Source organism: Mobula birostris, chromosome 9, assembly GCF_030028105.1.
Source record: "Mobula birostris isolate sMobBir1 chromosome 9, sMobBir1.hap1, whole genome shotgun sequence".
NCBI lineage: Eukaryota > Metazoa > Chordata > Chondrichthyes > Myliobatiformes > Myliobatidae > Mobula > Mobula birostris.
In genome coordinates, this window is record NC_092378.1 from 52195080 (window position 1) to 52438872 (window position 243793).

Genomic DNA, 243793 nt, shown 5'->3' on the forward strand with positions numbered 1-243793 from the left:
AAGGTCAGGGCAATGATCTGCTGCTGCAAGAAGGAGCAGGGGTCTACACTCCTAGCCATACAGAAAATTGCTTGGACTCACTGGACCACCACCCACTCATGCACAAGACATTCCACAGGCAACACTAGGCCTGAAGTCTGAAAAGAAATAAGGCCAGCCACAGATTTGAATCTTGAAGTATAAATAAGGAACAGAGTTTTTGTTTTGGGGTGGGTGGAGAGGGGAGGAGGAGAAGAGGAAGAGAAAGAGAGAGAGAAAGAGGGAAAGGGAGAAGGAGAGGGAGAGAGAGAGAGAGAAGAGAGAGGGGGAGAGAGAGAGAGTGAGAGAGAGAACGAGAGAGGGAGGTTGTACAGGCTTCTGGAAGGCATAATGGTCAGTTACGTTCTCCTGTAGACAGGAGAGAAAGAACCGGATCTTTTCAACAGTTGGGAATTAAGTGAGTCAGGGAATAAACGCTCTGACAAGATCTTTGAACAATAAAATCAATGGATCTACAGATAGGAGCTCCAGAGCCCAAGGCAGCAACAAGTCAACTCACGCTCATAGTTTTCTTACAATGCTTAGAAGCATAACAAATAGGTACAAGTGCATGGAAATGGGTGAAATATCTTCAAACAGACTCATTGGGAATTCAGAACACCTTCAGGTTCATCTCTTGTAATGTTTTCAGAAGCTTTCCATTTAACTCAAGATGACCACACATTCAATATGCTCTCAGTGGCCACACTGTTAGGCACCTCCTGTTTCTAATAAATTGGCCACTGAGTGTATGTTCGTGGTCTTCTACTGCAGTAGCCCATCCTCTTCAAGGTTCAATCTGTTGTGTGTTCAGAGATGCTCTTCTGCACGTCAGTGTTGTAACACATGGTTATTTGAGTTACTGTTCCTTCCTATCAGCTTGAACCAGTCTGGCCATTCTCCTCTGATCTTGCTCATTATCAAAGTGTTTTTGCCCACAGAACTGCCACTCAATGGATTTTTTTTGTTTGTTTTTTGTTTCTCATGCCATTCTCTGTAAACTCTAGAGATCGTTGTGAGTGAAAATCCCAGGACAGCAGCAGTTTCTGAGATACTTAAACTACCTCCTATGGCACCAATGATCAAAGTTCCTTAGATCACATTTCTTTGCCATTCCAATGTTTGATCTGAACAACAACTGGACCTCTTGGCCATGTCTGCATGCTTTTATGGATTGAGTTGCTGTCACCTGATTGGCTAATTAAATATTTGCATTATCAAACAGGTGTACAGTTGTAACTGAAAAAGTGGCCACTGAGTGCAAGGTATTACTTGTTTCACTTGGGGAAGAAAGGTCAATGAGGATGTGATCTTCAAAATCTTCAGAATTTCTGACTGTGCCATCAAATACATGTGATACATCTGTATTTTTTATGTGAGTAGAAAGTTTGATCAAGAAGGAGGAGCTCCCCGGAACACAAGCTAAACAAATGGTCAGAGGAAGTACTGTTGGTCTCAGCAATCTAGGAGTTAAAAGAGATGGCACTGAGAATTCAATGCCAACCTAAAATCCATCTTCAATAGAAGACTGACTACAAATGTTTTACATGCATTTAATGTTACAGTTTGCATTTCTGAAGATTTTGAAAATCACCACTGACATCTATTTGTCAAGTGAAACCAGTGATACTTTACATGGAGTGTGGGCCAGTTGAGTTAAACAGAAAGCTTCTGAAGAAATTGCAAGAGCTGGATCATAATAGCTCACTAAATCAATTTTCCAGGGGAATTTCATTATGATGAAGGACAAACCCTTTGATGGCAAGGGTGATACCTGGACCCAAATGTTTTCAGTCACACTATCAGGTGGGATAACTGTCCATAGTTCATTGCACCACTGCCACTGGTTACGTTTTCAACAGACTTGGTACCTGAAGGGGAACTAGAATAGGTGGCTTGATGAGCAATCTTCACTGTTGACAGTACTTAGCACACTTAATCTTCCACTCCTTAAATCTAAAGCTCATGTGGTATGCCTACAAATCCTTTGTATCTTTGAATACAAGCTCCAAAATCTATCTTCGAATACAAGCTCCAAAATCTATCTTCAGGCCTTAGAATAAGCCACGATTTATTTCAGCTGAAAATCGCCAAGATCTACATTAGGCAGAAGTAGGCATAGCAGATGAGATCTAGATCCAAGGAATAGATGACAAGGTCAATGACTGTCATCCACATGAAGCAATAAAAAGAACCAGAAAAGACTGAGTACAAACTAAAGGCTGATAAGTGTCTTATAAAAGAAAAAAAAACAGCTGTGCGTGGGTCTGGCATCCACACCAGACAGCTGCAAAGGAAATAAAGATATCAAAAACTAGAAAGAGAAGCTTTCCAACCCTATTACACTGCATGGATTCTTTCATTCCTCTCATGTCAGAACATATGACAAACCTCAGGGAACCAATGAAGAAAGTTGCTGAATAGCAGAGGCCATAATCCATTAAATCAGTTTTAACAAATATAAAGATGACCAACGTGATTCTGTCAGATCAGAACAGGAAGAAACAAAAATCATTTTATTGATAAATGCCTGAGAGCAGCTCCAATACAAGAAACCATCAATAGCATTGATATCAAAATCACTCACATCAGCAGAAGTGTGGTATGCCAATATAGAATGGAAACTATTAGCAGAAGGAAATTCCATACCTATTCTAAGTACAGAGAACTGATATATGAAAATGTTCAGCAGTCGCTTGAGTAAATCAAGAAAGAAAAGTGTGTAGAGCACCAAAAAGACTATTAAAATATTTTCAAGTCTTCAATTGCTATTAAGAAACCAGGAATAGAAATGATATCCATCATCCCAACAGAAGCTGGAGTGAGGGATCCAGGTCTGGATGTCATGTCACAAATGAATAAGATCACAGACAAAACCAACAAAGAAAGGGAGATGTGTATATATTCTGAACAAGTGATTGAGGAGTGGCCCCTGAAAAGACATAACGAGTACTGCCAACAATCAGTGGGCTCTAGTCAATCAGAGAAGACATCTTCCTGAAAGATGCTATTCCACAGGTGTCTATACAATCATAAGAACTAAGAAGATGCATAGAAAATTGCTCTGTGAGATTCATGAAGGCCAGATGGGTATAGTGAACCTTTCTTCAATTTATCAAAAACGAGAGGACATAGGCTTAAGATAAGAACTATGAAATTTAAAGGGAACCTGATGGGTAAGGTTTTCAAAGTAGTGGTTGATATTTGAAATGCATTGTCAGAGGAGGTGGTGGAATTGGATACAACTGCTACATACAAGAGGCATTTACATGTAGACGTGTAATTAGGCGACACATACAGACATACAGAGATACAGCCCTAATGTGGACAAACGGAATTAGTACAGAATGGCAAAAAGACTGGTGGACCACAGGACCCATCTCTGTGCTGTATGACTCTGTGTGAGACCTGAGAGACAGATCAACCATGGATTGGATCGATATCAACAAAGATACAGAAAGAATAATGTTAGCATGTTGCATATTCTGAAATATCGAAGTACACAAATGGCAGAGGAAATGGCTACCAAGATATTACCAAGACTGTAGAAGACAAATGATGCTAATTTATTTACACACATTCAAGAATGCTTTTTATAGCTACAGGCCACAATGAAGGTGTAAGGCTGAGAGCCACAAATACCACCATAACCCTTCTAGATGTTCTTTATGTAAGAGATTTCTTGACATGCATTTCTTGAGAACTTAGTGAGTTTACAGAATGATGTGGGTTAATGTTCATAACGTCGTCACCTCAGTCTCCAAGAAAACAAGTGTCATAGGCAGAACTGTACAATCAACTTGAGAGAAAAGAAAAGACCTGATCCTTGGCTAATTGTCATTCTTGGCTACATCTCTTGATATTGACTGGCAAAAAGTAGGAGAGAGCTTTACCAAGCAAGTTTTATCCTCCACAAAACTAACACAATGACTTACTGATGTGTAGGGTAAAAAAGCCAACATTACGATAACCATACATCATTTCTTGAGTGGGGAAACAGTTTATGTCCAAAACCTGGAACCCAGGTTAGTTATCAATGAAATTAATATCCCCCAAGTTATTCATCAAAATAGGGACACGTCCGTGGAACAAGTCTGTAGAATTAACCCCAGGTGTCTGATGCTGTAATAATGTTAAGCTACCAATTATGTTACCATGCCTTAAATGTTGCATATCGATTTCCACATCGGAGGTTCCAGAAAGGGCAATAAGATTAATAACCAATTCACCTTATTTTAATGAAATTGGTTTGGGGAAGAATGCTACACACAACACCGGGAGAACCTGTGCACTCAAATCTCAATCATGCCCCAGGATCCTTATAGGCTATAATGATAATAACAATAATAAATCAGAAACAACCAGATGAATTATACCTTGACACACTTTCTATACGTGGACGATTTCAAATTATACGCTCCTTCATCAGTAAAACTAAAGCAATTAATTCAAATAGTAGAACTATTTTCAAAATATATAAAGATGAACTTTGGACTCGAAAAGCGCAGAACATTAAACATAAAGAAAGGTGTAATAGAGCTAGTAGAATATAAGACAGAGCAGCAGGATATAATAAAACCAGTGGATGAATATGAAACATATAAGTAAGTAAAGAAAATACATCAGAGTGCGATAAAAGGAAAACTTTCAACAGAATTTACTTGAAGGCTTAAGAAAATCTGCCAAACAGAGCTCCATAGTAAAAATATGACAAAAGCAATAACCCCTTTCACAATACCCAAATTAATGTATTCTCTAGGCATAATATTTTTGTCCAAAATTGATCTGGAAAATTTACAAAGAAAAATAAGAACTGAAATGACACATTTAAAAAAACACTATGTATACTCTAACACATTTAGATAAATACTTCCTAGGACAGAAGGAGGAAGAGGAACAGTCAGATAAAACTTCTAAGAATATATCTTCATCAAGAAAAACAGGACTCCAAATGAGCGTATGCAATTCTGATAAGAAATATACACCACAAAACTTAAATGAAAACACAGCCCCAAAAAATAAAGAAAGAATCGCTATAGAAGAAGACATTAACTAACAGAAGAGACACTCCATGGAAGACATCCCCATGATCTGGGCAGACTAGATGTCAACAAAAAAGTGTTGAATGCCTGGCTCAGAGTTGGAGGCCTCTTCCAGAAATAGAGGGGTTTCTTGTGCCAATACTGGACCAGGTGGTTAACAGAAAAAATGGTCAAAAATACATAATAAAAGACCAACAATTTCAAGATGATAAATGCAGAAAATGCCAAGAGAAACCAGAAACAATCCCACACATTACAGGATCATGCAGAAGTTTAACTCAATCTAATTACTCAGGCACAATCAATTGGCAAACCTCATTCACTAAAATCTTGTTTTAAAATACAAACACATAAAAGACACTATACTGTACTATAAATACAAGCCTGATCCAGTTTTGGAGTCAGTTGTCCTACAAATTATATTACATCTGATCCATTATTACAGATAGGACAATCCATAATAACTGTCCAGATACAATATTACAGAATAAACAAGCAAGAACATACTTAACAGACATAGCCATTCCAAACACACACAACATACAGAAATCAATAAGTTAAAACACCTATATGCTGAATTAAACGAGGAAATTGAAAGACTGTGGAACATGAACAGGGTATACATTGTCCTATGAGTAATATCTACAACTGGTATCATCCCAAAGTCGCTACACAATAGCATTAAACAGTTAGGACTCTGGAGCAATATTTATGTAAATCTCCAGAAGGCCACAATATTAAACACCACTAGAATAATCTGAAAGTTCTAGCAGTTCAGAAATCCATGTGCTTGTCTATGCCTGTACCTCAGGCTTTAGCTGAGAAAAAATAATATAATAATAACTTCATTTATAGAGCTATTTTCATACAGGTTATGTAGTTCAAAGTGCTTTACAATGGGATAAAAGTACAAATACAAAATTAAATTAAAAAAATATAAAAATGAAAATAAAGGACAAAAAGATGTTAGTTAAAAGCAAGGTTAAATAAACAGGTTTTAACTGGCATTTAAAAGTGTCAATTGAGTCTACATTCCTTATGGTTTCATGTACTGAATTCCACAGTTTAGAAGCAATGTTCAAGAAAGCCAACCTGCCAATTATCTTTTGAGGGAAATTGTTTAAATTTAAGAGACTGATGGAAGAAGACCTGAGAACTCGAGCAGTGTTATAAAACAAGAATGATTCTGTGATGTACTCTGGTCCTAGACCATAAAGAGCTTTAAAATTAAGTAAGAGAACTTTAAAATCATATCTAAAAGATACAGGAAATCAATGCAGAATAGCCAGAATGGGATGATGTGCTTCCTCATCCTGGTTTTGGTTAAAAGTCTATCAGTGGCATCTGTATGGTTTGAAGTTTGTCAATAGATTGCTTTAATAGATCAATAAATGCCAATGAAGCTCAAAATGGTCTGGACCCACGAGAGAGAGTATTAACTGCCTGTAGTCCCTACTGGGGAGAGGGTGGGGTATAATACATTTCTCTTTTCCTCAATGAATAATACAACTGACTGCAACTAACAGGGAGATCAGTGAAGACCAGACTCTGATTCCTCATTGGCCATTGGGAGCAGCGTATGTGCAGCATTGGGAGACATCATGGTAATGGCTTTTTCACTTGTAGTATGCCAATACATCCTGATATCTGGTATTACTGCTCATTATAACATGGAAACGACAATGTTATAATCAGAGAATGATAGACAAGCTGGATCGTGATGTTAAATGATGCACTATAAAGGGAAAATGCATTAATCTGATTTATCCCTTTAAAAAGCAAAATTGAATTACTGGAGATAAATGCACACTGACGCCAATTATGGGCCGATGCTGCATGTGCAGACTCAACCAGCTCTATCACAGGCACAACCCTCCCCAACAACGTCAAGAGATGGTACCTCAACAAGACAGTATCCATCACCATCAAGGACATGCCCTCTTCTCGTTACTACTATCAGGGAGGAGGTACAGGAGCCTGAAGATGCATACTCAATGATTCAGAAACAGCTTCTTCCCTTCTGCTGTTCAATTTCCCAATGGTCCATGAACCCATGAATATTACCTGGTTATTAGTTTTTTGGGGCACTATTTATTTATTTTGTACCTTACAATCTGCAAAGACCTTGCACTGTACTGCTGCCGCAAAACATCAAATTTCAAATCATTTAAGTCTGTGATCATAAATCTGATTCTACTTATGTGAGAGGCCAGAGTTTGATCAGCAGCAACTTATGTATACCTAACACCAAGTCAGAAGGAAACAATTGGCATTAAAATATTTGGTGAAGACTGATGGATTTGACTGTGCTGCTCCCTCGCCATCTATGATCCTGTGGTGAGTAGCAAGGATTCCAGATTCCTGTCCATGAGACCCATAAGGAGAGGAACACAGATCAGCAGAAAGCGGTGGACAGATGGAGGGAGACAGAGGAAGAGCATCAGGTAATGCAGAATATCCTGAAAGATACAAAGCACTGTGCAAGGTATGAAAACAAAACTACAGATGCTGGAAATCTGAAGTAAAATCAGAGAATGCTAGAAAACACCCAGCAGGTCAGGCTATATCTGTAGGAAGAGAAACAGAGTTAGTGTTTCGGTTCAAAGAGTCTTCCTTGGAACTGCCTGACCGGCTGAGGGTTTCCAATGATTTCACTGCAATATTTGACCTACATATTAAACACAGTTTGTTTCCATTAAGTGTAGAGGCATGGAATTGTGGGATTAATGCAGGGGGAATATATTTGGTCTGAAGCCTCTATTCTGGCTCTTTGGAATAGCCATTTTCTTCATTCCATGTCATCCCTTTCCCACATCTTCTTTAAAGTTTATTTATCAAATTGAACCTTACCTTCTGAAGCTACTCTGGATCCTGCACAAATTTTACACCATGTCCAAATAACTTGTAGTACATAAATAATTACCAAACACTTTCCTCTGTCCTTTCAATGATTTGAGCTTGATTCCCACTGTTTACTGATTACATTGGACAACAAATTTTTTCATAGGTGTTGCTTCCTCGGAAATTTTTTTGTTTATGATAGACTGCTTGAAGCTGAGCACAAGTATAATTTCAGACTACTTGTATCACGCAGGAATTTGGAAAAACAAGAAATTAACTTTTATTGGATAAATTGTGTTTAATTGTATAATGGTGCTGACACTTTGCAGTAGTTCAACTAAGCTAAAAATGTTTTGCTGATGATTTTTATTTGTACTCAGTGTTTGAGGCTTCTCATTTAAGTGTCCAACAATAATCAGCCAGCATTGATGGATTCCAGTTGCCCTGATACAGTTTTTCCATGACCTCCAATGTCCTGGTGAAATCTTTCACCATGTTCGTCACTGACAGTGCCAAAGTTTGCAAGGGAGAAGTCTAAATGGGGATGCCGAAAATGAATATTTAGTGACATGTTGCACTTCATGGTTTTGTATGCTTGAAGCATGTTGTCAACCAGCTGCACATAGTTTGGTACTCTGTAGTCACCAAGAAAATTTTCAACAACATCCTTGAATGCCTTCCGTGTGATTTTCTCTGGTTTCACTGGAAGTTCTTTGAATTGCCTGTCTTTGATGACCTGTTTGACTTGTAGAAAAACAAAAATTCCTTCCTTAATCTTTGCATCAGTTATTCTGACTTGAATTATGAATTGAAATAAGAATACAGGTGATTTTTTAAAAAATGGTGCATGATAGGGAAATTTCATGGTGATTTTCATGATCAACAGCCCAAAATCCATAAGGTACACCCAAAAGTATTCAGGAAGCAAAATCTTTATTGTCCAGTGTTTTTGATCTATGAAGATCATTGTTCCTCCTCTTTTAAAACCCCTCAATGGTTGAGTTAAAGTCAAAGTAAGTATCAGAATCAGAATCAGGTTTATTATCACTGGCATGTGTCATGAAATTTGTTAACTTAGCATCAGCAGTTCAATGTAATACATAATGTAGAAAAAAAATAAATAAGTAAATCAATTAAAGCATGTGTGTGTTGAATAGATTAAAAATTGTGCAAAAAACAGAAATAATATATATTAAAAAAGTGAGGTAGTATTCAAGTGTTCGATATCCATTTAGGAATTGGATAGTAGAGGGGAAGAAGCTGATCCTGAATTGCTGAGTGTGTGCCTTCAGGCTTCTGTACCTCCTACCTGATGGTAACAGTGAGAAAAGGGCATGCCCTGGGTGCTGGGGGTCCTTAATAATGGACGCTGCCTTTCTGAGACACCGCTCCCTAAAGATGTCCTGGGTACTTTGTAGGCGAGTACCCAAGATGGAGCTGACTAGATTTACAACCTTCTGCAGCTTCTTTTGGTCCTGTGCAGTAGCCCCTCCATACCAGACAGTGATGCAGCCTGTCAGAATGCTCTCCACGGTACAACTATAGAAGTTTTTTGAGTGTATTTGTTGACATGCCAAATCTCTTCAAACTCCTAATGAAGTATAGTCGCAGACTTGCCTTCTTTATAATGATATGTTGATATGTTGGGACCAGGTTAGGTCCTCAGAGATCTTCTCACCCAGAAACTTGAAACTGCTCACTCTCTCCACTCTCTGATCCCTCTGTGAGGATTGGTATGTGTTCCTTTGTCTTACTCTTCCTGAAGTCCACAATCAGCTCTTTTGTCTTACTGATGTTCAGTGCCAGGTTGTTGCTGCGTCACCACTTCACTAGTTGGCATATCTCACTCCTGTACGCCTTCTCGTCACCACCTGAGATTCTACCAACAATGGTTGTATCATCAGCAAATTTATAGATGGTATTTGAGCTATGCCTAGCCAAGCAGTCATGGGTATAGAGAGAGTAGAGCAGTGGGCTAAGCACACACCCCTGAGGTGCACCAGTGTTGATCATCAGTGAGGAGGATATGTTATCACCAATCCGCACAGATTATGGTCTTCCGGTTAGGAAGTCGACGATCCAATTGCAGGGGGAGGTACAGAGGCCCAGGTTCTGTAACTTCTCAATCAGGATTGTGGGAATGATGGCATTAAATGCTGAGCTATATTCTATGAACAGCTTCCTGACATAGGTGTTTGTGTTGTCCAGGTGGCCTAAAGCCATGTGAAGGTCCATTGAGATTGCATCGGCCGTTGACCTATTGTGGCGATAGGCAAATTGCAATGGATCCAGGTCCTTGCTGAGGCAGGAGTTCAGTCTAGTCATGGCCAACCTCAATATATTATCAAAGTGGATATATGTTAACATACACTACCTTGAGATTTATTTTCTTGCAGACATTTACAAGAAAATGAAGAAATACAATAGAATTTATGAAAAATGATACAGAAACAGAGCCTGGCATAAAACCATTGTGCAAAAGAAGACAAATGGTGAAAATAATAATAAAAAGGAGCTTTTCAGTTCTCTTAACATCTTTGTTACCATCTGAAGACCCCAGTTCCTCTAGTGATTCCTCAGAGTCTTCCCCTCGGTTATTATCTTCATTTTGGTTGAACCAATGCTGTCAACCAATTTCCCTCTTTGCTTTTGAGCTCCACTCCCCTATTTCTAGGATACGGCAGTTCACAAATCTGTGGTCTGTAAACATGCGTCAGTCACTGGTCACTGATGTTTTAGGCAACTTTCTGCGCGCACAGTTACATTATCTTTAATACCCTCTGCTTTTTGTACTGAAAGTTATCAAAGACCAAAATGCATCCAGTGCACGTCTATTATCAATACAATGCAAAATCAATGCTGGCTGAGTGTCTAACAGAAACCAGGCAGCTATCAATGTCAGACTAAAGTTTCTTCTCCTTCACCCTTTTGTTATCTCAGAATCAGAACCAGATATATTATCACTGACATGTGACGAGATATTTTCTGATTTGCACCAGCAGTACAGTGCAAAGACATAAAAGTGACTATAAATTACAAGTATAAATAAATTGTGCAAAAAAAGAAATAATGAGATGGCATTTGTGGGCCATTCAGAAGTCTGATGGTGGGATGGGGGAGAAGCTGTACCTAAATCTTCGAGTGTGGGTTTAGATTTCCTCCCTGATGTAGTAACAAGAAGAGGGCATGTCCCAGGTGGTGATGGATGCTGCCTTGTTTACACACATTCTCTTGAAGATGTCCTCAGTGGTGGGGAGGGCTGTGTCTGTAATGGAGCTGGCTGAGTTTACACACACAGAATTAGCCCATTATTGTCTATTTACAGGAATTCAATTTCACCTTTCAAAGGGATTAGTCAGATTAATGTATCTTTCCCTGGAGGGTCCTTAATGATGGATTACACCTTCCTGAGGCACTGTCCGTTAAAGATGTCAGCAATGGTGATATCTTTCTCCTGTAGTGTATATTCCACAACCAAATATATTTGAAGGGTTATTCTTACAATGTGTACAATTCCCATTTTGACTTTGGTCTGTTTTCTAGTTATGATGATCTGGGTCTGGGTTTTTCCTGTATTAATTTTTTTTTTAATTCCCAGTACTACGAACATGAGAAAATCTGCAGGTGCTGGAGATCCAAGCAACAGACAAAAAATGCTGGAGGAGCTCAGCAGGCCAGGCAGCATTATTGGAAAAAAGTACAGTTGACGTTTCAGGCTGAGTCCTGTCGAAGGATCTCGGTCCAAAACGTCAACTGTACTTTTTCCCATAGATACTGTCTATAACAGTTGCACCTAAGCTCTGAAGTCTCCCCCTCTTTGGCTTTATCTTTCCTACTCTCACACAATAGTGTGAAAAAAATTTGTGCGGAGCTTCTTCCTTTCCAAAGATCCGACTCTCTTTAATTAGTTGCTTTCTTTGTATCCCTCTGTATTCCTGTCTTGTCCTACCACTGGTCTCCTTTATTCCTATAATAGGCATCCGTTAGTCTCATGAGACCATGGATTTGCGCCTTGGAAGGTTTTCAGGGCACAGGCCTGGTCAAGGTTGTATGGAAGACTGGCATTGCCCATGTTGCAAGTCTCCCCTCTCCACGCCACTGATGTTGTCCAAGGGAAGGGCACTAGGGCTGATACAGCTTGGCACCGGTGTCATCGCAGAGCAATGTGTGGTTAAGTGCCTCGCTCTAGTGCCAAAACACTGCCTCAGCTGAGGCTTGAACTAACAACCTTCAGATCACTAGACCGACGCCTTATCCACTTGGCCACGCGCCAACACAGGTTATTCCTGTAACCCTATGAGATATTGGATCTCTTTGGATCCTGATCCCTTGTGCATCTCTGGTTTTAACAGTAGAGCTGGTATAGCTGATGATATGTCCACTCTCCATCATTTTTTATTCCCCGAAGACTGCCCTTACAATTTCTGACTTTGACAAAGATTTTGGTCAGCTATCCCGATAGCTGAAATCAAAATATTGTAGATGCTCGAAATCTGAAATGAAACCAGAAAACCTGAAATATCTATTCCGTTTCCTGCTCCACAGATGCTGGTTGACCTACTGAATATTTTCAGAACTTTCTGTTATATGCCTCAGTAACTTCTTTCACTATACGACAATGGAGCAGAATTAGAGCCATTCAGCCCGTTATGGTTAATTTATTTTCCTTCTCAACCCAATCTCCTGCCTTCTCCCTGTAACCTTTGATGCCCTTACTAATCAAGAACCTATCAACCTCTGCTTTAAATAATCTAAGGACTTGGCCTTCACAGCCGTCTGTGACAATGAGTTTCACGTATTCACCACCCTCTTGCTAAAGAAATTCCTCCTCATCTCTGTTATAAAGGGATTTAATTACATTCGGAGGCTGTGCCCTCTGGTCCTAGACTCTTCCATTATTGAAAACATCCTCTCTATGTCCACTCTATCTAGGGCTTGCAATATTCAGTTGGTTTCAATGAGATCCTCCTCATTCCCCTAAACTCCAGCAAGTGTAGGCACAGGGCAATCAAACACACCTTTCATTCCTGGGATCATTCTTGCGAATTTTCTCTGAACCCTCTCCAATACCACCACATACTTTCTTAAATATGGGGTCCAAATATGCTCACAACAGTCCAGGTGCAGTCTATCCAATGTTCCTCACTTGCAGCATTTCGATACAGTCAAGAACAGCAGAAAGCACGAGCAGGGGTAGGTTACCAAGCCTCTCAAGCCTGCCTTGCCATGTAACATGATCATAGCTGATCTATAACGATCTTAATTCTGCTTCTCTCTGCCTGAACCCCAAAGCCCTCAATTCCTCAAACTTACAGAAATTTATCTATCTTCAGTTTAAACACTTCTGATAACCTAGACTCCACATCCTCTGGAGTAAGAGAATTCCAGAGATTCATCACCTTCTAAATCCTCAGTTTTAAATTTCCAGCCCTTTATCTTTTAACTATATCCCCCTGAGACTCCTCCACCATTAAAAATACCTCAAACCTGTTATGCTCAGTTTTGTCTCAATAAGATCACTATTCAATCTTCTAAACACCAAAGAATATGGATTCATAAGTAACACACACAAAGTGCTGCAGAAACTCAGCAAGTCAGGTGGTGTCTATGGAAATGAATAAACAGTTGACATTTCAGACCAAGAAGCTTCATCAGGACTGGAAAAGAAGGGGGAAGATGCCAGAGCAAGAAGGGGGGAGGGGAAGAAGCACAAGCTAGAAGATGATAGGTGATGCCAGGTGAGTGGGGGAAGAGGGAAGAAGTAAGAACTTTGGAGGAGATAGATGGAAAGGGCTGGAGGATAAGGAATCTGATAGGAGAGTGGACCATGGGAGAAAGGGAAGGAGGAGAGGCACCAGTAGAAGGTGATAGGCAGGTGAGGAGAAGAGATGAGGGAAGCCAGAGTGGGGAATGGAAGAAAAGGGATGTGAGAGGGAAATAAATTTCTGGAAGTTAAAGAAACCCACACAAAATGCTGGAGAACATGTAATGAGAATGGGAAGTTGGAGTGAAATGGTGGCCACTGCAATATCTTGGCTATTGTGCTCTGAACAGCAGATGAGACCTGGCTCTGTTGACTTTCCTGAAGGACAGATGTCTGTGCTGAAACCTCTTCATGTGAGACTTCCATGCAGTCTTAGGAGCAGCCTGTGGACAAACGTCGGGTCAGCAGATGCTGAGGTGAGGACCAGTGACTCCCACACTGAAAAAAAAATAACCCTTAAGCAGTGTTTTTCACATGCTCTGCACACGCCCCTTTGCCAGCGTTATTACAAGCGGCCTGCTCCTGGCCTCTGTGCTGTCAGGGGTTGGTGTAGCTGCCACTCTGCTTCAGGGACACGGAAGTCTCACGTGAAGATGATTCAGCACAGGCACCTGTCCTTCAGAAAAGTCAACAGAGCCAGCCTCCTGTTCAGAGCACAACAGCCAAGATATTGCAGTGGCCACCATTTCATTCCAACTTCCCATTCTCATTACATGTCTGACCACATCCTCCTCTACTGTCATAATAAAGCCAAACTCATCAAGGACATTTCAAAAGGTGATGCCTCAAAAAGGCAGAATCCACCCTTAAGGACCCCTGTCACCCAGGATAAGTATTCTTCTCACTCCCACCATCACAGAGGAGGTGCAAGTGCCTGAAGACACACACTCAACAACTTACTCTCCTCTGCCATCAGGTTCTGAACAGACTATGAACCCATGAACACTACCTATTTTTGCAACACTAATTTAGTTTTTAGAATATATTTCTCATTGTAGTTTATAGTATATTTTATGTATTGCACTGTACTTCAATAGACCTGATTCTGAGTTCAGGTTCGAGGAGCAACACTTCATATTCCGGCTGTGTAGCCTGATGGCATGAACACTGATTTCTCAAATTTCCAGTAATCACTACTCTCCTCTCACGCCTTCTGTCTTTTTACCATTTCACATTCTGGTTACCCCTCATCACTTTCCCATCACCTCCGTCTGGTTCTCTTTCTCCTTCCATTTCTTACATGGTCCACTGTCCTCTCCTATTAGATTCCTAATTCTTCAGCCCTTTACCTTTCCCACCTAACACTTCCCAGCCTCTCACATTATCCTCCATCCCTGATCCACTACCTTCCCCCTTGCCCATCACCTGCCAACTTGTACTCTTCCTTCTCCCGTGCCCGCACCCCCCCACCTTATTCTGGCTTCTTCCCCCTTTCTTTCCAGTCCTGATGAATGGTCTCAGCCCAAAAGTTCAGCTCTTTATTCCTCTCCACAGATGCTACTTGATCTGATGACTGTGTAATTGCCTCCATTGATACTGCCTGACCTGTTGAATAGTCAGCTGAGTTGCTCCAGCGTTCTTCTTTGTGTTCCAGGTTTCCAGCATCAGCAGAAACTCTTGTTGACTCCTATTCCGAGACCTCTTGCTCCACCTATTGGCTAGCAGAAACACTGCATCAACTGATTGTGACCTGGAATCCACCCTAGGAATCAGAATTCCAGACCTGGGGGGCTGGGCACTTTCCTGGACGTGTGACACAACCTTCTGCCTCCATTTGCCCTGCCTGAACATCAGCAGTAGGAAAAAATGCTTGGGTCTGTTATTAAGGAAGCGGTAACAAAGTACTTAGAAAATAATAACAGATCAGGACAGTCATTGTGGACCTGACAAATTTATGAAAACGTTTAAGTATCAACTTAAGAATCCTTAAAAGAACAACTTTATTCACCATATACATTTACATGTATTTGGAATTTTCTGTAGTAAGTTGGCACAACATTCAACAATTATAAAGAATAAAGAATTAAATAAAGTTAAAGGTATGGATAGAGAATAAAATGAGATAAATTCTCGAACTTCTGGTTAGTCTCCAACTCGATGGCACGAACATTGATTTCTCGAATTTCCAGTAATGCCCCCCCTTCACCATTCCCCATCCCCTTTTTCCTCTCTCACCTTATTTCCTTGCCTGCCCATCGCCTCCCTCTGGTGTTCCTCCCCCCTTTTCTTTCTTCCATGGCCTTCTGTCCTCTCATATTAGATTCCCCCTTCTCCAGCCCTGTATCTCTTTCAGCAATCAACTTCCCAGCTCTTTACTTCACCTCTCCCCCTCCCAGTTTCACCTATCATCTTGTGTTTCTCCATCCCCCCCCCCAACTTTTAAATCTACTCATCCCTTTTTCCTCCAGTTCTGCTGAAGGGTCTCAGCCCGAAACATCAACTGTACTCTTTCCCATAGATGCTGCCTGGCCTGCTGAGTTCCTCCAGCATTTTGTGTGTGCTGTTTGGATTTCTAGCACCTGCAGATTTTCTCTTGTTTGTGATTGGAATACATAAATACCAGCATGTAAACAACATTATAAAAAGTGGTTTGAAGTGTTTACAGTGCAGTGCAGAGGTGAGTATAATAGATAGAGGGAGGTAGGGGGGACTAACTAGAATGGTCGATCAGATTAACTGCCCAGGGGAAGAAACTTTAAGATGGCAAGAAGTTGTTTTTTCTGTTTTAATAGTCCTATAGTGCTTTCCAAAAGGGAACTTTTGGTAAAGGCAGTTTCTTGGATGGGTAATGCTAGCTAGCTGGTTTTGAGGCTAGAGAATAGGTAAGGGGGAACTAACGGTTGTGGTGTGCATGGAGTTTCAGAAGTCTTTGGATAAGGTGCTATATAAAACAATTAGCTGAGATGGTATAGGGGGTAATATACTAGCATGGATTGATGACAGGTAAATGGACAGAAAACAGAGGCTGGGGAATAAATGGATTGAATCTAGATCAGCAAGCAGAAATCCGTGCTGGGGCCCTGCCTGTTCACAATCTACTGTAAATCAGCGATGTGGATAAAGGATGAAGAACCCATTCAGTATATCTGGGTTTGCTGATACAGTAAGAGTCATGGAGTTGTACAACACAGAAACAAGACTTTTAGCCCATCTTGTCCATGCGGACCAGGACGCCTGCCTGAGTTAGTCCCGTCTGCCTGTGTTAGCCCCTATCCCTCTAAACCTATAGAACTAGCTGTGAGTTGTAAAGGGGATGTAGTGAGAATTCAGAGGGATATGGACAAACTAAATGAATGGGTGACAGCATGGCAGATGGAATATAATTCAGAAAAAGTGTGACATCATCAACTTCAGAGGCAAAACAGAAAAGTAGAATATCTTTAAAATGATGAGTGATTGAAAAGTGTTGTTGTTAAGAGAGACCTCATTGTCCTTGTACATGAGTCACTGAAAGGTAACGCGCAGGTACAGTAAACAGTTAGGGAAAGCCTGAGTGACCAAGCATTTGCTCTGTGATTCCTGCTTTAGTTTCCTCCATCAGGGGAAGCATCCTCCCCATATCTGGCCTGTAAGCCCTCTGAGAGTTCTGTACTTACCAAAAGTGAACGCTTGATTTCTTACTTGAACCTAAACAGGCCACCTTGACAAATTTCTTGCACTTCATTGTCTATCTGCTGCTACACCTGCTCCGTAACTATTTATATTCTGCATTTTGTTCATTCTTTTGGCTTTGTACTACCTCGACGTACCGAGGTTTTTTGAATGATCTTTATTGATGGCATGCAAAATAATTTTTCACTGATACTTTATACTTTATTGTCACCAAACAATTGATACTAGAACGTACAATCATCACAGCGATATTTGATTCTGTGCTTCCCACTCCCTGGATTACAAATATTAAATATTAAAAATAGTAAAAATTAGTAAATATTAAAATTATAAATTATAAATCATAAATAGAAAATAGAAAAATGGGAAGTGAGGTAGTGCAAAAAAAACCCCGAGAGACAGGTCCAGATATTTGGAGGGTACGGCCTAGATCCGGGTCAGGATCTGTTCAGCAGTCTTATCACAGTTGGAAAGAAGCTGTTCCCAAATCTGGCCGTATGAGTCTTCAAGCTCCTGAGCCTTCTCTTGGAGGGAAGAGGGACGAAAAGTGTGTTGGCTGGGTGGGTCGTGTCCTTGATTATCCTGGCAGCACTGCTCCGACAGCGTGCGGTGTAAAGTGAGTCCAAGGATGTAAGATTGGTTTGTGTGATGTGCTGCGCCGTGTTCACGATCTTCTGCAGCTTCTTTCAGTCTTGGACAGGACAGCTTCCATACCAGGTTGTGATGCACCCTAGAAGAATGCTTTCTATGGTGCATCTATAAAAATTAGTGAGAGTTTTAGGGGACAGGCCAAATTTCTTAAGTTTTCTCAGGAAGTAAAGGCGCTGGTGGGCTTTCTTGGCAGTGAACTCTGCTTGGTTGGACCAAGTCAGGTCATTTGTGATATTGACCCCCAGGAACTTAAAGCTTTTGACCTGTTCCACTTGCGCACCACCGATGTAAATTGGATCGTGCGGTCCGCTACCCCTTCTGAGGTCAACAACCAATTCCTTCCTCTTGCTGATGTTGAGGGATAGATTATTGTCTTCGCACCATGCCACCAGGTTCCTAATTTCCTCTCTGTACTCAAACTTATCATTACCCAAGATACTTGTGATAAAATAGAACCGACTACCAATCAGATCTGCACTCATTCCTCTAAACTCTAGATAACAGAGTCCTAGCCTCATCTTATGACAGACTTATCGTTCTGTCATTCCAAGAACCAGAAGGGTGAATTTTTGCTGCTGTCCCTCTGTAGTAACCATATCCTTGGTTCTAGGTAAGAAATCAAGGTTGTAAACAATACTGAACTGTTCCCAAGATGTCCTTCCTCTGGTTCTCTAAACCCATGGCAATGAAGGATTACATGTCGTAATTAGTGATGTATTTGAAAAAAAAACACCTAGGCTCCTTTGAACATCAACTTTTCCCAATCTCCAATGCATAGGGTTGAAAGAAGCTGCAAAAGGACAGAACCCCTCCCCCCCACCACCATCAAGGTCATCTTCAAAAAGTGCTGCTTCAAGAAGGTGCCATCCACCAACCTCAGCACCCGTTACATGCCGTCTTCTCAGTATTACTATCAAGGAGAACATACAGGAGCCTGAAGACCCACACTCAACATCTTAGGAACAGCTTCTTCCCCTCCACCATCAGATTTCTGAATGGTTCATGAACCCATGAAGCCTACCTTACTACACCTCTTTTGCACTTTATTTATTTATTATTTTGTAACTTATAGTAATTTTTTGTCTTGCACTGTACTACAACAAATTTCACAGCACACTGTACGTCAGTGATAATAAACCTGATTCTGATACTCTGTTTCTCTGTCATTTCTACTGAAAAAGATCTCCTCCCATTTTTCACATGCTACCCCATCTTATGAATTGTAGCCAACTCATTCATACTTGTTCACACCATTTTGAAACATATTTGTGCCCTGATCACATTTCCACTTGTTTTTGTGTCATCGACAAATTTGAAAATGTCATGTTTGGTCCAAATTGCTGATGCAGTTGGTGAGTAGATGAGGCCCCAAGTATTGCTCCCTCTGGTACCCCTTTTGTCACAACCTGTTGACCTGAGAAGTTCATTTATTCCCACTCTGCCTTCTAACTGTTAAACGGCTCCCAGACCTCTCCAGTACATTGTTTCCAATTCCATGTGTTCTAGTCTTGTTCAGCAATCACCTGCAAATCTAAACACAGTACATCACTTTCACGGTCCCCCCATCAGTATCATTAGGCACACCTTTAAAACTTCCAATTATATAATAATGATTTCTAATGAAAGTGGAGTCACAGGTGTACAGGATGGTGAAAAGGCTTTGGCATGTTGGACTTCATCAAACCTTTTTCCTAGAGATGGGGGATTGAGAACCAGAGGGCGCTGGTTTAGAGTGAGAGCAGAAAGATTTCATTGGAATCTGAGCAATAACTTATTTTACAGAATGTGGCTAGTATGTAGAGTGAGATGCAAGTGGTTGAGGCAGCTGTGTGGATAGGAAAAGTTTAGAAGCTTATGGGCCAAACTCAGAATCAGAATCAAGTTTGGTATCACCGGCAAATGTCATGAAACTTGTTGCTATGCAGCAGTACATTGCAACACATAATAATAAAAATTGTGAATTATAATAAATATATGTAAGTAAATAAATAAATTAAATAAGCAGTGTAAATAAAGTAGGGAGGTAGTGTTCATGGGTTCCATGTCCATTCGGAAATCAGATGGCAAAGGGGAAGAGGCTATTCCTGAATAGATATATAGATAGCTATACTTTATTGATCCCGAAGGAAATTGGGTTTTGTTACAGCTGCACTAACCAAGAATAGTGCATAAATATAGCAATACAAAAACCACAAACAATCAAACAACAAAATGCAAACTATGCCAGATGGAAATAAGTTCAGGACCAGCCTATTGGCTCAGGGTATCTGACCCTCCATGGGAGGAGCTGCAAGTTCGATGGCCACGGGCAGGAATGACCTCCCGTGCCGCCCAGTGATGTATCTCGGTGGAATCATTAAGTGTGTGCCTTCAGGCTCCTGTACCTCGTCCTTGATGGTAGCAATGAGGAGAGGCCACGTCCCAGGTGATAGGGGTCCTTAATGATGCCTTTTTGAGGCATCACTCCCTTAAGATGTCTTGGATGCTTTAGAGGCCAGTGGCCATGATATAGCTGAGTTCACAACTTTCTGCAACTTCCTTTGATCCTGTGCAGTAGCCCACCCCCTCCCACCCCGCCACCACCATACCAAACAATAATGCAGCCACTTAGAATGCTTTCCATGGCATGTCTGTAAAAATTCACGGCTGTCTTTGGTGATGCACCAAATCTCCTCAAATTCTTAATGAAATATAGCTCCTGTCATGCCTTCTTTGTAACTGCATCGATATGTCGGGCCCAGGATGGATCCTCGGATATTGATATCCGGGAACTTGAAATTACTCACTCTTTCCACTTCTGATCCCTCTATGAAGACTGGTGTGAGTTCCCTTGTCTTACCTTTCTGAAGTCCACAGTCAGTTCTTTGGTCTTACTGACATTGAGTACAAGGTTGTTGCTGTAACACCACTCAACTAGCTGATATATCTCACTTCTGTACGCCTTCTCAGCACCATCTGAAATTCTGCCAACAATAGTTGTATCATCAGCAAATTTATAGGTGGCATTTGAGCTATGCCTAGCCACACAGTCATGGGTGTAGACTGAGTAGAGCAGTGGGCCAAGCACACATCCCTGAGGTGCACCAGTGTTGATTGTCAGCAAGGTGGAGATGTTATTTCTGATCTGCGCAGATTGTGATTTTCCGGTTAGGAAGTTGAGGATCCAGTTGCAGAGGAAGGTACAAATGGCCAGGTTTTGGAGCTTTTTGATCAGAACTGTAGGAATGATTGTGCTAAACTGAGCTATAGTCGATAAACAGCAAACAGATATAAATATTAGTTTTGTCCAGGTGATCCAAGGCCGCATGAAGACCCAATGACATCACATCTGCTGTAGACCGCGGGCAAATCAACCAGTTTGTATGAGCATCTTGGTCAGCATGGTTCAGTTTCTATTTGTGTGCTGTGTGACTCTGGCTCTAAATCTATAATCTTGCTGAATGATGAAGGAAGCACAGAAGACGCTTATAATCCTTTGGTTCTACCATTGTCCCTACACCCAATATGTTTTAAAGGTAAGTAGAAACACACAAAAAACCATTCCAAATGTACCTTTTCTTGTTCTCATGATTTTCCTTCATCGGTGTGTCTTCAGAAACTATTGTGTCAATGAACGTGTGTCAGAGTACCAATGATCCACCACCTCCTCCTCCTCCACTGGTGTACCTTGGAGTCAAATGCAACCTGATGGGTTTTGGACACTAGGAAGTGTCCAGACCAGGGCATGATGAAGACATCAGTGCATCAAAAACTTCCAGATCTGAATTTCTTAATTTAAGCTGGCGAAAGAGAAGGAAGTAGACTTCACCCAGCTGTAGAGGCAAAGCGTCTCGAGTTCCTAGCTCCAAGATAAGGGCAGAGACCAGACTGCAAGTGACATGGCTCTTCTCACTCCAAAGCTCTTCCATCATCTTCAAGGCACAAGTGCGGATTGTGATGGAATTCCCTTCTCTTACCCGAATAGTTCAACAGCGTTGATGACAATCCCATCTTGCCTCCTAAACCTTCAGCATACCTTAAACATAGCCTGTACCAACTCCAAAATTTGCTGATGTTACTCACCTAGGACTCTCTGAAAGCACACCCAACCAACAAGGACAAGGACTGGAGATATATAGGAACACCTATGTATCAATTACAGGCCCAACTAAATAAGGGGAAAATAAACTCCATCACATCAACCCTTCTGGGAATACAGGCCAATCTTATCCATCTACCCCTCAAAACTTAACCCTGTATTAAATTTTATAAATACATACAGCATCTCTCCAATGACAATCAATTCCTTTTGATGTGGTGCTTAAATCTAATCACAATACACCAAATATGGTTTGACCCAGGATCTATACAACTGAAGTGCAGCTGTTCCCGACTGCACCAATTACTGAGTGTCCTCTCCAGCAAAACATGAGTCACAGTCAGAATCAGGTTTATTATCACTGACTTATGTCAAGAGTGGTAATGAGGACAAGCTCCCACTACCTATTAAATGCTCCCAATGGCATGTGCCTCAAATAGCCTCTGGCAACCAAATCCAGCTCCTGTCCTTTATTTGTGGCTTAGCTACTAAGCCCAGCGGAACCGTTTCTACTGACAGGAGAAGGGGCAAAGGCAGGTTACTGGCGCCTTAACACCAGTCGCTTCAGGCAGATGGGGTTTGTCAGCCATGTTGGCAGCTCATCTAGAAGGAAAACTCTGATCTCAAGCCTCCACTGCCTTGCAGCTGTACCCACTCACGGGGAAGGCTTTGGGAGTAATCCCTGAGGGAAAAATCTGGAGTTGGAGTCCCTAAGGCAGTCCGACATTGAGTTCAACACTGACTAGCAACTCCTGTGATACTTCTGGCACCAAACTGTATGGATCTCTGCCATTCCTTTGGGCTCATGAGATGTGTGGAGAGGGTGAGCTCGCTACATGGGCAACAGTTTGCTCTTCATATCACACTGCCCAGGCTTGCGTATCTAGACAGCTAGGACACAACATCCATGGTCAAGCCTGACTGATGGAGGCCAAGAAGAAAAAGAGATATCATGAGTGCAGATACATTTTTTATACTTATTGTACATATTACATTGTACAGGCAGAGGGAAGAAGCTGTTCATAATATGCTGAATTATGCGCCTACAGGCTCCTGTACCTCCTCCCTGATGGTAGCAATGAGAAGAGGGCATGTGCTGGATGGTAAGAGTCCTTAATGATGGATGCCACCTCATTAAGGCAATGCCTTCTGAATACTTCCTTGATGGTGGGGAGGCTAGTGCCCATGATGGAGCTCGCTAGGTCCTGCGCTTCCTCTTTCAATCCTGCACGTTGGGAACTTCCATACTATTCAGTGATGCAACCAATCAGAATGCTCCCCACTGTACATCTACAGAAATTTGCTATAGAGTTTTACTATAATAATAAGGCAGCCTACAGAGAAGAAGTCATCACCCTGACACAGTGGAGTCAAGAAAACAACCTCTCCCTCAACATCGCAAAAACAAAGGAGCTGGTTGTGGATTACAGGAGGAATGGAGACAGGCTACCCCCTATTGACATCAATGAATCTGGGGTTGAGAGGGTGAACAGCTTTAAGTTTCTCAGCATAAACATCACCAAAGATCTCACGTGGTCTGTATGTACCAGCTGTATGGTGAAAAAGGCACAACAGCACCTCTTTCACCTCAGACGGTTAAAGAAGTTTGGTATGGGCCCCCCAAATCCCAAGAACTTTCTACAGGGGCACAAGTGAGAGCATCCTGACTGGCTGCATCACTGCCTGGTACAGGAACTGTACTTCCCTCAGTCACAGGACTCTGCAGAGAGTGGTGTGGACAGCCCAGCGCATCTGTAGATGTGAACTTCCCACTATTCAGGACATTTACAAACACAGGTAAGAAGGGCCCGAAGGATCATTGGGGACCCGAGTCACCCCAACCACAGACTGTTCCAGCTGGTGCCATCCGGGAAACGATACGGCAGCATAAAAGCCAGAACCAACAGGCTCTGGGACAGAGCTTAAAGCAGGCCATCAGACTGATTAATTCATGCTGATACTATTGTATTTCTGTTATATTGACTGTCCTATTGTACATAATATTTATTATAAATTACTATAATTGCACATTTGAACAGAGATATCAGGTAAAGAGTTTTACTCCTCATGTATTTGAAGGATGTAAGTAATAAAATTAATTCAATTCAATTCAATATTGCTATCTGTGCCTCCAGAGCGGTGTAATGAATGGTGTCAAAGGTATAAAAGACTTACAGCATGTGGAAGAATTACTGAAAGTGAAGAGAAATATCTGGTTCTGACCCTCATAGGAACAAACATTATGTATGTGCTCACAACACACTGGAGGAACTCAGCGTGTTGTGAGTGTTGCTTTGACCCCAGCATCTGCAGATTGTTTTGTCTTTATTATATATGTGCTTCCCCCTTTTGAATTTGGTAACACCCTACAACCTGCATATATCACTTTAATATATACAGTGAATGTGGAACCCTGGAAACTTTGGGAGAACAAAATCCTCCTTCCTGTATAACAGACGAGGTTTATTTCAGTTGTTATTTTCCATACTTAAAACTGTATGATAAATGTTACATTAAGTATAAAGGAAATATAAGTTGGGTTAATTTATTGAACTGAATACCTGAAGACTAGGGTAACTAGCTGCTTATATTCTCAAATTTGTTTACGGCTGGTCTCCTAAAATATGATTTGGTTGTAAAGTTCCAGAGCATCGCAGAGTTTACCACAGGAATCCCAATCTGCGGTCCATGGACCCCTTGCTTTATGGTATTGATCCATGGCATAAAATTGGTTGGGAATCCCTGATTTATCATGATGAAATTCAGTGATCTTCAACCATAGTGAGTCGACGTTCCCTCCTGCTACTTCTCATTGGCAAAATTAGCTTCAGACTTCAAGATTTCCCCAATATATGTTACCTTCAATATGCCCCACTGCAGAGTGATCTTATTGTAGATACAAAAGCAACTTGGGCTTTCTTCCAAACAAGAGAAAATCTGCAGATACGTAAATTAGAGTAATAAGCACAAAATGCTGGAGGAACACAGCGGGCCAGGCAGCATCTGTGGAAAAGAGAATACAGTCCCTGTTTTGGGACAAGCCCTTCATCAAGACTGGAAAGAGAGATGAGAAGTCAGAGTAAGAAGGTGGGGGGAGGGGAGGGCGAACTACAATGTATGAAACCGGGAGAGGTGGAGGGGTGAAGTAAAGAGCTGGGAAGTCAATTGGTGAACGATAAAAAGGGCTGGGGAAGTGGGAATCTGATAGGAGAGGACAGAAGGCCATGGAAGAAAGGAAAAGGGTGGGGGAGGAGCACCAGAAGGCGGTGATGGGCAAGTAAGGAGATAAAGTGAGAAAGGGAAACAGGAATGAGCAATGGGGAATGGTGAAGAACGGGAGGAGCATTACCAGAAGTTCGAGAAATCGATGATCATGCCATCAGGTTGGAGGCTACCCAGATGGAATATAAGGTGTTGCTCCTCCAATCTGAGTGTGGCAATAAAGGAGGCCATGGACTGATATGTCCTAACGGGAATGCGAAGAAGAATTGAGATGGGTTACCAATACTATCAGGAGACCCTGCTTCTTCTGGCGGATGGAGCGTAGGTGCTCGGCGATAAGTCTCCCAATCGGAATCGGTGAGGCTCTGACTGCTAACTTTTCCAATTCTGATGAAGGGTTTCGGTCGGGAACGTCGACTGTTTACTCTTTTCCGCAGATGCCGCCTGGCCTGCTGAGTTCTTCCAGCATTTTGTGCGTGTTACTGGGCTCTCTCCCAAGTTGTTAATTGCAACGCGATTGTTATAGCAAGGTCCTGTGTGAGCTCAACGTTCTCACCTCAGTTTAATACAGAAGAAGGCTCAGGAATCGGGGGGGGGGGGGAGAGTTGGCGTGTTTATTTGCCCTGGGATTGTCCCGGGCCTCAGTAACAGGGAGGGAAAGAAGATGAGGGTCGCACTGCTGGGACTTTGTTTTCAGTCTCCGTTTCTCGAAGTTGCGGCCAGGCGCTCGGGACATTGCCTCAGTTTTCGCTCTTCAGGCATGGGGCCACAGAGAAGGTGGTGAAGACAAGCGACCCGGAAATCCAGGTCCATCTCGTTAACCGCCTGGAACTTTCTGTCCGGGTGTGAGCGGCCGGGGGGAATCGTGATAACGGATACACTTCCGGCGGAAGCTATGAGTGCAGGGCGCAATTGTGAAGCGCAAGGTGAGGCGGAACATGGAGCGAACTCGTGTAGCTTGGTGACTGCGGTTGGAATAAAGAACTGAGCCCGCTGTTGGGAATTGCTCTCAGGTTCGAGTCTATGTGTAAAGCCCTTTGAGAGGTTTACAATGTCAGGAATTTTGGCTATGTAGCAGCTGTGCGTAAGCACAAAAAGCGGTGTGGTAGATATAATGGAGAACATAATTATGACAATTGTGGAGAAGGCGTTACTCCAAAAAGTAGTGAGTGTGAAGGAGAACATAGCTCTGCTTATCCAGGGTGACCTGGATATAAGAAAGCTGTGGAAATGCAGCGTGTTCGGATGGAAATGGTCATATCGTGTACAGAGGCTCTGCAGGAAGAAAAGACGGTGTCAATGGGACTTGCTAATATCAAGAATACAAATACAGTCTGTGTGTAAAGTGCTTGATTTTATAACAAAGGACTTGATGATTGTTGATAAACTGAAGTTTACTTTCATGACAGATGTCAATTGTACAGCACAAGCTAAAAGTAGGACAGAAAGAATTATATTAAAACCTGCAATAAAAACACCTAGCATAAAAAAACTAACTCTAGAAGTTATGATGCTTTACAAGGTGTAAATAATATTCAGACTTCAAAGGTTAATAATTGTTTTTCTAATCTTACAATGGAATGCTAGAAGCATGTTAGTTAATGGTCAAGAGTTTAAAATAAAGTTATTGAAGAATTACCAAATAAACCTGATGTCCTATGTATATAGGAAACCTGGTTAAAATCTTGTCTAAGTTTTAAGATACAAAGTTGTGTTGATAAAAGACGCAATCAGAAAATGGCCAATGGAGGAGTGGCAACCTGTATGGAAAATGGGATAGCACATAGTTATTGAAATCGGGGTTGTTATGAGTCAATTGTGGTATGTAGGAAATGTAAAGTACAGTTAAACTTTCCTAATCCTTGTGGAAGGTTAACACCTGATTTACTGGGGCAGGCAGTAGTTGGCACAATGACTTACAGTACCAGTGACCCGGGTTCAATTCCAGCTGCTGCCTTTGAGGAGTCTGAATGCTCCCCCCCCCCCCCCGTACTGTGTGGGTTTCCTCCAGGTTCTCCCAGTTCCTCCCACAGCCCAAAGATGTACCTGTTGTATGTTAATTGGTCATTGTAAATTGTCCTGTGATTAGGCTAGAATTTAATCAGGGGATTATGGCAGCACACCTCAAAGGGCCAGAAGGGCCTATTCTGTGCTTTATCTCCATAAATAACTATTGGAAAACGTGGGTGGGAATGGGGGAAAAATAAGGTCATGTGGTGTGAGGATTTTAAAGCTTATAGTACTATGGGGTTGTGATGATACAAATGTGAATGGGATGGTGGTGGAAGACTTTCTGAAAGAAAAATGTTTGGTGTGCTTGAATGATGGTAAGAGTACAGGGATAAATCTATTTAACAACACTTTCTGCAATGGACCTTACACTGGTATCTGAGGATACAGCAAGTGTGTGTAACTGAGAAGTGTATGATGATGCAACAGTGGGGAGTGATCGTTTCCCCATTATCTGTACAATGGGAATAGAAGTGTATCAGAGGAAAGGTTTTCGTATTCCCCAGGTGGAACTGGGATGTATTTGATGATTTGTGTAGAAGTAGATTTCCTGATCATTTGGTTTTAGAAGATACCGAGTTCAGTAATGATACCTTGTGCTCTGCACTCAACTCAACAGCTAAGGAATCAATTCCCAGATCATTGGGAGATACTAAAAGGAAAGCTGTTCCCTGGTGGACAGATAACTGTAAAAGAGCTGTGAAGGAATTGAACGAAGTTTTTAGGAAAGTTGTGCAGTGTTACTCCTATTTATCTTTCATACAATATAAAAGAGCTCAAGTTATAGTTAGAAAGTAGTGGAAAGGTCAAAGAAAATGTATTGGAGAATGTACTGTCTTAGCATTGGGAAAGAGATCCAGGTAGGGGAAGTTTAGAGTTTGATACTTTACAACTCCTCCCTTGGAGGGTCAGACACCCGGAGCCAATAGGCTGGTCCTGGACTTATTTCCTGGCATAATTTAATATTACTATTTAACTATTTATGGTTCTATTACTATTTATTATTTATGGTGCAACTGTAACAAAAACCAATTTCCCCCTGGGATCAATAAAGTATGACTATACAGAAAATAGGGGGAGTTAAAAGAAAAATGTTGATGAATTACTGTTTTTTTAATGGTGGTTGCAGTTACTGTGAAAAAGGAGAATTATTAGCAAAAAAAACATTTGTCAGTGTAACACACATAAAAGTTGCTGGTGAACGCAGCAGGCCAGGCAGCATCTCTAGGAAGAGGTGCAGTTGACATTTCAGGCCGAGACCCTTCATCAGGACTAACTGAAGGAAGAGTGAGTAAGGGATTTGAAAGTGGGAGAGGGAGGGGGAGATCCAAAATGATAGGAGAAGACAGGAGGGGGAGGGATGGAGCCAAGAGCTGGACAGGTGATAGGCAAAAGGGATACGAGAGGATCATGGGACAGGAGGTCTGGGAAGAAAGACAAGGGGGGGGGGACCCAGAGGATGGGCAAGGGGTATATTCAGAGGGACAGAGGGAGAAAAAGGAGAGTGAGAGAAAGAATGTGTGTATAAAAATAAGTAACAGATGGGGTACGAGGGGGAGGTGGGGCATTAGCAGAAGTTAGAGAAGTCGATGTTCATGCCATCAGGTTGGAGGCTACCCAGACGGAATATAAGGTGTTGTTCCTCCAACCTGAGTGTGGCTTCATCTTTACAGTAGAAGAGGCCATGGATAGACATGTCAGAATGGGAATGGGATGTGGAATTAAAATGTGTGGCCACTGGGAGATCCTGCTTTCTCTGGCGGACAGAGCGTAGATGTTCAGCAAAGCGGTCTCCCAGTCTGCGTCGGGTCTCGCCAATATATAAAAGGCCACATCGGGAGCACCAGACGCAGTATATCACCCCAGCCGACTCACAGGTGAAGTGTTGCCTCACCTGGAAGGACTGTTTGGGGCCCTGAATGGTGGTAAGGGAGGAAGTGTAAGGGCATGTGTAGCACTTGTTCTGCTTACATGGATAAGTACCAGGAGGGAGATCAGTGGGGAGGGATGGGGGGGACGAATGGACAGGATGAGGCTTTTCATTCTAGGACGAGGGAGATGTCTTCCTTTTTTAAAGAAAGGGGCTTCCATTCCTCCACTATCAACTCTGCTCTTAAACGCATCTCCCCCATTTCACGTACATCTGCTCTCACTGCATCCTCCCGCCACCCCACTAGGAATAGGGTTCCCCTGGTCCTCACCTACCACCCCACCAGCCTCCGGGTCCAACATATTATTCTCCGTAACTTCCGCCACCTCCAATGGGATCCCACCACTAAGCACATCTTTCCCTCCCCCCCCCCCCCGCATTCCGCAGGGATCGCTCCCTACGCAACTCCCTTGTCCATTCGTCCCCCCCATCCCTCCCCACTCATATCATTTTGGATCTCCCCCTCCCCCTCCAACTTTCAAATCCCTTACTCACTCTTCCTTCAGTTAGTCCTGAGGAAGGGTCTCGGCCTGAAACGTCGACTGCACCTCTTCCTAGAGATGCTGCCTGGCCTGCTGCGTTCACCAGCAACTTTTATGTGTGTTGCTTGAATTCCCAGCATCTGCAGAATTCCTGTTGTTTATTTGTCAGTGTATATAGTTCTGCCAATTTAAGTAAAAGAAGAGAGGTCTCATTGAGAAACAGTTTTGGCAAGCAATACTCAGATGACTGAGAAAAAAGAATGTTTCAGTTCCTGATTGGACGTTGAGCTTACATTGTCGGAACTTAAAATGGTGCTAGTTAGACACCACCTGGGAAAGATTTGTTATAATATGTCTACATAGTTATTGGATTTGAAACTTGTTGGTTTTGAACTTCTTTAATACAATATGGGTTAGGAAATTAGCAGTTGTTATCCCTATATTGAAATCTGGTAAGGATCAATCAGATCCTATTTAACTATTTTCATATGTATGTAAGATAATGGAATGAATGTTTATTGCAAGGTTTTCTTATGTTGTGGAAAGTAGTGGAAAATGAGCTGTATACCAGTCAGAATTTCATAGAGGGAGAATGACCATAAACTTGCTGTTAAGTTTAGAATCTGGTATTTGTAAGGCCCTGGTTAATAGAGAATCTGTGGAAGCAGTTTTCTTCCATGTAAAGAAAGCTTATAGTGTATTATGGACACAAGTACTGTATTGCTGCTTATGCTAGAAAGATGGGAATAGGTGGTAGGGTGTTCAGTTGTTCTTTTGTGTTGGGAGGATGCGAGTTAAGGTGGGGGCAACATTCTGTTAAGGAGTATGAGACTAGAGAATAGGACTCCTCCAGGAGTGTGTGCAACCCATTCCTTTTTAATAGTATGATTAATGATATTTTCTTAAATGTTGACTCAGACATTTCCAAATTGTTGTATGGCAGTGCCGTGTGAAAGAGGGAGGAATATAAATTGTAGAGTAAGGAAAATGCAGACAGCTATCAATGAAGTAGAGGAATGGTAACGTCAGTGAGGGTTTACATTCTCTGTTACAAAGACTCAAGTTACTTGTTTTTCTAAATGTGCTTAGGTCCCTAGTTGGGTGTGATTGGGTTGCAAGTAGGAGGTCACTTAAATGTATTTTGTTTAATCAGACCTGTCATTGATTTTGGATGTGTTGCTTATGGGTCAGCCTCACCAGTCATCTTAAAGCCCTTAGATGATGTTCAAGCTCAAGCATTGAGGTTATGTTATAGTGCTATTAAATCATCCCCATTTTCATCATTGCTGGTGGAAATGGGTGACGTACCTTTATATCGACACAGGCTACAGTTAGCAACGGTTTGTTGGGTTAATATAAGAACATAAAGTTGGTCTTCCAATATTGGTAATGTTAGTAGGGTGTTGGGAGCACTGTATACATAAGCTCTTCAATTTTGGGTGGATGTGAACTGAATGAGCACAAAATCTTGAACTGTTTAATGTGGAATGTGGCTCCAGTGTGCCTCTTTCTGTCACTCCTGCTTGTTTTTTTCCCTTTGCCTGTGGTTGATCTGAGCCTTCAGGAAAAGATTAGGATGAGGAGTGTTGTTTATCAGTGGCACAGGAAGTTCAGCAATATATTCAAGGCAGATATTATGGCTTCTAGAATATCTATACAGATGGATCAAAAAATCCAGTGACAGGTCATTCAGGTATTAATATTTATCTTCCAACATTTCAACTGACTATTAAGAAAAGATTATTAGACAAAGTATGAGTTTTCACATCTGAGAAGGTTGCTATCATTTTAGTCTTGGAATGAGTCGAAGAGGTATGACTTGATTGTGTACTTCAGCGTTCTGATTCATTCTCTGTTTTGACATCTGTTAACAGGTATTTCAAATAGTAGGCCAGAATTTCTTCTTGAGATTGGACAGCATCTGCTGAGGCTGCAGGGTCTAGATTTGTGTACACATTTCTTATGGATCCTTGCCTGTGTCAGGGTTGGAGGAAATATAGCAGATGTTCTAGCCAAGCAATCACTTGAAATTGGGTGCCACAGTAGCGTGGCAATTAGCACGACACTATTACAGCTCGGGCGTTCTGGAGTTTAGATTTTCAATTCCAGTGCTGTTCTGTAAGGAGCCTCTGCATGTCTTTCCCGGGGCTGCATGGGTTTTCTCCAGGTGCTCTAGTTTCCTCCCACAGTCCAAAGACCTACCAGGTATGTTAATTGGTCACTGTAAATTGTCCCATGATTAGGTTCGGGTTAATCAGGTTTGTTGGGAATTGCTGGGGTGCTGTGGCTCGAAGGGCCGACTCTGTGCTGTATCACTAAATACATTGAGGATGTAGATGTCTTTGCAACAAGAGGGGAGGTGAAAGCCATAACTAAAAAGTCTATTCAATCACTGTGGCAACACAATTGCAATAAGGAGAAGAGAGGGCGACGTGTATAATATTCAGAGGATAGTGGGATTCAACTGGTAGCTGGGTATAAAAGGAGGGGAAAAGTTATACGTTCACACTTATGTATTGGACATACCAGGTTGAATCATTCCTTATTCAGAATTAATATGCATGAAACGGACATCTGTAGGGAGTGCACTTGTCCAGAAACAGTACTGTTTGAATGCAGTTCCGATGAGGTGCAAAGGAAATATCTCATTGCTAAATTGAGATCTTTGGGAGAGACGCAGTTCAACATGGAAAGTTTGTTAGGATATCACTGCCATTGTAATGTATATTAGTGCGTATCTGACTTTCTGAAAAGCATTAGACTTTTCAATATTACTTGAGGTTTTTTTGGGGGGGGGTAATTTATTGGGATTACTCCTGTCCCTTTGCTCCACAATCCACTCAGTAGGTGGCAGTAATGCACCTTTTGTGGTCTGCCAACCACCATTAAACTTTAGAAGAAGGTCGTCAGACATGAATCTGTGACACTGATCCAGTGAAGGCAGATGTGGTTCTGCAGCACTGAAGATGTGGGTCTGTGAAGCTGGGTCCAGTGTGGGGCAGATGTGGCTTTGTGACAGGGGATCCAGTTCTGGGGCAGTAGTGGCTCTGTCGTGCTTGGTGGATGTTGTTCTGTCACACTGGATCCAGTATGAGGGCAGATGTGGTCTATTATATTAGATCCAGTGTAGTAGATCAAGAATACACTGGTGTCAAACTGTATCATTCTGTGCTGTTCCTTGTGGAAAGGGGGAGACTGCTGCATGGGCATATCATACTGCCCAGGCTTGCTTATTGTGTAGCGAGCTGAGACACAACATCCATGTTTAACCCAAACCAATGGAGGGCCTCAGTACTAGTCACAGGATTGCCACTAAGGCACAGGAATTTACCTGCATTAAATTACCGGAATATTGTGTGTGTATCAATCATGGTATGACACTGGCATAGTGTTTTGAGACTGTTTTACTACTGTACAATTCTAGATTACAGAACTGGGTCGCAGGTCAGTCATGTTTTTGTATTGGATGCCATCACTTGGTGACACTGGGTTACAGGACTTGTAATCGGGTATGTTATGGTAAGGCGCGAATCTACTGGAGGTCCTTCTAGCAGTGTGTAATTTTGATACACAATGCCATTTGCAGTTCAGCCTGTTTAGGACATTCCAGGACTCGTGTCACTGTGTAATTGGGGCACAGTATTGGAATGGAAACAAGATTTTTATAACTTTGGTGTACAGTATTAGCAGATCTGCCTCCTTATGACATACAATAGGTACAGTAATGGGGGAACACGTCTCACTATAACGTAGTTGTAGCCAACTCCTATGTTCCAGCTATTCATTCAGATGTTGTAAGTTCACTCTTGCAGGATTAACAAATCACTAACTAGAAATTTGAGATATGGAATTCATTTGTTCTCGTTTGAGTTTATGAGGAAAGTAAATAATTAATACAGCTTTTTAAACTTGTGCTGATGCATGTGGAGATGATGTAGCTTCCTGTTAGGGAAATTGCAACAGGGACTGTTCTAAGAACACAGACATGTTGTAATGCAGGGATCACCTGTATTGTACAACTGGTGGTCATTGGTTACTGTTCTGGAGGGTGCAGTTCTGTCATTCTATACCAGTGGTATCAAGGATTTCAGGCACAAATTTAAGCAAGTGCCAGGTTAAGGTCAAGCTGAGGGTGGATTCGAATGCTCCATCATACACCCTCCCTCAGCCTTCGTCACTGAAGGGAACTGCGTTTACATGGTGTATGCCGGCAACCGAGGTTGTGCTGTAACTGCAACGAGTCTGGGCATGTGACGGTCCAATGCAATGCAGTGATCTGCAAGAACTGCAAACAGGAAGGCCACCAAAGAGCTGCCAGGAAAACAAATGCTGCAGCCCCTGTGGAGAGGCAGATCACCTTTACAAAGCCTGCCCAAAACATGCCAGAACCTATAGACAGGCAACAAGAGGGGGAGCTGGCACTGATAATGCTCAGGCAAATGTCAACACGCCCACCACTAGTGCAGAAGCCATGACCAACACCGAAACACAGACATTAACTGAGGAAAAGCCCACCATGTCGAGCTCCCAACCCCCCCAGCCCCCTCTACAAGATGAAGAGGAATCCATTGAGGAGGGGGGTGCAGAGGCAGAGGGACAAAAAGAGGAATGACGGGTGGTGAAGAGGAAGAAGTGCAAGAAGACACCATCCAAAAGAATAAAACGAGTGGGAAGAAAAGGGCAGGGCAGCAAACATGGCAGCAACCCCGCTGCATTGGAGGATGAAGCAAGCGTGGAAAACCAATGGTGCAGGAAGAGGATTTGTCAAAGAGCAGAGTGAAAAGTGAAAGGGAGCCAACAGGAAGATACGGATGGGGAAGGAAGTCTGCTCACCAAACCCCAGCCCTGGAAGATCGGAGGCAGCACAGAAACCATAACCACTCAGCTCCAGGAGACTGGGAGTAGCCCAACACCAAATCAATATCAGCTCCAGGAAACCGGGAGCTGTAGAGAGGTAACTGGCCCCCAGTTCCTGGAGACTGGGAGCAGCACAAGAGCTCTTGAGAGTCCAGAACAGACCAGTGCAGGATGTTGAGGAGGTGACCAACCGCCTCCAGCATCACCATACCCTAGGGGAGGGGGGAATCATCCTCAATATCTAAGCTCACAAGCTGCAGCAGTTTATCAAGGCTGTGGGCATGACAGCTCAGACCAAGTGATCATTGAACTATGATTCAATAACTCTATCATGGGCATAACTCTGACAGCTTTGAACGTGCACAGTGTAAAGAAAACAGTGCAGTGTGTCAACACTTTTCAGTACCTGGTCAAGGCCAGTGTGACTGGCAAGGTCAAGGAGTGCAGGCTATCTGCAAACTAACGGAGGTAGTAGCAATGGTGGTGCCACAGTTTGCCTGTGTAGTCAGCGCACAATTTTTGTCATGCTTCTGGCCTGGGGATTCTGCTACGGGGAGGTAGCCTCAATCACCCAAGTCAGAGAGGTTGTTGGGGAGGGGGGGGTAATATACCAAACACACTGGTCTGGCTAGTTGGTATGTACACCTCACCATGTGGAGTGAGTGCCTGGCTGTCCTCGAGCAGTCCTCTGGCTGCTGACTTCAACTGCATCCTCGCTGTGGCTGCTCAGTTCTGTAGTGCAGACTGCAGACAGAACAGTGCCTCAAGATTCCTGATAGAAACGGTTAAAATAGCCAAGCTGCACAACACCATCAGCAGTCCTGGAAGTGGAGCACAGCCATAACCAGGTTGTTACATGAAGCTGCTAAGGATCTGGTTTGAAGGGGCCAAGGGGTGCAACTAGAATTGGCTAGAGTGGACTGGGAAGGTAAAACAGAAATTGGGACTGTGGGAAGGCACTCCCTATCAATGACTGGGAAGAAGCTGGTCATTGGGTGTGAGGTGATCTCAGGGTAGTTGTACTTGGCGCGGGTGTGGGCCCATCCCCTGTTCCTCCAGCTTGGGAATCACCTGAATGGTCTTCAGGTTCATCTGGGGGTCCAAGATGGAGTGGGTCACAATACACAAGCCCCTGGACAACAGGGGCAAAAATATACCCTAAGTCACCCTCACCCTGATGACCAGCTTTGTGTGTGGACCCTAAATAAGTGGGCTCCAAGTGCAACTATGTTCTGGCTAGTACTTTGAGCAGACTAGCCAGACCATATGGCAGAATGGCCCATTGCCAAACCTCACCAACAGGCACTAAAACCTTGTCTGGCTGGCGGTGAGGGGGTCACTCCCAGGCAGATCCTTCTTGCATACCCAAAGCATCACTCCTAGAACGTGCTGCCCGTGGGGTGACTAGGGGAAGAGACAGTAGCTCGCATCCTTGCGGACCGTGGGTTTGCGAGGAGGGAGTGGAGAGAGAGATTGGAGGGCCTATATCGCAGTTGATCCCGAGCAGCTGCGTGACGGACTCTTTCATTGTACAGCTGTACACAGGGCCACGCATGGAGACAAACGTCAAGCACTGCTGGTAGATCATCAGCTTCAGTGAAAGGTGCTCTTTGGTTTGCCTGAAACTTGTTGGCCTGTGAGGACATTGAGATGTCCATGGAGGAACGCTGCCAACAACTGCAGGGGTATCTGCTGAGGGTTGCACTGAAGCGTGGGGTAGCCACTGAAAGCCTTTGGGGAAGGACCACAGTATAGGGTTCTTCTGCTACTGGAGAAGAAGAGGCTGAGTTGAGGAAGAAAGCCCCTCAATTATTGTTTGACCCTCCCTCTAGGGTTGGATCTTATTACGAATGGCATAGTGCTATCGATATGAAGGAATGTAATAGAACAGTATTGATAGCATCAACTTTGATTGTAAAGAATGAAAAGGCATTGCATATTTTATTACAAATTCTTTTTTGAATAAAGTGTCTTTAAAAAATAAGTTTGTATACTGGAAAACATAGCACTGCAACAGCAGTTTCAGAGTGGATTAGCAGATCTTTCACTGTGTGAATGCTGTGGTATGGCAGAGGTTAAGATAGTGTGTCGCTGTACAGAACAAGGTCCTTGGAAGAATAAACTCCCCTTTGTACAGTGTGAATTAGCAAGGACATGAGCAGACCGGATAGGATGAAGATGTTAATGAAGGATTGAGGAGCACACACTAATTACTCGACAGTAATTCATTACTAAAACTGAGGTACAAGTTGCTGCTTTTGATCAAATGAAATGCAAATAAAGGATTGATTAGCATATAGTTTTCATCCAGTTATTTATGCCTGTAAGAGTATATAGGGATTGGCTATTCTTATTCCATGTATGCAAATAAGGGATTAGAAAATGCACAGTTGGTCAATATCTGTATAAAGTTGACAATTCTGAGCAGACATTTTAGAACAGCTTGGTGACACAATCTGGACAGTTTGCTTGTACACAAATAGTGTTATTGATTGTCAGCGACCAGTCGATCGGCAACAACAATTGCATAGCTTGAGTACATGCTTGTGACTGTACAACTTGTTGAGGAATAAGTTTGACAATGAATAGTGGAGGCACAGGTTTACGATATTATCGTCTAGTCAAGTCTGTTACTGTATAATACTGGGGTTTGTGGGTAGATTTGTAACTGCAGTACTGTGCAGAAATCTTGGACACTCTAGATTTTTATATAAGTTTTGTTTTAGATGTTTATTTTTGTCTTCAGTAGGGTGTCAGTAGAAAAGAGCAAATTTTAGATTTCCAAACATACATTTCCAAAAAAATAAATGTTACAGAGAAATGTTTATATTTTGTTAAAAGAAAGTAACATATTAAGTAATAGAAGCAACACACATCAAAGTTGCTGGTGAACGCAGCAGGCCAGGCAGCATCTCTAGGAAGAGGTACAGTCGCTGTTTCGGGCCGAGACCCATATAGACCACTTTTTAAATGTAAACCTGATTACTTAGTAGGTATATAGCCAAGAGCATAATTAAACAAAGATAACAAACAGAATGCTAATGATCAATGGAGTGAGTGGGCCAGTGAAGGAGTGGAGCTTTGAGGCTTTGACTCGAGAGGCTTCGACGAGAAGAGGCGGAGGACAAGCTTGCTCGAAGTTAGTCTTTACAATGCCTCCTGAGACAGTGATGTGCCTCTCATGTGAGATGTGACAGTCTTGGGGGAACAGACCTCTCCCGCAGAGTCACATCTGCCAGAAGTGCATACGGCTGGGCGATCTGGAAGACCATGTAAGGAATCTGGAGCAGCAGCTGGATGACCTTCGACTCATAAGGGAGAATGAGGCAGTCATAGATGAGAGCTACAGGGAGGTAGTCACACCTAGGCTGTCGGAAGCAGGTCGTTGGGTGACAGTTAGAGGGAGGGAAAGCGAAGGTGAGCAGACAGGTAGTGCAGAGCACTCCTGTAGCTATTCCCCTGAATAATAAGTTTACCGTCCTGGATACTGTTACCGGAGATGACCGACCAGGTGTGAGCCACGGTGGCAGGGCCTCTGGCATTGAGTCTGACCAGGTGGTGCAGAAGGGTGGGACGGAGAAGAGGAGAGCTGTCGTCATTGGAGACTCTATAGTCGGGAGCAGACAGGAGATTTTGTGGACGTGAGAAGGACACCCGCATGGTTTGTTGCCTCCTGGGTGCCAGGGTCCGGAATGTCTCTGACCGGGTGCATGACATCCTGGCACGAGAGGAAAAGCAACCAGAAGTCGTGATACATGTTGGGACCAACGACATTGGCAGGAAGAGGGATGAGGTCCTGAAGTGTGAGTTTCGGGAACTAGGGAGAAGGCTGAAGAACGGGATCTCAAGGGTGACGTTCTCAGGATTGCTGCCAGTGCCACGTGACAGTGATGGTAAGAATTGGAGGAGATGGCAGTTGAATGCATGGCTGAGGAGTTGGTGCAGGGGGCAGGGTTTTAGATTTTTGGAGCATTGGGATCTCTTCTGGGGAAGGTAGGACCTGTACAGATTAGATGGGTTGCACCTGAACTTGAGGGGGAGCAATATCCTTGCAGGTAGGTTTGCTAGCATGGTTCGGAAGGGTTTAAACTATTTGCAAGGGGGATGGGACCCGGAGCGATAGAGCAGTGAAAGAAGTGCATGGAGTAAAGCTGGATCTAACATATAGAGAGGCTTTGAGGAAAGAGAAGCAGAATAAACGGTGTAAAGATAGTAAGGTAGAAGGGCTGAAGTGTGTGTACCTCAATGCAAGAAGCATCAGGAACAAAGGTGATGAACTGAGAGCTTGGATACATACATGGAATTATGATGTAGTGGCCATTACAGAGACTTGGCTGGCACCAGGGCAGGAATGGATTCTCAATATTCCTGGATTTCAGTGCTTTAAGAGGGATGCGGGGGGGAAAGGGGAGGAGGGGTGGCATTACTGGTCAGGGATACTATTACAGCTACAGAAAGGGTGGGTAATGTAACAGGATCCCCTTTTGAGTCAGTATGGGTGGAAGTCAGGAACAGGAAGGGAGCAGTTACTCTATTGGGGGTATTCTATAGGCCCCCTGGTAGCAGCAGAGATACAGAGGAGCAGATTGGGAGGCAGATTTTGGAAAGGTGCAAAAATAACAGGGTTGTTATCATGGGTGACTTTAACTTCCCTAATATTGATTGGCACCTGATTAGTTCCAAGGGTTTAGATGGGGCAGAGTTTGTTAAGTGTGTCTAGGATGGATTCCTGTCACAGTATGTGGACAGGCCGACTAGGGGGAATACTATACTAGATCTAGAACCAGGTAATGAACCGGGTCAGGTCACAGATCTCTCAGTGGGTGAGCATCTGGGGGACAGTGACCACCGCTCCCTAGCCTTTAGCATTATCATGGAAAAGGATAGAATCAGAGAGGACAGAAAAATTTTTAATTGGGGAAAGGCAAATTATGAGGCTATAAGGCTAGAACTTGCAGGTGTGAATTGGGATGGTGCTTTTGCAGGGAAATGTACTATGGACACGTGGTCTATGTTTAGAGATCTCTTGCAGGATGCTAGGGATAAATTTGTCCCAGTGAGCAAGATAAAGAATGGTAGGGTGAAGGAACCATGGGTGACAAGTGAGGTGGAAAATCTAGTCAGGTGGAAGAAGACAGCATACATGAGATTTAGGAAGCAAGGATCACATGGGTCTAAGCAAGAAAGGAGCTTAAGAAGGTGCTGAGAAGAGCAAGAAGGGGGCATGAGAAGGCCTTGGCGAGTAGGGTAAAGGAAAACCCCAAGGCATTCTTCAATTATGTGAAGGAGAAAAAAAAGGATGACAGGAGTGAAGGTAGGACCGATTAGAGAGAAAGGTGGGAAGATATGCCTGGAGGCTGTGGAAGTGAGCGAGGTCCTGAATGAATACTTCTCTTAGGTATTCAATGATGATGATGTTGAGGACAATATGAATGAGCTTGATGTTCTGGAGCATGTTGATATTAAGAGAGAGGAGGTGTTGGAGTTGTTAAATACATTAGGATGGCTAAGTCCCCGGGGCCTGACGGAATATTCCCCAGGCTGCTCCACGAGGCGAGAGAAGAGATTGCTGAGCCTCTGGCTAGGACCTTTATGTCCTCGTCTGCGGGAATGGTACCGGAGGATTGGAGGGAGGCGAATGTTGTCCCCTTGTTCAAAAAAAGGTAGTAGAGATAGTCCGGGTAATTATAGACCAGTGAGCCTTACGTCTGTGGTGGGAAAGCTGTTGGAAAAGATTCTTAGGGATAGGATCTACGGGCATTTAGAGAATCATGGTCTGATCAGGGACAGTCAGCATGGCTTTGTGAAGGGCAGATTGTATCTAACAAGCCTGATAGAGTTCTTTGAGGAGGTGACCAGGCAATAGATGAGGGTAGTGCAGTGGATGTGATCTATATGGATTTTAGTACGGCATTTGACAAGGTTCCACACAGTAGGCTTATTCAGAAAGTCAGAAGGCATGGGATCCAGGGAAGTTTGGCCAGGTGGATTCAGAATTGGCTTGCCTGCAGAAGGCAGAGGGTGGTGGTGGAGAGAGGACATTCAGATTGGAGGATTGTGACTAGTGGTGTCCCACAAGGATCTGTTCTGGGACCTCTACTTTTCGTAATTTTTATTAATGACCTGGATGTGGGGGTAGGAGGGTGGGTTGGCAAGTTTGCAGATGCCACAAAGGTTGGTGGTGGTGTAGATAGTGTAGAGAATTGTCGAAGATTGCAGAGAGACATTGATAGGATGCAGAAGTGGGCTGAGAAGTGGCAGATGGAGTTCAACCCGGAGAAGTGTGAGATGGTACACTTTGGAAGGACAAACTCCAAGGCAAAGTGCAAAGTAAATGGCAGGATACTTGGTAGTGTGGAGGAACAGAGGGATCTGGGGGTACATGTCCACATATCCCTGAAAGTTGCCTCACGGATAGATGGGGTAGTTAAGAAAGCTTATGGGGTGTTAGCTTTCATAAGTCGAGGGATAGAGTTTAAGAGTCGCGATGTAATGATGCAGCTCTGTAAAACTCTGGTTAGGCCACACTTCGAGTACTGTGTCCAGTTCTGGTCATCTCACTATAGGAAGGATGTGGAAGCATTGGAGAGGGTGCAGAGGAGATTTACCAGAATGCTGCCTGGTTTAGAGAGTATGCATTGTGATCAGAGATTAAGGGAGCTAAGGCTTTACTCTTTGGAGAGAAGGAGGATGAGAGGAGACATGATAGAGGTGTACAAGATATTAAGAGGAATAGATAGAGTGGATAGCCAGTGCCTCTTCCCCAGGGCACCACTGCTCAATACAAGAGGACATGGCTTTAAGGTAAGGGGTGAGAAGTTCAAGGGGGATATTAGAGGAAGGTTTTTTACTCAGAGAGTGGTTGGTGCGTGGAATGCACTGCCTGAGTCAGTGGTGGAGGCAGATACACTCGTGAAGTTTAAGAGACTACTGGACAGGTATGTGGAGGAATTTAAGGTGGGGGGTTATATGGGAGGCAGGGTTTGAGGGTCAGCACAACATTGTGGGCCGAACGGCCTGTAATGTGCTGTACTATTCTATGTTCTAATGACAATGAGTTGAAAGAACTAATCTGATCAACAGAAACTGGTGTAGAACGAATCATACTGAACGAAAATCTACTAAATTAAAAGGGGAGGGTGTGGCAGATGTGACAGTTGAACCTAAATATCATCAATTCCTACACCATGGCAAGAGTGAGCATAGCAACAAGTGACAAGGTGGTCATTCTGCATCAGCAAGGTTCTCCCAAGCAGAAATTTCAGGATGTGCAGTCCAAGCTCTTCTGAAGTAGGCAAGGTTGAGGACCAGAAACACAGTGGTCAGCCATGGAAACTGAATGCTGTTGGCAGCAGATGAGCGAGAACTTGAGTTCCTTTTCATTTGGAAGAAGTCCAGCACTGCTATCAGCTCTGAATGCATAGAAACCACTAGAACCTTCTACAGTCCAGAGAAGTCTTTGAGGAAGAGTTCCTGCCAAAAAGCCATTCTTAAGTGGAAACAAAGCCAAGAGACTCCCTTACGCACAAAAACACTGGGGTGCTGAACAGTGGTGGCAAGTGGACTGGCAAGTTGAAATTTCTGGTTCAAACCCGAAGCGGTTTGTCTGTAGAAGAGCTGGAGAATGCTACAGGGATACGTGTCTGCAGCCAACAGTGAAGCTCTGTGGAGGTTCCCTGCAGGTTTGGGGTTGCATTTCTGTAAATAAAGTTGGTGAACTAATCAGAATTAATAGATTTCTCAATGCTGAGAATTACAAGCAGGTTCTCATCCGTCACACAATACCATCAGGGAGGTGTCTGATCGGTCCCAGCTTCATTTTGAAGCAGGACAATGACCCCAAATTCATGACCAATATCATAAAGAACTAACTTCAGCAAAAAGAACAAGAAGTCCTGCAACAGATGGTATGGTCTCCAGAGTCCTGACGTCAACATTATCAAGGCTGCTTGGGATTATCTGGAGAGACAGAAGCAAACCAGATGGCCAAAGTCCGCAGAAGAACTGTGGCAAGTTCTCCAAGATGCTTAGTATAACCTACCAACTGATTTTCTTATAAAGCTGCACGACAGTGTACCTTGGAGAATTGATGCTGTTTTAAAGGCAAAGAGTGGTCTTTGATTTAGTTTTTACTGCTTACTGCTCTTTATCTTAATTTTTTTTTGGTATTTGGAAACTTTTCATTTCATTATTTTTGAAAGCATCTTTGCTTTACAGGATTATTTTATGTGCGTAAGACTTTTGCACAGTACTGTATATGACTGCTCAACTGTGGGGCAGATCTGTCAATATGGTGGGCCTTGTATCAGGAGCAGTGTGGGGCCATAATGCAAGCACTGTACTAGTGGATATAGGTCTGTAAATATCCTATAGAACTGTGAGGCGATACAGTGCCATGTGACACTGTCATGGGTTCAATACAAGCAGACAAGTTTGTCACTGTACAGACCTGATATGTTACTGGTGAGGACAGGTCGGCCACTGCAACACTCCTGCCGGGTGTTAATGTACTTTGGAGTAGGTTCTGTCAATATAATGAGTCTACAACGTCAAGTGATGGGAAGTAGAGCTGTTACTACATAACGTGGTAAAGTGCTAGGAACATCTAAAACTACAACATGGGCACAGTAGAGGGACATTGTCGTATGTAATGGGTAATGTACTTGGAAGACATCTTATTACTGCATTTTCTCATGGTATATTACTGATGGGTACGTGGCTGTTGTAGGCGGTGGCAAGCCTTTTGGGACTGGAAAGAAAGCTTTTGGAATTTGCTTGCTTCCTTACAGATGTTGGTCAATGCTGGCTGCCTCATTATGGGAAGGATTTGGAAGCTTCAGAGGAGATTTACTAGGAAGCTGCTTGGATTAGAAAGCATGTCTTGTGGAAAGGTTGAGTAAGCTAGGGCTTTTCTCTTTGGAGAGAGGGAGAATGAGAGTCAGCTTGATAAGATTGTACAAGGCATAGATAGAGTAGACAGCCAGCACCTTCCTCCCCAGGAGGTTTTTACAGTCTGTAAGTGCCTGGAATGCACTGCTGAGGCTGACGCATTAGGACATTTAAGGGAGGTAGACACGTGAATGAAAGGAAAATGGAGGGTTATGGGCTATGTTGGAGGGAGAGGTTAGATTGATCACGGAACAGGTTTATATAGGTCAGCACAACATCGTGGGCGGAAGTACTGTACTGTTCCAGTTTGTAATACTGAGGCCTGCACCCATTTTTGGCACTTCAATTTGCTACTCTGCTTTGCAGGGACCGCTGCTGTTGTTCCTGAGAAGCTGCGATGTCGACGCTGTCCAATTATGGGCGGCGCATGATGCGCCTTAGCGCACAGATATTTCAGGAGGTGGTTCGGCCTACTGATGAGCGGTCAATGAAGGTGGTGAAGCTGTTCAGTGAGCAGCCACTGGCATTGCGGAAAGAAGTATTTGATTGGTATCCACAACATAACCACTACTACACCTTGATGCAGAGGCTACGATTCCTGGGTTTGTACAGGTAAAGTGAAATTGGAATTGGTATATTATTGTCGCATGTATCGAGATACAGTGAAGAGTTTGTCTTGCGTACTGTTCATATAGTTCAGATCATTACACAGTGCATTGAGTTAAATGAGGTAAAACAATAACAAAATGCAAAATAAAGTCTAACAGTGCAGAGCAGGTAAGCAAAACGGTCATAAGGTCAGATTCTGAGGTCAAGGGTCCATCTTGTCATATTAGTGAACCAGTCAGTAATCTTGTAACAGTGGAGTAGAAGCCATCCTTGACCCTGCTTGTACATGCTTTCAGTCATTTGTATCTCCTGCTCAATGAAAAAGGAGAGATGAGAAGATGTCCAGAGTGGGTGGGGTTTTTGACTATGCTGGCTGATTTACTGAGGCAGTGAGAAATTATACACAGAATCCATTAAGGGGAAGCTGGTTTCTGTGAAGTGCTGAGTTCACTGAAGTCATGGGGCAAAGCATTTGCCATATCAAGCCATTATCCACCCTGTTGATGGAAACAAGCCAAATTTCTTTAACCTCTTGAGGAAGTCAAGCCACTGTGAAGCTTGGCCGTGGTCCATTTCTCTCTTGGTTACATTAATTTCTAAGTAATCTCAACTTGAGGTTCCAGGATCACAGTGAAGCACATCCATGTGTGGAATGATGGACTGTCCAGACAAACATTGAACAGAAACAGATGCAGAGGTTAAGCACACCTTCCTTTTCACACCAGGTTCAAACTAAGTTAACAGCTTGGTTCTTTTCAAGTCCAGCATGGAGACGATCAATCAATCCATTGTGAATGGCGTCTCCTGAACATAAGCAATTTGTCTTGCTCTCTTTCTCTTTTGTCCTTTGTTTATGGGCAGTCATCTTTCAATTTGACCAAGACAGTTGGCGAGCACTGTGGCTTCTAATAGAATTTTGTGCCTTTCAGAAAAGCCTAACATTTCAGTCTAGACCACATCTCTACCCTCCACCCCGTAGTGGTCTTTTCCCCAAGGTTAGCAGGAAACATTCCTCAAGGTTCTCTCCATTCACTTGAATCATGGGAACAGGAGAATAAAATTCTGAGAAAGCAGCATGTACGTTAATCAACACCACAAAAAAACTTCTGTCAAACTTCCTGTATGACGCAGAACTTTTAGGCCTACTTACCATGTGACTATGATGTGCTTCCATTAGTTTTGTATGTTCTGAAGAGGGAGATCAGAGGAAAAGTCAGAACACTACAGCACAGAAACAGGCCCTTTGGCCCATCTAGTCTAGGCCTAACCATTACTCTGCCTAGTCCCATTGACCTGCATCTGAACAATAGCCCTCCATACCCCTCCCATCTATGTACTTATCTTCAATGCTGAAATCAAACCCACATCCACCACTTCCGCTGGCAAACACGAGGAAATCTGCAGATGCTGGAAATTCAAGCAACACACACAAAATGCTGGTGAACGCAGCAGGCCAATAGGAAGAGGTACAGTCGATGTTTTGGGCCGAGACCCTTCATCAGGACTAACTGAAAGAAGAGATAGTAAGAGATTTGAAAGTGGGAGGGGAAGGGGGGAGATCTGAAATGATAGGAGAAGACAGGAGGGGGAGGGATGGAGCTAAGGGCTGGAAAGTTGATTGGCTAAAGGGATACGAGGCTGGAGAAGGGAGAGGATCATGGGACAGGAGGGTTAGGGAGAAAGAAAGGGGGAGGGGAGCACCAGAGGAAGATGGAGAGCAGGCAAGGGGTGATTGTGAGAGGGACAGAGAGAGAAGAAAAAAAGAGGGGAGGAAATAAAAATAAATAAGGAATTGGGTAAGGAGGGGAGGGGGGGCATTAATGGAAGTTAGAGAAATCAATGTTCATGCCATCAGGTTGGAGACTACCCAGAGGGAATATAAGGTGTTGTTCCTCCAACCTGAGTGTGGTTTCATCTTGACAGTAGAGGAGGCCATGGATTGACATATGGAAATGGGACATGGAATTAAAATGGGTGGCCACTGGGAGATCCTGCTTTTTCTGGTGGACAGAGCGTAGGTGTTCAGCGAAATGGCCTCCCAGTCTGCGTCGGGTCTCACCAATATATAGAAGGCCACACCGGGAGCACCGGACACAGTATATCACACCAGCAGACTCACAGGTGAAGTGTCGCTTCACCAGGAAGGACTGTCTGGGGTCCTGAATGGTAGTGAGGGAGGAAGTGTAAGGGCAGGTGTAGCACTTGTTCCGCTTACAAGGATAAGTGCCGGGAGGGAGATCGGTGGGAAGGGATGGGGGGTATGAATGGCTGGCAGCTCGTTCCACATTCACACCACTCTTCGAATCTAGATGAGTATGCCGCAGTTGTTACCAGCTTCATTAAAACCTGCATGGATGAGTGTGTGCCTGCAAAAACTTGCTGTACATTCCCAAACCAAAAGCCGTGGATGAACCAGAAGGTTTGTCTGCTGAGGGCTAGATCTGTAGCATTTAAGTCTGGCAACCCAGATTTGTTCAAGAAAACAGGATATGAGTTGCAGAGGGTTAGTTCAAGAGTGAAGAAACAACACTGAGCGAAGTTGGAGGCGACATCAGATGCATATAAACTCTGGCAGGGTTTGCAGGATATTAGTTCCTACAAAACAAAACCCAACATCGTGAATGGCAGCGATACTTCACTACCAGACAAGCTCGATGCCTTTTATGCCTGCTTTGAAAGGGAGAACATAACTAGAGTTGCGAGGATTCCTGTTGCACTCGGTGACTCTGTGATCTCTGTCTCACAGGCAGACGTCAGGTTGCCTTTCAAGAGGGTGAACCCTCGCTAGCGGCAGGCCCTGATGATAAGGCTCTGAGAACTTGTGCCAACCAACTGGCAGGAGTACTCAAAAAAAACATTTTCAACCTCTCACTGCTACAGTCAAAAGTTCCCACCTGCTTTAAAAGGGCAACACTTGTATCAGTTCCCAAGAGGAGTAATGTGAGCTGCCTTAATGACTATTGTCCAGTAGCACTCACATCTACGGTGATGAGGTGCTTTGAGAAATTGGTCATGGCTAGAATCAACTCCTGCCTCAGTAAGGACCTGGGCCCACTGCAATTTGCCTGTTGCCCCCAATAAGTCTAGGGCAGACATGATTTTGGTGACACTTCACACAGCCTTTAATCACCTGGACCCTATAAATGCCTATGTCAGGATGCTGTTCATTGACTATAGCTCAGAGTTTCCTTATCGAAAGGCTACAGAACCTGGGGCTCTGTACCTACCTTTGCAGTTGGATCTTCGACTTCCTAACTGGAAGACCACAATCTGTGTGGATTGGTAATAACATCTCCTCGTCACTAGCAATCAGTACTGGTGCACCTCAGGGATGTGTGCTTAGCCCATGGCTCTACTGTCTCTATACCCAGGACTGTGTGGTTAGGCATGGCTCAAATGCCATCTATAAATTTGCTGATGATACAACCATTGTTGACAGAATCTCAGATGGAGGCGAGATGGCGTACAGGAGCAAGATATACCAGCTAGTTGAGTGGTGTCACAACGGTAACCTTGCATTCAATGTCAGTAAGACTGAAGAGCTGATTGCGGACTTCAGAAAGAGTAAGAAGAGGGAACAAAAACCAATTATCAGAGGGATCAAAGAACTTCAAATTGCTCACTCTCTCCACTTCTGGTCTCAATATTTCTGTGGATCTAACCTGATCCCAATGTATCAACGCAGTTGTAAAGAAGGCTGGACAGCCACTATATGTCATTAGGAGTTTGAGGAGACTTGGTTCGTCACTTAAAACACTAGAAAACTTCTATAGATATGCTGTGGAGAGCATTCTGACAACTGCATTACAGTTTGGCGGGGGGGGGGAGGTCTAGAGCATAGGGTCATAAGAAGCTACAGAAAGTTGTAAACTTAGCTCCATCATGCTTACTAGCCTCTGTAGTATCCAAGACGTCTTCGAGGAGCAGTGCCTCAGAAAGGCAACATCCATTATTCAGGACCCTCATCACCCAGGACCTGCCCTCTTAAACATAGAAACATAGAAAACCTACAGCACAATACAGGCCCTTCGGCCCACAGTGCTGTGCCGAACATGTACTTATTTTAGAAATTACCTAGGGTTACCCTTAGACCTCTATTTTTCTAAGCTCCACATACCTATCCAGGAGTCTCTTAAAAGACCCTATCGTATCCGCCTTCACCACCGTCACCGGCAGCCCATTCCACGCACTCACCACCCTCTGCATAAAAAAAAACTTGCCTTGACATCTCCTCTGTGCCTACTTCCGAGCACTTTAAAACTGTGCCCTCTCTTGTTAGCCATTTCAGCCCTGGGAAAAAACCTCTGACTATCCAGACGATCAATGCCTCTCATCATATACAGCTCTATCAGGTCACCTCTCATCCTCCACCGCTCCAAGGAGAAAAGGCCAAGTTCACACAACCTATTCTCATAGGGCATGCTCCCCAATCCAGGCAGCTCTCATTGTTACTGTCAGGAAGGAGGTACTGAAGCCTGAAAGCATACATTCAGCAGTTCAGGAACAACTTCTCCTCCTCTGCCATACGATTCCTTAATGGACATTGAACCCATGAACGCTACCTCACTTTTTAAATTTTATTTCTGTTTTTGCACTATTTTTGATTTAACTGCTTAATATACATACTGTAATTGATTTAATATTTTTTGATATCATATAATGCATTGTACTGCTGCTGCTAAATTAACAAATTTCACACATATGCCACTGATATTAAACCTGATTCTGAGTGAAATTCGTCCCCTCATGTTCCCCACATTTCACCTTTCACCCTTAACCCATGACCTCTAGTTCTCACCCAACCTCAGTGGAAAAAGCCTCCTTACATTTACCCTAGCTATACCCCTCATAATTTTGTGTATCTCTATCATGTCTCTCCTCATTCCCCTGTATTCCAAGGAATAAAGTCCTAACCTGGTCAACCTCTCCTTGCACCTCAGGTCCTCAAGTCCTGGCAACATTCTTGTATATTTTCTTTGTACTGTTTCAGTCTTATTGATATTCTGTGTGAATGTGGCAGCTGTTTAAGACCAAGGGAAAATGCTGTCTTTGTGGGCATTGTTTTTCCATTTCCTTGTGTAGTCTCGTGGGATGGAGGATGACTTGCTTCCACTCTGATTTGCTGGGTTCCGGAGTGGTGGGTAGGGCCAATGCTGGAACTGCAGGCTCTTGCGTTGATGGACCAGGAGGTGGCCAGAGAGTGAAGTGGTGTGCTCCTTCCCTTGTTTGCATACAGCTTCTTTCTGTTTCTGGCTCATAGTCAAAGCCATCCTTAAAGATCCTTCCCTACTGGGCATGGTCTTGGGCTAGAGATTTCCAGGAGTCAAAGGATATTTCATTTTTTGTTCAGGGGGCTTGGAACACATCCCTAAAAAAAATTTTGCTCCCCCCCTCCCCCCCCGCAATCTCTTATCCTTGTCCCTGCACTGCTCTGTAAACACTTTAAGCCACTTCTTATAATGTTGTTTACTTTGTAAATACATGTTAGTATTTACACTCAGCGGCTGCTGTATTGCATACACCTTGTGCACCTTGTTAATGCAAATGTCTAATCGGCCGATCAGGTGGCAGCAACTCAATGCGTTAATAACATGCAGATGTTCAAGAAGTTCTGTTGTTCAAACCAAACATCAGAATGGAAAAGAAATGTGATCTAAGTTACTTTGACCATGGAACGATTGTTGGTGCCAAGCAGGGTGGTTTGAATATCTCAGAAACTGCTGATCTCCTGGGATTTTCATGTACAACTGTAGAGTTTGCAAAAAAAAAGTGCAATATACAAAAAAAAATCCAGCGAATGTCAGTTCTGTGGGTGAAAACACCTTCTTAATAAGCGATGTCAGAGGAGTTAGGCCAAATCAGTTCAAGCTGACAGGAAGGCGACAGTAACTCAAATAACCACAGGTACAACAGTGGTGTGCAGAAAAGTATCTCTGAATGCACAACACATTGAACCATGAAGTGGATTGACTGCAATTGCAGAAAACCACAAACCTACAGAAATATACTCGGTGGCCACTTTATTAGCTACCTCCTCCACCGGTGGCCACTGTGTGTATGTATTTATGCACATTTTATTCCATATCCGTACTTCAACCTCTAAGTATATTTTAAAAATTCTTCATATTTGTTTAGTTTTTTGTTGCATGCTGCTGCCAACACAGCACAGCAAATTCCTAATACGTGTAAATGTACATGGTGAATAAAGTTACTCTATGATCCTTCAATACTGGTTTCCCCCGCCATATGAAGGTAGAGCATTCCTATGAAACGGTTCGTAAGCCAAAATGTTGTAAAGCGAAGAAGCAATTACCATTTATTTATATGGGAAAATTTTGTGAGCGTTCGCAGACCCAAAAGTAACCTACCAAATCATGCCAAATAACACAAAACCTAAAACAACAGTAACATATAGTAAAAGCAGGAATGATATGATAAATACACAGCCTATATAAAGTAGAAATACTTCTCTACAACGATTGCCTGCACAGATCTCTGTAGCGAAAATTTCACGCAAGCGCACTCGGCAGAAAATCTCACGCAGCGCTGTTGGCATAAAGGCTCTCTCCAGTAATCTTTAAACTATGAAGCTGCCAAATCATACCAAATAACACGTAAAAATACACAATCTATATTAAGTAGAAATAATGTATGTACTGTGTAGATCACTTACTGGAATTGGGAAAACAGTGCCGAGCACACAGATGACGATGTGTTAGATTGTCGATCAGGGCAGGCAGCTCATCTTCTCCTATGACTGCCTGCCTCGATGTCGAAGATCGAGGTTCGTCGCCTGCTATGGCTGATGTGGAAGGCTTGCTTGACTGCTGAGCCTCGCGCATTTTTCTATCATAGAGTTCTTTGTAAACACTCAAACCATCTTGCAAATATCCCCTAAACCGACGTACCCTTTCAAAATTAAAGTCGTACTTTATCATTACTCATTCGGTTTCAATTGTTATCCTTTCCTCTTACAATTGCATCAGCTCTTCATCTGTCAGATCTTGGTCATGGGATGCCAAAACCTCTTCAACATCATGTTTGTCAGCTTCCACAAGCCAAACTCACTTTGTCCTTGCTTCGTTCACCACGATCGAAACACTTAATTATGTCTAGTTTTACGCTAAGTGCAACACCCTTACTCTTTCAGGCTTTTCCGACACCTTAGAACTCACCTTGCTAACGGCTGCTCAATGCAACGTGTTAAAGCAATGCCGTTCCAAATCCGGGGGAGAGCGGCTGCTCGGGGCGCGCGCTGCCTTTCTTCATAACAGTGAAAACACCTTCTAAAAGCGAAAACAGGGTACTAATGTAGGTCTTTCGTAACAGTGAGGTTTCGTAAAGCGAATGTTCGAAAAGCAGGGGACGCCTGCATTAGCTTCATCCCCTGAAGTAGGTTTCTGTTTTGGAAGTGTTGCACAAGGAAGTAACATCCAACATCTGGGTAATTTTAATTCTCCTTACATTAGCTGGGGCTGTCCTACTGTTAAGGGCTTAGATGGGGTGGGATTTGTTAAATGTGTTCAGGAAAGTTTCTTCGGGCAATGTATAGAGGGCACTTTCAGGGGGCAAGGCCTGACCCACTGTTGGGTAATAGGGTGGGGCAACTCTCTGAGATGACAGTGGGACCAGTCATAGTTTTAAATTAATTATGCAAAGGGACAGAACTTGTCCTGATGAAGGGTTTCTGCCCAAAACATCTAGGGGTTTATTTCTGTCAATGGATGCTGCCTGACCTGTTTAGTTCTTCCAGCAGTTTGTGTGCTGCGCTTGTCCAAAGGTTCAAATTTAAATTAGAGCAAGACAGGTGTAAGACAGGAGCTTCCGAAGGTTGATTGGAGTAGGTTGTTTGTGTCAAAGGGACCACTGACAAATGGCGGCATCTAAAGTTAAGATAGTCAGCATCTTCTTGTTACAGTGAAAGGCAATGCTGGAAGGAGTAGGTATGCCTTTATAATGAGAGATAATCAGGCCCAGCTCACTCAACCTATCTTCTTAAGACAAGAATTAGAATAGATTAGAACTATGTTTTGTAGCTGCCAGGCAGGCTTTTACAATGTCTGGTCTTTTTGTCTCTACAGAGATGAGCATGAGGATTTCAAAGATGAAATGAAACGGCTGAGGAAGTTGCGAGGCAAAGGGAAGCCGAAGAAAGGAGAAGGGAAGCGAGCCCTGAAGAAGAAATAGGGGCCAGGTCTGGCCAGACCACAGTCATCTCTCTGACCAGTCACATCTGCCTGTCTGTCTGTTGCTCTACAGTCCCTTTGTTTCTTGCAACACATAACAAATTTAGTTTCGTCACCTTCCTTCTTTTAATTCCCCCTCTGCTGTTGTGGAGAGTGCTGTGTATCTGGTTCTCAAAGCAGCAAAGTTTAGATTTAAGGAGCAAGTCTAAGATGAATTACCTGTGTCCCTGTTGGCCTGGTTGGATGGGAGTATTAATCCAGAGGAAGAGGTCAGGAATTCCTGATGTGTGTTTTTAGAATAACCTCAACCTACATGCTACGTTTAAGGATTGCTGGATTGGGACTTCAGATCTGCCAGAGATTCGAATACAAATCAACAAGCCAGAAATGGGCATTCTGTGGGGTTAATACTGCGGTGACCCCTCAGTATTCAGAGCTCATACTCCTTCAAGGGAAAGCACTAGGCACCCATGGGAATGGTGTAAATGAGGTGCTTTGGGATTGGGATTGAAGAGAAAGATTTTGGCTATTTTCACAGCAGCAGTTGTCAAATGCACTGCCGAGAACAATAGAGAAAGAATGATGAATGAGGGAGCACTGATGAACAATGCTACAGCTATCCTCATCAGACACTGCAGTGCCACTTTCAGTTGTGTGGCTTTGGAAAGCAGCATGAATCTCACTAACCCCTTCCATCCCACTGCCTCTTCCATTGTCTCCCTTCATCACAACATTGATTCAGTTCCAGAATGACAGCCATATCAAGATTTACCAGTGAGTGCGAAAGAGAGGGAGTTGCAGCTTTAATATGCTCAGGGAGCATTGTGCACTCTAATTTTTTGAACTGATGGAACCACGGCCAATTTTTCAGCCACAGAATACTTAATCTGAAATGGTTCTAAATGTATGTTATACCTGTACATTGGCCTGTGATCCATGGCATTTTACAACTGGCTTGTAACCAAGCGTGTGTGTAAAGGATTAGTGGATTTTGACCCCGGACACCTAATGCCACTGAAATGCGATGCAAATACAGCTGGTGACTCTGCTGTTGAAATAAATGGTGAAATGTGTTGGGATTATCTTGTATCATTCTGTCTTTTGGCTGGGAAGTTCAACATCTTCTGATTGTAAAATCTGAATGAGCTGGGGAAAGTAACCTGAGTTCTGGTCACCTCATTATGAAAGGATATGGAAGGTTGAGAGAGGGTGCAGAGCATTAGGTAGGATGCTGCCTGGATTAGAGAGTGTGTCTAATTATAGATAAATTGAGTAAGTTAAGGCTTTACTCTTTAGAGCGAAGGAGGATAAGATGTAACTTGATGGAGATGTACAAGATGACAGGCTTAGGTCAAGTGGGCAGCCAAAGATTTTCCCAGGATGGAATGGCCAATATGAGGGGGCATAATTTTAAGGTGATTGGAGGAAAGTATGGGGGGGGATGTCAACGGTAAGTTGTTTTTTTTTAACATGGTGGGTGCATAGAAGGCCCTGCTGGGAGCAGTAGTAGAGGCAGATGCATTGGGGGCATTTAATAAACTCTGAGGTAAGCACATGAATGGGGGAAAACAGAGTGCTTTCTAAGAGGGAAAAGATAGATTGATTTTAGAGTAGATTAAAGAGTTGGTACAGCATTGTGGGCTGAAGGTCTTGTACTGTTCTATGGTACAATGTCAGACATCCCACCTCTCCCGGAAGTTCCGGGAGTCTCCCACATATTAATAGTGGCTCCCTGATGCCCGCAAATTATATACAATATCACGGAAATCAATTTTTTTGAGAACGAGCAAGAGAGAGAGCGAGAAAGCGAGAGCGCGTGAGCGACCATGAGAGTGCGCCATGGCAGAGTGTTCCAAAAAAAATATAAAACGTACATCACCCCAGACTACACAAAAGTGTACCCCTGCCTAATAGGGGTCAAAATAATGACAGTGTTGCTCGCTGCACTGTTTGCAATAGTGACTTTTCTATTGCCCATGGTGGGTTAAGACTGTAAAAGACATGTTGAGGTGAGTTTAACATGTGTCATTCGTTCATTAGCATAGCTAATGTTATTTAAACTAGCTGGCCAGCTGCTAAGGAACTACTCTATTGCAGACATCCCACCTCTCCCGGAAGTTCTGGGAGTCTCCCGCAAATTGATGGTGCTACCTCCCTGAAATGAGTTTTTGCGGGGTGGGATGTCTGCAATGTGAAGGCCTCAAAATCCTCGGTCTTGCCTGCTTTTGGTGACCAAGAAGGAGGTCGAATCATTTGGACAGAGATGGCGCTCAGTACTCAGTGTCGGAGAGCTGATCAGAGCTCGAAGTTTTCGGATGACTCGGAGTCGGACTGTGGTCGGCATGGCATGGAGAGTTTTTCTTCCTTCTCCCGTCTGCGTGAGATGTGGGACATTTGAGAAACTTTGAACTTTACTGCGCTCATGGACTTCCTCATCAAGTTATGGTATTGTTACACTGTTTGTAACTATATGCTATAATTATGTGGTTTTGTCAGTTTTTTCAGTCTTGGTTTGTCCTGTGTTTTGTGATATCACACCAGAGGAAATAATGTATCATTTCTTAATGCAGGCATTACTAAATGACAATAAAAGAGGACTACGTGTCTTCATAATCATCATAAGGAGCCAGGTTATATTCTCTAGGATATGGTATCACAGTGACCAAGAGTTCTGCACTGTAATGGCTTATCCAAGTATCCCAGCCAAAGGCAATACCTGTATTACTCAAAACCTCCTTCCAGAAGAATGATAGCTTCTCTTTCATCTAGCGAACTTAAGGCTCCTGAGGTTCCAGTATTTCATCTGCTGCTCTCGATGAAAATGTAAGAACATAAGAAATAGGAGCAGGAGTTGGCCATCAGGCCTATCGAGTCTGCTTCACCGTTTAATAAGATCATGCTGATGTGGCTGTGGACTCAGCTACAACTACCTGCCTTTTCTCCATCATCCTTAATTCCCCTGTTATGCAAAAATCTATCTAACTATGTCATAAATTTATTTAATAAGGTAGTCTCGACTGCTTCCTTGGGCAGAGAATTCCACAGTTCCACTACTCTCTGGGGAAAGTCGCTTCCTCTCATCACCTAAATTTACTCCCCCGAATGTTGAGGCTATGTCCCCAAGTTTTAGTTTCATCTACCAGTAGAAACAGCTATGTTTCTGTAAGGTCCCCTCTCATTCTTCTGAATTCTAGCAAGTATTAGTTCCAAATAATTTGGCAAGGGATGTGAAAATCCAGAGTCCTACACTAAATGTACTTGCACTGAATGGTTAGCACGTACTCTAAGCATTTATTACCTGCATTTTTATTTAAATACTAAGTGTCTTTGGTATTAGGGATTGGCATATTCCTTGTTTTATGTTCTACATCAACTTTTCTACAATGTGACAGCCATACAGAGTTGAACTGATTACTGGGACTAATTACTTGTGAAAACAAGAGTGAAGAGAGAGAAAGTCAAACTTCCTCATTCATTCAACCATGACCTCATGCCTCCTCATACCAGTTATATTATCTAGTAGACCAACAGGCCAGGAGAAACTTGCCTTTTCTGGAAGCTTCTAATCCCCTCAAGCAATTGTCCAAGCTGTTGCTGGTAAAATGCTCCAGAACTTCAATAAACTGGCCTCATTTCCCCAATTTGTCTGATTTTATATAATTACTTCATGCTAATCTTCAGCATCTCTTCTGAAGAAGCATTGAAATGCAGTGTTCATGTTGCTGGACCTGTAATGGAAGACTGGACAGAGAGACTAGAGATCATGTGTTCACATTGCTAGTTTAACCATTTAAATTCAGTTTTTAAAAAAACAGCCTGGGAATTAATGTCTGGTATCCGTAAAAATAACTGACTGTTGAAACGTGAACGTAAGTCACAGAATACTGCGAGCCTGGTTCATTGGTGAGACCGCAGGGGAGCTGTGTTGCCTCGCTTGTTGGGCAGGGCCCACGTGCCTCAGAGTTGCCGGCAAAGGAGATGTCAGAGTGAACTGCATGTCACTGGATTTCGTACTGGGCTGGGAGCTGGCCCCTCCCATTGGTGCTGCCCTCAGGTGTTTGCTCGATGGACAAACAAGTTGGACCAGGACATTTCAGGGACTTGGGCTACTTTAATTTTTGTGAATGTTTTTTTTCTAAAATCATAACCATACGTGCTATGTGTAGTGTACTGTGTGTAATGTGTTTTGCACATTGGCCCTGGAGGAACACTGTTTCATTTGGCTATATTCATGTATGGTTGAATGATAATTAAATTTGAATGTTAATCTCATTCACTAACAACTTCTTTGGAAGAAAGCCTGTAGTTCATACCCATCAGGCTTTATTCCCATGTTCTTAAATGAAGCATTTAAGAAGTCTCTGAAGTGATCTAATGGCCCCTTGGCTGTCAGCCATTAATACAGAATCTTTGGAATGAAGGAGGAGAGGTGGCTTGATAGAGGTATACAAGGCATTGATAGACAGCGACTTCTTCCCAGGACAGGAATGGCTAATATGAGAGGGTATAATCTCAAGATGTTTGGAGGAAAGTACAAGGGTTTAGCAAAGATAGGTTTATTACACAGAGTGGTTGGTGTGTGGAGCATGTTGCTAGGGTGGTAGAGACATTAGAGACATAGGGTGATAGATACATTAGGGACATTTAAGAGACTGTTAGATGGGTACATGGATAATATCAAAATAGAGAGCTATGTGGGAGGAATGTGTTAAATCTTTGAGTAGCTTAAAAGTTCACCACAATATTGTGGGCCAAAGGCCATAACTGCTCTCTTAGGACAAGTAGAGATGAGCACTAAATGCTTGTCTGGCCAATAATGCTCACACCTCAAGAACAACTATGTTCTTCTGGCATCAAGCCCTTTTGGAATTGTTTACAGAGTTGTGCATGCCTGTAGAGGTGACCACAGAGGTCAACTGGTGAAGGAAAGGATAATGATTGAGTCAGAGAAAGTTGAGCAGAGACATTGAGCCATAGTCACATGGAGGCCTGTGGTTTAGGACTGTACCTTGGCTATCTATCTAGTATTGCATTTGTTATTTTGAAAGTGGGCTTTACACCCAATCTTGTAGAATGGGCCCGTATGTCTGTAATGTTGGTTGGTTTATGGTTGTCACGTCTACTGAGGTGCTCATAGCTTTTGTTTACATGCCATCTAGACAGATCATTTCATGCATAAGCACATCAAAGTTCAAAAGGAAAAATGATAGCAGGATATAGTCTAACAGAGAAAATACAATGCAGATAGGCAAATAAGGGGCAAGGGCCATGAAAAGATAGATTGAGAGATAAAGAATTCATCTTCAGCATACCAGAACTCATTTCAAGGGAACATTAGAGATTCTGCAGGTGCTAGAAATCTTAAGCAACATATGCAAAATACTAGAGGAACTCAGCAGATCAGGCAGCATCTATGGAGGGAATATCATGAACCAAAGACCCCCACATTGTGCTGTTCTATGGAAGTCAACTTTTTGGGCTGAGGTCCTTCATCAAAACTCGAAAGGAAGTGTACAAAAGTCAGAATAAGAGGGTAACACACACACACACACACACACACACACATACACATACGCACGCGCGCGCGCGAACTCAACAGGCCAGGCAGCATATATGAAAAAGAGTGCAGTCAGCTTTCCGGGATGAGATGCTTCAGGGTCTCAGCCCAAAACGTCGACTGCACTCTTTTCCATGGATTCTGGCTGGCCTGCTGAGTTCCTTCAGCATTTTGTGTTTCTTGGATTTCCAGCATCTGCAGATTTTCTCTTGTTTGTGATTAGAATAAGATAGTGGGGAGAAAGATAAAAGGGAATGATGTGTGAAGCTGGGAGATGATAGGTGGAAGAGGCAAAGGGCTAAAGAAGGAAGAATCTTATAGGAAAAGACGATAGTCCATAGAATAAACAAAAGGGAAAGAGGTTGGGGTCAAAATGGAGGTGGTGGGGAAGAGAAGGGGTGAGAGGGCCACCAAAATGAGGGAAAACAATGGAGGTAGGGAATGGGTTTGGAAAAGATTCCTCTGGGCAAATCGAGAAAGCAAAGAGATTTTTCAGAGATGTAGCAAGTAAATTTGAGAGTAGGATTGAATTTGGAAGCAAAGTTGATGAAATTGATGAGCTGAGCATGGGTGCAGGAAGCATCACCAATGCGGTCATCAACATAGTGGAGAAAGAGTTGGGGAGTGTTACCTATGTAGGCTTGGGACACGGACACAATAGCCAATGAAAAAGTAGACCTAGCTGGAGCCTGGGTGAGTGCTAATGGCCACACCTTTAGTTTGAAGAAAGTGGGAGGAGCCAAAAGAAAATTAGTTGAGCATGTGAGCCAGTTCTATCAGGTAGTGGAGGGGATCTGGTTAGGTCTGTTGTAGAGAAAGAAATGGTGATCTTTAAGGCCTTTTTGATGGGAATAGAAGTGCACAGGAAATTGATGTCTGTAGTGAAACTAAGGCGATAAAGCTAGGGAACTGAAAGTGATGGAGATCATGTGAAGTGTCACGATGTAAGTGGAAAGGGTCTGAACCAAGAGGTACAAAGTGGAGTTGTGGTATCCAGACCTAAGTTCAGTGGGGCAGGAGCAGGAACAAATAATGGACTGACCAAACCTGCTAGCTTTGTGAATCTTGGGTAGGAGGTAGAAACCGGCAGTATGGGTTAGGGGAACTATGAGGCTTGAGTGGAGCGATTTCCAGAGGTGATGAAGTCAGTGATAGTGTGGCAGACAGTAGCCAGGTGCTTCTTAGTGGGATTCTGTTTAAGGGTTACGTAAGAGGAACTAACTGAGAACTGCCATCTGGCAAGGTAGAGGTCAGTCCACCAGACTACAGTAGCACCCTCTTGTCTGTGGGTTTGAGGGTGAAGTTCGCATTGGTGCGGTGAGGGCATTGTGTTCAGAGAGCATGAGATTGGAATAGGTGAGGGGAGTGGTAATCAGGTGATTAGTGTCTCCTAAATAGTTAGAGATGAGAAGATCCAGAGCAGTCAGAAGGCCAGGTCGGGGCACCCAAGAGGAGGAAAGCTTAAGGTGGGAGAAGCAGATCTTCACTGGGGGGAAGAGGGATGGGGGAATCCTCACCAAAGAAGTAGGCTTTAAGACAGAGGCAATGGAAGATTAGCTCAGTGTCGTGGTGGATGTGGAACTCACTGAGGAGTGGGTACAGGGACAAAGATGAGGACAGAATATCTACCTCGGAGGGGAAGATCCAAGGGGATGGTGAAGGCACGGAAGAAATTGGATCTGGGGCCAGGGAAAGGTAGAGGGTTGCAGGGGTCAGGGGAGAGAAGAGGTTTGGAGTGTTCAGGGAAAAGGAGTGACAGGAAGATTTGGACTCAGGAATGAAAGGGTTATTAGAGGTAAAGGAGAGCCTGAGTAACCAGGAGTGGGTGGGAGGTAGTGGTGGAACAAGAGGAACAGCAGGACCCAGTGGCATTGAGAAAGGTCTTGGCCTGGAGGAGGCTAAGGTTGAGTTGGAGGCAGCTGGGGCTGTGGGCTGGAGGTGGTCAAGCTTCCAATTCTTCCTGGATGAAAGGAAGGAGATAAACCAACTGCTGAAAGTGTGATTGCAGCAAAAGATGAAGAGTTGGAAAGGTCTGTGGCAGGTGGTGAAGAGTGTGGCCTGGAGCTGCAGTAGAATAACCAACAGGGCCCCACATATCTGTGGATGGCAGTGAGGCTGGTGTGTAGCAAGAGAGGGAGAAGTGGCAGAAGAAGCAGTCAATAGACAAAGGTACCCGGATCCTCACTGAGGCCAGACTGGGAAGCCTGGAAATGAGTTGGAAGACATCTGGCACTGGATGGCAGTGGAGGGTATGTGACAGTGGGAGCAAGTCTGGGCAATCACATGGTTGAAGAGCAGTAGAGATTATGGAGGGGAGCAGTGAGAGAGGGCTTCACTGAACTCCCATCAGAGAGAGGAGCAGCTCACTTCAAGGATCTTATAACAGAGAAATAGAAGCTGACATTGAACCTTGGGGTGCCTATTCTCAGGCCTTTGTACCTTCTGCCTGACAGGAAGGAGTGAGAGGAGGGAATGCTGGGACTGGGACTGGGAAGGGTCTTTGATGATGTTGGCTGCTTTTCCAAGGCACCGGGAAGTGAAGATAAAGTTGGTGGATGAGAGGCTGGATTTCACAATAGACAGAGCTGAGTTCAGAATTCTCGGCAGCTTCCTGTGGTCCTGGATGGAGCAGTTGCCATAACAAGCTGTGATCCATCTGAATAGGATGCTTTCTATTGTGTATTTGTAAAGACTAGTGAAGGTCATTGGAAACGGGCCAAATTTCCTTAAGTTTCTGAGGAAGTCAAGTGGCATAGAATCAGAGAGCACTACACACAGAAGCTGGTCCTTTGGCCATTTAGTCTGTGCCAAACTGGTATTCTGCTAGTCCCTCCAACCCAAACCTAAACCATAGCCCTCTTTTCCACTCCCATTGAATTACTTCATGAAATTTCTCTTAAATGTTGAAATCAAACCTGCATCCACTATTTCCACTGGCAGCTCATTCCATATTTGCAAAAGCCTCTGAGTAAAGAGATTCCCCTTAAATATTTCACTTTTCACTCTTAAGCTATTACCTAGTTCTAGTCTCACCCAACCTAAGTGGAAAAAACCTGCTTGCATTTACCCTGCCTATGCACCTCATAATTTTGTACACCTCTTTCAAATCTCTGCTCATCCTCCTACACTCCAGGGAATGAAGTCCAAACCTTTTCAACTTTTCCCTCCAACTCAGATCCTCAAGTCCTGACTACATCCTTGTCAATTTTCCCTGCACTCTTTCAATCTTGTATCTTTCCTGTAGGTGGATGACCAGATCTACACACAATGCTCCAAATTTGGCCTCACTGACCTTGTACAACTTCAACAGGGGTGATTGATATGTTCGTGGCCTAAAGTAGAAAGAGTCAATTTTAGAAAATCTAGCACATTTATTTTTCAACATAGTCCCCTCCTACATACACACACTTCGTCCAGCGGTCGTGGAGCATACAGATCCCTTCTCTGTAGAAGTGGTCCACAGCAGGGGTGATTGATAAGCTCGTAGCCTAAGGTAGCAGGAGATGAGTTATTAACTTCAAACGTTCTGCCTGATCACTCAAAGAATTGAACTGCACGTGCATGTAACGAGAAACGTCTTGGACCTCCAGGTGGTCCACAGCAGGGGTGATTGATAAGTTCATGGCCTTGGGTAGAAGGAGATGAGTTATACAGCTCTCGTTACACGCACGTGCAGTTCAACTCTTTGAGTGAAAATACAGAAAGTTTGAAGTTAATAACTCATCACCTTCTACCTTAAGTCACGAACTTATCAATCACCCCTACTGTGGACCACTTCTGGAGGTTCAAGACGCTGACTTCTACAAAGAAGGAATCCGTATGCTCCACAACTGCTGGACTAAGTGTGTAAATGTAGGAAAAATAAATGTGTTAGGTTTTCTAAAATTGACCCCTTCTACCTTAGGCTACAAACGTATCAATCACCCCTCATAGCATCCCAACTCCCGTAGTCAGTACTTCGACTTATTAAGGCCAATATGCCAAAAGCTCTCTCTCCGGCCCTATCTACAGTACCTATGACACCACTTTCAGTTCACCAAGAAAATATGGATCTCTATTTCCAGATCTCTGTGTTCTACCATGCTTCTCAGTGCCTTTCTGTTCATTTGTAAGTCCTACTCTGATTTGTTCTCCCAACAAGTGGAATGCATCACACTTGTTTGCATTAAATTCCATCTCCTATTTTTACAGCCTGTCCAAATCCTGCTACAAGCTTTGGATAGCCTTCCTCGCTGTTCACTACACCCTCAATCTTGGTGTCATCTGCAAATTTGCTGATCCAATTAACCACAGTAACATCTAGATTATTGATACAGATGATAGAACAACAGCACTGAAGTGCTGGGGTGATTCCTTGTCCAAAGCATCTATGTGGTTAGACCAGGGCAAGGTATTGGTGATACAGGTTGAGTGCTCCTTATCCGAAATGCTTGAGGCTGGAAGTGTTTTGGGTTTATGATTTTTTTCGGATTTGGAATATTTGCATGTATAATGATTCAGACCATTTCAGCTGTTTCACCGTTGGTCATTGACTGAACAATGAGAGGTTCATTATTGACGTTAAGAACTTCTTTGATATCCACTTCCTCCAGTTTAATGACGGACTCTTGAGTTATCCCTTTTGCCGTAAAGAGTTCCAACACGTCTTTTTCTTATTTGACATATGTAATCCTTCAAGCTCTTTGCTTTGTTCATCATCATCGCTGAACATAGTCATAGGCCGGAGGTTATGCCAGGCATGCACAATTGTGTCTTTAGTTACAGTGTTCCATGTGTTAGGCAGCAGTATAAATGGCACTCTTCAGGCTAAACTCCTTTTGGAAACCTTCCAAACTAATTCCTCTGTTCACTGCTGTGAATGTGCTGTTCAAGAAGCTGCCTTTATCTTTGCTCTTCATTGGTCATGGCTAAATTAATGAAGTCGTATTTGGTGGGAAGTGCATGGCATAAACATTAATTTTGATGAGAAGTTCAGCTGGAGGATGAGCAGAACAGTTGTAAAGGAATAACAAAATCTTGCAGCTTCCCTGCAGTGGGCACAAGCCACTGGGACAATATGTTTGTGAAACCAATCAGAAAAATGTCCCTGGTGATCCATTCCCTTTTGTTATAACAAGATGGCGTCAAAAACCACGGTGACATGCTGCGGGCTGTTTACAAAACTTCTAAATATACCTCTTCTGAATTATTCACTACAATCTACAGCATGTAATTTCCATTTTAAGCTGTCTTAATGAAATAGTGATTTCACTCTTCTGAAGGGCTTGATGGACTTTACTCTCAAGCATGAAGATCCAGCACCTTTATGTAGACAAAGGTACATCGCCATGGCTGGAAGAGAGGGAGGAGGGGTGGACTCCAACACAGGCTGAAATGCAAAGGAATGAGACCCCCTTTTTCCAGCGTCTCATTAACAATCATGCATTTGCCAGAGAACAAGATTGAGGATCTCAGAACAAGATTGCTGGACTGGAGGGAAATAAGGAATTGCTGTGTTCTGAGCTTCACAGAGATATGGTTCACTCCAGGCATTCCTGATGCATTGACTTACCAATACACCAGGATGGACTGGACTGCTGATCTGGAGAAGGTGAAAGATGGCGGGGGGGGGGTGGAGTTGCACTCTTGTTCCCCCAACCCAGAACATCTAACGATTAAGTGCCAACTGTTCCACTCACCAAGAGAGTTCTCCCTGATCCTGACCCCAGTTTACATACCACCAAAAGCCAACAGTAATCTAGCATTCGAGATATTGAACACTGCCATCACCAAACAAGAACCAGTTCACCCTGACACAATTCAAATCATAGTCGGACTTCAATCAGGTTTGTTTGGAGAAATCTCTGCCACTTACCATCAGCATATAACCCGCAGAACCAGATTCTCTCAACACAGTAGACCACTGCAATACCTCAATAAGGACTACCTACCATTTTATGCCCAGACCTCATTTCAGGAAATCTGACCACTTGGCTGTCCTTCTCCTTCCTGTATAAAGATAGAAGCTCAAGAGCAAGGCTCCAGAAATAAGGACGATAAAGAGGTGGTCATAGGAAGCAAAGGATAGCCACGGGATTGCTTCAAGTCAGTGGACTGGGCCATGTTCAAAAAGACTCATCAGAGGATCTGCATGAACACTTATAAAAACAGCTGTAGACGAGTGTGTCCCCACAAAATCAGAGACCCTTCACAATTAGAAGCTCTGGGTGGATCATGAAATCCACAGTCTGCTGAGGGCCAGATCAGTGGCATTCAAGTCTGGGGACCAGGAAAGATACAAGAGGTACGATCTCCAGAAAGCCATCTCACAGGAGAAGTGCCAATTCTAGAATAAACTGGAATCACTGAAGGATGCTCGACAGCAGTTGCAGGGCTACAATGCCATAACCTCTTACAAAATGAAACCAAGTTTCAACAGGACTTTCCTTCTGGATGAGCTCAATGTCTTCTATGCTCACTTTGACCATCGAGGTATGGTGGAACCTTTACGAACTCCTACAGCCCCCAATGACTGTGATTTCGGTCTCTGAGGCCAACGTAAGAACATCCTTCTGGAGGGTAAACTCCTGGAAAGCATCTGGTTCAGATAGGGCACTTTTTAAGTACTAAAGACCTGTGTGAATCAATTGGTTGGACTATTCACAGATATCTTTAATCTCTTGCTCGGCAGTCTGAGGTACCCACATGGTTCAAGCAGAAATCAATAATACCGGTACCTAAGAGGAACTTGGTAACCTACCTCAATGACTACCGTCCAGTAGTACTTACATCCACAGTGATCAAATATTTTGAGAGGTTGGTGATGATCCGCTGTAATTTGCTTACCAGCTCAACAGGTCTGCAGCAGATGCCACTTCATTTGCTTTTCAATCAGCCCTGGAATATCTAGACGGCAAAGATGCATATATCAGAATGCTCTGTTGACTACAGCTTGACTAAGACATTGAATCCTATCATCCCATCAAAACTAATCAATAAGTTTCAAGACCTTGACCTCAATATCTCCTTGTGCATTTGGGTCCTTGATTTCCTCACTTGCAGACCTCAGTCAGTTGGGATTGGCAAAAGTATCTCCTCCACAATCTCCAGCAGCACAGGTACACCATAAGGCTGTGTGTTTAGCCATCTTGTCTACTCATTTTACACTATACATATGACTGCGAGGCTGAACACAGCTCCAATGCCATTTTTAAGTTTTCCAATGACATCAGTCACTGGCTGAATCAAAGGTGGTGACAAATCAGCATATAGGAGGGAGATTGAAAATCTGGCTGAGTGATGGCACTACAGCAATCTTCCACTCAATGTCAGCAAGACCAAGGAGCTGATTATTAACTTGAGGAGGAAACTGGAGGTCCATGAGCCAGGTCTCATTAGGAGATTAGAGGTGGAGAGGGTCAGTAAATTCCTTGGTGTTATCATTCCAGAGGATCAGTCCTGGGCCCACTATGTAAGTACAATTATGAAGAAAGCGCAGCAGTTCCTCTACTTCTTTAGGAATTTGCAAAGTTTCAGCATGATATCTAAAACTCTGACAAACTTTTATAGATGTGTGGTGGAGATTATATTGACTGCTTGCATCACGGCCTGGTATGGAAACACCAAATCCCTTGAACAGAAAATCCTTTTTTAAAAAGTAGTGGATACAGTCCAGTCCATCAGGAGCAAAACCCTCCCCACTATTGAACACAGCTACACGGAGCACTGTCGCAGGAAAGCAGCATCCATTACCGAGGTCCCCCACCACCCAGGCCAAGCTCTCTCCTCACTGCTGCCATCAGGAGGAAGGTACAGAAGCCTCAGGACTCACACCACCAGGTTCAGGAACAGTTACTACCCTTCAGTCATTGGGCTCTTAAACCAGTGGGAATAACATCACTCAACTTCTCTTGGCCTATCACTGAACTGTTCACACAACCTGTGGACTCACTTTCTAGGACTTGTCATCTCATGTTCTACATACTTATTGCTTATGTATTTATTATTTATTTTTTCTTTTGTATTTGCACAGTTCATTGTCTTTCACACATTGGTTGTTTGTTCACACTTTTGGGTGTGATCTTTCATTGATTCTGTTATGTTTCTTGAAATTACTGAGTATGCCTGCAAGAAAATGAATTTCAGGGTTGTATGTGGTGACATATACTTTGATACTAAATGTACTTTGAACTTCTGCTAGCATAATAATGGACGACCACAGCATATTTATGTTTATGCATGCCGGTTGCATTAACACATCCTAGCACAGTTATTCTGCCCTTGGTATCCTTAATTCTAACAGGAGCTTTCTCACCAGTTGTAGTCAGTGTTTTCCTGGGGTAATAACACCAGAATGGTAATGTCTCATTAGCATTGTAGACTTGTTCTGGTGTTAGATTTTCATCAGCGATGATCTTGGCAAACTCATCAATGAACTTCTCTGAAATTAAAGCCTTTCCGCAGATTTCTGCAATCAGCTTACTGAATATTAACAATTACCTTTAATTTTCAGTTTATCATGATATATCTTTGGTTGCTTCATGATCGGCATACTGTTAAGCGGCATATCTTCAGTCCAGTGCTGACGAATCCACTCTCTCAATACACGATTGAGATCTTCCTTTTTGCTTTTTGCAGTGTTTTTTTCTATTTTCATTAACTTCTGTTCATTACTTTAAGCATAGAATTTTAACAATTTGCCTTTCTGTTTCTTCAGGTCTTAGATGGTGGTCGTTCTAAAACCATACTCCTCTATCAGAAGCTTCACACTTACACCGCTGTCAAGATTCTCCAAAAACTTGACTTTCTGTGTTACAGATAAACATAAATGCTTCCCCTTTTCTTTTCACAATTACTCATAAGGGTAACTGCAGCCTTTTTGACACTTTCAACAATATCTTCATAGAAAATAAGCGCAAAACACATGGTGATCACCGTGAGTAAGGCTCGAAGGTCTGGCTATGACGACTGCTGAAAACAAACTGGCATCAACAGGGTCCCGCTCAGGGTACGTGCGGTCACTTCTCAGAACTGTATGTGGTGCAGAGACCCAGTGCCTTGTGGAATTTCCATCTGTGGCATCATGTCAGTGTTCAAAACAATGCTGGATGTCTGGATAAGCAGTGCTCAACTGTATTTGCATCTGGGAACATGAAACTTTGAACTATTTCCACCTCTGCACCGTTGATATAGACAGAGGCATGTACTCCTCCTGAAATCTGAAAACTAAAAACTAGCATTAGCCAGCAGGTAAGGCAGTGCTGCCATATCAATGATCAAGGATCATATTTATTCCCCATATATATTGACATGTATTAGTGATTTGCTGTGATGTGTTGGTCAGGGTGTAACATAGAACAACAACAAAAAATTTAACAAGTATAAAGGATGAAGAGTTATAAGTTAGAGTTTAAAGTACAGAGATGGAATAAAATGTGCATAAATACATAAATGACAGCATGTATTTACAATGTAAACAGCATGATAAAAAAGTGCTTTAAAGTGTTTACAGAGCAGCGTAGTGACTGAGATAATAGAGGGTGGGATACAGAGAGAGATGATGAGAAATAAATTAAGGGAGTTGGGGATGCAGGAATTCACATTAAAAGGGTTGCTGGGCATGGTTGATAGAGCACAAGTCCGGGTATTTTTAGCGTTTTTAAGGGGTACAGGGTTTTTTTATAGAATATGATGAATAAACAGGAATAGGATACTAGGATGGTCAAAGATGGGAGGGTGAAGTGTAGGTTTGTGTGTGTGTGTGTGTGTGTGTGTGTGTGAGATTGGGTGAAGGGATTTAGAATGTATGTCTAGTGCACATTCTGGAGTAGAGGGTGCCGTAATGCACCATTAAGCTGGATGCCAACCGCCGTAAAACAAGATACAGACAGACAGAGATAATAGAGGGGAGTGATGGGGGTCTAACTAGAATGGTTGATCAGATTCACTGCCTGGGGGAAGAAATTTTTAAGATGGCGTGAAGTTTCTGTTTTAACAGGCCTTGTACTACTCTCCAGAAAGCAATGCAATGATTCTTCCTGCCTGTTTCTTTGTCCTGGGCACATGCAGGTCCTGCAGTGGTGGTAGACTTCACCCAATGACATTTTCTGCTGACCCGATAGTCTACCGTCATTTTTTATATACTGTGAGAGGATGCTGCACCAAACCAGACAGTAATCTTTGACGTGAGAGTGTTCTCTGCGATGGTAGTGAAGAACTACACCAGTTTGTTCTGTGGAAGACAGAATATTACTAGCTGCTGCAAGAAGTACATCTTCTGCCAAACTGTTTTGTTAATGAAGGTCCCACACGAGCTCCTACAAAATAACTAACAATGCCCAGGATCCTGAATGTTTAACTGGTGCCATTTGTAGAGTTGTTGATGATGAGTGGATGGAGAGGGGAAACATTTCCCCTGAAGTCCATGTGCCTGTCCATGGTTTTCAGGGTATTCAGCTCCAAGTTGTTGTGATTGCACAAGGGCACTAGCGTGCTTACCTCCTGGTAGTACTTGGATTCATCACCGCTGGTGATTAGTCCAGTGACAGTGGTGTCATTGTATCAAGATGGGAGGAGAAGATGGTGGCGTGACACAGCGCGTGCAGCTCTCCGGTGAAATGATATCATTTCTGTTAAATAGGGGCCGTGGACAATTCTGATTTGATGTAGATAGGTGTGAAAGCATAGAGGAACATCTGGAGAAATTTCTGAAACGCCGGTTCGCTGCCGCTGTTACTGGGCGATCGAGAATCTTCCAGACGGAAGTCCCAAAATTCCCGGCTTTGCATGCTGCTGGCGACCGAGGCTGAGGTCGAAGCGTTCGGCAGAGATGGTGCTCAGTACTCGGTGTCGGAGGGCTGATCGGAGCTCGAAGTTTTCCGACGTCTCAGAGTCGGACTGTGGTCGGGCATGGCAGGGAGAGTTTTCTTCCTTCTCCCGTCTGCGTGAGATGTGGGACATTCGAGAGACTTTGAACTTCTTTACTGTGCCATGGCCTGTTCTTCATCAAGTTTTGGTATTGTTGCACTGTTGTAACTATATGTTATAATTATGTGGTTTTGTTAGTTTTTCAGTCTTGGTCTGTCCTGTGTTTTTGTGATATCACACTGGAGGAATATTGTATCATTTCTTAATGCATGCATTACTAAATGACAATAAAAGAGGATTGCGTGTCCTCATAAGCTAAAAAAAAATGGGATACTGGCTTTATGAAGTTTCATTGTAGAAGCAGAGGCAGGTTCAATCAGTTTTATTTAACAGAGACCGCAGATGCTGGAATCTGGAGTGAAAGGCAAACTGCTGGAGGAGCTCAGCGAGTCAGGCAGCATCTGTGAAGGGAAATGGACGTTCAACGTTTCAGGCTGAGGCCTTTCATCTGGACTGGAAGAGGAGATGTAGCCTGTATCATGGAGTTCAGTGAATGGGTGGAGCAACAAGTGACAGATGATAGGGGGATCTGGCTGAGGAATGGTGTTAGGCAGATGGACAAAGGGAGAACGGGAAAGTGACAGAGGCTGGGAGGTGAAAGGTTCAAGCTACATACAGCTACAGGTAGAATCTGACCGGAGAGGAAAGTGGGCGTGGATCTAAATGAGGGAGCTGGGTGGGAACAGTGAGAGAGGCGACCCAATGGACTGTACATTTCCCTCCACACTTTTATTTACCACAGATAAATTTTGATTAGTCTCTAAAGCTGAAAGGGTACATTCCATCTTCTCTTAATATAAAATAATTAACACTCATATGCTTCCCCTCATCATTTTTGTCTCTACACTCAGCCTGTATTAACTCGAGAACACCAATGTTTTATAGCAGCTATTCTTCCTCTGTGTGTTAATTGACCTTCATCTGTGATAATGAAATGTCTATTTTCTGTGCAATGCCGACACCCAGCTCTCAGACAACCATAATTAATCCCCATGTGAGTTGTTTCCAATAATAGCACTCTGTAAACCTTAAAAAAATCAACACAAATATATTCCTATCATAATGAGGTACTAGACAGTTGCAGGTGTTTCTAGGAAGGACCACTTTGGAAGGGAAAAAGTTGAAAAGATAAACTAAACGCAAGATTCTGCAGATGTTGGAAATCTGGAGTAACGCACACAAAATGCTGCAGCAGCTCGAGACGTCAGGCAGCATCTATGGAGAGAAATAGAGAGCGGGTCAGTGTTTTCGGATTGAAAAGGAAGGGTAGGGAGGAGAATAAGAAGGTGGAGGAGGGGGCAGGAGTGCATGCTGGCAAGTGATGGGTGAAACTAGGTGAGGGGGAAAAGGTGGTGGGTGGGAGAGGGCTATGAAGTCAGAAGCTGGGAGATGATAGGTGGAAGAGGTAAAGGGCTGAGGAAGGAGGAATCTGATAGGAGAGGAGAGTGGACCATGGAAAAAGGAAGGAGATGGGGCACCAGAGGGAGGTGAAGGGCAGGTGAGAAGGAGCAGAAAAACATACTAATTTTATTTGTACTAAAAGCAGGAATTGCTGGAAATGCCCAACAGACCAGGTAGCATCTGTGGAAAGTGAAACAGATTTAAAATCCGACCAAAGATTCAATGCGCAGTTGGTTTGATTTTCATCAGCTGGATATAGAACTGTGATTCTGGCCTAGCAGAAAGAAGTGGCAAACATATCCCTACCAGAATGAAGACACCAGTTGTGATATATAGTGCAGAGAAAATTATATGAACACTGGCATACAATGAATCCTTTTCACCCATTTTCCTGAGTTTGCAGTGGAAGCTCATGCAGGCTCAGGCTCTTCCTGTCTCTTTGCATTACATGCAACAATCCTTGTTTCTGCCCTACTCAATCTCCCCAACTCTTTCTCCAGTACTTGTCAGTGCTGCTTCCCGCACTGATGCAGAACGAGACAGCTTCACCATTCTTCCTTCATTCCTCATCCTCACATGGCCCACCCCTGACTCTTCCCTTTGCTTCCTGGATCCCTCTGCCTCCATTTATGGAGGTGGCTCACTACAAAACTACACGAGCAATTCCACATTATTTTCAGACTATGAACCCTGCTACTGGGCGTCAGCCAGATGAGACATCATCCCTGCATCTATGCAGTCAAGCCCAGTAGACTGTTGTACGCTTCAGTGCTATCGTCTTTTTTAAACTCTGAGACAGTAGAGGCTCTGTCAGCTTAATTTTCTTTCAAAGGATTATTTCCATCCCACAATCCCAGCAATTGGTCATTGGTTACGTGCTATGTCATATGATGTTGGCGATCATGGCCTTTCCAAGACTATGATCGTTCTTGGCAAATTTTTCTACAGAAGTGGTTTGCCATTGCCTTATTCTGTGTAGTGTCTTTACAAGATGGGTGACCTCAGCCATTATCAGTATGCTTCAGAGACTGTCTGCACAGCGACAGTGGTTGCATAACTAGGACTTGTGATATGCACTAGCTGCTCATACGACCATCCACCACCTGCTGCCTTGGCTTCACATGACCCTGATTTGGGGCGGGGGGGACTAAGCAGGTGCTAAAGCTTGCCCAAGGGTGACCTGCAGGCTGGCAGAGGAAAGGAGTGACTTTACACCTTTGGTAGAGATGTATCTCCAGTCTGCCACCCAAATCCCAGCGATCAATTGTTTGAATCTGCATTGCATTCCATCTAGCACCTGGTTGGATGTTGGCTGTGTGTTGTTCTGCTGAACACTGTGAGCAAGGTACGTTGGCACAGGAAAGTGTGGCAACAGTTGCAGTCTGCCTCCAGCACATCCTCAGGCTGCAAACAACAGGAATTCTGCAGATGCTGGAAATTCAAGCAACACACATCAAAGTTGCTGGTGAACGCAGCAGGCCAGGCAGCATCTCTAGGAAGAGGTACAGTCGACGTTTCAGGCCGAGACCCTTCGTCAGGACTAACGAAGGGTCTCGGCCTGAAACGCCGACTGTACCTCTTCCTGGAGATGCTGCCTGGCCTGCTGCGTTCACCAGCAACTTTGATGTGTGTTACATCCTCAGACTGAGTTGGTTGTTTACGCAAACAACACACTTCACTGAATGTTTCGATGTACGTGTGATAAACAAATAGGTCAAATCTAATCTAATCACCTGTGACTTTTTTTTATCTGATGACAAGATGTCCACACACTTGCTTCTCAACTGTCTCCTGACTTCTTGAGCTGGCTTCCCTTCTGCCACTGCTGACAGAGCTCTTGACTTTATTTCCTGCACCTCTGCTCTCACACCCTTTCCTCCCAGACAGACCACATCCCCTCAATAAGAGATCACCCCTCACCCTGTCCGCCAGCTCCGATAAGATTCTACCACCAGACCCATCTCCACCCCTTTCACCTTTCTGCATTCAAAAGGGAATTGGAATTGAAATTGTTTTTTTTGATTGTTAAGTACTGAGATACTGGAACGGTTGTCTTGCATGTTGCTGATATAGATCAAACCACTACACAAGTGTATTGAGGTAAAACTCAATAACAATAGAGTAAAGAGTAACGGCTCCAGAGAAAGATCATAACTATGCAGATTGTGAGGTCAAGAGTCCATCTTGTACTAGGAAACCAGTTAATAGTTTTATAACAGTGGGGTAGAAGCTGTCCTTGAGCCTGGTGGTACAAGCTTTCCGTCTTTTGTATCTTATACATGAGGGGAGGAGAGAGAATGTCCAGGTTAGGTGGGGTCTTTGATCATGCTGGCTGCTTTACAGAGGAGGAAAGGCTGGTTTCCATGATGTGCTGAACTGTGTCCTCATCTCTCTGAAGTTTCTTGTGGTCAATGTGCTGAGTAATTATGCATCCAAAGAGGATGTTTGCTGTGGTGCAATGATAATAACTGGCAGGGCTTGATGGCGACATGGCAATTTTCTTCACTCTCCTGAGGAAGTAGCAGCATCAGTGAGCGTTCTCAGCGCTGGTGTTTCCATGTTTAGGCCAGGGCATGGATTTGTCAATATTCACTCCTAGGAACTTGAAGCTATCAACTCTCAACCTCAGCACAGTTCATGTAAACAGGAGTGTATACACTGCCATCACCCCTTCCCAAAGTCAATGACCAGCTCTTTTGCTTTGCGGACATTGAAGGGTTGTTGTCATGACAGCGTGTTACTAAGATCTCAATCTCCTTCCTGTGCTCCAACTCATTGTTATTTGAGAGATGGCCCACTATGGTGGTGTCATTGGCAAACTTGTATACAGAGTTAAAGTAGAATCTGGCCACACAGCCATGAGTGCACAGGGAGTAGAGTAAGAGACTGAGGCCACAACCTTGCAGACTATCAGTGATTAGAATAATTGAGGTAGAGGTATATCCTTACTGGTTGTGGTCTGTTGGTGAGGAGGATCCTGGTGGTAACCGGGATCCAGCTTCTTTCCTTCTACCGTGAGATTTCTTAACAATCCATGACCACTACCTTACTATTTTTCTCTTGCACTATTTATTGATTATTTTATTTTAACATTGTAATTTTTTTATGTCTTGCATTGCACTGCTGCCATTAAACAACAAATTTCACAATATATGTCAGTGATAATAAACTTGATTCTGATCTCTGCAAGATGAACTTCCTCCTTTCTTCCTCATAAATAGCCACTCTCACAAGCTAGTTAGAGACGAACAAGAATATTTATCTTTCTTGTTGAAGGTCCTTTCCGTTTCTCTACTCACTTTGCTTCAGTGATGTTCTAAGCTCCATCACTCTGACCGTCGGTTCTCCTTCCCAATTCTGATGAAGAGTCTTCAACCTGATATGTTAACTCTGCTTCTCTCTCCGCACCCTGACCCGCTAAGCATTTCCAGCTCTTTTTTTTATTATTTCTTTGACCAAACAGTCTATCTAGTCATCACTTAATTATTGCTTGTGAACTGTCGTTCAGTAGCACTCACATCTACGGTGATGAAATACTTTCGAGAGGTTTGTCATGGCCAGAATCAACTCCTGCCTCGGCAGGGACCTGGACCCACTGCAGCTTGTCTTTCACTACAATAGATCTATAGTGGACGCAATCTCATTGGCTCTCCACACAGCCTTGGAGCACCTGGACGATGCAAATACCTATGTCAAGATGCTGTTTATTAACTTCACCTCAAAGTTTAACAATCCTGATTGAAAAGCTACAGAACATGGGCCTCTGTACTTCCCTCAGGAAGTACAACCTGCCTCAGGAGCTGCTAATTCAATTCCATTCAGGAATAATCCAGTCTGTTCTCTGTTCATCCATCACTGTCTGGTATGGATCAGCTACCAAACAAGACAAGAATAGACTCCAAAGAACTGTCAGGGCTGCGGAAAGGATTATTGGTGTGAAGCTGCCCTCGATCCAGGACTTATATACATCTAGAGTCAGGAAGCGAGCAAGCAGCATCATCGTAGACCCATCACACCCTGGACATCACCTGTTCCAACTCCTTCCTTCTGGTAGGCGTTTAGATCACTGTGTGCCAGGACAAATAGGTACAAGAACAGTTTCTTTCCGTATGCTATCAGTCTTATGAACACTTGAAATTTAGTCTATTATAAACCAAGTCCACCTGTATACCTCATTGTATATAGTTCACGATTATTTGCACTATTGTTTTGTTTGCTTTTTGATTCTGTAAAGCGAGAGCTCAGGGAAACCGGCATCAAATTCCCTGTATGTGTCCACATAGGTGGCGATAATAAAGGATTCTGATTCTGATTCTCTGTAACTATATCTTCAACTTCCTAACTGAAGACCACCATCTACCTGCAGACTGGAAATAACATCTCTACCTCGCTGATAATCAACACTGTGCACTTCAGGGACATGGGCTTAGTCCACTGCTCTACTTGGTCTACACCCATGACTGTGTGGCTAGGCATAGCTCAAATGTCATCTATAAATTTGCTGACGATACAAGCATTGTTGGCGGAATCTCAGATGGTGACGAAAGGGCATTCAGGAGTGAGATATACCAGCTAGTTGAGTGGTGTCATTCCACTCAACATTAGTAAGACGATTGTGGATTTCAGAAAGGGTAAGATAAGGGAACACAAACCAATCCTCATAGAGAGATTAGAAATTGAGAGAGTGAGCAAGTTTAAGTTCCTGGGTGTCAATATATCTGAGGGCCTAACCTGGACGCAACATATTGATGCAGCTATAAAGAAGCCAAGACAGCAGCTGTATTTCATTAGGAGTTTGAGGAGATCTGGTTTGGCACCTAAAGCACTCAAATTTCTAAAAGTGGAGAGCATTCTGACAGGCTGCATGATTCTGATTCTGAAATTTGTTACGTATGTGCAGAGCAAGAACTTCAACAGAGTTGTATAAGTGAACGTTTTTACTGAGTTATGTTAGTAATGGTACTAGTTGGACAACTTGCAGCGCAAGAGCAAAGAACCAGGCCTGCCAAGATGGAGACATGTTCACTCGAAAGTCTCCGCCCAAAACACAGTGCCTCCTGCTGGTAGAAGGCACCGTTGATCCACTGCGCAGTCAATCTGCTGCATGCACACTCGCTGCATTCTTGCAATTGATCCGATGTGGTACAAAATTGGCCGCAGGTTTTGCATTGTCAGTTGTGAATCTGTTTGGGACATACTAAGGTTGTGAATGCCATTAACATAAAGATAATTTCTTGGAGTACACATTAAGTAGGAAGCAAGCCATCCTTCTCCAATGATTATATATCTCTTAAAGTTTTTTCGCCAGCAGACTCGTGTCTTCACCCTGAAATATTCAAGTTGAAGTTCAGTTTATTGTTATTCAACTGTACACATGTTTACTGCAAAACAAAACAACGTTCCTCTGGAATCATATAATTTACATACATAAACATATGAAGTAATATTACCACAAATAAATTAACAAAAGATGAGGTGCATTTACGACACAGGTTAAAAAGTGAACAGTGTAATGCTGTTAGTCCTTGATGCGTGATGAAACCTGGGTGGCCACAAGGAGTTCAGCAGACTTACGGCCTGGGGGAAGAAGCTGTATCCCATCCTAACAGTTCTCGTCCTAATGCTGTAGTATCTGCTGCTGGTAGGAGGTCAGAGAGGTTGTTGGATGGATGGGAGGGATCACTGACAATGCTAAGTAGTCCTGATAAATATCTCTGTTGGATGGAAGAGGGAGCCTGACAATCCTCTCAGCAGTCTTCGCAATCCTTTGTAGGGACTTACGATCAGATGCCTTGCAATTCCTCTACCAGATGGTGACGTAGCTGGTCAGGACACTCGAATGGTGCTCCTTTAAAAATTGGTAAGAATGGGGGGGGAGCCTTACTTGCCTTTCTCCTCAGTAACTGGAACTACTGCTGTGCTCTCTTGACCAAGGAGTTGGTGCTGAGGGACCTGGAGATCATCTATTATGGGCACTCCCTGAAACTTAGTCCATATCACATGGAATATAAGATCTTATGGATTTAACCAGATTGTATGCCTTACCAGAGAAGGAACAGCCCTCCCACCCTATCACAGTGTGGAGGATACAGCCCAGTCCATCAAAGGCAAAGCCCTCCCCATCATTGAGCACATTTACATGGAGCTCTGCCACAAGAAAGCAGCATCCATCATCAAGGATCCCCACCTCCCAGGTAGGAGTTCCTATTAAATCTTTCCCTGTTCAGCTTAAACTGATGCCTTCTAGTTCTTGATTCCCCTTCTCTGGGGAAAAAGACTGAGTGCATTCACATTATCCGTGCCCATTATGATTATCTATATCTCTGTAAAGTCACTTCTCAGACTCCTACACGCCAACAAATAAAATCCAAACCTGTCCAACCTCACTCTAATGGTCAGTCTCTCAAATCCTGGCAACATCCTTGTAAATCTCTTCTTCATTCTTTCCAGTTTAAATCTTTCCTACAACAGGGTGAACTAAACTGAACACAATAATACAAGTGACCATGACCAACTTTCGTACTCAGTACCCTGACTGATAAAGGTCAGTATGCCAAAGACATGCCAATCTGTCTTCCTGTGACTGGCCTTTTAGGCAACCATGTATCTGAACTCCAAGGTCCCTCGGTTCTACAAAATTCCCCAGGGCCCTTCCATTCACTGTGAAGCCCTCACCTTGATTTGACTTTCCAAAATACAGCACCTTGCACTCATGGGAATTAAACTCCATTCACCATTCTTCGACCCAGTTGATCATAATCCCCCTGTGATTTTTAATAACCTTCTTAACTGTCCACTGTTTTATTGTCATCTGCAAACATCTAACAATACCTTGTACATTTTATCCAAATTGTTTATGTAGATCACAAACAACAATGGGCCCAAGACCAACCCCTGAGGCATGTCATGTATCATGGGCCTCCAATCTGAGAAACAATTTTCCATCATCATCCTCTGCTTCCTAGCATCCTGCTAACTGTGTATCCAATTAGCCAGCTCTTTCGAGATTCCATGTGATCTAACTGTTCAGAGAAGCCTATCATGTAGAGAGAGGGAGGCAAAAGAGGTGGGGTGTGACATTGTTAATCAGGAATAGTATCATAGCTGCAGAAAAGGAGGATGTCATGGAGGGATTGTCTACTGAGTCAGTGTGGGTGGAAGTCAGAAACAGGAAGGGGGCAATAACTCTACCGGGTGTTTTTATAAACCCCTGCAATAGTAACAGAGACATCGAGGATAGCTATCTGCATAGGTATGTTCCATTGAGGCAGGGAAAGGATGATAGGGTAAAAGAAACATGATGTACAAAGTATGTAGAAAATCCAGTTCAGAAGAAAAGAAAAGCTTACGAAAGGTTCAAGAAACTAAGTACTGTTAGAGTTCTAGAAAATTACAAGGTTGCTAGGAATGAGCTTAAGAATGAAATTAGGAGAGCTAGAAGGGGCCATGAGAAGGCCTTGGCGAACAGGAAAACCCCAAGGCATTCTACAGAGCAAGAGGATGAGCCATGTAAGAATAGGACCAATCAGTTGTGATAATGGAAATGTGCATGGAGCTGGAGGAGGTAGCGAAGGTACCTAATGAATACTTTGCTTCAGTACTCACCATTGAAAAGGACCTTGGTAATTGTGGGGATGACTTACAGCGGACTGAAAAGCTTGAGCATATAAACATTAAGAAAGAGGATGTGCTGGAGCTTTTGAAAAGCTGTAAGTTAGGTAAGTCACCGGAACCAGATAAGATATACCCCAGGCTACTGTGGGAAGTGAGGGAGGAGACTGCTGAGCCTCTGGTGATGATCTTTGCATCATCAGTGAGGACGGGAGAAGTACCAGAGGATTGGAGGGTTGAAAATGATGTTCCCTTGTTCGAAAAAAGAAGAGATAAGCCCGGAAATTATAGACCAATGAGTCTTAATTCAGTGGTGGGCAAGTTGTTGGGAGAAAATCTTGAACGGCAGAATTTATGAGCATTTGGAGAGACATAAACTGATTAGGGATAGTCAGCATAACTTTGTCAAGGGCAGGTTGTGCCTTACGAGCCTGATAGAATTCTTTGAGGATGTAACAAAACACATGGATGAAGGTAGAGCAGTGGAGGTAGTGTATACGGATTTCAGTAAGGCATTTGATAAGGTTCTCCATGTAAGGCTTATTCAGAAAGTAAGGAGGCATGGGATCCAAGGAGACCTTGCTTTGTGGATCCAGAACTGGCTTGCTTTGTGGTTTGTAGACTGTTCGTATTCTGCATGGAGGTCGGTGACCAGTGGTGTTCCGCAGGGATCTGTTCTGGGACCCCTCCTCTTTGTGATTTTTATAAGTGACCTGGATGAGGAAGTAGAAGGGTGGGTTAGTAAGTTTGGTGGTGACTCAAAAGTTGGGGGTGTTGTCAATAGTCTGGAGGGTTTTCAAAGGTTACAGTGGGACATTGAGAGGATGCAGAACTGGGCTGAGAAGTGGCAGATGGAGTTCAACCCAAGTAAGTGTGAAGTGGTTCATTTTGGTAAGTCAAATTTGAAGACTCTTGGCAGTGTGGAGGATCAGAGAGATCTTGGGGTCCGTATCCATAGGACACTCAAAACTGCTGCGCAGGTTGACAATGTTGTTAAGAAGGGGTATGGTGTGTTGGCATTCATCAACTGGAATTGATTTCAAGAGCCCTAAGGAAATGTTAAGTCTTAAGACCAGCTATATAAGACCCTAGTTAGACCCCACTTGGGGTACTGTGTTTAGTTCCGATCAACTCATTACAGGAAGGGTGTGAATACTATAGAGAGCGTGCAGAGGAGGTTTACAAGGACGTTGCCTGGATTGGAGAGCGTGCCTTATGAGAATAAGTTGAGTGTCTTTTCTCCTTGGAGTGACGGAGGATAAGAGGTGACCTGATAGAGGTGTATAAGATATTGAAAGGCATTGATCATATGGATAACCAGAGGCTTTTTCCCAGGGCTGAAGTGGCTAACATGAGGGGGCATAGTTTTAAGGTGCTTGGAAGTAGGTACAGGGGGATGTCAGAGGTAAGTTTTTCACACAAAGGGTGGTGGGTGCGTGGAATGCTCTGCTAGCAATGGTGGTAGAGATGGATACAATAGGGTCTTTTAAGAGATTCTTAGATAGGTACATGGAGCTTAGAAAAATAGAGGGCTATGCGGCAGGGAAATTCTAGGCAATTTCTAGAGTAGGTTACATGGTCAGCACAATATTGTGGATTGAAGGGCCTGTAATGTGCTGTAGATTTCTACGTTCTATGTTCTAAAATTATCAAATGCCTTATGAAGTTCACATAAGCTATCTTTACCAACTGGACCTAATTGACTTTGTGACATCATCCGGAAAACCCTCTAACAAGTTCATAAAGGGAGGAGAAGATGGCAGTGCGACGCAGCGTGCGCAGCCTCTCCAGTGAAATGATATCGTATTTGTTAAATAGGGTGCAATCCTGATTTGATGGAGACGGATGTGAGCAGCACAGAGGAACATCTGGAGAAACTTCTGAAATGCCCGGTTCGCTGCCGCTGCTATGGTGCGATCGAGAATCTCCGGAGGGGAAGGCCCCAAATCCTCGGCTTTACCTGTTGCTGGCTGCCGGAGCTGGGGTCGAAGCGCTTGTTAGAGATGGTGCTAGGTGCTCGGTGTTGGAAGGCTGGTCGGAGGCTCGAAGTTTTTGGACAGACTGAGAGTCCGACTGTGGTTGGGTGCTTCCAGGATGCCGCATCGGCAAGTTTACGGCGCTGGAAGCTCATGGCTGGGAGAGTTTTTCTTCCTTCTACCCTCTGCATGAGATGCTGGGACTTTCGAGAGACTATGAGACATTTTTTACCGTGCCCATGGTCTGTTCTTCTATCAAATTACGGTATTGCTTTGCACTGTTGTAACTATATGTTATAATTATATGGTTTTTGTCAGTTTTTCAGTCTTGGTCTGTCTTGTGTTTCTGTGATATCACACTGGAGGAACATTGTATCATTTCTTAATGTATTCATTACTAAATGACAATAAAAGAGGACTGTGTGTCCTCATAATCTAATCTAATCTAATCTAATAAAGTATGATCTCCCATGCACAAAGCCATGTTCACTACCCTAATCACCACTGTCTTTCCAGATGTATGTATTCTGTATCCCTTGGAATACTCTCCAGCAACTTACTGACTTGTTGGTCTGTAGTTCCAAGGCTTTTTGTTCAGCCCTTCTTAAGTAAAGGCACAACATTAACTACACTCCACCTCTGGCTAACAAAGGTGCAAATATCTCAGCCAGGGCTCCCCCAGTTTCTTCTCCAGCTTCCCACAGTGTTCTTGGATATACCTGAACAGGGCCTTGAGATATGTTTCTCTCCATGCATTTTAAGGCATCAAGCACCTCTTCTGTAATGGGGACTATTCCCAAGATCTTCCACTAACTGTTCCTCATTTGAAAGTTGTCAAGTCTCTCTCTACAATAAAAACAGAGGAGAAATTCATTAAGAACCTCACCCATCTCCTTCAGCTCCATACAAAGATATCCACTTTAGTCTTTGAGGGGCTCTATTCTCTCTCTAGTTACTTTTTTTTCCTTAGTATACATGAAATCTTTTTGATTTCTACTAAATCTTCTCTGTCAACGTAACCTCATGTCCCCTTTTTGCCCTCCTGACTTCTTTCTCCAGTTCACACCTGCATCCCTTGTACTTGTCTCAGGATACACCTAATCCCAGTTGTTGCACCCGACTCATGCCTCTTTTTACAGAGAGTGCCACACCCAGGTCCATCACAGGAAAAACCCTCCCCATCGTTGAGCAGATTACAAGGAGCGCTGCCACAAGAAATCGGCACCCATAATCACGGACCCAATCATCCAGGCCTTGCCCTTTCTCGTTACTGCCATTGGACTAGGAGACAGAGGAGCCTTGGGTCCCACACCACCAGGTTCAGGAACAGTTACTACCCTACACACACCTCGACACTGAACTGATTCCATAATCTATGCATTCATAAGAGACTCCTGGATGGATACATGGAGCTTAGGAAAATAGAGGGCTATGGGTAAGCCTAGGTAGTTCTAAGGTAAGGACAAGTTCGGCACAGCTTTGTGGGCCGAAGGGCCTGTGTTGTGCTGTAGGTTTTCTATGTTTCTATCCACTTCCAAGGGCTCTCCAATTCATGTTCTCAATATTATTTATTTACTTACAGTATATAGTTATTATTATCTTGTTTTGTATTTACAGAGTTTGTCTTCTTTTGCACGCGGGTTGTTCATCAAACTTTGTGTGTAGTTTTCCATTAATTCTATTGTAGCTGTTCATTCTACTGTGAATGCCTGGAAGAAAATAAATCTCCGAGTATTGTACGGTGACAGATACGTACTTTGACAATAAATTTACGTTGAACTTAATTTGAACTTTGGGATACTCAGCAGATCAGGCAGAAAAGCGGACCTCTCATTGTGGCATAGAACCTGGGACGTGAAACATTACATCTGTTTCTCTCTTCATAGATGCTGACTGACCCCTCAGTCCTCATTAAGGGGTCAGTGGTGGAAAGGGCGAGCATCTCAGAGGATCTGTCCTGGGCCCAACGTATTAAACCAATCACAAAGAAGGCACAATAAGGGATATACTTCATTAGGAATTTGAGATTTGGCATGTCATCAAAGGCTTTAGCAAATTTCATAGTTCGAAGTACTGTATGTATAAATTATACAACCTTGAGATTCATCTCCTTTCAGGCAGCCACAACACAAGAAACACAAAAGAACCCATTAAAAAAAAGACGGACAAACACCCACTGTGCAGAGAGAAAAAAACAAGTCGTACAAACAATAAAAGTAAGCAAGTAGCATTTAGAATGGAAGTGACTCCTCAGATGTGAAGCCTGGAGCAGGCCGGAGTAGGCCCACAGCCTCAGCCTCAGTTCGGCACATAGCGGAGTAAACATTGTGAAGCCTGCAGTCACGGGGCCTGGAGCAGCGGGAGCAAGCCCATAGCCTCGCCTCAGTTCAGTAAACGTCGCAGAGCCTGCAAGAACGAAACCTGGGGCAGCCGGAGCAAGCCTACAGCCTCACCTCAGTTCAGTAAACGTCGCACAACCTGCAGCCATGGGGCCTGGAGCAGCCGGAGCAAGCCTACAGCCTCAGCCTCAGTGAAACGAAAAGCAGAGTAAACATCACAGAGCAGCATGCAGAACTGGCCCAACCCTTGCTTCTGTTCCTGACACCCTGCCCTTTCGATCCATCTGGCCCATCATTTAGATCTTCCAAATGCTGGGTCTTTCCTCACTCTAGGCCTTGGGCCTTGTTGCATCGATGTACACTGGGCCTAAACCCCACCGCCACACTTCGGCCCATACCTGACCTTTCCAAATCAGCCCAGTGCTTAGATCAATCAACCATCGCTCTCGGTTTAGGTAGAATCTGCCTCTCCTCCGCTCCAACTTTGCTCTGCTCCACACACGTCGACTTCGCCTCGAATGTGTATCAGCCTCCTCTACTGTGGAGAGCATTCTGACATGCACCTGGCATGGATGCTTCAATGCACAGGATTGTAAGAAACTACAGAGGGTTGTACGTTCAGCCAGCTCCATCATAGGCACAACCCTCCCCACTATCAAGAACATCTTCAAAAAGCTGTGCCTGGAAAAGGCATTAAGGGCTCTCACCATCTGGGACCTCCCTTTTTCTCATTATTACCATCAGGGAGCCTGAAAACCCACACTCAATGTTTTAGAATCAGAATCACTTATTGCCAATATGTGAAACATACTGGAATTGATTGTGGTTTGATGCCAAGCATAAAACACAGGACAATACCATACTAGACAACACAAAGCAACCAACAGTTTACAAGACAATAGCGCAAACAGCCTAGCATAAATGTCAATAACTAAACTTCAATAATGTGAACATATGAACAGACAAAATAATTATCGACAGAACAAGGAGAGCTGGGAAGACCATTCAATGGATGTTGTGCAGGGACAGTCAGGGTTTTACACCTGAGTGAGTTTTGTTGAGAAGCTGGATAGCTACGAGAAAGAAGCCTCAGAGATGATGTGTACTCCTGGTGGTGACGGATTTGCAGGTGGCAATTTGTTGAATATGTGACTGCGAGGCTGGGTGGAGTCAGCAGTCATTTTTCCAGCCCCTTTCTTCGCTCTGGCGATGAGCAGGTCCTTTACTGTCGGTAGCTGACAGCCAATGATCTTCTCTGCTGAGTGGACCACTCACTGCAACCTGGACTTGGAAAGGGAGGAAGCAGCGGGAAACCAAGTAATCCACTCAACAGAGAAGATCATTGGCTGTCAGCTACCGACAAATGGTGAACAGAGGTGGTCACAACACTTTTGGTGATGGCTGAGTGAAAATTCATCGGAATATGCTTTCAGATGTTAAGTTTCTAAAGCTGGTGCAGGAAGAACAATCTCTGCTGGGGTTTCCTAGTGATGAGTATAATGTTTTGTCCACTTCAATATATTGATAATGGTAGTCCCCAGGAAATTGAATGACTTGACCACAGACACAGTCTGACCATTAATTTCAATTTCAGTCAATCCTCATTTCTACCTGTCTTAGTAGCATTAAGCTCCAAGTTGTTACGAGCGCACCTTGCTGCAAAGAGGTCTATCTCTTTTTGATAGCACATCACATCTTTATTAGCGATGAGACCATACAGTCATGTCATCGGTAAACTTTAGGATTTTAATGGATTTGTCTGTGGAGGAGCAGTCTTTGTATAAAGTGAGAACAGGAGGGATGAAAGAACACAGCCCTGAGGAGAGCCTGTGCTTATAGACATTGGATCAGACAAGTAGGAGCCCAGCCTTACATTCTGCTTCCTTCCTATCAGAAAGTTCGTAATCCACTGACAGATACTGTAGGGTGCAGCAAGCTGGGTTAGCTTGCTGTGGAGCAACTCTGGAACAAAATCCACAAACAAGATCCTCACGTAGGTGTTGGGGGAGTCCAAACATTGAAGAATGCAATGAAGGCACAAGTTAATTGTATCCTCAACTGAGCAACTTGCACTATAAACAAACTGTAACGAGTCAAGAAGAGGATTAATAATGGATTTAAGGTAGGCCAACATTGGGCTTTCAAAGGTTTTCATAGCTACTGAAGTCAGAGCAACTAGCTCGTAATCATTAAGTCCAATGATCTCGTCTTTTTTGGGAAATGGAACGATTGTAGCAGCTTTAAAGCAGCCCAGAACCCTGTATAATTAAAGAGAGGTGTTCAATATCTCAGTGAAGGCAGGTGCTAGCTGAGCCACACAGTGACTTGGAGTACCAGGTGAGATGCCATCAGGGCCCGCAACTTTCCTAATGTTCTGTTTTCCAAATACTTTGCGAACATCTTCTTGCTTCAGAGAAAGTAAATGGTGGGAAGGAAGGACGGGTCAAGAGGGGGAGAGGCTGAAGATGGTCTGGGCTGAATGGGGGTAGTGACATTGGAGTGGTTTTGAAAGGAGGGGTAGGGGCTCAGTGTATCAGGTTCGGAGGAAGTGAGAAGAGATAGATGTTGATCAAGCTGGCTGATTGGCCAAGGAACGGGAGGGGAGACTTGGGAGGACTTGAAGTTGGTAAGGCTTTGCAGAGAACTCCAGACTGCCTAGCTATTGGGATTGAAGTCTTTCTCTAGCCATTTTTGCAGAGTTTTATTCCTCTCTGTTTTCAGACCTGTAGTCATGATCCTTTGCAGATCTGGGAGTCCTCAACTCCTTGGTGAACCATGGCTTGTCATTGTTATACCTCACAGCAATCTTTTCAGGAAGACATCTTCACGCAAGAATACGTAGGATGTTACAGTGTCAGTATATTCAAATATACTGCTACACCAACCTTCTATGGCCTTCCAATCTGTGGAGCTTCAGCAGTCTCTCAGCCTTCCAAAAGCCTCAGAAGTCCATTGCCATCTGATGGTCCTGGTTGGTTTAGACTGTTCCAGTTTTGTTTTTAGCTAGGAACAAGCATGATTGTGGCATGGTCAGGGTTGCCAAGGGGTGCCCGGGGAACATGGTAGAATGCCTCTTTAGTGTTGGTATATTAGTGGCCCAAAGTTCTGTCCTCGTGTGTGGCAACTAATCATCTGAGCAGATTATGTTTCATGTTACAATGGTTAAAATCCCTCATTACCAAAATCATAAATGTTGTCAGCTAATAGCCATTGTGCAGATTGAGCGTTTGTTTAAAAGTGAATGTAAATACCGGCCAGGATAACAGAGTGAAATTCATGGTTTCCAATAAATGAAAAGAGCCTCTAAGTCAGCAGAGGAAACAGAAAGAATGACGGACACGTCCCTGCACCATCTGTTATTTATAAACATGCACAAACCACCACCACAATGTGACTCGCCGCATAGTGTGCTATTGCAATCCACTCTAAATAGCTGGTATCCTAGCATTTGAACAAAGTTGCCTGGTGTGCCTGAGTTAAGCCACGTTTCAACAAAACAAAAGGCAGAAATACAGGCGTATAGTCCCGATGAGCAGCAGTAATTTCTCCATCTTATTTTGTAAGAGCGGACGTTTGGAAAGCAGATTGCCAGGAGAGCAATAGGGAAGTCTCCTGCGTCTCTAGCATACCTGAGCGCCCACTTAGGAAAAGATTCCTCCCCTCATCAAATTTCTGAACAGTCCATGAACGTTCCCTCACCAACCCTCTTTTGCAGTATTTATTTATTTTCTTTCTTATTGTAACTTATATTTTTCATGTATTGCACTGCAGTGCTGCAACAGAACAACACTTTTTATGATGTCTGTCAGTGATAATCAACCTGATTCTGATTCCGAATGTTTCTCGCATTTTCTAATTTTATTTCAGATTTTTAGTATTGGCAGTTTTATTTGATTTTTGAACTTTGTCATTGTTTTGTGTTGATATGCTTGGGTGACATCTGGTCATTTGCTTGGGGATCCCTGTATCAGACATCCTCAGGATATGCCAGTGTAGCCCAGAGACATCTGTGCTACACTGGACACTGTCCAACTAAATGTGGATGGCATGTTTGTCCTCATCAGTCCAGGCATTGAGCACAGGAGCTGAGATGTCACGTTACAACTGAACAAGACGTGTGAGGTTACACTTGGAGTTACGACTTCCATTTAGTACAGAGATAAGGAGGGACTTCTTCAGCATGAGGGTGGTGAATCCGTGGAATTCGTTGCCACAGATGGCTGTGGAGGCCAAGTATTTGGATATACTTAAAGCAGTGGTTGATAGGTTCTTGATTAGTAAGAGCACCAAAGGGAGAAGGCAGGAGAATAAGGCTGACAGAGATAATAAATCAGCCATGATGGAATAGCAGAGTAGATTTGATGGCTTAACGGCCTAATTCTATTCCAATGTCTTAGGTCTTATGGTGTTATGTAATGTCTGCAGTTTGGGCCACGAAGCTGAAATGGGTGTGGTAAAGCAGTGGTCCCCAACCACTGGGCCGCAAAACGTGCTACCAGGCCACAAGGAAACGATATGATTTGACGATATGAGTCAGCTGCACTTTTCCTCATTCCGTCACGCACTGTTGAACTTGAACGTAGGGTTGCCAACTGTCCCGTATTAGCCCGGACATCCCACATATTGGGCTAAATTGGTTTGTCCCATACGGGACAGCCCTTGTCCCGTATTTCCCCCGCTAAGGTAGAGCGTTCCTATGAAAGTGTTCGTAAGCCGAAATGGCGTAAAGCAAAGAAGCAATTACCATTAATTTATATGGGAAAAATTTTTAATCGTTCCCAGACCCAAAAAATAACCCACCAAATCATACCAAATAACACATAAAACCTAAAATAACACTAACATATAGTAAAAGCAGGAATGATATGATAAATACATAGCCTATATAAAGTAGAAATAATGTATGTACAGTGTAGTTTCACTTAACAGAATTGGGAAGATTAAGCGAAAACCGACCTGTAGAAAAAATCAGCACGTACACACATGCACACGTCACACATGCGCACACAGGCGCCTGCGCAAGGCTTCATGGTCATGGTAGTCTTTCTCGGGGTAAACACAAGTGTCCCGTATTTGACTGCTATTTTTGTCTCTTATTTGGGAGTGAGAAAGTTGGCAACCCTACTTGAACACCCGGTCGGCCGGTCTGCAAGAATATTGTCAATATTAAACCGGTCCGCTGTGCAAAAACAGTTGGGCTCCCCTGGATGTGGTAAAGATGAGATATAAGGAGAGACTGGATAGGCGAGGGCTTTTTCTGCCCTGGAAAGTAGGAGGCTAAGGGGTGATTGTATAGGAGTATATGAAATCATGGTTGTGATCAGAAAGATGGATGGTCACCGCTTTCTTCCCAGGCTAGGCAAGTCTAAATCCAGAGAGTATAGATGTAAAATGAGAGGGCAGTAGGTAAATAGAACAAGATGGCCAGTGGAAGTAGTGGAACAGGTACATTTACAATGATTAAAAGGCATTTAGAAAGGTACATGGATACAAAAGATTGGAGGGACATAGGCCAAATGTGGGCAAATGGTACCAGTTCAGGTAGACAAATTGATTGTCATGGATGAATTGGGCCAAAGGGTCTGTTTCCACAGTCTGTGCTTGTTGGATCTCCACATTCCCAGCCCCAGGTCAGAGCACAGGCAGTACATGAAACTTTACAACATCCAGCCTTTGCTCTGCAACTACCTTTGATACTCCGACGGAGGATGGTGTGTGACTATCTACATTAACTTCTCTGAAAGGAACATGAACACTGCACAAACAGAATTTTGATGTCTGGTTATTGAAATGTTAACTGTTACTCTCCCCACAGATTTGCTTAATCTGCTGAGCACTCTCCCTTCTTATTTGGAGGACTGTCAATAAATTACTGAGCAGATTCAGTGCTGAACTGAATAGAGTTTTAAATTCTTAAAAGATACAAGGGATCAGTTGGAAACATTTAGAGGCAAGAGATCAGCTGTAATCATATTGTATGGAGTGGAGCAAACCCAAGGTGTTATACAGCCTCTCTTTGTTATTGTTGTGATGCTCTAACGCTGATTTGTGACTGGGCATTGCCCCTCGCCTGCACCTTTATGTCCAGCGTCAGAGCTAATTATAATGGCCTACAATTTTAGACGTTTTGTATAGAACCCAAATTCTCTGGCTTATGTCTGGAGGCAATTTCATGTTCTTTTATATTTATATAATCACGTATACTTATATTTTACAGGAGTTGGGACATTGTATTGAAATTGTATAAGATGTTGGTGAGGCCAAATTTTTGAGTATTTTGTGCAGTTCTGGTCACTTTACAGGAAAAATATTAATAAGTTGGAAGGTATGCAGAAAAATTTACAAGAATGTTGCCAGGACTTGAGGACCTAGGTTAAGGGGAAATGCTGAACAGGTTAGGACTTTATTCTCTGGAGCGTAGGAGAATGAGGACAGCTCTTATGATATATAAAATTATGAGGGGTCAGGTATATGCAAGCTTCTTCCCCTCAGGTTGGGTGAGACTAAAACTAAAAGTCATTGATTCATGGTGAAAGGTGAAATATTTTAGGGGAACCTGAGGAAGATCTTCACCCAGAGGGTGGTGCAAGCATTAACGAGCTGCCAGCAGAAGTAGTGTATACAGGTTCAGTTGCAAGATTTAAGGGAAATTTGGATAAGTACATAGATGGGAGGGGTATGAAGGTCCAGCTACCCTCGATAAGATTAGCAGAATAACAGTTTAGCAAGCACTAGATGGGCTGAATGGCCTCTTTCTGTGCTGTAGTTCTATGACTCTGTATTAATTAGATTAGATTATGAGGACACTCAGTCCTCATTTATTGTCATTTAGAAATGCATGCATTAAAAAATGATAAAATGTTCCTCCGGTATGATATCACAAAAACACAAGACAGACCAAGACTAAAACTGACAAAAACCACATAATTATAACATACAGTTACAACAGTGCAAAGCAATACCGTAATTTGATAAGAGCAGACCATGGGCACGGTAAAAAAAAGTCTCAAAGTCCTGATAGCCCCAACATCTCACGCAGACGGTAGAAGGGAGAAACTCTCCCTGTCATGAGCTTCCAGTGCCACAAACTTGCCGATGCAGCATCCTGGAAGCACCCAACCACATCCGACTCTGAGTCCGTCCGAAAACTTTGAGCCTCTGACCAGCCCTCCGACACCGAGCTCCATCTCTGCCAAGCACTTCGACCATGGCCCCGGCCGCCAAGCAACAGGCAAAGCCGAGGATTCGGGGCCTTCCCCTCAGGAGATTCTGGATCACACAGTAGCAGTGGCAGTGAAGCAGGCATTTCAGAAGTTTCACCAGATGTTCCTCCGTGCTCTCACATCTGCCTCTTTCAAATCAGAATTGTGCACGGCATCCTACTTGGCAGATAACAGATATTCATCACCGGAGAGGCTGCGCGCGCTGCGTCACGCCGCCACCTTCTCCACCTCCATAAACTGAACGTCACTTGAAACATCTTCTTTAAGTCCAGAATGTGGGCATTGGGCGTTGCAGATATTCATGCCTGGTTTGTATTTGTCCTTGAGAAAATGCTAATACCTCCTCTCTTTGAACTAATGTGGCAGAGGTGGCCTCAATGTTATTCACCAAGGAGGTCCAGGATTTTGGTAATCAAAGACATTGATATATTTAGAAGCCCTTAAGTTCGTTGTTGGTCCATTCATTCTTGATTTGATGCTGGGTGCATGTCCCATCACAAATGAATCACCATGCTAAAATTTGTAGTAAAATGTAAGTGCAACTTTGTTTGGCACTAGATATCACATTAAACCAGTCACTGAGCTCATTGTCCATTGTTACAGTATGGTGTACAGCTTGATATAGGATCTTAATTATGCTAATGCTCTATTTTCTCTCTTGGGTAAATTGCACAATACAAGTACACAAAAACACAAGAAATAGGAGTAGGAGTAGGTCAACAAGCCCTTAAAGACTGTCCTACCATTCAATATGATCATGAACTGCCATAGGTTTCATCTCCTATGAATGATCCCCATAGTCCTCATTTTCCCAATCTTTCAGAAGTGTATCAGTCTCCATCATAAATGCTTCTGATGAGGCTATAGAGGGTTGCTAGCTCAACCCTCCCCACCATCAAGGGCATCTTCAAAAGGTAATAGCTCAAGAAGGCAACATCCATCATTATGGAGGTGGATACGATAGGGTCTTTTAAGAGACTCCTTGATAGGTACATGGAGCTGAGAAAAATAGAGGGCTATGGGTAACCCTAGGTAATTTCTAAGGTAAGGACATGTTCAGCACAGCTTTGTGGGCTGAAGGGCCTGTATTGTGCTGTAGGTTTTCTATGTTTCTATTATGACCCTCTCCACCCAGGACATGCCCTCTTCTTATTACTGCCATCAGGGAGGAAGGACAGCAGCTTAAAGACCCACGCTCAACATTTTAGGAGGAGTTTCTTCCCCTCTGCTTCAGATTTCTGAATGGTCCTCATTATTGCTTTTTGTGCACTATTCATTTTTTTTAATTGTAAGTTACATTATTTTTTATGTGTTGTACTGTACTGCTACCACAAAACAAATTTCATGATATACTGCATGTCGGTGATAATAAACCTAATTCTGATTCTGATTCTGATCTATCCTGGCAAAATCTGGCATGTTCCACTCAGAACCTTCCACCAACAGAAAGACAGTCCATTTATAATAATCATTCCTCTTCCCTTTTTGAATAGATTGTCAAGTTAGAAGCTGTAATTGAGCAAGGTACTTAGGAGAATTCAAGGCAGTCAGGCAGAGCCAACATGGTTTTGTGAAAGGGGTATAATGTTTGAACAATTTATTGTAGTTCTTTGAAGAGGTAATATGTTGTTGATAAGGGTGAACCAGTGGATGTACTATACCAAGATCTCCAGAAGGCATTTGATAAGCTGACACACTAAAAGTCATTGTGGAAATAAACACACATGGTATATGGTTGTTGGATTCTGATACTTTTGCGATCTAGAGGATCTTTGGAAGTCAGGAATGAACTATAAAACTTATTGCTTACGATCATTTTACTAAGTGGTACAAGAATAGAAAATGAACAAGGAAAAGGAATAGAGAGGAGAATGAAAAGACAAAGGAAACAGCAATCATGGTCATCTACAACTCGGGCTTGTGATTGCAACAATTCCAGTGGTAACAATTAACCTACATAATAGACCCATTCAAGTGCTGTGACACCTGCTACAGAAAATTAAGAATTTCCAGAGAAATACAGAAGCAACTCTGCAATAATTACTAGAAAATCCACTATCAATTACATTTATATAGGTGATTATATAAAAACAATTAAGCATTAGAAGGTTAAGCTACAAGAAAAATAACGATTCTACATCGCAATCCACCATGGTGTATAGAGTGATATATTGAGGTGAATTGAAGAGTTGCTGGTTGACAATATGATCTGAGTGGCGTGCCAAAGGGATCAGGTTTGGGTCCTCAAATTTTCCCCCTTTATATTAATGTCTTGGATGGAGGCACAGCAGATATGGTTGCTGTATTTGCTGATGACACCAAAATAGGTGAGAGTATAAGAATAATATAAGGAGTTAATATGAGGTATACATAGGGTAATTGAGTGGGAAAAGGAGTCTACAAAGGGATATTGATAGGTTAAGTGAGTGGGAAAAGGAGTCTACAAAGGGATATTGATAGGTTAAGTGAGTGGGAAAAGGAGTCTACAAAGGGATATTGATAGGTTAAGTGAGTGGGAAAGAGTCTACAAAGGGATTTTGATAGGTTAAGTGAGTGGGAAAAGGAGTCTACAAAGGTATATTGATAGGTTAAGTGAGTAGGAAAGAGTCTACAAAGGGATATCGATAGGTTAAGTGAGCGGGAAAGAGTCTACAAAGGTATATTGATAGGTTAAGTGAGTGGGAAAGAGTCTACAAAGGGATATTGATAGGTTAAGTGAGTGGGAAAGAGTCTACAAAGGGATTTTGATAGGTTAAGTGAGTGGGAAAAGGAGTCTACAAAGGTATATTGATAGGTTAAGTGAGCGGGAAAGAGTCTACAAAGGTATATTGATAGGTTAAGTGAGTAGGAAAGAGTCTACAAAGGGATATCGATAGGTTAAGTGAGCGGGAAAGAGTCTACAAAGGTATATTGATAGGTTAAGTGAGTGGGAAAGAGTCTACAAAGGGATATTGATAGGTTAAGTGAGCGGGAAAAGACTTGGCTGAGGCGTATCATGTGGAATTGACCATTTTGGCAGGAAAGGTAAAGAAGTGTCTTATCTAAATGACAGGGTTTGAAAGGGAGATCTGGATGTCCCAGTGTATGGTTGTCAAAGCGTTGGTCATTCTACAGATGTGCAGTAGAGCACCCTATCAACGTGTGTCACTGTACGGTATGGAAACTCCACAGTGGGTAGTCAAAACTGCTCAATGCATCAACGGCACCAGCCTACCCACCATCAAGTATAGACAGAAAGGGCCAGTAACATCATGAAGGATTGAAGGATCCCTCCCACCCAGCTCATAGACTGTTGGTCCCACTCTCATCAGGGAGGAGGCTATGTAACATCCACTAGGTTCAAAAACAGTTAATTTCTTCAAGCAGTAAGGCGTATCAACACCTTCAGTCTCTAACCCACCCCTCTACACCCCAACCACCACTACTCATTTCCTGTAAGTAACCTTATGTACAGACACTACTGTACCTAGTGTCACTTTATAGACATATAAACAACCTGTGTATATAAGCTATCTTTTGCATTTATGTTTATTGTGTTTTTATTATTGTGTTCTTTATCTTATTGTGATTTATCTTGTGCTGGAGTAACAAGTATTTTGTTCTCCTTTACACTGTGCATTGGAAATGACATTAAACAGTCTTCAATGTTGAATGCAGATACGTCTAGTAATTAGGCAAATCTAATGTGTACGTTCTTGTAAAAATGCAGAATTTATGTTTCTGTCGTGAATGCTGCGTATCTGATGCTCTGTGCCGGTGAAGTTGCCGCAAGTAAGTTTCTCACTGCACTTGTGCAAACACGGACTTGTGCATATTTTTCTCAAACCTGTGTGTTTTGATGTCTTTAATTGCAATACTCTGCAGATATGGCTACTGGCGATGTTGAGTGATTTTTGTGAATTTTCTGACTTATGAACGGGATCGACCAATGGACATCTGTAAACATGGAACCTGTTGATTACCAGAGGCATGCAGACCAAAGACACTGTCTATTCGGCCCCTAAACAAATTCAATAATTCAGCCTCCATAGCTCTTACAGATGGAAATCTCAAAAGAGTCATTGTCCTCAGAGAGAAGAAGAAACCTCTTCTCTCAGACCAATGGCCAGCCTTGAAGCAGCCACTGCTGAATAACCTCCCAACCCCGATCTGAAAGTGTGGGGCCATCCTGGGACCGTAGGAGTACAGAATATGAGGGCCAAGTGCATCGATCTGCTCTGCCATTCATTCATTAGGTTGGAGTTGTGTAAGTTGTTAGTGTGGCCACACTTTGAGTACTGTGTATAGATTAGGTCACTCTGCTACAGGAAAGATGTGATTAAAATGGAAAGAGTGTAGAACAGATTTATGAGGATGTTGCCAGGACTAGAGGGCCTGAGTTATATCAAGGCATTGGCCAGGGTACATCTTTATTCCTTGGAGCAAAGAAAATGAAGCACAACCTTATAGAAATGTTCAAAATTAAGAGGCATGGATAGACTTTAACCATCTTCCCCAGATTAGGCGAGTCCAAAACCAGGGGTCATAGATTTAGGGTGAGAGGGGAAAGATTTCAAAGGGGCCTGAATGGGAACTTTTTCACATAGAGGGAAATGAGTATACCGAACAAGCTGCCAGAGATAGTGGATGAGCCAGGTACAACAGTATCACCTAAGAAGCATCTTGATAGGTACATGGAGGGAGGGAGCCGAGAGGCATATGGGCCAAATGCAGACTGGAAACAGGAGAAAATCTGCAGATGCTGGAAATCCGAGCAACAAAATGCTGGAGCAACTCAGCAGGCCAGGCAGCATCTATGGAAATGTGTAAACAATCCATGTTTCGGGATGGGGTCTAGGTCTCGGCTCGAAACTTCAACTATTTACTCTTTTCCATAGATGCTACCCGGTTTGCTGAGTTCCTCCAGCACTTTGTGTGTGTTCCTCAGCCATGACCATGTTGGATTGTTGAGGGCAGCCTGAGAGGACTGAGTACCCTATTCCTGCTCCTGTTTTCTTGTGTTCTTGAGGAGAAGTCTGGTGCAGATTCCCAGTGTCAATGGTCTGTGATGTGAGATGTCGCACTTTGGGAGGTCAAGTGGAAGGGGGAAGTAGAAAGTCAATTGCAAGACCTTTAACGGCATTGATCCTGGGCTGCTCCCTGAAAGTAACTACACAAGTAGGTATGGTGGTAAAGAATGTGCGTGGCCTGCTTACCTTCACTGGTCAGGGCACTGAGACCAAGAACAGTAAGGAAGTCATGGGGCAGCTACCATGTCTCAAACGTTGGGCTAGGCCACGCTTATGAATATCGGATGCAAATCAGGTCACCCTATTACAGGAAGGATATTGAGGCTTTGGAAACAGGACAGGGTTACAAGCTTGAAAGAGTGCAGGTAGAATTTACAAGGGTGTTGCCAGGACTTATGGACCTGAGTTATTGAATGGTTCAAGACTTTATTCCCTGGTGTGTAGGAGAATGAGGTATACAAAATTATGAGAGGTATCGATAGGGTAAATACATGTAGTCTAGTTTCCTCTCAGGTTGGGTGGGATTAGAACGAGAGGGTACAGGAATAGTACGAAAGGTGAAATATTTAAGGAGAACCTGGAGGGAGCTTCTTCACTCAGTGGTGCGAGTGTGAATAAGCTGCCAGCGGAAGTGGTGGACGTAGGCTCAATTGCAACATTGAAGAGATGGGAGGGGTATAGAGGTCTATGTTCCAGGTGCAGGTGGATAGGATTAAGCAGAAAACCACGTGGGCCAGATGGGCCAAAGGGCCTGTTTCTGTGCTGTTGTGCTCCACGACTAAGATAACCCTCTCATCCCAGCAGTTAGCCAGGTGAGCCTCCTTTGAACTGTCCCTGGTGAGACTCTCTGCACTCTCTGCAGCACTTGAACCTCTTCCATCTCCAAATGAGGAGAAATGGACTAACATCTGATCAAAGGTGGAAGGTACTATCATAACTTCCACTGACTTTGATTCAACTGCCTTGCTTATGTAGTCGACTCATTTTCTTGAAACTGTATTGTATACGTTGGGCCAAGTGGTTAAGGCTTTGGACTAGCGATCTGAAGGTCGTGAGTTTGAGCCCCAGCTGAGGCAGCATGTTGTGTCCTTGAGCAAGGCACTTAACCACACATTGCTCTGCGACGACACTGGTGCCAAGCTGTATTGGCCTTTGCCCTTCCCTTGGACAACATCGGTGTCATGGAGAGGGGAGACTTGCAGCATGGGCAACTGCCAGTCTTCCATACAACCTTGCCCAGGCCTGCACACCATGAAGACTTTCCAGGCGCAGATCCATGGGTCTCACAAGACTAACGGCTGCCTTTTATTTTATTTTTTATATCATTGTACGTGCAGGTTCATCCTGAGTTCGAGGTCCCATCATTTGGCTACTACAATGATTGATACCGAAGATCGGAGCCCATAGGTCAATTGGAAGCCCACAAGTCAAAACTTGATGGTTGAGGCCTGGAGACTGGAAATAGGAGGCCTGTCCTGGAGTTGGAAGACTGTGTATGTGTGGGAGGGAGGAAAGAGGCTTATGTTGCTGTTGTTGTTTTGTTGCTTTTCATGTTCTGTGTTGTTCTGCTGAGTATCGTGGGCATACTATGTTGGCACTGGAATGTGTGGCAACATTTGTGGGCTGCCCCAGCACTTGCCTAGGTTGTGTTGGTTGTAAACGTGAACAACGCATTTCACTGTATGTTTTGATGTACGTGTGAAGCATAAATCTAAATCCGAATCTGGAGAGGTTCTGCCTTTTCCTTTTAGGTATGGTCCTTTACAATAGACAGTAGACAATAGGTGCAGGAGTAGGCCATTCGGCCCTTTGAGCCAGCACCGCCATTCACTGTGATCATGGCTGATCATCCACAATCAGTATCTAGTTCCTGCTTTATCCCCATAACCTTTGATTCCGCTATCTTTAAGAGCTCTACCCATCTCTTTTTTGAAAGCATCCAGAGACTTGGCCTCCACAGCCTTCTGGGGCAAAGCATTCCATATATCCACCACTCTTTGGGTGAAAAAGTTTTTCCTCAACTCTGTTCTAAATGGCCTACTGTGGCCTCTGGTCCTGGACTCACCCATCAGTGGGAACATGCTTCCTGCCTCCAGCGTATCCAATCCCTTAATAATCTCATATGTTTCAATAAGATCCCCTCTCAGCCTTCTAAATTCCAGAGTATACAAGCCCAGTCGCTCCAATCTATCAACATATGACAGTCCCGCCATCCCGGGAATTAACCTTGTGAACCTACGCTGCACTTCTTCAATAGCAAGAATGTCCCTCCTCAAATTTGGAGACCAAAACTGCACACAGTACTCCAGGTGCGGTCTCACCAGGGCCCTGTACAGCTGCAGAAGGACCTCTTTGCTCTTATACTCAATTCCCCTTGTTATGAAGGCCAGCATGCCATTAGCTTTCTTCACTGCCTGCTGTACTTGCATGCTTGCTTTCAGTGACTGATGTACAAGAACACCTAGATCTCGTTGTGCTTCCCCTTTTCCTAACTTGACTCCATTTAGATAATAATCTGCCTTCCCGTTCTTACCACCAAAGTGGATAACCTCACATTTATCCACATTAAACTGCATCTGCCATGCATCTGCCCACTCACTCAGCCTGTCCAAGTCACCCTGCATTCTCATAACATCCTCCTCACATTTCACGCTGCCACCCAGCTTTGCGTCATCTGCAAATTTGGTAATATTACTTTTAATTCCCTCATCTAAATCATTAATATATATTGTAAACAGCTGCAGTACCCCACTGGTCACCAGCTGCCATTCCGAAAGGGACCCGTTAATCGCTACTCTTTGTTTTCTGTCAGCCAGCCAATTTTCAATCCATGTCAGTACTCTGCCCCCAATACCACGTGCCCTAATTTTGCCCACTAATCTCCTATGTGGGACTTTACAATTGTCTCCGATAAAAATCATGCCATTGTTCACTCTAGAATTTCCCCTGAATCGCTGAAGATTTTGGGATAGAATTGAGCACCGGCTGGCATAAAGTGGGTGCTTAAATCACAGTTGTCTTAACTTTGCTGCTAAAACCTGCATCTCAATTATCTTGCAAGGAAGTCACCAGGAGAATGGAAATCTTGTTGAAGGGTGTGATTAACTTGTCTGCCTCATTTCTGCCCTGAATAATTACTGCCATTGAACAAAGTGAGGTGTAATTGTGTATACCTGAAGAAGATGCCACATTAGCCATTACTGTTTGGTTTTGTACAGCATCTTCTCACAATATACAAAAACTACAGCAAAGTGCCTGGCTGCAGTCTACCATCACTGCAGGGCTTGTATGTGTCCGGGCCAAAAAAGCCTAAATCACTGCGGACACTACCCACCCAGCAAACTGCCTCTTCTGAAAACCTCCTTCTGAAAGGTGCTATGAGAGCTATTAAAACAAAAACAATGCCATTTTATGTTTCTTCTCCCAGGCATAATCTGAATAACCATTCCAGTTAGCCTCCCCCCACACCCTTTTTTCTATTACCACAGTCATTGCACTGTAAACACTTTAAACTGCATTTTATAATGCTATTTATATTGTAAATACATGCTGGTGTTTATGCATATTTTATTGCAAATCCATACTTTAACATCTAACTTATATCATCCTTTAGAATTGTTGAATGTTGGTGATTTTGTTGCATCTTGCACCAACACAGCAGAGCAAATTCTGAATACATGGTGAATAAAGTTGAGCCTTGTTGAAGAAAGCCATCCTTGGCATTAATGGTTGCCTTGAGTTTGTTTCTCTTTAATGCACTGGAATCCCAGAATGTTCTGGCTGCTTGTTGTCAAGGAGAAATGACTAAATGTGGTTTAAAATCCAACCATGGGAATGGTTCTCTGATGAACGGAAATTTCTGGAAACACAGCCAATCGTCGGTACTCTGCCTTCTTTCAAGCCATCCAGGGAAAACTATGCAAATCTGTCCAACCTCTCCTTATAGCCAATACTCTCTAATGCAGGCAACATCCTGGTGAACCTCTTCAGCACCCTTTCCAAAGCCCCCACATCCTTCTTGTAATGGGGAAGAATGTTCTCAGGTGCCAGCACTCTGAGTCAACCTGATCGGCTTTGAGGTGCCTAACTTTATTTTGGAAGAGGACAGCAGGAAGAATATTTGAGAACAACACACGGAAAATGCTGGAAGAACTCAGCAAGCCATGCAGCATCTATGGAGAGGACCAAACAGCTGACTTTTCAGTCCCAAGATTAGTTCCAAATGAGACATTTACTTATTTTTCATTTTTTTAACATTCTATAAAATCTGTGGAAATCTAAAATTTGGCTGTGTCCCAGTCCTGAAGGTACGGAATTTTGGACATTAGATCATCTTGGATAATACCACCAGCCAAATTCTTACTTTGAACTGAACATGCGGTATGTACAGTGCCAATAAAAGGTATTCACCCTCCTTGGAAGTTTTCATGTTTTATTGTCCTACAACATTGAATCACAACGGATTTAATTTGGCTCTTTTGACACTGATCAACAGAAAAAGACTTTTTCATGTCAAAGTGAAAACAGATCTCTACAAAGTGATCTAAATTAATTACAAATATAAAACACAAAATAATTGATTGTGTAAGTATTCACCCACTGTAATATTACACACCAAATCAGCACTAATGCAGCCAATTGGTTTTAGAAGTTAGTTAAATGAAGATCACCTGTGTGCAGTCAAGGTGTTTCAATTGATTGCAGTAAAAATACACCTGTATCTGGAAGGTTCAACTGCTGGTGAGTCAGTATCCTGGCAAAAACTAAGACAAAAGAACACTCCAAACAACTCTGTGAAATGGTTATTGAAAAGCATAAATCAGGAGATGGATACAAGAATATTTCCAGTCACTGAATATCCCTTGGAGTATAGTTAAGTCAATCTGCCTAGAGTAAGGGCTGTCCTTAAAAACTGAGTGACCATGCAAGAAGGGGACCAGTGAGGGAGGCCACCAAGAGACCTATAGCAACTCTGGAGGAGTTACAAGTTTCAGTGGCTGGGTTGGCAGAGACTACACATATAGCAACTGTTGGCTGGGTATTTCACCACTCACAGCTTTATGGGAAAGTGCAAAGAGAAAGTTACTGTTGAAAAAAATTCATATGGAATCTCAGCTAGAGTTTGCCAGAAGGTATGTGGGAGACACTGAAGTCAGCTGGAAGGAGGTTCCGTGGTCTGATGAAACCAAAATTGAGCTTTTTGGCCATCAGATGAAACGCTATGTTTGGCTTATGCAAACATCGCACATCATCAATAACACACCATCCCTACCGTGAAGCACGGTGGTGGCTGCACCATACTGTGGGGATGCATCACTGCAGCAGGCCCTGGAAGGCTTGTGAAGATAGAGGGTAAAATGAATGCAGCAAAATACAGGGAAATCCTGGAAGAAAACCTGAGCAACACACATAAAAGTTGCTGGTGAACGCAGCAGGCCAGGCAGCATCTCTAGGAAGAGGTACTGTCCCTCTCACTATACCCCTTGCCCATCCTCTGGGCTTCTCCCCTCCCCCTTTTCTTTCTCCCTAGGCCTCCTGTCCCATGATCCTCTCATATCCCTTTTGCCAATCAACTGTCCAGCTCTTGGCTCCATCCCTCCCCCTCCTGTCTTCTCCTATCATTTCAGATCTCCCCCTCCCCCTCCCACTTTCAGATCTCTTACTAGCTCTTCTTTCAGTTAGTCCTGATGAAGGGTCTCGGCCCGAAACGTTGACTGTACCTCTTCCTAGAGATGCTGCCTGGCCTGCTGCGTTCACCAGCAACTTTTATGTGTGTTGCTTGAAATTCCAGCATCTGCAGATATCCTCGTGTTTGCGGTTTTAGAGAAAACTTGATGCAGTCTGCAGAAGAACTGTGACTTGGGAGAAAATTTGTTTTCCAGCGAGACGATGACCCCAAGCATAAAGCCAAAGCTACACAGGAATGGCTTAAAAACAACAAAGTTAATGTCCTTGTGTGGCCAAGTCAGAGTCCAGACCTCAATCCAATTGAGAATTTGTGGCTGGACTTGAAAAGGGCTGTCACTCATGATCCCCATGCAATCTTACGGAGCTTGAGTAATTTTGTAAAGAAGAATGGGGAAAAAGTGCATTGTCTAGATGTGCGAAGTTGATAGAGACAGACTCAAGGGTGTAATTGCTGCCAAAGGTGCATCTACTAAATACTGACTTGAAAGGGGTGAGTCATTCATGCAATCAATTATTAGTAACAAATTTTGACCAATTTGTAGAAATTTGTTTTTACATTGACATGAGAGAGTCTTTTACTGTTGATCAGTATCAAAAAAGCCAAATTAAATCCACTGTGGTTCAATGTTGTAAAACAAAATATGAAAGCTTCTGGGGGAGGAGGGGTTAATACTTTTTTATGGGTGTTATATTTAATTCACTAGTGAAGTATCCAATATAGAACAGTACAGCACAGTATCGGCCCTTTGGCCCACAATGTTGTACTCCATGATCAATCTACTTTTTCCATCCCACGTAGCACATAGCCTGGGCTGTGGAGTTGTATAGTCCAGATGCAGGTCGATGGGACTAGGCAGAATAATTGTTTGGCATGGACGAGATAGGCCAAGAGGCCTGCTTCTGTGCTCTAGTACTCCATGACTCTACAACTGTCTATTTTTCTTTCATCCATGTCCTTATCTAAATCTCTTGGGTGTCACTAATGTACTAGCCCTGGCAGTACATCCAGACACTTAACCATTCTTTGAGCACAACACTACCTCTCACATCTCTCCTAAACTTTCCTCCATTCACCTTAAAATTATGACCTCTTTTTATAGCCATTGTCGTCTTGGGGAAAAGGTACTGGTTAACCGCTCTATCCATGCCTCTTATCATCTTACACACCTCTATCAAATCACCTCTCATTCTCCTTCTGTTCAAAGAGAAAGGCCCTAGTTCACTCAATCTATCTTCATAAGACATCTTGCTAATCCAGACAGCATCCTGGTAAATCTCCTCTGCACCCTCTCTAAACCTTCCACATCCTTCCTATAATAAGTTGACCAGATTTGAACACAATACTCCAAATGTGGAGTATAACTAGAGTTTTATAGGGCTGCAATCTTACCTCGTGGCTTTTGTTGTGAAGTACTTAACCTTGACTTACGACATGTTCCTATCATGTAAAAATTAGATAAAATATATTATAGAAGTGGGTGGGAGCAAAAAGAAGTAAACAAGGGCACTTGGGACTTTCTGTGTGCTACACATTGCTAGGAGACTTTGAATTGTGCATAAGGGACAGAAATTTCAAAAGAAGTGAGAAGAGGCAGTCAGGACATTCTGCATGCCACACATCGCTAGGAGATATTTGATTGTTCATAAATAGGCAGCCGGCAGGGGCCAATAAAAAGAAGTTAGATTTAAGTGGAGCGGCCATTGTGGAAGTGGGCCGGTGTTAGAGTGGGGAGTTGAGTTTTATGCTCAAAGAGGCTTGAAAGAGGCAGAAGCTGCAAGTAGTTCTTTCTTTATTTAATTTTTTTCTTTCTTTCCTTATTTTTATTACACAATTAGAGCAGTAGGGATGAGAGACAGGATAGTGGAATTCTCCTCTTTTGGGGTGGGGGAAGGCAGGGAGACCTCCAGTGTCCCTGACAACTACACTTGTAAGAAGTGCATCCAACTGTAGCATCTTAAAGATTATGTTAAGGAATTGAAGCTGGACCTGGATGAACCCTGGATCATTTGGGAGGCTGGGGTTTGATCAACAGGTGATGCAGAGAAATAGTTACACCCAAGGTACAACACACGGGTAACTGTCAGGAGGAGGAAAAGGGATAGGCAGATAGTGCAGAGTACCTCTGTGGTTGTTCCTCTCAATAACAGGCATACCGCTTTGGATACTGTTTGGGGCAATGACCTAACAGAGAAAGCCATGGCGATCACATCTCTGGCCCTGGGTCTGGAAAGGAGGGAGAAGGGGTGAACTGTAGTGATAGGCGATTCAATGGTTAGGGGAACAGACTGATGATTCTGTAGACAAGAACAAGATTCCCGGCTGGTATGTTGCCTCTGGGATGCCAGGGTCAAGGATATCTTGGATCAAGTCCACACCATTCTTAAGTGGGAGGGTAAACAGCCAGAGGTCATAGTCAACTTTGGTACCAATGACATGGGTAGGAAGAGTGATGAGGTTCTGCAATGTTATTTCAGGTGCTAAGTTAAGGGGCAGGGTTGTGATCTCAGGATTGTTAACTGTGCCATGAGCTAGTGAGGCCAGAAATAGAAAGATCATACAGTTTAACACACGGCTAAGGAGATGGAGCAGGAGGAAAGGTTTCAGATTTTTGAATAATTGGGTTCTCTTCCAGGGAAGGTGGGACCTGTACAAAAAGAGACTGTTTGCACCTGAACTGGAGGGGGACTAAGATCCTTGTAGGAAGGTTTCCTACTGTTGCGGAGGGGGGCGGGAATCAGAGCACCAGATCAGATATTGGAGTGGTTGTGGGGAAAGATGATGTTAAGCCCACATACAAAGTCAGGAATAGAAAGATTAAGCATGGTGGGGCAAATGTTCTGAGCTGTGTACATTTCAATGCAAGGAGTATTGTAGGAAAGACGGATGAGCTTTGGGGAAGGAACAGCGTGTGGAATTATGACATTGTAGCCATTAGTGACACTCAGTTGCAGGAGAGGCAGGACTGGCAGCCCTATGTTCCGCGGTTCCGTTGTTTTAGAAGTGATAGATCGGGAGGGGTGACATTAATTGACAGAGGAAAATGTCATGGTAGTACTCATACGAGACAGACTGGAGAGCTTGTCTACTGAGGTTATGTGGGGATAACTGAGCAATAAGGAAGGAATAAGTTCCACATTAGTGGGACTATATTATAGACTACCCAACAGTCTGCTGGATTTAAAGAAGCAAATTTATAGAGAGATCGCAGACTGTTGCAAAAAATCCTAAGGTTGTGATAGTAGGTGATTTCAATTTTCTATTATTGACTGGGATTCCCATAATATAAATGGGCTGGATGAGATAGAGTTTGTCAAATGTGTTCAGTAAAGTTTTCTTAATCAGTACATAGAGGTCAAACTAGAGAGAGTGCGATATTAGATCCCCTTTTAGGGAAAGAGACAGGGCAGGTGACAGAAGCTTGTTTTAGGGGAACACTTTTCATCTAGTGATCATAAAGCCATTAGTTTCAAGGTAACATGGAGAAGGATAGGTCAAGTCCTTGGGTTGAGATTCTAAATTGGAGAAAGTCCAGTTTTGAAGGTAGCCGAAAGGATCTGGTAAGGGTGGATCGGGACAGTTTGTTTTCTGGTAAAGCTGTACTTGGTAAATGGGAGGTCTTCTATAGTGAAATTTTGGGAGTACAGAGATTATATGTTCTTGTCAGAATAAAAGGCAAGGATAACACCAAGTTCAAGTTTATTGTCATCTTACTATACATGTATACAACCAAATGAAACAACATCCTTCCAGACCACAGTGAACCCACAATGCATATATCACACACAGCACTTAAAACAAAATATAATTCAAGATGCTTGTAGTCTGCAACATGGGTAAACAATAAACAGCTCACTGTCTTAGTGATGAGACCTTGGTGATGGTAGGATATTCAGTAGTCTTACAGCCTAGGGGAAGAAGCTGTAACCCAGTCTGGCAATCCTAGTTCTAATGCTCCTGTACCTCCTTCCTGACAGTATCGGGTCAAACAGATTGTAGGATGGGTGGCAGGGATTCTCAACAATGCTTTGGGCCCTTCATATACAATGCTCCTGATAAATGTCATAAAAGGGGTGGGGGGACAGAGAGCCTGTGATTCTCTCGGCTGTCTTTACTATTGCCTGCAGGGTCTTGCAGTCCGATGCCTCGCAGCTTCCGTACCACACCATGATTCAGCCAGACCAGACACTCCCGATGGTGCTCCAGGAGAATGTGTTAGAAAGGGGTGGGGAGCCTTGCACACCTCAGTCTCCTCAGAAAGTGTTGATGCGTTTAGGGAACCTTGATTCAGAGATATTGAGGCTCTGGTTAAGAAAAAGGAGAGTCGTAGGAGGTATAGGCAGGAAGAATGAAATGAGGTACTTGAGGAGTATAAGAAATGCAAGGGAACACTGAAGAAAGAAGTCAGGAGGGCTAAACTAAGGCATGAGTTTGCTCTAGCAGACAAAGCGAAGCAGAATCCCAAGGGCGTTGAGATGTATTCAGAGCAAAAGGATGGCAAGGGACAAAATTGGTCCTCTGGAAGATTAAAGTGGTCATCTATGCATGGAGCAAAAGAGATGGGGAGAAATGTTAAATGGATGTTTTGCATCTGTATTTACTCAGGAGATGGACATAGAGTCTATAGAAGTGAGGCAAAGCCGCAGTGAGGTCATGGACTGTATACACATCACAGAGGATGAGGTGTTTGCTGTCTTGATGCAAATTAGGCTGGATAAATCCCCTGGGTCTTGCAAGGTGTTGCCTTGGACCTTGGAAGAGGCTTGTGCAGAAACTGCAGGGGCCCTAGCAGAGAATCTTAATTTAAAACATTCTTAGCAATGGGTAAGGTGCTGGAGGACTGGAGGATGGCTAATGTTGCTTTGTTCTTTAAGAAAGGCTCTAAGAATAAGCTGGGAAATCATATGCTGATGAGTCTGACATCAATAGTAGGCTAACTATTGGAAGACATTCAAGGAACCTGATATTTATGTATTTGGATAGACAGGGACTGATTAAGTATAGTTAACATGGCTTTGTGCATAGTAGATGTGTCTAACCAAAGTTGTAGAGTTTTTCGAGGAATTTACTAGGAAGGTTGATGAGAGAAGGCAGTGGATGCTGCCTACGTGGCCTTTGACCTTTAGAAAGGCCTTTGAGAAGGCCCCGCATGGGATGTTGGACTAGAAGGTTCAGCCACTTGGCACTCAGGGTGAGGTGGTAAATTGGATCAGACACTGATTTTGCAGGAGAAACCAAAGAGTGGTAGTAGATGGTTGCCTTGCTGACTGGACACCTGCGACTGGTGGTGTGCCACAGGGATTGGTTCAGAGTTCATAGTCATTTGTCACATATCAACGATCTGAATGATGTAGTAAACTGGCTCAGCAAATTTGCAAGAACAGGGGAGTAGTAGACAGCAAGGAAGGCTATCAAAAATTGCAGCAGGATTTGGACCCGCTAGAAAAATGGGTTGAAAATTGGTAGATGGAAATTAATGCAGTCAAGTGTGAAGTCGATTTCAACACTTAAGGGAAGTTTGGATAGGTACATTGATGGGAGGGGTGTGGAGGGCTTTGGTCTTAGTGCAGGTCAATGAGACTAGACAGATTAATAGTTCAGGATGGACTAGATGCCCCGAAGGGTCTCTATCTGTGCTGTAGTGTTCTATGACTGTAAAGAACACTACAGCACAGCAACACACACAACACGCTGGAGGAACTCAGCAGTTCGGGCAGCATCAGTGGAAAAGATCGGTCGATGTTTCGGGCCGGAACCCTTCGTCAAGACCCGTCGACCGATCTTTTCCACTGATGCTGCCCGACCTGCTGAGTTCCTCCAGCGTGTTGTGTGTGTTGCTGTGACCCCAGCATCTGCAGATTATTTTGTGTTTACTACAGCACAGCATATGGCTTTATTTATCACATGCACATCAAAACTTCAAAACCTCGAGTGAAATGCATTGCTTGAACTGGGCTGGGGCAGCCCAAAGTGTTGCAAAACTTCTGGAACAACATAGCATGCCACAATTCACTAACACTAACTGGACATCATGTTTGGAGTGTGGGAGGAAATGGGAGCACCCAGAGGAAATCCACATGGTCGTGGGGAGAGCATACAAACTCTCTACCAACCGTGGGAGGAATCAAACACTGATCAGTGATTGCTGGTGAGGTAAAATGATTATGCTAACTGCAACGTGACACCATTTTCAATAGGGTAGTGCATCTAGTAGATCTGCTGCCTCACGGTGATATCTTAGATCACGTACCTTACAACTATTTAACCTCTGTTGTTTGTAATACATAATAAATGATTTGTATGAAAGTGGTAAGTTTGTAGATGATATGGAAATTGGTACAGTTGTACATATTGAGTAAGGTTTTCAATAGAAGGAGAAGGATATAGACCAGTTGGAAGTTTGGGTGGAAAAATGGCAGATGGATCTTTAATCCAGGCGGTACAGTCTTGGAGTTCAAATGTAAGAGGAAAGAACACAGTAAATGATAGGATCCTTAGGAGCTTTGATGTACAAAGCAGTCTTGAGATGCGAGACCCCATAGTCCCCTAAAACTGTCAAGTTGATGGGGTGGTAATGAAGGTGTGTGGCAATGAAGGTGTGTGGCATGTTTGTCTTCTAAAATCAAGGCAGTGTTGCAGTGATATAAAACTGTCTTTTGGCCACATTTGGGGTATTATGTGTGTAATGTAGGAAGAGTGTGGTAGATTTGGAGGGGGTGCAGAAGAAGGTCATCAGTATGTTGCTTGGATTGGAGAGGATTAGTTATAAGGAAATATTGAACATTTGGACTGTTGTTGCTAGATGACCTCTGAATCATTATGAAAGGCATAGTTGGGGTTGATCATCAAAGTCTTTTTCCCAGGATGGCAATATCAAAACCATAGAGTTCTACAGCACAGAAAAAGGCCCTTCAGCCCATCTAGTCTATGCCGGCCTGATTTTCCGCCTGTGCATGTCCACTTTTACCCGGATCATAGCCCTCCATACCAGTCTCATCCAAATACCTATACACACTTCTCTTAAATGTTACAATTGTACCAGTATCTATCATTTCTGCCGGTAGTTTGTTCCTCTCTCTTTCCATTCTCTGAGTGAAGTTCCCTCTTGGGTTCCCTTAAATATTTCACCTTTCACCCTAAACCTGTAGTTCTAGTCTCATTCAGCCTGAGGGGATAAAGCCTGCAAATATTCATCCCATCTACTGTATGCCCTGCATAGTTTTGTATACCTCCTTTAGTTCTCTCCTCACTGTCCAAACCCACTCAACCTTTCCTGATAATTCAGGTCCACAAGTCTTAGCAACATCCTTGTAAATTTTCTGTGCACCTGCTTATATATTTGTGTTATCACCTCTTTGTCCGTAATTCTCAGCAACCTGTACTATATTTGGTTTGACACTTCTGTAGTTTCTTTGTGTCCAGAGTTGAAGTGTGAATCAGTCAGTACCCGTTCACAGGTTTTGCAACTAAACTGGTTCAGAGCAGTTTGCAGTACAAAAGGTAAAGATGTGCTCAAGTTCTTTGCTTGCCTTGCTTCCTAGTACAGTCTGACCCTGTCTGACCTGGACTAGGACAAATATCTAATTAAATGGCTGTGACCATAAGATTTTCACCACATTCTTCAACTTAGTAAAATATTCTTGATTGCATTGTCTCCAGATCTAACCCTGATCAAAGTCAACGATTACTCCTGCGGCAAAGGAACAGTGGGAAAACTTGATATTCAATTTCTGCATCAAGGAGCAATGGATTAATGGAGCTTAGTAAGAAGACAGAATTATCAACATCAGCTGGCCTTTAAACATCTCACAGAACTCGCTGGAGTTTAAAAAAGATGAGGTGGGGATCTCACTGAGCTCTATTGAATATTGAAATGTCTCGATAGAGTGGGCATGGAGGGGATGTTTCCAACTGTGGGGAGTCTAGCACCAGAGGATACAGCCTTAGATGACAAGAACATTCCTTTAGAACGACGACATTGGTGCCAAGCTGTATCGGCACTTGCCCTTCCCATGGACTACATCAGTGATGTGGAGAGGGGGAACCCACTGCACGGGCAACAGCCGGTTCTTCACATCTTCCTGTCCAGCCTTGGGCCCTGGAGAGGACACGGTCCACCAGAGGCACAAACTCATGATCCCCTGGGATTGACGGCTGCCTACTAGCCCTTTAGAACAGATGAGGTTGAATTTCTTTAGTCAGAAGGTGGTGAATCTGTGGAATTCATTGCCACAGACAGCTGTGAAACCAAGCCATTGGGCATATTTAAAGCGAAGGTTGATAGGTTCTTCATTAGTAAGTTTGTTAAAGATTATGGGGAGAAGACAGGAGAATAGGGCTGAGAGGGATAAAAAATCAGCCATGATGGAATGGCGGAGCTGACTCGATGGGCTGAATGGCCTAATTCTGCTCCTATGTTTTATGGCTCTTGCAGTTTATGGAAGGATCACCAAGGCTCCATCTTCAGGATTAACAAAGCTTTAGATATCTGGCAAAAATAAATTATTATCAACATGGTAGGCTCTCAGCGTTAATCCATGCAGGAGTTGGTAAGTGATTGTTTCATGCCCACCATTACAGACTTTGCAGGGCATGTCAGGATAACTGCTGTGTCCATTATTCACTGGGGAGGACATTCTTCTCCAAGTGAGCACCTGATAAGGCAAACCTACATCCCTGTCATGCCTGTGGGCACTTGGCAGTCTGCCTGAGCAAATCACTGCTTCACACCATGTAGATCAAGATGACTTCCAACCCAATGGAATATCATCGGAGATCAGGCCTCTGCCACTCTGCTAGAGGGTGTGGCTGTACCTGTATCAGTGGTTCTATGGGTGATGGTTGTCATTCCTCAGTCAGTGATCTCAGAATGGCCCTCAGATCACATGGGAATGGTTGTCTAGAGATGTATGTTCTACTGAGTGTGTGTGTTGAAGAGGGTACTACTACGCCGACTCAGGCCTAGGGGGCTGGTGTCGGGCACAAGGAGGGTCGTTAGGGAGAGTGATCACACTACACCAGCAATTTGCGCTCAATGGAATCCAGCTTGTGACCATCCTGTGAACTTACAATATACATATAGTAGAAACCTATTTGGATATGCTGATCATGGTAATCCTTCATGCTTTAGCATTTCCCTGCCCCCCCCCCCCCCCACTATGGTACACCCACATCGTGCAGACAGGCCCATTTTATCCATCAAGTACCTAACTATAATAATCCTGTTTTACCCCTTCACATACACAGCAATAGTTTTGACAAATGAACACAGACCTGAAACTCTGTCAGCTTCTCTTTCCACAGATGCTGCCTGTCTCTCAAGCATTCTACTGCATTTGTTTCAGATCTCCAGTATCTGGTCTTCCTTTCAATTCTCATCAAGCTGCAGATTCTCTGGTCACCCATCCCCATTAGCAGAAACTTACAAAGGTTGATCAGCCTATCTTCTTGGCCCATCACCCCATCTGGAGCATAGGCTGCTGACAGCAGCTTGCCAGAGTACGTACTCCATTCTGGGCTGAAGGTCGAAGGTCAGTCAGCCCTGTGGCTTCCACTTTCACCACATGACTTCATAGATCTCCCAGGTGAAAATCCTTCCTCTCCAACGGATGAGGTCTTTGGATTTACAGTTAGCACTTCTGTAGCTCTGGGTTTTTACAGGACGCGGTTATGGGCCGTATGCCCAAGCCAGGCTTGGGACTGTTCATGGCGGAGTTGACCTATGAACCCACACATCTTTGAGATACAGGATTAAACAACAGTGCTCCGTTAAATTATATCCTGAGAGTGGGTGAGGAGAATGTGAGAGAAGAAAAATGTGATCAACGTAAATGGGTAATCAATGTAAATGATGGTCAGCACAGAATTGATGGGCTGAAGGGCCTGTTTCCATGATGTCTCCCTCTATGATTCTGCCTCTGTGAGTCTATGACTCCAGAACAGGGGTCTTTTTGAGATCATGTGCCCAAATTGGCGATAATCTTCTGAAACGAAGACAGATCGAAATAAGTGAAGCATTTTGGAAAAACTTGTTCAAAATTAATATCAGTCTTTTAAAAAGACAATTGAAAAATAAATATTCATAGAGCTGCTAAACTACTGACTGCAATTATCACTGAATATCCAGTCTTCACTTGTCCCATCACTTTTAAGGGAAATTTAATGTTTAATTAACCATGGAGTTTTTGATGAGGTAACAGAGTCAATGAGGGAAGTGCGGTTATAAAGGTACACGCTGCCTCCAGTGGACTGGAGGTCTCCCTGTCTTTCCATATCCCCCTCTGTCCTGAATGACATTCTGTGAAATAAGAAAGAACCTTGCCGGATACTTCCCTGAGCCTTTGCCTCCCCGTCTCTATTTGTAATGTTCTAATTCTCCGCCTGCCCTATCAGTCCCAATGAATCATGGACATTCACCCCTCCATCTCTCTGCTCCTGTTCAGAGCAGCAAGAGTGCTTGAACCACAGAGGGCAGGAGCACATGACCTCCGTATGCAGGGCTGGCTCTGGCTTGCTACTTTAGCTTTGCTTACCGAGGGGAGTGTGGATGTTTCCAGTATTGGGGGAGTCCAGGACCAGAGGGCGCGGCCTCAGAATTGAACGACGTCCCTTTAGAACAAAGATGAGGAATCTTTTTAGCCAGAGGGTAGTGAATCTGTGGAATTCTTTGCCGTACATAACTATGGAGTACAACTCGTTGAGTATATTGAATATGGAGGGTGATAGGTTCTTGATTAGTAAGGGCATCAAAGGTTATGGGGAGAAGACAGCAGAATAGAATTGAGAGGGAAAATAACTCGCCATGATCGAATGGCGGAACAGACTCGACGGGCCAAATGGCCCAATTCCACTCCTGTGTGTTATGGTCTTATTGGAGTCGGGAAATCGCAGGAACTGAGGTTTATGCAATCTCTTTGCTGCTGGTGTTGGTCATACAAACACAATTTCAAAATTAAGATGGAGACACGAATCTGCAACAACAAACGATTTCCTGAAGTAACTCAGAGGTTTAAACATCATTATTTGGGGGGGGGGGAGGGAGGAAGGGGAGACGAATTGTCAATGTCTCAAGTGGAGACTCTGCGTCAGGACTGAGAGTGGGGCCGGAATGAAGAGCAGAGGAGGTGATCAGTAGGCTGAGGAGCGGTGACGGATGATGGGCAGACTGAGCCCGATACGGGAGGGGAAGGGGTTTGGAGGTGGGAGACAGGGGTAGGTGGATGACGGTTGGAGATAGAGGAAAAAGAAAGGAGGGAAATGGAACAAAGAGAATTGGGGGGGGAGGGTGGAGGCAGCTGCTGGATGGAGATGAGCAGGAGCACAAAGGGATAGCAGTGCGAGAATCTGATGTTAAGGATTAGTAATCCAGCCATGCATACGTATGTTGACAAAGCAGTAGACTACTCCATCATGGGAAGGGTCGCATGTGAGAATTAAACTGGCATAAAGGTGAGACAGCTGTAATTTGCCCTGCCTACTCAGTGTACAAGCCAGAGCTACTGCTCGTCATCCACTGCTGTTTTACGGGCCACATTACAATCCCCGTGGAGCTGGGTGTCCTCGTTTGTCTTTGGTGCCACAACAATGTGTGGCACCCGGTCACTGTGACACTTTGACCTTTGTGTCATGCTCCTCCTGTTGGCTTAGTTCTTCTTCCATCTGAGATTTCACTGCCTCTCGACTTTTCAATAACACGTTTGGGATTTGATTAACTACTTAATTGGACTTTATGTCCTGTCGCGCCCAGGTTTGAATCCGTAATGATACTCTAAGGAAAGTGCTAGAACAGACATGTTAACTATCAGTGGTCTGTACTTTGAACAGCAATACTTTTTAAACTTTCACCATTTAGGAGATAATCCACATTCTGTCATTTCTACCAAAGTGAAAATGGCTTCACGTTTTTCCACACCGTTCTTCAAGCTGTCATCAATTACCCATTTTTTTAATGTCTATTTACTCCTGAAGCTATTCCATGTTTTCCTCACAACTCGCACTGCCATCCATTTTTGTATCATCGGCAGACTTGGATATTTTGTACTTGGTATCCTCATCAAAATCATGGATGTGGATCGTGAACAGTTAGGGTGTTAGCACTGATCCCTGGATGTACCCCTCTAAAACAGAACTTCTCTGTCCTGTATGCCCCATTTATTCGTGCTCTGTTTTCTGACAGCTAATCTAATTTCTGAATGAACAATGAACCCATTAACACTACCTCACTATCTTTGCACTACTGATTTAATTTGTATAAATTATTCTCTTACTTCCTTAGTAATCCATTCTTGAGTCTTCCCTCCTACCGATATCAGGCTAAAATGTTTGTCGTTACCATCATTCTCTCCTTTCTTAAATAGTGGGGTTACATTTGTTACCCTTCAATCTGTGGGAGCAATCTAAGAATCTATGGTAATATAGAAGTTTCATGACTGGCGCATCCATTATTGCCACAGCCAGCATTTCTTTTCATAACTCCTGGATTGAGACTGTCGGGAACGGATTGCCTTTCAGTCTCACATTTGTTTAAATCAATGATAGCTACCTGCAATGACTTATCCTCTTATCCCCCTCTGCTATAAACCATCTCCCTTCACTCTCTCCCCAGTGCAATAACTTGTCTGCATTCCTTCTCTCTCCCCCCCATAACCCATCTCCCTTCATACATCTTCCATTGCAATAACACGACTCTCCTCTCTCTTCCTGCAATAACCTACCTCTCCCCTTTCCCTCCCTAACCCATCTCCCTTCCCAGTCTCCCACTGCAATAACCCATTTCTCCCCCCCCACTGCAATAACGTCTCTCCTTGCTCTCCCCCGAAATATTCTATCTCCACCCCCTCTTTCTGCAATCACCTGTCTCTCCCTGCAATCACCAATCTTTCTTTTTCTCTCTCCCACTCTCCAAAACCCATGCAGTAATCAGTTTATCTCTTCATCATCCTGCCAAGACCTGCCCTCGTCCCCTCTCTCCATTTCCCTGCAATGACCTGTGTCCCAGACTGACTGGCAGGGTTCCCTTTCCCTAGCGAGCGCGTCACCTAGACTGCATGACGTCACCGGGCGGCGAGCCCTGACGTCACGTCCGGCCCTGTGTCTGCGCTGTAAGATGGCGGCCGCCAGCCCCGACCCACCGACGCTGAACGGGCCGGAGGAGTTGATGGATCCGGCAGGGGACGAGGCGGAGACTCTCAGCGTCTCGGAGGAGGTGAGTGCCGGATGGCGGCGATGTCCAAGGGGCGCGGCGCGTCGCCTGCGGCGGCTCCGATGGTTGCCAGGCCTCGGAGAGCGGCTGCACCCCCGGCACGGGTCGGGCGGGGAACGGGGGCGGCGGATGTTGTTGGGTGGGGGGAAACCACCCTCGGCTGGCCCGCTGCCCGAAACTGTCACTCTGCGGCTGCGGGGCAGCGACCAGATTCCCGGTCCCGGCATCAACTCCGGCAGCGGGACTTTCAAACTCGGAGACATCAGACGGCAGGTTGTCCTGGAGACGAGGAGGCAGCAAAGGGTGTTACATGGGGCGAGGTGTGCACTTCGCCCGTGGAAACAAGGCACCCAACACAACTTTACGGCTTTCTTGAGGTGCCGAGCGGTTACAGCTATGTGTATAGAACTCGGGGGGTGGGAGGGAGTGTTTCAGACCTGTCACGGTTTACAAATACTGGTCTACAGGACTAGGGGCCCGCGTATGCCACAATATCTGGGTAATATGACACTGATAACGGTGCTGATGCATGAGATCTGCCAAAGTTAAAAGCAGGACGCTATATATTTTCATTATATTCGTTACAGCTGTTTATGGATGTAACAGATACAGATGAGGTGGGAGGCTTTACATGTCCGCGACTGTCACATACGATACTTTACTGCCGGTCACAGATACCTCGCTGTATAACTTTGGACTTCAGTAGTGTTGCTGTAACAGAGGAAAGCACTGGGACAAAGTACAGGGCTATTACTTTAAATCTGGAGTCTTGCACCACTGGATACAGCTCTGCAACATTGGAGTACTGTCCTGGGCCATCCAACACTGTCATTAGAACAATGGGCGTGCATCACTGACAGATATGGATTAGTCCCAATAACGTTGGGATGCAGTACCATCATGTCATTGAGAAACTTTAAGATGTGTGGAAATATTATTGTATAACTCTGCAGTTTAGGATTAGTTGGTAGAGCATAGGATTGGGAACTTGTGCTGTTGGGCAGTGGTCAAAAGAACAAAAAGTGCACGTCTGTTTTTGACAGTGGGGCTTGGTACTGATCGTTTAGTCTTGTGGGATTATGGTACTAGTAGATATTGTGTATATTGTTAATGCAGAGAATATTTTATAAAAGTTCATATTATACTGGATCACAGTATTTGGTGGTCCAGATTCTTTGCCCTATATGAATGGGGTATGGCCATTGTAGATACGGACTTGTCAGTACCATAGGAAAAGAAAATGACAGAAATGCTAGCAGGTCAAAATGTGTGGAACAATGTAAACATTGCTTCAGATTCACGATTTTTCAGGACGTGCTGAGATTACAACACTGGGACATTGTAGGCAGGTATGCTACAGCTGGCACTGGAAATGGAACCAGACATGTGGAACGAATGAGATTTGGATACCCCTCAGTACTGCATACCACTGGTCCTCACCTTCCACCCCACCAGCCTCCACATTTTCAACAGATCATTCTTTGCAATTACTCCCACCTTTAAAGAGATTCCATCACCAGATGCATTGTCCCTTCTCTTCCTCTTTCAGCATTTTTCAGGGCTGTTACGTTTATGATTCTCTGGTTCACTTGATTCTAGCCACCTACCCCTTTATAGCATTTTCCTTGCAAACACAGGAGATGCAACCCTTATTGTATAATTCCCAACTTGAACGATCTTTCTTGGGGAACCAGTGATTCCTTTGCACTTCCAATTTAGTGTACTGCAATTGACGTTCACAGTATAGTCTCCTATACATTAAATACGCCAAACACACAGCGAGTAACAACTTTGTGGAGCTCCTGTATTGTCTGCAGGGGTGACCCTGAACTTTCTCTTGTCTGCTACTATGATTCTGTGTCCTACCCTGACGTCCTGTTCCAGCACCAAAAGCTCCAATGCAAGCTTGAGGAGCCACATTTCATCTGTCGAGTACATTGCAATCTTCTGCATGTGAGATTGAACTTCAGGTAACTTGTTTGTCTGCATAAGTCATCATCTGTGATATTGGCTCAGCTTTTTGTGTTTTTTTTTTAAATTTATTTTTTCTTTTTCTGTCTCTGACTGGAGAACATGTCCTGCCTGACCTGATAGCCATATCTTTCTAGTCTGTTTTCCAAGTCCTACATTCTGCTGTGCAAGTTCTCATTTTTTAGTGCTCCAATGCACTTATTGACAGATAACCTCATTTACAGTTTTACCCCACACATGGTCTTACCCATTCAGAGACATCCTCCTCCTCCTACACTCTCGCTGTAACTTAATGAGCTCTGTTTTCCTCCTTTCTAATTCTGGCAAAAGGTCTTCCACCTAAAATGTTAGTCCTTTCTTTTCCTAAAGATGTCAGCTGATATTTTGAGTATTTCCAGCTGTTTGGTATTTTTTAACAGTATACCACTTTATTGTTGTGGAGGTGTTACATCCATCATTCAGTCAGCCTCGTGTATAGTACTTATTGTGATGATATTGGTGTGCTAATATGTATAATATCAGTCCATATATTTACTTGTGTGGTGGTATGAGAATATGGATATATTTCTCAAACAAGATAATTGTATGTACTATATGTTATGGTCACCTTGTTGATGGGTGGGTACAGGTGCACTTTAAGAATTTTTCTGACGTTTTGCAGTATCACAGTACGGTATAGGTGGAAGCATTGTTTAGTATTTGCATAGATTTTCTGCTCTCACCCTAAACTAGAAAGCTTTCCAACTTCTCTCCTGACTGCACAAGGTAAGTATCTTGATTTTGTCCTTTCCTTCCTTATGGAAACAGGGTGTTGACTATTATCATCTTAAGCCCAATGATTGCCACACATTCATTCCACGTTCCCAGTTTTAACATATTTGAAACACCATTTCTGATGGGCCTTTGTAGTTCTGATCCCTCACACTTGTCTGCCCAGTTCCATCATTTTTAAATTTATGACTTCTCCTTTTCAGACCCATGGAAGGACTTCCTTTATTCTTGCTCCTTATTACACTATATTTATCCTCTCTACATTTCCTGGTCTATTCTCCATCATGCTTCCCTTTCCAGCTGTACGTGCCTATACAGTCTCTGGTAATGTGACACCTGTCCCTTTACTACTTCCTTTTCTGTTGCCCAGAGCCTTTAGCTCGCTTTGTTAGTGAAGCGGTGGTTGAAATGTACCTTTTGTTGCTCATGATGCTTGACTGACCAAGCAAAGATTAAGTAATTGCCCATGTTCAGTTTCAGCTATGACCATGCATTTCTGGTAGCCTATCAGTTTTGTGCTGACTTTCTCCGATCTCATTGTTGTCGACTACTTGCATTGATCTGTGCAAGCTCAAGGGAGTACCTGGTCTTTCCACTGCATGTTTTATGATCTTCAAGACTGAACATTGAGTTCAACAACTTGATATAAACCTGCTGTTACTAATGGCACCATAACCAGCAACAGCTGTTGGTTGTAATGTTGTTGTTGCCATTTATACTTTAAACACATTATTTCTTTACCATGTTTTTTTTGTGAACCCTAGTCCATTTTTATTTTCTGACCTCCTTTGCCTTCCAATTTTCAGGTAGAGCTTTTCTCCTCCTCCTCTTCCTGTTTATAACCTGTTATCTACTTCTGATGGCGAAACCATCAGCTTTATTTTTGTCTACACCGAGCTGCTGAACATATTTCACATTTCTAGCATTTTTTGTTTTTATTTCAGATGCTGAGCGATAGTCTGTTACTTTGTACCACCAAATACTGATTCTCGCTGGCTAAACCACTCCTAGGTGCAGCTCTGCCATAGTATTGTGTTGAGGTGCAGAACCAATGGAGTCAAGTAGTTTTGCATGAAATTTGGGTACAAGTATATCAGTCTATAAAATTAGAGTACTATACAGATAGATATTGTTTACTGTAACATTGGAAATGAAACTCGACTCCATTTTGTAGTGATAGATATAATGCTTGAAGATGTTGTTGAATCATTGTGGAGGTGGTCCTGGTGGATATCTTGATACCAAAAGGGCACGTGGGGGAGAACAGCATTCGGGACATTAATCTGTCACTGTAGAACAGTACAGCATAGGCAAGACCCTTTGGTCCACGATGTTGTGTAGAACTAATTAAACTAGTAATTAAATGCCTACCTAAATTTATCCCTTCTATCTACACAGTGTCCATATTGCTCCATTCACTGCAGATTAATATATCTATTTAAGAGCCTTTTTAAAAACCTCTTATTATATTTGCCTCTCTTGCTACACCTGGTTCACCTATATAGGGTTCACACTGGGAGAATCGGATACAGTAGATGACCTTGACAGACTTCATGTGAAATGTCGTCTCACCTGGAGGGCCTGATCGGGGTCCCTCATTTTTTTTTTGTGTACAAACACAAGATTCTTGAAGCTCACTTTCCCACAGCCTTGAGATTCTCAGTACCCACCCCTCTACTTTTGAGCTATCATGGAGAAACAGTTCCTAAGGGTCAATGGGTATGTTGCATTTCTTCAAAGAAGCTTTGAGGAAATACTCGACTAATTTTCTTTGTTCATCTGGTAATCTCCTCCCACAACAGAACTCAGAGCAGAGTTTCTGTTTCAGGTTGTGAATGATCTTGTCTCCCCGTTGTAGCCGGCTGAAAGTAACGATGGCCACAGTTACTTAAATATACCCAATGACTTGGCCTCTGCAGCTCTCTGTGGTATCAGATTCCACAGATTCACAACCATCTGCCTGAAGAAATTCCTCAGTTTAAAAGGGCGTCCCTTTATTCTGGTGTTGTTCCTTTGTGGTCTAGACTCATTTGTCCATTCCATCCAGTCTTTTAGTATATGGGGGGAGGGGTTCAATAAGATTCCCTTCCATCCTTCTGAACTACATCGAGTTCAGAAGGATGGAACTCGATGTAGTTCAGATGCCAAAAAGCCTCTTGTATGGTAAGCCTTATTCCTGGGCTTATTATTTTGAATATCTTCTGGACCCTCTCTAGGGCCAACACATCCATCCTTGCTCAAAATTGCTCATAGTATTCCAAATGCAGTCTGACCAAAGCCTTGTAAAGCTCAGCAGTACATCCTTGCCTTTTTGTTCCGGAATAGTAACATTGCATCCTGACGAAGGGTCTCGGCCTGAAACGTCGACTGCACCTCTTCCTACAGATGCTGCTTGGCCTGCTGCATTCACCAGCAACTTTGATGTGTGTTGCTTGCATATGCTGCCTTTTACTCACAACTTCACCTAACAAAGGCTATGCTGGGGCATTGAAGGTGATGGTAAATTTCATTGTTGGTATACAGTGCTGATAGTTACATCAATTTCTTTGTGCTCAACTCTTTCTGAACATAGCAAGGTTAAAATTTTCCTGGTCCTTGTGTTCCACTCACAAGCCTTCATGTTGAACAGATTATCTTTTGCCCTCAACCTGATTCTATAATAGACATACCTTTCACTTCCTTCCCCTTTCGACATTCCAAAGAAACTTTTCCCTTTGCAACTTCCCGGACCACTTGTCCATCTGTACCAAACATTCCCTGTCTTACGGTATGTTCTGCAACAGAATAGTGGGCCTCTTGGCTCTTCTCACCATCCAGTGATCCATTCAGACTGTCCAGGTGAGGTGGTGATTCAGTTGCACGTTTTCTGAACTGGTGTACTGCATTGTTCTTAACAACATACCTTTATCTGCCTTGGAGAAACCAAGTGCAGATTGAGTGATTGCTTTGCAGAGGACTTGCATACGTTCAGCAGGAATGACCCTGAACTTCCTGTGCTTGACTCTTTAATTCTCCATCCCATTCCCTCTCTGACCTACCGGTCTGTAGCTTCCTGAACTTTGAAAATAAGTCCTAATGCAGGCTTGAGGAACAGCACCTTGTCTTCCATCTGGGTTTGTTGCAGATTACTAAACTTGTACAACTTCAGGCAAGACGCTTTCTGTAGGTGTACCAGAACTGGCCAGTTTATTTGTGATATTGACTCAGTTTCTTCAACATGGGTCAAGTCAGGAAGTAACACCATGCAACATCCTGACTTGGAAATTAATCACAGTCCTTTACAGTAACTGGGTCAGACTCCTGGAACTCCCTTCCTAGCATCACTGTGGGTGTGCCCCCAGCTCAAGGGCTGCAGTGAGAAAAGGCAGTGCAGTGGTTAGTGCAGTTGATTTACAGCAATCACCGATTGGAGTTCGATTCCTGTTGCTGTCTGTAAGGAGTATGTACATTCTCTTCTTGACTATGTGGGTTTCCTCCAGGTGTTCCGTTTTCCTTTCACATTTCACACGTACGGGTTAGTGTTTGTGAGTTGTGGGCATACTATGTTGGCACCGGCAGCATGGTGATACTTACTGTCCGCAGCACAATCCTCACTGATTTGATTCAATGCAAACAATTCATTTCACTGTATGTTTTGATGTTTCAATGCACATCTGCCAAATAAAACTAATTTAAAAAAATTCTTAGAACTGAAAATCAAAAAATTGCAGATGGTGAAATTTGAAATTAAAATAGAAATTGTTCGTGAAGTATACAGCATCTGTGGAAAGGTAAACAGTCAACAGTGAAATTATTTTGTTTAAGCGTGGATTTTATTCATCAGAAGGCAGAATCTTGTATAGCTGGTGTGTATAACGACTACAAGATACTTGTACCAAGATGTTCATATACCTTTCCATGCATTGTCCACTTGTTCTTCCTGCCACTTGTCCCATCCTCTACTGACTATTCCTTCCACTACTCCACAGCCTGTCCATTTCCATCTCTCCCTTCTCTGTCCACCTGTTCTTCCTCCTCTTCCTTGCTAGTCCAGCCCTCCCTCCGTCGCCCTGACCTGTCCCAACCTGTTTCTTCCCCCATGACTCTCCACCCTCCGCCCCCTTTCTTGGTCAGCCACTTCAATGACTGACCAGCCAGTCCGCACCAGCAAAAAAAGTGAAGTGGAACAGTTCAATAGCTCCTGTGGAGGCAACGATGTGGCTACTATTTCAGGTTGGGCTGCTGCATCGTGATTGTGATGTGTAAAGGGAAGATGGACAGTATAAGGTGGTGAGAAAGACAGGTGAGATGGAGGCTGGTTGGTGACAGGTGGAACCAGATGAGGGAGCGATGATGGGTGGGTGGAATCGTGTGGGGAAGAGAATAGGATAGTTGAATTAAAGGAGAACGAATCCTGGTAGATAGGTATACAAGTGGGAAGGGCAACAACTCTCGGTAATGAGGGGGTGTGGAATGAAAAGGATAAACCAAGAACCCGGATGGATTAATGTGAGTGGGAAATGGTGGATGGGCATCCTCCACTGCTTGCCCACCTCTTTGTCTTCCTGCCCATTTTCATGGATTTGCACAAAATCATTCCTTATGCTGTTTGATTTTACCCCAGAACCCGCTGACCTTTACTAAATTATCCATGTCGACACCCAAACCCCATTATCCAATTTTATACATATTGTATCTATCGTATCCCAGCTGCCTGTTCATACCTGGTGGATCCTTTGCATTTTCTTCACCTTTAGAATAGTTTATCAGATATCGTAGTTCATCACATAGTATTGTCTGTGTGACTAGAAGTTACTATGGTTCTGTTTGTTAGCAATCTATGACTAGTATGCACCACCTGACTTTTGGAACATCTTTCTTGTTTATGACCAAACTGACATTGTTTTTTATTACACCAGTGCTTTTATATGATGTTTGTGTCTATGACTGGGTTATCGTTACTCCATCTCTACTGATTTTCCATGGATTATCAGATCATCATTCTATTAACTCTTCATTAACCTAACTACCTAATATCAATGATTTCACCAAAGTAATTCAAAAGTTCAAGGTAAATCTATTATCTGAGTGTGTATACGTCACCATGTACTGCCCTGAGATTAATTTTCTTGCAGGCATTTGCAGTAGGACAAGGAAATACAACAGAATCAATGAAACATTACTCACAGAGACCGACAAACGGCCATTGTGAAAAGAAGACAATCTGTGCAAATACCAAAAAAAAAGTAAATAATACTGGAAACAATATTTGTAGAGCCCTTGGAAGTGAGCCCTTAGGTTGTGAAATCAGTTCAATGTTGAAGTGAGTGAAGTTATCCATGCCGGTTCAGGAACTTGATGGTTGTTTGCTAATTGTCTCTGAACCAGATGACTTGGGACCCAAGGCCCCTGTAACTCTTTCCGGATGGCAGTGGCGAGAAGAGAACGTGGCCTGGATGGGAGGGGTCCTTGATGGATCCTGCTTTGTTGTGACAGAACTACCTATAGATGTGCTCTGTGGTGGGGAGGACTTTTCCTGTGATGCACAGGGTTGTAGCCACAACTGTTTTGTAAGCTTTTCCTTTCTTGGGCATTGGTGTTTCCATACCGTCGTCGTCGTGGCTATCCCTCGAGGTCGAGGATGATGGTCTTCGCTCTGAAGAAGTGACCGACAGAGTGAAGTGCGTATATTTGTTTAATGTGTACTTGATGTTGCACTCCAAGAAGCACACAATACTTCACAGATCAACCAACTGATTCCAATGGCATGGAAACCACGACGATTGGAGCTGATGGATTTGTTGCAGCCTTCATCCGCCTTCCCAGCCGTTGAGTTCAAAGTAACTTCGTCCGCCTTTTCCACCGTTGAGGTCTTGGTTGGATTGTTCTTTGTCAGGGACCTCACCCTCGACCTTACCGCCATGGGTGACCCTACCAGGAGCATAGCTCCAGACGGCATTGCTCTCGGGATCACAGGACACACAAACTTCTCCACCACGACAAGGTGACAATCCACGGTATGTTTTCATAGTAGGCCATGATGCAACTAGTTAGGACTCGTCACTGTGTATCTATAGAAGTTGTAAGTTTTAGATGACATCAAATCTGCACCCATTTCTAAAAAAGTAGGGGCAATATCATGCTCGTTTTGTGTAGACTCTATCTCCCACATGCCTGCTTTCAATTTTAATTACTCCTTCATTGATTCAAATCCTAGATTTTTTTGTTGCCTGTGTATTATTTTAGCTTGTATTAATCTTCTAATGCAACCAGAGCAGTGACCTCGATCCATATAATGATCAGTGTGATCTAGAACTTGTTTTGAAATAACCTGACCTACAGGTATAGTTCTTTTAGTAATGACATCCCACCATTCATATTCTCCCAGTGCAACTGCTCACAAAATGCTGGAGGAACTCAGCAGGTCAGGCAGCATCGATTGAGGGGAATAAACAGTCAGATGTTTCGGGCCAAGACCCTACTTCAGGAATCAGAGCATTGAGATATTCTCCCATTGCCAATATCCCTTTGAAGATTATTTCTACTTGCTAACACCTTTTGTTTCTGGGAGATTTGGAATATTTTGGTTTAGATTTAGATGCTACAATGAATCTGATTTATGTTCAGCTTGTATCTGGCTTTTGTTTTTCTATTTTGGATACTAACAAAATCAGGATATAGTCTTAGTGCAGGAAATGGCACCAAGGTAAAAGATCAGCATGATCTTATTGAATGATTTGCAAGGAGCTGAAGTCTTTTTCTTAAGTTGCTTCTCAAAACTTGCTTTCCCATCTGTCTTTGTATTGCTAGTATGTCTGACCATGATACACTCAGTCCCTTAGTTTGAGTGACAAATATACATGCAGTGGCCACTTTATTTGGTACAGGAGTGGAACCAGCTGTGGTCTCCTGCTGCCCATCTAGTTCAAGGTTCTATGTGTTGTGTATTTAAAGAAGTATACTGTTGTAACGCATGGTTATTTGAGTTACTGTCCTCTACCTGTCAGCTTGAACCAGTCTGGCCATTCTCCTCTAGCCTCTCATTAACAAAGCGTTCTCATCCACAGAACTGCACTCATTTGATGTTTTTCGTCTTTCACACCATTCTGTGTAAACTCTAGAGACTGTTGTAAGTGAAAATTCCAGGACATCAGCAGCCTCTGAGATATTCAGCCACCTCGTCTGGCACCAGAAATCATTCAAAGTCACTAAGATCACATTTCTTCCCCCATGCTGATCTTTGGTCTGAACAACAACTGAACCACTTGACCATGTCTGAATGCTTTTGTGCATTGAGTTGCTGCCATAGATTGGCTGATTAGATATTTGCATTAATGATCAAGTCTACCAAATAAAGTAGCGTCTGAGTGTAGGTTGCATGTGGTTGAGTCTAGACAGAGTCCGTAGAGTGGAGGCTGGTTTTCATGCTTTTTTTTGTTCCTGTGGTAGCTAGCTGCTTATTGTATAGTAACCCAAGAATTTCTCATCAAGATGTATTTGGTGTCCAGTACAGAAGGAATGGAAAATGAAACACTATAATATGAGAAGGGGGAGAAATAGGAAAGCTGAATGTATGCTTATCTTTCTATATTATCTTGTTTAACCAGGAGTGGTCTGTACCTGGCAATATAGGAGATGTATTATGTCAACAGAGAAACAATGAAGGAACTGCACATTCTACCCTTTGTAATTCTTCAAGTAAAATTGTTTTCTTTTTGGTCTGATCTGAAGTTTTTCCCTCTGGTTTGATTTTAAAGGTGACAGTTCTAGAATCCTGTCCATTCTGTAAATTCCAGACTTCCCTTGAGAGAGAGTAGCTTTGTTTCATTCACTTGGTAATTAATATACTACATTACACTGGAATCAAGAACATGATCACAGTATATCATGGTCAGAGAGGTTACACCACAGAAAGAAGACCAAGGCCATGAGAAATTGCAGTGCTGTGGACATAACTCAGGCTATCATGGAAACCAGTCTCCCATCCATGGATTCTATCTATACTTCTTGCTGCCTTGGATAGCAGTCAGCATGATCAAAGAGCCCTTCCAATCCAGACATTTTTTTTCTTTCCCTTTTCCACTGAGGAGAAGATACAGAAGCTTGAAAGCACATACCACTAGATGTAAGGACAACTCTGTCCTGCTTTTGTAAGGCTATTAAATGGACCTATCGTATGTTAAAGATAAACGCTTGTCCTCAATGTACCTTGTCTTGGCCCTTGCACTTTGTCCAACTGCACTGCACTTTCTCTGTAACTGTAAAATTATTCTCCATTGTTATTGCTTTTCCCATATCTTGCTATAGAATACTTGTGCTTTGAAGTGATCTGTAAGGATATCTTGCAACTAAGTTGACAATAATAAACCAATACCCTTTGGCTCGTTGTCCTTGCTGATGAGCAAGCATCTGGTTTTACACCAAATGTTATTCTCCCCAATTTTATCCTCCCCACATTCACATCAACACTCCCTACACCCTACCACTTCCCATTCTGTTACTAAGGGCAATTGATTGAAATTGTGTGGCTGGAACTGTGAGGCAGCAGCTGTATAAGCTGCACACAAAATGCTGGAGGAACTCCACAGTCAAGTCAGCATCTATGGAATAAAGTAAACAGTTGACATATCGGACCTAGATGAAACATTGACTGTTTACTCTTTTCCATAGATGCTGCCTGGCATGTTGTGTTCCTCCAGCATTTTGTGTGTATTGCTTGGATTTCCACCACCTGCAGCTTTTCTCTTGGCTGTATAAGCTGTCCCTGCCACTGTGCTGCTGCCATCAGGAAGAAAGTATGGGAGCCTCAGGACCCGCACTTCTGGGTTTAGGAACGGTTGTTACCCCTCAGCCATCAGACTCTTGAACCAAAGAGGACAACTTCACTTAATTTCACTTGCCCCATCACTGAAATGTTACCACAACCTATGGACTCACATTTCAAGGATTCTTCATCTCATGTTTTCTATTTATTATTTTATCATTTTTCTTTTTGTTTGTATTTGCACAGTTTGTCTTTTGCACACTGTTTGTACGCCCAGTTGGTATTAATTCTATTATGGTTATTGGATTTATTAAGTATGCCCACAAGAAAATGAATCTCAGGGTTGAATCTGATGTCAGATTTGTGCTTTGATAATAAATTTTCTTTGAACTTTTGAACTTTGGAGAGATTATTAAGGTCCTGGGTTAATTCCAGGATGTATTGATGTCCCTGAACGTGAGTATTGATTTTGCCTGTTTCTGAAAAATGCATTTGAAAACTCCAGAAATTTGAAATGATCAGAAGTGGATAAATTTTGATTCTGTGGTGTAAGTAACATCAGGATGAGGGGCTGCAGTTAGAGGAAGTAGAGTAATCAACATTAATAAGTTGTTAATTCCCATGTGCTACTAGGTTTCTTTAGATGCCCTATAGATGCATGATCTTTGCACACTTCCCTCAAATGCCTTTGCTTCAGTATGGGTTGATAATCTTGATGACCCTGCTGTGCTACTGACCTGAAAGTTCGCACCTTTGACTGCAATCCCTCATTTGTCAACCTTCCGTGGTCTTTGGGCATTCCTTTGGAATGGAGGGTGACTTGTTTGCTAAGGGTGGCCATTGCACACCAGCTACTGTCAGGTCCTGACAGTGAGGCTTTGTTACAGTGACAAGCAGAGGACAGCTGGAGACCAAGCTTTGCTGAGGGATGTGGCAACATACAGTGATGCTCTCTGATTCTACACCCGTGCATATAGACACATGATTTTTCCCTCCTGGTTCCACTTCTCTCAACTCCCCTTCCCCCCCCCTCCCACTTCAGCTTCTTGACTCCTTCCTCCTTTATTGACTGTTCTTAACTCCTCCCTTCCTCCTTTCCCTCTTGGTTGTCCCACTCTGGGGCCCCAGTGTTTCCCAGCTGTACTACTAAGGATTTGCACTTAAGACCAGAGGTGTCTTTAGTCAAGTTCTTCTAGACCAATTACAACACTAGCAGCTACCTGGAAAATTGCTCAGGTATATCCTGACCACAAAACTGAAAATAACGTTTCAACTGGCTAATTGCCACGGAATTAGTCTAACCAGAATCAACAGCAAAGTGATGCAAGGTGTCATTGAAGTACTATCAAATAATCCTGTCGGGTAACTACTTCACCAAAATTTAGTCTGGATTTTGCAAAGAACATTTTGGCTTCACCTCATTAGAGCCATGGTTCTGGCATAGGTTAAGGAGCTGTATTTCAGAGTTGTGTGGCAGACCCTGCCATTAGTGCGTATTTGACATGGAGCTCTGGCAAAACAACTAAATGGGCGTCGGGGGGAAGTGTGCCACTGATTTCAAGCATTCCACTATACGGTTTCCTGAGAGCAGAGTAATTACAATTTTTTCAGTGACCTTTCTTCCATCATGGTCAGAAATTGGGATGTTTGTTGATAACTACACAGTATTCAGTTCTATGCATGACTGCTCAGAAATGAAGCCAAAAAGATACCAAGTCAGGGTCAGGTCAGTGGCTGGATATCCTGCTGCGAGTGACTCTCCTCCCAGTACCCCATATCCTTTCCATCATCTACAAGGCATGATGGAATATTGTTGATTTTCCTGGATGGTGCAGTTTCAAAAATACTCAAGAAGTTCAGTTTTAGGTGTAATAATTTTGATTTGTATGAGCAGTGTGCAAGATGAACTTTTCATTGTGTTTTGGTACGTGTGACAATTGTAAACCAATACATCTTACTCAGACTCATCATCAGCTTCTACATACCTATCAACCCAAACCATGATTTTTCCCTTGGTTCACCACTCCTATCACCTCCTTGACCTGCTTCCATTTGCCTATTGTCCCTCATTTATCTGGTTCCATTGCCTATTGTCCCTCATTTATCTGGTTCCACCCTTCACCTACCGTCCTCCCTCTACCCTTTCTTCCTTCCCCTCGCCCGCTGGGCTCCATCTGCCATATTTTTCTGTTTTATGCTTCCACGTATCACCTACCAATCTGTGTTTCAGCATTTCCTCTCACTCCATGCAGGTCATCTCCCCCTGACACTCTCAGTCATGATGCAGGGTCTTGACCTGAAACACTGACTATTCCTTTGTCATCACAGATGCTGCCTGACATACTGGGTTCCTCCATTAGTGTATTTGTTGCTTTGTATTTTCACATCTGTTGTCTCTTGTGTTTCTGTCAGTAGATACAGTACCTTGTGTAAATATTGGTAGATACAGAATCACCGTGGAGCACTGGTGAGGCAGTGCATTTCTCTACAATACTGGGCTTTCCTCTTCTAACTTGGATACTGAGGTACCAGTAAAATGTACAAGCCTACAGCACTTGTAGGTGCAGGTCTATTATTGGACTGGATATATAGAGTAACTAGGTCACTGTTGGTACTGGCACAGAGTGCTGGTGGAAACCTGTTTGGCTCTGTTCAATACTGTTGTGGTCTAATAGGTACAGTCCTATCCCTGATATACAGGACTGATGCGTATGTTTTTTTCACTGTATAACAGTGCTTCACGCTGGTGGATCCAGATCCATTTTTATGTCATAGTGTTACAGTACAGTTGATGAATAATGCTGAGGTGCAGTGTAGTTTAGTTGCCTTCTTCCCATTATAGGCTGCCAGGACTGGTCCAGCAGTGCTGCAGATAGCTGCAATTTTTTGGCTGTGCTGGTTAGATATGATCATTTTGCAATCCAATTCTGTTTTGCAATCAGATGCATATGTATCCATCTGAATTACATCAGCTAGATTTATAGTTGGAGTGAGAAATTGCCAAAGTTGTCAAGGCTTACATCAAGACTTTGTGTCTGTTTTCAGTGATTGAGATGTTGAACAGGAGTTGTCCATTCACTCCTCAAATATGCTCCACTGTTCAGCTTGATCCAGTCTAATCCATAAATCGGCCATTTACTCACCTTCGATTTGTTCGGACAGTGTTGGCCCCTTGACAGCTGCTGGCAATTAGCCAAAATACTTCAAAGTCTAGTCTGATGTCTAAAACCTTCTCTGTGGTCTGTTGGCAAAATGCCCCCAGGCATTCCACAGGGAGATATTCTAAGCCTTTGTTTGAAGTCTAGCCATTGTGATTGCTTGGATTCCAGGACACATTGAATGTTGTGGTTATAATGGCAGAAGGCCAGGTTGCTGTTGGGAGTCAGTGTGCACCACAAATATTGTGGGAAAGCAGATCTTAGCACTCCTAATACACCACAATAACACATACTAAATAACTGTGATGCAATAAAACACAGACAAAGGTGGATATACCACAGGCAGTGGCAGATATATTCATATAAACTGTAATGGAGCTTCAGAACCAGTTTTAATATCACTGACACATTGTATATCATGAAATTTGTAGTTTTGCAGCAGCAGGACAGTGCAATACAAAAAAAAATCATGAATTAAAATAAGAAACGTATGTATAAATTTAATAAATAGTGCAAAAAATTGTGTTACCGGGTTGGTTCATTGTCAGTTCAGAAATCTGATGGTAGATGGGAAGAAGGTGTTCCTAAAACATGACTTCAGGTTCCTGTACTTCCCCTCTGGTAGTAATAAGAGGAGAATATGTCCTGGGTGATGAGTGTTCTTAATGATAGATGCCACCTTTTTGAGGCATTTCCTTTTGAAGGTGTTGATCATGCTGGGGAGGCTAGGGCCCATTTTGGAGCTGGTTGTGTTTACAACCCTTTGCGGCTTTTAAGAAGTGTTTTAACCTTAAAAAAGTTCTTAGCATATAAAACTTGGCAATGAACAATTGGCCATTAGCTGAACTTAGAGCTATTATAGTGTAGGAAAGAAGGCTGAAGGAGTTGGGGTAAACAGGCCCTTCAGCCCATCTAGTCCATGCCAAACTATTAACCTGCCTAGTCCCATCAACCTGCACATGGACCATAGCCCTCCATACACCTCCCATCCATTTATCTATCCAAATGTCTTAAATGTTGAAATCAAACTCACATCTACCACTTCTGCTGACTATTCATATTACCCTTTCATCACACTCTGAGTGACAAAGTTCCCCTTAAACATTTCACCTTTCACTCTTAACCCATGACTTCTAGTTCTTGTCTCACCCAACCTCAGTGGAAAAAGCTTGCTTGCATGTACCCTGTCTATATCCCTTTATAATTTTGTATACCCCTGTCAAATCTCCCCTCAGTCTTCTGTGCTATTTATATCATTGGGATGTAGACTACCCAGGTGTTAAGGCTGATTTATACTTGCGCGTACGGGCTACGCTGTAGCCTATGCCGTAGGCCTGATCTATACTTTTGTGTAGCCCTACACTGTAGCGAGCATGTGTAGTTGTGTCTGCATTGCTCTGCAATTCACCACCAAAACGCTAGTTGGCAGTGGGGTTTCTATGCCACTGTGTTGAGTTTCCAACCATTTATTTCGCATCAGTGTACAGACATGGCAGAGAAAAGCAACCGGAAATGCGTATGAGGAAATGCGATGCTACCAAACGGACCAATCACAGTTGTTGTGGTCTGCGTCATTGCGATGCGTGAGTTACATTTTCGGGGAGGTGCACGTCACCCTATGTCGTTGGATACGCAGTACCTACGGTGTACATTTGACGCACAAGTATAAATCAGCCTTGAGTCTTACAGTTTGCATTTGTCTTCACCCTCGCTGAAGGCTAAGGCTTTGTAAGGCATTGGTGAGGTTATGCTTGGAGTATTGTGAGCAGTTTTGGGCCCCTTATCTAAGAAATAATGTGCTGGCATTGGAGAGGGTTCAGAGGAGGTTCACAAAAATGATTCAGGGAATGAATGAGATTGTTTGATGGCTCTGGGCCTGTACTCACTGGTTTTAGAAGAATTAAGGGGATCTCTTTGCATCCTACTAAATATTGAAAGGCCTAGATTGAGTGGATGTGGAGAGGATGTTTCCTAGGACAAAAGGCACAGTTTTGGAGTACAAGAATGTCTTTTTAGAAGAGTGATGAGGGATTTCTTGAGCCAGAGAGTGTTAAATATGTAGAATTCCTTGCCACAGGCTGCTGTGGAGGCCCAAGTCATTGGGTATATTTAAAAGTGAAGATGGTGGGTTCTTGATTAGTAAGAACATAAAAGGTTAGGGGGAGAAGGCAGAAGAATGGGAATGAGATGGATAATAAATTAGTCATTATTTAATGACGGAGCAGACTCGATGGTCTGAATGGCCTAATTCTGCTCCTGTGTCTTAGGGTCTTGTGAACTGTTGCTGTGGGAATGGGAAGGGGAGTTGATATGGCATGCGATTGGGAGCTCAGGATGAGCGCTGCAGGTAAAGCACTGCTACTCAGCAAACCAGTTGCATAGTCTGTGCTTGGTCTCACTGATGGGAGAGGGCACACGGAGTACAGCAGACCAAGTTGGAGGAGGTATGTGTGAATCCTTCCCTCACTGGTAACGTCTGTTTAGGTGTCTTGAAGGAAAAGCAAAGAGGTCCTGAAAAGAGAATTTAGAGACGCAAACAACAGGAATTCTGCAGATGATTTTAATTCAAGCAACACACATCAAAGTTGCTGCGTTCACCAGCAAATGTGACGTGTGTTGCAGAGAATTTAGAGAGCTAGGTAGAAAGTTGCGAAGCAGGACCTCCCGAGGACTGGAAAATTACAAATGTCACTCCACTCTTTAAGAAAAGAGGAAGGCAGCAGTTAGTCTGACCTCAGCAGTTGGAAAGATGTTATAGTTAACTGTTAAGGATGAGGTGATGGAGTACTTGGTGACACAGGACAAGGTAGTACAAAGTCAGCATGGGAAAATCATGCCTGAAAAACCTGTTGGAGCTCTTTGAGGAGATTACAAGTAGGATAGATAAAGGGGATGTGGTGCATGTTGTACATTTGGACTTTCAGAAGGCCTTTGACAAGGTGCCACACGTGAGGCTGCTTACAAAGTTAAGAGCCCATGGTATTACAGGAAAGTTACTAACATGGTTAGAGCATTGGCTGATTGGTAGGAGGCAGCAAGTGGGAATAAAATGATCCTTTTCTGGTTGGCTGCCAGTGACTTGTGGTGCTCTGCAGGGGTTGGTGTTGGGACCACTTCTTTTTATGCTGTATATAAATGATTTAGATGATTGAATAGATGGCTTTGCCAGGTTTGCAGATAATACGAAGATTGGTGGAGGGGTAAGTAGTGTTGAGGAAATGGGTGAGATGCAGGACGACTTAGACGTAAGTGCCAAATGAAATACAATGTTGGAAAATACGTGGTCACGCACTTTGGTAGTAGAAATAAATATGTGGACCATTTTCTAAATGGGGAGAATATCCAAAATTCTGAGATACAAAAGGAATTGAGAGTCCTTGTGCAGAACACCCTAAAGGTTAACTTGCAGGTTGAGTCGGTGGTGAGGAAGGCAAATGCAGTGTTAGCATTCATTTCCAGAGGTCTAGAATACAAGAGCAGGGATGTGATGCTGAGGCTTTATAAGACACTGGTGAGGCCTCACCTAGAGTATTGTGAACAGTTTTGGTCCCCTCATCTTAGAAAAGATGTGCTGGCATTGGAGAGGGTTCAGAGGAGGTTCACAAGGATGATTCCAGGAATGAAAGGGTTATCATACAAGGAACGTTTGATGGCTGTGGGTCTGTACTCGCTGGAATTCAGAAGGATGAGGAGGGATCTCATTGAAACATTTAAAATGTTGAAAGGCCTAGACAGAGTAGATGTGGAAAGGACGTTTTTCATGGTGGGAGAGTCTAGGACAAGAGGGCACAGCCTCAGGATAGAGGAGCACCCTTTCAAAACAGATGCAGAGAAATTTCTTTAGCCAAAGGGTGGTGAATTTGTTGCCACATGCAGCTGTGGAGGCCAGGTTGTTGGTTGTACTTAAGGCAGAGATTGATAGGTTGTTGATTGGACATGGCATCAAAGGTTACAGGAAGAAGGTCGGGAACTGGGGTTGAGGAGGAGAAGAAAGGATCAGCCATGATTGAATGGCAGAGCAGACTCGGACCACATGACCTAATCCTGCTCCTATGTTTTATGGTCTCCTGGATTATGATGAGGAAGATGGTGAAGAAACAGGTATTGCATTTTATGTCATTGCAAGGGAAATGCCTGGGAAGTGAAGTTCCTGGAGCAGTTTAACACTGAAGGAAATAGTTGTGGGCATAGGCTGAGAATGATGGGGTGGGACAAATGAATATTTGCTCCCTGTGATTCTTCTGTAAAGCAGCTCCCTAGGTTTAAATTAATTTGTTTTGTATATTCTCTTCCACAGGTCTGGAACATCAAGCAGATGATCAAACTAACTCAGGAGCACATTGAAGCTCTGTTGGACAAGTTTGGAGGGGATCACAACCCACCTTCAATCTACCTAGAGGTGAGTGCAGTTAATTTGTTAATTAACTTAAATCATTTCCTTTAGAGAATTGTCTGTAATCATAATCTGCAACTAATTGTTGACTTTTTTTTGTGGAAAAGTAATGATCAGGTTAGGAGACACACAGACTACTTTCAAAGACTCTACAATTCATGTTCTCAAAACTATCCTTTTTTTTTGTATTTGCACAGTTTGTCTTTGGAACTCTGGTCAGTCTTTTTGTGCAATTTTCTCATTGATTCTGTTATATTTCTTTGTTCTACTATGAATGCCTGCAACAAAATGATGTAGTATATGGTGAGGTATACATACTTTGATTATTTACTTTGAAATTTGATAATGAAATTTCTTTGAACTTTGAAATCAGCCAGGATTTCATCTTGTGGGATATCCTAATGACTTGAATCAGTAATTACAATAGAGGTCTGTTAAGAAAATTGAAGTAAGGATTGCATGTGTACAGTGTCATTTATGGCCTTTGGGTGCCTCAAAATACTTTATGGTCAATTACATTGTAATGTACAAGTCTTGTTTCATTTAGTTTGGTTGTGGTTACAGAACTGGGGAAAAGCTCCCCTGTTCATCTTTGAAATGCTGCCATGGGATTTTTAAAAAAATATATATAATTTGTCGAAGCAGGGTAACCATGCGCAGTCTGACTATATGTTGGGTGTGCTTTAGTACCAAGTCTTGAGCTTGATTTGCTTTGTTTGCTAGAAATCTTAAAACTCTTGAGTTTTACCAAAGCAGAAGGATTATAGTAAACTAACCTTGTGTAACACACAGAAAGACTGTGATATTGGTATTCATTCCTTTGTATTACAAGAGAAATTTTTAATACTTCAATGCATGCAGGTGTGTATGTGTGGTAGTCATATATCCCCTTGTGAATTGCGGAGTGTTAATGATTTTTATACTGTCAGACAGTAGGTTATATCAGCAAACTTGTATCTGATTGATACTTTTTACAAGTAACATCAAAAATAGTAGTGTACAATTTATCTGTTGGGAGCTCTGGATAGACAATTTGAAGGCCTGCTATATCAGTTGCTTTATTTTTGCTATACATGACCAGATACTTTGTAGGTATGCATTTGTATACATAGAAAAAACAGGCTAATAGTGATACTCTTTCTTTAAAGTGCAGAGAATTATGACATGGTTTTGTATTTTTGATCGCTTCTTTGTAACTGATGTTTCTAATTTTTATCAGCTGAGGAGTGTTGTTCAGTCTGAGCTTTTGATCCTACAGTATTTCATAAAACACTGTTTTGCAGATTGAATAGAATTTTAATTGCTAAAACAGTTCAACTTTGTGCTTTTGCAGGATTAAGAAAACATACTGTAGTGTTTGAGGGATGATTCTGAAAATGTCAGCCTTTATTTTCAGCATAGCTTGGTATATTGCTGCTTCAGAATTGTTATCCTCTGATCCTATTATGCTGATTTGATTTGTTGAGACTCAAGTGAAAGCATACGAACAAACTAATGTATCGCCAAGATGACAAGCAAACACCTCACCTCTCCTTCGCAGTTTCAGAAACTTTTCCATATCAAGTGCTCTGCTGTCAAGTCAGAACTGCTTTGGATGAGCTCCAGTGGTCTTTGGCTCCTGGCCCAAGTGTTGGAATCTTACCACTCATTTAATTCTCTTCCTTTCCGTGCTCCTTCCAGACTGAACCAGACTCTTCACAATCTTGACATCTTATTCAATCCTGAACTGTTCACGTATCCCATAATTCCGCTTCACTAGCATAGGAGCCTTCATTCCTCAAGCCTGTGTTTTTATCTGAACATCATTTATCTCCTTGGTGCCATAACTTTTGATGGATTTGCCAAGCAGAAACACTGTCCTCTCTGCCATAACTCAACCCATCTGTTGTTGAATCCCTTGCCTTGTTGCTGCACTTATGAATGCCTGTACTAATGCTTATGCAAATTTCCCACTCTCAAACCCATTTGTCTGGGTAAAGACCGGGATGTAGGCCAGCTACAGGGATATAGCTTCACCGTGTTAGTATAAGATATTTGATCTTGTCATCAGTATTTCATAACTCATGTCGCAATATCTAACTGCCATTTCCATGATGGAAAAAGGAGATGTTTAAGCATAGTATAATAGAATTGTGTGTTTGCTATTACACCTGATATAGACGTTTTTATTGTATATTTGGGCAAACTAAGGTATACCAAATGAGCACCCTTCACAGGAGTAAACCAGGAAATGGTGAAACAAAACTAAACCTGGCATCATTGTGCTCTCAGAATTGGGTTTATTGTCACTGACATAAGTTGTGAAACTTGTTTTGTGGCAACTGTACAGTGTAGACATGACAAATTACTATAAGTTATAATTAAACAGTTAAGTAGTGCAAAGAGGAATGGTGAGGTTGTGTTCATGGACCATTCAGAAACCAGTTAGCAGAGGGGGAAGAACATGTTCCTAAAACATTGAGTGTAGGTCTTCAGACAACTCCAGAATTGGCAGCCAAGCACAGTACACTGGATTTGATCGTACAACAGTGGGGCTAGCCTCCAGAGTCAGGTGTTGCCTCCTAGGGTAGTGATGTTGGTGAATCTGGACCAGTAACTTGAATTGCAGGTTATGAAGACATCAATGCACTTGCCCTTCAAATCACAGCTGTCAGATCAAGCATAAATTTCAGATTCAGATTCGTTTATTTATCATGTGCATGGAAACGTACATCATTTGCCATAACAACAGCATAACTAAGGATTGCCTTAATTAAGGCTGTGCTGGAGGCAGCCACAAAGGTAGCCGCACATTACAATGCCATCATAGCATCATGCCCATAATACTCAGCAGTACACAATAAGAAACAAAACAGCCATAACTAAGCAAGTTGTACTCTCTCTGTCTCGTGCGAGCGTGTACACACACTTACTTTCCCAGTAGACTCGCAGACCCTGGGCTTCAGGCATCACACCTTGACTCTTCCGGACTTGTGATTGACTTTCTGCATTTATTCCTCTGTACCAACACCAGGAATAGGCAACGGCAGGGCCTCCAACTCTGAATTGGCGAACTTGCATACCTCGGGATTCTCTGGCCCTTGTGTCTACTGCTCGTAAGGACATCTGATCCCAGGACACACTGATCTAGGGTTACTCACTGACCTGGCGGTTCACCAGCCTTCGTCCTCACTGGTACAAATGGAATACTACTGTGAGACATATTTGCTCAAAGAATTGTGATGGCAAATCAATTATATATGTCCTTGTATCCTCTTAGTCTTGTGAAATTTATTGCACATCTGTACCAGCAATTGTGCCCTTAGTTAGTTCCAAGTCTTTCATTGCAACTGAGCCCTGCGTTTGTTTGACTTGCACTGGTAGCTGGCATCTTTTCCTTTGATGTCTGTGTAGTGCTGGCTGAAGGAACCATTTAGGTAACTGATTTCTCAGGCATGTCACATTTCTGCAGCAGAGTATTATTCAGGACTACAGTGAGAGACAGCATCCAGAATAACTTGCAGTGCAACTGAAGAATGCAGACATCTCACTGACAGCCACTAGCCCCTCGGTGTCTGTTTTCCTCTCCTTGTAACTTATTGGATTCCAATTAAAATAGGACACACTAAAGTCATGGACTTGCCTATGAAGAATGGAAAATATGCTTGCTGCAAAAGTTTTGTCTGAATTAAAGGTAACAATTCCCCCTGTATCTCTGCACACTTTACACATCTCACCAAGGCACTTTTGTGAAAGGCTTTGCAAGGTGTGTTGTTAATGAATTCGTTTTAGCTGGAAGAGCTGTTAACAAGGGAACAACATGATATTTCAGTAAATTAAAAACTGATAGCTTCTCCCCCATTGATTTCTGTATTGGTTTTAAAGAAAGTGAGGGGCTCTTGCATCCAATTGCTTCTGCACTTGCTGCAGCAAATCACACATAGACCACAAAAAAAGCAGAGATGAATGATACGTGTTACTTTCCAGCCTGTTCTTGATCTTTCATGTTTCAATCAAGTCTCCTCTGTTCAAACCAGCAGTTGCAATCCTAGCTGTCTATCCTCTCACAAGACAACCCTCATTAAGATCTTTCCTGCAGTAAGACCATGAATGCACACGGTATTCCAGATGTGGTCTCACCAGTGCCCTATACATAACTGCAGCATTATGGCATTTAATTCTCCTAGCGATAAACAATATTGCTTGGTTAGCTTTTCTGATTACGTGCTGTACCCTACATTTTAACATTTTGTGAATCATGCATGTTCTGTTACTGCATCTTGGAGCTCCAAAATCTCTCACCTCCATATAGTCTGTTGCTTTTTCATTCTTCCTGAAAGAGGACAGTTTGACATTTTCCAGCATTGTTCTCTTTAGGCTAGATCCTTGTACATTCACTTGGAACATAGAACACTACAGCACAGCACAGGCCCTTTGGCCCACGGTGTGTGACCTTTTCACCTACTAAGAGACAGTCTAACCCTTCCCTCTTACGTAGCCCTCCAATTTTCTATCATCCATGTACCAATCTGTAAATGTCCCTAATGTATCTGTCTGTACCACCATCCCTGCAAGTTTTAGGCACTCACCATTCTGTGTAAAGAACTTCCCTGTGACGTCTCCCTTGTACTTCTCTCCAATTATCTTAAAATTGTGCCTCCTGTACTTGGCTGTTTCTGCTATGGGGAAACATCTCTGGCTATGCACTCAATCTATGCGTCTTATCATCTTGTACATGTCTATCAAGTCATCTCCCATCCTTCTTTGCTCCAAAGAGAAAAGTTCTAGCTTGCTCAACCTATCCTCATAAGAACTGTTCTCTAATCCAGGCAGCCTCCTGGTATATCTCCTCTGCCCCCTCTCTAAAACTTCTACATCCTTCCTATAATGAGGTGACGAGAACTAAAAATGTAATCATCCTTGTTTCCTCTTCATAGATTACAGTCATGCTCAATTTCCCAGCTGAGCCAGAAGGAAGTATTGTCAGATGGATATTATGTGTGTGTGTCAAAGATGACTACGCAACAATGCAGGTTTAAAAAAGTCAAAAATAACAGTCGGATGCTGGGTTCATCTGTGAAGAATAGAACATGTATCTGGTCAGAGAACATTCATAGAAAGACAAGTAACTGCTGTTTGAGGTCTAGAACCCTTCACTGAGTTCTCATGAAGGGTCTCAGACCTGAAGTGTCAGTTGTTTTGCTTTCCATAGCATTTTTTTATTTCTACTTAAAGTTTCCAGCATCTGCAGCTGGTTTGATTTTCATCTTTGGAGGAGTGATATTTATTAAAAAAAAAACAAATTATTAAACTAAAGCACATCAAAGTTGCTGGTGAACGCAGCAGGCCAGGCAGCATCTCTAGGAGGAGGTACGGTCGACGTTTCAGGCCGAGACCCTTCGTCAGGACTCATCAGGGTCTCGGCCTGAAACGTCGACCGTACCTCCTCCTACAGATGCTGCCTGGCCTGCTGCAGTCACCAGCAACTTTGATGTGCTTGAATTTCCAGCATCTGCAGAATTCCTCGTGTTTGCGTTTTTAAATTATTGAACTATGTAGCTTTACTCTGACTCATGATGTAGGTGCCCTGGCAATGTCCGTTTATTGCCCATCATTATTTGTCCTTTAGAAGATGGTGGTGAGCTGCCTTGTTAAGCCACTGCAACCCTTGTAGGTTATCTACACTCCCACTGTATTCCTAGGTAGTGAGTTCCAGAATTTTTGAATGCTGTCCAACCTGTTGAGTTACTTCAGCATTTTGTGTGTTATAAATAGATTTCCAGCATTTGCACAATCTCCTGTGTCCAGAATATTTATGCAGTGACTTGAAGAGTCTGGTCATGTGGGTGAAAATTTTGGAGAGGAAATTGTACATGATACTTGCTGCCCTGATTCTTCTAGATGGTGGAACTAGCAGTTTGGGAGGAGTTGTTATAGATTCCAAGCTGTGTATTAGAAATATAGAAATATAGAAAATAGGTGCAGGAGTAGGCCTTTCAGCCCTTCGAGCCTGCACCGCCATTCATTACGATCATGGCTGATCATCCAACTCAGATCCCTATACCTGCCTTCTCTACATACTTTAGCCACAAGGGCCTTATCTAACTCCCTCTTAAGTATAGCCAATGAACTGACCTCAACTGTTTCCTGTGACAGAGAATTCCACAGATTCACCACTCTCTGTGTGAAGAAGTTTTTCCTCATCTCGGTCCTAAAAGGCTTCCCCTTTATCCTCAAACTGTGACCCCTTGTTCTGGACTTCCCCAACATCGGGAACAATCTTTCTGCATCTAGCCTGTCCAATCCCTTTAAAATTTTATACGTTTCAATCAGATCCCCCCTCAATCTTCTAAATTCAACGAGTACAAGCCCAGTTCATCCAGTCTTTCTTCATATAAAAGTCCTGCCATCCCAGGAATCAATCTGGTGAACCTTCTTTGTACTCCCCCTATGGCAAGGATGTCTTTCCGCAGATTAGGGGACCAAGACTGCACACAATACTCTAGGTGTGGTCTCTCCAAGGCCTTGTACAACTGCAGTAGAACCTCCCTGCTCCTGTACTCGAATCCTCTTGCTAGGAATGCCAGCATACCATTCGCCTTTTTCACCGCCCGCTGTAGCTGCATGCCAACTTTCAATGACTGGTGTACAATGACACCCAGGTCTCGTTGCACCTCCCCTTTTCCTAATTGGCCACCATTCTGATAATAATCTGTTTTCCTGTTCTTGCCACCAAAGCGGATAACCTCACATTTATCCACATTAAATTGCATCTGCCATGAATTTGCCCACTTCTAACCAAGTCACCCTGCATCCTCTTAGCATCCTCCTCACAGCTAACACTGCCGCTCAGCTTCGTGTCATCTGCAAACTTGGAGTGTGTTTGCAGTGTGTTTTAAATGAACTTTGTTGGACTCCAATGGATAGATCCATTATCTATATTATAATAAAGACAAATGCGTTGGAGAGGCCTGAAAGTGACTGATGAGGGTGTTCCCAGAGCTGAGTAGTAGTATCATCCCTATCCTCAATTCCACCTGCTATACTATAATTCCAAGCAAACATCACCAACTCTAGACCCTGGGAATTATTGCCGCCTTCTGCAAATAGATCCTTGACTTGCTGATTAACAAACCACATTCAGTAAAGATAGACAGCAACACCTCCATTGATGATTATTTAAACACTAATGCTCCACAAAACTGTCCTCAGCCCCTTACTCCACTCCTCCTGCATGGCCAGATTCTGTTCTAATGCCATCTACAAGTTTGCATATGACGTTAGCATAGTGGGCCGTATCTCAAGCAGCAATGGGTCATAGTAATGGAAGAAGATGGAAGGCTTAGTGACGTGGTGTCATGGCAATAACTTTTTTTCCCTCCATGTCAACAAAACTAAAGAGCTGGTTGTTGTCTTCAGGAAGGAAGTTCCTGTCTACATCAGCAGTGTTGAGGTTAAGAGCTTCAAGTTTCTAGGAATGAGCATCATCAGTAGCCTGTACTGGTTCAATCACATAGATGTCATGGCCAAGAAAACTCACTACAGTAAGTCCCCGGGTTAAGAACGTCCGACTTACGGACAACTCGTACTTAACGAATGGACCGCCATAAAGCCTATTATATAAAAAATTTGAGTTAAATACAATGGTTCGTAATAACGAACGCACGCACTACTTTGTGACGCTCATGAAAACATTGCGTGGCTTCAGCGGTTTGTGGACTCGAGGAAGGAGAACGCCGTCCGCCATTTTAAGTCGGATCACGTTGCCGTTAACACTGTGAGTGTGTAACTTTGTATTTGGCTTAAATTTTTCTCTTATTTACCCTTGTAACCATGTCTCCAAAGTGTAAATCCAATGCAAGTGCTGGTGATGCAACAAAGAAAAGGAAAACGATCACGATTGAAAATAAAATGGAAATAATAAAGTGATTGGAAAGAGGAGAAATGCCATCGGTCATTGGAAAAGCATTAGGCTACAGTCGGTCAATGATCGGAACAATTTTAAAGGATAAAGTGAGAATAATGGAGCATGTGAAAGGCCCTGCCCTGATGAAAGCTACAATTATTACTAAGCAATGCAGTGGTTTATTTATTGATGCTAAATAAGAACCGTATGTACCTGTTCTGACTTACCTACAAATTCGACTTAAAGACAGACTTAGAAACGGATGTTGTTCGTAACCCAGGGACCGCCTGTAACGCCTTTACTTCCTCAGAAAGCTAAAGAGATTTGACATTTCTTGATCAATCCTTACTAATTTTTACAAATGTACCATAAAAAGAATTCTATCTCGATACAGTACAGCTTGGGCACGACAACTGCTGTACGTGTAACTGCAAAAAACTGCAGAATTGTGGATACAGCTCACCGCATCACAGAAACCAGCCTCCCCTCAATGGGCTCTATCTGTACTTCTCTCTGCCTCAGTAATGCAGCCAGCTTAAACAAAGATCCACCTCTTCTCCCCTCTTCCATCTGACAAATTGCAAGAAAGCCTGAAAGTGCATACCACCAGGCTCAAGGACAGTTTCTACCTCACTGTATAAGACTATTGAATGGTTCCTTATTATGATAAAATGGACTCTTGACCTTAGCTACCTTGTTGTGATTTTGCACTTTATCGTTTACCTGCACTTCACTTTCTCTGATGCTGTTACACTTTATTCTGCACTGTTACTATTTTACCTTGTTCTACCTCGATGCATTGTGTAGTGATTTGATCTGTATGAACAGTATGCAAAACATGCTTTTCACTGTATCTCTGTACATGTTACAGAGATAACAATAAATAAATCAATAACAATTCCATCTGGGGCACCTTTTCTATAAAAAGATAAACAAGCTGTTGGCCTAATAGAACGGACCTATAATATGCAGTAGGGAATTCAGATACAAAAAGTGAGAATGCGGAGCTTACTATTATGTAACATGACTAAAGCAAATTTCAATGCAATGTATTCAGAGAAAGCAAAGTATCTGGAAGAAGAAAAGCTGTGGAGGTTATTTCAAGTGTGGTTGAGGTGAAATAGATTTGGAGGACTAGCATGGGGCAAAAACACAGGCTGAATGTCTACTTCCTATCCTGACACTTTGATGTTTTTCTAGAATAAACTGTGTAGAGGAGCAGTGTAGAACATGTCATGGTGTGTATAAGATAACACTCAGGTGGGGCTGATGTATAGCCAGTGCAAGGCAATGCCCATTGAAGGAGAGAGTCTAATAATCCATTCTTCATATTCAATGGAATTGCTATTGCTTAATTTGCCACTTTCAACTTTTAAGGGGGGGCGGGGTAGTGTAGCGGTTAGCGAAACATTTTTACAGTGTCAGTGACCCAGGTTCAGTTCTGCCACTGTGTATAAGGAGTTTGTTTATCTCCCATAACATAACCATGTGGGTTTCTTCTGGGTGCTCTAATTTCCTCCCATATTTCAAAGATGTACTGGTTAAGAAAGTGGCAAATGAAATACAGTGTTGGAAAATGCATGGTCATGCACTTTGGTAGTAGAAATAAATGTGTGGACTATTTTCTAAATGGGGAGAAAATCCAAAAATCTGAGATGTAAAGGGACTTGGGCATCCTTGTACAGAACACCTTACAGGTTAACTTACAGGTTGAGTCGGTTGTGAGGAAGGCAAATGCCATGTTAGCATGCATTTCAAGAGAATACAAGAATGCAAGAGCAGGGATGTGATGCTGAGGCTTTATAAGGCACTGGTGAGGCCTTACCTTGAGTATTGTGAACAGTTTTGGGCCCCTCATCTTGGAAAAGATGTGCTGGCATTGGAGAGGGTCCAGAGGAGGTTCACAAGGATGATTCCAGGAATGAAAGGGTTATCATACGAGGAATGTTTGATGGCTCTGGGTCTTTACTCACTGGAATTCAGAAGGATGGAGGGGGTGGTTTTCATTGAAACCTTTTCAATGTTGAAAGGCCTAGACAGAGACGATATGTGGACAGGATGTTTCCCATGGTGGGAGAGTCTAAAACAAGAGGGCACAGCCTCAGGATAGAGGGGCGTCTATTCAGAACAGAGATGCGGAGAAATTTCTTTAGCCAAAGGGTGGTGAATTTGTGGAATTTGTTGCCACGTGCAGCTGTGGAGGCTATGTCATTTGGTGTATTTAAGGCAGAGATTGATAGGTTCTTGATTGGACATGGCATCAAAGGTTACGGGGAGAAGGCGGGGAACTGGGGTTGAGGAGGAGAAGGAAAAAGGATCAGCCGTGATTGAATGGCGGAGCAGACTCGATGGGCCAGATGGCCTAATTCTGCTCCTGTGTCTTGTGGTCTTAATAATTTAATTGGTCACATGGGTATAATTGGATAGTGTGGGTTTGCTAGGCTGTAAGGGCCTATTACTGTGCTGTATCTCCAAAAAGCAAAATCAACTAAGGAAATAAAACATCCTACTAGTTACTATTGACCACATGAGCAGGTCATTGTTTGCATATGCAGCAGGAAGTGGGTCACCACCTGACACCACCCTAATGCCCTATGTCAGGAGTGTGATGTGTTGGATCTGGCTGCTTAATTGTCATTTTCTTTCCAGTTTAACAATTTAATACCTACTTGCATTTTAAGTAGCCTTTATATGCCTAACTGTTTAATATGTCTCTAGTGGCTGTACAAAATGTAATTCTGGAAGCTCTGCATAAAGTTGATACGCATTTTTTTGCATTGGTTATCTTTTTACTGCAATATTGACAATATACTTTAATCATTATAGGTTAGAATGAAATTCTAATCTTTGGGTAAGATTTGTACTGGATGCCATTTTTCTTATTCTTGAATCTTAGCTTTCCCTGTCTGTTCAATTTCCTTTGTTCTATCAAAAGTAAAGGTAAGTTGCATCCGGAGTTTCTCCGGTTAGCGGACGATTTCCCTCCACGCCTCTCTGACATAGTAGGGGACCGAGTACAAAGCAAGTTACAGGACTGGTTTGCCATTGCCTTCTGTTGGGTGAGTTTCCAAAGAGATCACCAACTCATAACCCAGCACGGATGGAAAGCGTGCAGGGGAGCCGGCTGGCTGGATTCGAACTCGGGACCTTTCGTCCTGAAGTCAGATGCTGATGCCACTACACCACCAGCCGGGTCAACTCTTAATAAAACGATCATGAAGTAACAAGTTTTGTGCCTCATTCCTGACTTGTAAAAGAACCTTGGATTTGCACACCAGAATCCAACAGGTGGGATATTCTCCATTTGACCAAATAAATGGGGTGACAAAAAAGTCCTGAGAACTCAACATCACCCAGGACAATGGAGGAATTTGGCCAGCTGGGTTGGGTATATACCTTTGTGAGATGATAGAATTGTGTGTCTGTATTGTTTAATGCCTGGATCAGCAGAGCATCCTGGTGTTGCCCTCTAGCTTACTGCTGTAGACATAAGACTGTGTGATGTTGACCCCTAGCCTACAGCTGTACACCACGTGTCTACATGACTTGGGTGTTTTTCCCTCTAGCTTGCTTAGAACAATACCAAATATGGAAATGTTGAACAAACCATACCCATTACAATCAGTGCATGCACCTCTTTTATGGTTGATTCTAAGGGGAGTCATTACTCTCCAGAGGGATGGCTCTCTGTGTCACATAAATAAAGAGTCTCCTAGCAAATACCTGGGTCTGAGTCTTGTATGGAAAAGGAAATTCCCTGACACCACTTCACTGTTACTCTTACCAACCAACCGACATGTTCATTCTTTCCATCTGTGCAGTCTGTATCATCCACACAATGCACTGCTCTTTTCTCCTGTGCTACTCTGGCAAATCCTACAAACCTGTGACCTCCACTACCAAGAAGCAGAAAGACAATGGGTGCATGGCAAAACCATTTGTGGATTACCCCATGATCCTGACTTGGAAAAATGTTATCTCTCTTTCATTGTTGCTAGATCTACATAGTCAATTTTGTGATATTTTTTTTGTTGCCGGATATCGCTGTGAGTTCCCTTCCCTGAAAAATTTCACAAGGATCGAAGCGTGGTTCTTCGTGACTTTAGGGCAATTGGAGATGAACAATAAATGCTCTCCTGGCCATTCGTTGCCTATATTCCGAAAAAGTGAATAATCATTAAAGTTTAATCAATAGCCACAAGCCATCCTCATGCAAGGGCTTGAATGACTGATTCTCGTGACACACTGAAATCATGAGTTTGGTTTGTGTGTGGATTCACTCTATCTACAAATGGCAAAGAGAAGTTGTTTATGTCCTAGTTGTAATGTGAAGCACTGTGCTCTTTCAATTTGTTTCATGTATATGAATAGACTTGCAGTGCCAAAAACTAGACATTCTTTGATTAGTTTAGAGGGAAGCTCCCATAGGTAAACAGATGCTTAAGAGATGAAATTGCTGCTTTTATCTGAATTCCTTTGAATGTAAAGCTTTTTGTTTTAAACATTGTGCTATCCTGCTTCATCTACACCAGGAAGATGGGAGATATTTGTAAGGGGAAATAAAGCTTTCTTGTTAAGTTCCTATTATTAGCTTTCACTAGTGTTAATGAACCCAGGTTGCTGTCACTGCAATGATATTCCTCTAACCACTACACTGCATATTATTAATGAGGAAGAAAGCTCTTAACTCCGAGTGGAGTCATCGGGATGCCATCATGATGGTGTTTTTTTAGCAGGCTTTCTTATTTTTGCGAGGCGAAGTCGCTAGCTCAACGCTCAACCCAGCACGGATGGAAAGCGTGCAAGGGAGCCGGCTGGATTCAAACTCGGGAGCCTTCACTCTGAAATCCAGCGCTGATGCCACCACGCTACCAGCCAGCTATATTACTAATAATTAATATTAATTATATAAAATGGGCAATACACATGAAAACCAATTATTTCAGACAAATGCAATTTAATTGGTTAACAGTTTACGTACACAAATATCAATAATATTTTCATATACATTGTAATAAATCTTCAGTGTTCTAAGGAGGTTCAGCATATCATTGAACACTAACAAACTTCTACAGATGTACTATTGTAAGCATCCTAAGTCATTGCGTCATGTTCTGGTACAGCAATCTGAATGGGCAATAGCATAAGAAGCTGCAGAGAGTTGAGGACTCAGCCCAATACATTAATGGCAGATCCCTCCCAACAGTCTGTCAGCATCTACGGAAGAGCTACCTCAAAAAGGCAACATACATAAAAGGTTGCCACCATCCAGGCTATGCTACCTTCTTGCGGCTACCATCGGGCCAGAGGTACAAAAGTCTGAAATCCCACATGATCAGGTTGAGAAACAGCTTTTTCCCTTGAACCACTCTTTTCTTGGACCAATCAGCAAATTTCTAATCACTTTTAGCAACATTATCAACAATTTGACAACCTTGCATTAAAATGAACTTTCTTTTGTTCTAATTGCATTTTATTCTGAAATCTGTGTATAATTTCTTTGTTTTTCTTATGATTATATGATGTTATGTAGCTGTGATGTTACTACAAATAAGTTTTTCATTGCACCTGTGGACATATGCTTGTGCATTTAACATTAAACTCAACTTTGACTTTCAACCTGTTAAAACTACACTAAAGCTCAGAACAGGTTAATTGGGAAATCAGCTAGCAATTGTAGAACTGTGCAGTGCATCAAAAGATCACATGATCCATCAAACTGTGCCTGCTCCTACCTTTCAGAACAGCTTTTCAATTTGTTCCAAATCCTTGCTCTTTTCTCCAGAATCTTGAAGCTTTTTCCCCCTTCAGGTATTTATTGAATTCTCATTTTACAGATATTGTTGGATTTGTTTTCAGCACCCTTTGAGGCATATCTTGATTAGGCCTCTCTTCTAATTTCCTGACACTTGTATTCTCTGGTTATAAAGTTTTCAGCCAGCAGGAAGCAATTTTCCTTATTTATTCAAGTCCTTTTAAAAATTTGACCACGTCTTTATTAACACCCCCAGTGACATTTTCTGTCGTTTTTACAGTAAAAAACGCTGCTGGATTCTCAAGTATCTCCATGTAACCGAAATCCTTCATACAGCAGTAAAGACATAGCTCTTGTCACATGGATTAACTGTCCGTGACAAGAGTCAGAAGCTAATTCTGTGTATAATTTATGAATTAGTAGACGACTGCTGGAACATCACACGGGTTCTTTCAGAGCTTTGCCTGATGAGAAGTAGTACATAAGGTTGGGAAAGTGGTAAAGTGAGGAAATTTGGATTTCATCATTGTAAAGATGGCAAGAGCGCACCTCAATGTCAGTAGACAAACTGGTTACAGTGATCTCCGTGGTCAACTGCCCACTAATATGCAGAAAGCAAAAAGAGCCTTTGGTCAGAATTGAATTGGGGTGTGAAAAATGAAAAATCGGATGTTTTTTAGAAGTCTTGAAATCACATCTATAAATGACTGGACATGAGACTCTGGGGGTGCTGAAAATCCAGAGCAATGTACAAAATGCTGAAATATCTCAGTAGGTCAGGCATTACCTATAAAGAATTGTCTTTTCAGGCCATTCATCAGGACTGAAAAGGAAGGGAGTGAAGCTAAAATAAGAATGTGAGGGGGGGGAAGAAGTACAAGCTGGTGAGTGATGGGTGAAACCAGGTGAGGGGGGAGGTAGGTGGGAGCAGGTATGAAATGAGAAGATGGGAGGTGATAAGTGGAAAAGGGGTGAAGAGGGAATCTGATGGGAGAAGTGTGGACCATGGGAGCAAAGGAAGGTGGAGGAGCACGAGAAGGAAGTGATGGGCAGTTGAGGAGAACGGAAGGATAAGTGGGGAATCAGAATGCAGAATGGAAAAAAAGAGGAGAAGAGAAATTAGCAGAAGTTAGAAAAATCAGTGTTCACGTCGTCAAACTGGTGGCTACTCAGATGGAATATGAGGTTTTGCTCCTTCAGCTTTAGAGTGGCCATGAACTGACATGTCCGAATGGGAAGTAGAATCAAAATGCATGGCCACTTGGAAATCCCACTGCTTGGTGGTTGGAACGGTCCTCCAACCTACATTGGTTCTCCTTGATTTAGAGGAGACAGCACTGGGAGAACTGGATATAGTAGAGGACCTCAATAGACTTGCAGATGAAGTGATGCCTCACCTGGAAGGACTGTTTGGGCCCCTAAATGGTGGTGAGGGAGGAGGGATTTTATTTATTGTACTTAAATAATAGCATAGTAACAGGTTGCTACTGTGCCGTCCCATATCTTAAATATGCTGAATTTTAAATTGGTTATGATTAGATGTCCAACTTAGAATTCAAACCTATATCTCCTCTAAGCTGATGTCTTTCCCTGTAGATTCTGCACTGAACTGAGAAATGGTATAAATTGGGATATCATGATTCAGGTAAACTTCTATCTTCAAGTTTGATTGGCAGCTAGTTTGGTTTACTCATTCAGTCCTTTTCCAGTGAAACACATTGCATTTAATTTTGCACAGGTACCAAAAGGATGCTCTGAATGAGACAATGGTAAACTGTGTGAAGAAGTAGTGCTCACAGTAGAAAGTGTGTACAGACAACTTAATGCATATCTAACCTGAGTACAATGATAACCTGACTCTTGCAGCAAGTGACAATTATTAATAATGTAAGTTGGCCAGCACCATGGCATAGTTAGTAGAGCTGCTACCTTACAGATCGATCTTGGTTCAATTCTGACCTTGGGTGCAGTCTATGTGTAGTTTGCACATTCATCTTGTGACTGCTATGGTTTTCCCTGATACTCTGATTTCATACAGCCATACTACTCAGAGATGGGTCATTCAGCCAACAATCTGTATTCTTTTCCACTTATCCTTGGTCCATACCCTTCAATTCTTAGTGATACAGTACTTGTCTAGAAATTTTTAAAATATTGGTCTAAAATATGTCCCTCATTATGTTGTATGTATGCCACTATAAGTCCCTGTTGGCCTTCTCTGCACTATGGAAAACAAACCCAACCTTTTCGGTTTTGTAACAAAGACACTTCATCACAGGCATTATCCTACTCCAGCTCCTTTGCATTCTCCAAGTGCAATCCTGTCCTTTCTAGAGGGCGCCATGGTAGTGTAGTGGTTTGCGAGAAGTTACTAGAGCTCAGTGTGTCAGAGTTCAAAGTTCAATCCTGGCATCCTCTGTGAAGAGTTTGTGTGTCCTCCCCATGGAATGTGTGGGTTCCTTCCGGGTGCTCTGATTGCCTCCCACACTCCATTGATGTACTGGTTAGTAGATTAATTGGTTGTTGTAAAATGACGCATGATTAGGCTAAGGATTAAATCAGTAGTTGTTGACAACATGGCTCAAAGGGCCAAAAAGGCCTATTCCACACAGTATCTCTGTATCTCTAAGTATGACAATCAGAAATGATGTAATATTTCAGATACAGCCTGAGCAATGTGAGCATGTGACCATAAGAGATAGGAACAGAATTTGGCCATTTGGTCCATTGAGTCCACTCCTCCTTTATTTTCCCTCTCCGCCCCATTCTCCTACCTTCTCCCTGTAACCTTTGGCACCCATACTAATCGAGAATCTATCAACCTTCACTTCAAATATGTCCAATGACTTGGCCTCCACAGCCGTCTGTGGCAATGTATTCCACAGGTTTATATTCCTCCTCATCTCTGTTCTAAAGGAATGTGTTTGTATTCTGAGGCTGTGCCCTCTGGTTTAGATTCGCCCACTATTGAAAACATCCTGTCAATGTCCGCTCTGTCTGGGCATTTCAATATTTGATACGTTTCAATGAAATCCCCCCTCATTCTTCTAAACTCCAGTGAGTATAGGCCAGAGGCATCAAACACTGCACAGACCTTAACCCTTGCATCCTGGGATCATTCTGGTGAGCTTCTTCCAGATTGTTTCCAATACTGGCTCATCCTTTCTTCAAGGAGGAGCCCAAAACTGCTCACTATATTCCAAGTGCTGTCTGACCAATGCCTTATAAAGCCTCAGCATTACATCCTTGCTCTTACATTTTAGTCCTTATGAAATGAATATTAACCTTTCATTTGTTTTACTCTGTTATAAAGCTGTACCATAACGTCCCTGCTTTCTTATTCTATGCCCAACTAATGAAGGCTGGTATCGTGCATGCTTCTTTTACCTGTGCTGTCATCTTTGTAGGTGGCAGGATAGAGATGCATCTCTAATAAAGGGGGTGTAAGACATTCTTTTTCTCTGCTAGCCTGCAGGTTACCCTTGGGTAAGTGTAGCACCTGCACCCCCCACCCCCCTGAATCAGGGTCACATGAAGCAATGGGAGCAGGTGATAGATGGTCATATGAGTAGCTGCTGCCTACCACAACTCCTGGTTATGCAACCTCTGATGCCAGGCAGACGATCTCTGAAGAATATTGATAATGGCTGGGGTTACCCATCTTGTAAAGAAGGCAATGGTAACCACTTCTGTAGAAAAATTTGCTAAGAACAATCATGGTTATTAGATTAGTTTAGATTAGATTCAACTTTATTGTCATTGTGCCGAGTACAGATACAAAGCCAATGAAATGCAGTTAGCATCTAACCAGAAAGTGCTACAGCACACAAATATAAAAGTACAGAGACAGTACAATATGGGTGCAATACTGCTTAGCGCTGTGATGTGAAGTTCAGCAAGGTCACAGCCTCAGGGAAGAAGCTCTTCCTGTGCCTGCTGGTGCGGGAGCGGAGGCTCCTGTAGCACCTACCGGACGGGAGGAGAGTAAAAAGTCCATGGTTAGGGTGGGATGCATCCTTGATAATGCTTTTCACCCTGTCCAGGCAGTGTTTATGGTAGATGTTCTCAATGGTGGGCAATTGGGTGTCGATAATCTGCTGGGCAGTTTTCACCACCCACTGGAGTGCTTTGCAGTCCGATACGGGACAATTGCCATACCACACTGAGATGCAGTTGGTGAGTATGCTCTCTACGGTACAGCAGTAAAAGTCCGTCAGTATCCTGGGACAGAGGTGAGCTTTCTTGATGCTCCGCAGGAAATAAAGGCGCTGTTGCGCTTTTTTGATCAGGATGGAGGAGTTCAGGGACCAGGTGAGATCCTCGGAAATGCCATGAGTGCCTAATTCATACGACACAACATGATGATGATGATGACCACCTTAAAGGAGCTTTAGACTTGAATACCAAGGTCCCAGTGTTCCTCAGTACTCCCTAGAGATCCAGCCATTCATTATCTATGTACTATCCATTTTCTGAAACCTCATAACATGCATCAGTTTACACCTCTGAGGATTAAATTCCATCTGTCACTCCTCTGTGCAACTCACAAGTTGGAAAGTAAATTTCTGTAGCCTGAAGCTTTGCTCCTCACCAATATTTGTGTCATCTGTGATTTAAGGTTTCTTTTCACATCCCAAAGGTATGCTACCTTGGTAGATTAATTGGCTCCTGTAAAGTGAGGGTGAATGGTCACTATAAGGATGTGGAGAATAGATTAGGGATAGTATAGTATTAGTTTAAAGGGTGCTTGATGGGCCAAAAAGGCTGTTTTGTCTTGATGATTACTATTCTTCAGTTGCTAATTAATTCACACTCTGGATTTTGTTCCAGGCTTATGAAGAGTATACAAGCAAGCTGGATGCACTGCAGCAGCGCGAACAGCAGTTGTTGGAGTCCATAGGCAATGGCACGGAGTTCACAAACACTAACCCCACCAACACTGACTTGATGGAGCCGTGCACTCACCTTTCTGTCACTCGGAACTCTGCAAGCCTGTTACAGAACCCAAATGACAGTTCGAGGGCCAACCCCAAATCACCTCAGAAACCCATTGTTCGAGTCTTCCTGCCCAACAAGCAGAGGACAGTGGTGAGTAAATACGGTGAAGGGAGTGACATGAGATTCTGAGGAACAACTACAGGCCAACAAGTGGTTCTAAGTTCATGAAGACGGAAAACAATAAGGTAATTTGTATTGTGGACCGTTGTGGACATAATACAAATGTATTTCCTTAACATAGCCTATGTGCACATTTAACTCCTAACCACAGAGAGCTCTTTTTTTTGCTTGGGAGGGGGATTGTTTCCTGTATTCATCTTGTTAATAGCATTTTAAGTTTGTGTTTCTGGTATGTGTTCCCTAAACAAACCTTGCATCATGGTCCACCCATCAGTGTGCCTCAGTTCCTGTGCAACTCAAATTCATTCAAAGTATCCCCAATATTACATGCTTGTTGTACCCCCTTCACCTGTCTGGTCTCCTGTTAATGTTCCTCCATTAAATGCATTCCCTTTTCGTGTTCTCTCTTAAATACGTCTCCATGCCACCACCTTTCTCAGGAACCCTATTAAAATATGCTGTTCTATTGACTACACAATCTACTCCACATAAACTGCGTTTCAAGTTCCTGTTGCTATTAAAATTCAAATGGAAAATGAGAGGAAACTGTGGCCTGATGGTTTGCTCCGAGATCCATTTTTGTTCATTTTTGCTGTAGGATAATTTACACATACTTTGAATGTACTGTATGTTGCAAATTAAGGCTTAAACAAATTTAACAAGTAGACTTGTATTATACAAGTTACCTTCTCTCTGACATTTTCTGCTGAATCAGCAGCTTTTTCCTCCTCATGCCAGCTGCTCCAAGTCACACAGCATTGTAGCATTTACACTGTTCCTGGCTCTTGCTACTGGGACACAGTCATGGAGAGTGTAGGATTGGAAACAACTGGTTGCTAAGATGAAGGACAGAGAGAAGGTGCACTTGTGGATCCTATCCCAGTTATGGATATTATTATCACTGGTGATTTAATTTGACAGAATCCAGCCTGATGAAATAGGTTGACAGCAGACGTGGTGCTCAGCCTCCAAAATCTAATTGTTGTATCAAGGCTATTGATTTTCATAAGAAAATCTACATTTTTCCTTGGATCCCCAGCTGATCTAAAAGATCAATTGCTTTACTGATTAATTAATCAAAACACCTTTACCTACTTGAACGTGAACGTTGAGCATTTTATAATTCATGAAATCTACTCTCTATCTCTCAATCTCTCACTACCTTCAAGACCACCATCAAACCTACCTCTTTATTCTTAGGCAGCTCAGTGACAAATTTTGAGTACGATTTTATGAAACCTTCCAATCATGCTACCTCCTGTGTTCAGTTGTATGGATATTATGGGTGAGAAGATCCAGTTTATGCACTTTGAAAATCTGTGGAATCTAGCTTTGAGTTTTACGATTAGTACTGAATCACTGTGGCTTCTGGCCGTTTCAACCAAGTCTTTGTCTCTGCCTTTGCTCTGGTCCATTGTACCAGTAGTACAATATATTGGTGAGACTACACTTGGCTGTGTACAGTTCTGGTTGCCACCCTCTAGGAAGGATATGGTAGCAATGCAGAAGACATTCACTACAGTGTTGTTTGGAATTTGAGGGCTTATAAGCAGAGAGTGGAGTAGCTTAGTTTATTCTCTGTGAACATAGGAGGTGGAAGGGTGACCCATCAAAGTTTCTAAAATTGAGGGCAAATGGTCAGAATCTTTTTCTTACGGTGGCGAAACTAGAGGTCACAGGAATAAGGCGAGAGGGGAGAAATTTAAAGGTCTGAGGAGCAGGTTTTCCATACAGAGGGTCATGGATGTTTGGAATGAGCTACCAGAGGAGGTAGTGGCTGTAGATACAATTACAATATTTAATAGTTGTTTGGACACATACTTGGGTAAGAAAGGTGTAGAGGGATGGAGGTCAAATGTTTGCAAATGGGATTAGCATTCATAGTCCCCACGGCATGACTGTGGGCTGAAAGGGTCCATTTCAGTGCTTTATAACTATGATTCAATGAAACCATTAGTCCCAATCACCCTTGCTGTCCCCAAGTAGGGAAATCAACTTGTTCCCGTGTTTAAGAGAAGCAGGCTTGGAAGATATTTTGTTCACAGAACAATCTGACTGAAACATACACAAGTATAGTTTTCTGTCAAAAATGGCGCATTATTCTCGCATCAGCCTGACTTGAGATAAATGCTGACGGAGAATGTGTGCTCATTTATCAGCTGATTCTTCCATTTCCTCCCTCTAGCTCAAAATGGTTCTGCTCTAGCTTTGACGTTGCATATTTCCTTCATAACTTTCCTATCTCCTCGGGTTCTCTCCAAAAGTACTTTTCTCTGAGAAACTCTTTTCTCCCTCAATGCCAGCTTTGTATCATTTGGCCTCAGAAGTCCTTGTGCATCTTGGTGGTTGAATTCTTTTAGAATGTTCCTGTGAAGCACTTTGAGGCATTAAAAATGCTAAATAAATACATGTCAATGCTGTTATTTAGTGATAATGTCTTACATTAAAACTGAATGCAAGTTGTTGCTTTGTACCATTTGGTGCCTAGAATTGAAGAATGCTTGCATGACTGGACTATTTCACATTTTATTCTCACAGTTCTGCTTTATTCACCAGTATTTAAACACTGCTTTTCACTGCTATGATCTTTTGTACCTTGCACTAATTGCATCATTGATAAACCTTAACAGGATGTCTATATACACTTCTGCAGTCCTCATTGAACTAAGTTTATTCTCTAGCTTCATTATCATAGTGGAGAAAAGGATGTGCTGGGCTACAAGGTTAGGACTGGTGGTTTATGCTTCTGAAGAGCTATTGTCTCATGAAAGTCTTATTTTGAGCTGCCAGGACAATTCTGAGTTTAGCCTATTTAGCATAGTTGTAGGTCCACACAATGTGATGGAGAGTGTCTTTTGTGCGAAAATGACATTTTCTGTCTTGAAGAATTACGCAGTGGTCACTTCTACGAGTGCTATCTGTGACTAATAGAAAGGCAAGGGTGATGTCAACCAAGATTATCCCTCATGTTGGTTTACTCACTACTTTGGACACAATTTGGCATTGATAACCTATAGGGCTTGGTCACTTTGGGCAGTAGTGCTGTTGCCAAGCTACTCTTGTTGATGGACATCAAAATACCCACTTAAATTACCTGCTGTGGCTTTTTTGTTTTCAGTGCTTTTTCCAAGTGTAACATGGGGTAGCACTAACTTGCCTCTCAATGGGTGTGATTTTTGGTGCACAGGTTCTGAAGTGAGGACTTCCTGTATCTTCTTTCCACATGTGTATCGTAAAGTTTGCCCCTTTGGTGGGATTCCTTGTTAGTATGTAACCAGGGTAGAGATACAGACATGCAGGCCATGAGATGATGACTATATTTCTGCTTCATGGTATCTTGTGGATGCCTAGTCTTGAGCTGCCTGAGTCTGAGTATAATTATGTCAGGCTCTTGACTAATTTGTGGTATATTTCCCCTAATTAGGTGCTAGTTCTCTGCTATTTAGCAGGTGAAGATTAAAAGCATTTGCAGTGAATGACATCAGGTTTTCTCCCTTGTTTTAAAGTGGATTACTAAACCGTTGCAGGGGGCTATTAGAAGTCAACCAATTGTTGTGTATTTAGACCAGATTGCGAAAGGATGGCATCATACAAATGAGTGGTTCTCATTAGGGGATAATTCTATACAGCACACAGCACAGAAACAGCCACTTCAGCCCAACGGCTCGAGCTGATAAGATCCCCATTAAGGCTTGTCCCCTCAAAACCTTTTATATCCATGTACTGTTCAAGTGCCCTTTGTGCTTGGCTAAATCACTTCCTCTGGCAACTCATTCCGTATACCGACCACTACCTGTGTGAAAAAGTTGCCCCTCAGGTTCCTGTTAAATCTCTTCCCTCTCACCCTAAAACTCTAGTTTTCGATTCCCCAACCCTGGAGAACATGCATGCGTTGACTGTATCTGTACTCCTTATGGATTTTATATTTTTTCTGGAAGATCACTCTTCATTCTCCTATGTTCCCAAACTTTTCAACCTCTTTCCCATACTCGATGCCTTGAGTCCCGGTAACATCCTCTGTACCAAGGTTGATTCCCTCAGTGGAAGTGCTGCAAAAGGGCTGGATTAAATTACTGCTTTTTTCCTGATCCAAAGGGAGATTACTAGCTGTAGTTTTTTGTGTGTCAGCGATCAAGGGTCATTGATAATTTTGTGGCTGCCTGTAGTGGTGCTTCTCCATCAGAATAGAGTTGATTCCCTGTTGGTCATGCCCAGAGATCACAATGCTGAAAACCACTGGGATTTAGTTTGTGCACAGTTTGTATTATGGAATTATTGTCCAATAACTATTTCTTGAGAAATTGCACCAATTTAATAAGACTGCTGCAGTTTTATTTTTCTGTTTGCTACAGACACTTGTAAACAGCGTCTGTAAATTTTGTTTGTTCGAAAATGTAGATTCCACTTGTCCAACTTTTATATCCTTGGCTGGCAGTGTGGTGTCGGTGGAGTCATTTAGACATTTAGAAACTCCATAGCAGCTCGGGCACCTGAAATAGTTGATGGAGAAATTATTGCAACATCTCCATTCTGCCTTGGGACTTTTGTTGCCATTGTGTGTAGCTTTGGCTGGCTCAGCAGTATGAGCAGACAAAGAAATCGCAGCCTTGGAAACTGCTGCATATTAAGTGTCTGTTGTCTTTTCTAGGTTCCAGCACGATGTGGGGTGACGGTGCGAGACAGCCTGAAGAAAGCTCTGATGATGAGGGGATTGACGACAGACTGCTGTGCAGTCTACAGAACACAGGATGGGTGAGTGGTGCAGTGAGCTTGAAGCACTGTGCTATGTGGAGGAGAGGCTTCAGGAGGTATTTCCATGATAGGATTGAGCTGTTGTGGTTCCTGAATAACTTGGTTATTTCCATTTGGAGATGGATACCCTACCACAATGTATATGACCACTTGGTTTGTTGTCACCAGCAGTGGTCAACATTCAGAGATTGGCTGATGAGTGGCAGGTAATATTCTTGCCACAAAAGTGTCAGGAAATGCTCATTTTCATTCAGAGATCTTCTAATCACCTACCCTTGACACTCAGTGTCATTAGAGCAGAGGCCTGCTTTCTGCTTTCTTCTTGCTGCTGCCATCGGGAAGGAGGTACAAGAGCCGTAGGTCCCACACTACCACGTTCAAGAAAAGTTATCACTGTTCAGCCATCAGGTTTCTGAACCATGGTGAATACCTTCACTCACCTCAACACTGAACTGATTCCACAACCTATGGATTCACTTTCAAGGTTTCTATAGCTCATCTTCTCGGTATTATTTATTACTTACTTATTTCATTATTATTATTATTTGTTTTTTTTTGTATTTGCACATTTTTTTCTTTTGCACATTGGTTGCTTGTGTGTAGTTTTTCATTTATTCTATTGTATTTCTATTCTACTGCAAATATCTGCAAGGTAATGAATCCCAGGGTAGCATATGGTGACGATGCACTCTGATAATAAATTTACTTTGAACTTTGAGCTTAATATCACCAAATCTCTCATTATCAACATCATGGGGTCACCATTGAAACTCCATTCATCCAGCCACATAAATATTGTAGCAACAGGAGTTGGTCACAGGGTGGAACCTTGCAACAGGTGATTTGCCTCCCGATATGCCAAGGCCTTTCCATTATCTACAAGATCCAACATGAGTGCGCCATGTTACTGGATAAATGCTCCAAACAGGAAGTTCCAAGAGTGCCACAACAAAACAGCTTGTGTGACTACCATCGATTCCTTTAAATGTTTATTCCTTGCCTAGTGACTACATTCTATCGTGTAAGAATGCTCTTAATTTATTTGCTCTGGTGTGTCTGATGGCTCCTTCTCAACCCATGATCTCTGCGACCAAGGGAGCTTGGGGCAGCAGGCAAATGGGAACAGCACCACCTAGATGGACTTCAAGAGGCACTGCAGATGCTAGGAATCTGAATCAGCACACACAAAATGCTGGAGGAACTCAGCAGGTCGGGCAATATTACCTACAGGACTCCCTTCAATTCGCATGACATACTGATTTTGGAAATAAATTGCGGGTCCTAAACAATGTTCCCTCTAATTTGTAATGACCAGTGTGCACAAAAATGTTGTGCTGTGCAGTTTTTTGCCCAGTGACAGTAACATTTATCACCAGACTTCTAGTCATGATGGAGCCTGCGTACAACACTCCTTTGGTCGACAACTTCTGGCTAGATCATGAAACCATGTATTTCATTTCTTTTATGTCATTTATGTTTGTTTATCGTCTTGAATGTGATTTTGGCACTGTTGGAGCATCTGACTTGCTGTTTGGACATCGTTTGGGTGCCTCGGTGCTCTACAGTCTCAGAGGGGATTCCAGGAGGCAGAGGAAGCATGAGCAAACCTTATGGCGGGCAGGCTGTGGGATAGCGAGTGAGCCAATGTTTGACTCTGTTTCACCAATTAAAGCTTCCATTGTTTACTGACTAAAGTGATGAGGGAGATTGAAATATTGAGGCAAATGCAGAAGTTTTGATAATCGTGCTGCCTTTCTTTCCTTTCTTGGTTTCATGGCTACCTGGATAAGAAGAATTTCAGAGTTGTATACTTTGATAATAAATAAATGAATCTTGTGAACCTTATGTGCACACTGAACTTTTAAGTGGAAGTAAACCTGAAGCTATTCTAGGATAATAAGCCGTTCCGCTTTAAATAAATTAGCAGTTCTTTTGTGCTTCACACCCTTTGCTTCTTTGGAATTCGACTTCGTGAATCAATAATTTATTCAATAAAAACAGTATAAATAAGCTAGTTCTAAAATCTGCAGACAAATCATTGCAAACTTCGCGTTATCAACTCTGTCCACATCAGAAACCGGTAAAGGAAATGCTCTGTCCATCAGTGGCCACACACTTTAATCCCATGTCCCATTCCCATTCTGACATGTCTATCCACGGTCTCCTCTACTGTAAAGATGAAGCCACACTCAGGTTGGAGGAACAACACCTTATATTCTGTCTGGGTAGCCTCCAACCTGATGGCATGAACATTGACTTCTCTAACTTTCGCTCATGCCCCCCCCCCCTCATACCCCATCCATTATTTATTTATTTATAAACACATTCTTTTTCTCACTCTCCTTTTTCTCCTTCTGTCCCTCTCATTATACCCCTTGCCCATCCTCTGGGCTTCCCCCCTCCCCCTTTCTTTCTCCCTAGGCCTCCTGTCCCATGAGCCTCTCATATCCCTTTTGCCAATCAACTGTCCAGCTCTTGGTTCCATCCCTCCCCCTCCTGTCTTCTCCTATCATTTCGGATCTCCCCCCTCCCCCTCCCACTTTCAGATCTCTTACTAGCTCTTCTTTCAGTTAGTTCTGACGAAGGGTCTCGGCCCGAAATGTCGACTGTACCTCTTCCTAGAGATGCTGCCTGGCCTGCTGCGTTCACCAGCAATTTTTATGTTTGTTGCTTGAAATTCCAGCATCTGCAGATTTCCTCGTGTTTGCATAAAGGAAATGTGATTGTGTAAAATTGTGAAGTATACTTAACACGTCAACGAAGTAGAGGATGACAACCTTTTGTGCTCAGTTTAAATTCCTTTGTGTGCTGGGAGCAAATGGTGTGTGTGTGTGTGTGTGTGTGTGTGTGTGTACACACACCTTTGTGGGAACATTGGTCCTCAGTCCTAGAACTCTTCCCAATAGCACCAGAAATTGTTCAAGAAGCCAGCTTATCGGCCAGCTCAATGGCAGTAATGGATAGTGTTGAACTAGAGTAATTTGTTTTTAACCATATAACCATATAACAATTACAGCATGGAAACAGGCCATCTCGGCCCTTCTAGTCCGTGCCGAACTCTTACCCTATCCTATTCCCACCGACCTGCACTCAGCCCATAACCCTCCATACCTTTCCTGTCCATATATCTATCCAATTTAACTTTAAATGACAACATAGAACCTGTTTTTTTTGTGGTTTAACTTTAACTTTCTTTATGCTTGCTCCTATGTGTATACAGTCACCTGTTTTCCTGTGATTGTACAATGAATTTTCACTTATTGTAGTATAACTGGTTTTGTATTTTGCTTCTGCCTGTGATACACTATTGAACCTGACTGTCTCATAGGTTGTCCCTTATTAATTGAATTTTTCATCTTTCCAGTTTGAGCTAGTTTTTAGTATAAGGTGACCATGACTTCTTTGTTCTTTCTTTTAATTCTCTTTCTTCACTTTATTATTTGCAGTAGAGAGTGAGTTGGTGACTGTTATGTCTTTTTTTGTGAACACCTATTAAAATGGCTGTAACTACATGATTTACACCTTGTTCTAAGTACTGGCTTTATGAACGATGTCCAGATCCTGAAAATGAGCCAAATAATTACTGATTCCTTAGTTTGCCATGTTTTTTCATTTATTCATGGGATATGGAAACTAGTCAACACCAGCATGTTACTGTCTATTTGCTACTCCGGAAATGAGCAGGTAATTAAGGTTCATTGTGGTTTCCAAACCAGACTGATGAAGTAGTTATTGAAATGCTTCCATTCAGCCTAGTAATGTAGGTGTCATATCTGTAGCTTCAGCTGATGGGGTCTTTAGAGTGCCAGAGTAATGTTGACAGTTTTCTTTCCCTGAATTAGTGATTTCAGGGTTGTTCTGATAAATCAGTTGTTTTATACAATTACCATTACTAACACTAGCATTTTGTTTTAATTCTACATGTATCTGATTACTTGAATTAACATCTTACAGCTTCAAGGTTGGAATTTGAGCTTGTCTCCAGCCTAGACCTTTGAGTGCTAGTCTAGTAACTTAACTCTTCCTATCCATTTTTGCATTTCTAGCTAGCTTTGTATCACACCTTAAATGTTTCCTTTTTTATTCATATTTGGATCATTCTTTGCATCTCATTGTTTGCAGTGGAATATATTTTTGTACTTCAGTACTTTGGAAGTTGTGCTGTTATCCTTTTAACTGATTGCTGGCATTGATCGTGTGGAAATTGTATTCGGATTATTTCCCTGTTCAGAGGTGACCACTAACTTGGGACCATTTAAATTGAAAATACCTACCTCTGTTATTTATTCCTGTCAGACTGTTAAGCTTTTCTACTGAAATGCTTTATGTGTACACTTATTCATAGTTTTCTTCTGATTCCTTTTAAGGGACAAAGAGTGGAATGATTAGAGTTCACATATTTTGCCATTCATATGAATAGTGCTTTATCTAATCTTGACTTTTGTTGTATAGCAACTAGTATTAACAGCATGGAGACATGTAATTCTTAAGCTGCTAAAGTAAAGGGGTATTGGGTGGGTTACCAAATCTCAGATATTTGTGTAAAAACATTAATCACTCTGGTCCTTTCAGTTTACGCTTGCCTGCAGTGCAAATATATTATCAGTCCATCAAGTTTTTAAATTCGAAATTAGAGCAGCAGGCCTTCAACCCACAATGTTGTGCCAACTTTTTTAATCTACTCCAAGATCAATCTAACCCTCCCCTCCCATATAGCCCTCTATTTTTCTTTCATCCATGTGCCTATCTAAGAGTCTCTTAAAATTCCCTAATGTATCTGCCTCTACCACCATTCCTGGCGGTGTGTTCCATCCACCTACCACTGTGTATATAAAAAAAACACCTACCTCTGCTATCCCTATTATACTTTTCTCCAAGCTCCTTAAAAAGTATGTCCTCTTGTATTTGCCATTGCCTTCTTGGAAAAAGGTGCAGGCTGTCCACTCTATCTGCCTCTTAACATCTTAAAATTAGTGAAGGGCCAGGGTAGGTGGGAGGCTCGGGATGGTGAATAGCAAGCTCATTATTCCAGGTTTTCTCTTTCAGAGGGGTATAAAGACCACAGCATGTATTCATTCCCATACAGTTGAAGTTAGTGCTATAAGGTCCTCAATTTTGTTTTCCCAGATGTATCTAAATACAGATCTTGTTTGGTGACCCTTGCCGATGCATTGTTTAGTTATAAATTTTAAGTATTCCATATCTTGGGCATATACACCAAGTGATGAGACCAATTTATTAAATTCTATTCAATTTTAAAACTGTTTTGCCTGTTATTTATTTTCTACCATAAATCCTCTTGCACATCAGAAGCACTGGATTCATAGAACACTCGTGCAGATTGGTGGCAGAACAAAACCTGATTGGAAGCAGCAAATCTAAGACAGCACGGCCTAGTTCTATGATGTCTGTAAACCTGGAGAGGTAATCTGATGTTGAAGATTGGCACTAACGCTGCAGTCTCAGTTTGTGCTCTCACATTGATTTCTTGCCTTGACACAGTGGTGCTGGGTCATTTTGTATCCATAGAGAGCCAGGGTTTTTGGATTATGTGGATATAACTACCAGGTCCATAGAATGTATAGGTATTGGATTAAAGGACAGCAGCAGTACTGGCGGAGAGCAAAGCTGCGGTTGCCAAAGGAATGAAATCAGCTGAATTTAAAGTTAAGTGCTGATTGCATTTGATCTTTCCTGTTATTGAAATGCTTGCCTTGATAATATTTATCTGGCTAGATGTTAGGAAATTGCTTTTCCGTGCAGTACTTTGGGTTTAAGGAAAGCACCATTTGGCCTAGCCTGGTTTATGTTTAATGCATAATGCCAGAAGCCTCTGTCCAGTTTTCATCAGTGCCAACTGAGTTTTGTGTTGCTTTCAGGGAGAAAAAACCAATTGGATGGGACACGGATATGTCCTGGTTAACAGGAGAGGAGCTGCAGGTGGAAGTACTGGAGCACGTACCACTAACCACACACAACTTTGTAAGTATCTGGGATTCTCAGTAGTTTACTTACAACAGAAACTTTCTGGGTAAGCTTTTAATTAAGTATTTTACTTGGTGTATGTATTGTATATCTATGGCACAGTATTCTTGGGTCTTGCTGATGTCTAATGAATCCTCTATGGCAAGGATTCTCGACCTTTTTTTATGCCATGTACCAATACAATTAAGCAAGAGGTTTGTGGACCTCAGGTTGGGAACCCCCGCTCCATGGCCTAATGGGAGATTGTGCAGAAGTCAATCTCTTCTACAGAGAACCTTTGTAGGTGCAGATTGGATGTTGCATATGGGATGCTTGGCACCTTGATTTTCTTGAAGTCAGTCATTGTGGTAATGTTGTAATTTTGTGCAAATTTTGTTTCTGGGTGCTATCAGCCATATTGTGATATACTTCTGCATATCTAGGGGAAAAGGCTGGGAGAACAGTGCAAACATCTAGGTGAGAGTTATCCAAAATTAAAGTCAGCATCTGTGGAGAGAAAAGCAGACTTCCCTTCTCTAAACTTTAGTGCCAAGTCTACCCATGAAAACATTCTTTACTGTAGAAGTCAGACCTGTGCTAATCTTTGCTGAAATCACTGTGGTGACGCAAAAATTATGTCTGATCATACTTCTCTAAAAAATGATAGTTGTAACTGCATTTAACCCGTCTACTCTTTTCAAAACAGTGGTAATGCCACCGATCTATTGCTGCTGTGACTCCAGCGTTAAATTTCTCCTTTCACACTCTCACTTTCTTTCTTTCCCTTCTAGGTTCGAAAGACCTTTTTCACACTGGCATTCTGCGACTTTTGTCGTAAGCTGCTGTTTCAGGGTTTTCGTTGTCAGACCTGTGGGTACAAGTTCCACCAACGCTGTAGCACAGAGGTCCCCCTCATGTGTGTGAATATTGACCAACTAGAGTAAGTACGTTAGCACTGCAAGGGAGGCAGTGAGGACTATTGCTTGGGGAAAGATTATTCTTAAAAGCCATTGAGTTGGTATAAAGTTAAATGGAAGCTGGAGTTAATTGAACTCTTGTACGGCATAGAACAGTACTCTGACTTGCGATGTTGTCGTCCTTTTAATCTCTTCCAAGATCAATCTTCCCTCTCACATCGCCCTCCATTTTTCTTTCATCCATGTGCCTATCTGAGATGACCTTAAATGTCCCTAGTTCATCTGCCTATGCCACCACCTACTGACAGTCGTTCCATGCACTGTGTGTATAAAAAAAGACAAACTACCTCTGGCGTCTCTCTGATGCTTTCTTCCAATCACCTTAAAATTATGCCATATGGTATTAGCCTTCACCACGCTGGGGGAATAAAAGATGTTGTTTATTGACTCTATCTATGCCTCAGTCACCTCTCATCCTTGATCACTCCAAAGAGAAAAGCCCTAGTTCACTTAAACCTTCCTCGTAAGACGTGCTTTCTAATCCAGACAGCATCCTGGCATGTCTCCTCTGAACCCTCTCTAAAGTTTCCATATCCTTCCTATAATGAGGCAACCAGAATTTAGCACAATAATCCAAGCATGGTCCAACCAATTATACAGTTGCAACATTACCTTGTGGCTTCCCCTTGGGGGCAAGTGATCATCATATGATTGAATTCACCCTGAAATTTGAGGAGAAGCTGAAGTCTGATGTATTAGTATTACAGTGGAGTAAAAAGATTTACAGACGTATGAGAGAGGAGTTGGCAAAAATTGATTGGAAAAGAACACCGGTAAGGATGACGGCAGAGCAACAATGACAAGAATTTCTGGAAGCAATGTGGAAGGCACAGAGTATATACATCCCAAAGAGGAAGAAGTATTCTAAAGGGAAGATGACACAACCGTGGCTAACAGGATAAGTCAAATCCAACATAAAAGCCAAAGTGAGAGCATATAAGAGAGCAAAGTGGGAAGTTAGAGGATTGGGAAGCTTTTAAACACCAATAGAAGGCAACTAAAAAATGTCATAAAGAAGGTAAAGACGGGATATTAAAGTAAGCTAGCCAATAAAATGAAAGAGGGTACAAAAAGTTTCTTCAGATACATAAAGTGTAAAAGAGAGGTGAGAGTGGATATTGGACCGCTAGAAAACTATGCTAGAGAGGCAATGAAATGGCAGACACTAGCAATATGGTGAAGTTTCAAGTTTCAGGGGTCATGAAGTGTGTGAAATTACCATAACTGCAGAGAGGATTCTTGGAAAACTGAAAGATCTGAAGGTAGATAAGTCACCTGGACCAGATGGTGTACATGCCCGGGGTGCTGAAAGAAGTGGCAGAAGACTGGAAAATTGCACATGTCATTCCACTCTTCAAGAAGGGAGAGAGGCAGAAGAAAGGAAACTACAGGCCACTTAGTCTGACCTCAGTGGTTGGGAAGTTGTTGGTGTCAATTATTAAGGATGAGATCTTAGGGTACTTGGAGGCACATGATAAAATAGGCAGTAGTCAGCATGGTTTCCTCAAGGGAAAATCTTGCCTGACAAATCTGTTGGAATTCTTTGAAGAAATAATAAGCAGGATCAAAGGAGATTTGGTTGATGTTGTGTATTTATATTTTCAGAAGGCCTTTGACAAGGTGCCATACATGAGGCTGCTTAACAAACTAGGAGCCCATGGTATTACAGGAAAGATTGTAGCATGGATAAAAGAATGGCTGATTGGCAGGAGGCAAAGAGTGGGAATAAAGAGAGCCTTTTCTGGTTGGCTGCTGGTGACTAGTGGTGGTCCACGTCAATAATTTGGATGATGGAATTGATGGCTTTGTTGCAAAGTTTGTGGAAGTAGGTGGAGGGGCAGGTAGTTTTGAGGAAGTAGAGAGGCTACAGAAGGACTTAGACAGATTAGGAGAATGGGCAAAGAAATGGCAGATTGGAATAGTGTCAGGAAATGTATGGTCATGCACTTTGGAAGAAGAAATTAAAGGGTTGACTATTTTCTAAAAGGAGATAAAATGCAAAAAAAAACTGAGGTGCAAAGGGACTTGGGAGTCCTTTTGCAGGATTACCTAAAGGTCACTTTGTAGGTTGAGTCCGTGGTGAGGAAGGCAAATATAATGTTAGCCTTCATTTCAAGAGGGCTAGAATGCAAAAGCAATGATGTAATGCTGAGACTTTATAAAGCACTGGTGAGACCTCACTTGGAGTATTGTGAGCAGTTTTGGGCTCCTTATCTTAGAAAGGATGTGCTGAAACTGGAGAGGGGTCTGCCTTCTGTTAACCAAGGCTGGTAGCAGATTTCACATAGCCAAGTCTCCCTGAATCCTGTACTGGATCTTCTGAATAAGCCTACCATGGGCTACCTTGTTGATCTCCTTACTAAAATCCATGTCCTCCACTCTACCTTCATCAATTTGTTCAGTCACTTCCTCAAAGAAGTCAGGCTCATGAGATGTGATCTCACTGCTCTATAATTAACTCTATTATCTCTATTACTTTTCTTAAATAAAAAAAAATACCATTTCCTATCATCCAATCTTCCGATAATGCTCCTGTAGCTGGTGAGCATACAAAGATCATTGCGAGGGCATAGCAATTGCTTCCCTCACTTCCTACAGTAACTTAGTTTATATCCTATCTGACTCCAAGGACATCTATCCTAATGCTTTTCAAAGTTCCAGGACATCATCTTTCATAAGTGAGCAGTTTTGGGCCCCTTATCTTAGGAAGGATGTGCTGAATCTGGAGAGGATTCAAAGGAAGTTCACAATAATGATTCCAAGATTGAATGGCTTGTCACATGAAGAGTGTTTGATGGCTCTGGGCCTGAATTCAATAGAATTCAGAAGAATGAGGAAAGGCCTCATTGAAACCTATCGATGGTGAAAGGCCTTGATAGAGTGGCTGTAGAGAGGATGTTTCCAGTGGTGGGAGAGTCTAAGACCAGAGGACACGGCCTCAGAATAGAAGTGGGTCCTTTTAGAATGAAGATGAGGAGGAATTTCTTTAGCCAGAGAGTGGTGAATCTGTAGAATTCTTTGCCACAGGCAGCTGTGGAGGCCAAGTCTTTATGAATATTTAAGGCAGAGGTTGATAGATTCTTGATTGGTCAGGGCATGAAGGGATATGGGGGGAAGGCAGGAGATTGTGGCCGAGAGGAAAACTGGATCAGCCATGATAAAATGGCAGAGCAGGCTCTATGGGCCAAATGGCCTAATTCTGCTCCTACATCTTAAGGTCTTGACATGTTTCGGTTTTTCAGCCCGTTCTACACTGACCTTACATTCGACAAGGTTCTTCTCACTGGCGAATACTAAAGCAATGTATTTATTAAGCACCTCCCTTACCTCCTTTGACTTCCAGCGCATGTTTCCACTTTTATCCCTGATCATTCCTACCCTCACTCTAATCATCCTTTTTTTCATGTACATGTGGAACACCTTGGAGTTTTCCATGATTACAGGATAATAATTCTTGTAATTAAAATTATATTCCTTGTAATTGAATAGGTTCAAGCACAGGTCAGCAGGAGAAATCAACAACTTTCCATTACTTCTGCACGATAAACTTAAAAGATAGTGAAAAGTTTGGTAGTTTTTGTCCTTGGAAAGAGACCCAGAGGTGATGTCCAAGCCCAGCTCAAGTTTAATTATTGCAGTCATTTGTGGAAGGCAAGGTTTGTTGTAGAAACCCAATTTCTTTCAGTTAAGGGAGCCTCCTGCCCAAGCCCAGTCTAGGTTTACATCTGTTATCCCTCACTTCATTCTTAGTATTCACTGGAGGTCTGTGCCAACCCCAAACTGTTAGACATTGATATAGCTTGTCAAATGTAGCTTGCCAGTACAAACTTAGAACAAATGTATATAAAGCAAGAGAGAAGGTCAGACCTGTCTCAGACGGATGTCACTGTATTTTGCTCAAGCTGATCTGGGAATTACACCGCGAAGACTTCAAATGCTGGTAATTATATTTAGTCTTTGAAGATAATATGCACCCCCCCCCCCCCAATCATGGTATAGTGTTGCATAAGCATATGTATGGGTTATTTTATTGGGGAGCGTTACTATTTGGTAGTTTAAAGGTCCAGAAGTTCAACTCCAGAGAATTAAGCAAAAATACCTGGACTGTCAATAAAAATCATTACTAAGTGCTGTCTTTCAAATGAAACCTTAATCCAGTCCCTTACCTGTTCTCTCAGGTTATGTAAAAGGGCTCATGAAAATAAGCTCATTATGAAAATAAAAGGAAAACTATAGTTGGTTTCCTGACCAAAACTTATTCCCCATTCAACATTGTGAAGTGAATTGAATTGACTTTATTACTTATATCCTTCATATACCCAAGGAGTAAAAATCTTTATATTACATCTCCATCTAAATGTACATTGTGCAATTTATAGTAATTTATAATAAATAGTATGTGCAACAGGACAGTCAATATATCATAGAAGTACAATTGTATCAGCATGAATTAATCAGTGTGATGGCCTGGTGGAAGAAGCTGTCCTGGAGCCTGTTGGTCCTGACTTTTATGCTACGGTACCGTTTTCCAGATTGCAGCAGTTGGAACAGTTTGTGGTTGGGGTGACTTGGGTCACCAATGATCCTTCGGGCCATTTTTACACACCTGTCTTTGTAAGTGTCCTGAATAATGGGGAACTCACATGTACAGATGCGTTGGGCTGTCCGCACCACTCTCTGCAGAGTCCTGCGATTGAGGAAAGTACAGTTCCCATACCAAGCAGTGATGTGACTAGTCAGGATGCTCTCAATTGTGCCCCTGTAGAAAGATCTTAGGATTTGGGGGCTCATACCAAACTTCTTCAACTGTCCGAGGTGAAAGAGTTGCTGTTGTGCTTTTTTCACCACACAGCCGATATGTACAGACCACATGAGATCCTCGCTGGTGTGTATGCTGAGGAACTTAAAACTGTTCACTTTCTCAACCCAGACCCATTGATGTTAATAGGGGTTAACTTGTCCTCATTCCTCCTGTAGTCCACAACTAACTGCTTTGTTTTTGCGACATTGAGGGAGAGGTTGTTTTCTTGACACCACTGTGTCAGGGTCATTGTCTGGTTATTACCATATTCTTACTGGTGGAATCTTGTTCATGGATGTTGCATTTCCTGTAATACAATAAGCTATCTTATATATTTACATAGAAAACCTACAGCACAATACAGGCCCTTTGACTCAAAAAGCTGTGCCAAACATGTCCTTACCTTAGAAATTACCTAGGGTTACCCATAGCCCTCTATTTCTCTAAGCTCCATGTACCTATCCAGGAGTCTCTTAAAAGACCCTATCGTATCCGCCTCCACCACAGTCACCAGCAGCCCATTCCACGCACTCACCACCCTCTAAGTTTTAAAGAAAAAACTTATCCCTGACGTCTCCTCTGTACCTACTTCCACGCACCTTAAAACTGTGCCTTCTCGTGCTAGCCATTTCAGCCCTGGGAAAAAGCCTCTGACTATCCACGCGATCAATGCCTCTCATTATCTTGTACATCTCTATCTGGTCACCTCTCATCCTGTGTCTCTCCAAGGAGAAAAAGCCACGTTTGCTCAACCTATTCTCATAAGGCATTCTCCCCAATCCAGGCAACATTCTTGTAAATCTCCTCTGCACCCTTTCTGGTCCTCCACACTGCCAAGACTCTTACCATTAGTGCTATATTCTGCCATCATATTTGACCTACCAAAGTGAAACACCTCACACTTAACTGGGTTGAACTCCTCTGCCACTTTTCAGCCCAGTTTTGCATCCTATCAATGTTCCGCTGAAACCTCTGACAACCGTCCACACTAACCACAACACCCCCAACCTTTGTGTCATCAGCAAATTTACTAAGCCATCCTTCCACTTCCTCATCCAGGTCTTTTATAAAAATCATAAAGATTAGGGGTCCCAGAATAGATCCCTGACGCACACCACCGGTCACCAACCTCCATGCAGAATAGGACCCATCTACAACCACTCTTTACCTTCTGTGGGCAAGCCAATTCTGGGTCCACAAAGCAATGTCTCCTTGGATCCCATGGCTCCTTACTTTCTCAATAAGCCTTACATGGGGTACCTTATCAAATGCTGTGCTGAAATTCATGTACACTACATCTACTGCTCTACCTTCATCAATCTGTTTAGTCATATCCTCAAAAAAATTCAATTAGGCTCATAAGGCCCAACCTGCCTTGGACAAATCCTGCCTCTCAGGATCTTCTTCATCAGCTTATTAACCACTGAAGTAAGACTCACTTAATTTATATTTATTGTGTTTATTGTTATTATTTTTATTACGTTCTTTCTCTTTTGTGTTTTTTTGTGCTGCATCGAATGCGGCATAACAATTATTTTGTTCTCCTTACACTTTTGTACAGGAAATGACATTGAAAACATCTTGTTTTTGTTAGCTGTTGTACATCAAAGGTACTTAATTGGCACAAGGTACAATATTAAGTGAAGATTTCCTAGTTTTTCAGCAGAGTCCTTTGGGTTTGTTAACCAAAAATAATTGAAGCAATATCGCTGAGATCTATGGATTTTTTTGTTGCATTCCTTCATTTATTCTGCCTTTTTCCAATTTCTCTCCAGTTTGCTAATTCTTTCACGAATCTATGAGAACCATCCGATTCCCCAAGAAGATGTATCATCCATAGGAACACCAACTGGCTCAGGGATGTATCCGTCAGTTCCATCCTCTGAATCCACAGGGTAAGTTGTTCTCAGGGCACTTGCTCACCTCCAGTTGCTCTCTGGTGTACCCTCCATCCCCCACCCCTCCCCAGACTGTGCCTCGTCCTTTTCCTTTCTGGGTTTTGCAGCCGTTCAGTTGTGTATCATTCAGGACTCGTAGAGTGGCTCTCCCCTGTGCATCATGCCATGAGTGGCATAGCAGATAGTACTGCTACACTATCTGCTATATGGCCTCACCTACGTCAGTGAGACCTGACGCAGATTGGGTGACTGTTTCATTGAGCATCTTCACGCTGTCTGCTGCAAAAGGTAGGATTTCCCAATGGCCACCCATTTCAATTTGACGTCACATTCCTATACCAACATGTCTGTCCATGCCCTCCACATTGAGATTGCACTCTGGTTGGAGGAGCAACACCTCATATTCAATACGGTTGCCTTCAACCCAATGGCAGGAACATTGATTTCTCTAACTACCAGTAATGCTTTCTCTCCATCTTTTCCCCCCACCCAGTTCTCTTTTTCTATTCCCCATTCTAGTTACCCTCTCAGCCTTTCTCTTTTCCTCCCCCACAACCATGACCTGCCCATCACCTCCCTCTGGTTCCCCTCCTTCCCTTCATTCCAAGGTCCACTGTTCTTATTCAATTCCTTCTTCACCCTTTTGCTTCCATCTGTCACCATAAGATATAGGAGCAGAATTAGGTATTTGGCACATCACATTTGCTCCACCATTTAATTATGGCTGATTTATTATCCCTCTCAGCCTCATTCTCCTGCCTTCTCCCCGTAACCTTTGGCACCATGATTAACGAAGAACCTATCAATCTCCACTTTAAATATCTGAAATGATGTTGTGTGCACTGCTGCCTCAGAGCTCTAGTGACCTGAGGTCAATCTTAACCTCTGGTGTCACCTGTAGGGAGTCTCCATGTTCTGCCTGGGACAGCATGGGTTCATCCAGTTTCTTCCCACATCCCAAAGTCATCAATTGGCTGGTGTAAATTACTGCTAAGTATTGGTGGTTGACAGGAACATTGAAATTGTAGCAGAGAGATTCAGTTGTATGGACACAATGGAGAATGAGATGAATAGGATTGCCCCAAATGGCATTTTCCTCTGTTGTAATAACTATATAAAATCTGTGATTGCCATTGCTGTTTGAAATAAGTGACTCAGTGTATCGTCCTGAAGATGTTACCACTGCTGTCTGCCTACTGCCTCTCACAGAGGTAAGTGGTTGACTGAAGACGAAAGCTTTAAACTGCAGGAAGATATTGTCTTGTCAGTTGGTCAGAAAAATAACAAATAAAATTCAGCCAAATGGTACCAAGTAATTTGAGAGGACAAAGAGAGTTGGAGTGTCTGTCCACAGATCATTAATGGTTACAGGACAGGTAGATGAGGTTAAAAAAGGCATGTGGGATGCATGCTTAGAGAGATCTCGAATACAAAAATAGGGAGATATTTCTAGAACTGTGTACAGCACCAGTTAGACCACAGCTCGAGCACTGCGTTAGGGCCCCATTGGCACTGACATTGGGTCCACAGAAAGTTTACGAGGATGATCCTGGAAATGAGAAGGTTAATGAATGAGGAGGTGGCTGTCAGTCTGTACTTGGTGGAGTTCAGAAGAATGAGCGGTGATCTCATTGAAATCTACCGAATATCGGAAGACCTAGATAGAGTGGTCATGGAGAGGATGTTGCTAAAAGTGGAATAGTTTACGACTAGAGGTTACAGTCTCAGAATAAAAGGACGTCTATTTAGAACAGAGATGAAGAGGAATTTCTTTAGTAATAGTATGGTGGAACTTATTGCCAGAGACAGCTGTGTAGGTCAAGTCATTGGGTATATTTGAGGTGGAGGTTAATAAATTCTTGATTAGGAAGGGTGTTAAAGGTTACTGGAAGAAGGCAGGAGAATGGGGTTGAGAGGGAAAATAAATCAGACACGATCAAATAGGCCGAATGACATAATTCTGCTCCTTTTTCTTGTAGATTTATGGTCTTATGCACACATTTCTGGTCACTGTGGAAAGATGTTGTGCTGGACAGGATAGAGAGGTGATTTATGAGGACATTTTCAATACTTGAAAACTCCAACGGTGATCAAGAAGTCAGATAGGCTGGAAGTGTTTTCTTCAGACAGTGGTGGCTGAGTGGAGACGTAATTGAATTGTCACGCAGTTATGAGAGAGCTGGACAAATGAGAAGGCTTAATGTCATAAAGGGCTCAAAATCCATGGCCAATTAAAGAAATTATAAAAGAATTAGAGAGGAGATAAAGAAAATACTTAGACCCAGATAGTGATCATTGTCTGGACTCTGCTGGAAAGGATGGTGTTGACATAAACTCTTATCAATTTTAACAATACTCAGAGTATTACATAATGTAAGGCATCGTCCACTGGATAGCATTATCATTTCATCAGGTAAAGATTCGTAAGGTTTGTAGGCCAAGTAGGGAATGGTGGGGGATTAGTTTGGGGAGCTTTTTCTCCTTCAGTATGAAAGCCTTTGTATTCTAATTGTTTGATGAGATCCGTGACATTGAAGATCTGACAAAAGGAAATGAGCATAGATTCTCCCTTAACTATTCACTGGATTCAGTACAATTTTTAACCTGTGGATGCATCAGAGTTGACATCACTGAGATTTATTCTCAGAGACATGGAAGGAGGGCCTCCCAAGGGAGGTTTTGTGGTGAAGTCCCCTAATAGGGGTGGGTGGTGGTGGGGTGTTCGGGGGAGCAGGAGGGAAGAGAGTGAGGCCCCATAAAGGGGAGGTTAGGAGATTAGTGAGGGGATAGTGAAGAACTAAAGTGGGAGTTCAGACAAAGCAGAGCGAGAGAACATGTAGAATTGAGTGTAGAGGGAGAGAGAAACTAGTGAGGAAATGCTGGGGAGCCTAAAAGAGGTGGCTGCAGGGATGGCTAATGCAATACAAGTCTATAAATTCTCTAGATGCTAGATGAATCCCAATTAATTAGATAGTAAATGTTACATCACTGCTCAGTAAAAAGGCCGGTTGGGAGAAGAACACTGCCAGCTAGCATGCAGTTTGTGACCAGGTAAACACTGGAAATCGATATTGAGGAAATATTTAGAAAATACTTTTTCTCATTCGTGCTCTGCTTTTTTGAGCCAATGTGGATCTTTAAAGTGGAAATTGTCTTTTTCAAAGCACGATGTAACCTAGAATAGAACAAGCAAGCCAACTGGTTCGCCTCGCATCAGTGGTGGGAAAGTTACTGGAGACAATTCTGAGGCAGGATCTATCTTCATTTGGAAAAGCAATGATTGATTAGGAATCAAAAGCATGGTTTTGTGTGTGGTAATTATCTCTCATGAATTTCAGGTTTTAGAAGAGATGACTAGATAGCTTGATGAGGGCAGGGCAGTTAAAGATGACGTGGACTCTTTAAGACATTTGACAAGGTCCCGCATGAGAATCCAAATCTGGTTATAATCAGTCTTATATAATGTGAAACTTGTTGTTTTGCAGCTGCAGTACAGTGTAAAGACATAAAATGAATATAAATTACAAAATAAATTGTGCAAAAGTAAAAGAATAATTAAGTATTGTTCATGGACCACTCAGAAACCTAATGGCAAAGTGGAAGGAGTCATTCTTAAAACACTGAGCATTTTTCAGGCACCTGTACCTCCTCCCTGATGGTAGTAACAAGAAGAGGGCATGTCTGGGACGGTGAGCGTCCTTTATGATGTATACTGCCTTCTTGAGGTACCACCTCTTAAAGATGTCCTCGATGGTGGGGAGGCTTGTCCCTGTGATGGAGCTGGCTGAGTCTTCAACCCTCTACAGCTTCTTGTGATTCTGTACATTGGAGCCTCTGTACAAGGCTGTGATGCTAGCAGTCAGAATGCTCTCTACCATACATCTGTAGAAATTTGCAAGAGTCTTTGATGACATACCAAATCTCTTCAAACCCTTGCCTTTGTGATTGTATCAATGTGTTGGATGCAGCACAGATATTCCAAGATGTTGATGCCTAAGAATTTGAAGCCATTTATTATTTCCACCACTGATTTCCTCCCTCCACTCCCCCCTCCCCACCACTAGCACCCCCTACAGAGGACTGGTGTGTGTCTCCTGACTCCCCTTTCCTGAAGTTAACAATCAGTTCTTTGAGCTTGCTGAAATTGAGTACGAGTTTGTTGTTACAACACCACTCAACCGGCAGATCTATCTTGCTTCATTATGACTCCGTGTTGCAATCTGAAATTTTACTAGCAATGGTGGTGTTATCTGTGAATTAGTAGATGGTAGGCTGGTTTGGAAGGTTAGATCACATAGAATCCCGGGTGAGCTGACCAATTGGATACAAAACCGACTTGGTTTGAGGAATCAGAAGGCGATAATGGAGGGTTGTTTTTGGGTTCCTGTGACCAGTGATATGCCGCAGGAATTAGTGCTTGGTTCACTGTTGTTCGTCAGTTATATTAACATTTTGGATAAAAATGTAATTGGCATTGTTTGTAAGTAAGACACTAAAACTGGTGATATAGTGGACAACAAAGAGGTTATCTAATGATCAGTGGAGAAAGTAGGCCAAGAAATGGCAGATGCAATTTAACTTTTTCAAATACAAAGTGTTAAATTTTGAGAAACTAAACCAGAGCTGGAGTTCTCAATAAATGGCAAGGCCCTGAAGGTTGTTGTAGAACAGAGAGAACAGAGAAACATTGTTTCCAGAAAGTAGTGACATGGGTAGATGGTAATAAAGAAAGCGTTTGGCACTCCTCACGGAACAAACTGCCAGAGGAAGTGTGAGAAATGGGTACATTTATTGTGTTTAAAAGAGGTTTGGACAGGTACATGGGAAGGAAGTGTTTAAAGGGTTATGGATCAAATGCAGACAAATGGGACTAGCTTTGGGAGGCAGCTTGGTTGGCATGGATGAGTTGGGTTGAAGGGCTTGACTCTGTGCTGTGTAACTTTATGACACTAAGGCAAATCAACTAGAGCCAATAAAAGCGTATTTAGGTTTTCAAAATGCATTCGATAAGATATTGAAATTAATAGCTTACGGAGTTGAGAGTAATATATAGTATTGGATCAAAGATTGGCTCAGATACAGAAAGATTATTGATAAATGGGTCATTTCATATGAACAGGCTGTGTGTTGTGTACCATATGAATCGATGCTAGGGACTTAGCTATTTGAAATCTATGACCTACTTTCTTTTTGTATGTTTTGTAAGCTTTATTATCATGAGTGGCAAAGATGGTGGAGAGGAGGAAGAAAGACCTGAAGTGATCATGAGAGATGAGACTGAAGGGTTGAAACAGAGGTTGAAGTGGGGCAAGGGAGCAAGTGTGTTTGGAAACATTTACAAACCCCATTTCCAGAAAAGTTGGGATATTTTCCAAAATGCAATAAAAACAAAAATCTGTGATATGTTAATTCACGTGAACCTTTATTTAACTGACAAAAGTACAAAGAAAAGATTTTCAATAGTTTTACTGAGCAACTTAATTGTATTTTGTAAATATACACAAATTTAGAATTTGATGGCTGCAACACACTCAACAAAAGCTGGGACAGAGTTAAAATAAGATTGAAAAGTTCACAGAAAAGTCATGCTACTGTGACAATTATAGCTACCTGGGCTCGGGAGTACTTTGGAAAACCATTGTCACTCAACACAGTCCGTCACTGCATCCAGAAATGCAACTTGAAACTGTATTACGCAAGGAGGAAGCCATACATCAACTCTATGCAGAAACGCCAGCGAGTTCTCTGGGCCGGAGCTCATCTCAGATGGACCGAAAGACTGTGGAACTGTGTGCTGTGGTCAGATGAGTCCACATTTCAGCTAGTTTTCTGAAGAAACGGGCTTCGAGTTCTCCATGCCGAAGATGAAAATGACCATCCAGATTGTTATCAGCGAAAGGTGCAAAAGCCAGCATCTGTGATGGTATGGAGGTGCATCAGTGCCCACGGCATTAGTGAGTTGCATGTATGTGAAGGTACCATTGACTCTGAGGCGTATATTAGGATTTTAGAGAGACGTATGTTGCCATCAAGACGACGTCTCTTCCTGGGACGTCCATGCTTATTTCAGCAGGACAATGCCAGACCACATTTTGCACGGGCTACAACAGCGTGGCTTTGTAGACACAGAGTGCGTATGCTTGACTGGCCTGCTGCCAGTCCAGATCTATCTCCTATTGAAAATGTATGCCTCATCATGAAGAGGAGAATCAGACAACGGAGACCACGGACTGTTGAGCAGCTGAAGTCTTATATCAAGCAAGAATTGACAAAATTTCCAGTTGCAAATCTACTACAATTAGTATCCTCAGTTCCAAAATGATTACAAAGTGTTATTAGAAGGAAAGGTGATGTAACACAATGGTAAACATGCCTCTGACCCAACTTTTGTTGAGTGTGTTGCAGCCATCAAATTCTAAATTTGTATATGTTTACAAAATACAATTAAGTTGGTCAGTAAAACTATTGAAAATCTTTTCTTTGTACTCTTGTCAGTTAAATAAACGTTCACGTGAATTAACATATCACAGATTTTTGTTTTTATTGCATTTTGGAAAATATCCCAACTTTTCTGGAAATGGGGTTTGTACTACCAGCAATGCCAGACAAGGAACTAACTTGGAAGCAATGCGCGTAGCACTTTGATAATTAAATCATTTGCCATGTGTACTGTGCTAGTCCCAGGATTAATTTCTGCTCTCGCCTTGTTAGGTACATTGTAATGGCCACTTTCCATGGCTGAATTCTATTTGCGTCCAGAATAACGGCTTTGTTGAAATGTTAAAAGGAGCTGTTGCTTGTGGTACTGTACTCCAGTTTGGTTTAGGAGGTCCTATAACTTTACTTTTATTTAATTCTTTAGTCTTTATAATTGTTGAATGTTATTTTTTTGTTGTGTGTTGTGTCAACACACCCCAGCAAATTCCTAATACATGTTAATGTATGTGGTGAATAAAGCTAATTCTTGACAAAAAGCAAGAAGACAATTGGAAACCTGACATGCTGTTGAAGGTATGAATGGAATAGATGTTTTTGTATTTACAGGTCTCTTTCTCATCCCGCCACTTCCCCAACGAAATCAATTCCAATCCCGCAGCCCTTCAGATCTGGGGAGGAAGATCAACGGAATCAGTTTGGACAAAGGGACCGCTCATCCTCTGCTCCAAATGTACATCTCAACACAATCGAACAGGTCAATATTGATGTAAGTATCTCTCTCATCAGCTTGATGGTTGCTATTAAATCTTCAATGAGGTAAACATTCTGCAGTGTTGACCATACTCAGTGGTATTATTCTTCATTAGGCCACAAGAAATGCTAGAACCCATAATTGAGACATGCCAGCACAGTACTGTTGGAAGTAATCAAATCACAAATGAGAAAATCTGCAGATGCTATAAATTCGAGCAACACACACAAAATGCTAGAGGAACTCAGCTGGCCAGGCAGCAGCTATGGAAAAAGAAGTACAGTTGACGTTTCAGGCCGAAACCTTTTGGCAGAGACTGTATTTTTTTTCCTATAGATGCTGCCTGACCTGTTGAGTTCCTCCAGCATTTTGTGTGTGTTGTACTATTGAGATGCTGTTTTTTTCAGAAAGTTGCATTTGCACTTTGAGGTAGCCTGTGAAGGTCTCAAGGCTACTTTTAAAGAACAAGAGAGCTTTCTCTCTTTGTTCAGGCTAATACTTATTCCTCAGGCAGTGCTCCAAAACAATTGGCCAGATAGCTTATTTTCTGCTGCTGTTGTAAGTTGGCAGCCATATATGCTGCTGTTCAAAAGTGTGTCACTGAGTGTGAAGACTTACGAGACCTCTCTTTACGATACCTGATTAGTATATGGAGAAATACTGATTAATCATGCACTACCTAATGTCATTGTATCATGCATGTTTCTTGCACTATTCATTTGGGAGGTCTTACTCCAGTGAAAACCTGTTGAGCCAGAACTCTTTCACCCACCATTCCCGGAGCCTTTGTCTTCTTGGTGGTCTTAGCAGTTATTATCTTAATCAAATCATTTTACACCAGGAAGCCAAGGCAGTGAAAATAGTCAGACATTTCACCTGCTGGGAGCATAATAGTAAGCTGATGTTGGTCCTTGAACCTTAAATGTTTTTTCAGGATGATAGCCAAGTCCCGCAAACCTGCCAAAATGCCTGATGCATTTGTCAGAGGTCATCTAAATTGGTACAGATGTTGGAGTCTAAAACATTTCTGATTTCCATAGCTCATTTATTCTAAATCTTGCAGCTTATCCGTCTTTCGAACAGAGTTGTACATGCTTTATGTAAAAACTCTTTTGGGATGGAGGTGCTGATAATAGTTAACCATGCTTTCCCTGCAGTTCTCTTCATCCTGGCCCTCTGATGAATCCCCACTTGTGACAGAAAAGCATCTTTTTCATTGATCCCAACTGCAGCCAGTTCTTTGTAGTGCAAGTCAGTGTGATTGGATGGCTAATATTTGATCCTTGCCTTCTAGGGTCTGATCCGAGACCAAGATCTACAGCGCAGTGATGGAGGTAAGAGCATGTTGTGTGATGATTTGATTTGCAAAAGGTTTACAAGTTCCATGAAGGGAGTTTTTTTTAAGTGAGATTGATGTTTTCTGGTTCTGTTGTATGTTTTTTCTTTCTTTCCCGGTTTCTTTCTCTTTGTCTCCCAGTAAGTTACCTTATCTGTTTTTTGCATGAATTTTGTGTTTCTCAAAATGCCCAACTTCTAGACAGTGGAAAGTAAGGAAATAGTCTGGGCAAAGTTGACAGTTTATGCTGTGCAATGCTATATTAGGGCATAAGTCAGAATGATTTGGAATAAATAGTTATAGGTGACCCACTGTCTGATCTTTGCTTGTGTATTAAGTTTTAGACTGGATTCCCTGTCCTTCCTAGAATGGTAGATTCAGTATGAAATAGATGGAGGCTACCTATCTGCTCTTTCCCTGTAGCCCTACAAAAAGCTTCTCCTCAAGTACTCAATCAATTCCCTTCTTGAAGTTGCAGCTGACTGTCCATGCATGCAGTGTTCTGGCTTACAGGCAATTCTTGTATTTAAGAAATATCTTCCCTTGCACAGCCCTGATTCTTTACTGTGCCTTTTGTAGTCCCAAGTCAATAGAGTGCTTAGTTTTGAGTCACTGAATAACTGTTAGCTTTCCCATAATAAAAAAAATGCAATTCTAGAACTTCTGGGATTCTTTCGATTTTTCTTTTTTTTTATCTCCCTACTTGCCAACCTCATTCCCAGAAGCTGATTCATTGCTGGCAGGTGACTTACCCTTGTGCTTTTTCCTAAGCGAGAATCTGGGTAGGTCAGTAAACTGTACCTCTGCTGCAAAGCAACGTATTTCACATCTGTCAGTGGTGGTGATTCTGAACAATTTGATCAGACAGGGCATCACATCTGAACCTGGACCTGTCTTATTGATAGCTTCCACATTCACATTGTAGATATTGAAGAATAGGACCCTGATTTGACTTCAAAAGTAAACCCTTCCTAACACAATCACAGAGCCTCTGTGTTATGATCAGTGAGGTTAGCATGGAAGAGTGATTGAATCAATAAGCTTGCCTGTAGTTGTGGCTCATTAAGCTTTCAGGCTGTTTGGAATAATTTCAAGTGTGTCTCCCTTATAAGATTGTCAGATTCTGTTGTGTGTTGTGGACCTCAGGGTTACAGCTAATGGCTTGATCTGTTAAGGTTGTGCACCTTAGTTCCCACCAGTTTCCTGGTGCCCTGCTCCAGCACAACCCGAGGAGCATGCAGGTGTACATGCAGCCATTGCTGTAGTGAGCAGCTGAGAAGTCACTGGGGCTGCTGGGCAACAACAGGGTGTGAGGGGATCTAACACTTACTACTTTTGATATTGCAGTGCTGTTAGTGGCACAACTGACTGCCGCTATCATTCAAACACCCCATTTTGGAAAGTTGCTATTTGTAACTACAGTATGTTATTGCTTCTTTACATCATAGGGGAAGACCGCTTGATGATCTTACCCTCAGACACCGTAACATCTTAAAGGGCTGTTTTCAAATACCTGCTACTTAATAGGAGATAATTACCTTTTCAGAGTAGCTGGATATTCTCACCACTACTGTGTTTTTTTTTCCAGTGAGTACATCTATCTGAGCCCACCTATGGTAGATTGGATTCTATGTTTTATATTGGCTCAGTTGGGCTACATTTGTTAGCTCATATAGTTTGGGAGGGTCCCCTGAAAATTAGCAACCACAGTGTGAGGTGACATTCTCCATGTTGCTTTCAGTGCAGGAGTGGGTGTCAAGGCAATTTTTTATGAATTGTAATGTGATCAACCTCAATTGTCCATTTTTATGTTATTTAGCACCTTTGAAATTCACAAGAATTGCGAATAAATTAAAAATACAGTGGATTCCGGTTAATTAGGACACATTGGGACCAGTACATTTTTGCCCAAGTAAGCAGCTGCCCCAATTAGCTGAAGTTTCATGGAAATAGTTAAAAGAAAAAAAAGGCAAACTACAACTTAACTGAGTAACAAAGGGAATCCTAGCTATTTTCTCGATTTAGTTTTTTTTTCCCCCTTTGAGTTGTCCTAAATAAACGTTCACCCCCAATTGACTGGAAACCACTGTAATTCTACTGTTATTTTTAGGGGAAATGAAGCAAAACATTAAGAGCTGTACCCTAATCCCATTTTAAACACTGTGCTCTTTTATAACAAAGTATATTGTGCACTAAACTGACAGGTACCTCCATGATATGAGGTGTAATTGGGTTGCAAAGCTGTGTTGTATGTTCCCCTGAAGATTTATGGATAAGGGTTTGGCGAGTGGGGATTAAAAGCGACTGTGTGTATACGTAAGGACTCTAGTCTCTGCTCTTTCACCAGAAAGAAATATTGATGGACATGCACTGTACGAAACAAGGGAAGATCTCCCAGATGAAATCCTACAGTTTTTTTTTCTCCAGTAGGAAGGAACCCTGTTTGTAGGGTTTGTTTTCCTGTTCCTTTACTCCTTTTCTTTTCTCTTCCCACAGCCCCCTTGACGCAGCCGGTCAGGTGCCTCAGGAAGTACCGCTCCCGGACTCCCAGCCCTTTGTTGCAATCTTACCCCAATGACATTGTCTTTGATTTTGAGCCTGGTCCCGTATTCAGAGGTACTTGGGCACCTCTCCTCACATACCAACCTCTGCACGTTCCCCCCCAGACATATTTACATCACACCACACCGGTTCTCTCACCACTGCTTCTTCACCTGAGATTCACGACCACTCCACGGATCCAGGAACTTTGGAGCAGGTAGTTTGATCAGAAGCAGTATCAGGCTGAAGCCTGCAAGTAGGGGCTTCTCCGCAGTGAAATCAGCTGCAAGTGTCATCCTTTGGGAACAGCAGATGGACACCCCAATGAATAGGCAAACATTTGCATCAGTGGCTAGAACTATAGGAATTGCATGTTTCTAATATGGTTATGTGAGTATACAAGGGAATGTTCCAGCAGCTAGAAGACTGTAGTTTGATGTCCATGTAGCTTGGATTCAAGGGCCACAAACGTATGGCAAAATTAAACAAGAAATGTCAGCAGTGGTCTAAGAGTTCCATTCTTACCTGGACCTGCTGCAAGTTAGTTTACGGTTATTTGCCCTTGCATTAGATTAAGGGACTGACTGCAGAAAACAGGCACAAAGCCGGAGGATGTAGATGGGACGCAATGGTGAGAAACAGTTACTGTGCCTTGTGTAGTTGCTTAGCACTCATATATGCCTTTATAATTCACATGGCCTATGGCATATGTACTTAATATGGCCTACAACTTACTACTTTAAGTTCTTAACCTTAAGTAGTGTTAAGATGCTAATAAGGATTTGAGATTGCTGCTGTAAATATCAAACAATGATAACCCAACACTAACAAAGTTATGAAAATTACATGGTGGAGGAAGGGAAACATATGAAACCCTTTTTAACATGATTGTATCAATATGTTATTGAGTGCGGTAAAACGACTGTGTAATAGGAGATAATAGGTATTTCAGACGTGGTTAATCCAATTAGAAAAATTTGAACAATACATGTTAAGAAATTTATTCTTTTGTGTCTGATCTATGAATTCCATTATTGCTCAGTTGTATTTGTTAAACCTGATGTAGACAGGTTGTTCAATGTATTGAAAGACGAATTCAACATATGGATCAACAAACAAATCTCCTCATAAAACTGTAGGTAGAAAGGGAGTAATGTTTTCCTCATCATTGAACCTAGAACAGTTGTGTTTTGCCACGCAAGTGATCTATGGATCTTCTGAAGCCAAATACAGTGGATGCTAGAAATCTGAAATAAAAATAGAAAATGCTGGACAAATCTTGGTTTAGGTACACCATGAGAGGGGCACAGATGGTTCAGATTAGCCACAAGAGATTCTGCAGGTATGCGGAAATCTTGAGCAACACGCACAAATTGCTGAAGGAACTCAGCAAGTCAAGCAGCATCTATGGAAGGGGAAAATCATGAATACAAGAGATTCTGCAGGTGGCCTTCTGGTCTGTCCTGCACCCTTGCATTTTACGGCTCTTCCATTCCTCTGTCTGTACCCTTACTCTCAAACTGCTGTCATTATGTAGACCATGTCCATCATTGAACCAACAAAAGACAGTGTCCTCCCCATCTACCCCTCACCAGCTGCCTTCCCTAACCCACCGACCAGATGATCTAGTATGTAGCTTATCTCCAGGGCAACCCTGCTGTCACCAATCAGTTTTCTCTTTGTCCTATTCACACACCTTCACCCAACTCCCTGCAGCCTGAAACTACCTTGTTTTATCTGCTTGCCACCTCTGACCAAGGTCTTTGTCTGCAACAATAACTCCATTTCTCTTTCCAAACATCTGGACTTGACCAGCTGAGTGTTTCCAGTATTTTCTGTTTTCATTTCTTTTCAAAGTAAACTGCATTTGGATAATGTCATCATTGTCAGCCTGGTACAGAATATGCTACTGTTTAACTTAAGCACAGAGGATGTAGGGCCAGGTTTGAAAGAGCCAGGTCTCTGGAATACAGTGAACACAGTTAAACGTTAATTAGCTGGTTAAGTTTCTTCCTCTTTGCCTGCTCAGTACCATTCAGAATTGAAAGGCAAGATTTCATGCTCTTATTCATCCCTCTAGTTCTGACAGTGAGTCAGGCTGGCGAAAGAAGAATTCTGAGTCAGAATCCGATTACCAAGACAACAGTGGATCACTTGATTTAAAAATCTCTCATCACACAAGGTATACCGAGCTATACCTCCAAGAGTTACAATTACATTCTCTCATTGGCCAATCACTTCTAGGAAATTCCAAAAACTAGCCATATTATATAAAAAAAATTGTAACTATTTGTGAAGACGTACAACACAGAAAGCAGGCTCTTTGGCCTACCAGGTCTATGATGACCCTCAAGAACCCATCAATACTAATCTCATTGCCCTTGACCTGTAGTCTTGGACATCCCTACATTGGGAAATGGCTAGCAGAAGTATATTGTAGTGTCTCTAATGCCCAAGGTGCTTCCCAGGATGGACCTAGACAAAAATGTGACCCAAACCAAACAGTTAACCAAATGATTTGTTACGACATAAAGTTTTAAGAAATGTCTTAAAGGTGAAAAAAGAGGTAGAGAGGGACAAGGGAGAAATTTCCAGAATTGTGATCTTGAAAGTTGAAGGAATAGCCACCAGTTACAGGCTCGAGGAATAGGATATAAACACAAGATAGAGAAAAATGGAGCTCTTGAGGTTTGTAACACTGAAGGAGGTTGCGGAGGTGGGAAATAGGTAATGGAAGCATTGAGCAAGAGTTGAGGAATTTCAGTTTGCAAGTTGGGATCTAGGAACCAATGAAGTGAGTGAGTACAGGGGCAAGAAGTGAATGTGGCCATCCAGCATTAGGTGTGAGTGGCAGTTTTGGGTGACCTTTTCTTTATGAGGTGCTGCCAGGTGGGCACTGGAATACGTGTATCTGGAGGTGATGGCGTCATGGGTGAGTGTATCAGGAGAAATTGATATGAAGTAGGTCTGTTGGTGTAACAACTCAAGGATCTGAGCTCTCTTGGGTGAGTAGAGAAGATTCACAAACAACATCCTAACTTGTCAGAAAATGGTATAATAACTTACCACAATAGTCAGAGTTTCACCAAGCTCCAACTAATCCCTGCATCCCAGAAGGTTAATTCAACACTAATTTGAATCCACCTTTTCCTCACTAAACCTTCAATAATCCCTCCACTCACAACAGTTCAATCTTCACTTAGTATTTGCCCATACACTTCCCCCAACTGCTCACCTTGTTGCATCAGCACCTTTTCTTAGATACTTTTAACAGTATAGGAGACCATTCTGTCAGTCTAGCCTATGCTGGTTCCCAAGGGAGCAATTCTCATTCTCATTGTTACTATCAGGAAAGGGATACAGAAGCCTGAAGGCATACACTCAATGATTCAGGAATAGCTTCTTCCACTCTGCCATCCAATTTCAAAATGGACTTTGAACCCATTAACACTTCTTTTCTGTTTGCATCATTTCCAATGACAAATTAACCAACTAACCAGTGCGTCTTTGGACTGTGGGAGGAAATGAGCACCCAGGGGAAACCCACGTTGCCACGGAGAGAATGTACAATCTCCTTACAAACTGCGTCATTATTGAATTCCGAACCACAATGCTCCGAGCTGTACTAGAGTACTGCTATGCTACCATGGCACCCTGAAGTAAATGTAGTTACCAGAGACTCTTCATGCTGGAGATGTACAGTATCTCCTGCTGGAATATCTTATTCCTATTGGATGCATATATCAAGTGCTTTGATTTTGGATTTAGCCAAGGAGACTTGATTGGAGAATAGACTGGCTGGGCCAAATGGCCATTTTAAAAGCGGCACATCTTTAAGGATGTTGACTGGTTTGAGGTTCCAACTTCAAGTCAAAGACAGAATGGAGCTACACTTTCAGAGTACCTTGTGCCCTACCAAAATTCCTTCCAATCCAGATTTGTACTTTGAAGTGAAGTCCCTTGTGACCCTTGGGGACATTTTCCTTCAGTAGCAAGTTAAGCCCCAGCTTACTGTATACAGAGGAAAGCAGAAGAGGGACCAGAGAAAGAGAGCACCCTGTATGAGCAAGGAGGCGTAGGATGGGTTGTTGTTATGGGCTGGTATTCAGGGTGGTGTGGGTGAGGGCTGGTGAAAAGGATCACATCTGGCTTTCTTGAGGCCCATGAACAAAATACTGCTTCTGGTCAGCACCTGGTTTCCCTGTCAAACACATTCCTGCACTGTTTTATAATTTAGAGTCACTCCTTAAGTTTAAAGAAAGAGACTGTATACCTTCACTCTGGGTTATCTACCTTCTCATTATACACCCTATAATACCTTTTTTGGCAAAACAAATTCTTCAATTTATTAATTAGAAATTATTTTGAAGAACTATCTTAAGTAAGCAGAATTCAGAAAAAGACTTGCATTGATATCTTGATGTACAACCCAACCCAGAAATAAAAGGTCTATAGTTTCTGTCAAGTGCTATTCTTACATTCTGTACTTTATGCTTTTGGGGGTTGGGAAGAAATATTCTTTCCATAAAACTTCCTTCCTTCTCCATCCCTTCCCAAAATTACTTTTTGCCTCCATCCTTTCCCTCTTTAATGTATTCATTAAAGAGCAAGTTGTTAGTAGAATCTCTGAGAATGGGGTATTTTTAAGAAGAAACAGAAGTAGCATTATTTGTGCTTTTAACTCTTCACAAATTTGCTTATTTTAATGAATATAGATGAAGATAATGAATGTATGTCTGGAAGATTAATGAATAACCATTGTGTAGTTCTCTAGACAGGTGGACATTTGGTTCAGATCCACATGCATGTATACTTACTGGGACACAGCGCCCAAGGTGGTTACTCTGTTGTGATTGCAGTTCTGAGTTTTGATTCTTGTTTTTGTGGTACATTTCCTGTGTTTGTACCTTGTAGGAATACAATTCAGTTGTGTTAATTGTCTTTGGGATGCTGTTCCATGGGACAAGTGCCTGTTGTTTAGTAATGGTTCCACAGGACCTTTTGACAGGCTATACTCTGCGAATGTCAGCAGTTTTTGGGCTACAGTTCCCCAATGCCTGATTTCAGTGGACTACTATGCAGTTCACCAGTGCTGACTGTCAGTGGGCTATGGTTTCCCAGTATTTGCTGTCGGCTGTCAGTTGGTTACAGTTTCCCAGGTGCTGGCTGTCAGTTGGGCTACAGTTCCCTGGGTGCTGGCCATTGGTTGGGCCAAAGCTCCCCTTGGTGCTGGCCGTCAGGTGGGCCACAGTTCCTCTGGGTGCTGGTCATTGTTTGGGCCACAGATCCCTAGGGTGCTAGCCATTGGTTGGGCCACAGTTCCTTAGGGTGCTGGCCGTCAGTTGGGCCACAGTTCCTCTGGGTGCTGGCCATTGGTTGGGCCATAGTTCCCTAGGGTGCTGGCCATTGGTTGGGCCACAATTCGGCTGCTGGCTGTCAGTTGGGCCATAGTTCCCCCGGGTGCCGGCCAACAGTGTGCTGTAGTGAAAGGGTTGCTGATATTAGAAAGATGAAAATGTGTAATCTCCAGGCTTGTGTTTTTTTTTTGGTGTGGGGAGCTGAGACCCTATCAACCAAACTGTAGGAATGGTGTGGCACCCATGCTGGTACCTCCAGAGCTGTGTGTGCTGTTTTAGCTAGATACTTGGAGAAATATAGCACACCACAGCTTATGTAGAGCCTCCATATTGCAGTCCTGTTTACCAGTTGTGTGAAGATACTCTTTGCCCAAGCGCTCTAAGAATTAATCTCAAAATCTGTTGTGGCTGATTTATCATTCCTTTAAAGGTGCCTTGTTCATTTCTGAAGCCAACAGACTTCTAGGCTAGTTGAATATGAACACTGGTACAAAATGCCCACTGCTCAGTACCAGTTGGATTTGGTGCTAATTTTGTTGCTGCATAGCTAGCTCTCTGCAATGGTAACAAAAAAAAAACCTGGTTGATAGCTATAACTTCACGCTTCACTCTTTCTCTTTCTCTTCTCCACCTTAATTCACAGATTTGGCATTAGTTATGTGCATGGTCACCCCTTTGTTTGGGAGCCACCTTGGCTTGCAAGGTCATTCACTAGTGTCGTACCCTGCATGGGCTGTCAAACTTGTAGCTTAGCTCATTTCCTTGTAAGGATCACCAATTGCTGTGGTATTAATTGCTTTCTTTCTTACTTGTTGATTCCTCTGCATCTGTTCCCTTCACAACTTCTATTTTAAAACAAATATTGTAAACAGGATCCACATCAGGGCTTTCTGCCACCCCTCCTGCTTCGCTACCTGGATCCCTGACCAGTGTCAAAGCATTGCAGAAGTCTCCTGGTACACAGCCTCGCGAGAGGAAGTCGTCATCATCTGAAGACCGGAATAAAATGGTAAGATCATACTGTGTGGTACAAGAGTGGTGAGAGACTGAGATCTGTATTTGGCGAATGACATGGAGCTAGGGTCAAATCAGCGCTGAAGGCATGTAAGCTTTCCTGATCCAGAAATGGTGATCTCTGCCAGAATTCAAACTTTTGGCCATCCTATGCACTTTACTTTTAAGTGACCACCCTCTTAACTTGCAATCATGTCCCTTCATTTGAAACACTTCCATTAGTGGAAAAATCTCAATGTCTACCGCTTAGAATTTTGTATGTTTCAATAAGATCACCCCTTATTCTTCTAAACTCTACAAAGGAGACAGATTTAGCCTTTTTTAGCTATTTGTGATAGAGCAACCCTTTTGTCCAGGAAGGAGCCCAGCGAATCCTTCTAAGCTTCCTCCAGTACTAGTGGACCCTTTCTTAAATGGGTACACGAACACTGGGGGGGGGAGGGGGGGCTCATGAATATATCCAATGCTCCAGCTTCCAGAGCTCCTTCATTGCTGTAGTTTCTGATCTCAATGTAACAAAATGGTAATCCAACCACCTTTTCAGCATAACATCTGGGTGTTCAGTCGTCCATTATCCAGATTTTGTCTAGACACCTGTCCTGCTACCTCTTGATGCATGGAAAATCAAGGTTCCTCACTGTTTGTCACAAGAAGATGCTTAGTTTGAATGGGGTTGGATGGTGAGGGGATGTCATTCATTATACAGATTTTGGGCACAAGCTCTATACCTGGAAAAACTGCAGGAACAGCCTGCTTCCCCGTGTGTTATGGTGTTCTGAGAGTGGTTTCAGTGCACGCTGGTAGAGGAAAGCTTCATGTGTGTGGCATGGTTGTGAGAAGGAAGTTGGTGTGAGCGGCATGTAGAGTATGATTATAGTCAATACTCACTTTGAGCACTTGTATTTATAATGTCCTGTTCTTTGTAGAAAACTATAGGCCGAAGGGACTCCAGTGACGACTGGGAGATATCAAATGGACAGATCACACAGGGCCAAAGGATAGGATCAGGCTCGTTTGGAACAGTATATAAAGGAAAATGGCATGGTATGGAGTATGGAATGTGGAATAATAAAGATGTTGTTACTGCCTTTTTGAAGAAAATCAATGCCTCAAGTTAATAGATCAGAACATCTCAGTGATCCAAAGCACTTGATGTTCCAGTACTGAGGTGTTTTAGGAATTACTGGTCCTTTGAGTTCCTCCTGTCACCTCTTGAAGACCCATCTATCATGCATAACATGCATAGGTTGTGCAGATGGGTGTTCTGTGCTCATTACTAATTAGTTGATATGTTAAAATGAGGGAGCATATTTTGAGCGAGATGCTATCCTGTGCAAAAGTGAAGGCAGAGGGAATATATCAAAATAATGTTTTTTTTTGCCATATTCATATGGCTCATGCTGAACGATATATCAGCAGGTTTAGAATTTAGAGTTTGTGGAAAAAGCCTTAGAGCCAAATACATGGATAATTCTATAAAAAATATGCTTCGTATATTGACAATTCTTATCTTTGAATCTTGCTTTGTGAGACTGTGTAGTTGGGTTGACAATGTGAGTGTGCCAATTGTTTGGAAAACCTCGCATTGCAGAACATTTCATAATGTGCAAGTGCTGTTATGCAAAATTCAATTGACTTAAGTCCTTGATGATAATTTCATCGGGAGAGAAGGAGATTGGTGAGTGTGATAGATATTCAACTGAGAAATTTTTTCTTTGTGAATATGGTACAGCACCAACCGAGGCAGGATTTATGAACATTTGGAGAGGCATAATATGATTAGGAATAGTCAGCATAATATAATATGATTAGGAATCATCAGCATGACTTGTGTCAAAGGCAGGTTGTGCCTTACGAGCCTGATTGAATTTTTTGAGGATGTGACTAAACACATTGATGAAAGTAGAGCAGTAGATGTAGTGCATATGGATTTCAGCAAGGCATTTGATAAGGTACCCCATGCAAGGCTTATTGAGAAAGTAAGGAGGCATGGGTTCCTAGGGGACATTGCTTTGTGGATCCAGAACTGGCTTGCCCACAGAAGGCAAAGAGTGGTTGTAGATGGGTCATATTCTGCATGGAGGTTGGTGACCAGTGGTGTGCCTCAGGGATCTGTTCTGGGACCCTACTCTTCGTGATTTTTATAAGTGACCTGGATGAGGAAGTGGAGGGATGGGTTAGTAAATATGCTGATGACACAAGGTTGGGGGTGTTGTGGATAGTGTGGAGGGTTGTCAGAGGCTACAGTGGGACATTGATAGGATGCAAAACTGGGCTGAGAAGCGGCAGATGGAGTTCAACCCAGATAAGTGTGAGGTGGTTCATTTTGGTAAGTCAAATATGATGGCAGAATATAGTATTAATGGTAAGACTCTTGGCAGTGTGGAGGATCAGAGGGATCTTGGGGACCGAGTCCATAGGACACTCAAAGCTGCTGCGCAGACTGACTCTGTGGTTAAGAAGGCATACAGTGCGTTGGCCTTCGTCAATCATGGAATTGAGTTTAAGAGCCGAGAGGTAATGTTGCAGCTATATAGGACGCTGGTCAGACCCCACTGGGAGTACTGTGCTCAGTTCTGGTCACCTCACTACAGGAAGGATGTGGAAACCATAGAAAGAATGCAGAGGAGATTTACAAGGATGTTGCCTGGATTGGGGAGCATGCCTTATGAGAATAGGTTGAGTGAACTTGGCCTTTTCTCCTTGGAGCAATGAGTGAACTTGGCCTTTTCTCCTTGGAGCAATGGAGGATGAGAGGTGACCTGATAGAGGTGTACAAGATAATGAGAGGCATTGATCATGTGGATAGTCAGAGGCTTTTTCCTGGAGCTGAAGTGGCTAGCACGAGAGGGCATAGTTTTAAGGTGTGTGGAAGTAGGTACAGAGGAGATGTCAGATGTTTTTTTTAAATGCAGTGAGTGGTGAGTACGTGGAATGGGTTGCTGCTGACTGTGGTGGAGGAAGATACAATAGGGTCTTTTAAGAGACTCCTGGATAGGTACATGGAGCTTAGAAAAATAGAGGGCTATGAGTAATATAAAAGATGTAATATTAAAAGATATTACAGTACAATGCACTACAATAGTTAGAAAGAAACATAGAAACATAGAAAAACCTACAGCACAATACAGGCCCTCCGACCCTAGGTAATTTCTAAGGTAAGGACATGTTTGGCACAGCTTTGTGGGCTGGAGGGCCTGTATTGTGCTGTAGGTTTTTCTATGTTTCTATGTTTCTTTCTAACTATTGTAGTGCATTGTATTGTAATATCTTTTAAAATTCATTGGAATATGTGGCTACACACATCAAAGTTGCTGGTGAACGCAGCAGGCCAAGCAGCATCTGTAGGAAGAGGTGCAGTCGACGTTTCAGGCCGAGACCCTTCATCAGGACTAACTGCACCTCTTCTTACAGATGCTGCCTGGCCTGCTGCGTTCACCAGCAACTTTGATGTGTGTTGCTTGAATTTCCAGCATCTGCAGAGTTCCTGTTGTTTGGAATATGTGGCTGTAGTTTTGCCTTCAGTCAGCTGGCATTCTTTTTCTACTAACTTCAGAATGTGTAGCTACAACCTTGTCTCTCGTCAGATAAGCTAGTGTAAAGATTAGCTTTATTTGTCACGTACGTCAAAATTTACAGTGAAATGTGTCGTTTGTGTCAAATCAAATCTGCAGAGATTGTGCTGATCAGACCACAAGTGTCACTACACTTTTGGCGCCAACATAGCATGCCCACATCTCACTAACCCTAACCTGTACGGGAGCACCCGGAGGAAACCCATGGGGTCACGGGTAGAACGTACAGACTCCTTACAGATTGACAACCAGACGGTAAGCAGATCTTACAGCTGGTGCTGTAAAGATTTGCACCAGCTGCTATGCTACCATGCCCCCTAAGCTCTCGCAACTAACCATTCAACTGCTCCATACTTTTAGTTTTGTGAGATAAAACAATCTGACCATAAATACAAGAACCCCCATCCATCACACCAAGACTACAGTAACAAAACCTAGAATTCTGCAAAATAAAAGCAGAACTTTATTTCACAGTCTTGGTAATGGTGGCACATTTATAACTTTCAACACTTCTTTCTTTCTTTCTTTTTAAATCTTTTTATTAAATTAGTACACAAAAAGTAAACCGTGTAGACACTAATACACTGTTGCAATGTAAATTTGCAAGAGATATTAATACACAAAAAAAAGTTAGTACAAACAGTGCAGTTTAAAATAACAAGGTAATATAATAGTATCACACATAAAAGTTGAATTTCCAGCATCTGCAGAATTCCTGTTGTTTGCGTAATATAATAGTATACTAATTTTCCATATATATCAGTAAAGAGAAGAAAAAACCCCAAAAAAAAGACCCCCAAAAAAACCCACTGTGCAACTAATCTAAAAAGCAAAGCAAAGCAATGGGCTAACTAGGTAACAAGTAGACTTAAACAACTTAAAACAATCATGTCCTCAAACCCGACCTCCCTTAAAAACAGTTAAAAAAAAAACAAGAAGGGAATGTAAATATGGGCAAAGAGAAAAAAAATTATATTAAATGAAAATGTTGAATAAAAGGTCTCCAGGTCTGTTCAAATTTAACTGAAGTATCATAAAGATTACTTCTGATTTTCTCCAAATTTAAACATTGTATTGTCTGAGAAAACCAAAAGAACGTAGTTGGGGCATTAATCTCCTTCCAATGTTGTAAAATACACCTTTTCGCCATTAAAGTAAGAAATGCAATCATTCTACGGGCTGAAGGGGAAAGATTACTGGAAATTTTAGGTAATCCAAAGATAGCGGTAATAGGATGGGGAGAAATATCTATATTCAATACCTTTGAAATAATATTAAAAATGTCTTTCCAAAAAGTTTCCAAAGTAGGACAGGACCAAAACATATGAGTTAAGGAGGCTATCCCCCCATGACATCTGTCATAAAGAGGGTTAATATGAGAATAAAACCGAGCTAATTTATCTTTAGACATATGTGCTCTATGAACAACTTTAAATTGAATTAGGGAATGTTTGGAACAGATAGAGGAAGTATTGACTAGTAGTAAAATATTCACCCAGTCATCCGCCGAAATAATAAAGCCCAATTCCTTTTCCCAATCTGACCTAATCTTATCGAATGGAGCTTTCCTAAGTTTCATGATAGTATTATAAATAATAGCCGTTACACCTTTCTGACATGGGTTGAGGTTAATTATAGTATCTAAAATATATGTAGGAGGTAACGTCGGAAAGGAAGAGAGTATAGTACTTAGGAAATTTCTAACTTGGAGATATCTAAAAAAGTGTATTCTTGGTAAGTTATATTTGTTAGGTAATTGTTCAGAAGACATAAGGGAGCCATCTAAAAATAAATCCAAAAACCATGATATACCATTAGTCTTCCAAATTTGAAAGGCACGGTCCGTGGAAGAGGGGGGAAAGATATGCTACCTAAAATAGGAATCGCAAGCCCAAATTGATTAAGATCGAAAAAATGTTTGGAATTGAAACCAAATACATAAGGTATATTTAACTATTGGGTTACAAACCTGTTTGTGGCGTTTCAAATCGAAAGGAAGAGAAGAACCTAAAATGGAGCCAAGTGCATAACCTTGAGCAGATTGTAATTCCAATACTACCGATTTAGGAATGGATAGTGTATCTTGGTCAAGTAACCAAAATTTCATGTGTCGAATATTAATTGCCCAATAATAAAATCTAAAGTTAGGTAACCCCAAACCTCTATCTCTCTTAGCTTTCTGTAGATGTATTCTACCCAATCTTGGGTTTTTATTTTGCCAAATAAAAGAAGACATTTTAGAGTCAACTTTGTCAAAAAAGGATTTTGGAACAAAAATCGGTAGTGCCTGAAATACATATAAAAATTTTGGCAGAATAAGCATCTTAACAGCATTAATATGACCAATCAAAGTTAAATAAAGTGGAGACCATTTAAATGAAAGTTGAGTAATGTGATCAATTAAGGGTAGGAAATTAGTCTTAAATAAATCCTTATGTTTACAGGTAATTTTAATCCCAAGATATGAAAAATGGTTATTAACCAATTTAAACGGGAGGTTCTGATGTAAGGGAACTCGCTTATAAATCGGGAAAAGTTCACTCTTACTGAGATTTAACTTATAACCTGAAAAAAGACTAAATTGTGCTAATAAATCTAAAGCAGCAGGAATAGAATTTTGAGGATTAGAAATATATAGAAGTAAGTCATCAGCATAAAGTGATACTTTATGAGACTTTGAACCACGAGTTATGCCAATAATACTTGGAGATTCTCGAATAGCAATTGCAAGAGGTTCTAATGCAATATCAAATAATAAAGGACTAAGAGGACAACCTTGTCTAGTACCTCGAAAAAGAGGAAAAAAAGGTGAATTTAAAGAGTTAGTACGAACTGAGGCCATAGGAGAATGATATAACAATTTGATCCAGGATATAAATTTCGGGCTGAAATTAAACATTTCAAGCACCTTAAATAAGTAAGGCCATCCGACTCTGTCAAAGGCTTTTTCAGCGTCTAAGGCAATGACGCATTCAGGATCATTTTGTGATTGGGTATAAACAATGTTTAACAGTGTACGAATATTATAAAAAGAGTAACGACCTTTAATAAAACCCGTTTGGTCTTCCGAAATAATATAAGGAAGTGCTTTTTCTAATCTGTTTGCTAATAATTTAGAAAAAATTTTAGAGTCAATATTTAATAAGGATATTGGTCTATAAGATGCACATTGAGCAGGATCTTTATCTTTCTTTAATATTAAAGAGATCGATGCTTTATAAAAGAATTCAGGAAGTTTACCAGGTTTTAATGAGGCCTCTAGAACCCTGAATAACCAAGGGATTAATGAGGATGCAAAAAATTTATAAAATTCCGCGGTAAACCCATCAGGACCAGGAGCTTTCCCCGGGTTCATAGAAAAAATAACATTCTTAATCTCATCAGTAGTAAAGGAAGAATCTAACGTAGAAGATATATCATGTGAAATCTTAGGGAAATCTAGGTTATCTAAAAAGTCATGCATATGTTTAGAGTCTCGTGGAGACTCTGATTGATATAAGGAGGAATAAAAGTCAAAAAAGGATTGATTAATCTCAGCTTGATCAAATATCAGTTGATCTTTTTGATTATAAATCTGATTAATTTGAAATTTGGTATAATTAGACTTCAACTGATTAGCCAACAGTTTACCGACTTTGTCACTATGTATATAAAATTCACTTCTTGTTTTCATTAATTGATTTGCAATAGAGGACGAAAGTAATAAACTGTGTTCCACTTGAAGTTCAGTTCTTTGTTTATACAACTTCTCAGAGCTGTAGCATATTTCTTATCAATTTCCTTAATCTTGTCCACAATAGCCAGCTCCTCCTCCTTCAACCTCTTCCTCAAAGCAACAGAATACGAGATGATCTGACCACGAATATAAGCTTTAAAAGTATTCCAAAGGGTGTTCATGGATATATCCTCTGTACAGTTGATTGTAAAAAAGAGATCAATCTGTTCATTCATAAAGTTAACAAAATCCGAGTCCTGAAGCAACAGCGAATTAAAACGCCATTGTCTATTATTTTGTGTATTGGCCGATATTTTAATAGAAAGCTTAAGTGGAGCATGATCCGAAATGGATATAGAGTCATATTCACATTTAACCACTGAAGAAATAAGACGAGAGTCAATAAAAAAATAATCAATTCTTGAATGGGAATGATGAACATGTGGAAAAAAAAAGAAAAATCTTTTTCCCGAGGATGCATAAAACGCCAGCTGTCCGTCGATCTGGAATCTGAGAGAAATGAATTAATCAAGGTTGCAGATTTATTGGGTAGGGTCCGTAAAGGAGCCGAACGGTCCAATAATGGGGATAAACAAGTATGAAGGTCCCCGCCCCAGATTAGTGAAAACTCATTCAAATTCGGGGACAAATTAAATAATGATTTGTAAAATTCCGGACAGTCCATGTTAGGGGCATAAACGTTAACCAAAACTACCTCTTTATTAAAGAGTAAACCACTAACCAATAGAAATCTACCATTCGGATCAGAAATAATATCATGCTGTACAAAAGTGATTGAGGGATCTATAAAAATAGAAACTCCTTGAATTTTAGCATTGGAATTCGAATGGAAGTGTTGGTCCTTCTAGAACTTAAAAAAACGTAGTCTGTTCCCCCTCCGCACATGGGTCTCTTGTAAAAATAGAATATGTGCTTTAAGTCTCCGAAATACTTTAAAGACCTTTTTCCTTTTAATTGGGTGATTAAGACCATTAGTATTCCAAGAGACAAAATTAATAATAGACTCCATAATCCCTAAAGTCAACCCTCAAATGGAGGAGGATTGACAATAGGTTTGACCCACGAACCCGGAAAGGGAACAGAATAAACAAGAGATCACGGGAAAGAGAACGCGACCAATACTTCGGTAATATAAGTAGCCCAAGAAGAAAGAAAAACTAAAAAGTGAAGCCCCCCCCACCCCATACCCCCAAAGCTAAATCTAAGATAGACCAGCCAGAAAGAAGCGAGCACTAGAACTACCCCCATGACTTCCGATAGACGCTCACTAAAAAAAAGTGTATATATAAAAAGATCAGCTAAAGTTATAAAACAGTAAAGGAATAAAAAAAAAGTACACCGATTAAAACGAAAACGATATAATACAAAGAAAAAACAGGTACATATAAAGAAAACCGTTAACCTACAACAGACCATATACTTAAACAAGAAAATGAAATATTAGCATAGACTAACCACGAAAACTGCAAAAAGTATGTTTGAAAACTACAAAGTTTAAGGCCTCCAGGGATATACGTAAAGTGACGCTGAGGGAATAGCCACCCAGAATCCCCAGGGAAGAAGAAAGAAATGACGCTGTTAAAAAAAAGTTTGGCAACCATATTAATTAGACCGAAAAAAAACCTTTTCTGCTCTCATATAAAGCAAAAAAAAATTAAACCCAACAGATTAAGTGCCTCCGATCAGACAGAGATAATTTAATAATGCAATTAAGATGTTAAAGGCAAGAGTTGATCCGGGTAACTCTGGGCTTCCAATAATTAAACAAGAAAATGAAATAATAGCATAGACTAGCCAAGGAAACTACAAAAAGTACGTTTGAAAACTACAAAGTTTAAGGCCTCCAGGAATATACGTAAAATGATACTGAGGGAATAGCCACCCAGAATCCCCAGGGAAAAAGAAAGGAATGACGCAGTTAAAAAAAGTTTGGCAACCATATTAATTAAACCAAAAAAAAACTTTTCTGTCCTCGTATAAAACTTCCAACACTTCTAATAATGTTGCAAGAAATATAAAGGAAATTGAGTAAAAAGAATGTTCTAAATTGAACTGAAGAATGGGCTGACTTCCATGGATCAGGATAGTTCAGAAAAATAATAAATAAGATTTAATCACATCAAACTGACCAGCAATCTGACTCTAAAACCAATATAAGGTGGAGATCTGGCAAGGTCCCTGTTTGTATCATTAACTGTTGATAAATTCCTCTAAAAGCACATTTGGAATGAATAGCATATGAAAAGGTAAGCTTTCAGAGACGCCAAATATTTGAAGCGGTGGTAAGACTCCAGAATATACCTCAGTACTTAAATTATATACCTTGGTATCTTGTTTTAAAGTTCAGAGAGATCAGCATAATGTGAATCTGTTAGGATAATGGAATAGTGTCTCTGCCTCACAAACCTTCCAAACAAAGTAAATTGACAGTGATGGAATGCAAAATTAATGACATTAATCCTTCCAGCCTCCATCCTCTCTGGGATGACCATTATGTTCACTTGCCCACTAGATAAAGACTCAGCTACTATGACAACCAGACGGTAAACTGAAAAAAAAAACAGCTAGGCTGTTTTTTCTAGTCTACCTCTACTTTGGTTATGATAGCCGTTTACTGCCTTTAGGCCTTATTCTGTGGTCTGTGATGCACTATAAATGCTGTGTTAGTCTTGACGAAGGGTCTCGGCCCGAAACGTCAACTGTACCTCTTCCTAGAGATGCTGCCTGGCCTGCTGCGTTCACCAGCAACTTTGATGTCTGTCACTATAAATGCTGTTTGTTTGCAGGTGATGTGGCAGTGAAGATGCTGAATGTTACTGCTCCAACACCTCAACAGCTACAAGCCTTTAAAAATGAAGTAGGAGTTCTCAGGTAAGAGGTTAATCGAACGATTCTGGGAGGAAAAATCTAGGAGTAGATCAGCACACAACTGTTCATGGTTGCTATAATGTATCAGCTTAGACATGGGGTCCATGGACCCCTCGGTTAATGGTAGGGATCCATGGCATAAAAAAGGTTGGAAACCTTGTCAGTTGTCATTGGAGATATATGAATGATGTTCTAACATTAATAAGTAGTATGTCATTCCTGTAAGTGTGTGAATGATGTGTCATCCTGAAGGTGTATAGATTGTGTGTTGACATTGGTGGTATCCAAATAATTTACAACCTAGATCCTAATTTACAGTCTTGCTCTGTTTGGTCTCATCATAATTTAAAGTATCCTAATTGCCCCCACGTTTCCAAGAAAAACAGCTGCATCATTTATTTTAGCTAAAATGTTCTAGTCTTTCTATTTCTCCCGTGTTTTCAGCACAATCACATCTCTCATTCATGTGCCTTTTAAGGCATGTTCCCTGTTCCTGCTTAGAAAGTTCAATGCATGTATGTTGCTAGGTTCCTCTATTCTTTTGCATTTCTCTATAATTTTTCTCGCAGTCTATATCCCTGTTTTGTTATACCGGCACAAATGCAGTCCAAACCATTCTTCCTCACTGTCAATCACATGCCCAATTTTTTGTATTATTTCTTTTATCATGACTTCAGTCTAAGTCATTACATTACAGAAAGCAAAGGGCAGGATACTGAGATCAGTAAAATCCTACTGGTAGCAATTGTCTGGATGAAGAAACAACCACCAGTCATTATCCTTTTTCTTCTTGTCACTGAATCGATTTTGATTTCTGTTAGCCACTTGAATTTGTCCTTTTTGGGACAGAGATAGAATAGATACTCTCTCCCCCCCCCCCCCCCATGGCAGGGGAGTCTAGAAGTAGAGGACATAGGTTTAAGGTGAGTGGGAAGTTAGAGGAGATTTGAGTGATATATTTTTCCCACATAGCGTGGTGAATATTTTAAATGAGCCTCTAGAAGATGTCATGTTGGCAGATGCAATTACAACATTTGAAAGGCAGTTGGACAGCTATTTGGATAGGAAAGAATTGAAGGACTAATGCAGGCAAATGGGATTAGTGTAATAGACATCACAACTGGCATAGACAAGGTGGGCTGAAAGAGCCACTTTTCTAACCTGTATGTCTCTGATTCTCTGTATGTGACAGACTTTTACTTTTTTGACCTGCCAACCATTTGCTACCTTGTTAAAACCCATATTAAAATACCACTAAGGCAGTATCACCTACACAGTTTACATTGACTCCTTAAGTTCATGATGTCCATTCTTATTTATACTTTTATAAACAAAAGTATATCCAGTAATTTGTCCATCTCTGACGTTAAATCAGCCTGAAATTATTCAGTTTGACTCTAAACTGTAAACCATTAGCAGCCATTCAAGCCTCTGGAATTATTGGAGATGTGTAGATGATGCATCATTATGAGCAGTATATGAACAGCATCTCTTCCACTCTTTCTCCACTCCTACCATATGGTTCATCGGGCAGCAATTCCTCCCTTTACGTTCTGAAACCAAACTGCTGGACAACTCGGCAGGTAGAGTAGCATCAATGGTCAAAGCAAAATAATAGGAAATTCAGGCCGGGTCGGGTCCTTGCATAAGAAGCAAGTTTCAGCAGTCTATTTGACTGTGGTAGTCACTATAATCAAACTCCGTCTACCTTTTCTGTAGTATTAATTCGCATACAAAAACATGTTTGGCAGCAAAAAAGACTTGGGTATGCCCAGTCGAGGACCTTGTTTCCTAAGGCCTAATGCATGCACTAAATACTGTTGAGATTAGATCATTCATATTTGTCAGATATAGATTGACCACCATTCAAAGCAAATCATAAAAATTGTTTTCTTACCATTCTGGCTCTGATATTTGAATATTGATGAGGCCATAATAGGAGTAAAATGGGGCAGATTCTGCATGTACTCTCCATTTAGTGAGTGTATGTTGTAGAAGCAATCATTTTTATTTTATTTAGAGATACGAACAGCACTGTTTCCTGTGGGGTAGGTTGGAGACTTGGTATCTCCAATCCACTTGGAGGAAGCAGCATGCCAATCAAAAGGATTGAGGCTGAGGTAGCCAAAAAGGATATCAATCATTATGGAATGCAAGCTAATGTAATCTTGATCCAGATGTTCTTTGACAAGATGTCTGTGCAAAATGTGCTTGTATTAATTGTCTATTTGTTTTTTAAACTTTCTATCAAAATTAGATTAGATGTGGGCACAATTCTAATGAAAAACTGAATGCAAGAACATTTAGTATAATGATTACCTCCTTCCCACCACTGTTTCCTTGTATGTCTAGCCCCATTCTGCTGCTACTAGTACAGAGATATCCCTTTAGATGAGGTTCAAAAGCCAAGATTCAAAGGTGTCAAGGATTCATTTTCCTCTTTGCACAGTGGTCTGGAATGCTTGGTACAGAAGTAGGGGTGATTCAATTATAACATTTAAGAAATAACTGCAGCTGGATGGATATCTGAAAGGCTGGGGGAATGGAAATAGCTATATTCCTCTTGCTAGTAGCTAGTACAGACTTGATGTGTCAAATGGCTTTGTTATGCACTGTAATCATTCTGTGGTTTTTGTGATTTGTTCGTGCTTCCCATCCTCCACTTGCTCCTTTACCCCAACTTTCTTCAACACAATTGGTCCATTCCATATCCAAAGTTCTCTCCCCTCCCTATTGTTCCCCAATTCTGCAATTCTGAAATAGTAAAATATGCTCTCAACAATCAATGATTGAATTGGTTTGGCTAAGAAAGAATGGGCCATAAATCCATCCTAAGTTTGTTTCAGAGATTACTGTGGAAGATTGGTTATCTGGATGGGAATAAATGCACACTAATTTCTTCTAAGGTGTAAGTTGCCAAGATCAACTAGATACTTTTGAACAAGTATCAAGTCCTTCCTTTCACCACAGTTTAATTCAACATCCCTCCGCAACAAAGTCTTTCAAAACCTTTTCTGAGTTCGTCTCAACTCCCAGTATTTAACTTCTAGGCTTTTCAAGATGGTAAATTAATCGATTTTTTTTTTCTTCTTGTCTAGAAAAACTCGACATGTGAACATCCTTTTATTCATGGGTTACACGACGAGTCCACAGCTTGCCATTGTGACGCAGTGGTGTGAGGGTTCCAGTCTGTACCACCACCTTCACATCATCGAGACCAAGTTTGAGATGATTAAGCTAATCGATATTGCCCGGCAGACTGCACAGGGCATGGAGTAAGTCCAAGGTTTCACCAGTAACCAGAACAACATGTGGTAACCTGTTTGACATCTGAGACACAAAAGAGAAAAACAGGTTACTGCTGGGAATATTGTTGGTTTGCCAGCTGGATGGGTAGAATAGTGAGCCTCCTGTCTCCTCTAGCCTGGTAGATGCCAGCTTCTACCATACCAGCCATTCCTCACCAGAAGGACTTGCACCATTTTTGGCTTGCTGTTCAAGCCTATAAATGACACATAACTTCCTTGGGTGCTGCACTCACCGCAGGTAGTGTCTCAATGAGTATCAATGCTGTTACAAAAGGTGGATGCAAACTTTGATAAAGAAATGGATTAATTGTGGTGTACGCCCCAGGATTGTTCAACAAGCCCGTGAATTGACTGGACTGTATCTCCTGAGCAACAATTTAGATTGAAAGCCATATATCCTGCCTGCAGCAGTCTAGTCTCTTGTTGAAGTAGTTTACTAATGTTGGATAAATGGAATGCTAATTATTGTTCTTCCTTACAGCTACCTGCATGCAAAATCCATTATCCACAGAGATCTGAAGAGTAATAGTATCCTTTCATAGTTGGAGTAAGAGTATGATGTGACTGGCATTACACCAGCAATATGCAGGACTTCTCCAATGGCTTCTTTGTGAAGGTGATGAATACATTGGCCAAACAGGCCAGCCATGGCTGGTTTTGATGTAATTTCACTAAAAAAAGAAGCAGTTTGCTTTCATGCATCAACTCAACATTAAGACCATAAGATATTGGAGCAGAATTAGGCCCATTTCTCTCTCACATGCCCATCAACTCCCCTCTGATTCTTTTGAAAATGATGTACAATGATTTACAGTGACATTTAGCTTACCCACACATCTTTGGAAGGGAAAACAAATGGTACTCAAACAACACCAAGGTTGGGATTGAACTCCATTCCTTGAAGCTGTGAGGCAGCCACACTATTTATTGCACCACCAGGCTCCAAAATGTCCAGTTAAGCCAACCTTTCAACTTACTCTAAGATCAAGCTAATCCTTCCCTCCTATATAGAGCATTGGAGGGCCATCATCCATGCGCTAAGAGTTTCTTTCTTAAATGCCCCTGATTTGTCTGCCTCCCCTTCCTCCACCATCCCTGGCAGGATGTTCCATGTACTCACCACCTGTGTGTGTGTATATATGTATGTTTGTGTATATCTTACCTTTGACATCCCAGCTATACTTTCCTCTAATCCCCTTAAAAATACAGTGCCTATAAGAAGTATTCACCCCCTCCCCTTGGGGAGATTTCATATTTTATTGTTTTACAACATTGATACACAGTGGATTTAATTTGGCCTTTTAGACACTGATCAACAGAAAAGACTTTTTCATGTCAAAGTGAAAATAAATTTCTACAAATTGGTCTAAATTTAGTGAAATTATTAAACACAAATTGGTTGCATAATTACCCCCCCCCCCCCCCCCAAGTCAATATTTAGTAGATGCACCTTTGGCAGCAATTACAGCTTCGAGTGTGTATGGATAGGTCTCAATCAGCTTTGCTCATCTGTACACTGCAATTTTTCCCCATTCTTCGTTACAAAACTGGTCAAGCTCTGTCAGATTGCATGGGGATCATGAATAAACAGCCCTTTTCAAGTCCAGCTACAAATTGTCAATTGGATTGAGGTCTGGACTCTGACTTGGCCGTTCGAAGACATTAACTTTGTTGTTTTTAAGCCATTCCTGTGTAGCTTTGGCTTTATGCTTGGTGTCTTGCTGGAAAACAAATCTTCTCCCAAGTTGCAGTTCTCTTGCAGACTAAACCTTCACAAGCCTTCCAGGGCCTGCAGCAGTGATGATCCCCACAGCATGATGCAGCCAGCACCATGCTTCACGGTAGGGATGCTGTGTTTTTGATGATGTGCGGTGTTTGGCTTACGCCAAACATAGCGTTTAGTCTGATGGCTAAAAAGCTTAATTTTGCTTTCATCAGACCACATCTGATGATCATCTTCTGGCAAATTCTAGCTGAGATTTCATATGAGTTTTTATCAATAGTGGCTTTCTCTTTGCAACACCTCCATAAAGCTATGATTGGTGAAGCACCCGGGCAACAGTTGTATGCGCAGTCTCTCCCAACTTGGCCACTGAAGTTCGTAAAACCTCCAGAGATGTCATAGGTTTCTTGGTGGCCTTCCTCACTAGTTCCCTTCCTAGATAGTCACTCAGTTTTTGAGGACAGCCTGTTCTAGGCAGATTTACAGCATGGTATATTCTTTCCGTTTCTTGATGATTGAATTGTACTCAAGGAATATTCAGTGACTTAAACATTTTTTTTGTATCCATCTCCTGATTTATGCTTTTCAATAGAGTTGTTTGGAGTGTTCTTTTGTCTTAGTTTTTGCCAGGATACTGACTCACCAGCAGCTGAACCTTCCAGATACAGGTGTATTTTTACTACAATCAATTGAAACACCTTGACTGCACACAGGTGATCTCCATTTAACTAATTATTATGTGACTTCTAAAACCAATTGGCAGCACCAGTGATGATTTGCTGTGTCATATTAAGGGGAGGTTGAATACTTATGCGATTATTTTGTGTTTTATATTTCTAATTAAGCTAGATTACTTTGTGACCTGTTTTCACTTTGATACGAAAGTGTCTTTCTGTTACCAGTGTCAAAAAAAGCCAAATTAAATCCACTGTGCTTCAATGTTGTAAAACAATAAAGCATGAAAACTTTCAAAAAGGAGGTGAATACCTTTTATAAGCACTGTATCCCCCCCCCCCCCCCCCAATTAGCAATTTCTGCTCTGGGAAAAAATCTTTGGCTCTCCACTCAATCTATGTCTCTTATCATCTTGTACACATCTGTCAAGTCACCTCTCATTCTCCTTTGATCCAAAGAGAAAAGCCCTAGCTTGCTCAGTCTATCCTCATAAGACATGCTCTCCAATCCAGATAGCATTCCTGTAAGTATCTTCTGCAGCCTTTGTAAAGCTTCCTTATCTTTCCTATAAAGAGGCCATGAATGGACATAACCATCTATATTAACAGCGCCATCATCCTTAAGGGATGGTGGGAAGGCATTATATTTAACCAGAAATTTAACAGGGTTTGGGACAGTAATAGTGTAAATAATAAGAACAGGTCACAGGTCAGCTATTTAATAGTGAGTGACTTACCTCTTGTATACAACTTGCAAGGCAGGAGAAATACGTTTGTTTGCCTGGATAAGAGAAGATCCATTCACATTAACGAAGTTCTAGGCCCTGCAAAACTAAGTACTTTAAATGATTATACACCCTAAGTGTTCATTCTTCCACTCTTCTGCATACTACTTAAACATTCATTCCCTCACTAACGGCAAAATGTAGCTCTATTGTCAGCAAAATCCATTGCAGCAACTTTTCAATGGCTTCTCCTACCATACCTCCCATCTAAAAGGTGGTAGCACCTCCAAACTCTACTTCTGAATTTGGGAGTGTCGTCACCAACACCTCTTCCAAGGTGCACACCGCCCTCTACTGTTTTAAAAAAAAATGAATACTGTTCCTTCTTTGTTACTGGGATCAGATTCTGAATCTTTATACCCAGCAGTATTGTGGGAGTATCCTTTTACCATGGCAACTGAAGCAGTGCAAGAATATCAGCCATGCTGGTGAAGTTGATACTTCAAGTATTAATATAAAAGAAAATCATTTATTACAACTCCACTAGCATATGAACACCAACATTGATAAATATTTTTAAATGTTGTAAGTTTGTCTCTGTGAGATTACACCAAATCTCTCACTTTGTTACCAAAAATGGCTAGTTCTACCTCGGCTGAACCCAGGTTCACTGAGGCCAAGGCATCATATTGCTCCTTTGCATTGGTCATAAGACTTCAGAGCAGAATTAGGCCATTCAGCCATTAAGTCTGCTCCTCCGTTCCACCATAGCTGACTTATTATCCCTCTCAACCCCATTCTCTTGCCTTCTCCTGTAACCTTTGATGCCCTCACTAATCAAGAACCTATCAACCTCCAGCTGGTGTATAACCTTCTTAGAAAGCCTAGAAGCTTGTACCATTAAAGAAGGCCATTTGAAACTTCAGTCCTGAAAGGCCAATCCTAATTTTGAAATGGATAGGAAATGTTTAGAAGTAGGCAAATGAGACAAACTCAGGAAGACATATTGCTGAGTATGGATCAGTTGGACTGAAGTTCTAGGCCCTGGTTCTGGTCAGTCAAGCATGGGGGATCATTAACCCTTCATTTACTCTCTCAAGCTGTGAAAGAATTTTGCATTTTTCCACATAATCATGTTTCCACGTTGGTTGTTCTTAGTCTTTGTGTATAGTTTTTCATAAATTCTATTATTTCTTTATTTTCCTGTAAATGAATCTCAAGGTAGTATATGGTAATATATACTGTACATATGTCTAATCTCTGGAGAGTATAGAGTCCTCCCAGTAGATGAATCCCTTCATCCCTGAAATCAATCTTAATTGTATGCCCTCTACTTTATTATATCCTACCTTGGATAGGGTGACCAGAACAATACTCAGTATTTTATTATATCATTCGGGGCCGATGTTGCAGGAAGAGCTATTCAAATTCTTTTGAAGTAAAGGCTCACCTATCATTTGCCCTCCTTGCAGTATGTGCAATTAACTTTTTGTGATTTGTTTACAAGGACATCTGGTTGCTTCTGACCACAGCACCTTTCAATCTCTTACTGTTTAAGAATTTTTTCGGTTTTCTGTTAGATGATTGGATTTTTTCCCCACATGAGCATAGAATATTTGTTCATTGACACACACCTTTATGTGGGGAGTAGCTGACTGCTGCATTTCTTACAAATGTAACATATTTGCTTTGAAACTGCTTCAAAATGCTATCTTAAACTCCCTACGTTTATCTAGTCTGTTTTAAATATAGAGAGGAGCATGGATTGCTTAATCCTCTTCTAGAATAGAAAGAAACACATCCTCTGTCCTTTTTGTATGTCGAGTTGCCCGACGCCGGCCCCCTAGGCCTCAGTCTACGTAGTAGTAGTAGTAGTAGTAGTGATCTGTGGATTTTCGGGGATGGAGACTTGTATCATTTCTAGTAGACGTATCCGAGTTCCTTAACTTTAGTTCATAGATATTTTTCTACATGAAGATCTAACAGTCAAGATTGGGGACTTTGGATTGGCAACAGTGAAATCCCGTTGGAGTGGTTCACATCAATTTGAGCAGCTGTCTGGTTCTATTCTTTGGATGGTGAGTGATTAACCTGCGTCTGAAGCTTACTACGAGTGTGAAAAGAGAGAATCACAATATATATTTAAGTTTCCAGTTCAGTCAAATCTAGTTTTAATTAGATTTTGTTTACAACTTGGTTCAAGAGACCATATGCATAATGGCCAAATTTATATGCAATACAAACATGACACAGTTTGTAAGGACGTATTTACTTCTAAACAAGGGTCTTACAGGAGAGCATATAGAACAAGAACAGAATAGCAGTGTATATTCTACATACAATACTTATAAATATGTCTCTTTTGAATTACTCTTACGGCAATCTGCAGCATGTAATTTCCCTTTAAGCAATGTACTTTAAATTGACTTAATTTCACGATCTTCAGAAGGGCTCAGCGGACTTAACTCTCATGCAAGTGGGTACGGATTTAAGTGGACAAAAATTCGTTGCCATGGCTGGATGCAAGGAAGAGGTGGGGTGACTCCAGGCCGGACTGAAATGCAGAGGAATGAGGCCCCCTATTCCCAGCATCATTAGCAAATAGTTGCTGAAGAACAAGACTGAGGACCTGAGGGCAAGATTGCTGTTTTGGAGGGAAATGATAAATTGTTATTTCCTGTGTTTTACTGAGACATGGCTTACTCCCAGCCTGCTAGATTCGACGATCAGACCTGAAGACTACTTGATGCACAGGATGGACCAGACTGCTGATTTGGAGAAGGATAAAGGTGGAGGTGTAAGTTTCATTCGATGCCTTCCCCAACCCCAACCAGAAGCCCTGGATGATCCATGAGATCCGCAGTTGGCTGAGGGCCAGATCAGAGGCATTCAAGTCTGGTGACCAACAAGGTTAGGAGATCCAGGTATGATATCCGGAAAGCCATTTCATGGGTGAAGTGGCAATTCCCGACTAAACTGGAATCAATGAAGGATGATCGTCATTTGTGGCAGAGCTTGGATGCTATCATCTCTTATAAAGTAAAATTGAGCAACATAGGCGACAACAGTACTTCCAGATGAGCTCAATGCCTTCGATGCTTACTTTAACCATCAAAACACAGAGGAAGTTTCACCAACTCCCACAGCCCCGATGACCCTGTGACTTCAGTCTTCGAGGCCTACGTGAGAACATCCTTCTGGAGGGTGATGGGGTACTTGACCACTACCCCATCTGGGCTAAAGCATCTAGCCCAGATGGGGTAGTGGTCAAGTATCTAAGACTTGTGCTGATCAGTTGGCTAGAGTGTTCACTAAAATCTCTAACCTCTCACTTTGGCAGTCTGAGGTACCCACCTGCTTAAAGCAGGCTTCAATTGTACTGGTGCCTATGGATGTGGTAACCAGCCTCAATGACTGTTGTCCAGTAGCACTTACATCCATAGTGATGAAGTGTTTTGAAAGGTTGGTGATGAAACATACAGTGGTGTTAGAAAGCTTGTGAACCCTGTAGAATCAGATCTTCACTGAAGTCCTAAAACTATATAAAGAGAACCCAATTAAATAAATAACACAAAAACATTATACTTGTACATTTATTTATTGAGAAAAATGATCCAATGTTATATGTATTTGTTGGGGAAAGTATGTGAACTTTTACTTTCTTTTACTTTCAGTAACTGGTGTGACCACCCCCCCCCCCCACCCCCCCACCTGGGTAGAGCAATAACTTCAAACAAATATTTCCGGCGACTGTTCGTAGGCCATTCCTCCTTACAAAACTGCTTCAACTTTGAGATGTTGGTGGACTTCCTTGCATGAACTGCTTGTTTCACGTCCTTCTACAAAATTTCTATAGGATTAAGGTCAGGACTTTGACTTGGCCATTCCAAAACATAAATTTTCTTTTTTTTAAAACGATTCTGTTGTTGATTTACTCTTGTCTTTCAGATCATTGTCTTGTTCCATTATCCAACTTCTATTAAGCTTCAGGTGACGGACTGCTACCCTGACATTCTCCTATAAAATGTCTTGATACAATTTTGAATTCCTTGTTCCTTCAGTAATTGCAAGCTGTCCAAGCCCTGAGGCAGCAAAGCAGCCCCAAGCTATGAAGTTCCTTCCACTGTGATTCATAGTTGAGATGAGGTTTTGGTGTTGGTGTGCAGTGTCCTTTTCCTACAAACATAGCAATGTGAATTCTGCCAATAACTTCAACTTTTGTCTCATCTGTCCACAGAACATTTCCAGAAGCATTGCAGAATATCCAGGTGGTCTTTTGCAAACTTGAGATGTGCAGCAATGTTTTTTTTTATGGAGAGCAGTTGTTTCTTCCTGATGTCCTTCCATGAACACCATTCTTCTTCAGTGTTTTTTCTTATAGTGGACACATGAACAGAAACTTTAGCAAGTTCTAGAGATTTCTGCAGGTCTTTTGCTGTTACCTTTGGGCTCTTTTTCACCTTCTTCAGCATTGCACTTTGTGCTCTTGGTGTGATCTTTGCAGGATGTCCACTCCTAGGGAGAGTAGCAACAAACTGAAATTCCTCCATTTGTAGACAATCTCTCTTATTGTGGACTGATGAACACACAGGTCTTTAGAAATGCTTTTATAGCCTTTTGCAGCTGGATGCATCTCCACAATTTTTCTGAGGTCCTCTGAAAGTTGTTTTGATTAAGGTATGGCACACATAACCAGATCTTTTTTGAGAAGAGCAGGCTCTGTCAGTAACCTGACTTTGTGTGTCTTTTCTCTAGGGCAGGGCACCTTTTGAACCCACACCTCCAATCTCATCTCATTGATTGGAACACCCGACTCTAAATAGCCTTTGTAGAAGACATTACCCCAGAGGTTCACATACTTTTTCCAACAAGTGCATGTGATATTGGATATTTTTTCTCAATAAATAAATGAACAAGTATTATGTTTTTTGTGTTATTTATTTAATTCAGCTCTCCTGATCTAGTTTTAGTACTTGTGTGAAGATCTGCTCACATTTTAGGTCATATTTATGCAGAAATAGAGAAAATTCAACAAGGTTAACAAACTTTCTAGTACCACTGTATCAACACCTGATGGAGAAGCAACTTGGATCCATTCCAGTTTGTCTACTGGCACAACAGGTCCACAGTAGATGCCATTTCATTGGCTCTTCGCTCAACCCTGGAACATCTGGACAGCAAAGATGGACACATCAGGATACTCTTTGTCAACTACGGCTTGGAATTCAATACTATCACCCCCTCAAAACTACTCAATAATGTTCGAGACCTTGGCCTCAATACCCCCTTATTCAACTTGATCCTTGATTTCCTCTCTTGCAGACCCCAGACAGTTCGGATTGGCGACAATATTTCCTCCACAATCTTCAACAGCACACGTGCTCTACAGGGCTATGTGCTTAGCCCTGCTCTACTTGCTTTACACTTATAACTGTGTGGCTAAGCACAGCTTCAATACCACATTCAAGTTTGCTGACAACACCACTGTCACAGGCCGAATCAAAGATGGTGACAAATCAGCATGTAGGAGGGAGATTGAAAATCTGGCCCAGTGTTGCCACGACAATCTCTTAGTCAATGTCAGCAAGACCAAGGCACTGATTATTGAAATGTTCCCACTATCTATGGATTCACTTTCAAGAACTCTTATCTCATGTGCTTCATAATTATTGCTTATTTATTATTATTTCTTTCTTTTTGTATTTGAACAGTTTGTTGTCATTTGCACACTCATTTGTGCCAGTTGGTGTGGTCTTCCATTGATTCTATTATAGTTATTGGATTTACTGGATATACCCGCAAGAAAATGTACCTCAGGGTTGTATATGGTGATGTATATATCTTTGATAATAAATTTACTTTGAAATGGGTGGATTTCAAAACATTTTTTGTACAAGGAGTTTTGAAACTGGTATTAGAGATCACAGTATCATTTATGGTATTGTTCAGCATTGCACATGACCTTTGTGGAATTCTGCTCCTGATTTATTCTTGCTTTAATTCAGATGAGTATATTAACTTACTAAAATGAGGAAGAACAAAGAGTGCATGTGTTGATTAATAAAAGTCAATAAATTACATGATCATTTCTTTTTTTCAGGATCCTTTGTTACTTTAGGGAATTGATAAAAAGTGGGAGAAAAATAATTGCCATTATTCATTGTAATTTAAACTGCTTGAAACCTATGAGGGGTGATTGATAAGTTCGTGGCCTAAGGTAGAAGGAGTCGATTTTAGAAAACCTGGCACATTTATTTTTCCTACATTTACACATGTAGTCCAGCGGTCGTGGAGCATACGGATCCCTTCTTTATAGAAGTTAGCGTGTTGGACCTCCAGAAAGTGGTCCACAGCAGGGGTGATTGATAAGTTCGTGACCTAAGGTAGAAGGAGAGGAGTTATACAGCTCTCGTTACGTGCACAAGCAATTCAACGCTGAGTGATTATGCAGAACATTTGAAGTTAATAACTCATTTCCTTCTACCTTAGGCCACAAACTTATCAATCACCCCTACTGCGGACCACTTTCTGGAGGTCCAAGGTGCCGAATTCTATAAAGGAGGGATCCATATGCTCCACGACCGCTGGACTAAGTGTGTAAATGTAGGAGGGGACTACCTTGAAAAATAAATGTGCTGGCTTTTCTAAAATTGACTCCTCCTACCTTAGGCCATGAACTTATCAATTACCCCTCGTATTTTGCTTTGGGAAGGTCAATTTATTCAAATCCAAATTTTGTAACCTATGGTTCCAGGTAATATCTTTTGTGTACAGGCATGCACTTTAAATAATGTTTGGTCTCTGTAATTTAAAATCCCTTCCAAAATAATACACAATCCCTAAAAATAACAGAGAACTGGCTATATCTAAGAAAATAAGACACGACTACAAAAGATTGACAGCATTCAGCTCTGAACCGAGTGGTTACTGGTACCTGAACACAAACAGCAAATATGTTTAATAAGATATACATTCAAACAAGCAAACTTTCAAATTGTTTCTGAATCCCCTTTACTTACATGGCATTCCACCCACCCAACCACCATTCTCTGTTTAAAAAATTCTGGCAAGGTCACCTTCCCCACCCCCCTTGGCCCATGGAGTCTGAAAGTAAATGCTTTTGGGTTGTCAGTAAGACTCGGGTACTAGCCAGGATTTCAGAATAATCGTTGCCCACTTGAGGAGAAAGTTCTTAATGATCTTGGGAATGGATTATTCCAGAGCCCTCTGGAAGCAAATTAATTGACCGTACTCAAGGTTGAAGTGGGCAGGTTTTCTGGCTTATTGGGAGGGATATCAAAGGTGGTAGGATTAGGAAAGAGAAATAGAGCCGAGGTACGATCAGAAAAACGTAGACCAGGCGACAGGCTCAAGACGACCTGTAGCCAGTTCCTACTTCTGTTTCTTTTGTGCTTGTGTTTTATCTGTCAAGCTCTTACTATTGTCAGGATTTTTTTCACAGAATTGTTGGCAAATTAAAATCTTCCACTTCCAAACCTAGACAACAGTGAAACCCTGCTGGTTGTTTGAAACTCTTTGCACTTCAAGGTTCAACATGGCACTTGGAAAAGTGGGAAAGGGAAGGGCTATCCCTTTGCAGTTCAAACTATGAACAGTGAAAATGCCTTGCAAATAGCAAGCTACCTTGAGAGTACTGAGATAGGCAAGCAGTTCTCAAAGCTCCTTGGTCTATAACCAGGGCTTTTCAAGTAGAATTGGGTTGTTGTTGACTCATTGTGGCCTAGCATGTGATCTGATCGGGACACAAGGCCATGTCTGGAACTTGTTTGCCCTTGGGGCTGTCTTAGCAATGGACTGTCTACCTTGGAACGTAGGATGAGCAGGAGAAGAACGCATGTAATCATGAGTCGAGACCTTCTGCATTTTATGCAGAGCATCAGAAGTTCTCTGGTTGCTGTTCTGAAGTAAATCCACATTTTCAGGATGGTCTCATGAGGAAATCATTTTGCTTTATCTCACCAAAGAAGTAGTCAGAATATGCTCCATTGCTTTTCTATTTTTTTAAAATTTAGAAGTGAACAGCTAATTCATGTCAGGAGTCTTTTTGTGCTTTCATTTTTCTTCAGCATCCTGAAAGAATTTTCTAATAAGCTGAGGTTTATACCAGTGTTTGGGTGGTGGAGACATTTTAACAGGTAATCAGATTTGGGAACATTGATTACAAAATTTTAAATGATAATTTAAGTACTCTTGTAACATTGGCCAGTGCTAATCAGATTGTCCCAGACTTGTTCTTCGTTCTATCCTAGATGATGACAGGCTTAGGAAAGGAGTAAATAATTAGGCAGCAGGTTCTGGTATCAATTATGATGTAACAATTCCATCTATAAAGTTCAGCTTAAGGAACAGTACCTGATTCTTCCACAATTAATCTTCAATGAGGGATCAGAATGCTGATACCTCTTAGGCTACTGACCTTCAAAGAATGAAAGGATTGGACTAGATTTAAGGTGATTTCAATGTGCATGGTTCTCCTATGCTAACACTCAAAATTTCCAGGGCAAGTGGTTAAATCCAGAGCACAGAATCGAGAGGCATTACCATTGTTATAATGAGCTGGAACCCTATACATTTTTTCATTCCCTGGTGAGGCAGAGCCTGTCTAGTAATGGTCTTCATCATCTCATTCTTCAGACTAAATTGTCTACAAGCTTGGAGTAAATATCTTGGGGTGGGGTGGGTGGTGGACACCAGAGACAGGAAGAGTAAATAAGTTGTAGTGCAAGTTGATAGGGTTGTTTTTAAAAAAAACATATGGTGTGTTAGCTTTCATTACTTGGAGAATTGAGTTCAAGAGTCGTGAGACAATGTTGCACCTCTATAAAACTCTGGTTAGACCATACTTACGTGTTTGGTTCTGGTCCACTCATTGTAGGAAGGATGTGGAAGCTTTAGAGAGGGTGCAGAAGAGATTTACCAGGATGCTGCCTTGATTGGAGAGCATGTCTTATGCAGAAAGGTTGGCTGAGCTAGGGCTTTTCTCTTTGGAGCAAAGGAGGATGAGGGGTGCTTTGATAGAGGTATACAAGATAAGAGGCATAGATTGGGTTGGCAGCCAACATCTATTTTTCTAAGGCAAAAATGGCAAATACAACAGGGCATAACTTTAAGGTGTTTGGAGGAAAGTATAGGGGGATACCAGAGGTAGTTTTTTAACACATAGTGAAGTACGCTACCAAGGGTGGTGGTAGGAGCACCACATTTAGATGAGGACACGCAGTCCTCTTTTATTGTCATTTAGTAATGCATGCATTAAGAAATGATACAATATTCCTCTGGTGTGATATCACAAAACACAGGACGGACCAAGACTGAAAAAACTAACAAAACCACATAATTATAACATATAGTTACAACAGTGCAACAATACCATAACTTGATGAAGAACAGTCCATGGCACAGTAAAAAAGTTCAAAGTCTCTCGATGTCCCACATCTCACGCGGACGGGAGAAGGAAGAAAAACTCTCCCTGCCATGCCCAACCACAGTCCGACTCTGAGTCGTCGGAAAACTTTGAGCCTCCGATCAGCCCTCTGACACCGAGTACCGAGCACCATCTCTATCCGAACGATTCGACCTCAGTCTCGGTCACCAGCAGCAGGCAAAGCCGAGGATTTTGAGGCCTTCCCTCCGGAAGATTCTCAATTACGCAGTAACAATGGTAGCGAACTGGCATTTCAGAAATTTCTCCAGATGTTCCTCTGTGCTTTCCCGTCTGTCTCCATCAAATCAGAATTGTCCACGGCCCCTATTTAGCGGATACAATATCATTTTCACTGGAGAGCTGCGTGCGCGCGGCGCGCTATCGCCTCCTCCCGCCGTGGCACATGGATGTAAAAAAAAATGGATGGTATATAGGAGGGAAGGGTCAGATTGATCTTGGAATAGGTTAAAGGGCCGCCACAACTTCAAAGGGCCTATACTGTGCTGTTATGTTCTAATATAGAAAATGGCAGAGGTACTCAGTAGATCAGACAGCATATATGGAAGGAGAAACAATTGCTTAAGTTTCCTCTCACTGCTCCCCCTCTGATCTCTACTGTTTAAGGTCAGTAACTTTTCATCAGTATGTTATTTGTCACAGAGTACAGCCATGTCCTTGGCGACTAATTGCGATTTTCCTTTTGCATTCCCAACAAGGTGAAAATCAAACCTAGTCTGAGGAGCTGTGAGGCTGCAGAACTGACAATCCACAGCAGTGCCACATAAATATTAGATGTCTCAGTTTAAATTAATGTTTCAATTGAAGGTTTGCTTATGAGGGGGTGATTGATAAGTTCGTGGCCTAAGGTAGAAGGAGTCAATTTTAGAAAACCAAGCACATTTATTTTTCAACATAGGCCCCTCCTACATTTACACACTTAGTCCAACGGTCGTGGAGCATACGGATCCCTTCTTTGTAGAAGTGGTCCACAGCAGGGATGATTGATAAGTTCATGGCCTAAGGTAGAAGGAGATGAGTTATTAACTTCAAACTCTGAGACCTGGCTAAAGGATGCATGTCTCTGGGAGCTGAACGTCCAAGGATACACGGTGTATCGGAAGGATAGGAAGGTAGGCAGAGGGGGAGGCGTGGCTTTATTGGTAAGAAATGATATTAAATCATTAGAAAGAGGTGATATAGGATCAGAAGGTGCAGAATCTTTATGGGTTGAGCTAAGGAATAGCAGGGGTAAAAGGACCCTGATGGCAGTTATTTATAGGCCTCCAAACAGCTGCAGGGATGTGGACTACAAATTACAACTGGAAATAGAAAAGGCTTGTCAGAAGGGCAGTGTTATGATAATTGTGGGGGATTTTAACATGCGAGTAGATTGGAAAAATCAGGTCGGCACTGGATCTCAAGAGAGAGAATTTGTAGAATGTCTGCGAGATGGCTTTTTAGAACAGCTTGTTGTTGAGCCCACTAGGGGATCAGCTGTACTGGATTGGGCATTGTGTAATGAACCAGAGGTGATTGGAGAGATTGAGACGAAGGAACCCTTAGGAGGCAGTGATCATGACATGATTGAGTTCACTGTGAAATTAGAAAAAGAGAAGCCAAAATCTGATGTGTCAGTGTTTCAGTGGAGTAAAGGAAATTACAGTGGCATGAGAGAGGAACTGGCCAAAGTTGACTGGAAAGAGACACTGGCGGGAAAGACGGCAGAGCAGCAGTGGCTGGAGTTTATGCGAGAAATGAGGAATGTGCAAGACAGGTATATTCCAAAAAAGAAGAAATTTTCGAGTGGAAAAAGGATGCAACCGTGGTTGACAAGAGAAGTCAAAGCCAAAGTTAAAGCAAAGGAGAGGGCATACAAGGAAGCAAAAATTAGTAGGAAGACAGAGGATTGGGAAGTTTTTAAAACCTTACAAAAGGAAACCAAGAAGGTCATTAAGAGAGAAAAGATTAACTATGAAAGGAAACTAGCAAATAATATCAAAGAGGATACTAAAAGCTTTTTCAAGTATATAAAGAGTAAAAGACAGGTGAGAGTAGATATAGGACCGATAAAAAATGATACTGGAGAAATTGTAATGGGAGATGAGATGGCAGAGGAACTGAACAAGTATTTTGCATCAGTCTTCACTGAGGAAGACAGCAGGATACCGGACACTCAAGGGTGGCAGGGAAGAGAAGTGTGCGCAGTCACAATTACGACAGAGAAAGTACTCAGGAAACTGAATAGGCTAAAGGTCGATAAATCTCCTGGACCAGATGGAATGCACCCTCGTGTTCTGAAGGAAGTAGCTGTGGAGATTGCGGAGGCATTAGCGATGATCTTTCAAAAGTCGATAGATTCTGGCATGGTTCCGGAAGACTGGAAGATTGCAAATGTCACTCCGCTATTTAAGAAGGGGGCAAGGAAGCAAAAAGGAAATTATAGACCTGTTAGCTTGACGTCGGTGGTTGGGAAGTTGTTGGAGTCGATTGTCAAGGATGAGGTTACAGAGTACCTGGAGGCATATGACAAGATAGGCAGAACTCAGCATGGATTCCTTAAAGGAAAATCCTGCCTGACAAACCTATTACAATTTTTTGAGGAAATTACCAGTAGGCTAGACAAGGGAGATGCAGTGGATGTTGTATATTTGGATTTTCAGAAGGCCTTTGACAAGGTGCCACACATGAGGCTACTTAACAAGATAAGAGCCCATGGAATTACAGGAAAGTTACATACATGGATAGAGCTTTGGCTGATTGGCAGGAAACAGAGAGTGGGAATAAAGGGATCCTATTCTGGTTGGCTGCCGGTTACCAGTGGTGTTCCATAGGGATCAGTGTTGGGGCCGCTTCTTTTTACATTGTACATCAACGATTTGGATTATGGAATAGATGGCTTTGTGGCTAAGTTTGCTGACGATACGAAGATAGGTGGAGGGGCTGGTAGTGCTGAGGAAACGGAGAGTCTGCAGAGAGACTTGGATAGATTGGAAGAATGGGCAGAGAAATGGCAAATGAAGTACAATGTTGGAAAGTGTATGGTTATGCACTTTGGCAGAAAAAGTAAACGGGCAGACTATTATTTAAATGAGGAAAGAATTCAAAGTTCTGACATGCAACAGGACTTGGGAGTCCTTGTACAGGATTCCCTTAAAGTTAACCTCCAGGTTGAGTCAGTAGTGAAGAAGGCGAATGCAATGTTGGCATTCATTTCTAGAGGAATAGAGTATTGGAGCAGGGATGTGATGTTGAGGCTCTATAAGGCGCTGGTGAGACCTCACTTGGAGTATTGTGGGCAGTTTTGGTCTCCTTATTTAAGAAAGGATGTGCTGACGTTGGAGAGGGTACAGAGAAGATTCACTAGAATGACTCTGGGAATGAGAGGGTTAACATATAAGGAACGTTTGTCCGCTCTTGGACTGTATTCCTTGGAGTTTAGAAGAATGAGGGGAGACCTCATAGAAACATTTCGAATGTTAAAAGGAATGGACAGGGTGGATGTGGCAAAGTTGTTTTCCATGATGGGGGAGTCTAGTACGAGAGGGCATGACTTCAGGATTGAAGGGTGCCCTTTCAGAACAGAAATTTTTTTAGTCAGAGGGTGGTGAATCTATGGAATTTGTTGCCACGGGCAGCAGTGGAGGCCAAGTCATTGGGTGTATTTAAGGCAGAGATTGATAGGTATCTGAGTAGCCAGGGCATCAAAGGTTATGGTGAGAAGGCGGGGCAGTGGGACTAAATAGGATAAAATGGATCAGCTCATGATAAAATGGCGGAGCAGACTCGATGGGCCGAATGGCCTACTTCTGCTCCTTTGTCTTATGGTCTTATGGTCTAAGAGTTGAACTGCACATGTATTTAACGAGAGCGTCTTGGACATCCAGGTGGTCCACGGCAGGGGTGATTGATAAGTTTGTGACCTAAGGTAGAAGAAGATGAGTTGTACAGCTCTCGTTACATGCACGTGCAGTTCAACTCTTTGAGTGAAAATGCAGAAAGTTTGAAGTTAATAACTCATCTCCTTCTACCTTAGGCCACAAACTTATCAATCACCCCTCGTACTTTGACATGCTGAACTTTAAGTGGATGGTAACAATTCTTAACAATGTACAATAAGGCACAGACCTTAGATGGAATGAATATTTCCAATGCCCCTTCATAGAAAGGGATAAATCTGACAGTTTGTGCAGGATGAATCCATTTCACTTGCTGCAGTATTCACAATGAGTTTAGACATTACAGCCTAACTTTCAGCACCTTTTACAGTTTGGTTTCATGGTCTTGTTCTGTCTAATGTTATTTTGCTATCTACCAGTTCCAGCAAGCACTTACACCTAGGGGAGCACATCTAGATGCTACAGCACACAGCATATCATTTTCAGTTTGGATAGATGTCTTTATGGTCCAGGAGACATGCTCTTTATGGGCTTGGTATCTCACACTGACCACCCTTATCCTACGGTCCTACAATTCTCACCAGTAAGTCTGAAGTATTAGTCACTGACCAAACCTCTGCTTTCTCTTAGGCCCCTGAGGTGATCCGAATGCAAGATAAGAACCCTTACAGTTTCCAGTCTGATGTCTATGCCTTTGGGGTGGTTCTATACGAGTTAATGAGTGGACAGTTACCGTATTCAAACATTAATAACCGTGATCAGGTGAGTAAAGTGCTACAAAAGTCTATTATTTTGGCTGGTTTTACTTATGTGCTCATCATTGTGAAAGTATTAGCAGCCATTACCCAGTGAAGGCATCAGACACTCCCAAGGCATGGATTCGACAAAGCTATCCTATAAATTGCATTTTAACCATGCTGTGCTTTCCTTGTAAATGCTAGCCAGTACAGCATAGTGGAAGCATTAATAGGACATGGTGGGAACAGTTCAGTGGGACTGTGTAAACCATTTGAAAATTTTGAAAAATTGACTAAATTATTGATCGGGGAATATCTAAGGAAATAATTTGTATGGAATTCTGCAATAGATCTGACAAAAACCCTTGTAGAGAAATAGTAGCTAAAGCTGAACCTCTCAGATTAGAAAGCAAAATATGCAGATGGATTTAAAGTTGGCAGAGTGACAGGAGACATCAAGCAAAGATCCAACTGCTACATCTGTAGGTCATTTATACCCTCACGTCTGTTCACTTTTCAGTACCTTCATGGCTGCTTGTAACCATCCATAATCCTGAATATTTAAGTTTCCTCATTTCTGTCCTGAGACTGCTGACTGACCCAGCATTGCTGGCTGCTGAAGTATTCCCAACTTGTATCTATGGAAATAAACATGTTTCTTAACTCTCCTGGAAAGGTCAGCCTTTAATTTTAGACCGTCTCCAGGACTTGTGTTCCAGTTTTACTTCGTGGTTATTCTTTAAAATACATAAAGATATACTATAAATTGTAATTCTAGATTAATTTTCTAATTAATTGTAATTAATTAGAAAATTAATCAAGTCGTGCAAGAAGTGAGAAAATATAGTGAGGTAGTGCCCATGGGTTCATTGCCCATTCAGAAATCTGATGTTGGAGGGGTAGAGGCTGGTCCTAAAACAGGTGTGTGTCTTTGGGTTCCTGTATCTCCTCTCTGGTGGTAGTTGTGTCCTGGGTGGTTCTGTTTTGGAACAGAGTGGAGTCAGCACTGGTTGCATTGCTGTGCTTCCTCCTCAGGCTCCAGAGTATTCCTTACTGCATCACTTGCATCTTTTCAGAATCAGGCTTATGATCAGAAACATAAACACAAGAGATCCTGCAGATGATGGAAATCCACAAAATGCTGGAGAAACTTAGGTCAGGCAGCGTCCACGCAGAGGGATAAATAGTTGATGTTTTGAGTCAAAACCCTTCAGAACTGGAAAGGAAGGGGGAAGAAGCCAGAATTAAGAGATTTGGGGCGGGGGGCGGTTAAGGAGTATAAGCTGGCAAATGATAGGTGAGACCAGGCGAGGGTCCTTGATGATGGGAAGGGCTGTGCCCATGTTGGAGCTGCCTGAGCCTGCAACCCTGTGCAGCCTCTTTCGAACCTGTGCATTGACACCTCCATACCAGGTGGTAACGCAACTAGTTAAAATGTTGTCCACTGGGCATCTGTAATAATCAGTTTTTCTTAGCATAATCCGTAGTTTAGCTTTGCAAACTTTTCTCCGTGGCCATCCAGTACTGCACCTTTCTGAACTCATCCATATTGTGCGTGCGTACTATCGTGATAAGAGAGAATCTATACAAATAGCACCAGCAGTGAACAGATTTATTCTGTGTCTCGTCATCCAACAAGGTAATCGTTGATACAAAAATCACATGTTGCTGAGTTGATTCCAAATTTTTTAGTGCAGCAGTTAGTTAATTATCACTGGAACATTGCAGCATTTTTTCCCCTTGGGGACTCCTCGCTGCCGCTGAGATAAACCATAGAAAGGAGACAAGACTGGCATCCTGCTCGCAGGCTCAATGTTTCTTCAGTGTCTTTCTGCACCATTCTTCCTAACCTCAGGGAAGTAATGGTTCAGATCTTCAGTCAATGTTACAGGAGTGGTAAAGGATGGAATGATGAGTTACATTTAAATGTTCGGTAGTTCGCCCCAAGTCAAAAATGTATGGATACACAGCATGCCAGAGTTTAATTTTTTGAACATATCGTACTACTTCTCCATTCATGAGTGACGTGGCCTACTCTCTGCCATTTGGTCTAAGGTAAAACATCAGGTACTTGAAATATGCTTTGTGCCAAGTTCCTGTGTTGAATCAGAGTTGGGAGGGCTGCGTAGTCCTGCTACTGCGTCAGATTTAACCCTTCATCTTTCAGATTTTCTAGTTGTTGGCTTGTAATGCTTGACCTTTCTGATTTGTCTTTTAGATAATCTTCATGGTTGGCAGAGGTTACCTCACCCCTGACCTCAGCAAGGTGCGCAATAACTGCCCAAAGGCAATGAAGCGGTTAATGGCAGATTGTCTGAAAAAGAAGAGGGATGAGAGGCCCCTCTTCCCTCAGGTGAGTGTCATATTCAGGTCGTCAAAACCCAATTCAGCAGCAGTTTGGTCACAAGAACTGCTGAAGAAGTGAGCACTGATCTCCAAGATTGTGCAACACAATGGCATGTTTTATGTGTGTGAAGCATTAGCTTGCCACATTTGAAATCTTGCAAGCAGCTTGGCGTGCCTCTTTTATAGAAAGGATAAATGAATCCTGAAAAGGTATTAACAAATTCAGTTACTACTGTGAATAAGCAAAGCCTGAAAAGTCAGGGCCGTTCAGGCATGAATTTAAGGAACAGCGGTGTGTGACCAAGGATTGAAATCTTTGAGGTTGAAGCAGGATTGATTAATTAGGATAGGGTGTCTTATGTGCATTTCTGGTAAATTTACACTTGCAAGGTTGGTCAGATAAATTTAAAAAACTTGTGATCATAAGTAGGGGACAGATGGGATCCAGTTACCTCAGTGGCAGGAAGTTGAGGATGATGGTGGATGGGTGCCTTGTGTCTAGAAAGCTGTACCTAAGTGTTACCTCAGTATGATCTGTTGCTTTTTGTAATATGAATGAATGATTTTAGATCTAAATGTATGTTTTTTTTTAATTCATTCAAGGGATGTGGGCTTTACAGTCTGAGCCAGCATTTATTTGCTCGTCACTAGTTGTCCTTGAGAAGGTGGCATTGGAGCTGCCACCTTGGACTGCTGCAGTCCTTAAGGTGTGGGTACATCCACAATGCTGTGAGAAAGAGACTGTTCCAAGAGTTTGGCTCAGTGACGGTGAAGGGCTGGCAATATTCCAGTCTGGCTGGTGTGCGTCTAGAAGGGCAACTTTCAAGTGATGGACCCGTGCTTTTGCGGCCCTCGTCCATCCAATGGGTGGAGCTGTGGGTTCGTAAGGTGCTGTCCATAAGACCATAAGATATAGGAGCAGAATTAGGCCATTTGGCCCATCAAGTCTGCTCTGCCATTTCATCATGGCTGATCCAATATAGCTCCCAGCCCCAATCTCTTGCCTTCTCCCCGTATTCCTTCGTGCCCTGGCCAATCAAGAATCTATCAACCTCTGCCTTAAATATCCATAATTCGGCTAATAAGTCTTGCTGAAGTTGCTGCAGTGCATCCAGTAGACAGTACAAATTGTATATCAATGGTGGAGTAAACAAATGGTTGTGAACGGGGTGCCTGTCAGGCAGCTGTTCTGCCTGCATGTTGTCTAGACTCTTGATGGTTGTTGATTCTGCACTTGTCCAAGCAAACTATTCCATCACACTCCTTGTGGAAAGTAGAAGGGCTTTGGGGAGTTAGGAAGTGAATTGCTTGCCACAGGATTCCCAGTCTCTGACGTGCTCTTACAGCCTCATTGTGCATATGGTCATTTTCTGGTGACTGGTAGCCCCATGTTATCGACAGTGAGGGATTCAGTGATGTTAATGTCACTGAATGTCAGAAGGTGATCGATGGATTTTCTCTTGTTGGATATCGTCATCGTCTGGATTTTGCAAGCTGGGGAAGTCAAAGCCCAATATCTGAAAGCCCGAGTCCACTAGAGGCTGGAAACCTGTCCTGAGGTTGGAGGACTGTGTATGTGCATGGGTGGGAGAGAGAAATGGGCTTGCCTGTTGCCGCTGATGTTCTGCATGCTATATTGGTGCAGAAATCTGTGGTGCCTCTTGTGGGCTGCTCCCAGCACACCCTTGGGTTTTTAACACAAAATGACGCATTTCACTATATGGTTTGATGTCCATGTGAGAAATAATCTTGAATCTTGTACTGTTAAGGAGAGTTTTGCAAACAATATTAAAAATTGGCTATTTTGTTGACAAAAAAAGGAAAGCTTTTGGTTGGCTGAGATGAAGAATATTAATCCAAAGAAGTATACCATGATTTTTTGAGGAAGATGCAGCAAAGCTAGGAAATGTACAACAAATGGGGCGAAGGGGTGGATATTAAATGTGGTAGAGAAAAGAGGAGGATTTAACTGTATAAAATAATGGGAAATCTTGAGAGAGTAAAGGAAGGACCTAATTCCCTTAAAAGATGGGGCCAAATATCAGACTTTAAGTGGTAGAAGGAAAGGAGAGGAGGAAAAATATTTTCATTCAGGAGAGTAGGGACACTCTCCAGAGAGAAATTCTCATCTGTTAAATGGAAATTGAAGAGCTGTCCACCTGCAAGGCTACGGGCTCAGTGCAGGAAGCTGAGATTAAGCTGGACAGTTCTTTTGTTGATTGATTTGAACAGAATTGCCTTTTATAAATGTTCTATAATTATGATACTGAAAATACAGAGGCTTTCAGAAATGGTTTAGTGAATAAGGAGCTCCCACTAACTACATGGTAAGGGTAATTTACAATAGTCAATTCCTCAAGGGTAGTAATCTCGGGATTGCTGCCTGTGCCACGTGACAGTGAGGATAGGAATAGAATGAGGTGGCAGATAAATGTTTGGCTGAAGAATTGGAGCAGGGGGCAGGAATTCAGATTTATTGATAATTGGGACCTCTTCTGGGGCAGATGGGACTTGTATAAAAGGGACGGGTTGCACTTGAATCCGAAGGGAACCAATATTCTTGTGGGCAGGTTTACTATAGCTCTTGGGAGTGGTTTAAACTAATATGGCAGGGGATGAGAAGCTGTATGTAGAGCTGAGGATGAGTCAGCAGATTTACAAGTAGATGATGAATGTAACATGAATGTAAGGAAGGACAAGCCAATGACTGGCTACAAATGCAGACAGAGCAAAGAGTTAAGTCGTACCCCAGAGGCAAAATTCAAAAGGGTGAAGAATACAGGACTGAAGGTGCTGTATTTAAATGTGCGTAGCATTCAGAATAAGGTGGATGAGCTTGTGGTGAAATTAGAGATCAGGCGGTATGACATCATGGGCATCACTGTGTCGTGGCTGAAAGAAGGTCATAGTTGGGAGCTTAACGTCAAAGGATATACTTTGTATCGAAAGGACAGACAGGAAGGCGTCAATGGTGGTGTGACTGTGTTGTTAAGAGATGGAATTACATCTTTAGAAAGAGGTGACTGACATAGGGTCAGAGAATGTTGAATCTTTGTTGGTGGAGTTAAAAAACTGCAAGGGTAAATAAAACAATATGGGATTCATATATAGACCTCCAAATAGTAGCCAAGATGTGGGGTTGAGATTGCAAAGGGAGCTGGAAAAGGCATAATAAGGGTTAAGTCACAGTTGTGATGGGGGACATCAATGTGCAAGGGGATTGGGAAAATCAGGTTGCTGTTGAATCTCAAGAGAGGGAATTTGTTGAGTGCTTACAAGATGGCTTTTTAGAGCAGCTTGTGCTTGAGCCTACTCAGGAAAAGGCTATCTTAGATTGGGTGTTGTGTAATAACCCAAATCTTATTAGGAACTTAATGTAAAGGAACCCTTAGGAGGCAGTGATCATAATATGATTGAATCCATATTGCAATTTGAGAGGGAGAAGCACAAGTCACATGTATCAGTATCGCAATGGAATAAAGGGAATTACAGAGGCACAGGAGACGAGCTTGCCCAGGTGGATTGGTGGAGGATACTGGTGGGGATGATGGCAGAGTGGAGATGGGTGAAGTTTCTGGGAATAGTTCACAAGCACAGGATAGATACTTCCCACAGAAGATGATGTCCTCAAATGGCAGGGGTAGGCAACCGTGACTGACAAGGAAGTTAAGGACTGCATAAAGCCAAGGAAAGGGCATATATAGGGTAGCAAAAGTGAGTGGGAAGTGGATGATTGGAAAGCTTTTAAAATCCAACAGAAGGCAACTAACAAAGTTATAAGAAGGGAAAAGATGAAAGATGAGGGCAGACTAGCCAATAATATCAAGCAGGATGCTAAAAGATTTTTCACTTATATGAAGAGCAAAGGGGAAGTGAGAGTTGATATTGGACCACTGGAAAGTGATGCTGGTGAGGTAGTAATGGTGGACAAAGAAATGGGAGATGAACCTAATGGGTACTTTGCATCAGTCTTCACTGTGGAAGACACTAGCAGTGTGCCAGAGGTCCGTGAGTGTCAGAGAACAGGAGTGAGTACCATTGCTAATACAAAGGAAAAAGTGCTACACAAATTCAAAGGTCTTAAAGTGGACCAGATGGACTAAATCCCTGAGTCCTGAGTGAGGTTGCTGAAGAGATAACAGATGCATTGGTCATGATCCTTCAAGAATCATTTGATTCTGGCATGGTCCCAGAATCACTTCACCCTTTAAGAGTAGAGAAAGACAAAAGAAAGGAAAATGTAGGCCAGTTGTTCGCCTCAGTGGTTGGGAAAGAGTTGATTATTAAGGATGGGGTTTCAGGGTACTTGGAGACTTAACGATAAAATAAGTCAAAGCCAACATGGTTTCTGTAAAGGGAAATTTGCCTGATAAAGCTGTCAGAGTTCGAGGAAGTTACAAGCAGGCTGGACAGCAGAGAGGCAGTGGATGTCATTTACTTGGATTTTCAGAAGGCATTGATAAGGTGCCACACGTGAGGCAGCTTAACAAGATAAAATCCTATGGTGTTACAGGAAAGATACTGGCATGGATAGAGGAATGGCTGACAGGCAGGAGGCAGCGCGTGGGAATAAGGGGGCCTTCTCTGGTTAGCTACCAGTGACTAGTGGTGTTCCTCAGGGTCAGTATTGGGACTGCTACTTTTCACATTGTTTGTCAATGAGTTGGATAATGGAATTGATGGCTTTGTGATAAAATTTGCAGATATGAAGATAGATGGAGAGGTCGGTAGTACTGAGGAAGCAATGCGATTTCAGCAGGAATTGGGCAAGAAGTGGCAGATGGAATACAGTGTTTGGAAATGTATGATTATGCATTTTGGTAAAAGTAACAATAATGCAGATTATTATCTAAATGGGGAGAAGGTTCAAACATCAGAGGTCCAAAGGGACTTTGGAGTCCTTATGCAAGACTCCCAGAGGGTGAATTTACAGGTTGAATCTGTGGTAAAGAAGGCAAATGCAATGTTGGCATTTATTTCAAGGGGAATAGAATATAAAAGTAAGGAGATAATGCTGAGCCTTTATAACACACTAGTCCGGCCACACTTGAGAGTATTATCAGCAGTTTTGGGTCCCATATCTCAGAAAGGACGTGTTGTCATTGGAGAGAGTCCAGAGGAGGTTCACAAGGATGATTCTGGGAATGAAGAGGTTAACATACGAGGAGCATTTGGCAGCTTTGGGTCTGTACTCACTGGAATTTAGAAGAATGTGTGTGTGTGGGGGGGGGGGGGGGGGAGGGTCTCATTGAAACCTACCGAATGTTGAAAGGACTAGATAAGGTGGATGTGAAGATGATGTTTCCTATGGTGGGGGTATCCAGAACTAGAGGGCACTGCCTCAAAACTGAGGGGGCGACCTTTTAGGACAGAGGTAAGGAGGAATTTTTTTTTGTAGTGAATCTGTGGAATGCTCTGCCACAGACTGTGGTGGAGGCCAAGTCCATGGGTATATTTAAGGCCATCAAAGGATATGGCAAGAAGGCAGGTGTATGGGGTTGAGTGGGATCTGGGATCAGCCATGGTGGAATGACAGAACAGACTCAATGGGCTGAACAGGCTAATTCTGCTGTCTTGTGGTCTTGTCATCTTCTGGTGGCAGTAGTATAGTGCAATACATACAAAATTACTATACGTTACAATAAGAAATATATAAAATATAAATAGGTCATGCAAAATAGAAAGTGTTCATGGGCTGTTTGGAATTCTGAGGGGAAGAAAGTTAAAACGTTGAGTGGATAGCAGAGGAGGAGTTTTTGGGTCCTGTTGTTCACTGTTGCCAATGAGCGATAGGCCTCTGCATTTTGTTGCAATTATTTTTCTCTGTGGGGGGCGGGGGTGGGATTGATGTTTTTCTTTTCAATGACCTGCGGTTTTCTTTGTTTCGTGACTGTCTGGAGAAGATGAATCTCAGAGTTGTGTACTGCATACATACTTTGGTAATAAATGAAACTTGGAACATTTTGTTTTTAACCTTTTGCTATGCCTCCTTTCTAATAACAGTAGTGAGAAGGGGGCACACCTCAGGTGGCAAGGGTCCTCGATGTTGGGGGCCACCTTGAGACACTGCCTTTGAAGATGTCCTCGATGGCGAGGAGGCTTGTGCCTGTGATGGGGCTGGCTGAGTCTACAACCCTCTGCAGCCTCCTGGAGCATCCATACCAGCCTGTGATGCAATCACGCAGAATGCTAGTGCATGCTGCCTTAAGTTGTTTCTCTAGGCAGGTCTTGGACCCGCTAACAACACTGATATGTTGCTGCAATGATTCCTGGAGGTAGTGCACCATGGTGTACTAATGGTGGGAGGCCCTGAAGATTTACTGACGGAGACTGATCAAGTGGCCTGCTTCATCCTGAATAGAATTTATCTGTTTGCACATTGTTAGAGCTTTAGTTGTTTGGGCCAGTGTTCTATTGCATTCATTCCACCTCTGGATTCTACCACTGTGCCCAGGTGTGAAGCCGAGGTAATGTTGCAGTTCTATAAAATCCTGGTTGGACCACACTTGGGATACTGTGTTCAGTTCTGGTTGCCTCACTAGAGGAAGTACGTGGAAGCTTCAGAGAGGTACAGAGTAGATTTACCGGGCTGCTGACTGGACTACAGGATAAGTTGAGTGAGCTAGGGCTTTTCTTTTTGGAGCGAAGAAGGATGAGAGGTGACTTGATAGAGCTGTGCAAGATGATAAGGAGCTTAGACTGAGTGGACAGCCAGAGACTTTTTCTCAGGGTGGAAATGGCTAATAGAAAAGGTCATAATTTTGAGGTAATTGGAGGAAAATATAGAGGGGATGTCAGAGGTTAGTTTTTTACACACTGCCTGGGCCAGTCAGAGATTGGCTATTAGGGCTATTTAAAACCCCTAAGATAGGCATGAATGGTGCAGATGTATTGGGACATTAAAGAAACCCTTAGATGGGCATGGATAGGAAAATGGCAGGATATGTAAGAGGGAAGGGTTAGTGTGATCTTGAGGTAATTTAAAAGGTTGGTACAACATTTTTGGCTAAAGGGCCTACCTGTACTGTGTTGTTATGTTCTAATCTCATGGCATGACCCTGTGGTGCAGAAACCTGGTCAATCCTCAAACATTTTGGGATTAATAAATGTTTTATATTTTAACCTCTCAAAACCCTTCACTCTCCTGAACTCCTGATGTGTACAGGGCCTGTATTGTGCTGTAATGTTCTGTGTTTTATGACAAAACCCAAGCACAATCATTAGATTACAAGTTATTGGAGTGTTGCCTGGTAGTGTTCTCAGTGCTGTCATCCCTAAATACTCCCATGTTTGGGGGTCAACTTATGGGGGACTAATTTGGTGTGCTTTCTGCAGTCAGGAAAAGACCTGGCAATTTTTCATTTCAGTCGAGCAGGTGCCGGGGTAGCTAGCGACAGACAGGCAGGTAGTGTGACTAATGTGGAACACAGTTCTTCAGCACTACAGCCAGAATGTTTTAGGCATTTGGAGTTTTTATTGTGTCCAGTACTGTTGGTATTATATAAAGCTAAATGAATGAGGTGATGTCAGTGCTGGAAATTCACAGTGAAGTCTCCCAGTCCATACCATGTCTGTGTTACCTATAGTGTCTCTTAAAGAATCAGTCTGCTGTTCTGATTCATTAGCTGAGGTAGATAGCAGATGGTGTCAGCAGGATAATTCCCTGTGTTTGACCTGGTCCGACATAACTTCAGAAACTTTGAAGACAATATTGGGGATGTACGAGACAATCTCTCTCAGCTGGTGCCCCATGATATCCCCAGGTGGATGGGCCCTGCCAGTGGGAGAGGGTTGAAGCAAGTGATTGTGGTGGAAGGGTTTATTTGTATTCTGTAAGGATATCTCTGCTGACGGTTGCCTGTCTGGTCTGTCAGACAGTTTAATGATCAGGACTTTAACAAATTGACTGGGCAGCACATACTTTGCCAAGTCTGATGCCTGATGCCCCAGCTTGGTTTTGTTCTTGTAAGGTATTGGTGTTTAAAGTCAAAGGATGTAAATTGACCAAGTGGATATTGGAGTGATGCAAGGGATTTTATCACCATTGCATTTATGAAGCTAGCGAGCAGGGTGGCGAAATACAGGAAGTGTTTTAACTTCATGAAGAACAATGTAAGAGAAGGTACAGACGAAACAGTCAAAGGCCATTCATCTGTGCATTAGTTTGCCTTGGTTAACAAAGTGTGAGTAATGTTGTCATAAATATAGCGTTATCTGCTGCTGCACTGGGTTCCTGCTATGCTTATCTCAGCGACGGGTAAATGCAAGGCAGCTTTAGCAAACTGACTGACCCAGGCGTTGACCTGCTCTATCCCACACTGCCAGAATTGCACACCGGATAATCCCACTTTTGTGTTTAATTTCATACTGCAGAAAGACTACAAGCCACGCACAATGCCTATTGAGCATTGGTTTCTATGTAGCAAATGCGGTGACCTATCTCCACTGTGGTGCTTCATACTGCGATTGGTATGAAGTTGCAGGGAGATAGGAAGATAGCGGCATTGTTGTGGGAAAAGATGTTAAGCCTGCATGCAAAGTCAAGAGTCAAAAGGTTGAACATGGTGGGAATGATGATCTGAGTTGCATCTATTTCAATGCAAGGAGTATTGTAGGAAAGGCTGATGAGCATGGATCGGCACATGGAATTATAATATTGTAGCCATTAGTGAGACTTGGTTGCAGGAGGGGCAGAATGTTCAATGTTTGGGAGTTCCGTTGTTTAAGACGTGGTAGAAGGGAAGGTATTAAAGAGGGAGGGGTGGCATTGCTGGTCAGGAAAAATGTCACGGCAGTGCTGAGACAGTACGGACTGGAGAGCTCATCCACTGAGGCCATCTGGATGTAACTGAGGAATTAGAAAGGAATGATCATGTCAATGGGATTATATTGTAGACCCACTAGTCAGCGGGATTTAGAGGAACAGACTTGTAAAGAAATCGCAGACAGAGGCAAGAAACGTAAGGTTGTGATATTAAGTGATTTTAATTTCCACATATTGACTGGGATTCCCATACTCTATTAGGGCTGGATGGGATTGAGTTGTCAAATATTCCCAGGAAGGTTTTTTTAATCAATATATAGAGGTCCCAACTAGAGGGAATGCAATACTAGATCATCTATTAGGGAATGAGGCAGGGCAGTTGACAGAAGTTAGTGCAGGGAATACTTTGTGTCTAGTGATCATAATTCTATTAGTTTCAAGATAATTATGGAGAAGGGTAGGTCTGGTTGTTGGGTTGAGATTCTAAATTGGAGAAAGACCAATTTTGATGGTATCAGAAAGGATCTGGCAAGTGTTGATTAGGACAGGTTATTTCTAGCAAAGATGTGCTTGGTAAGTGGGAGGCCTTCAAAAGTGAAATATTGAGAGTACAAAGCTTGTATGTTCCTGTTTGAGTAAAAGACAAGGGTAACAGGTATAGGGAACCTTGTTTTTGCAGGGATATTGGAGGCCTTGGTTAAGGAAGCACATAGCAGGTACCAGGCAGCAAGGAACAAATGAGTATAAGAAATGCAAGAGAAAACTTAAGGAAATCAGGAGGGTTAAGAGAAGACTTGAGGTTGTTCTCACAGACTAGGTGAAGAAAATTCCCAAGGGCTTCTACAAATATATTAAGAACAAAAGGATAGCAAGGGTCCAAATTAGTCCTCTTGAAGATCAGAGTGATCATCTATACACAGAGCCGAAAAAAAAAAAGGGAGATCTTAAATGAATACTTTGCATCTGTATTTGCTTGGGAGATGGACACACTCTATAGAAGTGAGGCAATGTAGCACTAAGGTCATGGACTGTATACACCTTACAGAGGAGGTGTTTGCTGTCTTGAGGAAGAATTGGGATGGATAAATCCTTAGGATCTGATAAGGTGTTTTTTCGGACCTTGTGGGGGTAGAGCTGAAATTTCAGGGGCCCTAACAGAGGTTAAAACATCATTAGCCATGGGTATGGTGACGGAGGATTGGAGGACAGCTAATGTTATCCTGTTGTTTAAGAAAGGCTCTAAGAATAAGCCATGAAATTATAGGTCAGTGACCCTGACAACAGTCGTGGGCAAGTTATTGGAAGACATTCTAAGGGACAGATATCAAAGTATTGGATAGACTAGAACTGATTAGGGATAGTCAGCATGGCTTTATGCATGGTAGGTCATGTCTAACCAATCTAACAGTGATTTTTGAGAAAGTTACTGGAAAAGCTAATGAAGAAAAGGAGTGGATGTTATTTAAATGAGTCTAGCCAGGCCTTTCTGACAAGATCCTGTATGGGAGGTTGGTTAAGAAGGTTAAGCTGCTTGGCATTCAGGATGAGGTTGTAAATTGGATTAGAAATGCGCTTCGTGGAAGAAACTAGAGAGCAGTAGTAGATAGTTGGCTCTCTGACTGGAGGCCTGTGACTAGTAATGTTCCACAGGGATCACTACTGGATCTGTTTTTGTTTGTCATCTATATTAAAGAAATAGATGATAATGTGGTAAACTGGATCAGCGGATTTGAGGATCACATCAAGATTCGGGTTGTAATGAACAGCGAGGAAGGCTATTTAAGTTTGTAGCAAGATCTAGACTAGCTGGAAAAATAAACCAAAAAATGGCAAATGAAGTTTCATACATACAAGTGTGAGGTTTTGCACTTTGGGAGAACAAACCATGGTAGACTTAACATGGTGAGGAGTACAGTAGAACCGAGAGATCCGGGAATGGAGATCCACAATTCCTTGAAAGTGGTGTCTCATTAAAAAAAAAGCTTTTAGTGTACTGGTCTTCATAGATCAAAGTGTTAAATACAGGAGTTGGGATGTCATGCCGAATTTGGAGTTTTACTGTGCAGTTCTGGTCTCCTACCTACAGGAAAGGTATCAATACAATTGAAAGTGCAGAGAAAATCTATAAGGATGTTGCCCAGACTTGAGGACCTGAGTTATGGGGAAAGGTTGAATAGGTTAGATCTTTATTTTCTGGGGTGTAGGAGAATGAGGGTGATTTGATAGCAGTATCCAAAATGATGAGGGATATATAGATGCAGTCAATGCAACCAGGCTTTTTCCACTGAAATTGGGTGAGATTAGAAGTAGAATTTATGGGTGAAGAGTGAAAGGTAAAATGTTAAAAGGGAACATGAGAGGGAACAACTTCGTTCAGAAGGTGGTGAGAATGTGGAACGAGCTGCCAGCAGAATTGGTAGATGAGGGTTTGATTTCAACATTTTAGAGAAATTTGGATGGGTAAATTGTGGGAGGGATATGGAGGGCTATGGTTCAAGTGCAGGTTGAATAGATTAGGCAGCATAATAGTTTGGCACAGACTAGATGGACCAAAGGCATGTTTCTGTGCTCTATGGTCTTGCTTGTATCATCTCCCATTAACACTCTGGAGATTAGCTTTTGAAGTCGTCCAAGATCCAGTACCAATGTGGACAAGCAGCAGTATGTGTGAGGTGAGGAACCAAATTCTACAAATGTGTGTGGTTGAAGACCTGTTTGTGTATACAATGGATATAACTTGTAGATGATGGGAACAATTACATCTTCCATTTGATTTGATATGATCATGCTCTTTGAGGGCTATCAACAGAAAACTGATGGCTGGCAAGGTGGGTACTGCTGGCTTGGATTATGTATCACCTTTGTCATAGTCAGTGTAAATAGTTTCATTCTTCTGGCCCCAAGCTCTGAATCCCAAGCCTGGATATGGCCAACCATTGATTCTAGCTCTCACTGGAAACCTCTGATATTTTTACCGGGTGAGGAGGTGGAGGGAGCTCCATATTGGGGAAAATCAGTGAGGGGATGTTCTGATGAGAAGGTAACCAGCTTAATGAGAACTTGCTTTGCATTGCAGATTCTTGCTTCTATTGAGCTGCTGGCCAGGTCCTTGCCAAAGATTCATCGCAGTGCATCAGAGCCTTCGCTCAACCGTGCTGGCTTCCAGACAGAGGACTTCAGCCTGTACACTTGCGCTTCCCCAAAGACACCCATCCAGGCCGGAGGATATGGTAAGTGCCTGTGAGGGAATAGGGAGCATTTCCTCCTCCTCCAGGGTCAGCCCTCAAGAATCCAGTCATTGGTCAATCTACAAGTAGGTTGTGAATATATCACTCCCCACCCTCCTCTGTCATTTTCCTCTTGATAGGTTTTAATGTCCTGGGAATTCTCTGTCATCTTTACAGACCATTTTTGATCCTTCAACCTCAAGCAATCTGCACATTCTTGTCAGCCCTATTTATACTTAATGGTTTACAGACATCCCACCCTGCAAAAACTCATTTCAGGGAGTAGCACCATCAATTTGCGGGAGACTCCTGGAACTTCCAGGAGAGGTGGGATGTCTGCAATAGAGTAGCTCCTGAGCAGCTAGCCAGCTAGTTTAAATAACGTTAGCTATGCTAATGAACGAATGACACCCGTTAAACTCACCTCAACATGTCTTTTACAGTCCTAACCCACCATGGGCAATAGAAAAGTCAGTGTTGCAAACAGTGCGGCAAGCAACACTGTCATTATTTTTGACCCCTATTAGGCAGGGGTACACTTTAGTGTAGTCTGGGGTGACGTACGTTTTATATTTTCTTTTTTTGGAAAACTGCCATGGGCGCTCTGTCTCTCTCTCTCTGGTCGCTCTTGCGCTAGTTCTCTCTTTCTCGCTCTTGTCACTCGCGCTCACTTGCGCACGCTCTCGTGATCTCATGCTCTCTCTCTCACGCGCGCGCTCTCTTGCTCTCAAAAAAATTGATCTTTGGGACATTGTATATAATTTGCGGGCATCATGGAGCCACTATTAATATGTAGGAGACTCCCGGAACTTGCGGGAGACTCCTGGAACTTCCGGGAGAGATGGGATGTCTGGGTTTATTGTCATATGTGCAGAGATAGTGAAAAATTCCAAGGTAACTGAAAAGCTTTGTTTTGCATGCCACACAGATCATTTCATCATATCAGGACATAGTGGGAGTGGAAGGAAAAAACAATAACAGAATGTAGAACCTAGTGCCACAGTTAGAGAGAAAGGTCAGTGAGGGAATGCTGTTGACTGGCACTTTCCAAACTGCAGAGATGCAGTGCTGAGGGATGCAATGAAGCTCGGTGCAGCTAACACGAAGGCTTTGGGGAAAGGACCACAACCTAGGATCCTTCCGTCTCTTGCCATAGGGGGCTTATTTCTGTGTAGAGGCCTCTCAAACACTTGAAGTTTGTATTGTCCCCAGAGCCCTCAAGAATGGCAATGTGTTAACACTACAAATGTACAGGTCATAAGACACGAGCAGAGTTAGGCCATTCAGCCCATTGAGTCTGCTCTACCATTCCGTCATGGCTGATTTACTTTTCCCCTCAACCCTGTTCTCTTGCCTTTTCCCTATAACCTTTAATGCCCTGACTTCCGCTTTAAATATGCTCAATGACTTGGCCTTCACAGCTGTTGGTGACAATGACTTCCGCAGATTCACTACCCTCTGGTTTAAAAAAAAAATCCTCCTCATCTCTGTTCTAAATGGACATTCCTCTATTCTGAAGCTGTGCCCTCTGGACCTAGATTTCCTCACTATAGGAAAAATCCTCTCCACATCCTTTCTGTCTAGGCCTTTCAATATTCATTATGTTTCATTGAGAATCCCCCCCGCCACCCCCAGTTCTTCTATACCTCAGTAACGACAAGCCCAGAGCCATCAAACACTCCTCATAAGTTAACCCTTTTATTCACAGAATCATTGTAGTGACCTCCTCTGGACCCTCTCCAATGCCAGCATATCCTTCCTTAGATAAAGGCCCAGAAGCTGCTCAGAATACTCCAAATGCAGTCTGACAAATGCCTTATAAGGCCTCTGCACTGGATACTTGCTTTTATGTTGTAGTCCTCAAAACACATTGAATATAAAGAAAGCCATGCACTTTCCTTTTCAATTTTTAGTATATCTTTATAAAAAAGATTATTTTTGAAATAAAAATCTAAAGCTTGGTCTGTACTAGCCCAATAAAGGCCCTTGAAGTCTCAGTCAAGTTTATTATCCCTGACATTAGTCCTGAAATTTGTTGTTTTCTGGCAGCAATACAGTGCAGGCATAATGAATTACTAACTTACAATTTAAAAATAAATAGTGCAAAAAAAAGTCTTAGGCCAGACACAGTATGGGTTAGAGAGAACACACACTCTGCTGCTCATCACATCCACTGCTAATACTGAGTTTGATCAGTCAGTGTTACTTTGCAAGCAGTTAAGCCTTAAATCCAGTTGCTTTGCCTTTTACAGGAGAGTTCACTGCATTCAAATAGATGGATCATCACCACCACCATCGAAGCAGGTGTCTGCCATCACGTTGTGTGTCCTTCCGGTTGTTCTGGGGTTTAATCTGCAAAACGGAAACTACAGCTGCTGAGGGAGCTGCCTGAGCCACATTGTACCATTTTGAAGATGCATCCCGCCATCGGTTTCTGCCAAGTTGTAGTTTTGAAATTGCTTCACTCAGAAAGTGAGCTCCCTTTTAACCAGTGATAGAAGCTGAAAGCGTTGATTGTCTCCCTTGGGGATTAACAAAATAGCTTCTTCGGACACTGCTGGTGCAGCCATTGTGGTGAGAGAGCAGGCATCAGTGGTGAGGAAGAATCACTGGAGCTCGAAGGCCAGAGGATGTTAACGGTGGAGCATGATTTTTCTGGGCAATTGTACACCCGCGTCCTCTCATTGCCTCTCTGCTCCCAGGCGTGGTTGTGCAATAACCTTATTTATGAGTGAGAGAGGGCTGTTACAATTGAATGGGTTTGTATCCAGGTGATTCATTGGCCCATGTCCCTCTGTCACTGGGGGACAGGGCGCAGGGATGCACATTAATACTGAGCCAGCGTTTATTTATATACATTTTTTTTTAATTTATTTGTTCGTTTGACCGGCTGTCTTTCCATTGGTGGCATCTCGAGTTCTCCCACCGATGCTTCTGTTCAGGATGTCTTTGTACCTGTCCCCTGCGTAGGTTCTCTGCGGTTGTCCAGTGATTCAGATGGCTGGTTGGTTGCACCAATAGGTGAGCGAATTCAGCGTAAAGTCACTGTTTACTCAAGGAAAGACATTTGCTTCCCTCTAATGTTCTTTGTGCTTAGATTGCATGGTGAGGGAGAGAGGCTTGTCTTACTACCCATCCCTGTGACTGTGGAATGGGAGTTTAAATACTTGAGCAGGACTGAACTGTGAAACTGGTTTTAAATGCACACCGGGGTGCTGAGGTGTTACATGTTAACATCAAACCCTAGGTACGTTTGTTCTTTACGTACATAAAACAGCAACGTCAGTGTATCAAACTAAGCAACCCTGGGAGGCAACTCCTGTGGGGCGCTGGGATCGCTACACAGTGGGGTAGTCCGGAGAGTTGCTGGGGCAGGGTGGGCGGCAACCTGTTCATAGTCCCAGGTATTGGCAGCCATCCATGGAGTGACATCCTGAGGAGAAGGGAGAAAGCTGCTTCTTTGGATTGTTGACCGCCATTCAAAATCATTGCTTTGATGAGCCACAGATGTAATAGAGGACCCTACCCTTTACTACGGTGCAGGTAATGTTACCAGGTGGGGCAAGGGCACTACCAGTATGTGGGAATATTTAGGTCACATGCAATGTTTGTGTTTTTACAAGATGTCTTCTGCAGGTTAATTTGAAGAGCTCTGAACTGGGCCCTGAGAATACCACTTCAAAACTAGGTCCTGTGAGATTCTTGGAGTCCAGACAATTTTAGTATCTTAGAACAGGGACCAGCTGTCTTAAAGCTTTTTTTTTATATCCTTGCATCTTTTATGATTCAGGAACACTGCAAACCAGGCAATGGGCAAAGGTCATTCACCTAATACTATTTGTTTTCCCCGGAGCTTTGCATTCAACTCTATATTGCCAGCCTCCACCTTTAAATGTGTTTTAAATATAAGCAGTTTTATTCTGAGATCTGTATTTGACTCCTTTATTTTTGTCAGCCTTTTAGCTGTGCTGATTGTTTGGCCTTTGTAGACAGAGTATCACTACTTCCAGCTTGGAATACTGGAATCCTACCGGCTCTGTCCATGGTGCTGATCTCAGAGCCATTCGCCAGGCACAAAGGGAGGCTGTGAATTGCTCATTAAATTTGTTTTTGTTCCAAGGATGGGTGTTCAGAGGGGTGCCATTGGAGATGGACCTTACTACCCCAATCTTGGGTTGCAACCATTCCGATAACACTTAAAATAGCTGATTCAAGCTGTTACTTAACAAAAACTTGTGTGTTTTATTTCTAATTAACTGTAAAGAAACATTCCCCTTGTTACAAGGCTAGTGTTAATGAGATGCAATGCAACTTTATGAGCTCTGTTACAATTAGCATGGGATGGTGACTTGAATGGTTCTAATTGAAGGATGGGCTAGGCTGAAAGACTGGGCTTTGCACTATGTTAGTAAGTTGAAATCCTAGGTGTCCAGAATTCTCCCAAGTAGTAATTTCTTCCTGGGGCTGTCTTGCAACTGGTTTGTTATTTAAAATCTAACCCCAGTATATCATGAGGCCAGTTTAAAAGGCCATTTGTTGACTTGCAGCTGGTATAAATGACCTACCCCCTTACACCTGGTGTGTTAGCGGCACAACAAATATTCCATGGTCTGCTGGTCACACATGGTGAGGATTTAGGCTCCATCTCCCTCCCCTAGCAGTAAGTGACTTTTGACAGGATGGGGTGTGGGGTTTCTGGCAGCCTTTTGGAAGGATGTGCAGGGACATTAGCTCATTACCAATGTTGAGTGATGTGGTATCTGGAGGTACAAACAGCACACTCAGTGAGCATTTGTGTACAGATGAGTATGGGTTTGCAAGCACAGTCAGCAATACATTCACTGCTAGTAGCAGGCCACCGAAGCAGGCTCACCTGATCTAAGTTTTGATGCGCCCAGCTGCTCGGTGACTACTTTTAACTTTGTGTAATGTATGGTGTGTGTATACAAGTAACAAAGTTTTAAAGGTCTATGTACAGGTACAGATCTTTTTTTAAAAAGGGATCAATAAGGATGGTGAGGGATCAATTGAGAGGCAAATGTTTGTACTGTGAAAATATTTGTTTTAAGTTTTTAAATTACTTCTATCCACAGCTTCCCCTGTGGATGGTTCTAGGTCCAGCATGCTTATGCTAACTGAAAAACTTGTGTTAGCTGCGTCAGCTAACACCCCTCCCCCCACCCACAGCTCCTCCCCAGTCCGGCAGGCTTTCTCTGGCACGGTCCTCACGGTCTCCTGTCGTTGTACCTGACCTTTTAGTTCCTTCCTTGGACTGGAGTTATTGGCTCATCCTATTAAGGATCTGATGCCAATGCCCATTTGTTTAGCAGGGTCCTAGATAGTAAACATCATTGTCCCAATTCATCGTTTTGTTTATAAATTAGAAAAAAGCATAGCTTCAAGTGGTCAATCTGTATTTCCCTCTGGAAGTGTGTCGAAGACAGTCACACTGCATTCCCTCCCCACTCAATCCTTTCCTCTTGGTTTCTTCTTGTAAATTTGTACAGTGGAATATATTGTCAGTTTGCTATAGAGCATGGATACAAAGTTTTGATAGATTTCAAAAACCTTGTGTAAAGTTATTTAAAAGATTGTATTATAAAAGTTATATGTATGTGAATATGGAAAACATGCTATAATAAAGGACCTGCATGAAGATCTTGGCCGCTTAGTCAGAGCATTACAGCACAGAAACAGGCCTTTGGATACATCTAGTCCATGTCAAACTGTTACTGGTTTTCTGTCTCAATCCATCGAACTGCACCCGGACCATAGCCCTCCATGTACCTATCCAACTTAGTTCCACCACATCTGCTGGCAGTTCTTTCCACATTCTCACCACCCTCTGATTGAAGAAGTTCCTCTCGTTTCTTTCAAACATTTCGTCCTTAACCCAGGACCTCTAGTTCCAGTCCCACCCACCCTCAGTGGAAAAAGCCTGCTCGCATATATCTGTACTCCTGTAACCCTCTCTCCTATGGTCCAGGGAATAAAGTCCTTACGCATTTAACCCTTTTTACAATAAGACCCTTCTCCATGCTGTATCACTAAATAAGACAAAAACTCAGGAACTCAAGTCCTGACAACATCCTTGTAAATTTTCCCTGTACAGTTCAATCTTATGGCTATCTTTCCTGTAGGTAGACGACCAGATTTGCACACAATATTCCAAATTTGGCCTCTGTCTTATACAACTTCAACATAACATCCCAATTCCTGTACTCAGAATTCTGAAGGCCATCCTTTTGCTCTTAATATTCTGTTGAAGCCCTTGGGATTCTCCTTCACCTTGAATGCTAGAGCAACCTCATTCCTTGTTTTAGCCTTCCTGATTTCCTCCTTAAGTGTTCTCTTGGACTTGGGCTCCTCAAGTGCCTTATTTGTTCCTTGCTGCCTACATCTGTTATGCATCTTAACCAGGGCCTCAACATCCCTACAAAAGTAAGATTCCCTATATCTGTTACCTTTTATTCTGATGTAAACATACAAACTCTATATTCTCAATATTTCAATTTTGAAGGCCTCCCACATACCAAGCATTCCTTTGCCCAAAAACAATCTGACCCAACCCACACCTGCCAGATCCTTTTGGGTGCCATCAAAATTGGCCTCTCTCCAATTTAGAATCTCAACCCAAGGACCAGACCTATCTAATTACCTTGAAACTAGTGGAATTATGATCTTTACATCCAGTGTTCCATTACATACACTTCTGTCACCAACCTTTTCTTGTTCCCAATAGGAAATTCAGTATCATGCTCTATTTGAGACCTCTATTTTAAGAAAACTTTACTGAACACATTTGACATACTATCCTATCCAATTCTTTTACTGTAAGTCCCAGTCAATATGCAGAATTGCCTACTCACAACCTTATTTTTCTTGCAACTGTTCTATCCCTGTCCCTGTACAGATTTGCTCCTCTAACTCCCACTGACTATTGGGTGGTCTAATATTCCATTAACATGATCATCCCTTTCTTATTCCTCAGTTCCACCCATATAGCCTCAGTTGGTGATTCTTCCAGTCTGTCCTGTCTACGCACTGCTTTAATATTTTCCTTGACTAGTAATGCCATCACTTCCCCCTTTTATCATGTCTGAAACAGCAGGAACCCCACAACATTGAGCTACCAGTCCAGCCCCTCCTGTAACCAGATCTCACTACTGGCTACAATGTCATAATTCCACATGCTGATCCATGCCCTAACCTCATCCACCTTTCCTACAATACTCCTTGCATTGAAATATATACTCCTCAGAACATTATTCCCACTATGCTCAACCTTTCAGCTCTTATGTTTGTATGTAAGCTTAACACCTTCCCCCATAACCACTCCACCATTGCACTGCAACTCTAGTAACACTCCCTTCCCCCTTCCAAGAGCAGCACTAGCAAAGTTTCCTGCAATTCGGATGCAAACCACCCATTTGTACAGATTCCACCTTCCCTGGTAGAGAGCCCAATGATTCAAAAAATTCCGAAGCCCTCCTCCCTTTCCTCACCCACCCATTAAACTGCTGCATTATCTTCCCATTTCTTGCCTCACTACCATATGATGCATGTAGCAATCCTGAGACCACCACCCTGGAAGTCCTGTTCTTAATAACTTAGCACCCAATAACCATTTGGCTCCTGAATTAGCCAGAGGGTACCCTTCACTGGCTGCCTATCCTCTTTCCCTCTACTGACGGTCACCCAGTTACCTGTATCCTGCACCTAAGGTATAACTACTTCCCTACATTTCCTGTCAAACAACCCCATAGTCTCCTGAATGATCTGGAGTTCAACCACATCCTTAATGCAGTCTGTAAGAAGCTGCAGTTAGATACATTTTTTGTAGATGTCATCATCAAGGACACTGGAGGTCCATCTTCCCACAAGAGGAGCATTCCCCTGTCCTGTCATTCCCACTGCTCCATGCAATAAAGAAACTTAACCAGAAGCTTACCTTAGCCTCTTGAGCCACAGCTTCATATTCCCTACTCAGAACACTGCCAGACTAAATTTAATTATCTTAATAGACCGGCCTCAGATAGTCAGGCAATGGGGAGGAGGGGCTGGTGGAATAGCAGAAGAGTAATGCTTTGTACCAATCCATTGATACAAGCCTATTGACCATGAGGAAGATAATTTATACAGTGGGTTGTAGAACACTGCTATTCTCTACCTTTGGTGAACTGGAAGCCAGTGGTCACTTCATTAAGCACATCTGGTTAATGCCAATATCTATCAGTCAATCATGTAGCAGCAACTCGATGCACAAAACAGACATGGTCAAGAGATTGTTGTTCAGACCAAACTCCAACTGACTGACTGTGGAATGGTTGTTGGTGCCAGACAGGGTAGTTTGAGTATCTCAGAAACTACCGGTTTCTTGGATTTAAAAAAGTCTATAGGCAAGGGTTCCCATCCTGGGATCCACAGACCCCTCAGTTAATGGTAAGCCTGAAGAGAATGGCCAGACTGTTTCAAGCTGACAATAACTCACAACTGTGGTGCACAGAGGAGCATCTCTGAATGAATGAGTCTTGATGTGGATAGGCTACAGCAGCAGAAGACCACACTGGGTTTCACTCCTGTACCTAATAAAGTGGCCACTGAGTATTTCAGGGCAGAGAAATTTAATGGATTGGGGGGGGGGTGTTGATTAAAGGGTAAAATAGTTGCAAGTAAGCCACGAATGAAATGGCACAGGGGTACAATGGTGGATGTTTTCTCCTCCACCCTCAGAACAGACCAAAAATTCACTGTCCCTACCCAGTGGTTCACTTCCACCATTAAGGAGTCTAGCTACCCATCATAACTCTGTCCAAAGGGATTAGGAAGAATTGGAAGTTGCTGTAGTTCCCTGTTGCTGAACAACGTGGGAAGTATTTCAGCCTGTCATGATTTTGCCAGTGTTTAATATTTCCATTCCCTTCCTCACTTAGAAAGGCAAAACCATACCCTATCCAATAGGCTCGACTGATGCTGTAAGAGTTTAACACATTTGTTTCCGGTTCCTCTCCAGGTAAGTCCTTTACTGCAAAGCATCTAAGAACTTGAGATCTGAAGTTTTCTCCTGACTTGTACAAGTGACATCATTGCCCCTGGCTTGAGTCATCTTGACCTCCCACAGATCACAAAATTGTTTCCAGCCATTAGACAGCTTACATGCTGTAGTAAAACTAGGTAAGTGACCACAAGACCTAGGAGCAGAACTGGGCTATTCTGCCCACTGAATCTGCTTCAGCATTCGATCATGGTTGATATTTTATCCTTCTCAACCCCATTCTCCTGCCTTCTCCCTGTATCTTTGACACCATTAATCAAGAAGCTATCAACCTCTGCTTTAAATATAACAGTGTCTTGGCCTCCACAGCCATCTGTGGCAATGAATTCCAGATTCACCACCGGCTGGCTAAGGTAATTTCTCATCTGTTCCAAAGAGATGTCCTTGTATAACTGAGGCTGTGGCCCCAGTCCAAGGCTCAATATTAGAATCATCCTTTGTGTCCACTCTATTTAGGCCTTTCAATATTTGATAGGTTTCAAACGAGATTCCTCTTTCTCCCCCGCCCTCCCCCCCACCAACTTCATTCTTCAAAACTCCAACAAGTGTAAGCCTTAAGATATCAAATACTCTTGCTATTTTAACTCTTTCCTTCCTGGGATAATTCTTGTAAATTGCTGGACCCTCTCCAAAACCAACATATCCTTTCTTAGATACAGGTTTCAAAACTGTTCACAATACTCCAAGTACAATCTGACCAATGCCATAAAAGCCTCAGCATTACATCCTTGCTTTTCTAGTTTAGTCCTCTCAAAATAAATGCTACCATTGTATTTGCCTTCACCATTGACTGAACCTATAAGTGAAGTTTAATCTTTGCACTTCCAGTTTCTTAATTCACTCCTTTATTCCTGCTGCCAAAATGCATGGCCATACACTTCCCTAGACTACATTTCATCTCCTACTTTGCCAATTTGTCAAGTCCTACAAATGCCCAGCTTTCCCAACACTACCATCCCTCCACCTATCTTTGTATTGGCCACAAAGCCATCAATCCTACTAACGTAACACAAAGTATCAGACCCTACACTGACCCCTGCAGAACACCACTAGTCACCGGCCACTGACCAGAAAAGGTCCCCTTTGTTCAGAATTAGATTTAATAGCACTGGCATATGTCATGAAATTTGCTGTCTTTGTGGCAGTAATACAATGCAATACACAATAGAAAAAATATGAATTAAAGTAAACATTAAATTTAATTAGTGCAAAAATAGAAATAAAAAGCAGTGAAGTAGTGTTTATGGGTTCAATGTCCATTCATAAATCGGAAGGTTAGAAGCTGCCCTGAATCATTCAATCTGTGCCTTCATGCTTCTGTACCTCCTTCCTGCAATGAGAACAAGGTATGAGCTGGGTGATGGGTGTCCTTAATGATGGATGCCACCTTTTTATGGCTTCTTGAAGAGGTCCAAGATATTACCCATGATTGAGCTGACTAAGTTCACAACTCTGCAGCTTATTTCCATCCTGTGCAATAGCCTCCCCCAGCCAGTTAGAATGTTCTCCACAGTACATCTGTAGAAATTTACAAACATCTTTGGGGAGATCATACCAGACCTCCTCAACCTCCTAATGAAAAATAGCTGCTGTCATACCTTCTTTGGAGCTGCAGCAATATATTGGGTCCAGGTTAGATCCTCAGAGATATTGACACCCAGGAATTTGAAATTGCTCACTCTTTCCACTTCTGACCCCTCTGAGGACTGGTTGTGTTACCTCACCTTACTCTGTCTGAAGTCTACAATCAGTTCTTTGGTCCAACTGACGTTGAGTAAGTCTGTTGCTGCAACACCACTCAACTAGCTGGTATATTTTGCTCCTGTACGCCCTCTTATCACCATCTTAAATTCTACCAACAATAGTTGATTCATCAGCAAATTTATAGATCAGTTGAACTGTGCTTGCCCACACAGTCATGGGTGTAGAGTCGAGCAGTGGGCCAAGCACACATCCCTGAGGTGCACCAGTGTCGATTGTCAGTGAGGTGGAGATGATCTTTCAGATCCGCACAGATTGTGGTCATCTGGTCAGGAAGTGGAGGATCCAGTGCAGGGGGAGGAACAGAGGTCCAGGTTCTGAAGCTTTTCAATCAGAACTAAGATTGATTCTGTTGACCACTGAGCTGTAGTCAATATACAGCATTCTGACATGGGTATTACTATTGTCCAGGTAATCCAAGGCCACATGAAGAGCCAATGAGATTGCCTCCACCTTAGACCTTTTGTGGCACAAAGTAAATTGCAGAGGATCGAGATTTTTGCTGAGACAGGAGTTAATTCTAGTCATAATCAACCTCTCAAAGCACTACATCACCATAGATGTAAGTGTGACTGAACGATAATCATTAAGGCAGTTCACCCTGCTCTTCTTGGGCATTGGTATAAGTGTTGTCCTTTTGAAGCAGGTGGGAGCTTCCAACTGTAGCAGTGAGAGGTGGAAGACGTCTTTGAACATCCTCCAGTTGGCTGGCATGGGTTTTCAGAGCCCTACCAGGAACCCACCAGGCCCTGTCACCTTGAAAGGGTCCACCCACTTGAAAGACAGTCTGACATCAGCTTCTGTGACAGATGATAGAAGCCGATGCTGCAGGGATCCACATAGCTGTAGTTTCATTCTCCCTTTCAAGGTAAGCATAAAAGGTATTGAGTTCATCTGGGAGTGAAGCAACACAGCCATTCATGATGTTAGGTTTCTTTGTTGGAAGTAATGGCCTACAACCCCTGACAGAGTTGATGTGCAGACAATTCTGCCTCCAATCTCATTCGGATTTGTTCCTTTGCTCGAGGTAGCCCTCCACAAGTCGTACCTGGTCTTCTTGTACCGACCTGGATTGCCAGACTTGAATGCCACAGATCTAGCCCTCAGCAGACTACGAACCTCCTGGTTCATCCACAGCTCTTGATTTCAGCAAGTTCCTGCAGGCACACACTCATCCATGCAGATTTTAATGAAGTCAGTGACAGCTGTGGCGTACTCATTCAGACTTGAA

General features: G+C 42.5%; 2 protein-coding genes across 5 annotated transcripts; both read left to right on the forward strand.

Moving 5' to 3' along the window:
* Nucleotides 1-26100: 26100 nt before the first annotated feature.
* Nucleotides 26101-53264, forward strand: mrps33 (mitochondrial ribosomal protein S33). 2 transcript variants are annotated; one of them, XM_072269426.1, is made up of 3 exons: nt 26101-26154; nt 43763-44008; nt 52087-53264. In XM_072269426.1, the coding sequence occupies exons 2-3, from the start codon at nt 43794-43796 to the stop codon at nt 52190-52192; spliced, it is 321 nt and encodes a 106-aa protein (XP_072125527.1). In that variant the 5' UTR covers nt 26101-26154; nt 43763-43793; the 3' UTR covers nt 52193-53264. The 2 variants fall into 2 exon arrangements, with proteins under 2 accessions (XP_072125527.1, XP_072125526.1); XM_072269425.1 differs by having other exon boundaries at nt 26123-26241.
* A 59721-nt stretch (nt 53265-112985) lies between these two features.
* braf (B-Raf proto-oncogene, serine/threonine kinase) lies at nt 112986-237402 on the forward strand. 3 transcript variants are annotated; one of them, XM_072268046.1, is made up of 20 exons: nt 112986-113102; nt 132040-132141; nt 150606-150863; nt 155542-155645; nt 161525-161627; nt 162401-162549; nt 169163-169282; nt 176330-176489; nt 177769-177808; nt 180307-180426; nt 186581-186717; nt 187649-187766; nt 196820-196904; nt 200000-200176; nt 200691-200737; nt 205291-205409; nt 217303-217434; nt 219628-219762; nt 231596-231749; nt 233999-237402. In XM_072268046.1, the coding sequence occupies exons 1-20, from the start codon at nt 113004-113006 to the stop codon at nt 234019-234021; spliced, it is 2382 nt and encodes a 793-aa protein (XP_072124147.1). In that variant the 5' UTR covers nt 112986-113003; the 3' UTR covers nt 234022-237402. The 3 variants fall into 3 exon arrangements, with proteins under 3 accessions (XP_072124147.1, XP_072124148.1, XP_072124149.1); XM_072268047.1 differs by lacking the exon at nt 180307-180426; XM_072268048.1 differs by lacking the exons at nt 112986-113102; nt 132040-132141; nt 150606-150863 and adding an exon at nt 150874-150958.
* The last annotated feature ends 6391 nt before the right edge of the window (nt 237403-243793 follow it).

Bases quoted from the DNA above. Each gene is read 5' to 3' on its own strand.
- mrps33 (XM_072269426.1), top strand. From the start codon at position 43,794: ATGTCGACGCTGTCCAATTATGGGCGGCGCATGATGCGCCTTAGCGCA. The intron at 44,009-52,086 runs GTAAAGTGAAAT...TTGTCTCTACAG, and splicing joins CGATTCCTGGGTTTGTACAG to AGATGAGCATGAGGATTTCA.
- braf (XM_072268046.1), top strand. From the start codon at position 113,004: ATGGCGGCCGCCAGCCCCGACCCACCGACGCTGAACGGGCCGGAGGAG. The intron at 169,283-176,329 runs GTAAGTTGTTCT...TTGTATTTACAG, and splicing joins CCATCCTCTGAATCCACAGG to GTCTCTTTCTCATCCCGCCA. The intron at 186,718-187,648 runs GTAAGATCATAC...TGTTCTTTGTAG, and splicing joins CTGAAGACCGGAATAAAATG to AAAACTATAGGCCGAAGGGA.